General features: G+C 38.1%; 3 protein-coding genes across 5 annotated transcripts; 1 reads left to right on the top strand and 2 right to left on the bottom strand.

Moving 5' to 3' along the window:
* Positions 1–90,850: 90,850 nt before the first annotated feature.
* ALDH8A1 (aldehyde dehydrogenase 8 family member A1) lies at positions 90,851–131,537 on the bottom strand. The gene is made up of 7 exons (XM_036768740.1): positions 131,329–131,537; positions 128,546–128,693; positions 113,870–114,025; positions 107,973–108,122; positions 96,292–96,548; positions 93,394–93,555; positions 90,851–91,982 (listed from the first exon to the last, which is right to left on the bottom strand). Exons 1-7 carry the CDS (start codon positions 131,464–131,466, stop codon positions 91,530–91,532), a joined length of 1,464 nt encoding a protein of 487 aa, XP_036624635.1. The 5' UTR covers positions 131,467–131,537; the 3' UTR covers positions 90,851–91,529.
* Positions 131,538–140,808: 9,271 nt separating this feature from the next.
* Positions 140,809–274,608, bottom strand: HBS1L (HBS1 like translational GTPase). 3 transcript variants are annotated; one of them, XM_036766313.1, is made up of 18 exons: positions 274,416–274,608; positions 271,071–271,136; positions 254,983–255,114; positions 254,543–254,728; positions 202,371–202,479; positions 187,967–188,229; positions 182,186–182,351; positions 180,446–180,563; positions 177,746–177,892; positions 177,148–177,222; positions 166,961–167,078; positions 166,725–166,793; positions 162,926–163,030; positions 157,357–157,447; positions 156,746–156,854; positions 151,431–151,531; positions 146,057–146,201; positions 140,809–141,468 (listed from the first exon to the last, which is right to left on the bottom strand). In XM_036766313.1, exons 1-18 carry the CDS (start codon positions 274,456–274,458, stop codon positions 141,457–141,459), a joined length of 2,055 nt encoding a protein of 684 aa, XP_036622208.1. In that variant the 5' UTR covers positions 274,459–274,608; the 3' UTR covers positions 140,809–141,456. The 3 variants fall into 3 exon arrangements, with proteins under 3 accessions (XP_036622208.1, XP_036622209.1, XP_036622210.1); XM_036766314.1 differs by lacking the exon at positions 140,809–141,468 and having other exon boundaries at positions 146,048–146,201; positions 274,416–274,589; XM_036766315.1 differs by lacking the exons at positions 140,809–141,468; positions 146,057–146,201; positions 151,431–151,531; ... (9 more) ...; positions 187,967–188,229; positions 202,371–202,479 and adding an exon at positions 247,853–253,029 and having other exon boundaries at positions 274,416–274,589.
* On the top strand, positions 266,830–267,456 carry LOC118856182 (biogenesis of lysosome-related organelles complex 1 subunit 2-like). Its single transcript, XM_036766316.1, has one exon. The coding sequence runs from the start codon at positions 266,973–266,975 to the stop codon at positions 267,267–267,269; it is 297 nt and encodes a 98-aa protein (XP_036622211.1). The 5' UTR covers positions 266,830–266,972; the 3' UTR covers positions 267,270–267,456.
* Positions 274,609–288,358: the final 13,750 nt, after the last annotated feature.

The following is a 288,358-nucleotide window of genomic DNA, read 5'->3' as shown; positions in this document are numbered from 1 at the left end:
ACTTTCAGAGATGCCCTTGGAGTGGGCAGAATGATTTTTTGAGTGTTTGGTTGTTGTTTTTGCGGGAAAGATGAAGTTACAAGGTATGAAAAGGTCAGGTGAGCTCCCCAGATTGCTAGAATAAAAGAGCCAGAGATAGAATGAGAATATGCATAGCTTTGGATGTTTTAAAATCTGTGTTTTACCAACTGATCTGCTTTCAAAATGTGTTTGTCTGAGGCACTCATCATAAGCTCCCTGAATGAGTCTGCAATAAAAACACAAGGTCATCCAGCTCTAAAGAGCAAAGCTCAGCAGACCCAGACAGGAGGTCAGGTTTGGAATGGCGTCAGGTTTGGAATGGCTTCAGCTCTGAAACTCCTTGAGTAAAGGACCTTCTGAAAGGCGACAAGGACATGTATTTGAGTTGGAACACATGAGGAGTCTGGTACTGACCCCCTTCCCCAATGAAAGAACCTTTAAAGCCACTTTATTTTCTGTCACCTTGTATCAGGAGGGCAGAGTTTATAATCTCAAAGAGGATCATAAACATGTCTGAAAGGTTCGGAATCGCCGGATATAAGAAACTCTCAAAGTAGAAGGCAGAAGAATCAAAACATTTATTTAGGCTCAACAGTAACCAACCCATGAACCAGCAACCCCATTTTGATATGTTGATCGAAAGCTTCCAGGCCCAATAAGTACGCCTTGAAAGAGTAACCAGGAGGCTACAGAGAAACATGATTGCGTAAAGCAAAATCATGTTTCCCCCTTGATGGTAATAAGATTACCCACTGGCCTGAAGTCTTTGTTCAGCTTCCTCCCGTAGATCAGCTCTGCTACTGGCAGCTCCTGCCTCAGCTGTGTCTGTGTCTGTAACTGAAGCTGCAACTGAAACTGACGATGTAACGGTCGCTGTAACTGACGATGTAACTGTCGCTGGCTCCAACCGAAAAAGGAAAGAGAAAATCTTCAAGCTGTCCTCTCCCCTCTTATAGGGTTTTTGACATCATCAAGCTCCGCCCAAATGACCAGGGCCGATTGGTTCCTGAGTTGGCCCCTCCCCCTAGCATAGCCGTTAACACCTCCCCTCAGCCAGCCCCATGACTCCTCACACAGGAAGTTGTCTGCTTCCCGGCATGCTCCCTGGGCCTCCTGCCCCGGAAGAGCAAGCCCCAGCGTCCAGGGAAGCTCAATGAGGTAAACTGAGTCATTCAAAGAAAACAAAGGCCATTCTGGCTACACTCCACCCCTTGTTATAGGATACATAATCTAATCAGCCATGTATCCTAGAACATACATTGTGATCCAATTACAAAGGAAACTAAAACATATCATTCATTATAAAGCAAAACATATCATTCAGTAACATTCCCAAACATTGGTTTACGATTCAAATGTGATCCACCCCTAGATCCCAGCAAAATAATCTCTTCAATCAATCATCCCCAAAACAATTATCAACAATTCAAATGTCCACCCCTAAATCCTTGTATCCATTACATAGGATCAATAATATCATAACAATAAAACAACACAGCAAGGATAACACAAAATAAGTAAACAGAACACTATCATCATTTCCACCCCCCTTGAACGATTGGGGCTCAAAATCTTGGGGTGAGGGGTGAAGGTCTCATTTTCCATAGCTTCTTCATGCTGAAATTGGATGTAGAGATGGCCCTGCCCCCAAAAAGTCCCATTCCAGAGGTCATTTCTTTAACGAGCTGGCAGGAATTCCAAGAATGCTACATGCTTAGGCAGTCACCGGAAAGTGCAGGGTGCTTAAGCCTGAAGGAAACAAAACTAGCAACAAGGTTAGCCAAAACAAAGGACAAAAAGAGTAGTCTGTGAATCTATTATTATAACCTATTCACGGTAAAATATATGGTTCAGGGGTACGATTTGGTAATTATTTTCCCCTGAATAGACAACTGTTACAGTGTTGTCCTTCCCATGGGCTATAACTTCTGCAGCCTTTGGAATATCATCTGGCTTCCGTTTTACCCATACCTTAGCTCCTGACTTTATTCTATCAATGGAGCAAGACCCTTTTGCCCCTCTAGTAGTTATTTTGGGAGGAGGGTCAGTTTTCACAAAGGGTATTTTTTTACAGGGGATAATAATGACTTGAACCATCCTATCATTTCTACAAAATTGTACAGGGTTTTTACCCATATTCTGGAGTGTCACAACAATTTCTTTTTGATAATTAGAATCTATCACTCCAGCCAATACATGTATTCCTTGAGCCGCTAATCCTGGTTTAGGTAATATCTGTCCAAGATGATTCTTGGGGATTCTCATACATACTCCAGTAGGGGTTTTTCTTATCTCTTTCCTATTTAACCTAAAATTCTCTATGCAATGTAAATCATATCCTGCTGAACCGGGTGTTCCTGGACTTGGTAGTGGGACATCTTCCCTCACAGTCCAAAATTCAATGTTTTGGATCTCACATGTTTGCTGTTCTCTGATCTGCAGATTTGGGGTCATCATTCTGGCTAGAGGTGTACTCCCCCCTAAGGGTCTATTATTCAAATTACGTAAGGCAATAGACAAATTATCCTTCCAATGTCGATATGAATTATTTGAGCTTAATTTTCTCAGCTGTTCTTTCAACAATCCATTCATTCTTTCAATTAGCCCAGATGCTTGTGGGTAATATGGAATATGATATATCCATTCTATATTATTCAACACACAATATCTTTCCACTTCTTTGCCCTTGAAATGTGACCCATTGTCACTTTGAATCTGCATTGGGGTTCCATAATATAAACTTACAATATCTAGAGTTTTACAGGTGTTTTTCTGAGTTGCGTCTTTATAAGGACAAGCCACTAGTACACCTGAATAGGTGTCAACACACGTACATACATATTTACATCCTTTATCCTGGGGTAGTGGGCCAATATAATCTATCTGCCAAATTTGGGCTGGAACTTTTCCCCTTGCTATTTCTCCAGTAACTATCCTAGGAAGAGTTCGTTCTTTTTCTAATTGGCATATACAACACTCCTCTGTTATTTGTTTTAACAACGCATGAGAAATACTGATACCTCGATCCTGTGCCCATCGATGGGTGGCCTGGACCCCTAAATGGCCAGCAGTCTGGTGGACCCATCTTGCTAAGGCTGGGTCATCAGTTGGAGTCGGAGTAGGGACAATACATTCAGTAGCAATCTTTGCTAGTCGATCCGCATGTGCATTGTACTCACGTTCTGGTGTGGTCAGGGTTGCATGAGCATCAACATGAAAAACTGACAGATCTGTAACCAAAGACATGTCCCATATATTTTCCCATAACTCTTTACCCCAAACTTGTTTGCCATGAATCTCCCAATTCTGATTCCTCCATATAGGCATCCACGTAGCTAATCCATTAGCTACCGCCCACGAGTCAGTAAATATATGACACTGTCCTCCTTTCTCTGCTCTGATGGCCTGATGCACTGCCATCAGTTCAGCATATTGGCTACTTCCACCTATCCCAGAACTTTCCAGAGTTCTCCTTGTACAGGGGTTATAGGCTACTGCTTTCCAATGTCTCTTCTGTCCTAAATATTTTGCTGTCCCATCAGTAAACCAAGCATGTTTCTTCTGTTCTTCATTTAGTCCGTCATATCCATTATTCCATTTCACTAAGGATGGTACCATCTGTTGCTTAGATTCAAGGGGCTTTTCATTGCTCTCAGTATTAATGTTCGCCACAGATTCATGTAGAGCAGAAACTCCATTTTTGCCTGCTCTGGACCTATTCTGAATATACCACTTCCATTTGATTATGCTTGCCTCTTGTGCATGTCCAATTCTGTGAGAAGCTGGGGTACTCATTACCCAAGTCATAATTGGAATTCCAGGCCTTAATACCACTTCATGACCCAGAGTTAGTTGCTCAGTTTCTACTAAAGCCCAATATGCAGCTAACAGCTGCTTCTCAAAAGGTGTATATTGCACTCCAGATGAGGGCAGTTTCCTTGACCAAAAGCCTAAAGGTACACTTCGGCTTTGTTGTTTTTGCCACAGACTCCAATTTGCATAGTCATCTTGTACAGTCACTTGTAACTCCACTGGCCCATTTTGCATAGGCCATAAGTCTAGAGCTAATTGAATAGCAGCCTTTGCTTCCTCAAAAGCTCTACTTTGTTCAAGTCCCCAGTCAAATTCATATTTCTTTCTGGTGACTTTATACAAGGGTTTTAAAATCTGTCCCAAATGTGGGATGTGGTGTCTCCAATAACCAAACAGCCCTATGAACTTTTGGGCCTCTTTCTTATTGGTAGGGGTGGGAAAATCCTGGATTTTTTGTCGAGCTTGTGGGAGAATTTCTCGCAGTCCTCTATTCCACTGTATCCCCAAGAATTTTACAGTTTGAGCTGGCCCTTGAACCTTTGCGGGGTTGATTTCCCATCCTTTGCTTTTCATATGGTCAATTAATAATACTAAACTCTCCTCCACCTCCTTTATATTCTTTCCCTGTATCATGATGTCATCTATGTAATGTGTAAGCTGTACACCAGGTAACTTTAATTCATCCAAATGTTCAGCTACAATCCTGTGGCAAATAGTTGGGCTATGAATATATCCTTGCGGCAGGCGTGTAAATGTATACTGTCGGCCTTGCCAAGTAAAAGCAAACTGATTCCATTGCTTGGGGTCTATTGGGATTGTAAAGAAGGCATTGGCCAAATCAATAACTGCATACCAAGTCCCTTCACGTTTTTGTATTCTCTCTATTAAAGTAACCGTGTCTGGGACAGCAGCATACAAGGGAGGAGTCACTTTGTTCAGCTGTCTATAATCTACTGTCATCCTCCATGTTCCATCTGATTTTCGGACTGGCCAGACAGGGTTGTTCCATTGAGTAGTTGTAGGGACTAACACTCCTGCCTCAACACATTCTCTTATAGTGTTGGCAATTTCATCTTGCCCACCTGGCACACGATATTGCCTCAAAGTAATTACTTCAGAAGGTTCGGGCAAAGTGATTGGATCCATCTTGATTTTCCCCACTAAGACTGCATTAATGCCTATTTTCCTCACAGCAAATTGGTATTTCCCTTCGGGTAAATTTAAGGTCATACCCTTCAATATGTCTATTCCATTGATGTATTCAGCAATAGTCACAATAACCACACTATAATCTTTCTTGGGCAACTGTCCAATTTTCATCATTAATTTAACTTGTCTGGCTGATATTTCAGTCCCTCCTAGTCCTGTAATGGTAATAGGAGTTCCATGGCTGAACTTGTCTGGATTTCCATAAATAAGGGTGGCCTCGGCCCCAGTATCTATTAATGCCTCAGTTACCGTACTTGACCCATTTTTCCAATATATGGTCAAGTTAATGTGAGGTCTACAATCCAGCCTGTGTATTTCCTTAATTTGGGCTGGGGCCTGGCCTGTTCCCTAGTATTCCCTTTCATGTGATTCACTTGGGTATGAAGGTTCAACATCTGTAGCATTTGCAGGAGCAGTTCTGATTTCCCTATCTCTCCTGTTATCAAGGCCTTTATCTCTGTACATTCTATATAATTCATTGGTTGGAATTCCATCTATCATTTCAAAACCTACCCCTGCTCTCAATAAAGCAGTAAACATTTCTTTCCTTGTTACTCTCCTTTGGCGCCAAGTTTGCTGGTTATTCACTCTTCTCTCTCGAGGAGATCTATCCCTTCCCCAGTCACCTAAGTCATATAACTGTAAAATCTTATTTATCACTGTTGTAAGACGGCTCCCTACTTCTCCAAGTAATAAATTCAAAATTAGTTGTTTATAAGCAGGGGGAGCTGTCCTAATTATTAAATTCCTATGAGGCAGTTCCATTGAATCATTGTAATATTTGTCTGCAGTTCCTGTCATAATGGCAGTCTTCATTACCTCCTCCTTTAGTCTCATGATACAATCTCTAAGTGAATACCAGGGTCTGTGCTCAGTGGGCCACATAGAATCAGTAGCATATCTCTTATTGCATCCCACAGCGGCTAATGCCAACAGAGTAGTCCTGCTATCACCATCTCCTTGCTGATGATGTTCCCTAAAAGCTTGTTGAACTAGAGGATCATGGCTGATACCTATGAATCTCATGCAGTCTGTCCCATCTACTGATATTCCACCGGCCCCTTGATCACTGAGTCTTACCATCCAAGATATCAATGGTTCTCCTATTCTTTGGCTGAATCTACTCAAAATATCTGTGACCTCTTGCGGTGAGAAATCTTCCTGAATTTCCCTTGTAACTGAATCTTCACCTCGGGTTTCTGTCTTCCTCCTTTGTATGGGTCGAGCCCTTGTCTGATCATTTAACCATCTCCTATTCTCTGTGTGAGGCACATCCTGAACCCCAGTAGTGTTTTGTGCCTCAGCCCCTAACATTGTCTCATTCTCTCCCCACTCACTTCCTCTGCCACCATGGCTAGGACGAAGCAGGCAGTCAGGCTCTTTCTGGGCTGGGTTGAAATGCACTCTGGGCTTTTTTGGTCTCCTGTTGCTCTTAGCCACATTAATAGAAAAGTTCTCATTTGAGTCAGTTTGGTCTCCTGCTATCTGAGATTCCTCTTCTTCCTGTGGGGTAGGAGTGCCCCCATGTCTTTCACTTAATCTCAATCTTTCGTATACTAGCCGGTAGGCTGATAACACTATCCAGCTTTGCCTAGATAGTGATGCCCCTGACTGAATCCCAACTTCTCGTAAACACTTTTCCAAATCCCTAGGATCTCCTCTCCGTAGCCTTGGTTCCCAGTTTTCACAGGGTCCAGCTTTTTTAGCCAATTCTTTTGCTAGGGAGGAATAAAATGGATCCTCCCATCCTGGGATATTCATCTCTTCCTCTGAAATTGTTCTGCTTCTAAATAGAGATCTTATACCTAGCGATCCTGTTCGTGACGCCAAATGTATCAGGAGGGCAGAGTTTATAATCTCAAAGAGGATCATAAACATGTCTGAAAGGTTCGGAATCGCCGGATATAAGAAACTCTCAAAGTAGAAGGCAGAAGAATCAAAACATTTATTTAGGCTCAACAGTAACCAACCCATGAACCAGCAACCCCATTTTGATATGTTGATCGAAAGCTTCCAGGCCCAATAAGTACGCCTTGAAAGAGTAACCAGGAGGCTACAGAGAAACATGATTGCGTAAAGCAAAATCATGTTTCCCCCTTGATGGTAATAAGATTACCCACTGGCCTGAAGTCTTTGTTCAGCTTCCTCCCGTAGATCAGCTCTGCTACTGGCAGCTCCTGCCTCAGCTGTGTCTGTGTCTGTAACTGAAGCTGCAACTGAAACTGACGATGTAACGGTCGCTGTAACTGACGATGTAACTGTCGCTGGCTCCAACCGAAAAAGGAAAGAGAAAATCTTCAAGCTGTCCTCTCCCCTCTTATAGGGTTTTTGACATCATCAAGCTCCGCCCAAATGACCAGGGCCGATTGGTTCCTGAGTTGGCCCCTCCCCCTAGCATAGCCGTTAACACCTCCCCTCAGCCAGCCCCATGACTCCTCACACAGGAAGTTGTCTGCTTCCCGGCATGCTCCCCGGGCCTCCTGCCCCGGAAGAGCAAGCCCCAGCGTCCAGGGAAGCTCAATGAGGTAAACTGAGTCATTCAAAGAAAACAAAGGCCATTCTGGCTACACACCTACAGAAGTGTTCTGTTTCATAGCCAAACCACAACCCACCCCAAAAAGGGCCTAACTTCTTGTTTATGGTTGGCTAAAGCTACGAACGTTAGTTCAAGATCTTGCTCTCTATTTCTTTCTATTTCATTAAAGGGCAGCTAGGTGGCACAGTTGATAGAAGGCCAGGCATGGAGTCAGGAGTCAGGAAAACTCCGTCTTCCTGAGATTCAAATCTGGCCTCAGACACTTATGAGTTGTATGACCTTGGGCAAGTCACTTTAACCCCGTTTGCCTCAGTTTTCTCATCTGTCAAATGAGCCAGAGAAGGAAATGGCAAACTACTTCAGCAACTTTACCAACAAAACCCCAAATGGGGTCACGAAGAGTTGGACACAACTGAAAACTACTGAACAATAATAAAACATTTTAGCAAGCTGAATTCTGTTCACTACCATCTTAGAAGATTGAGTCTACAAAGTGCCAGACAATATGCTAGGCACTGTGGATACAAAGCCAAGAGAACAGAACAATCCCTGCACTCAGGAGTTTATACTCTAGTGGGTGTCACGGCCAGCTACTTATCCCTTTGGTATATGGGTTGATAATAGACATAGAGCTTCTTACCTTTCTACCCCCTTCTCCTCTTGCCTGCCTAGGTCACTGCTCCCCACAAGGTCCCTGCAAAACTACAAACTTTTGTGTCTAGAAACTCACCTTTGTAGATGTTTTTCAGTACTTGACAAGATCTATGACAATTATAATGGGCTACATTTTCCAATGATGCTTCAGTATAGATACATACACGAATAGATTCACAGACAATACCTAACACATATATAGCACTTTAAGGTTTGCAAAGCACTTCATATAGATTATCTCATTGGATCCTCATGGCAAGTCTGGGAGATAGGTACTATAGATATTAATACTTATTTTACAGATGAGGAAAATGGGCTAAAAGATCAGACATCTGGTCTTCTGGGGCTAAAAGTCATCATGAGTTGATGTTGCCAAAAAAATGCACTACCAAGGGGCAGCTAGGTGGCACACTTAGTAGAGCACCAGCCCTGGAGTCAGGAGTACCTGAGTTCAAATCCGGCCTCAGACACTTGACACATTTACTAGCTGTGTGACCTTGGGCAAGTCACTTAACCCCAATTGCCCTGCCTTCCCCCTAGCAAAAAAAAAAATGCACTACCTTGTGGCTACCTTCCTGGTAATAAGACTCCCTGAACTTAGGTAGACAAGTCTTGAAATAATAAATACATGGCCTTTCTCCTTGGAAAGAATAATATCCTCCCTGCCCGATGACTTGCTTAAGGAGCTTAAGAAATGTTTGTTGAAATGAATTGCCCATCTCACACATCAAAGGCTCATATGATTTAGAGATGGAAGGAAACTTGGGGCTCATTTTGTTCAACCCTCTCAACTTACACAATGAGGAAACCATGGTCCAGAGAAGTGCCTTTCCCAAGATCAGACACATTACTAGGAGAAAGGCTAGGAGTCAAAACAGATTTTCTGTCTCCAAATCCAGGACTCTCCAGGAAACCATACTGCCTCTCCTGGTGTGAAGCATAATCCCATTTCAATAGAAAAATGAATATGGGCTGTTCAAAATTATTGAGCTCTTTACAAATATTAGGCTTACTATTATTATCATCATTAAGATTATCATTACTTTATCACTTAAAAATGTCAAGATTTGCATACATTCTATCTACTGTACAAAGGGTCACAAATGTGCCTTGTATCACTAATTGCATTGAAACGATTCCACACCCACATTAGCAAACACTATAAATTACATTTCTTGCTAACTTGCTAAATGAAATAAAACCTAATTGTCATTTTTATGTACTATCAGTGACTAAAAGGGGCATCTAATTGTTATGATGAGAGAGAGAGAGATGCCCATGCCAGTAACAACTGAGTTCAAGCCCTGCCTCTGTCTCACATTGGCTGTGTGACCGGGCGAGTCACTTAATTTCTCAGTATTTTGGGCAATTCCCTAAGGCTATAATTTGCATAGAAGGTGCCAATCTGCACTGGTAAAGGGAATTTTCTCCCCCAGGAATGCCCTATACCAGCGAAATCAAAGGTGTTACCTTTAACACTAAAGCATGCATTGTTTTGAGATGTACCTAGAGGTGCCTGCCTCAGACATGACTGAGCTGTGTGTCCCTGGATGAGTCATTTAATTACTCTAGCTTCAGTTGCTTCATCTATGAAATGAAGGGGTTAACTGTTAAACTTCCAGCTTCAGAACTAAGGTTCTATGAACCTACATTCAGAGGAAACTATTACTCATTTTTTTTAATTTTTAAAATTTTTCCCTTGATTCTTACTCTTTTATTTTCTTATTTAAATTTTAATTTAATTTGTAATTTAATTAACTTACTTAATTTTTAATTTACAAAATAAAACAAACATTTCCATAATATAGTACAATAAAAAAGATTGTATATAAAACTGCAAATCTATTACATACAACTTGCTATTCCTTTTAAATATATAATAAACTTATCATGTAAATTTCTTTTTTGTTTGTTTTTCTTCCCTCCCCCCTGCCCCATCCTAGAGATGGTTACCATTTGTAGTAGCAATTAGATTTGAAGATCTTTTCCACCCATTAATAGGTCATGTGACCCGCTTATGGCACAGGAAGCCTAAGACATATGTGGTGGGAGGAGCTTCCTGACAGGAAAAGGAAGTTATGTCATAGGAAAATGCTGAGAGAGAAAGAGTGAGTGAGAGAGGGAGGGGGAGAAAGAGAGAGAGAGAGAGAGAGAGAGAGAGAATGGAACAGGCTGACGTAGCTGTACTGTGAGTTTGTTTTGGGGAAGACCCCAGCAGGGGGTCAGAGAGATTTTGGGATGGCAAGGCTCCATGTTGTTATATTGTATATTGAATGTTTTGGGTTCCTTGCTGTTATGATGAAGTGGGCTGGCTGGATAGATGGCTTGTGGGATATGGTTCTCTGGTGTCTGAATAAATGGTTTACTTCATCTACCTTCTATGTGGAGAGTCTCACATACTTTGCGATACAGAACCACATAGGTATTTTGACAATTATCATCTACATTGTTATTATTGCCTTACCGGTGATACCATTAGACACAAATAGGTGTATATAATATACACATATACACACACATACACATATACATATATGTAAAATTATTCTATACATACTATTCCTCGTTTTTAATGCAAAAGCATCCCACTAAGGATATCAAAGTATTGCTTTAAGTTTCAGGAACATTTCTTCCTGAGAAACCAAAGGGGATAGTTCCTTGTATACAGAGCACATTTCAAGGCCGTAGTTGTACTAGGACAGCTGCCAACATTGCATCAGAATGTGATTGCCAGGAATTCTTGGGTCTCATGCAAAAGTGTTGTCCATAGAAGCTGTGAGAGGAATGCTGGGATAGCCCAGTCTGAAGCTAAAGATCAGCATGTGCCCGATCTAAAAGCAAATAAAAAGAAAGCTATGACCTGGCTGATGTAAGCTGCAATACAGCTCCGAGAGACAACATTGGTTAATGTTTGGGTCAATAACCTTCACTCTCCCTTGAGTCAACATCAACATTTGAGTTGGGTCACTCTGAACGATTAACCCCCCCAGAACTTCTCAGCATTGCCTATTGTGTCCTTGCAAGCATTTATTAAATGCCAGCTATTTACAGAATCCCGGATGAGACACTGGGGGAGGAAGAAAGTTCACCTAAGGATATCCAATAGTAATCTTTACAACTGAACTGATGTAATCGCAGTGGCAACACGCTTGTGCTATTGCTGGCTCTTACTTTCATTCAGTTAATCTGATTAGAAAAATGGCCAGATTTTTTTACCTTGGAAGCAAAACAGAGATATCTGATAAGAACAACTAACTAAAACCAGTCATTGCAATACGTCCCAGGTGGAATGAAGAAACTTAGTCTTAACATGGATTTTGCAATGTATCAACTCTCAAATACTTCAAAGGAACTCTTCCCCCATTGATTTCAGCATTCCATCCCATGATGCATACCCCAACCCATTCATGTCTGTATGTCCTTTCCAGCTCTCATCTCTATCCTTCCACAAATTCACAAGGAGAGGTCTACACAACGTGCTGGATGAAGTCTTTCTTCAATTTCTATTGACATTTTGAGGACACCAATGGAACACTGGAGCCATCCCTCCATTTTCCCTTCTTGTGGCCACATGACTAGCCCAACTCCTTTTTTGATTATACATTTCTTTGTAATTATACATCCTTTGCAACTCCTTTTTGTAAAGTGTTACCACCTGCTCATACCCACTACTCACCACTCCTTTTGATAATACTTTTAATTCTTTGAAGGCTTTGGCATTCTATGAATTGTAGCCATATGATTCTTTGGTAGAATATCAGAATTAAAAAGATGGGCCTTTGTTTCAGGGGAAAGCCTGTGGCCACTAAAACAATTTTGCAATTACTGAAAGTCAATATGGGCTGTTCTCTTCCTTCTGTTCAGCTCTTGACACAACTCGTTGTTCATTTGCTATGTCTATCTATTGATGAATGAGCTCTATGTTTGCTCATTTAAATACATCTACCCATTTAACTGCATGTCATGTCCAGACAACAGGAATCTTTTATTTTCTTGTTGTTTTTTTCTTTTCCAGGTCAGGCCACCAAATAACATCACACACACACACAAACACACACACACACACACACACACGAGTCCATACACAATTCATATGGAATGATTTTGTACTATTATTCTAAGACTATTTGAAGAAGTTGAATGGGTACATTCAACTTTTTAAATTCTATTCTGTATTTGCCTGTGCCTTTCTCTATGGAGATCTCAGATGTTTCCTGTCCATCTACTCCTTAAGTATCTTGTCCGGCGGTTGGGGTAATATTATTTTTTAAATAATTTTTATTTATTTTTCTTATTACCTATTTATTTATCTTTCCAACTAGAATATAAGCTCTCTAAGGGCAAGAGGCAGTTTTTTTGTCTTTCTTTGTATCTCCAGTCCTTAGCACAGTACGGAGGGGGAGATTCCTCAGACAAGAATGTATGTTCCTATCAGATGCATGTATATGCATATATGCATGTACGTATGCATATGTATATATATTATGGATGTATATATTTACATACTCCTACCTATATGTGTCTATGTATATGCATATATATACAAATATATATACACATTATATACGCATACACATATGTAGGTAACTAAGTGTCCTAGTAGGCTTGGAATTCAGATGACCCATCTTCATGAGTTCAAATCTGGCCTCAGATACTCACTAGCTGTGTGACCATGGGCAAGTCACTCAACACTGTTTGCCACAGTTTCCTCATCTGTAAAATGGCAAACTACTCCAGTATCTCTGCCAAGAAAACCCCGAATGGGGTCATGGAGAGTTGGACATGACTGAAAAATGACTTCACAACATACACATACATACACATTTTTGTCATTTTTCAGTTGTTCAGACATGTCCCGCTCTATGTGACCCTGTGGGCTTTGTCCATGGTTTTTTTTTTTCATTAGTTTGTTCTGGTTGGGTTTTTTGGGCAAAGACACTGCAGCGCTTTGCCATTTCCTTCTTCAGTGTGTCCCCAGTTTACAAATGAGGAACTGAGGCAAATAGGGGTTAAGTGACTTGCTCAAGGTCACACAGCTAGTAAATGTGTGTCCGAATTTGACCTCAGATCTTCCTGACTCCCGGCTTGGTACTCTATCCACTGCACCACCCAGTTGCCCCTCATATACACGTACACATATGCAGGTATGGATATAGATGTATCCAATTCAGAAATAATGACCTAAGTGTGCCATAAAGGACAATCCTATTACACTTGGGTTCCACTCATATCCCCTGGATTTTCAGAAGGTTTTGTTTCCCAACCCTTGTGCAAAACAATACCATAGTCTTCATCACAGACAAAATATTTTTCAGGAGCTGAGGAAAATATCTCATCATGAAGCAGATAACAGATCACAGGTGATGTCGTCACAAATCAAGCAAACTACAGTTAGACAAATAATTATTAGGGGATTGTTTTGGAGGAAAGCCTAGAAATTCCTCCAGTTTGTATTGAAACAGAAAGAAAACATTTTTATTTTTCCAGGATGTTGTAATTGTAAAGACAGGGAAGGAAAAAAAACAACCCACCAACCTTTTTACTGATAGCCATAGGGCTATAGGAGGATCCCATGCAGATCTGCCCTCACCCAAGCTCAGCTGACAGTGGAGCCCAGAAAATACTCCATAAAGAATGAAATTTCCCTTAGCTCTGAAGATAACCAGCCGCATTTATTTAGCTCCCACTGACGCTGACACTCAATTTATAGCTGCCAGAGAGACGGTTACTGCCACTACAATATCATTTAATAAAAGCCTATTGTGTGCCAACCACTGGGAGCCAAAAAAACAAAACCAACAACAATAAAACAGGCAAAAGACAATCCCTGCCCTCTAGGAGCTTACTATCTAAGGGAGCTTTACACAAGAGTTCTCTCTGAATCCTTGAAGGATGTCTGACTACAAATTGATGTAAACCGGTCTCTGCTTCACAGAGGGCCAAGCCGGACATTGCCCCCTGAAACTCAGGAAGAATGTTTTTAATATCTAGCACTGGCAGCTAATTTCCAGGGCTGCTATCACGAGTCTCAGAAATGGAAGGGACTACAGTTGGAAGCCACCTTCTCCAACTCATACCCAATCAAGAATCCTTTCCACAGCATTACCCAAAAGTTGAAGACCACTAATAAAGAGGAAATTACTACCTCTCCACGCGGTTCATTATATTTTTGAATAGTTCTAATTTTCATAAAGTTTTTCTTTATATCAAATCTTATTGCTAACTTTGCTACCTCATTTGCCACCCAGCTTTGCATCATCTGCCAATATAATAAATACATCACTATTCCTTTTGTCTAAGTTATTGGTAAAGTACATATAATATATTATATAAAATATGTATATATTTACATATAATATATTACATATAATATGTATATATTTACATGTACTTATATATCAAATGGCACAAGACCAGGCACAGATTCCTAGGATTCCTCCATTGGAGACCTCTTTCCAAGATCTTATCATTCATCACATAGCCATCCCACCCTCAAGATTCTAATCTGATGTTTATCAGATATGTTACCATGGATAAATTATTTCAGCTTTCTAAAATTCCATATTAGCCACCAGAACATTTCCTTTCATGATCCTTTTACTCTTTTTCCTTTGATGCTCTTGATACAATGTTTTTCCTCTTTTAAAAAACAGTACGTGCACAATTCACATAGAATTATTTTACACCATTATTTTGACTCTTCGGAGGAGAGGTTGAATGGATATCTTCAACTTTTCAAACCTTATACTGAATTTGCATGTGTCTTTCTCTATGGAAAACTCATATGTTTTCTTGTTTCCTTTCTTTCCATCTACTCTATACATATCTATTCATTTATTTTTCTACCTGATTAGAATATAAGCTTCTTGAAGGCAGGGATGTTTTTACCTGTCTTTGTTTCTCCAATCTTTAGCACAGTACAGAAGGGGGGTGCCCCAGATGAGAATCCATCCCCTTGACTCTCAGCGGCCAATTGTCTAAAGGCAGCCCACTCCCTAGGGACCAATCAGGAATTTCCAGCATCCTCCCAGTAAGCACTAGAACTAGTATCTTCGTTCCATAGCAGGTGCCCACTTTTGTAAGGACAAAGGTCAAGCTTGGTAATCTCATCAAGTAGGTTAGTGGGTCTCATCAAAGTAAGCAAGGATTGTCTTGATCTTGCCTGCTACAAGGATATTTCTTCATAAAATGTTTGACTATCCATGTACTTAGTATAATATAAAATTGGTAAATTTTATCATTGAATAAAAAAAGTCTATAAATGGCATGATGGGTTAGAGGGCTTTTTTTGTGTGTCATGGACTCATTTGTCAATCTGGTGAATCCTATGGAGCAGAGGTAGGGAACCTGGGTCCTCGAGGTGGCCTTCTAGGTCTTTGGGTGCAGCTTTTTGACTGAGTCCAAGTTTTACAGATCAAATCCTTTTAGTGAGGGGATTTGTTCTGTGAAGTTTGGATTCAGTCAAAGGGCTGCATTTGAGGACCTAGATGCCATGTAAGGGCTGCAGGTTCCTCACCCCTACTATGGACCCTTCTCAGAATATTATTTTGAAATATATGAAATAAAATACATAAGATTACAAAGAAAATGAATTATACTGAAATACAATTACCAAACTACTAAAAAAGTAAGTTCAAGAACGTGAGGTTAAGAACCCCAGGAGGGACTTTCCAGTTAACTCTGACTTCTCAAGAACATTCTATAGCCTCTTTACATTAAAATATACTATTTTCAAGTATTTTTAAAACATTTAAATAATCAGATGGAACTACAAGGGCCCAGTAAAGCGGAAATTTTTCTGAAAAAGATTCAGGGATTTTATAGCTCAATAAGAGATGTGGCAAGCAAACAAACAAACAAACAAAAGTTAATTCCGTCTTAGGCTGCATTAAGAGAATCATGACAGGTAAAAACAATGAAGTGGTAATCCTGCTGTGGGACAGCTAGGTGGCCTAGAGGATAGAGCACTGGGCTAGGAATCAAAAAGGCTCATCTTCATTGAGTTCAAATCCAGCCTCAGACACTTACTATTGTGTGACCCTGGGCAGGTCATTTAACCTTCTTTGCCTAGGTTCCTCATCTGCAAAATGAGCTAGAGAAGGAAATGAGAAATCACTTCAGTATTTCTACCAAGAAAATCCCAAATGGGGTCATGTAGAGACAAAAAAAAACTGAACAACACTGGAAGCCCTGTTGTACCCTAGCCATACTATATTTGAAGTATCATATTTAATTCTGAGCATATTTTAGGAATTAGCAAAGCAATGTACTTATCAGTAAACAAGAGAGCATTAAGAGGACAAACAAGAGAGCCAAACAAAAGAGGAAAAACAAGATGGTGTAGAGTCCAGGGGTGGGGAACCTGTAGCCTTGAGGCCACATGTGGCCCTCTATGCCCTCGAGTGCAGCCCTTTGACTGAATCCAAACTTCACAGAACAAATCCCCTCACCACTGAGCTCAGGCTGCTGAAGAAACCGGGAAAGTTTAGCATAACAAAGAGAAGGGGAGAGGGACACAGTCCCTGGTACCCTTCTGTAAGTCTCTGAATGATTGTCTCATGGAAGAGAGTGTGAAGAGTAATAAATGGAAGTCACCAAGAGTCACAGGGGTTAGGTTTAACTTCCTAATAAGCAGAGCTTTCCAAAAGTAGAATAGAGCCATCTTGTGAATTGGTAAGTTTTCCCTCATTGGAAATCTTCTGACAAAGGCTAGATGACCACTTGTCAGTGAATCTTTTTGGGTTATGACTTGAACCAGGATTAGAGTGGGGAGTGATTTAAGGTGGGGAGACCAATTATGAAGTTGCCAGGAGAAAGGTATTGAGGACCTGAATTAAGGTGGGGGCAATGTGAGTGGTGAGAAGGAATTAAGTGTGGGAAATAATATAGGACTAAAATTAACAGGATTTGACAATTGATTAGACAGAGGGATGAGGAAAGAGTGAGGGATAACTCCAACTCTAAAAAGATAGTGGTGCAACAGAAAGAGGGAAGTTAGAAAAGTAGGGGGCGTTGTTTGGTTTTGGAGAGAGATAAAGAAATAATTCTATATTTCTTAGGGCAAAGAGGAATTCTATCAGGTTTCAAAAACTGAAGCTAACTTAATATATCAAGAGGAAAAAGTATTGTGTCTGGATTAGACAAATCTGGAAAGGAAGTACTTAATAAAACTATCTTGTACCCCAATTTTTTATCCCATTTAATTGAACTGTAAATATCTAACATTAATTTTCAGTCCCCTGCTGAATTAGGGGCCTACCTATTTAACTATCCTTGGCAAAGTCATTATCTATTGACATCTTCTAACTTGTAATAGGGGGAACTAATATAATAATATAATATTAATATGATATATGCTAATATATAATATGTTAATATAATAGCATGGACTAATAACTCAATCTTAACCCACTTCAGTCCAGCCAGAACAATGTTTTGAAAAAGTGAGCAACAATGAATCAAATGCTTAGGTGGAGAAAACAGCTTTCTATCATTAATAGGGTTGGACCTCAATTCAAAATTGACTTGTTTCTTATAAAGGTGTAATGTTATCTTGGCCATGCATCTCCTTGACAGAAGAAGACAACAGACAGTAATTATATGATATCGGACAGCTGGGGCATACATTTCCCACCACCCTTCTTGACCCCTGGAGGTTTTTTGCCCTGACCTTGTAGCTAGTGGAGGAACTGACCATGACACACAAGTTCAGCCCTTCTTACCTTTGGACTTCCAGGAGCAGAAAGTAAGACGCTTAAGGATAAAGGAGAGATTTCCCACTACTATGAGGGGTGGAGAAAAGCACCAATCTTCTTCCCATCTTGCAGCAGAGATTGAGGAGCAGGAGCCTGCAGAGATGTTCTGACATAGCTGAGCAGTACTTATAGGACCAGGAAAAGCATATGGTCCATGTTTAGGGGCCTGCTCTGAAACTTCCTACTATCCCACCTTGCACTTTTCCGCAATTCCTAGATGACCAAAGATGGGGATGACCCAGCTTGTGAATCAAGATCAACACCTGCACCAGCCCCAAGGAACATTGGGGAATTTCTGCCCCAAATGGCAGGCATCCATCTCCAATGCTCTAGAGACTCTAGAATAGAGATAATAGGTAGGAGTCAGGGACATTCATTTCCATTCTCTCTCATTTCTTGGCAGGTGGCAACCCTCTTTGGTTCTTAAATCCCCTTTCCTCTGGCTCTCAATTTCTCTCTGCCTGTGTGTTTGAGAGCTAGGAAGATTGTACAACAACTTCATGTCAAGGAAGGCCTAAATGAGCCCAGAATAGTTTGTCTAATTTCATCCTATTTACAGGTATGCTTATATGTCTTATATCTTTAAGATTATTTTTCATTTTAATTTTGTCTTATTTTTGTTGATGCTTATGGCTTTTCCATCATTTCCAAATATATCCCTCTCCCTCAGCAAGCCATCTTTAGGTTTATTTTTAAGAATTATATTCTCCTAACAATGTAAATAGGAAAACAACAACAAAACAATCAAAACAGAATGCTGTGCAATTATAACGACCAAAAAAAGGAGATGAAAAGGTACTCCCGCACCTCTTCTCTGCAGAGGTAGGAAAGCTCTAAGTGTAGAACGTTACATATCATGTCAAATGTTTTCAATGTGTTGTTTATTCTTGCTGAGCTCTGTTCTTTTTTAGTCTTTGTTCTAAAAGATGACTCTTAGAGGGACTCTTGGGGAGGTGGTAGGAATATGCTAGGAAACAGATAATGTAAAAACAAAGGATATCAATCATTTTTTACAAATTATATTGTGATTTACAGATTTCACTTTAATGGATGTGCATCTTTATATTGAGCTTAAAATTTCCTCCAAAATCCATGAGCTCGCTAATAATAAATAATAATTATTAACATCTATATAGCCCTTTAAACTTATGAAGCACTTTACATATATTTTCCCATTTGATACTCATAGCAACCTTGTGAGGTAGGTTTTATCCTTACTTTACTGATGAAGAAACTGAGGCTGAGAGTCCAGCCTCGGTCAATAAGCATTTATTAATCACCTCCTATGCGTCAGGCACTGTGCTAAGCACTGGATACAAAAAAAGCAAGAGTCCCTCCTCTCAAGGAGTTCATGGGGAAGACATGAAAATGATCCTGTGCAAACAGATATGTACAGGACCAGTCCAAGATGATCACCAGAGGGAAGGCACTTGAATTAAGAGGGATCAGGAAAAGCTTCTCATACAAGGTAGGATTGTAGTTGGTATTGGAAGAAGGTCAAGGAGACCAGGAGGCAGAGATGAGGAGGGAGAGAACTCTAGGCATGACGTCAGACAGTGAAAATGCCCACAGTTGGGAGATGGAGTGTCTTGTGTGAGGAACACCAAGGAAAGAAGCCAGCAAGCAATTAGTGTGGAACAGGGAAAAGAGTCTGCTCACCTGGGCAGGTACAGTATGGATGAGTTGTGACCAGAACCATGGGAAGGAATAACCTCTCTGATGATATCACAGATTCATTAGAGACCTGGAGTCCTACAGTATGGACCAGCCTAGCACTAACATTAAGGGGAATCAGAAAAAAGCTTCTTATAGAAAGTGATATTTTAGCTGGGCCTTGAAGGAAGCCAAGAGGTGGTGATGAAAAAGAAGAGAATTCAAGGTAAGTGAAAATACCCAGTCAGGAGGTGGAGTGGCTTGCTGGAAAAAGACTAAAGTCGGGGGCAGCTAGGTGGCTCAGTGAATAGAGCACCGGCCCCGGAGTCAGGAGGACCTGAGTTCAAATCTGGCCTCAGACACTTAACATTTACTAACTGTGTGACCTTGGGCAAGTCACTTAACCCCAATTGCCCTGCCTTCCCCCCTCCAAAAAAAAAAGACTAAAGTCATACAACTAGTATCTGAGGCAAGATTCAAACTCAAGTCTTCCTGATTCTGAGTCAGGCACTCTATCCATTAAGCCACCAAGCTGCCAGAATAAGTAACTTGAATTCTTGGCTTAGAAGGGGTGTGACAATTGTAGCCCAATATTCATTTTGAGAGGAGTACCTCACAGCTGTAAAGAGGTAATTTCCTGCTCTATGTTACAGCAGCTCCCTATCGTTAAATAAACTGGCCCACCTTGCACAACATGGTCCCTCTATAGTCCCCAGAGTCTACTACATGAGCCTTCTACTTCACCCAACCAAGTCTCCTTACTGTACCATAGATAAGTCTGTTTATTCTCTATCTTTACTCCTTTCCCTGGACCTAGTTCAATCCTTGTATCAGTAAGGCAAGATTCACGATATTGATGGTGATCATGAATATGCCTCTATAGTTTGCAATCACAGAATATAAGAGATGCTCTATACAGAAAGCAAAAGAAGTAAAATGTTTATTCAGACACCAGAGGATCAAATCCCAAAACCAATAATTCCAATTCAACATAGCGAGAAGTGTATTCCAAAACCAATAAGTCCATTTTAATGTAATAGTAAGGAAATTAAAACACAATATTGCAGCAAGGAGCCAAGCCATCCCATAACCTTCCCCTCTGCTGGTGCCTTCCCATAAACACTCACTCACAAATTCTAGTTGTCTGTTTGCCTTCGTCCTCTCCTCCTGCAGTCCTGACAGCTTTCAGTCCTGAGGGCCCTTGCAGTTCTCTCTCTCTCCCCATCTCTGCCAGTTCTCAGTCTCTCTCGCAGTTCTCTCTTCTTCTTCTTCTCAGCTCTTTCTACACTGAGCTTAATGGCTATCCTCAGGGTATATGCGTATTTGTGTGTGTGTGTATACATATATACATGTGTGTGTAGACATGTATACACCCTATTTAGGGCCCGAGGGCTTCACACCTAATCAGCAAAAGGCTGTGGACCTGGGGCTTCAGCACCTACTTAGGAAAAGGGTGTGGGCCTTCCTACAAACAAACCTCCCCTGATCAAGCTTCCCTTAACTAGCTCCACCTATTAAAGGGATGAATGGGTGAGGAAGATCTTTAATCACCATTAGTACCACAATCCTGCCTTCCTTTGAAACCTAACTCAAGATTTACTTCCTTTTTAAAGCCTTCCCACAGTGACAGTTTCCTTCCTTTGATTCCCCTCAACATTTATTGAATTAAATTAAACAAGAATTTATTGAACACCTGCTGTGTCCAAGAAATTGTACATATGTTGCTAATGTCTGTACCACACTGTTACTGTTGGCATTTGGGGACACTATGGTATGCAAAGAGGAAGATAAAGGGGCAGCAGGTCCTTGGAGGCTCCAAGGGGGCACAAGTACCAACAATTTCACAAACCTATCTCTTGTATCCCCTGTGCTTAGCACAGGACTTGACACATAGCAAGCACTTTGACCACTCTCTTCCTCCCAACTGCAAAACTTGCTTCACAATCTTTTCTTCTTGGAAGGAGACCAACCCTGTCTATCTCTCCCTGTATGGGAGAAGGGAATTACATAATAATATGGAAGAATCCTTCTTTGCTGAAGGCACCAAGTGTCTGCTGATCTGTCATCTGCTGCACTGACAGGTTTCCTTTTTTTTGCCAGGTTCTCTCCCACTCTTCCTTCTCCAGGCTTTTCTCTTACAAAACTGGGTAGATCTAAAGGCCACTCATTCAATCTGTCTTCCTTTCTTGCTGATATCTGACCACTTGAAATGGAGTCTTGAATTTAGAGGTTCTCTCCGCTAAGGGTTTCTTCTTCAGTGCATGACCTCTCAAACATCCCTCCTCAGTATGAGGCTGGACCCTAAAAGCAAGCTGATACTTCCCCCATAATGCATCTAACATATCTTTCTTCCCCTAAAAACTGCAGTGGGGTAGGATAGGTGAGCAACTCTTGCACCAGGGTATCTTATTAAGCTACCACTATAGCAATGAATGGGGCAGCTAGGTAGTTCAGTGGATAGAGTGCCACACCTGGAATTAGAAAGACTTCTCTTCCAGACTTCAAACTTGGCCTCAGACACTTACTAGCTATGTGACCCTGGATATGTCACTTCACCTTTTTGCCTCAATTTTCTCATCTGTCAAGTGAGCTGGAGAAGGAAATGGCAAACCAATCCAGTATCTTTGCCAAGAAAACCCCAAATGGGGACACAAAGAGTTAAATGGGACTGAAAAGCAACTCAACAAAAAAGCAACACATACCTGCAGCTGCCAACGCTGCTACTACCTGAGGCGTTGTTCCACCCCCACCAACCATTTAAGGTGACAGGGGAGTGGGTGCTATCTATCTCCATGGTGTTGCTAATGTAACTGTTAGGTTGCCTGGGCCCTCCCCCACAAACAGGCTCTCCCTTTCACCAAGAGAAAGCTGGAGGTGAACTAACTCCTTCGTGCTCATGATTCAGCTACCCTGTACCTAAATAGATAGAATCAGTGCTCAGAGCTCTCATCATGGCTCATTATGTACTGGTACACACTACAAGTCAATTAGTAAGCATTTATTAAGAACTTATAATGTGCCAGGAGCAGTGCAATACATTGAGTCCTGCAGGGTACTCACATTCAGGCCATAAGTTCCACTCCATGCGCATAGCTCTCATACACCATGATCACTCACCCTGCCCCAGTTCAGCCATTCCTCCGATGGCAAGAGGCAGGGAAGTAATCTTGCCATAAATGTGGCAACAGCTGCAAGTATCTTTCCCTTTTCCCTCAGCATCCCATTCTCCTGATATTTTGTTCCACCAGGACAGACCATAAGCCCCCTATGCTTTCCTATTCTCTGTGATTCTAAGCCAAGTTTGCTATTGTTGTTCCCCAAAAATCCTCCAAGGAGAATCTACCCAATGCACGAGAGACCTTTTTTGGAGTTTTTTTTTGTTTTGTTTTGTTTTTTACTTTTAGTATCCTGGGGGTACCAATGTACCATTTGTGTGTCCATCTGTTGTCTCTCATTCTCATTAGGGGAAATGGCACTAAAAAGATAACCACTCACAACAGGCAAGTCATGATTTCTTCCAGGCAAATAGTAAGGAATGCTGATTTCATTTATTTAGGACCAACTATCAGGAGAGCAAGTCGATAAAATAAAAAATTTAAAGCTGATATTTTAGTGTGTGTAAATACTTGTAAGTTAAAGAATTGTCTTCATGAAACCAAGCATTGAAAGTGATTAAAATTGAATATACATTTTGCAAAGCCACAATCATTTGTTCAAAACTGATATAAAACATTCTCACATAAAAACTATTTTTTCTCTGCTTTTACTGAGTAAACCCCTACAGATTTCTATCCCTTCATTACTATGTCTAGAATTGCAATTTAAATAGAATATTTACAACTATTAAAATCAGTTGGCATTTCCTGCCTTTATTACTTCCTAGGACCAACTGTTCTGGGGCAGATTAAGATGACAGGACTGATATCAAGTGACCTAATTTCCCTGCCTCCACTGCCAAGATAGTGCGGAAACTGAACATGCTGAAGTGCCCAAAGCACATCTGTTCCCCAGCAGTTCAATCATGGTTACACGAAGGAGCAGACAAGCCCTGCTTCTCCAGAGGGAAATTAAACGTGATGGGCATCACCCAGGGGGAAGTGAAACCAAGAGGCTATGTTGAGCCTTCTTAGAAGTAACATTCTCAGTTTTGCTATTAACCTCTGGACTTACTAGGCTTCCCCCACAGTGAATTCAACCAGGCTTGTTTCTATACTAAGAGAATGTGCTCCCAGATGTTCCCTCCATACTTTCATTCACCAATGAGGAATCCAGGATTAACTAGATGGCTGACCTTGCAAGGCAAGATCACATGAGAAGCATGGGGATGAATGAAGCTTAGGATTCACCTTTAACTTCAAGTAGTAATCAAAGGTCAAAAAGTGCCACTTCATCTACAATTCCCATCTGTACTCATTTTAATGTGATTACAAATATTACACTGTCAAAGAAGTATTTCCCATTTAAATGGAAAGAACCAAAAATAAAATAAAATAAAAATACTCTAACACCATATACTTATGTATCACTAATTAAGGTGGGCTTTTAGCACTTATTTAATCCAGTACCCTTGAAGAGTTTGGCCTTTGTTTCTTTGATTAAATTAGGAGTCTTTGGTGATCTCTTTGCCTCAAGGGAAAGCCTAGTTTACATGGGTTTGAGTCACATATATGTGACATCAGAAGCTTTTAGGCCACGTGGGTTTAAGTCACATGTTTGTGATGCTTTTAGGTCACATGGTTTCACAAGTTTGTGACTCACCTTTGACCCTGAACAAGATATATAAACCCAGAGGTTGGTGGTCTCCCTTAGGGCTCTCAGTCACTGGAAGAGTGGTGTGGGACTCTGGGCAGCTGTTAAGAGCCTCCCAGCTTGTGAACCCAGATGTTGATGCTTTCCTGGTAACTATGAATTGTGATTTGGTCTGTTTATGTTGTGTATGTTTGTAATTTGTTTGTATGTGCTCTGAAGTTCAGGGTGCTGGCTTTTTCTCCTGAACTAAGTGAGTATGCACATATATATATATATACACACATATATATATATATGTGTGTGTGTGTGTGTGTGTGTGTAGATATATATAGATAGATAGATAGATATAGATATATATGCATATATATATATATATATGTTGGATTAAAGTAAGATTGTTAACCCCTTAACGTTGCTTTCCTTAGTAAAGCAGATCAAAGAATCTGTGCTAGCAGCATTCTTGTTGTTGGGCTTGTGTTGTTCTATCACTCCCACAGCAGCTGCTAGCCAAATTGTTACAACTTATAATGACCAAACTTGGCCCTGGAGAAGAGAAGATAAAATGGGCCTCCATTCCTTCTTTGCAGAACTCTGGGTATAGGAACACATTCTCCTAGTACAATAAGAAGCTTGGTTGGATTCACTGTAGGGTAATTCTAGTAAGTCCCAAGGTTAATAGCAAAGCTGAGAATGCTGTTTCTAGATGGGTATAAAATGTTGTATATGCTGTCAGACTCAGATGATATATTGATTAGTTTTACTGAAATTCTTTTTTAAATCTTTTTTTTTTTTTACTTTTCTATTACAAGGGATAGCCTCAGATGAGAAGAACTAGAACTTCCATTGAACAAATGCCTTCCATTTCCTGCTTCCCCTAAGGAGGCATCAAGGGCTAGTCTAGGCCAACTTTGGACCCAGCACAAGGCAACTTCCTCTTATTGCCAACCCAAGATCCTAAATGAGATGTAGAGAGCCTCAGGTACAAAGGTCCTTCTGATCTTAAGCCTTCCATTTCCTGCATGGTCTTTGGCTGTCTGTTCCATGCTCTCTCCTTGCTCTGCTATGCAAGTGATATCTCAAGGTATCCATTAACACTTATTTTTTTATAAATAACATTTTCCCTTTATTTTGAACTTAACAAACAAAATAAATTGGGAATTTCCACACACTATGAACTCTTGTCCCAATTACTTAACTCTACTGATCTTCAGCTTTCTCATCTGTCAAGTGGGGATTATAATGCACTACTTATCATACAGAAGGAAAGCATTTTTTAAATCTGGAAAATACTATACAAATATTTTGCTACTTTAGAGAAGCAGTGCTATAGCTCGGCACCTTTACTAGTAATTATTACCCCCATGGTAAGTGGGGGGCAGTGGAGTGGGGTAAGGAGGAGTAGAGACAGTTGCTATAAGACCCAGGAGGACCAAAACATGCCCCAAAATACCTTGAGATTTAGAGAGCTGTTGAAGGGAAAGAATGCATGCAATGGGGTGAGACTGCCATTCCCCAGGGAGCCTAGTGGATGGGAGAAGAAGGGCTCTTGGGCAGGTACCATTAGTGTCTACTTACTGTCTTACTCTGGGGTAAAACCCTGGTAGACCCATCATATTTATAGTTCTAGCATACCTGCATGTGTTATAAGAAAATCTAGTTGGGAATTGATCATTTCTCCTAACCCCTGGACTATGGGTTCATTCTTACTTTAGATTAATGCATAAAGATAACTAACATTTGTTTGTGGAGGTCTCTGTGATCCAGGATAAAAAATGTTGGCATTACAGTTAGAGGACCTTCGTTCAAATCCTGCCTCTGACATTCAACCCTTGTGTGACCTTGAACAAGTTACAACATCCTTGTACTGCAGTATACATACATACATACAAACACACACACACATATATGTATATGTGTGTATATATATATACATATATAATCCAATATAAAAAGTTCGAGAGACATAGTTCCTGGATAATTAATCATTTTATTAATCATCCGAGCAATAATTAATAAAAGGGGTCAACGGCCCTGTAGGATGCCAAAGGCCCTTCATGGAACCCACTCAATACTTATATGCCCTTGGAAGAGTGGGTGTTCCTAAGGGTGGCAATCAACTCTGATTGGTTAATAAGTAATGAAAGAATGAACATTATTATAAGAGATGGGCCTATTCTAATGATGGGCTGGGGGCTGTGACTTTGATCGTGTCATTTACTTGCAAGTCACCTCCAGCCTTGGGCAATCTAGACAAAGGATCTACCCCCACTTAAACCAGAGCAGAACACAATGGTTTCCTTCACTTGGGTGAGTTCAGAACAAGATTGAGGAGAAAGTTAATCCAATCTCATTATGTCCTGCAGATACTGTCTTGGCCTAGTTGAGAATAAGGATCTAGGAGGGGAAAAACTGAAATTTCCCCAATATTGCCAATTGGTTATTTAATAATCATTTCTCTCACAGATTTATTACCCCCATTTTGCAGATGAAGAATTTGAAGTAACTCACGAACAGCCACATAGCTAGTAAATGTCAGAAATGGGATTAAAATACAAATCCCTCCTCATTCCAGGCCCATTACCACTATAACATGATAAATCCAGGAAAACTGTTTTATAACAGAATACATACTTTTAGACTTTACATGTTATGTTAATCTCTTCCTAGCCATTAAGGAAATTAAGTAGATAACTGAAGGCCAAAAAGTTATTTCCAGTCAAATTAGAATGTCAGATAAAATAGTAACAGAGTATCTTGACTTCAGATGAGATCTTCCAATTTCCTGCCTCTAATTTCCAGTACTAAATTAGAAAACTACATTGGGAAAATTGGCAAAAAGAGGACTATGGCTGTCCCCTCTGCTTGGAATATTCTCCCTCCTCACCTTCCTTCAAGATTCAGCTCAAACACCAAAGATTTTCTCTTTCAATCCCCCAGCTAATGTTCTCTTCTAAGGTTACCTTCCATATACTCTATAAAAATCTTGTATGAAATTAGTTTCGTTCATGTTGTATTTACCATGAGAATGTATGCTCCTTGAGGGCAGGAATTATCTTTGCTTTTCTTTGTATCTCTAGCTCTTACACATTTCCTGGGTGCATAGTAAGACCTTAATAAATGCTTGTTAATTGATTGATTGATTCCACATCATACCATGGAGTCAGGATTCTCTTTGCAATCCCTTCTTCATTCTGTTAAGGTTTACTAACCTCTGACTTGGATTTATTATGTGGTGTAATGAAAGGATGAATTCAGTTTCCAATTGTGAATAAATCACAAGTGACAGCTTAATAACTGGGGGAAAAATACTTGACTTCATGGAGAACTGGAAATTCTAACTAAACACCAAGTCCATTTACCACACACAAATATATGGTCTTAGCACCATCTTACATGCTTCAAAAGAAGTCTACTGTCTATACTGATGTATGTGTGTAAATATACATATATATACATAGACACATATATACATACATATATGTATGTATATGTATATAAAGATATAGATACAGATATAGAGATGGAGATGGAGATGGAGATATGGAGATATGGAGATGGAGATATAGATATAGATATAGGTATAGATGATATAGATATAGATATAGATATGGATGGCACATGGACTAACCCAAGTTGAGGGTAACCAATAGGCCTCAAATCCATTGGTGAGTTAGAGGGATGTCTACTCAAGATATGTGTGTGTGTGTGTGTGTGTGTGTGTGTGTGTGTGTGTTCTTCAAGTCATTATCTTTCTCACTGCCCAATGGGAGCTAGGTGAAATCTCCATTTTCTGAGTCCAGCCAGCCTTCTATCCAGTAACTGAGTTCAGTTGGTTATACTTCCCCAGCATTCACATGTGATTTTCCATTCAAATCCATGGGGCAGCAGAATAGGCTGGCAAATTTGATAAATGTTAGTGTCAACAGGTCTGCTTTACTGATTTCCTGTCTGAGATTCCAGGGATGAATTCCTTCCCTGAGCATTTTGTTTCATAAATTGCAAAAGATCTGGACTAACGGAGGAGCTTAACTTATTGAGACAGTCACAGATTCCTGAGATTGCTGACTGATTACTATAGGATTTGCAGAGATCAGATTCAAAGACAGTGGTGCCAAAAGGGGAAGGAAGTTCCCCACAAACTAAATTGTTTCGCCAGAATATGTCAGATTTTATACAGGGGCACTGCAGCACAGCAGGCCCTGGGAATGGAATGCCCTTTATATTTTGCTGCTCGTTTTCCCTCAGCCTCACTGGACAGTTAGCTAGGGATGGATGACTTCCCCAAAGGCCATTCAGCCTCAGAGCTTGAGGTGACTCTTTCTTGTAAGAGAATGACCCTGATGAATCTGGCTGTCCTCTTTTATGGGCCCCAGTGGGCAGATAGCATTTCTGTTTCTGTACCACCATTGTTTATTACATCTGGCATCCTTCAGCAGAGGGGCTTAAGGCTGAATTCAGGTGTGATTTGCTTTAAGAAAATTCAATGCAGGACATAGCAGGATTACTAGGAAAATAAGTTAGGGATCTACTTGTTCATGCTCATAAAGGACTAAATTTGGCATGTCTGGGGGCTTTAAAATATAGCCTACTTAGCAAAAAAAAATCCTGATTTATATGCAAATTAAGGCTATCAGAATGATTTGCCATCCCCTGTCACAGAATATCCTTCTTGTCATCAATCCATCGATCAACAAGAAATACTACCATCGTTTCATTGATTTTCCCATGGTTCTACTCAGAGCCTCTTCCCTGTGACCTTTCCCCTCCCTGATTACTGGTCTCTGAGCTGTGTTATCTACCTGTATTCTAATGTGAGCTCCTTGAGGGGAGGGACTGCCTTGAGGATTTTTTTATATTTGTATCTTCAATGCTTAGTATACTCTGGGGTGTATGGGGTGTTCAGGGAGGACCAGCACCTCTGGTGTGAGGGCTTGCTGAACCCTTATCAGGGCTGCTCATCCACATTTGGTGTCCACCTGTCACCCAACTCTCACCTGTGGCTCCAAAAAGCTGTACCATGCACAGCAGCGCCACCATGGCTTGGCACATGGGCTGACTCAGGTTGAGGGTAACCAATCGGGCCTCAAATCCATTGGTGAGTTAGGGGGATGTCTACCTAAGCCTGTGAAGGCTTCCCCTAGTGGGATGGGCAGATAAAAACAATTCGTTGTTGCTGTTGTTTTCAACATGAATAGTATTTTCTTTACTACAAGTCAGAATCAACAGACACATGAAAAAGGGAGAGGACTTAGCTCATAAAGCTTCTTGGGAAGGCAGAGAAGGTATGACTCTGAGGGTCCCAATAGAGTAGGATGTAGAGATAGGCAGAAAACAAAGTCAACATAAAAGAGCTCTCCTCCTTTCCTCCCCAGTCTAGGGGGACCCCATTCAGCATCATCTCCCCCAAACCTATGCCATTTAAAATAAATTAAAACAAACAACTTCAGAAAACCGGGCCCTTGGAGAAGAGTGGGCAGAATTGTAGCCTCGGGCTTTAGCCCAGCCTTATACTTACCCAAGACTTCTCCCCCTACTTCAATCTGTTTCAAGGGAGGAACTCCAAGCCCAAGGGGAAATCCCTTTCTTCTGTCCCTTGAGTCTCTCAGGGGGAACTATCTATATATCCCTCTCCCCTAGCTAAGCCAGCTCTCCCACACAGGACAGGGTCGGGGGAATAGGGTAAGGGGAAATCCAAGTAGAGGGAACCTCTAGAGAGGACTAGAGGAATGGGTAGATGAGAATAATTTGTTCCAATGGTCATGAAGACATTTAGAACTTGGTAAAAGACATCAAAGATGCCAAAGACATCCACTGCACCCTGGCCATTCCCAGTCATTTTGACTTTTGTCTTGCCCCCGGACTTGGGTGACTCTGGAAGAGAGAGCGAGGTTCATGACTTTGTACAACTCTGCCTCACTTAAATCCAATTCACACACAAGTCAAGGCACCACTCTGTGATGTCACTGGACCTTTTCGAAAACATAAGGACAAATACTGCCTAAAATCCCTAATAAATGCTCCTTCATTCATTCACGTAGGCTTTGAGAGATGCTTGGTAATTACAGTATTACAGGTATAACAGTGATTTTTCTGGGCCCCACTGTCTAAAGGTCAGATACGTTCCATTTCACTCTCCTCCAGGGTTTTCCCATATCCTTAGGGGATTTGGGGGTATCTAGTCTCTGATACTGATTCAAATGCTCCTAGATTATGTCCCCCAATTTTATGGGTCACCTGAACCTCAGTTCCATGTGACCACTTAACAGTCAAAGTAGGTTTTACAAATAAATTTGTACTTCAAAATTATAGCAAGACATACAAACATCACCCCTAATACCTGGTGGTGGGGGCAGCATACTCCTCCCTTATACCACCTCAGTCTCTGGAGAGGGGAAGAGAGGAAAGGGGAGTGAGATTAGGTTCATACTTCACTAAATTCCAAGTCCAAAACCCACCAGGCTTGCATCCTGGTTCTCTGGCTTTTTGGGGCTTCCCTGTTGGACTGGCAAAAACATTCAGCCTGGAATCCTGACTCCAAGGTCATCATGGCTGGAGCACCCTGTAATAGCAAGCACCCTGGCACACCCAGTATGGACTGCCAGCACAGGTTCTTTGACCTGCTTTTCTTAAAAGAAAAGGCAACTTAAAGGGGATCATCAATCATACTTTAATTACATTCACTAGTTCAGGGAAAGGTCAGCACCCTGAACATGGGAAAAATATAAGCAGAGAAAATACAAGCAGAGAAATTAGCACAAAGACCAACAGACAGGGCTCCAGCTATCTGACCAAAGCAATACAATCATCTACATATACCACTGGATCGGGGGAGCACAGATACATCTGAGTAGCTGGGGAGCTCTGAACAAATGGCTACTCAGAGTCCCATCTAGGGAATCAAAAGGTCCTTCTCATAAGCAAACCCCCAAAACAAAATACCAACCTCAGAATATGTGTACACTTCTCAGAGCCAGACATCATGACGCTTGTGACTCAGTGCCTAATTACCTTAGTACCAGCAGGTGTGAAAGCCTTCCTGCAAGCAAGCTTCCCCTTTAAGCAAGCTCCTCCTTAGGCAAGTTCCTCCCCCAGTGGGCTCTGTGTGACTCAGGATGTTTCATAGCTGTGATTGAACACATGTGGTCACATAGGCCTATTAATGGACAGGGAAGATATTCCTATTCCATTAACATTATACACCCACATCTAAGGACTCTACCACCTGCTCCTAGAACTAAAAAGAAGAAACTAAACAACCCAACACTGCAATGTACAGGGCAAAAAGTGTGTGGGAAGGGAAAGAAATAGCGCTTCATATGGGTGGTTCTGTTTTAGAGGAAAGATAACTAAACTCATCTAGTCTCCACCTTGCAAACCTATTAACTAGAATGGGAATTTGTGCATGTAGATTGAATCCTGTGACCTTCAGGGATGACTTCAAACTCTGAAATGAGAGCTCCATTTGTCTCCAACCCAGATACACCCAAGATTCCCATTCTGTTGGCCTGAACAAGCATATGGCGACAAAATTTTGTTTGTCCACATACTACTACCACTCTGTGATGTTTGGACCCATCATAATTGTTCACTGATACCTGAAGTCACATCTTTCAGTGTGTTGCGTTGGAAAGAGCATTGGTTTCTGAAATCAGAAAACCTGACTTTGAATCTGGTAGAGCCACACTATGTATCTCCCCTATATAAATTATGCAGATTTTTTCTCATTACCATTATTGCAGATTTGAAGCCAAACTGCAGAATTTAGCTTTAATGTGTCTATTTTCCAGAAAGCAAATGTCACCTGAGCTAAGTCTTAAGTCTTTTCTATTCCCTTCATTTTCTGTTCTATCTTCTATCTTTATATATCTCCTAGAAACTGCAGGTAATCCAACTGGTTTTCCTTGACTGTGCAGCTGTCTATGCTTAAAAAAATTATTCAAGTAGATTTTTTAAGGGGTTAAAGGAAGAAAGAGAGAAAGGAAGGCTTTAGAAGGGAAAGGTTAATTTGTAGCAGCACCCTCTAAAAATCATACATTTTCTTTTTTAAAATAGTTTTAAATTATGTTTTCTGTTTTATATCACCATGTTTTATATCACCATGTTTCTTAGGTTTCCCCAAGTGTCTTTCTTCCTTCTCATTCCTAGAAAGCCATCCTTACAACCAAGAATTTTTTTTAAAGAAAAAGAAAAAATATATTGAAAAAATCTGACATTGTATGCAGTGTTCTATACCTATGAACCACACAGCACACCCTGACCTCTACAAAGAAGTTGGAGGTGTCTTCTCATTTCTCTTCTATGAGGCCAAGCCTATTCTTATAATTTCTCAACATTAATTTTCAATTATCACGTGGTTATTCCTTCCATTTACACAATTGTAGTCATTATGTATGTTGTTTTCCTGGTTTTGCTTAATTCACTTTGCATCAGTTTCTGTAAATCTTTTTTGTTTTTCCAAATTCATTATATTCATAATTTCCCAAAGCATAATAATATTCCATTAAATTTATTTAGTGGAATTTTTAGATTGGCATCTACTTTCTTTCTAGTTCTTTGTTACTAAAATCAGCATCAATAGGTTTGAGGCCTGTCAGTCACCCTCAGCCTGGTGTTGCAACAATTCAGCCAGCAGCTGCTGTGGGAGTAAAAGACCAACACAAGCCCAACAAGAATCCTGCCAGCACAGGTTCTTTTGATTTGCTTCACTAAGGAAAGTAACATTAAGGGGTTAACAATCTTACTTTAATCTAACATATACAAATAAACTCGTTCAGGAGGAAAAGCCAGCAGCCTGAACTTCACAGCAAATACAAACAAGTTACAAACATACACAATATAAACAGACCAGATCACAATTCGTAGTTACTAAGAAACCATCAACATCTGGGTTGACAAGCTGGGGAGCTCTTAACAACAGGTAGCCCAGTCATGCCCACTCCTCCTGTGGCTTAGAGCCCCAAGCAAACAACTCTCTTCTCTCTTTTTATACAGTCTTTAGACGTCATCAAACGTCATCTGACCTACCAGAACTTAGGCACATACTATTGGCTCTGGTCTTAGCAACTCCTGTTAGGGCCCTAGGGGCTTCACACCCGCATGGGCTTAGCACCTAGTAATTAGGGGTTTAGGCCTGGGTTTTAGCACCTAGTTAAACTCAATCAAAGACACTTAATTAATTTAGCATTCTAAAACAGTAAAAAGGTCCCACCTTAATATTATACCTGGTTTAGCCCATCTGCACAAACATGTGAAGACTTTCCCCAGTAGGATGGGTAGATGAGAACAATTGGTTCCAACAGCCATGAAAGTGACTGAAGCAGGCACTGTGGAGCACTTAGATCAGGGGTGGGGAACCTGCAGCCTTGAGGCCACATATGGCCTTCTAGGGCCTTGGGTGCAGCCTTTTGAATGAGTCCAGATTTTACAGAACAAATCCTTTTATTATGAGGATTTGTTCTGTGAAGTTTGGATTCAGTCAAAGGGCCACACTTGAGGACCTAGAGGGCCTCATGTGGCCGCAAGGCCTCAGGTTCCCTACCTCTGGCTTAGAGCTTGGTCAAGCATCAAAGAGCCAAGGTCTACCACTGCATCCTGGCCTATCATCAGACTTTTGTCTTGCTGCCGGACTTTGATGACTTAGGAAAAGATAATGAGGCCGACCATTCTGAGCAATTCTGCCTCACTTAAATCCAATTCATGTAAGTCATCACTTGGTCCTCTTCAGAAACAAAGGACAGACAAAAACAACAACCAAAATAATACAGTTTCAGTCTCTTTGATAAAATCCAGGTGGATTTAGACCAGAAGGAGAAAAAAAAGAGCAGTGAAACTATGGCCTTCAAAAAACAGTGAGTCTAAACAGTGAGTTCAGTGGCAGCTTTCCACGAATTTCTGAAACATTGGAAAGTAGACAAATTCTACACAATTGTTTCTATGAATACCTCTTATTTGTCATTTCTTCTGGGGCAATAGTTATCATTTAAATATTAGTCTACAGGTGGTTATATACTCCAACTTTCCCCCAGGCTGGCCATGAATGAATGAATAAATGGACACTTCTTGAACACCTACTATATACAAGGCACCATGAAAACACATTTGGAAGATTTCACCTTCAAATCAGATGGAAAGGTCTACTGGTCCATAGGGTGCAGTGGCAAAGGAGATGTGAATACCTCTTCTTTAATATCATTTCCACTGATAAAAAATATACCAGTTTCTGATGCTGAACCATTTGACAGCCATGAAAGTGACTTTTTGTTTTCTGTGACTTGAATAATACAATTGGTCCAGTAGTATTGCAATGACTCCACATGTTTTTGTTAGCACGTTGACTCAGTTGCAGAGAATTTGCTGGAGACACTTTCTAAAAACCTCTGCTAAAATCACCCCTCAAATCTCTCTACCTTCCACCTTCAGTTGGAAGCCAAAGTACTGTGCAGCCTCTTAAATGATAAAAGTGTGTTTAAATGAAATGTGTTGAGGCGTTATTGGGATTTTTGTTGCCACAGTAACTGCTCATGTGTGTGAAAATGGACTAAAAATTCTCTAGCTTTATCTAAGAAGCCACACTACAAATGGTGACAGCCTTGATTTTTAAATGGAATCTACAATCCTATGAAAACATATAATGGTAGAAGGAGCTTAAATCTTAAATTAGAGGATGTGGGTTCAAATCTTGGCTCTTCTACTTACCACCCTCATGACTTTGTAATGGTTATTTAACTTATCTGGGTCTCAGTTGCCTGGATAATAAAATGAGGGGGTTGGGACTTTAGAAGTCCAACCTTCTTATTTTACAAATGAGGAAACTGAGGCCTAAAGAGGTTAAGTGATTTATGCAAACAGTAAATGGAAGGCCTAGGGTTGCAACCCAAGTTCTCTAACTCCAAATTCAGCAAGATAAAAGGCCTAAAATCCCTTTTAGTTCTAAAGCAAATGAACCTATATAAACTATAATATGAATATAAAACAAATATTATAACAAAAATAATGTGCGTATAAAATATGTAAATGAGGTTGAACTCTGGCTATCATCCAAGTCCACATGAGGGAAGAATTATTAGAAAAATCATGAGTCAAGATTATGTTTATATTTCTGTTTTGAAGAACAATCATCTATTACTTACATGTTGACAAAGTCTAGCCTTCTCCAATTAAGGGTAGGAATGTGCATGTGAAAACCTCATTAGAGATTAAAAACAAGAATACAAAAAGGAAATGGAATATAAATTGAGTTGAAAGTATACTTAAGAGTGAAAAAAACAGCACAAAAGAAGTAACCAATTTTATTTCTCAAAACCCAGGAAATCAAAAATGGAGCCACTGCCAGCGAAAATCAGGGAAGAGAGGTCAAGAACGGGTCATTCTTTCTCCCAGCACTCTACCACACCAATCTGAGCCCTGCTCTGTCCCTCAAACTTCCAATTTCCAGGAACTGTGCATAAGGTAGGGTGATTAGGGCCTTGCCCCAAGGCAGAGAAATGTCCCAGAATGGGACAGTTAAAGGGCAGCTAATAGTCCTCTTTCAAGAAAATACAAAAATAATAAGTCCTAATACTTTGAGGTATGGCAAAACACTTTATTTGAGTGTAAATGGTACTATTATGTCCATCTTATAGATGAGAATACCTCGGTTGAGAGAGATTAAGTGACCTTCCCAGGGTTACCAATTAGTAAGTATTTGAGTTAAGATTTGAACTTAGGTCTTCCTAACTCCAAATTTAGCGTTCTATCTACCACACCACCTCGCTACCCCTAAAAGGCAAAAGAAAAATCTGGTGGTCAAGCAGGTGTGGAGATGGAGAGGTGTGGGGAAGCAGCTCAATTGTCTTACTTGAGGAGCACATGCCACAGTTGGCCAGGTTTATCCAAGAGGGTGATACCAGGCTAAGCCTGGATTCAGGAAACCAGTTTTCTAGTAGTGAAGGGCTGTTTCACAAAACTAGTTGCCATCTGTGGGGGAAGGTTAGGCAGCCCTGAGTGGTAGGTTGGGAGCAGAACAGCTTCCTTGCCCCACTCTACAGAGAAGCAGGACCTGACCCAAGAAAAGGCAGAGGAAGAGAAATCATACCTTACCTTCTGGAGGCTTCTTTCTTTCTGTGTGTGACCTTCTATTTTCCTCAAAGTTTTGCCAATTTGACTTTTCAAAATTTTCCCACGACTTAGAACTAGATGGTATCGGGGTGCGATGGGATGATGGGCTTGGAAATGCAGTGGGCCACACTGTGAGGTGAGAGGGGGATATTTCAAGTACCTCAACCTTGCTCTGTATCACATCTGCTTTCTGGAGATTCAATTTCCTCTTCTATAAAATGAAAGAATTGGACTGGATGACTCACCAAGGTCCCTTCCAGTTCTAACGGGATGTTCTGAGGATGGATGAGGGAAGAGCAGGTTGGTTTTAAGGCCCCTTCCCTCAGTAGTATTTGTTTGCTGCAGAAAGTTACCACTCTGCTCTAGTAATCAGACTTCTTAGAGAACACTCACGCTCTTTGACCTTTCTTTAACATTGGACACTGTTGACCAGCCCCTTATTCTAGATATCCTCTCCTCTGTTGTGTTCAGTGACACTGTTTTTTTCTCAGTTCTCCTGTGACTAAATGCTCTTCTCATGCCCTTCTACCCCTCCCCCACCCACTGAGAAGGCAAGCAATATGGCATTAATTATGCATGTGAAATCATGTAAAACACATTTCCATATTTCAAAAAGCAAAAAAAAGAAAATAGGAAAAGTATAAAAGAAATGCTTTTCTCCACTAGTGCATCTTCTCCCTCCCGTTCTCCAAGTGTGGGTATCCCCCATCTTCTTTTCTCTTGCCTTTGTATTATCTCTATCCACCTTCATGGCTTCACTGATCACTTACAAGGGGAACATCTAATATCTCTTTCAAACAGCAGCCTTTCCAATATTTGAGAGCTACCATGTTCCCCTTGCAGCTTCTCCTCTCCTGGATAAACATCTCCAGTTCCTTCAAACCACCTTGCTGTGTAATGATCTCAAGACTCTCTTCATCCTGGCTACCTTCTTCTGAATTCTTTAGCTTATTCATGTGAGTCCTAAATGTAATGCCCAGAGGTAGACATAAGATAGATAGATGCTGTCTAACCACGGTAGTGTATGCTGGAATGATCAACTCCCTAGTCTTGTAAAGGATACTTCCATGAACTCAGCTCAAAATTGTATTAGCTTTTTTGGCTGCCATATTGCACTGTTGGCTCATAAGGAACTTGCAAACTAATAAAAGCTCCAAATCTCTTTCAATTCAACTATCATGTAGCTACGCCTCCCTCTTGTCCTCTTTAGGATTAACACATCAGCCATATGGGGCCTATTTTACATCATAATGGAGGTCTATAAAGTCTATGGATTATAAACAGAAGGTAGCATTATTATGCAGTGGAAAGAACATTGGACTGAGAATTGAGAGATCTGGTTTCCACTCTTGGTTCTGCAACTGCCTAACTGTGATTGAAGTCACTTAACCTGTCTAAGATTCAATGGCTTCATCTGTAAAGTGAGAGAATTGTATTAAATTACTTCTAAAGTCTCTTCCATCTCTAACATTTCATTATACCTCTGTCAATGGCAAAAATCAATGAATGCTAACAATTTTATCCTGTTAAAAAAGCCGATGTCTTTTTCTTGTAAAGAATTCATGACAATCCACATGGAGAAACAAAAGGTCAAGCATATCCAAGCAAATAATGAAAAGGGTAAGAAAGAAGGTGCGATAACACCATCAAATATCAAACTATGTTATAAAGCCGTAACTATCAAAAACTCTTTGGTACTAGATTAAAAAAAAACCAGTCTGCAAGAGAAATAGATTAGACAACAAGATTTTGAAGCAAATGCATATTTTTCTAATGTATAAATTCAAGAACACAAATTACTGAGAAAGGAATTTATAATACAACAAAAACTAGCTGGAAAATGAGATAGCGGTTTGGCAAAAAAATGGTTTTAAACTAATATTTCACACTATATACCTTAATAAATTACAATCAGCCAAGAAAGCAACCAATCAATAGTATTAATTATGTACCTAATATGAGTCAAATACTATAGTAGGTATTAGGGATATAAAGACAAAAATAAAACACTTCCTTCCCAACTTAACACAATTTTAAAAATAGAAGAAATTGGAAGATTATATCTTTCATTGTGGGTAGGCTATGGGAAAACAAACATTTTAATTACCTGCTACTTGAGCTATACGTTGGTTCTACCATTTTGAAAAGCAAGTTATATAATAAAAGTTACAAAAATTGTCTTTACTCTTTGACTCAGAGATATCATTTCTAGATTATAATTCAAAGAGGTTGTAGATGGGATCTGTATCAAACAACTCTATATGTACAAAAAAATCATAATAGCATTTTTTGTAATACCGAAAAGTTATAAGTAAATAATATGCCAAGGGACTGAGATGTGACTGAACAAATCATAACATTTGAAAGTAGTGGAATATTATTGCACTGTAAGGAACAATGAATGTGAAACATTCAAAGGCATATGTAAAGCTTTATATTATGAATATTTAAGAAAAGAGATTCAAAAGAATAATATATACCCTAACTAGAGCTACATAACTGAAAACAACATAGACGCCAAAACTTCGACTAATTATAATGGATAACATAATCTTTATCCTTACAAACATATCCTTTATCCTTTATCCAAACAAACCTTGTGAGGTAGATGGTAAGAGTAATTATCCAGATTTTTATACTGAGGAAATTGAGAATCCATGGTCACACACAGAGCCACAGCTAGCACCAGGCCAGAGCTTTGACCTAGGTTTAAGCACGGTATGTATGTGGGTGAAGGGATGGGGTAGGGGTTTCTTCCATCTTTAAGGGTATCAACATCCTGAGAGACATCTTTCTCTCTACTGCAGTAATGATAGATGGTACAAAGCCAATAGAAGACCACCAGCGGAGGACGCACAGTCCCTAGGGTAAACAAGCATACTCCTCCACTAGGTTTCCATTGCTAGCATAACCTTCTTTGAGTCTCCTCCCTCCCCTACTTTCTGGCCAGGGCCACCTGACTAGAATAGACTGCCCATGTGCCAACTGGACCTGAGTCAAAACAAGATGTCCAGAAATCAACACCAATGCAGGATGCAAGGGCCTGAGGATGTCCGAGGGCCTCACTTCCCTTCCTCTCACCAAATAAATTTGTTCCAACTCAACATAGCAGCAAGTAAAAGTTGGAGGTAAAATTTGAACCCAGAAACTTTCCAACTCCAAGTCTAGCATTCTATCTACCGACACATGATGCTTCTAAATGAGAGACAAATCATATTTAAAGGTCTTTCCACCTCTAATACTCTACCAATCCTCCTTGTGTTATATTCCACTTCAGATCATTGGTGAGATAATCTATAGATAATGTAGACCAAAGGCTCTTAATTTTTTCTGTGTCATGTGCTCTTAGACAGCCTGGTGAAGTCCACAGATCTTTTCTCAGAATAATTTTTCAAATGCATACAATAAAATGCATAGGATTGCAAAGGAAAATAATTGAATTGGAATATAGTTATCAAATGAGTTCATGTACCCTAGGTTAAGAACCCCTGATTTAGATCATCTCCTAAACACATAGCAGCCTGCTATTCCTCAACAGAATAAATTTTTAGTAGTACTTTTTCAACATATTTTGGATTTTTCTCCCTCCTATCCCAACTCTCTGTTATTTTCCTTATTGTATTCATATATATATATATATATATATATACTATATATATATATATATATATATATATACTTAAATATGACCTTTTAAGGTTTAGTTATTACTTGAAATTAATTTTTTTTAAGCTAACAATGTCTAGAATGGGGTGGGGAACCTATGGCCTAGAGGCCACATGTGGCCTTCTAGGTCCTTGGGTGTGGCCTTTAGACTGAGTAAAGTTTTATAGAACAAATCCTTTTATTAAGGTGATTTGTTCTGAGAAGTTTGGATTCAGTCAAAGGGCCGCACTTGAGGACCTAGAGGGCCACATGTGGCTTCGAGGCCACAGGTTCCCCACCCCTGGTCTAGAAAATCTTTCTTTTAACTTATTCCTCCTCCCAACCTCACCTCCCTCCTCTTGGGTGACCAGTACATTCTGAAATATGGCGCTACAGACATTCTGGGTGTACCCAACCATGATCTAGCCCCTTCAGCAGCTACGTACCAATGGAATTCCCATGTATCTCCCACCATCATTAGAAGGGACACAAACTTTTCACATGTAGTCAGTTAAATAGCATTTATTAAGAACCTACTATGTTCCAGGCACGGTGGTATACGCTGGGGATACAAAGAAAGGCAAAAAACAGTCTATTTTCAAGGAAGTTACAGTATAATGGGGGAGACAACATGCGAACCACATTTACAAATGCACATGCATACAGCTCTATATTGGGAATGTGGACTCCGAAAATGCACATGTAGCACTGTGGGTAGTTGAGATATTTTGCTTCTTTACTAGGTAGTCAGTTGTTTTATGAAGTCCATTGTCTTGAATGAGAAAAAAGGCATTCAGAAGATTGGGGTTTTTCCCAAACTTGATTCAACTATAAGTATTCATCACTATTATAAATTCCTTGTAAATAAAAGGTTACATTCTTTCCCCGTGGCTACAATCTTCTGTTCAAAGTTTTGGACTATTGGAATTAGTCACAAGCTCTCCCCAAAAGCATTTTGTTTTGGTTCCACTGTCATGATTACTAATAGCCCCCAGTGAATTTCCAGGGGAACCTTGAAGATTTCTATCTCTCAGAAACATGCTGGATGAATATCATACCAAGAGTATTACAGAACTACTAAAAACAACTCCCATGGCTCTCTCCTGCCTCCCAATGCAAAATATGAAACAGCTTTGGGGACTCCAGGTTCTTGTTTGTCTTTCTTCCAACCAAGCTCCTGGCTGCATTTTTTAAAGCATTATACTACAGACACAACTAAAGCTCAATCTGGATATTTCATACAGAAAACATCACATTAAGACATAGAGAATATAGCCATCATGTGCACTGATACCACTAAATCACATTTATAATTTGTTCCCCAATGTGATCATCCCCCACACACATATACAAACATACATACACCCACACATACACCCACTTCCCCCAGGAGCTGCTTTTGATCAGGGTTGTTTTTAGAGAACTGACTGAAAGAGCCATTTGTGAAACACTCAGAAAATGAGAAGGCTGTTAGTCATCCAGCAACCTGACGTGTTTGAATGACATGTACAGAATGAGACAGCCCTGTTTGTATTTACATACCTCAGGTTTAACTCTGAGTGATGTGGGCAGTGAGAAGAAGTCTCTGACAGGCTCTGCTTGTGTATGATGTCACTGCTTTTAATTGCTGAATTTTTAGTTTGTGGCCTGTGTTTGCTCACTGGCCACATGTTCTGTATCTGGCTTTGCTGTCTTAGATTATAAGAGCCTAGTAGACATGGACCATTTGTACAGCACTTCCCAAGAACCACAGTCATTCAATAAATGTTTTTTAGATGATGTTAGCATTCATGATGATGGTAATCTGTGGTCCATTCTAAGGTGATACCAATTGGGTCACCTCCCCTTCTTGTAATCATTAAGGCCAGAAAATTTTCCCAAAAATATGTCTCCCTCTTCTTGACTAAGGAACCTTTTTATTCCCCTGAAATGACACTCTCTAAAGAACTTCATCTCTAAAAGCACACTTTCAGAAGTCAGAGGAATAGTTAGCTTCCAGGGCAAAGGGCATGACCCACCCACTCCCCAAATATCTCCCCTTCCCTGACCAACAGCCTGCAATGCCCCAAATTCCCACCATTTGGGTCATTCCATTAGGCTATATCATTGTGTCTTTAGGCAACCTATGTTGAAATGTAAACACGTTTTCAAACAAAGGTAACATTACTACATTAATAATTCTACAACAGTTTAACAAACACTAATTTAAGTCCCTACTATGTCCCAGGCACTGTATTAGATACAAAGAATATAAAGGCAAAAATGAAAGTCTTTGACCTCAATTAACATCTTCTCTACAGACTTTTAAACATATTTAGCATTTATAGATGTTTTATGATAACAAAGTGCTTTATCTAATTTGATGTTATAGAATTAGCCAGGTATTATGGGAAAAGTGCTGCACTTGGGGTCAGGAGAGATCTGGGGAGAAATCTTTCCTCTGATATTTGCTGGGTATATGATCTTAGGCAAGTCGCTTAACCTTTTTCAGCCTCAGTTTTGCCCATCTGTAAAATGGAGACAACAATCCCTGCAGTGTCTACTGCACAGGCTTGTTTTGAGGGTAAACTGACAATGTATGTAAAATGCTCTACACACCTCAAAGTACTTTACATATATTATCTCAGTTTATCCTCAAAACAAACCGGTGCAGTAATCCCAATACTCCCAAGAATTGTTCATCTCGTTCAACAGTGCAGTTCAAAACCCCTTCATACCTGTCCATTTCATCCTTGTCACCGTCTTTCCATAAACTCACCTTAGTCTATCTTGTTCTTTTCACACTGAATGGATACCATACAGAGTAACATAGGCAGCTAGATGGACCATTGGGTAGCCCACCAGACTTGGAGTCAGGAAAGGGCGAATTCAAATGCACCTCAGACACTCACTAGCTGTGTGATCCTAAGCAAGTCACAGATTCTATGAGTCTCAGTTTCCTCATTTATAAAATTAAGGGGTTGGACCTGAAGATCCTTAAGTTTCCTTCCAATTCTTTATCATTGCTCCAAAGATGCAGTAGGTATGTCTTGTTCTCACTATATGACCAGTCCATCTTCTTTTCCAATCACACATGTATTTAATAATATTATAATACTGTTTCAATTAGCTATAGAAAGATCAGTTAATGTTACATTCCAATGCCTAAAATTCCCACCATTTGAGTTACACCTTAGGTTATATCACTGTGTCTTCAGGCAGCATATGTTTAAGTACAATTACATTTTTTTTGACAAATTACCACCCCAATATTAATTCAATAACAATAATTCAATAAACATTTACTAAGCATCTGCTATGTGCTAGGCACTGTCCTGAGATACAAAAACAAAAAAATTCAATTCTTTGCCCTCAAGCAGCTTACGTTCTACTAGAGATCACAGATTTAGAGCTGGAAAGAACCTCAGAAATAATCTAGTTTAATGCAGTCACTTTACAGATGAGGAAATTGAGACCCAGAGAGGTTAAGTGACTTGCCCAAAGTCATACAGCTGTAGCAACAATTCAGCTAGCAGCTACTGTGGCTGTGTAAAACCAACAACAACCAGCACACAGAAGGCCACTCACAAAGGTTCTTTTGATCTACTTTACTAAGAAAAGTAACCATAAGGGGTTAACAATCTCACTTTAATTAAACATGCAAATATCATTCACTTGGTTTAGGAGGAAAAGTCAGCACGCTGAATTTCAGAGCAAATATAAACAAATTACAAACCTACATTATAAACAGACCAAATACCAACCAACATCTGGGTTAGCAAAGCCGAGGGGCAGTTACAACGGCTTACCCAGAGTCACGTGTCACTCTTCCAGTGAGTGAGAGCCCCAAGGAAAAATGCCAACCTCTCGAGTTTATATATTCTGTTCAGGGTCAAAGGGTGTCACAACATGCGACTCACCCACCTGACCTAAAAGCATCACAAACATGTGATTTAAACCCACGTGGCCTGAGTTAAACCCACATGGCCTAAAAGCTTCTTGTGTCAGGAATATGTGACTCAAATCCACGTGAACTAGGCTTTCCCTTGAGGTAAGGAGGTCATCAAAGACTCCTGATTTAATCAAAGAAACAAAGGCCAGACTCTTCAAGGGCACTTGATTCAATAAGTGCTAAAACAGAAAACAGTAAAAGAAAATCCACCTTAATTACCAATACAACAGCTATTAAGGCTTAGTGTCTAGGCTCTTCTGTCCATGTCAGTATTCTTTCTACAGCACTATGTTGTAGAAGAGCTAGCAGAGAACCAAAGGAAAGGGACTCAGGATAGATTACTTTTGAAAGGTGCCCATCAAGGTCTGGAAGATGAGCAAAGGATGGGAGTCTGAAAACTCTGAGAATATATAGGACCTGAGTGTGAAGTAAAGCAGAGATGTAAAATAATAGGCCAGATATCCCATAATTAAGCCCTAATCCAAGTCAGAACAAAAGTCAGGACATGTTCTGAGGCTCTGTGACTTCCTTTCATAGGCAACAGCCTCCTTCTGGGCTCCACGTCCACTGAGAGCCATAAATGTCATTCATAGACACGAATCTAATAAAGTTGTGTTCTGGATTTCCCAGAATTTTTTCCATCTCCACAAATGGACTCCTTCCCAAAACCTTCCATTTTCCATCTGCCTTTATGAATGGGGAGGCTTGCATGATGTCAGCAAGTGGAATGTAGGGAGCTGCCTTTATGCCTACAAACACACTGTCAGTCTCGACAAAGAGGACCAGCAGAAACTCATGCTCGAGGACAAACACGAGATAACGAATTGATTGTCTGAGTCAGAACAGGAAGGAATAACAATTGAAAAAACATGTTTATACTTTACTTTTACAAAAATGCTCACTTCAAATCAATAATCACTTCATGGACTTGCCCAGTGTATTGGTCCTTGGAAGTCACTAACCCTTGATGGTGAAAAGGCCCATGTGATCAGAAGGTTTCTATTTGGAAAGTCCTTCTGCAGTTTTTTCAAGGTGTTGTGCTTTCTCGGGAGAAAAAATCACAACATAGTAAGTTGAATGTTAGTCTCATATATACTATTATTCACAGGGCAAAGCAATTCATCTGTCCTGGCCAAAGACAGTGTAGTAAAGTACATTAAACACTGAAATGGGAATCCAAAGAATATTATTTAGAGCTAGAAGAGGTCTTGGAATCATTGAGGCCAACTCCTTTATTTTATACATGAGGTGAGAAAGGCCTAAGGAGGTAGAGTGGTAACATCATGGGGTAGGGTAAAATATATTGTACATGGAATCAGAAAGGTTTGGGTTCAAATCCTGCCTGGCACATACTATCTGTGTGACCATAGACAAGCCACCTAAACTTCTCTGGGTCTCAGTTTTTTCACCTGTAAAATAAAAGGGTTGAACTCTTTGACCTCTAAGGCCTCTTGTAGATCTAAATCTATGATCCAAAATGTCTTACTTAAGTATACACGGTTATCAGAGACAGGATTCAAACCCCAGGCCTCTCACTATCAAATCTATGTCCTTTCTACTGTTCTAGACTGTCTCCCTCGTGATACCTGAAAAGTACTCTCAGACAAGTCATTTTATTTCTCTGAGCCTTGGTTTCATTTGCAAAATCCATGAACTGGACTAAATTATCCCAAATATCCTTTTCATATCTAAAGTTTTGTGATTCTTTGCCTTGAATCATGGCTTTAAGGAATTAGTTTTAAAAAATAGTAGTAAGCAAGGAGGGTCTCAAACTTCCAAAGTGGCTAAAATGTAAATAAAAGTGGGGGAAGAAGCTGATGTTGACCCTCTCCTTCATCAAAGAGAGTGTTATCAATTAAAATAATTGCCATTTCTATCACAGTAAAAAGTTCCATTGGAACGGGGGGAGGGGAGGGGTTCGAGATGCATGTAAATCCAGTTATTCGTGGAACTATCCAAAAGGCAGCTGTGAATAAGATTCTGCAGAGACACAGCGCCACCTACTGGGAGCACGGGCATGAATTCTCACAAAGTATGACAATCTCCCAGAATTTGATTGAATACCAAGTAATGATCATTAGTCTTCATCAAGCATGGAACATGCAGAGTTCAACAAGATCATGAGACTAGTGTGGGTGTGGGGGGACTCTCTACAAGGCCAATTTTAGTAGCATTTTAAATGTGCTTTTGTATCAAGATGTTAATTCATACTGACTATCTGGTCTCTCTGTAGAAATCAATCTCAGAGATAATGTCCTTTTTAGGACGAGACACTTTAAATCAAAATATGTCATTTTGAGTACGTGCACCGACTAAAACATCTAATAAACTGGGCTGGATTCAACAACAGTGAACATCTCCAGTAAGATAAACCACAGACATCTCATACCAAATATATTCTGAATAGAACTCACTGTTTGTCTCCCCTCTCCTCTCAACTCACTCCTCTTCCTTTTTCTGTCACCTAGGGTCAGAATTTCAGGGGCACTATTAATTCTTCATTTTCCACTATACTCATATCAAGGTCGTTCATAAGTATTGCAGATTTTTCAGTCACACCTCTTACATCTGTTCCCTCCTCTCCACAGATGTGGCCACATACTCGGTTCAGAGTCTCATCACATCTCACCCGTGTCACTGAAATAGTCTCTGAATTGATCTCTCCCCTCTCCAATCTATTTTCCACTTCACTGCCAGCTGACACTCATGATGCATGTCCAACCATCCGACTCTTCTGCTCAAGAAGTTTCACCGGTCCCTTTTTGACTCTAGGGTAAAATGCAAACTCCAGTTTGGAACCTAAAGTACTTTCCAATCTAGCTCCAGCCTCGTTCTCTGCAAAGGCTGTCCTGGACACCTAGAGAGCACCTTACCTCTTACTTCTGCCTCCTAGATTCCTAGCTTCCTTCCAAATTCTGCTGAAGTTCCACTTCCAAGATGTCTTTGGGGATATTCCAAACTGCTAGAGCCCTCTATGGGTGACAGGAGTTATTTTGTAAGTACTAGACAATATGGTGGACAGAGAGCTGGGCTCAGATTCGGGAAGACCCTTTCAGAGGACTGGTAACGGCAAGTCATACATCTGTATTGGGAGAGGAACTTTCCTCGCCCACATTTCTTAAACCAGTTCAAACACAGGTCCAGATGCTAGCTATCTCTATATAGAGACAGAGATAGAGAAAGAAGTAGTGGTGGAGGCAGAGGTAGAAGTAAAGATAGAGATGGAGATGGAGAGACACAGAGACAGAGAGACAGAGGCAGAGTCGGAGGCATGGATAGATAGCCAGAAATAGGTAGATACCTAGATTTATACATATATGATATATAATAAAATAACATATAACGTTATAGCTCTCATAATATAATAGCTCTATGTATAGCAATAATATACATATAGGCATGCATATGTAATAGCTAACATTTGTATAAAACTTATTATGTGTCAAGCTCTGTAATAAGCACTTTACAATTCCTGTCTCATTTGAGCCTCAACATAACCATTTGAAATAGGTGTTATTTATTATCCCCATTTTACAGATGAGGAAACTGAGGCAAACAGAGGTTGAATGAATTTCCCAGGGTCACACAGCTACTAAATATCTGAGCAGGATTTGAACTCAGGTCTTCCTGATTGCTGGCCCATCACTCTATTCACTATACCACCTGGCTCCTTGTATACATATATACACACATGCGCACATGCAGTACATGAATGTATACAAAATATACACATATGCTGTGTATATCTGTGCACACATACATACACACGTGTGTGTATATGCATATATATATATATACACATATACATATACACATACACATACACATTCAAAGCCCAGTCCTCTATCAATCTCTTTCATGATATCTGATAGGCCATTTTATTTCTCTGAGCATACACACACACACACACACACACATATATATATACACAATATATACTATATATGTGTAGTATGTATATGTGCATGCACATGAATGTATATACATGCATGCATGTGCAGTATTGTGCAATGTGTATATTGCAACATATACTTACAGTACAGGAATACATGGTTATATACATATGCACATACTGTATACACTGTGTGTCTAAAAATATAAGAACTGCTTTAAAGATCATGGAAAACAGGAGAGAGACATCACAAATTTGGAGAAGGGGGAGTCCATATTTTCAAAAGAGGGACAAGAATAGAGTCACCAGTTAGGAGTCACTTAGCTTAAATTCAATTCCTGTGAAAATTCTAGAATGTATCTTTAAAGAGATGGTCAGCCAACTTCTAAGAAGGAAGGTGGTGATGACAAAGAGCCAGAATGGTTGCATTAAGAAATGGTTGTGTCATTTAAGAACTCCAATCAACACAATGACCCATCAGAATTCCACAGGATTCATGATGAAGCATACTATGGGCTTTCTAACAGAGATGCAATGAGCTCAGAGTAGAGAATGAAGCACATCTTTTTGGATATGGCCAATGTAGGAACTTATTTTGCTTGACTATGCATATTTGTTGCAATAATTTTGTTTTCCTTTATTTTTTTAAATGGGTGAGGAAGTGGGAGAGAGAGAAAGGAGATTATATTCAATGAAAAAACTTTAATTTAAAAAACTAGGGGCAGCTAGGTGGCGCACTGAGTAGAGCACCGGCCCTGGAGTCAGGAGGACCTGAATTCAAATCCGACCTCAGGCACTTGACACACTTACTAGCTGTGTGCAAGTCACTTAACCCCGATTGCCCCACCTTCCCCCCTTCAAAAAAAAAGGAGAAAAATAAATAAAATAAAAAGCAAAACAACAGAAAACTGGATAGCTTTATCTCCTTTTTTGGCTAAATAGATGAAGGAATATTATGGCTATAACTTGGCTGTACTTTAGTAGGATTTTGGATCAAACATCCCATACTGGTCTTGTGCAGAAGGTGGGAAAATGTGGCCTGGGCATTACTATAATTATAGGAATTCAAAACTGGTTGAATAGAATAAATGGACCCAATGTGTATTCATTAACATCTCAATGCCAACTTGACAGAAGGTTTTCAGAGGAGAATCCCAAGAATCTGTGCTTAGCCCTCTACTGTTTAATATTTTTATTGGTGACTTGGATAAAGACATAAATGACACAATCAGCTGATGTGCAGGTAGCAAAAACTGAGAAGGATATACTGGAGATAAGAGCCAGGATCCAAAAGGACCTCAGTGGTTTAGAGCAATGATGCCAAACCTAAATGGAAGTTAGGGTCACTAAACTGCACATAAAGATCCCTAAGGCAACACATTGACTTAGTTTTATAATGCAATGTTGTTTATGTTTTATTGTATTTTTGTTTATATTTTTAAATATTTCTCAACTACATTTTAATCTGGTTTGGACTACACTCAGGAGTATTATAGGCTATATTGTGGCACACAGGCCACATGTCTGACCCCTCTAGTTTAGAGCATTAGACTGAATCTAATAAGATGAAATTCAATGGGAATAATTTTAAGATCTTACACTTGAGACCAAAGAAAGAATCAATGTCTCCGGTACATGATTAGTCAGCAATTATTCTATAAAGGATCTGTAGTTATCAGTGCAAGGCAAGCTTAATGTGAGTCACAAGTGTGATAGGATGACCCAAAAGGCTAAGGTTGCATTCAGAAAGGCGTAGCTTCCAGGAATAGGAAGGTGACCATCCCCCTGCCCTCCATCCTGGTCTGACCTCACCTAGAGTATTTTGTTTAGCTCTGGATGTCCCAGTTTAAGGACACTGATAAGCAGAGAAAGGTATCCAGTGTTATGAAGGACTTGGAGTCCATGTTATATGAGGATGAATGTAGAGAATGTAAGAAATATTTAGACTGGTGAAAAGAAGACTCAGAGGGAACGAGACCATTGTTTTCAAGAATGTGAAAGGCTGTTGTGTGGAGAGATTACGCTTTTTCTCTTTGGGAAAGGACCAGGAACAATGGGCAGAATCCACAAAAGAAAACATGCAGGCTTGAGGTCATGAAAAGCTTCCTAAAATTAGAGCTGACCAAGAGTAGAAGGAACATCCTTAAGAAAGAATGGGTTATCCTTCCTTGAAGATCTTTAAACCGAATGAAAGACTGTTGGCTGGGTATGTTATTTGGGAATTCCTTTCATGTGTTTATTGGACTAGATGGTCAAGGAGGTCTATTCCAACTCTCAAATTCTGGGATTCTGCTTTAGGGATATCAATTTGGAAGCTAAGTTGAAGATAGATTGAAGAGAAGAATAGATTTGATGGAGAGAAATAAACGGAAAAGCATCCTATCACAGAAACCTGAGGAGAAAGCCAATAGGAATGGAATGGTCTCAGGGTAGCTAGGTGGCACAGTGGATAAGACACTGGTCTTGGAAACAGAAGGAACTGAGTTCAAATCTGCCCTTAAACACTCACTATTTGTGTGACCCTGGGTAAGTCACTTAAACCTGATTGCCTCCAAAAAAAAAAAAGAAAGAAAGAATGGCAATGGTCAATTGTATCAAATGCCCAAGGAATATCAAAGGGAATAAGGACTGAGTACAGGTACTTTGATTAAGTGGTTAAATATTATAAATGTATTTAAATATGCAGTTGTTGTTGTTCAGTCATGTCTGACTCCTTGTGACCCCATATGGCATTTTCTTGGAAAAGATACTAGAGTGATTTGCCATTTCCTTCTCCAGATCATGTGACAGATGAAGAAACTGAGGCAGATAGGATTAAGTGACTTGCCCAGGGTCACACAGCTAGTAAGTGTCTGAGGCCAGATTTGAACTCAGGAAGATGAGTCTTCCTGACTCCAGGCCTGGTACTCTATCCACTGCACCACCTAGCTGCTGTGATAATCTACAATTAAGTCAAATGTTCTCTTTAATTAGTCTGTTACCCAGACTGCTACAAGTTCAGCAGCTAAGTTTTTAATCTTTTCTATAGTCTTCATTGAAATAGCAAAAGTATTAGTAAATAGTTTTAGGTTGTTAAGTTTAAATGCCTTTCAGCATTTTTGAAAAGAAGATAATAATGATCACAGAATCGCAAGATTTGTAATCAAGGAGGGAACTTCGAAGTCACCTATTGTAGCACCTTATTCTCTATAGAATCTCTTCTACAACTTACTTCAAAAAGGGTACTCTACTGATGGAGACTGTAACCAATCAATGCCTTCTTGTCCCTGAGACACAGGAGTGACTATAGCTAATTAAGAAGACAGAACATCCCAACCCAAAGCCAAACATAAATAAATACAAAAAAATGAAGTTATTGATTTTCTTTGTAGCTAAAGTAATCTTTGCTTCAGTGAGTGAACTGAGTCCAAAGAGTGAGAAAGGCGACCCCAGAACCTGGGGTTGGGGGTGGGGTGGTCATACAGTACAGTCAAGAGAAATGAGTGAAAGAAAAAAATATTGAAGAGAGGGAAAAAAGAAGGGAAGAAGAGAGATTGAGGGAAAGTGGGGAGAGAGCCGAGAAATAAAGCACATAGTAGGGGAAATAAACAAACATTTATTAAGCACCTACTATGTGCTAGGCGGTGTGCTAATTAAGCACTTTACAAAAATTATCTTATTTGAACTTCACAACAACCATGAAAGGTAGGCACTTTAGGAAAGATAAAAAAGACAGAAAGAAAAGTGTCCTTCTTTCTTCTGTTTCTTGGTCTACATACTTGTAATGCTTCCACCAAAGGCCAAGAAATGAGTTGCAACCTAATCTAGAACAACTCTAGAACTAGAACAGCAACTAAAATGTGAAAACGAAATCCAAGGTTGACTCCCTCAGATCTGCTCCTTTAATGTTTATCTGAGGCTAGAAACCAGTTAAGGAAATGGAAACTGAGTTAGCTAGATTACCCTTCTCTGAGCTAGCTAGGTTACCCTTCCCCTTAAGGAGGTTGAAAGGGAAAACTGTCATTCGCTGTTGTTCTTCACAATTCCTGGTGATTCAGCTCAGGGTGTTGGTGACATCTCTGACTTAGGTCAACTGTAGCTTTTGTCCCATGAAAGCTTGGAACAGGTCAGCAAGGTGGTAAGTTTGTTACATGCTACTGGATTGGTCCATCTAGAAAGAGAGTGAGTTAAAATTCAGTGAGCAAAACTGTGATCAAAAGGGTGTTGTATTCTGCCAGCGTTCTTGAAAGTTCTTGAAGACCCAGAGAAGCAATCCATCTTTCTGATCTACAGAATTTAAATAACCTGCCATAAATGTTTTGCGCCAGTGCACAAAATTAATACTGGGAGCCTATGAATCGTGAAGGTGATGACCAATTAATTGCTTCTTTAACAGTAATTTTCAGTGCAGAAAGTTATTAATAGACTAGCAACAAATTCTATTTACAAATTGTTATTTTAAATACTAAAAGTTTAGGCTTGGAAGGATCATTGAATTAACCAGTTTCAAATTATAGATGAGGCCCAGAGTGAGGGCGGGGAGGGGGTGGGTTGGAAATGACTGAAGATCACACACTTAGTTACTTGGTATCAGAGACAGAATCAGAATTTAGGTCTCTTAAACTGCTCCCCCTACACCTCACAGCCCCACAAACCAACCTCCAGGCTATTGTGCTCCACTACCATATTGCATTGCTTCTGGCTAGAAGCGATGGAATTCTGTTAGGAATGGGTCCCAATTAGCTATTAAGACAGGGTCAAATGAGTCATCACTGTCCTCTTTCTGACTTATGTTAACCCCAAAGAAGAAGGATTCCAGAGAAATGGAAATGATCTTCTTGGTGCAGCATTTTCATTCTAAAGAAGTCCCTGCCAAGAAAACCAAATGTCTGCCTGAGGACTCTGCCTGCTTCTCTCCCTTGTCAGAGCATAGACCAGGGTTTCCATCAAAGGATACTCTGCCCTTTGGACAGCTTGCTAGTCAAAGTCTTACTTGCATATGGTGAACTGGAAGGTGAAAAAATTACTAATACTTTTATAAATTATTAAACAAGGGAAAAATATGCTTTGGGATGGGAGGAGTAGAGTAAACCATGGGAAAATGTGAACTGATACAAAGATAGAAAGAGAAGAATCAGTGTCCCTGCAGAACCATCCCCCTTCTAAGGCTAGCTTTAGAAAAGGGCAGCTAGGTGGCATAGTGAATAGAGTGCCAGGCTTGAAGTCAGGAAAACTCATCTTCTTGAGATCAAATCTGGCCTCAGACACTTACTAGTTGTGTGACCCTGGACAAGTCATTCAACCCAGTTTGCCTCAGTTTCCTCATCTGTAAAATAAGCTGGAGAAAGAAATGGCAAACCACTCCAGTATCTCTACCAAGAAAAACCCAAATGGGGCCACTGAGTCACACATGACTGAAAAACAACCAAACAACAACAAAGTGTGTTGAGAAGTTTTCCAGATTTAATGTGCTTAAAAAAGAGAAGGAATTTTTTTCTTGAAATGGTTTTTAGAATGTAAGGATTTCCTCACTAACAACATTATATATCTAATTGGTTGGGACTGAAAGACATCATGGTTTAGAGGAAAGAATCCTGAGAGTGCAAATCTAGACTCCAATACTTGTATCTGACTTTTGGAGAGTCACGGTGTCTCTGGGTCCTAGTTTCGTCATCTGCAAAATGATGTGCTTTGGATAAATGATCTCTAAGGTCCTTTCCAGCTATAAATCTATGATCCTTTAATGTCATCTAGGGGCAGCTAGGTGGTACAGTGGATAGAGCACCAGACCTGGAATTAGGAATACCTGAGTTCAAATGTGGCCTTAGACACGTACTAGCTGTGTGACCTTGGGCAGGTCATTCAACCCTGTTTGCCTCAGTTTTCTCATATTTAAAATAAGCTGGGGAAGGAAATGGCAAACTATTTTAATATCTTTGCCAAGAAAAACCCAAATTGGGTCACAAAGAGTCAGATGTGGCTAAAATAACCAAACGACAATAACAACATTCCCTTCTAGAGGAATGTATGCTCCTTAGAAACAGATTGATTCTTTTTTCCTTTTTGCCTTTATATCTGCAGTACCTACTTTATTAAGGACTTTCTTTTTGTTTTTACCTCAGATCGTGTAGCTTCCTGGGAGAGACAGAGCCAGGCAGACCCCTGAGGCTGTGCCCCAGCACCTCCACCACCACCACCACCACCACCACTATCACTAAGTGCAAGATGGAGAAAGAAAGACCAAGGGAGGGGAAGTGAGAAATGAGTACTAAGGGAGAAAGTCCCAGATTCCACTTCAATTCCGCCCTTGGGGGTTAGTTGTGAAACAAAAAATGAGACAAGTAACTCATAAAATATGCCCCAGGAGAGGTCTCCTTAACCACCATGCCAAGGAGGGAGGTCCTAGTATCTATCTTCTGTGAAATACAAACCATCAGCAGGTCTGCTGCCCCATTGCCCACCTCTATTTTCACAATTGGATGACATTTCCAGTCTTACACAGTAAAATAATAGAGAACAAAACCTTTATCTAAACAAATCAAATTTAACCAAAGATACGCACGTGCACACACGAACACACACACACACACACACACACACACACACACACACACACACACCATTCACTAAAAAGATTTGTGGAAAGTGAGTAGAGAGTTCTAGAGGGTAAAATAAAGTCATCTTTGAATATGGAAGAGAGGGAAAAGAAGAGAGAATTTACACTTAGCAGCTTGCCCTTGCAGCCAAAGGGAGGATAAGTCCATTATTACTGGTGATTCATTTTGGGTGCCTCTCTCTGGTTGCTGGTCCCCCATATTGCCTGCGGCCAACATCTAATCTCATTCAAACACTCTTTGATATCTCTACCTAATTCTTGCTGCCCCCCAAAATTTCTTCTTTTAAATAATATATTTTTCAATTACATGTAAAAACAATTTTTAACATTCATTTTTTAAAATTTTGCATTACAAATTCTCTTCCTTCCTCCGCTTTCCCTGCCGAGATGGCAAGCAATTTGATATAGGTTATGCATGTGTAGCCATGCAAAACGTATTTCCATGTTAGTCATGTTGTAAAAGAAAACACAGACCCCCATCCAAAAAAATGAAAAAATAAAGAAAGCAAAAAATAGTATGGTGGATAGCATTTTTCATCAAGAGTCCTTTGAAATCGTCATGAATCATTGTATTGCTGAGAATAGCTAAGTCATTGTAAGGGCAACCACACTGGCATACCCAGGATGGCTGCTAATGCAGGTTCTTTTATCTGCTTTACTAAGGAAAGATAGCTGTTTCAGGGGTAAACAATATTATTTTAATTAAACGTACATATATCATTCACTTAGTTCAGGGGAAAAAGTCAGCACCCTGAACTTCAGAGAAAACATGAACAGAAATTACAAACAGAAAAAAATAATACAAATCAACAGACAGGCTTCTAACTGTCTGACTATAGCAATAAATAGAGTTACCAGAGAGAGAAGCACCAATGTCTGGGTTTTCAAAGCCAGGAGGCTTCTTAATGGCTACCCAGAGTCTCATCTGGCCAAATCACATAACATTCTTCCAATGAGTGAGCCCCAAAGCAAAATGCTAACCTCAGAGTATATATACTGTTTCCAATCAAGGACTCTTGATTCAATCAAAAACTCCTGATGCAAACAAAGGCAAGACTCCATCAAAGGCACCCGTTACCTTGGTGCTGAGAAGCACTCCAAAAGAAAAAACAGCAAAAAGTCCCACTTTGCTTGCCATTACAATCATTCACAACTAATCATCATACAATATTGCTGTTACCATGTGCAATGTTCCCCTAGTTCTGCTCACTTCACTTTTCATCATATCATATAAATCTTTCCAGCTTTTTCTGAAAACATCCTTCTTAACATTTCTTATAGCACAATAGTATTTCATCACAATCACTTACTACAACTTGTTCAGTCATTCCCCAATTGATGGGCATCTCCTCAACATCCAATTCTTTGCCACTACAAAAAGAATTGCTATAAATATCTTTTTACAAATAGGTCCCTTTCTTTTTCTTAATCTCTTTAGGATACAGACCTAGTAGTGCTATTGCTGGGTCAAAGGGTATGTACAGATTTATAGCCCTTTGGGCATAGTTCCAAATTGGTCTCCAGAATGGTTGAATCAGTTCACAACTCCACTAACAATGCATTAGTGTCCCACTTTTCCACATCCCTTCCAACATTTATCATTTTCCTTTTCTGTCATATTAGTCAATCTGGTGGGTGTGAGATGGTACCACAGTTGTTTTAATTTGCATTTCTCTAGTCAGTAGTGATTTAGAGCATTTTTTAAATGACTATAGATAGCTTTTATTTCTTTATCTGAAAACTGCCTATTCATATCCTTTGACCATTTATCAGTTTGCCCCCAAAACTTCTTGCACCTGCAGGATCTCATCCTCTTGTATCAAAACGTCCTCACAGCCTCAATTGTCAACTTCCTTCCCACAAGAAACAATCTCATTGGTCCCTGAAAATTTGCAATAAGATTTACATAGACAAGAGTCCCGCAAGATGCTGGTATGGATGGGTTGCCATTTGCATTGTTTGAGGGAATACCACATTGGTAACATCAGCGAATCATTCTAGCCTTTGAGGATTAGCTAAATGCCAAACAAGGAGCTCAGAGAAGGTAGTCTGACCTAAGGTGGCTAGGAAGGGCTTCACCTGAGATGGGTAAGGGAGTAGGATATAGCAGTAAGGGTAGAAAGTAATTGAGGGAAATTGAATCAGTGAGAATGAAATACCCAGCATTGTATAGACTACTTTGGCTATGGCCCTAGGATCTCACTGCTCTGGGTAATATCCAAGAATGGAACAAATTGTAGTAAGTATTGCATTAACCACAAAGAAGCCTTTACAGATATAGAATATTGAATGTCTTGGTGGGCAAGGAAAGAAGCCTAAGAGCTTATAGTTGATATAAGGAGTTTAGAATAGATGGAAAATAGTTTAGATGGAAGCAAATGTGACAGAAAACCTGGACCTACCAATGAATTTTTTAACTACCACAATATTTTCTTAATTAATCTGATTAAAATAAAGAGCACAGAAAGGCCCACAGCTCAAAAGAATCCAGTCAACTTCAGTTTCCTTTCAAAACTGAGAAAAAAAACAGTAGACAATTTTAATTTCAATATCCCTTTCCTTCAAAGCACCATTACAAGACTTCTTCTTAGCTCATTAGATGGTCAGTTATCTGATTAAGTATTGCCTAGAAGCCCTTTGTATTTGTATTTCTTTCTCCCTCTGTGCTCAGATAGAAGAGTGCTTTGAAGTTCTTAAACTGGAATATGAGAAAGCAATTCTTTCTCCAGTCTGTCTGATTGTTCCAAGATAGGCTGGCTCAGTGCTGGAGGTGAATGATGTGACCTGGGACTGAAAGACGTTGGTGGAACTCCAAAAAGAAACAGAATTTAACCTGAAAGGCAAATAAGAAGGCTATTTTTATTCTGCTTGAGTTATTACTTTTACTCTGAGCAATCAGCCCTAGGAAGAGCAAAAGGTGAACAGGCTTTCTCATCCCTAAGGAATGTAGCTCAGGGGTGGAAATGGAACACCCAAGAGTTAATGAAAGCCGTCTCAATCCTGCCAGTCCTAGGTATTTAAGGAAAGTTGCTGGGAAGCTACTGAGCACAAAACAAACCAACCAACCCTGCTGTTAAAGCCTATGGGGAAATGAGGATCAAAATGAAATCAAACCCACCACATTCTCAGTAACTTTAATTAAATCTACACGCTGTTCTCATCCTTCCCTCTATTGTAGTCACAAGCTCTCTCTTTCCCCTTTTCCTCTACCTCCATAAGGTTTCTTGGGCAAAGGTTCTCATTGCTAGATTCTGGAAGTGTAGAGGTTTATTTTCTTAAATATTCTAGTTTCCTTCTCCAACTCCAAGCATAAGAAATAGAAAGTGGCTCAAAGCCAGGAAGACCTGGGTTCAAATTCCACCTCTGAGGCATATGGGCTACAGTACCCTAAGCCAGTGGTATCAAACTCAGATAGAAAAAGGGTCACTAAACCATACATAAGAATTCCTGCTGGTCACGAATGGAAAGTTTTAAAATGTAACATTATCTATTTTGATCATACTTTCATTTATTGTATTAAATATTTCCCAATTACATTTTATTCTGGTTGGGCTGTGCTCAGGAATGCTAAAGGCCATGTGTTTGATACTTCTGCTCTAGACAACTCTTTATGCCCATTTGCAGAGAAGATGCCGACCTGCATTGATAAAGTAAGTTCCCTCATTTGAGAGTTCCTTGTATCAAGGAAAGCACTGGCCCTACCCTTTCCAGCCTAAATTGCCTATTTTCCTAGCACTCAATGATCTTGAAACATTCCTTTTTTTCCCCTTCCTTGCTTCTTGGGCTATGCTGAATAAGTGCCAACAGAGCTATGTAAAAAGTGAGGAAAATGTAGCCCTATTGGGTTTGCTGGGCTTGGGTTGGTTTTTTGGGTATTTTAGGCCTATACGATACCTGTTTGTTGTTTCCCCCCTGAAATGGTGAATTGTTGACCAAATTTTCCAGCTGTTTTGCTGCATTGTAGTCATGGCCACATAGACATTCCTCTCCTTATCTTTCAGAAAGCTCACAGACTCTACCCACACTCCTTGGAATGTCACCCTGCATCAAATGTTCTGTCCTCTCCATAGAAAAAAGAGCTGTGCTGGGAAGCCACTGAGAGATGTGACCAAGATAGAGAGATTCAGATTCCTCCTTTGTTTCTGTCTGGCAGTCACTCAACAAGTATTTATTAAGTGCTTGTTCCAAACTATACTATACAGCAAACCATCCTATGTGCCAAACACTATACTAAGAGCAGAAGATACAAAGAAAGGCAGAAACATGGTCCCAGCCCTCAAGGAGCTTACATTTGAGTGAGGGAGACAAAATGCCAATAACTAGGAATGGAAAGTAGGTGGGAGGTAATCTGAGAGAGGAAAGAAACAGCATTTGAGGGGTTGGGAAAAGCCCCTTGTAGAAGATGGGATTTGAGCCATGTATTGAATGAAGCTAGGGAAGCTCTGGGGCAAAGATGATGCAGGAGGGCCTTCTAGACACAGAGACAAGAGCTGGAGTGTCATGTACAAAGCCAGATGGAAGAAGCTTCAAATGTTTGAGTCTCTTTATTTGCATGCTATGTTTCATGCCATAATGGTCACAAAAAGACTTGTTGAAGAATGCCAAGACAAATGACGCATAATCTAAAACCCTCCAAAGATAGTTACTGAGCTCTTCATCAGAATATGAGCGCCTCATGGAGTATGGAGTCTATTGCCATGATTGTCAATGGAGAAGACTCCTCATTAGCACAATTTTCATTACACTTCCCTCAAGTGTTGTGGCTGCCTGACTTGGTATTACAAGTGTTTTCTTTTGAAGCTTTCTCCCCTACTAGCCGAATTCTTTGTAAATAGAGCCTACTATGGGCAAAGGGGTGAATTCAGGAAATTTTTATTTATCCTCTATCCTTTTGACTGTCCTTCTCTCCCCACAACTCACAAAGTTACTCCGAGGTGCCCAATCAGAGGAGTATGGAACTCCAGCCTTAGAACTTAGAGATACTTTATTCCAAGACACCAGATAAAACACGAAGGAAAGACCCTTCAAACCTTATCGGTTTAAATCCTTATTTCTCCCCCTCTATCCACCAAAAAAAAAGACAGAGAAATAGGGAAATGGAAGGATTTATTGAGGGCTTAATCAAATATTGAGGGATATGGATAGTTACTAGATCTGTGATTTCCCAGGTGAGGAAACTCCTCACTAGTATATGTCAGAGACTGGACTTCAACCCAGATCTTCCTGGATTTGAAGTCAGCTCTCTATACATTATACTGCACCGCTTCTCACAAATAATAATAGCTCACATTTATATGTGCATCATACATGTTATCATATTTGACTGTCACAACAAGGAAACTAAGACTGGGATAGGGCAAGGGTAGGGTCCGAGGGATTTGAACACAGGCCTTCCTAATTCTAAGGCTAATGCTATCTGCCATACTGCCTCAGCCTCAGATGTTTAGCAAACTACTCAAATTTCTCCCAGGTGCTATTCCACCCCGCCCCACCCCCCATGCATTTTGTCCCTTCAGGCACTCCATAGTCCAACCAAACAGGCCTTCTTGATATTCCTCACAGCAACAAGGAATCTCCCACCTCCATACCTTGTACTGGCTATGCCCCATGCCTGAAATGCACTCCTCCTAACCTCTACCTCTCAGATCCCTCAGTTTCCTTCAAAGCTCAAACTTTAATCACCACCTTCCTCCCTGACCAGGAGTGCTTTCTTTAAAATAGTGTCTCATCTGCTTGGCTGACTTGCCCTATATAATTTTAGTCCTACTTATTCTTTCTCTGAACCCTTTGAAACCTGCTCTCCCCAAATCTAGGTCATATGTTAGACTATTGCCAGGTTTCATCTACTCATCTATCAAAAATTTTACAATGAGAACACATCCAGGAGAAGAGAGCAAGGATGATTAAAGGATTGGAAACAACTGTATGAGTGTCAGCTGGTGGGGTGTTTACCCTTCTCTTGAGGATGGGGTGGAGGGGTGCATACCGTCTTCCAGTATTTGAAGGATTTGGGTATAGAACAAGGATTAGAGTTGTTCAGCTTGGTCCCAGAGGACAAAACCTGGCAGGGTAAATGAAGGTGGTAGAGATAGATATTGGCTTGATATGGGGGGAAACTTTCTAACAGAACTATGTAAGAGTAGAATAAATGACCTCTCTCAGGAAGGACTAATATGCCCACTGCTGAAGGTCTTCCTAGAGAAGCTGGATAACTGCTTGTCAGGAATTTTGCAGAGCAGATTCCTTTTCAGGTTGGGTCAGATGAGATTACTTCTGAGGTCCCTTCCAAATGAGTGATTCTGTGATTTTGGGAGTTCTCAAGGCACTCCATATCTAACACTCTAGGACTCCAATAGATCTGTGATATTATCCATCTAGTTGTTCCTTCGAATGATGCAGATCACAACCTGTCTACACCATACCTGCCCATCTGGGGAGAGTCCAATCCATGTCCCAGATGAGCTGTACATTGTTTGCTTTCCTCCCAGCCGTTCCTCATAGTCTTGGCTTTTGTCTTGCCACCAAACTTCAATGTCTCTGGAGGAGATAGTGAGGCTGATGACTTATCAATAACTGACTCATTTAAATCCAATTCATGTGTAAGTCAAGACATTACCCTTGTGATGCCATTGATCCCCTTCCCAAACAAAGGAGGAATAACAACAATCCTTGAACAAGATGCTTTATCTTCCAGTCGTAGGCATTTTTACTGGCTCTTCCCCATGCCTGGATTTCTTTCCCTCCTCATCTCCTCCTTCTGGCTTTCCTGGCTTCCTTCGAGTCCCAGCTAATATCCCATCTTCTACAAGAAGCCTTCCCAGAGCCCCCTCAATTCTAGTGCCTCTCCTTTGCTCATTATCTCTACTTTATCCTGTATGTATCTTGTTTGTACATGGCTATTTGCATTTATCTCACCCATTAGACTGTGAACTGCTTGAAAGGAGGGATTATGTTTTGCCTTTCTTCCCATCCCTAGTACTTAGCACAGTACAGCACATAGTTGGTGCTTAATAAATCCCTGTTGACTTGACTCCCAGGTTACTGCTTAGCGTATTACTCAATACTTTAAACAATGACTTCTAACTAGGGCCTACACATCCTCAGTTGGAGTAAAGGCCCACAATACTCACATGTTATCACAGTGATAGTGTAGTAGCACCTGGACCCCAAAAAGTCCTAAGACCATGTCTCTGAAAGTAACCCAGCCTCCCCCAACTTGTGAGAAAATTTTCCTTTGTTGCAGGCCTGACTCTGTACTTCCCTTATCAGAACAGACAGAGGGGTGGCTGGCCAAAGGATTTTTGTCCCTGACTTGACCAAGGACTCTTCCTTCTGCCAGATCCCCAAGGTCCATGCCTCTGGCAGCTAGACAAAAGACTTGTCTTTTTTCCCTCAATGTCTGGTATACTCCCTACACTTTCCCATCAATAGCTCCCAAAGACAATTGGACCCTTAGATTACCTAATTGGCATCCTTGGCATTCCTTTCCCATGCCCCTTTTCTATATAAGCTCTAGATTCACCCCCATTAGGTTGCAAGTTCCCAAAAAGGAACTTTGCCCACTTCTACTGGTGTTACAATAAACTGCCTCTTGACTGAAAGATGGCTTGAGTGCATGAATTCATTTCAGGAGACTTTACTTGGCATTCTCCGGGTCCAAGCACTCCTAACCATACCCCAAAACCTCAATGGTCCTTACCACGTCACAACTGGTAGACACTTCTCACAGGGTGCTCACCTGAGCACGCAAGGAACATGAGCGACATTTACAATTAAAACGGCTTTTAGCCTTCGTATTGATTCTCCCTGTTACCAGGGGATCATAGTTCTAGAGATAGGCTGGAAGAAACCTCATGGGCCATCTTGTCCAACCCTCTAATTTTTCAGATAAGAGAGTTTAAATGACTTACTCAAAGTAACAGTGAGAGAAATAGAATTTGAACCTGGATATCTCAGAATCCACTCTCTTCCCAATGAACCTTGCTTTCTCAAAGGTAACTTCAGGAATCTGATGTTTGTTTCTAAACTGGGTCTCTAGAGATTTGCCTATCATTAACCATAATTCTGTTTCTCTAAACTTTGTGCTAACACACACAGGTAGCCTGTATCCAACAGATAGCCTTATTGGTTTTTATGGGTGTTAATTAACAGCTCTGCTGCTGGCAAACAATCTAGACACACTCAACTAGAACGCACCTGCTGCTCTGATGAATGTCATAGGCATCTCTAAGCTTTCTACAGAGGGCTATAAAATCTTAATGGAGTGGCAGCACAGTAGGGCAATTTAGCTCCATTTACATTTTGTAACATATGCATTGGGGAGTTTCCTGTTTAGCTATTGTTTTTATTCTAACCCTTTCCTTCCAGATAGCATCTGCAGGTCGGAAATCGAATGGGCGATGAAATCCAAGGATGTTAACTGAAGAAACTGATAGGATCCCCTGACTATCTAGGGAATGAGACAGGAAATTGTGAAAAACAGGTTTGTTACTACACCATCAATTGTTATCAAAGAGAGTGATGTTCTTGACCAAAACAGCTATCCTGTTAGTGCATTTATTGCTTCTTGAATGAATGCCAAGGGCATTGCCTATTGTAGAGAACCTATTTAGTGGACTTATGTCCTTCCCGATGAAACCATGTTCTGAAATAAACTGTTTGATTCATGATTCATGCACAGTTTAACAGATCTCAGTGGGTTTGTTACAGCAGTTTTGCCCCAATAGTTAAATATTGACAGCTGTGTCTCTGAATTTATGTTGACCTCTGGGTGAGCTCTTACTAGATTGTAATCAATTAAACAAACAGGCATTTATTAAGCACCTACTAAGTGTCAGATGGGCAGCTAGGTGGTACATTGGTTAGACTGAGTGAGGAACCTGGAGTCAGGAAGACTCATCTTCCTGAATTCAAATCTGGCCTCAGATACTTACTAGTTGTGTGACCCTGGGCAAGTCATTTAACCCTGTTTGCCTCAGTTTCCTCATTTGCAAAAAAAAAGCTGGAGAAGAAAATGGCAAACCATGCCAGTATCTTTGCCAAGAAAACCCTAAATGGGGTCACGAAGAGTTGGACACAACTGGAAAGAAAAAAAGACCCAACAACAGTGAAGGGTCAGACACTGTGCTAGTCACAGGAGATACAAAGACGATGAAACAATCCCTCCTCTCAATGAGCTTACATTATAACAGCCTGTTGTTGCTGTTGTGAGGTGTTTCAGCTGTGCCCAACTCTCCATGACCCCAACTGCCCCTGTAAGGCACAAATCCTGACTTCCTTCAGAGGGTGGTCATTCTTCTCAAAGAAGGAACTGCAACGTTAAAAATTACAGTATCACTGGGAGTATGCTCCCCTCAGATCCAAGACACTACTCTATTCCTATTTGTTCTTTGCTTTTCATGTGATGTTTTCTGATAAATATTCCACAGAGAACATGCCCAATGTGTTAGAAGCCTTTCTCATTCTTTTGGTATCTTGAGAGGAACAATGTCACTCAGGAAGTTAGTCTATTATTATCTTTCATTCTTGCTACAAAACTGGCCCACTTCCTTTTCCAGTCATACATAGTTTCATTTGTATCTTCCTCCCTACCCATTGAATGCAAATAGACATAGGTAACTTTTTTAAGCCTACCATGTATCTGTATATTGCCCTTCAGATAGTTTATAATTTTAATTTTGATCTCACATTCATACCCTCCTCTCCGACTCCATAACCAGCATTTAGTTCAGATTCATACTACCTCTCATCTGACCTATGGCTTCTAAGATAGAACAAAAAACTCAGCAACCCTCTTAGGACCTTCTAGAAATGCAACAAGATGAGACCCTGAAGGAAATATGCTGGATGGAATTTTATTTTCATTTTAAGAATTTGGAAGCTGGGTCCTATAGCCAAAGAAAGAAGGAAAAGTAATGGGTTCCCCATCATTATAGGTGGAAGGTAGGTGGCACTGCACCTAGAGTACTACACCTGGAGTCGGGAAGACCTGAGGTCAAATTCAGCCTCAGATACTTACTAGCTGGGTGACCCTGGGCAAGTCACTTAACCTCTGTTGCTTCTGTTTCTTCAGCTGCAAAATGGCGATAGTAGTACCTACCTTGCCGAGTAGTTGTGAGGATAAAATGAGATGATATTTGTAAAGTGCTAAACACAGTGTTTGGAACATAATAGTTCCTGTGGAAATTTTTGTTCCCTCCTTTGCCCATAACAGGCCAAGCAGAGGCTAGATGAGTTCTTTGGGGGTCTGTTGTAGTGGAAAATCTTTTTCAGGTATGGATTAAACTAAATGATCCCTTCAAAATCCAAAATTTTGTGATTTTAAGAATGGTAAAGCACCATTACATGTTCAATTATTTTAGACCTCAAGGGGAAAAGAAAAGTGATGGTGTCATGATTTCTGGATTTGTGCAAGTGACCTTTGGGCAAGTCACTGCACCTCTCTAGGTTTTCCCTCAGTTTCCCCATCTGTAAAAACAAAAGGAGTAAATGATAGGATCTCTAAGGTCCCTTTCAGCTTTAATCAAATGATCCAACCTAACAGTTGAGGCCCTCTACAATCTGGCGCCAATCTTCTTTCCAGACTTCCTTCAAATTACTCTCCTTTACACAGTCACTTTGTCCTCGTCAAACCAGACTGCAAGCTCTTCCCTAAGCTCAACATGCCATTTCTTGCATTTGCACTGGTTAGCCTCCATTTCTGGAATATACATCTCATAATCCTCATTTTCAGTTAATGATCATCTCAGGTGCCACCTCCTTCAGGTAGCCTTTCCTAATCCTCTAATGTTTTGAACTTTCTTCTTTCTCAAATTACCTTATATTTACTTGTATACTAACATACTATGTCCCCTAGTGGAAATGTGAGTTCCTCTTGGGCAAGAATTGAGCCTTCACTGGGTAGACACTTTAAATAAATCTTTTTTTTTAATTGAAATGGAATTTTGCGTCATTGAAAGGTATAACAACAACGTTACTTGCAGCTGCTGTGGAGGTATAAGGCCAACAACCCCAGCACACAGGAGGGCTGCTAGCACAGATTCTTTGATCTGTTTTTCTCAGGAAAGCAACTTTAAGGAGTTTACAATTTCACTTTAATTAAACATACATATATCACTCACTTAGTTCAGGGGGAAAAGTTAGCACCCTGAACTTCAGAGAAAACACAAAGAAATTACAAGCAAAAATTATATAAACAGAGCAAATAACACAAATCAGCAGACAGGGTTCTAACTGTCTGTCCATAGCAATACATACATAGTTACCAGAGAGAGAAGCACCAACATCTGGGTTTTCAAAGCCAGGGGGCTCCTTAATGGCTACCTAGAGTCTTGTCTGGCCAAATCACACTAACATTCTTCCAATGAGTGAGCCCCAAAGCAAAATGCTAACCTCAGAGTATATATACTGTTTCCAATCAAGGACTCTTGATTCAATCAAAGACTCCTGATGCAAACAAAGGCAAGACTCAATCAAAGGCACCCATTACCTTGGTGCTGAGAAGCACTCCAAAAGAAAAAAACAGCAAAAAGTCACACTTTGCTGCCATTACAAAAGGTCATTGCCTTAAAAGAGGTTTTGGCAGAAGAAAGCAATTTGAAATCATTGAAAGCACTGATGACCATGATTAAATGAGAGCAATACAAAAGCATTAGCATTGTTTTCATCTGAAATCAAGCTGGAATGAAGTGAATGGGCAATCCCCCAAAGTCTGAGTTGTAGCACCCTGCTACAATAAGGTTGTTGGGTAATGACTGATGGAGGAAGCCAGTGTGTTCTATACACCTAGTGTTCACTACAGGACGCCATTCTTTAGACACGGGAAATTAATTGGAAGTCGGCTTGACTGATCCAATTCTTAGTCCAGATTTGACCACAGTCTTCCTTAGAACTTTATTCCCAATTCTGCTCTTGTTTAGCTACTTCTAGTTATGTCTAACTCTTCAGGGTTTTCTTGGCAAGGATATTAGAATGGTTTGCCATTTCCTTCTCCAGTTCATTTGACAGATGAGGAAACTGAGGTAAACAGGGTAAAGTCACTTGCCCAGGGTCACACAGATAGGAAGTGTCTGAGGCCAGATTTGGACTCAGTAAGATAAATAGTTTTCCTGATTCCTAGTCCACTGTTCTATCCACTGCACCAGCTGACCTTCCCAATTCTGGGTCATTCTTTATAATGGGTTCTGGAGTAGCATCAGGCTTGACCATCAATTAACACAACTGCCCTTCATCAAACCTACACCCAACACCATACAGCGAAAATACGATGGAAGGCACCGAAGACCTAGCATAGGTTTGTAGGTTTAGAGCCAGAAGAGAAGGGAAGAGATCATCCAGTCCACTCTCTTTGACTTCTACTTGAGTTAACTGAGGCTCATTCTTACCCAGAATAATATAGGTCTTAAGTAGCAGAACCAAGATCAGTCCTCTAAGCAACTCTCTAGGTTTATGAATTGCAGAGGTGTTAACTTGTGTTGATAGAGGGAGGTCGCCCCCCAACCCGAATTTCCTCATACCAACGAAGACATAAATTCAATCCCTATCCTATGGATAACTTCCTCCAGGCCAAAATCATTCTCTATCAATGAAACATACTAAAGTACTCAAGCAGTCTTTTCACATTCTATTTGATACATATCCTCTAAGTCCCAGGATCTTGTGCCCTGTGTGGCTATTCAAAAAGTCCGTAACTTTGACTCAAGATGCTACAGTCCCTGGAATAATCCTTCCTCCTCCATAAAGGAATGTCTCAAATGAATCTTCGGCTGCCCATATAGTCCATCCTCCTTTATGTTCCTAATAAATACTGATTTAAAAGGCAACAAGGCCTAGTGAGTAGGCCTTGGAGTCAGGAGCAGCTGTGTTCAAGTCCTACCTTTACACATATTGGCAGCATGACCTTGTGCAAATCACATAACTTCACAGTTCTCTAGGTGACTCCCTAAGACAAACCTGTACAACATACAGCCCATGGGCCACTTGTGGCCCACCAAAGGATTTTGGGTGGCCCGCAAAAAATGTAGGGTTGCCACTCCACTCTCTCCTGGACATCATTGTCTGTCTGTCTCTAGTCTAATCTATCTGCAGCCCAAGGAAGTTTAGCCTATTTTAATGTTGGCCGCTACCTACTGCCAAGCTGTGCAGGTCTGGCCTAAGATTATAACTTGAAAGGGAGGTACCAGTCTGCTTTGGTAGAAGGAGTTCCTCACAGGATGTTCCAAAACAAATGGATCACAGGCCCAGTCAATAAAAAAAAATATGCAACAGAGAGACTTCAACAAAGCTGAAAGGAGGGACAAAAAGACAGACACTGAAATATAAAAGGCAAGTACTTTCAGGTTCAAAAGAAGTGTTCCGTTCAGTGGAAGGTATTTGAGGTTTGAATAGCTCAATTGCATATGAAAAGGCCCATAGAAAACAATGAACTTCACTCTAGGACTCAGACTGCCTTCATATCTTTTGGGTCCTTAGTCACTTATCTGCATAAAACCCTGCTGGAAGACTGGGAAATATTAATTAGCTGAGTTAGAATTGATCACCAGGAGTCAATGAAGAGTCCCTGGCTGAGGGAACTAGTCTTAAATCAGGAAGAGTTGCCAGTTAAGAGAAACTAGACCTTTCCACTTTACTGACAGGAGGTGACAAGCCTCACATTTTTCACCCTATTCTAGACTCTACCATTTGTTGCCCTAGCTAAAAGGTCACAATAGCACTACTGCTGAAAAGAGCATTGTAACATTTGGGCTAAGGGACCACTGTAACATCCCAGCTGAAGAAAGCACAGTATTAAGACAGTAGGCTTATTCATATGACAAACTTGATTGTAAAGAATTTAGTTGTCAATCAGTCGACCAACAAACATTTGTTATAAACTTACTGCGGGTCAAACGCTATGCCAAGTGCAGGCAAAAACACTGTCCCTTCCCTCAAGGAACTCATATTTGAATTGTGGAGACAACTATACTCATAGAAGATATAAGCAGTGTAAGTGGGAGGTAATCTCAGATGAAGGGCAGGAAGATCAGGGGTGGGGGGAGTCAGAAAGGTCAGAAAGTGGGATTTGAGTTGAGTCTTGAAGGAAACCAGGAGCTAAAGGTAAGGAGAGAATTTCAGGTATGAATTAGTCTTGCCCATCTCCAGCACACAATCGTTAGGTAATAGGTATAAACTGTGGCAAACACTCTCTTGAAGGAATTTAGATCTCTCTTTCCCCCAAAGGGGACGTTGCCTGGAGAATTGCGAAGGCCAGTTCTCGAGATTTAAATCTTTCTTTTCCCTAAAGGGAAGAAAACCAGAGGAAGATGATACCTGTGAAATTAAAGAAAGGTTTTAAATAAGCAGGGAAGAAAAAAAAAATAACATGCGCATGGTTACTATGCAGCCTATGCTGAACAGGACACCAGGTAATGGATGGGAAGAGGTTATATATCTTTTAAACAAAAGAAGGTAAGAAATTGTGGGGAGGGGGAGAAGGTGGGCTTAGAAAGGAATGAGTCAGTGAGCCCCACCTCCGAGGGGAGGTCAAGTGAAAAATTCCAAGTGTCAAGGCTGTGGCCTTTTGAAACCCAAATCAGAAAGCATCCTTGGTGATAAGAAGTCCATAGCTTGAGACTTGGTAAGGAGAGATCTCTAAAAACAGCATAATTCTGAGAGCCCCATAGCCCATAGGAAAGTCTCTGGAGATAAGGGTGTCTCTCAAAGGTCCATAAACCACCAAATGGCTCAGGGTCTACTTCAAAGCTGGTATGAGCTTACTTGGCTTCAGAGTTGCTGATTTTCTACACATCCAGCTAGGTTTGCTCTTGGTGAAAGCAAAGGATTATTATTATGTCAAGCCAATACAGCCAGTTCTCATATAGTTCTTCTCATTACTTGGATAACTGTGGCAGGTGGGGGGTGTGGTGGGAGGTTGGCAGCCCCAAGAAAATCAAGTTACCCATTTTCACATAGGCTTTATGGTAATCAGAGTTTCTGTATTCTTCCCCTGCTAGATTGTATACTTCAAGAAAGGAGAGCATATTGAAACCTTGAATAACCCCTAGTGACCTAGCACAGTATTCTGGAATGTAATAGCCTCTGCTCTGTTTCTCAAATGAATGATTGAATAACTACTCAAAATGTTTCTAACCTCAGTACTTAATGATTAAAATGATGTCCTTTTCACACCATTTCTCATAGGGTTTCAGCATGTTCTTAATCCAAGGCAATATTTTCCCATGACTATAGTAAGTGACGTTGTAAACCCACGTAATATCTGTTATGGAGAAATTGTTCTTAAAACAACAGAAAGACTAAACATCTCAGGGATGACTTAGCTCTTTTAAAGTATTAACCTAAAATTTCACTAGAAGATTTTCAAAAACAGTCTTATTTTTATCAGTGCCTGGCACATAGTAGGCATTTAATGAATGTTTAGAGCATTGTATTATAGTCCCTCGTGAAGCTTCGATATTGTCATTCTTACTAGTCACTGCATATTTATATAGTGGTTTTTGCTTTTTCAGTTAGCTTCCAATACTTAGCTTAGTTTTTCGTTGTTGCTGAGTCATTTTCAGTTGTGTCCACCTCTTCATGACCCCATTGAGGGTTTTCTTGGCAGAGATACTGGAATGATTTGCCATTTCTTTCTCCAGCTCATTTAACAGATGAGGAAACTGAGGAAAACAGGATCGAGTGACTTGCTCAGGGCCTCACAGCTAGTAAGTGTCTGAGGTCAGATTTGAACTTAGAAAGATGAGTCTTGGGGCAGCTAGGTGGCACAGTGAGTAGAGCAACGGCCCTAGAGTCAGGAGGACCTGAGTTCAAATGCGGCCTCAGACACTTGACACACTTACCAGCTGTGTGGCCTTGGGCAAGTCACTTAACCCCAATTGCCCTGCCTTCCCCCTTCCAAAAAAAAAAAAACAAATCAGAAAGATGAGTCTTCCTGATTCCAGGACCTGCACTCTATCCACTGTGCTACCTGGCTGCCTATGCTTAGTGATCGTTTGTTCACTTGACACATCTTCTTTGGTCCTCAAAGCAGCAGTCCTCAAAGGATGGACTGAAGACTAAGACTCTTCGCTGTCTCCCAGTATTCTTTCCACCATACCTCATTATCTTGTCCAAGTCATACACCTGAGATAGGCCATAATGAGTGCTAATATCTACCAGGGCTCACAGATACAGATTCAAATGCATAGGTTCAGATTTTCTGGGTTTTTATTTTGTTTTATTTTCAATTATGCTTGCCAGAAGTGAGTGTACACCGCCTCTCAGGTAGGAATTTTCTTAACTGAAAAACGATTTCAAAATGGAACTAGCTTCAGTCTTTCAACAGACTCGTCAGGTACTGAGTTGTCTAATCCACCCCCACAACATCTCAGAATTGCAGAATCTGATTTGGAAAGGATCTCAAAGACCATCTAGTTCCAACTGTACCTACTGCATCTGCCTCCCCTTCTCTCAATCCACAGAGCCGCCTCCCTAAGTTCTCAGCATCTTTTAGCCGGACTATGGTAACTTTGTGCTAACTGGTCTCACAGCCTTCGGTCTGCCCTCTCTTTAGTGGATGTACTACAGCTATCTACCAAAACAACCTTCCTGATGTACCAATATGACAAGGACGCTTCCCCGTTGAAAAATCTTCATTGGCTTCCCAGGGTAAGATGCAATCTCCTCAGCCTAGTATTTAAGATTCTGCATCTATCCATCCACTGATAGTTACTACCAGCGCCACCTTGGAAGGTCACTTAAATTCCCTGTAGATCAATTTCCTCAGGATGTAATACAGTTTTGCCATGTTTGGTCATTTTCATGGAAACTGGTGATTGCAGCATTTGCCTATAAGCTGGAGAAACTACCCAGAGTCTTATCATTTCCAGCGGTCTTTGAATGGATTCCTGGGAAGAAGCCAACAGAACGACTGGAGAGAAGAGATGCCATGAAGGGCTGACGGAGTACCCCCCCGGGACTCCCTTCTAGGTTGGTACCGTTGGGTCATTTCGGCTATGGCCGCCTCTTTGTGATCCCTTCGGGGGTTTTCTCAGCAAAGATACTGAAGTGGTTCACCATTTCTTTCTCCAGCTCATTTTACAGATGAGGAAACTGAGGCAAACAAGGTTAAGCGACTTGCCTGGGGTCACATAACTAGTAAGTGTCTGAGGCTGGATTTGAACTCATGAAGATGAGTCTTCCTGATTCCAAGCCCAGTGCTATACCCACTTCACCATATAGCTGCCCCCAGGTCTCCATCACGTATTATGTGAGTGTGGAGAAGGCTGATACCTTCCCCGCCTCCAATCTTGCCCTCTCCAATCCATGCTCCTCAAGTTAACAAAGTGATATTTCTAAAGCTCTCATCTAACCATGTCTCTCCTCCCCCTCAATAAGCTCCTGTAGCTCCCTATTGCCTTGGGAATCAAATATAAACTCTTCTGTTTGACATTTAAAAGTTCTTCGCAATATGAATGCTGGCTATCTTTACAGACATACATTACTCTCCTTCACACAATCCACAGTCCAGTAAAAATGGCCTCCTTATTGATCCTCACAGATAACATTTTATATCCCCTATTGTTGCCTCAGCGCAGGATGTTACCTATGCCTGGAAGGCTTTCCTCTCTCATCTCTCCTTCTTAGAATCCCTAGCTTTCTTCAACGTTCAACTCAAGTTCCATCGCCTTGCTGTTGTTCAGTTGCTTCAACTGTATCTGACTCTTCGTGACCTCATTTGGGGTTTTCTTAGCAAAGATACTGGAGTGGTTTGCCATTTCCTTCTCTAGCTCATTTGACAGATGAGGAAACTGAGGCAAACAGGATGAAGTGACTTGCCCAGGGTCACCCAGCTAGTAAGTGTCTGAGGCCATATTTGAACTCAGGTCTTCCTGACTGCAGGCCCAGTGCTCTATCTACTCTGTCACCTAGCTGCCCCATCATCCCCTATGAGGCCTCTTCTGATTCCCTAGCTTCTAATGTCTCTATCCCGCTCCTCAAAAACAAACAAAAAATACCTTGTATTTACTTTGCATATATTTTATATCTGCTTAGATGTGTGTGTCGTTGTATGCATGAGTTGTTTCCTCTAATAGAATATAAGCTCCTTGAAGGCAGGAAATATTTCTTTTGTGTTTTTATATCTCTAGTGCTGGGCTTAGCACAGTGCCTGACACAGTAAAAGCTTAATAAATGCTTATTGACTTAACTTGTTGACTAGCACAATGCTTGCCACCTAGTCATAGGTACTTACTAAAAGCTTGTTGGCTGATATATGGATACAGTCCACAGAAAGACCGTGCCAGGAGACAGTGCCCAAGACCGTTAACTATCACATAAGCTGCCGTATAAATCTGTAAGCCAGTGGGTATTGTCCAAGTCTGGATACTCCGTCTCATAGAGCAGAAGTGCCCATCACAAATGCTTGATCATAAATCTCTGCCGAGAGCAAGGAATGTAATGAGAGCCCAGGCAGTTTTGCACTAAGAAATGTTTTGGTGGGGGCGGGGGAGGAGGGGTGGAGAGGAGGGAAATGTTAAGTGATATGGATTGAGAAAGCAAAGTGGAAAAGATAGTGTGTGGTAGATAGCCCATTGAGAATATGATTGTGCAACTTGGGGTGGGGGTGTTCCGGGGGGGGGGGGGGGGTGAGAAGATAAGGGAAAAGTCCAATAAGATTGGGATGATGGGAAAGGACACTCCCTAGGTAGGAAGTGATTAAATGAAATGAGGAATTTCAGGGCTTCCTCCTCCTTTCTTCTTCTATCTTACTCCCTTCCCCTCCTCCCCACACACTAGCTATGATTCAACGCTAGATTTCTACATTGCAGTATATTTAGCATCTAAGAATTTTTTTTTAATGATAAGCCACCCACCTCCTCAACTTTGGGAAACAGATGTCACTAGGATGGGAAATAGGAATAATTAGTCCTAAACACAAAGAGCCTCCCCATGTCAGTGGTAGCAGAGTGCAAGCTGTCTGTTCCAATTCCCCACTCAGTTCCAGCTTGCCGGTCATTAATCTCTTTCCCACTGAGGCAGATTTATTTTGGGAGCTGGCCCAACTCACTTAAGAGTCCATTTTCCTATTGGCTTCCACTACATCCCAGGCTTCCTCAGCCTGATCCAAGGCTTCTTATCTTACTGCGCCTGATAAATGAACACCCTGAGGAGATGGTGAATGACCCTCCCAGGAAGGGCCAGCAATGAAAGCAGGATGGAGCATGGAGGGGGAAAGCCAACTGGAGCTTGGAAAATAGAAAGTAGTCAAATCTGAATCTCCTTTGCTTTTGACTTAAAGATCAAACAATATTGCAGTCCTCAATCTGGCCAGTCCAAATACTTCTATCACTTCATAATTCATGCAGCATTTCATTTTGATGGGAGGGAGGAGGAGACAGAGGATGGAGAGGGTCTGGACCTATGATTTTGTCAATATCCAGAATTTCCTGTGTGGAAATTCCTTTCCCTACACCCATCTCCAGGCTATGATCTAATTTGCAGTCCTGGAGAGTAGGATCAGGAGGTTAAGTGAGTTGCTCAGTCACAGAGCTGGTATGTGTCTTAAACCCAGCTCTTTCCAGCTCTAGTTCTGTCTGCTCACTAATACATACTTACCTCTCCAATCTAAACCACCTATTGCTGTCATTTCATTAACATTATTAATATGAATTAGAACCTCTAACTGTGTTCACTACTGACTGCCTAAAGTACCCAGAAATCAGTAAGATCTCAAGAAAGACACTTTAAAGATGAATTCAATTACAAAGCGAATAATTCCTTTGGCAAGAATTAGACAGGGCAGGACTGTTTCTAGCTTTCTCTTTATATCCCCGGTCTCTAACACAGTGAGTTCCCTAGTGAGTGTGAAATGAATTCTTCTTAGATTAGACTGGATTCCATTTAACAGATTGGATTGGATGGGACTGGAAGAGCATAATGGTATGATGGGGAGGGCATTAGAATGGGAGAGAGTAAACCCGGGTTCTGGTCCCTGCTAGTCCCCTAGCCACTGACCAGTTGTGTGACAAGTCACTTCATTTCCATGGATTTAATTTCATCCTTACTTAAATGAAACAGTTAGATTAGAAAGTCCTTGAAGTCATTTTAAGGCACTGATGTTTTAGAATCTGTAAGAGTGGATTTTGAGAACACAAAGGAAGGGAAGAAGACATGGAATAATTCATGTTTTGCTTTGCTGTTATTATTGTTGTTGGTAATATGTATTCTATCTAGGGGAATAATCCTCTAATCCAGGATATGTGTGCTAGTGAACATCATCACACAGTATGTGTTTAATAAATGCTTGTTGGCTGGCTGACCCACTAATGAGTATCTGCTGGTAAAGAATTAGGATGAAAAGTCAGCACTAAGATGAGGAGATGGCTAGACAGAAAAACAAAAATACTATGGTGTCAAGAAAAAGTTATTGAGTGACTAAAAATTAATGAAAGAAAGCAAATTTGGCTGTTAAACATTCTGTGAACCCAGTAGCTCTGAACAGGAGAAAGGCAATGAGATCCAGAATTAAGTAGAGGTTCTCCAAGCCAGGCAGCTCTCTTCTGATCATAGAGCTAGGAGACCTTGGAATCACACATGTTTGAGGGAGCTTTACACAACTTGGGCCACCAAAAATTACTTCAATCTTTGCAAAGAAAAGTTGTCTCTACTTTCAAATGTAGCAGGATTGATCAAAAGAACACCTGTAGAATAGATAAACCACTCCAACCAACTTGATGAGATCACAAGATACAAGGCCTTTGTTGGAAAAGGTCTCCCTAGGAATGTGACCTGCACATTAGATCTCTTTCTAGGATAAAAGAGAATTCCTTTCTGATGGATCCCCAGTGATAAGGCTTTATGGAACATGATTGGTGACTGAGAATTGGGAATGGGAGGGATGGCCTCTCATCAGAGGATCTTTTCCCTCTGTGGTCTGCAAGAGTAAGCTCTGTCTGCCTTTTTTCTTTTGGACCCTTGTTTTTTGTCAATCTTTCTCTCCCTTGGACTTCCAGCAAGGGTGAGTTGGGAAGAAAATTTCACCCCTTCTCGTGCCATGGAGAACAACAGTTTTTTTTTTTTTTTTTTTACAGCAGAAGCCCATGGCAATGGGAGATATGTGCTTACCCAGGAGTTTCTTGTATGCCAAGTTCCTGGCTTCTTGCTTCTGACTTTCCATTCATTTTATGAACACAGGTCTGTGACTAGAAATTAGAGAAATGGATATCTCTAATGCTAAGTGTTACCTCTTGCTCCAGATGTTAACTTTCATAGGGAATCTCAAGTTTGAGAAATCCTCGGTTGAGAGTCAAGCACCAGTGGATCAAAGGGGAAAGATTTCAAATAAGTATTCTTCTCAGAGAAAATCACCAGAATTACCAACAAGAGGATCTTATAGCTGAAAGACTAAAGCTATGACTGGGCAGGAGATGTGGACATTCTCCATCCTCCATGATAATTACTCAGGGCTATTTGAGCATTATAGTCTTGAGGTGACTGTGAAATATTTGTCCCACAGTCCCATAAAAGGTCTTTCTTCCAGGGAAAGGCGGTAATGACTAAGATGGCCTATGTGAGTTTTTATGTTTCCTGTATTTGTTCATGTGTACCTTGGTATCCTTTTTTATGTTATGCATTTTCTGTGGTGGAGGAAATAAAAAAGCTACCCCATACCCAGTATGCCTATTGTACATTGAGTAGTTTTTTGCGTGGGAAGGTATTGTTACCTACTTTTGGGGAAACCATAGATATCAACATTATCTTCAGTATCTAATGATGTGATGGTGGGTTTTGTTTTGTTTTGTTTTTTTTAATGGTGTGCCACCTACCTCCTCAATTTTGGGAAACAGATGTCACTAAGATGGAAAGCAGAAATAATTAGTCCAGAATGTGAAGAGCCTCTCCGTGTAAATGTTAGCACAGTGTCTGTTCCAATTGCCTTCTCTACTTCAGTATATCCAGGACCTAAACTGGATTTGAGAGATTTTCCTGGAGTAATCCAGGTGGAGAAAAGTCACTAAACTGTACGTACACTTCAACTGAGCATTATCACTACTAGGCATAAAGAGGTCAAAGGCAGAGTGAAAGGTCCCAAATGTACAAAAATATTTAGAAACAGCAGTTTTTGTTTGTAGCAAAGGACTGGAAAGCAAGAGATTATCTACCAGTTCTAGAATGGCTTATCAGATTGTTATGTGAAGATAATGGAATATTTTCATGCTCTAAGAAATGAAGGATATGACAGATTCAGAAAAATCTGGGAAAACTTATATGAATTGACAAAGAGTGGAAAGAACCAACTGAACAACTTAGACAATGACCACAATAAAGTAAAGGTAAACAACTTTGAAAGTACATTGCTATAGTAATCTTCATTCCATCACCTATTCAGCCAGTGAGTAGTTTGTCTCTCTGGGACACAGGATGGTCCATATAATGTTTCTAGTCAATTTTGAGCTTTTCTTTCTTGAGGGAAAAGTGTATCTTACAGGCACTTAGCACTTTAAAGTTTATAACATACAATGTGTCCCAAAAGTTTTAGTGCAGTTTTAAACTTTAATAGTTTAAAAGCTATTGATGAGGCATCCTGTGCTTACATATTCTCTTATTTCAGCCTCCTGATTATTTTGTCAAGTAGGTGCTATGATCATCCCCATTTTGTGGAGGAGAACTTTGAAGAGGTTAAGTGACTTGCTTAGACTCACACCTAGCAAGTATCTGAGGCAGGATTCAAACCCAGATCTTCCTGACTCAAAGTCTAGTATTCTATATGACACTGAAGGAATTAAGTTCTAAAGCTTTGGTTCTCTTGTTCAGAGCCCTGCATTTTCAGCATGTAGCTGTTTCAAATACTATTAAACCATAGAATAAACGTATTTGACAAAAGCTTCAGCTTGGAATATTGGTCAGAACTTTGCAGAAATGTGTCTCTGCAAGTAATTCATTTAAAAGGCAATCAAAGTGATGTCAACTGCAAAAAAATTATAATAATTTTAAATAAAAATTTTCTCTACTTTCTTTTTTTAAAAAGGTCTTGGGTCAATTGATACAGCTTGGTCATAGGAGGTATTCTTCAGTGCAGGTCCTTCTCATGTTAAAGAAGCCATTTATAGCTCCCAGGGCATTTATGAGATTTCCAAAATGCATGAGCTGCAAGATAGAATGAGATGAGGGCTCCCTGGAGCATGGCACTTACTCTGTTACATTATCACCGACTTGTCTTGATATCTGGAGCCACTGGGTTCTTTGCTTATGTTATCTCTTCACAGTGCAAGATGAGTTGCCAAAGGCAGATGCAGAAATGCTGGTGTTATCCTGCCAGGAGAGTGTTAGGTTACTTCCATAAACAATATGGTGACAAAGGTTCAGGGATAGTGGGAAGATACTCTGACCACAAACAGCTTTTCCACTACTCATCACTTTTGACATTTACAAGAAATCAAGAGGAGGGATTTATTTTTCCGAGCATTTCGGGCTGGATCCTAACCTTCCAGTTCAGGGGGCTGGACTTTTTCAAGATAAGAGGGCACGGTACATCCTGAGGAAAGGGTGCAGCACATTTGCTGCAAATACCAAATAGGAGATGTGAACTCTCCCACCCTCATTTTGGACATTGAGGTGGAAGAGAGTTCAGTGTGGCTGTCACTATTTTAATTCAAAAGAGAGTTTTTAGCATCACTTTTAAGGCATCTGGAAAAGTCAGAAAGCAAAAATGAGGAAGAAGAGAGTTCTAGGAGAGTGGAGAGAAAATGCAATTAGCCTATATGAAACAAGTGCTACATTTAATCAACCCAGAGACCTAGGATCAGAGAGTTCCACAGGTTACAAAAGTTAAAATAATTCTTCCAATCTGCTTTTGGGATAACTTATGGGTAACATCAGAAGTAGGGTTCAAACCCCCTTCAAATAGTCAAATGGCCACTAAAATATACATACATATGCTTACATAAAGCACTTGAGAAAAAGTGTTTTACAGAAATTTTTCAAAATATTTATTGCTATCTTTGGTTTTTACATAATCTTCATGGGCATCTAGATGGTGCAGTAGATAGAGTACCAGGCCTGGAGTCAGGAAGACTCATCTTCCTGAGTTCAAATCAAGTCTCAAAAACTTATTAGCCATGTAACCCTGGGGAAGTCCCTGTTTGCCTCAGTTTCATCGTCTGTAAAATGAGCTGGAGAAGGAAATGGCAAACTACTCCAGTAGGCCAAGAAAACCCTAAATGGGGACACAGAGTGTTAGACACTACTGAAATGACTAAACAACAAAACACTACATAACCTTCATTTCCAAATATAACCTCCCCCCTTTTCCTATCCAGCAAATCTATTCAACAAAGAATGAAAAAGAAAATAAAACAGTTCAGCAAAACCAGCCAACATGGTCATTTGGTGTTTCACACCCTATATCCCCATCTTTTCAAAGATGGTAAAGTCAAGTCAACGAGCATTTGTGAAGCACCTATTAGGTGTCAGGCACCTTGGTAAGTACTGAGGTTACAAAGAAAGTCAAAAAGCAGTCCCTGCTCTTAGGGAGCTCACAGTCTAAGGGGAGATAAATCATTTAAAAAAACCCTATGGGCAAACAATATACATATGGAGTAAATTAAAGATGACTTGAGAGGGAAGGAACTAAAGTTAAGGAGGATTGAGAAATGTTTCTTGCAGAAGGTGAGACTCAGTGGAAACTTGAAGAAGTTAGGAGGAGGAGTTGATGAGGGAGAGAAATAGAGGCATGGTAAACAACCAGGGAAAATGCCCACAGTTGGGAGATGGAATCTTTTGTAGGAGGAATTGCAAAGAGATAATTGTTACTAATTTGCTGAATATGGGGGGAGGGAGGGAGAAAAGTATAAAAAGACTGGAAAAGTAGGAAGGGACCAGGCTACAAAAGGGCTTTAAAAGCCAAATAGAATTTTATGTTTGATCCTGGAGCCAATAGGGAGCCGTTGCAGTTGATTGAATAAGGGGGTGACATGGTCAGATCTATGCCTTAAGAAGAGCAGTTTGAAACCTGAGTAGTGGATGGACTGGATTGGGGAAAAGCTTGAGTGGGGGAGACAACCAGAAGGATATTGCAATAGTCCAGGCATAAAGTGATGAGGGCCCGCTGGCACTTTTGGTGGCAGTGAATTGGAGGGGGGTACAAATATCAGAAAGGTTACAAAGGTAGAAACAAACAGAATTTGGAAGAAGGTTCTACTGAACTTTCAGCAGCACAGAGATAGCTCCAAATTTCAGCTTAACCCCAAACAAGTGCATCTGCTATTTCCACCTTTTTAATCCAGTTCATTGTTTCCTCATATGCCTATATTGCAGATACTTTTCATGACTATTCAGTCATTCCAAATGAGAAATTCACAAGCCCCTGCTACCTGTTTCCCAATGAAAATTCTCTTGAACGTGTTTGTACACTCTAAATCAGGAGTGGGGAGCCTATGGCCTTGAGGCCACGTGTGGCTTCCTAGGTCCTTAAGTGCAGCCTTTTGGCTGAATCCCTTTGGACCCTTGATTCCATCAAAGGGCCATACTTGAGGACCTAGAGGGCCACATGTGGTCTCGAGGCCACAGGTTCCCTACCCCTGCATGACTGTTGCAGAGAAAGTTTTATGACATTTAAAGGATTCTGATACCACAGAACCATAGGAATCCAAACAGATAACACTCTTCAGTTTATGCTATTGTCAGCAATACCATGTTGGATAGAGGATAGTGTGTGCTGAGTTTCAAGTCAGAAAGACCGAAAGTCAGTTGGACCCTGGCCCCAGGCTTCTCACTTGTCAAATTAAGATGATAATGCTCATAGTACCTACCTCACATGGTTTTTAGGAGAATCAAATGGGGCCATGTAGGTAAAATGCTTAAATGTAATACAAATTTCATTTATTATTATACAAGCTACAAAGAATCCAATTCCAAAAAAATCAAGTTACTTCCCCATAGGATTCACCCAAACTTCACCACATAGGTCTCATAGGTCACATAGGATCTCCCACATTGCAGTACTCCAGCAAAGGAGTTGCTACCAACGTCATTTATTCCTCAATCGGCTACCCATTCATAAATTCATTCATTCTTCCATCAAATATTGACTCAGGAGGTAGCATCTCTTCTTCTTCTAGGCTCATAACACCTTGCTGGTACCTCTATCTGTATTAATAGTTTTTTTTAATGTGTCGTCTTCCTACTGGGTTGTCGGTCCCTTGAGGCAGAAATGTCTTATCTGTACAGTATTTGATGAGGTCAGGGGCTGCCTTTTACTTGTTCTTACTTGTTCTTTGCATCCTCAGTGCCTGGCAAAAAGCAATAACTTAATAACGTTTGCTGGATTGGATTTGTATCTCTCCAGTGCCTAGCTCAGTGTATATAGTACATAGATAGTACAAATGAGATCAAAAGAGATAGCATTGGTACCTAATAGGTGTTATATAAATGTTTATTTTGTTCCCCTACATAACAGATGTGTTTATTTTTAAATGGATGAATTGAATGGTGCCTATATCCAGGGCACCAGTGGGGCCCTGAGAGATAGAAAGGAACCCCTCCCTTTAATATAAACTAAATTACAGTTGCTGAAATTAAAGCCTAATTCTTCAAATTTGTCCTTAATGGCGATAAAGGTAGACAGCACATTAGGACCTCCTGAATAGAACTTATTTGGAGGACATAAACAAGAATCACACTGGATGCTCCAGCATGGATGGGTTGCAGTGGTAGGATCACAGGAAGGGAACTTAGAAGCCATCCAATCCAATTCATTTTACAGATGAGGAATCTGCAGCCCAGGGAGGTTAACTGATTTGCCTAGGATCATGGAGATATACGTAATGCAGTTGGGATTTGAACTAAGGTCTTTTGACCCCAAAAAGAATTGTCTTTCCACTACACCAGGGTGCCTCTGATGTTTTGGCTTAACAAATTGGTGGAATACATTTTGGTAATATCATGAAGGAAGGGTCCATGAGATATGCTAAGGATTAAAGATCTAGAATGTTGAAGACAATATCCACATTCATGAAATTAGAAACCTACTGAAGTTTAAGTGTATCATAGATAGAGAACCCTGCTCACCCCTCTATAAATGATTATTATTTGTAACCTTAGAATGCCATTTTAGGAAATAAGAAGAGAGGTGAGAAAAAATAATTACCAGCACAGTCATTCTACCAAATATGTTATTATTTATTGCTTGGATCTTTCCGATGATTATGAGTAAGTCAGCAGAGAATTATTCCAAAGGGTCATCATCTTTGAAGAGTATAATCTCAGGGTTCTGTTGATGCCTGCTGAGTTACTGCAGAATTTCCATATAAATGAAGTGGGAGTATAACAATGTCTATGAATGGATGATTGTGCAGAGGAATGCAGATGAGGAATGTAATGAGATGACATGTGATGGAACAGGCATAATAAGATGCATGGGGATGGCATATTTTTAGGCCTACAGAAAAGATTAGCTGGATTCCCTATGACAGATGAATGACCAGCTGTGATCTGAAATGAATTTATTCCCAGAAACACTGCCTATCACTTGGCAGGAGAATCACAGCATTGACGAACACCAGTTAGTCATACTACCTACAAATGAATCAGGACTGGCTAAGAAATAGGAGAACTTGGCAGATACAACCTAAATCGTGAACACTGAGAAACATCAGATTGGCCAATGCAAGGAGATCCTGGCAACTTAATTTTAGATAGCCCTAAATAGAATTAGTTCCAAAACAAAGACAATAACCTTAAAATTCATAAGACATGTTAGGGGCTAGAATGAAAAGTACTTGGCCATTTAGGGACAACCCTGAAGCCAAGTCCTACAGTTGATTTCAGAACAGCCCTGGGACAAGGAGCACTCCAAAGACCACATAGAACTCACTTCTGCTGTGCTATGGAGAAGGATTCCATCTGATGATCACCTTCAAAGTTCCACAGAGTAGTATTAGCATTATTTTTAGGCATCTGGAATGGTAAAGCCTGTGATGGGGCTCAGGGGGAATGTCAACATAATTATAGAATTTAAATTGTGTGCAGTGAGATGAGTCATCAAAGAGCTCTCATCTCCATCGCAGTCTTAAAATTCATTGGAATAGGGTACTAGGGGTGGTTCTGAAGAGCCTGGAGTTCTTGAGTATGGAGCTCCAGATCTTCCTGGAGGGTGGGGTAGGCACCATATATAGTCACATTAACCATCTGCTCTGCAGATGGGATCCTGGTGGGACACAGATTTCCTAGGCTTATTCCAGATCAAAATGGCTTTGCCATGCCTGACCATGAATCTACCTGAATCCCATAGTCCCCAGTCTTCTAGTTCCTAGTTTGTGTTCAGCTTAGTCATATTGTGGCAGAAACAACACTACTACTAAGGAGAAGAATACTGGAAAGTTCTTGCTAAATTGGTTAGTTTTTCAACAAAAGGTAAAAAAAAAAAAAACATCTTTGAGACTTAATTGGTCTAGGAGACTGTTATTGTTCAATTGTCTTCAGTCATGTCCAACTCTTTGGGACCCCATTTGGGGTTTTCTTGGCAGAGATACTAGAATCATTTGCCATTTCTTTCTTTAGCTTCTTTTAAATGAGGAAATTGAGGTAAACAAGGTTAGGTGACTAGCCCAGGGTCACACAGCTAGTAAGTATCTGAGGCCAGATTTGAACTCAGGAAGATGATTCTTCCTGACTTCAGGCCTGGCACTCTATACATTGTGCCACTTAGCTGCTCTTAGGAAACTCCGACAAAATGATAGATTTGGCCAACTCCAACAAAAAAGGCTCCAACTATTGATATTGTTTGATTGTCTAAGAATAAAAACCTATAATCACTAAAGACTTCAGGTTTGACAGACTTCCCACCACCCAACACTTGCTTTTGATTGGATAGCATCATAGAATATATGGAAACTAGAGGAACTACACCCAACTAAACGAGTGCTGTTTTTGCTAAAAATCCTTTCTATACTGGGGGCATCTGGGTAGTGCAGGATAGAGCACAACCCTGGAGTCAGGAGCACCTGAGTTCAAATCTAGCCTTAGACAGTTACTAGCTGTGTGACCCTGGGCAAGTCACTTAACCCCATTGCCTGCAAAACAATAAAAAAAGAAGAAAAAGAAAATATCCTTTCTATGCTGTTATTGAAGAAACTTTTTGTTAAAGGTTACATAGTATGCAAGTGTCTCATTTTATTCCAATCCTGAGCCTAAACCACCAGCCCTTCATGAGACAGGCCTGGCCCCAAAGATATATACAGACACATCCAAGTTCACTCACTTCTAGAGGGATGGAGGATTCAATGAGAAATCAGCATTCTATGCAGTTTATACTTCCCCGTAGGAAGCATACATTTCACACACTTCCCCCCCCCCCCATTAAGTCCAACCTTCCTATTGGATTTTACATTTACTATTCTGTATTGTTCTCTAATTATTTCTGACACAAACTAGCTGTGTGACCTCAGGCAAATCACATGGTGTTTTAGTACCCTAGACAATTCCCTAAGACTATACGTTGCAAAGAAAATGAAACTCATAATTGGAAGAAGGAAGTGACGAGGGATGATTCGCTAAGACTATAGGTTGCAGAAAAGATGGCATCCAGAATTGGAAGAGGGAGTTTCCCCACCTGGGAATTCCCCACATCAATGATGTCTCGAGTCCAAATCCTAAACCTAACAATTAGTCAACAACTATTTTTCAGTAATATGCACTGTTCCAGGTGCTGAGGATACAAGTACAAAGAACAAAACAATCCCTACTCACAGTGAACTGATCACAATAATAGCTGACATTTTTATGGTATCTTAAAGGCTTACAAACTATTGTGGCATTTGATTCTCATAACAACCTTGAATGGTAGGGTATACAGAAATTATTCCCATTTTACAAATTAGGAAACTAAATTCAGAGATTAAGTAACATGCCAATCATCCCACTGCCAGGTCTCTCCTAACTCCAAATCTAGCTCTCTTTCCTCTATACTGTAACAACAATGCTGCTTACTACTACTGTGGCTGTGTAAGACCCAACAAGACCAGCAACAAGAGCACACAGAAGAGCTGCTAGCACAGGTTCTTTGATCTGCTTTTCTAAGGAAAGCAACTTTTAGGGGTTAACAATCTTAGTTTATTAAACATACATATATCCTTCACTTAGTTCAGGGGGGAAAGCCAGCATCCTGAACTTCAGAGAGAATGCAAACAGAAGTTACACGCACACATTATATAAACAGAGCAAATAATACAGAGAGATCAACAGACAGGCCTCTATCTGTCTGACCAAAGAATTATGTAGTTACCAGAGAGAGAGGCACCAACATCTGGGTTTTCAAAGCCAGGGGGCTCCAGCGGCTACCTGGAGTTTCATCTGGTCAAATCACATGACACTCTTCCAGTAAGTGAGAGCCCCAAAGCAAACCGCCACCCTCAGAGCTTATATACCCTGTTCAGGGTCAAAGGGCATTACAACCATGTGCCTCAAACCCATGTGACTTAAACCTTCCTGTGGCTTAAGCAGGTCAAAGACTATTGATCCAATCAAAGACTTTTGATTCAAACAAAGGCAAGGCTCAATCAAAGTCACTTAATGGCCTTAGCATTGCAAAAGAGAAGATAACAAAACAGTCCCACCCTGCTTAACATGACATATACCTAGGGGGGTCCTGGCAAATTGATAGCAATTGGCTCTCTGGGACAATGTACAAAGGACATATTTTAAAATTTAGTCTGTGTTATTGCCATTTTCTCCATCACTTTCTCAAATCTAGACAATCAACAAAACAATAAATCAAGTCCCAATTTTCAAGTCTCAAAATCTTCAATTTTGCTGATTTCTGAGGTGTTAACACTCATGTTGAAAATTTAACTATTGACTCACGCAAGCCAGTTCAGCTGGCTCCAGCACATTCCTACTATCTCTGCTTATCTATAACCACATTATATAAGCAATAAATTATGAAGGCTGGGCACAGTTTAATGAAGAGCAGAGTTTAATACTACAATCAAATAAAACCACAACAGTTCATCAGTTAAACTGATTCATATTTAAGGAGATACTAAATTGTTATTGTGCTGCAAGTGTAATTGGGCATTAATAGTAAGTATTTTGCATAAGTGACCATCATTAGAATTATTTTAATAATGCTAAAATCAAACACTTCTGAGAGGAGGTGAACAGAGCAGGAAGTCACTCTGGGGTCTGCTGAAGGCCCCCGAGATCCATGGCCCAGGAGAAGAGAAATATCTCATTCTTTTAGCAGGGTATAGCTAGGATCTGGAGGGTCCCAAGTCATGCCTGATTATCAGAATCAAGCAGCCCTCCCTACTATTTAGTGGGACTTGGCCTTCTTCATTGAAGATTCCATGACTGAGATACTGATAGGTCAGCCTGAGAGAAAAGACAGGAGTAGAGTATAACCAGTTATGTTCCTTAGCAGAGAAGCAGTGTAAGGTCCATATACACTGTTTCTTGCCCCTCTCTCCTCTTCCCAGGGTCACCTTACAAAGAGAATTGACTGAATACTAAGTTTTTAACCCAAAAATGTCTCTGTGCAGGGGAAAGTTAGGTAGTGCAATGGATAGAGCATTGGACTTAGAGTAGGGAAGACCTGATTTCAACTCCTGCCTCAGACATTCACTAGCTGCGTAACCCTGGGCACCTTAATCCTTAAAACCTCTCAGACTCAGTTTCCTTATCTGTAAAACAGGAATAAATAATAGCACCTACCTCACAGGGTTGTTGTGAAGATCATTTGAGACAAATCTTGAAGAGCTATATAAATTCTAGCTATTATTATTTTTGTTGTTACTAAGGCCTGAAATGAATGATGGCAAATGAAGGAGTGATGATAAAACATTTATTAAATGCTTACTCTATGCCAGGCATTATGCTAAGGGCAGAGGATACAAATAGAAGCAAACCCTCATGGACTACAATTTAATGGGGATGGGGAGAACAGTAGGAATTGAAAATGGCTGGAAGTAAGGCAGTGAGGGGGGCAGGGCCAGGATGGCAGAATAAAAGCTGGGACTCGCTGGGATGATATCTAAAAATCAAATTAAGAGGTGAGAGAGGAATGTATTGGGAGAAGGAGAAAGGGAGAGGTAGAATGAGGTAAATTATCCTACATAAAAGAGGCCAATAAAAAGCTTTTGCAGTGGAGGGGAAGAGGGGAAAGTGAAAGGGAATGAGTGACCCTTGTTCTCATTGGATTTGGCTCAAGGAGGGAATAAGATGCACACACAACTGGGTAAGGAAATCTGTCTTACCCTACAGAAAAGTAGAGGGGAAGTGGATGGGGGCAGGGATGATAGAAGGGAGGGCAAATGGGGGGAGGGGATAATCAGAAGCAAACACTTTTGAGGAGGGACAGGTTCAAAGGAGAGAATAGAATAAATGGGGGGTGGGATAGGATGGAGCGAAATATAGTTAGTCTTTCACAACATGACTGTTATGAACTGTTATGGAAGTGTTTTGCATGACTACACATGTATAACCTATATTGAATTTTGTGCCTTCTCAATGAGGGTGGAAGAAAGGGAGAGAATGTGGAACTCAAAGTTTTAAAAACAAATGTTAAAAACTGTTTTTACATGCAACTGTGAAATAAGATATACAGGCAATGGGGTATAGAAATCTATCTTGCCCTAAAGGAAAATACAAGGGAAGGGAATAAGAGAAGGGGAGGTGGGGACAGAAGGAAGGGCAGATTGGGGAAAGGGACAACCAGAATGCACTCTATCTTTGGGTGAGGGGAGGGGAGAGATGGGGAGAAAATTTGGAGCTCAAAATCTTGTGGAAGTGAATGTTGAAAACTAAATTAAATTAATTAATAATTTAAAAAAAGACAGAGATTGTGAGAAAGAGGGGGAAAAAAGAAAATGGCTGGAAGTGATATGAATGTCTAGTTTGGGCAAGATAAGGTAAAAACTCACATAAAAGAGCCCAGAGGCCCAGGGATGCAATTCAGATTCCAGTACAAAGAGTTCAAGGAGGATAGTCAGAGTACAGGTGGCATGGTTTGGAAATAACCAGGAAGCGACCACTAAACAGAATGTGGTCTGTGTACACACGCTGGGATACACAAATACCCCCTTTGGAAGGTTAAGGGGGGAAGGAGAGGGAGGATAGTAATCAGAATTAGTTTAATCAGTTTGTACAGAATTAAAATGAGAAGGGACTTAAGACATTATCTACTTCCACCCTCTTTTCTTTATCTCTTCTCTGCAATGCCGCAAGGAAATAAGACTTTTTCTATGTGGAGGATGTGGAGACAGAGGCAAATAACTTAGAATGTGAGATGCTCGTGAAGGGAAGGGATGTGCTGAAGGAGGAAGTAGTAGCCAGAGGGTGGACAGTTGGATGCCTAGGGCACTGGAGAATGGAGGATTCTGAGAAGTAAAGGGAAGAGGATATGGGAGGGGTAGATGTTCAGGTTGGGGTAAAGGTGGAAGAAGGAGGAAAAAAGAAGGGAACTATTCAGAAATGGAACACTTATAATACTAGTTTACATTTATATCCTACCTTGTAGAATCATAGATGGAGAGTTGGAAGGAACCTTACATGTGATGAATTTGGAGTCACAGAAGACTTGGGCTTGCACTCTGGCATTGTTCCTTACTTGGGGATATTAAGCCAATCAACCTCTCAGGGTTGCTAAAAATGAGGAGAATCGGTTAACTAGATGGTCTCTTAGGTCTCTTGTAGATTGAAATCCAAAAACTATCCATCACTTAGTTCTATTATAGGTCTGTCATTTAAAAAACAAAAAACAGTTTTATTGTGCCTTTTGGTTTTTACCCTAGTCATTTCCCTTTAATGAACTGCTCCTGCCTCCACTACTATCTAAGAACTCTCCCTTAAAAGAAAAAAAAATTAAGCAAAAGCAACTGACACAGTGACCTTCTTTGACAGCATATACTACATTCAACATAAGGAGAGATGTGTTTTTCATAATTAGTTGACTGGGACCTCCATTGGTCATTACAATTAATCAGAGTTCCACTGCTTTTTCATGATGTTTTAAGACATTTATATTATTGGAGTCATTGTCTACATTGTTCACCTGGTTCTGCTTGCTTCACTTTTTATCAGTTCATGTAAGTCTTTGAATATTTCTGTTAATTCTTCATATTCATCTTTTCTTATAATGTAATATGATATGATTATATTTGCAAGTCATTTCCTAGTTGATGGGTATTCAATTTGTTTCTAGGCCTTTTTTCCTGCCACAAAATGTTACAATTAATATTGTTAGTGAATACTGGATCTTTCTGTATTTGATTTCCTTGGGGTGTAAGCACAGTAATCGGAAAACTAGGTTAAAACATGTGATGAAACCAGGGACTTTTCTCACATAACTTCAGTTAGCATTCTAAGATGGTTTGACTAATTCACAGCTCTAGCAATAGTACATTTGAATTCTCTTCTTCTTATAGCCCCTCTAACATAAGCTGTTGCCACTTCTTATTATTTTGGCTACTGCTAGGGTTATGAGGTGATACCTAAGAATTCTTGTAAGCTGCAACTCCCTTGTTATTACCAATTTGGAACAATTTTTATATGATGGTTGAAAATGTGTAATTCTTTTGAAAATTATTTGTTCATATTTTTTGACTTCTTATATATTGAGGAATGATTCCTATGTCTCATATATTTATGTCAATTTCCTATCTTTCTGGTACAGTATACTTTTATCCAGGATATTAGATGCCAAAATTTTCCCTTAGTTAGCCATTTCTCTTCTTGTTCTAGCTGCATTGATTTTGTTTATGCAAAAGTTTAACTATACATAATTAAAAGGATATATTTGTCTTTTGTACACCCTATTACTTGTCTGGTTGTGAATTTTCCCCTTGGTTGTAATTGGAAAAAGGACCTCCTCTTCCATTCTCCTCATTTTTTTTAGGTTAAGCACTTGCTTGGGGCTTATTGAGGTATTTGATGTAAGACAATGACAATGATAGTAATAATAATAACATTTGTGTAGTACTTTAAGGTTTTCAAAGTCTATAACATTCTATCTCATGTGATCTTCACAACAAGAGGGGTCAAAAATGTGGACTGTAGGCTGCATATGGCCCACTATGTGCCTAATGCAACTCAAATCAGATTAAAATGTATTTGAGAAATATTCAGCAAAATAAATAAAATGCAACAAAACACCTGTACTGTTAGTTTGTGGCTTTCTAAGTCAATATATATCCCACAGGAATCCTTATGTATGTTTTAGCGGTCTCTCTATTTGAGTTTGACATCACCGCTCACAACAACCCTATGAGGCAGGTGCTATTATTACCTCCGTTTTGTAGATGAGGAACTGAGGCTGGGAAAGATGAAGTGACTTGCTCAGGGTCGTATAGCTATTGTCTAAGGCAGGAATGTAACTCAGGTCTTTTTAATTTCAAATCCAGTACTTTTTCTACTGTACTTCCAGCAATTATACAAGTAAATGGAAGAGAAGGTCATCTGGGATATCCATATTCCATCTCTCCACCTGCCCCTCCCCAACAACTGTGGATAACTTTCCAGAATGAGTATTACATTTGGAATGTATTTATGTCACCATAAATAGGCATAGAAGTACCTGATAATCTAGGAAATTGTAAGATCGTAAACAAAATGAAAAAGCTATGATGTAGAAGCACAAAATAGAACATAGATGCCCAAAGTAGCTCAGCTTTTTTATCTTGCCTCCTCTTTTCCCTGAATTAGAAACAGAGAGCATCTTTTCTTTCAACTGTCTGCAAAATACTGACTCAGTAGGAATTGAGTCAATGAGTTCATTCTTTAAAATCAAATTTTTTTTTTCAATGAACAAAAATCCATGTTCTCTATTTCACCCACTCCCACCTGACTGAAAAAGAAAGAAAAACAAAACTTTTGTCACAAATATGCAGTCAAGCAAGACAGTTTTCCCACTGACCATGTCTCACCATTTCTCTATGAGGAAGTGGTTGGTATAGTCTACCACTTGTCCTCTGGAATTGTGACTGGTCACTGCATTGATCAGAGTTCCCAAGTCTTTTAGGGTTGTTTATCTTATATTTATTGATATTGTTGTTATTGTTCAAAGCGCTTTGGTTCTGTTTGCATTAGTTTCTTCACTTTGCATTAGTTTATACAAGCTTTTTTCAGGCTTCTCTAAAACTTTTGTCTTTATCATTTGTTAAAGCACAATAGTATTGCATTACATTCCCATACTATAATTTGTTTGCCTTTCCCTTATTGATGAAGACTCCCTTAGTTTCCAGTTTCCTTCCCCCACTCCCCACCCTGCACGTGCACTCACGCCCGTGCACGCACGCACACACACACTCACAAAGAGCTTCTATAAAAACTTTTGTACATATAGGTTCTTTTTTTATTTAATCTCTATGGATTTTAGACTTCATAGTGGTATTACTTTGTCAAAGGGTTGCAGTTTAGTAACTTGTGAAGCATTGTTCTAAATTGCTTTCCAGAATGGCTTGTTGACCACTGTATGGCTCTATCAATAGGGCATTAATGTATTTGTCTTCCCACAACTTTCCAGAATATGTCATTTTCCTTCTTTTGTCAACTTTGCAAATCTGGTAAATGTGAGGTAGATCTTCAGAACTTCTTTAATGTTCATTCATGCAATTATTAGTCATGTGGATAATTTCTTCATGACTATGGATAGATTGAATTTCTTCCTCTCAAAAGTACCTGTTCATATCTTTTATCTATTTGTCAATTAAAGAATGGCCCTCATTCTGATTAATTTAAGTTGATTTCCTGTAACATCTTAGAAATGAGACCTTTATCAAAGAAACCTAATGCAAAGATGTTTTCCCCCATTTTACCTGCTTCATGTCTAATTTTAGGTGCCCTGGTTTTGTTTGTGCAACAATTTTTTTAAAATTTTATAATCAAAATTGCCCATTTACTTTCTGTAATTCTCTTAATCCTCATTTAATTTATTCTATCATTTCTATTCACAATCATATAGTAACCATGCTATTAAAAGACATTTACCATAACAACTTTTCAATAAGCAAAGATCAATATTTAACAGTAATTGTTTTTACTTCAGTAAAGAAGTCATATGAGTCCTTTGCTCCTTCTCTGCCAATTCCTGAAGCTTTCATTCCACCAAAAGGAAGGTTCAGGTCCCTGATTAGCCAACAGTTAGTCCAGACCAATCCAGACTGCAACTTCTTAGATACTCGCCAAACTCTTCCAACATCGTTAGACCATACAGTTGCTGCTAGGCCATACTTCACATTGTTAGCTCTTTCAATCACTTCCTCTTCCGTATCAAAGACAACAACACAAGCAACAGGACCAAATATCTCTTCCTTCATGCAACAGGATTCATCCTTAATATCAGTGACCACAGTGGGAAGCATGAAATAGCCCCCTTTGTTTCTGGATGGGAGGCTCAAATTATCCACACCCTCTCCACACAGAATTCTTGCCCCTTCAGCACAGGCCTTCTTTATATAATTCCTAACCTAAGTAGAAAAAATTCTTAATTAGGAACACTGTCTACTGCTTCTTCCTCCCAACCCCACCCCCTCCCGCCCCAACACACATAGATCAATGTCACTCCACCCAATGAGCTCCTCATTGAGAAGTCTGTGTTGCCAGTAGAAAAATGAATAAATAAGTGTGAAAACTATGTTTCAAAACCTAGCGGCAGCCCTGTAAGCAAATGATGTTAGCTAGCAAAAGAAAGAGATTTATTCTTTCATTTATTTCTGATATCTGAGCGATAAGCGACTACAAAAAAAATGTATGCCCCTTGAGGACCAAGATTATGATTTTTTTTGGTCTTTGTACCCCTAGCATCTAGTACAGTTTTTCACACATAAATATTACTTAATAAATATTCATTCAACTAAACATTTTGATTTTGTTATTCATTCCACATCTGAATTTTTTTTAAATAAAACAACTGCATGGTCGAGGAGTAACCCCCAAACCCTCACCCCCCACTAAACAAAAACCTTTTCCCAGACACTGAACCTAATCTAACTTGTAGATAGAGAGTGAAACAGCCCATTTGAAGCAACATATTAACTCTTTCAGGCTACAGGAAAAGGATTTAAAACCTCAAAAAGGAAATAGCTTAGGCAATTAATCTTTTAAATCTCAAGGCCATAGTAGGTTTCCCACTGGTGATTTGATTACTTCCAGACAGGATGGCTCTCAGTCATCACCTATGGACCATAATAATTCAGATGAATAAGGCTACTCCTGCAGACAGTTTCCAAATTCTACCTAGAGTAGAGATTCTTAACTTTATGTGTGTCTTCTGTCCCTTTGGTAGCATGATGAAGCTGACAGAGCCCTCCTCAGAATGATATTTTTAAATAATGGAAAAAAATGCCAAATTTCTGTTAGAGGTTAGCAAAATTAAAGATGTAGGGTGTGTTTGTTTTTTTCCCATCCAAGTTCATGGAGAGTAGGGTAGTATCAGTGAACTCCAGGTTAAGCACCCTTCATCTACAGCTACCTAGGGGACAGGACTTTTCTTCAAAGCACTTTTACCCATGGAATTCCTTGCCTGCCTTGTCCTAATAGTATCCCAGTTTACTGTTGACCAACTTGGCTGATAATTACTCTTTCTTCATCATATAGTAGGGTGGCTTCTTGAAGCTGACTTCTTAAGCCTGGTACCTTTTATCCAGCAGTTTTTAACCACAAGCTTATTTAGTTCTTTCTTTTTCATGAACTTTTCACTTTAGACATATCCAGGGGCAAGTAAAAAGTAGTAACTGTACTCTTCAGAGGGCCTACTTTCTTAAAACTGAATAATAATGAATAAAATATTCCCACAGTGTTCCCTTCAGATGTGCCATGCTAAGAGTTTTTCTTCTAGAAGTCTTTCCAGAACTCTTGACCATACAACTATTTACTTACTTTCTCCAAATGGGCTTTGCTTATCAGAGCTCCCACACTGGTTGTAGGGTCAGAGGGAGGGCCAACTTTCCATTTTCTTACGGCTTCAACAAATCTTGCTAAAAATTCCTCATAAATGCTCCTTTGGACAAAGATTCTGCTGGTACAGAGGCAGATTTCACCCTGACAGGCAAACAATATAACAAGGATGACATAATTCTTTACAAGTCAGTTCAAACCCTGTTTTCATGAATCCTACACTGATTACCCAGTCCACAGTAATCTGTCCTTCCTATGAACGTGTAGAAGACTTTCATTTGTATCATTTATTTGGTACTTTTTGTGTATCGTTTTATATCATTAGAGATACTGTGTGTGTGTGTGTGTGTGTGTGTGTGTGAGAGAGAGAGAGAGAGAGAGAGAGAGAGAGAGAGAGAGAGAGAGAGAGAGAGAGAGAGAGAGAGAGAGAGAGAGAGAGAGAGAAGGAGAGAGAAGGAGGGAGGAAGGGAGGGAGGGAGGTGCAGGCACACCAGAGCTTCCCAATTAAATTGCAAGCCCTTTGAAGGTAGGCTAACAGTGACTTCCACACAGTGGACACTCAAGACATATTTGCTAATTTCAGCTCCTTTTTATGTGAGGTCTTCCCCCATTAGAATGTAATCTACCTGAGGGCAGGGACTGTCTTTCTTTCTGGTTATATTTATATTCCCTGTTCTGAGCACACAATGTCAGCCATACATAACACACATAGAAGGTAAATGTATATTGACCCGTTAACTTATCAGCTGGAGCAAATTAACACTTAAATCATGTTATTTTCTTCATCCAATCAACAATCCTAGCAAGGCCCTCAGGAAATGAGGTATAGGAAAGAATATGTGTAACCTCATTCTATATCCAGATCTAGATATCTAGATCTCTACAGAGATAGATATGTATAGATCTAGGTATATAGACTATTGTAGCACTAAGCTACAAATAAAGAAAACAGCATGGACCAGTGGAAAGGGGACTGGACTTGGAGAAGAGTTGGTTAATAGCTCTGATGCTTACAACTTGTGTAACCTTGGGCAAGTCATTTAAAATCTTTATAGGTCTATTTTTTCATCTGCAAATTTAAGATAATACTATTTATGCTATCTATTTCACAGGGCTGATATTTGTGGGGAAATATTTTGTAAAAGCTAGAGGGCTATATAAATGTGAGTTATAAGGACAACAATAAATATTACTGTGCTTTCATCTCTTGTTTCTGAGAGGAAGACTGTGAGGAAATCAAGAAGAATCATTGCTCTCATTGTTTCAATAAACACAGTCTTGTGCAAATATTTGGCTAGTGCTTTGAATGCTTATTCATTCTCTCCAAGTATAGGGGGATGTGTACTTGTACTGGCATATAAAGACTTCAAAACATTTTATAAGGTCATTGCACATTATAGAATCATGGAATGTGAAAGCTGGAAGACACCTTAAAGATCACCAAGTTCAATCCTCTTTTTACAAATGAGGAAACTGAGACCTGAAACACCCCTGTTTGAAATTTGGTTTTGACACTTACCGTGTGATCCATGGGCAAGTAACTTATATTCACTAACTGTCAGTTTCCTTGTGAGAAAAATGGGGATAATGATATGGGTACTTCCTACTTCGCAGGATTATGAGAAAAGTACTTTATAATTCATAAAATATTACATAAATTTGAGCTGGAGTTAGGGGTGTGCTGGAGTGAGCGCAAACCCACTCATAAGCACGGATTATAAAATTTGCGGTGTGAGTATTTATACTTCAGAAATTATCAAATGCTACAAAACCAGGGCTTGCTTTATTTTTTGTTGTTTTTGATTGTTTAGATTTAAGAAAGTAATGGAGAAAATGTTAGTAATGCAGATCAAACTTAAATGTCTGTCATGTACACATTCCTCCCACCCCCACCCCCGGAGAGCCTGTTTTTAAGCATTTACCAACATATCACTGGTTGTAATAACTATTATTATATGAGTACAATGGCATGAAGTGCTTGGAGAAAACACATTTTATATAGACTATGTAAGCGATGGGGGGAAGAGTTTTGTTTCCACAGTGTTGAAGGTGTTGTTCTACCCTCCCCCACTCCAGCTTTAGCAGAATGTAAGTCAGGTGACTGATTAGAACTACTTCCAGTCAGAGCTCTGATCTAGCAGAAACCAGGCCTCAGGTCAGAGGCTTGTGCGCATGATTAAACGAGCCATTTGAGGACGGCATGACATAGGCAGTCAGGGGGTTGTATCTGGCCAATGAAGAGCCTGGTGGGAGAAGTCAATAAAGGACTGACGTCCATCTGAGTCCTATGTACTCTCCTGTACTCTGTTCAGGGGATGTGCCCATTTATTCAGACTGAATAAATGTAAAACATATTTAAAATGCCCCCGCTTGGGTGGCATCCTTTCTCATGAGAAAGCAATAAAATTCCTTTCTACTTTCTACCTTGAGAAGCTTCTAAATTTAATGTGGGGAAGGGTCACTGTCCCACACAACTACATCTGTGCAATCAGGTCTTATGCAGAGGTGTCAAACTCACAGCTCAAGTATAGTTCAAACCAGACTAAAATGTTAATTAAAACATTAATAAGTAGCAGGGCTGAGATTCAAACCCAGGTCCTCCAACTCCAAACCCAGCACTTTTTCTTCTACAGCTTTTTTTTCTTCTATAACTTCTATAACTCTTTACCTAGCACCAATGTGATTGAATATTTCTATCAGCTGAGAGAAATAAACATTATTTCTTTTTACCATTTCATGGAATTACCTGAATCAACCACTTGTCTTTTTGACATGAACATATAATAACAGAATAAGGAGTTTTTAAAAAGGACTAAAAGGAAAAACAACAGGTCCACATACATAAACCTCCTCCCCACATGTACACACATTTCCCCTGACCTGATTAGCAAAGCTGGATCTGACAGTGGTAGGGATACACTCGCTCAGATTGGCATCATCAAAAATGATGGCAGGATTCTTGCCCCCAAGCTCCAGAGAGAGTTTCTTGCAATGGGGGGCACTATTTAGAATGATCCGCTCAGCTGTCAGCGTGCTGCCAGTAAATGAGATCAGTGGAACTTCAGGATGGGACACCAGGGCCTCTCCTACTTTGGACCCAGTTCCAAACACGATATTCACTACACCTGGTGGAACCCCTAAATGAAAAAAAAGACACTTGTGGTTATTAATTTTCTTTGCCTTATGGCCTTTAGACCTCCTTCAAGTTAGAAAGCTAGTGAGGAAGCAATTATTAATCATCTTCCATGTTTTAGGCTTCTGGGGATATTAAAAAAAATGTAAAATATGTGAGTCCCTGCCCTCAAGGAACTTACAGTCTATCTGGGCCTTTCTATCTTTGGAGCATGTTCAGCCACCATTCCTGGTGGAAGCTTAGGTTAAGACTAAGTTTAGTTATATATGAGTGAGAGGTTTGTACTGTGTGATGATAAAGAGTCCCCTACTCAACTGCTGAGCTAGAATTTAGTGGATATAACAAAGAGTGACCTTCCTCTCCTATTACTCTTTTTCTTCCTGAGGAAGGAAACAGTGAAGACTATTCTGAGCTGTATCAAGTGTGGGAAGGGTGCTGTCCTGTCTCCTATCCAGTCACAAGGGGCAATCCCGCCTAGGCAAGGGAAAGGTGAAATGCAAAACTGGCTAATTAGAAGCTATGCAAAAACTGTTTTATGTACTAATGAAGTACAATTACCAGCCTCCCAGTGGACTGTAACTTACACATGGTTATAAATTATTGGTAAATCTGGTTTAAATCATTCTGTGAATGTACAGGATGAGTAATTGAGGTTTATCATTGTTTTCTGTGTAGGAATAAACAACCTGTTCTTTACTTGAATCATATTGTCCACTATCTATCTTTTTTGACTTCTCTTTGAGAAGACCCAGATATGAACTATAATTCAAATTGTAAATAGCATCATCATCTGTGTGGTGAGGATTTGAAATGGAGCCAGTGAGTGTGCGAAAGTGAGTTTAAGCCCTCTCGCCCAATCAGAGATCAATCTTTCCCCAAAATAAACAAAATATAGGACTGTACAGTTCATGATAGAGAATAGCACAAATCACCAGCCCCTATGCTCCTAGGCGGAGTGCCTATAAAACAAAGTATATACAAAATAAATACAAGGTAATTCAAGAGGAGGGTATTAGCTTCACCGAGAAAGAGTATTTGAGTTATTGTTGAGGTAACAAGGAATTCTATGTTGCTAATATAATCAGCCTATTCTTCATCATGCCAAGAATTGTGATATGTCCAGGCTAATGGTAGAGAAGCAACTCCTAGGTCCCTGCTGCTGCCACAGACTGACCCTAAATCTCCCCTCTGTTTAGGGCAGTTCTTTGAAGGTTTACCCTAGAAAGATGCAAGCAGAAGGAATCTCTGAGATTTGAGAGAGTTAGAAGCCACTAGTAGACTGAGAGGGGTAGGAGCGCCGGGCACACGGATCAGCACCAGACCAAACCAACCAGGCACAGCAGAGGAATCCAGCCAGCCTGCAGGTCTGGGAGAGTGCTGGGTGAGTGAAACCCCAGAGCAGGAACAGGCCCAGGGTGGAAGTACTGTCTACAGCTGCGATCGAGCCCCAGGCCTCTCAGCCCAGGACCAGAGTCTGTCAGAGCACAGAGCCTGCAGCCTCGGGAGCAGCTAGCCCAGAAGCCTCCAACCCACAGTCTAAAGGTTTGAAACTCACCTTTTTGGACTCCAGGTAGCCAGGATGTGCAGGTAAAACAGCTCATATCCCTCCCTTGAATAAACCCAGAGAATAAAACCTCAGGAGAAACAGAGGAGCCAGAAGCAGGGCTTCAGTAGCAAGAGAAGTGGGGGAGAGGGCCCTTCCTGTGGTGGTGGAAGGAGACTAGCACAGGAAGAGAGGTGTCCCAGCAGCCCTCACCTTAGCAGAATAATGAGAGCAACTGAGCCCCAGGGTGTGGAGCTAACTAACGTCAATGCCAGGACCCCAGACTTGGCTTTGCACAGCCAGGAAAAGTGGCAGACACCAGAACAGACAAGAGCTGAGATCACCCATTCTGTAGAACAGTCCTGGGGAAGAGGAGACCCCCCCCCCAGCAGTCAGACCAACCCTTCTCCATACCTCACAAAACCAGAGGCCATAGCACATAAAGCTAGATCCCAAAACAAGAAACTTGGGACAGAGCCCCCTGAGCCTCAGAAACAGAGATCCACTTCAGAAACCAGGAGGGGAAAAGAAAACACCATGAAAAAGAATTGTAAGATGCTTTCAAAGACAATTCACTCTTATCATGGAGACAAGGAAAACCAAAATACCAATTCAGAAGAGGACAGCATGGACACTACACCCACATCTGAAACCTCAAAAGGGAAAGTGAACTGGTTTCCAGACCAAAAAGCATTCCGGGAAGAACTCAAGGAGGACTTTAAAAAACAAATTAAGGAGGTAAAAGAAAAAATGGAAAAAAAAATTCATTGACGAAAACAAATCTTTAAAAGATAAAATTGGGGAATTGGTTAAGGAAAATCAGAATATAAACAGAGAAAATGTCTCATTGAAAAGTGAAATCAACCAAATGGAAAAGGAGATGGAGAAGGTAAAGGAAGAAAACAAAACATTGAAAATTAGAATTGGGCAAGTAGAAGCTAATGACTCTATGAGACATCAAGAATCAGTCAAACAAAATCTAAAAAATGAAAAAATAGAAGAAAATGTGAAATATCTGATTGGAAAAACAACTGACCTGGAAAACAGATCCAGGAGAGACAATCTAAGAATTATTGGTCCACCTGAAAGCTATGGTGAAAAAAAGAGCCTGGACAGTATCTTCCATGAAATCCTTAAAGAAAATTACCCGGAGGTCCTAGAACCAGAGGGTAAAACTGTCATCAAAAGAATCCATCGATGACCCCAGAAAGGCAAAGGAGCTTGGACTACAACCAAGGATCAACTACCCAGCAAACTGAGCATAATTTTCCAGGCAAAGAGATTGACATTCAATGAAATAAGGGAATTCCAGACCTTCCTGATGAAAAGGCCAGAGCTCAATGGAAATCTTGATTTCCAAATACAAAACTCAAGAGAGACATAAAAAGGTAAATGGGGGAAAAAAACCCTAGTTAATCAATAAGGCTAATTAATTACATCCTTATATAGGATTATTTTGTTTTATATAAGTTGATATATATATATATATACACCTATGCATACATATACTATATATATGTCAATCTTGCGAACTAGTATACTCCTTATAACAATTGAGAGGGATATTCATAGACTGTGGATATCAGTATAAAATAACCCATATTATGATAAGAAATACAATTAAGAGATATAAAGGGATGGTTCTGGGAGAAGATGTAAGGAGGTCGTAGAAAAGGGTAAATAATATCACACGAAGAGCACAAAAACATATTGTAGTAGAGGGAAAGAAGGAGGGAGAAGAGGAGTATCTGAGTTTACTCTCATCAGATTTGGCTCAAGAAGGGAATAACATACCCTGATAAGTATAGAAATCTAATGTGTCCTACAAGCAGTAGGAGGGGAAAGGGGGAAAAAAACGGGAGCAGAGTGATCAGAAGGGAGGGAAGAAGGAGCAAGTGGAAAACGGGAAGATAAGGGAGGGGAATCAAGAGGGAGGGTAAACTGAGGAAGGCAGCAGTCAAAAGCAAAACTTTGTTGAGGAGTGGAGGGGGAAAGGGAGAAATAAAAGCATAAACTGGGGGGAAATAGGATGGAGAAAAAGGCATAGATAGTAATCATAACTGTGAATGTGAATGGGATGAATTCTCCCATAAAACAGAAATGGATAGCAGAATAGATTAAAGACCATAATCCTACATTATGCTGTTTACAAGAAACACATTTGAAACAGGGGGATACATACAAGGTAAAGGTAAAAGGCTGGAGTAGAATACATTGTGCTTCAGCTAAGGTAAAAAAAGCAGGGGTAGCAATTCTAATCTCAGACAAAGCAAAAGCAAAGGTAGATCTAACTAAGAGAGATAAGGAAGGACATTACATCCTGTTAAAAGGCACCATAAACAATGAAGCAGTACCATTGTTTAACATATATGCCCCAAGTGGTATGGCATGCAGATTCTTAGAAGAAAGGTTAAAGGAGTTACAAGAAGGAATAGACAGCAAAACCATAATAATGGGAGACCTCAACCTCCCCCTCTCTGAACTTGATAAATCTAACCTCAAAGTAAACAAGAAAGAAGTTAAGGAGGTGAACTGGATTTTAGAAAAGGCAGATATGATAGACATCTGGAGAAAACTGAATGAGGATAAAAAGGAATATGCTTTTTTCTCAGTGGTATATGGCACATACTCAAAAATTGACCATGTACTAGGGCATAAAAACCTCACAATCCAGTACAGAAAGGCAGAAGTAGCCAAAGCATCCTTTTCAGATCATGATGAATAAAAATTATTTGTAATAAAGAACCAGGGAAAAATAAGCTAAAAATTAATTGGAAACTAAATAATCTAATTCTAAAGAATGAGTAGGCCAAAGAACAAATCAGAGAAACAATTAATAACTTCATTCAAGAGAATGACAATAATGAGACAACACACCAAAACTTATGGGATGCAGCAAAAGCAGTTCTTAGGGGAAGTTTTATATCTCTAAATGCTTACATGAATAAAATAGAGAAAAAGGAGATCAATGAATTCAGCATGCAACTGAAAAAACTAGAAAAAGAACAAATTGAAAACACCCAATTAAACACCAAATTAGAAATACTGAAAATCAAAGGAGAGATTAATAAAACTGAAATCAAGAAAACTATTGAATTAATAAATAAAACAAAGAGATGGTTTTATGAAAAAAAACAATAAAATTGATAAACCTTTGGTCACTTTGATTAAAAAAAATAAAGAAGAAAATCAAACTACCAATATAAAAATGAAAAGGATGTATTCACCTCCAATGAAGAGGAAATTAAAACAATAATTAGGAATTATTTTCCCCAATTGCATGCCCATAAATTTAACAACCTTAGGGATATGGATGAATATCTACAAAAATATAAATTGCCCAGGTTAACAGAAGAGGAAGTAAAATTCCTAAATAACCCCATCTCAGAAAAAGAAATTGAGGAAGCCATCAATGAACTCCCTAGGAAAAAATCTCCAGGGCCAGATGGTTTTACATGTGAATTCTATCAAACATTTAAAGAACAATTAATTCCTATACTTTATAGACTATTTGGGAAAATCAGTGAAGAAGGAGTCCTACCAAATTCTTTTTATGACACAAATATGGTACTAATACCCAAAGCAGGAAGAGTCAAAACAGAGAAAGAAAATTATAGACCAATTTCCCTAATGACTATTGATGCAAAAATTTTAAATAACACATTAGCAAAAATATTGCAGCAACTTATCATGAGAATAATACACTATGACCAGGTAGGATTTATTCCAGGAATGCAAGGCTGGTTCAGTATTAGAAAAACTATCAGCATAATTGATCATATCAGCAACAAAACTAGCAGAAACCATATGATCATTTCAATAGATGCAGAAAAACCTTTGACAAAATACAACACCCATTCCTATTAAAAACACTAGAAAGCATAGGAATAAATGGAGCCTTCCTTAAAATTATAAGTAGCATCTACCTAAAACCATCAACAAGCATTATTTGTGATGGGGATAAGTTAGATGCATTCCCAATAAGATCAGGGGTGAAACAAGGATGTCCATTATCACCCCTACTATTCAATTTGGTACTAGAAATGTTAGCTGTAGCAATAAGAGAAGAAAAAGAAATTAAAGGATCTAGAATAGGCAAAGAAGAAACTAAATTATCACTTTTTGCAGATGATATGATGATTTACTTAGATAATCCTAGAGAATCAAGTAAAAAACTACTTTAAATAATAAACAACTTTAGCAAAGCTGCAGAATATAAAATAAACCCACATAAAACCTCGGCATTCCTATACATTACTAACAAAGTCCAACAGCAAGAGACAGAAAGGGAAATTCCATTCAAAGTTACTGTAGACACCATAAAATATTTGGAAGTCTCTCTACCAAGACAAACCCAGGGCTTATGTGAACATAATTATGAAACACTTTTCACGCAAAGTCAGATCTAAATAAATGGAAAAATATCAGTTGCTCGTGGTTAGGCTGAGCTAATATAATAAAAATGACAATTTTACCTAAATTAATTTATTTATTCAGTGCCATACCAATTGAACTACCAAAAATTATTTTACAGAGCTGGATAAAATAATAACAAAATTCATCTGGAAGAACAAGAGGTCTAGATTATCTATGGTATTAATGGAAAGAAATGCTAGGGAAGGTGATCTAGCCATACCAGATATTAAACTGTACTACAAAGCAGCAGTCATCAAAACTATCTGGTACTGGCTAAGAAACAGAGTCATGGATCAGTGGAATAGGATAGGTACGCAAGATGCAGGGTACTTCATTCTGACCTCTCCACATGAAAGAGTTCTTTATTTTCTATTAATTTTTAGAGAGAATGAAAGACTGGATTAACAAAGTAAATTTCTGGTCAAAGCAATTTCCTTCACTCTAACTTTATTCTGTAAACAGGTATAAAAGTGAATAAGAATGTAGTGTTTTGGCCTGACCAAAAACACCTGCCATGAATGTAATACAACTTAAAACAGCCCCAGTAATATGGTATAATACAAAGAGTTCTGCTTTTGGAGTCAGGAAGACTTGGGTTGAAATCTTGCCATTGACATGTGCTAGCTGTGTCACTATATCACATATCTCTGAACCTCAGTTTCTACATCTGTAAAATGGCAATTAGAATACCTGTTATATGTACTTCATAGGGTTATTGTGAGGTAATCTATTTAAAGTGCTTTGAAAACTTTAAACCTGTATAAGAACAGTGTGATGCAGGGGAAGTAGCAATGTATTTGCTACTTCAAATCTCATTTCTGCTATTTATTTCCTGTGTAACATTAGACAAGTGATTTAACCTCTCTGGGACTCAGTTTTCTTTTCTGTAAAATCAGGAGGATGAATTAAGGATCTTGAAGGTCCCTTCTAGCTCTAAATACCATAATTATTACTTCAGGGTTATTGCTGAGGATGTTGTCTCTTGTACTGGGAGTACGGAAGTATATTGTAAAGATCAGACATAGCTCTTCCTGCCTTGGGGACAGGCAGACAAACATACACTTAATATTGGCTCAAGTACGGAAATACTTGTCATACCTGCTCAGAGATGGATATTTTTACTCCCAAAGGCGTGACTCAGCATCGGCTGGCTAGTCTGCAGCCTGCATGGAGTGATTTGGAGACCATACCCTGAAAAGTACCCCCACAATATTTGTTCCCTGTCGCAGTTTGTGAAAGTCCAAGCATCAAAAATGTATTCTTTTAGGTTAAGGCAGTGCCTTTAGGAGCTCTTTTTTTGAAAAATTAATTTACTTATTTTTAGTTTTCAACATTCACTTCCATAACTTTTAAATTTTCCCCACCTCCCTCCTCTTCCCCCTCCCCAAGACAGCATGCAAACAGGCTCTCTATGTATATTCTTATTAAATATATTTTCACATTAAGAGCTCATTTTTACAAATAGAAATGCATGCTTATCAGTCAGTAACCCTTTGCCATGAGATAACAGGGTAAGCTGGACTGATTGATTACAGATAATCAAATCAGTCACCTAGCAAGGCCCTCAAGGAATGAATGAAGTATAGGAAAGAATATCCGTAACAGGAGGAAGCCAGAAGCAAAACTATGAAATTAATGGAGTTTGTCTTGGTATACTCCTGCTTTCCCACCAATCTCTAAGGCATCTTCTAACTTTCAATGATAACAGCTTAGGGGTTTGGTTACCTCTCCCAGGAGCACCTACATTTAAACAGGAAATTCTGAAAAACCCTAAAACTTTCAAGGGTGAAAGTTATAAAACTTTCTATGAAATTTCAGAAACTGTACTTGGTAGTGAAACATATTGGAGAGGTGGTCTAAACTATTTCTTTCAAACGCCATCCAAAATTGATTTTCTAATTTCATCTACCTTTATAAGGCTGGACCTGGAGAAAAGGATGGATTATGAGCATGAGCTTCCATCAAAATGAAGGCAAATGGGGCAGCTAGGTGGCACAGTGAGTAGAGCACCAGCCCTGAAGTCAGGAGGAGCTGAGTTCAAATCCGACCTCAGACACTTGATACACTAGCTGTGTGACTTTGGGCAAGTCACTTAACCCCAATTGCCCTGCCTTCCCTCCTCCAAAAAAAAAAAAATTAAGGCAAACCCAGTTGAGGCCATGACAATAGAGGGCCCTGAAGGGTTGGGAATCAGAATAAGAACGCGGGGTATTGGGAACAGGAAGAGGAAAGAGACTCAATTTACTTTATAGAATGAGCAGAAGGAACTCCAGCAGTAGGAATACAGACACAAAAAGGAGAGAGGGAAGTATAAGATGATTGTAGGAATATAGATTTAGAGCTGAAAGGACCTTAGAAGCCATCTAATGAAACTCCCTCATTTTTCTGATAAGGAACAATATTTTCCTATTTAAATGATTTACCCAAGCAACACAACACAGCAGAACAGAAAAGGCACTAGAACCTGAGGCTGAGGACCCGGACTTGAACCATAGTGCTGCTAGCAATCTCTTTTTGGTGTGACCGTGGGAAAGTCATTAACCTCTCCAGGCCCCAGTTTCTTCATCTATAAAATAAGGGAGGAAGACTAGATTTCCTCTAAGGTTCCTTCCAGTTCTCTGATCCTATCCCAAAGACAAACTTTGTCCACTTCACAGCTTTGCCTAGAGTGGGTCTTGCATTAGAATCCTTAACGGGAGCTGAGGAAAAGTTGAGGTGGGAGTGGGGAGGTAGGCCCTAGGGAGTCTGAAGGGGGAAATTAAGTTGAATGATTTCTAATATTTATAGAAACTTTTAAGAGTAGAAAACATGAGAGGAATCTCATCTAAGCTGCATGATTTCCACATGAGGAAAATGAGTTCCTTTTCACCAGTGTGATTGCTTTTTCTTATAGAAAAGCATTAGCATTTTGATTATGTCTCAGTGTGGGCTGACGTTAATATTGTTAAGAACTGAATATTTCTGGATATTCTTTCTGTTCCTGCTCACCATTTTGGCCAAACATTGATTGTGTTTTGAAAAGAAGCAGCCCTTTCCCTGGGAAGAAAATTATTCAGGTCATAATCGAAGAAATAAAAATTTTTATATAGCAAATCTTAAACCTTCAAGTCAAGTTTCTTGACAGCCCGAGCTTCTCTAAATAGATGGAGTAGGTGGAGAATAAATGAGATCCTTTACAAGGATCTCACCTTGTAATGCTTCACATAACTTCACAGAACAGCATAAATGGAAGAAATGGCCTGAAGGCGGCAATCAGTGAACACACCAGGAAAGGAGGAAAACATTTGGCATTAGCAGCAAGGAATGCATTGAAGGACTGGGACACCCAGACATTAAGTTGGATTTTATTCTTTTGAATTGGGATTTTATCACCAAGGACACGGGCTAAGTTCACTTTACAAAGCCAAGGGCCTGAAGCACTCATCCAAACTAAGCATGGATTCTGAAAAGACAACCAGCCTACAACTCATGATACATCATTTATATTCTTCTTATATGCACTCAGCATATTCCAATATTACATTTCTCTGTGTGTAAGATACCTCCTGGACTATGAACTCTGCAGAGCAGGGCCCCAGGGGTTAGTAAAAGTATCTATTATTTACAAAATGATAATGTTTGTTGAATACACAGAGTATATATGTGTTTGTGTGTGCACACAATCATATACACATATATATGCATATATAAACACACACATATGACAAGGAAAGAGAGGAGAAGAAAGGGAAAGAGAAAACAGAGAAGGAGATAAAAGAGAAGAGGAATTAGAGGAGAGAAAGAAAGAAAGAGAAAAGGGAGAGAAGTTAAGAAAGAAGGTAAGAAAGGAGGAAGGAAATAGCTAGGCATCATGTTGTATGAAATCCTGCCTCTAATTGGGTAGGAGACCATAGCAAGTTGTTGAACCTCTCTGAACTTCAGGTACCACTCTAAGATTATAACTATTACTATGACTATTTTTATTAATAAGACTATATTATATTTGAGATAGATTACAGTGGATGCTGGTTTATGAAAAGGATCTATACCCACTCTATAGGTAGTGAGTCAAGGTGAATGATGTGAGTAATGGCATAGCCCAATTTGTGTAATGATGGCACATACATCACAAAGAAGATAACTAGCATCTTCATGGTATGCTTCCTATACTCCATTCTCCTCCTCCTGCTCCTTTTCTGCCTAGAAATTGAACTCCAATTCCTGAGACTCTGGGCTCTGACTGGCAAGCTTTTAGTTTATCTCATCCACACCTATGCCCTCCATGCCACTTCTCAATCATTTCCACACCATGCCACCTATACTCTAGTTTCCTCTTCCTTCTCTTTTTTCTCCTCTTTCCAGAAATCAGACCCTTACCACTGGGACCCAAGAGCCTCTGATTAGTGAGCTTTCATCTTATCTAGCTTGACAGGCCTACCAAATCACTTTTCAGGGATCTTGATGCCATCCTGACTCTCACATTGCTCCCTCCCCACCCAAGGAATTTTCAACTTCACTTCTCAACATAGTAATCAAATCAACACCACTATGCTGACACTCCTCCATAGCCACCACTCGACTTTATGTACCGTCTTTCCTTATTAGAATGTAAGCTGCTTGGGGGCAAAATTGTCTTGCTTGGTCGTATTTATATTTACAATGCTTAAAAGAGTGAATGGCACATTCTAAGTAATGAATAAGTGCTTTTCTATCCATCCACATGAGTTTGTGGCATTATATTTGTTTTCACCAAGTAGGAGTAAGTTGTGAGCTAGAGTTAAGCTAAAATAAATTTAGATTGAATGTTTCAGAAACCATCTGATACCATATTGTGCTCTATTCCCTATCCAAGGTACTGATGTGGCATTTCAGTAGCCTTTTTTTCAATTAGGCAGTACTGTGACTTCTCTGGCATTTGTGTCGGGTGTAAGAGCAATAGGATAGGGAAACCAGTAAATTATTAGGGAGCCCTAAAGATTAAGATTTCTGTCAGTGTACTATCAACACGCACACGTGCACACACACACACACACAAAACACCATCACCACTACTGAAAAGTCTTTCTCTAATAGAACTAGTTCTTATATTAAGCAAAAGATAGGAATAATGGCAATAATTATGTTAATAGCTAGCATTTATAGAATACTTTTAAGGTTCGCACAGCTATTTGCATATTTATTATGTCATTTGATCCTCGCAACAACTCTGCTCAGTAGTTATTATTGTCTCCATTTTATAGATGAGAAAACCGGGACTAAGAGATGGAGAGTGCCTTGCCTAGGGTCACAAGAGGCAGTAAATATCTGAGGTAGGATTTGAACTGTCTTCTTGATCCCAAGTCCAGCACCTCTATGCATGCAACACTTAGCTGTCTGATAATTCTGATTTCTTTCCAACACCTTTTGATCCTACTTTCACGATGCCAGTAGTCTTGAGAGCGGCAGAATGTGTACCTCAGGGAATCAACCCTTGTTTGGCATCCCAGTTACCTGCTTTATCTAAGAGTTTGCACAGCATCCATGCAGTCACTGATGTCATCTCACTGGGCTTCGCAATCACCGTATTTCCAGCAGCAATAGCTGGAGCAATCTTCCAGGTTAGCAAATAAAGTGGCAGATTCCAAGGGCTAATCAAGCCAGCTGAGAGAGGCAAAAAAAAAAAGAAAGACAGGGATGATATGTCCCAAAGTTATAATGGGGTCTAATGTAAGTGAATCTTCTAGAAAACTAAAATGTTCCTTTAAGTGACACTTTGAAAAAGAAACATCTATTTTGTTGTAGAGCAGTGTGATGTAGGAGATTGAGTGCTGGGTTTGGAAACAAATAGACCTCTCTGCGTTCAGATCTCATCTTCTACATTAGCTGTGGGACTGTCTCTAGGTAAGTAAATCACTTCACTTTACTACGTCTTAAGCAACTCCATAGAACTTACCTATGTGACCATACTTTGGTGAAGGGAGAAAATCTTTCCCATGTTCATGTATCAGTTTGATGAAAAACGCTCTATAATGTATTACATAATAATTGAGTAATTAAGTGCCTTCTTAGGGGAGGAAGAGGGAACAAGTATCTATTAAGTGCCTACTATGTGCCAGAAACAGTGTTAGGTGCTTTACAAATATCTCATTTGATACTTACCACCAACTTGAAAGCAGGTGCTATTATTCCCATTTTACAGTTGAAGAAAATGAGGCAGACAGAAGTTAAGGAGGAGGTGGAGCCAAGATGGCAGAGGAGAAGCAGCCACCTAGCTGAGCTCTCTCAACATTCCCCTCCAGACAACTTTAAAATAATGCCTCAAATCAAATTTTGGAGCAGCAGAGAAAACAAAAGGTCAGAGGGACACATTTTTCTAGTCTAAGACAACTTAGGAGGTTGACAGGAGAGTTCTGTGACACCAGAGTTGAAGCCAGCCCAGAAAAGGTGCACCACAGTAACAGCTGCAGGCTCTGGAAGTGGTAGCAACAAGTGGCAGCAGCTTTGGGATCAGAGACTAACACTAACATAAGGTTCAAAGTGAAGATGTATAGACCAATACTAACATTAAATTCAGAGTCAAAATATAAGCTATACGATTTAAGTTCAAAGTTTAAAAAATGAGCAAACAAAAAAAGACAAACATAAAACAAAATATAAAAAGCTACAATGGCAGCAAAGACCAAGACACAAACTCAGAAGAAGACAACACTATGAAAACAGCTACAACCAAAGCCTCAAAGAAAAATGTTAATTAGACCTAAGCCCAAGAATAATTCCTGGAAGAGTTAAAGAAAGAGATGAGGAGGGTTAAAGGAAAAACTGGGGAAAGTAATGAGAGTGATGCAAGAAAATTATGAAAAGAGAATTAACAGGTTGGTTAAAGGGGTGCAAAAAATACTGAAGAAAAGGACACCTTAAAAAATAGAATTGACCTAAAGGCAAGAGGCACAAAAATTCACTGAAGAAAAGAACTCCTTAAAAAGTAAGACTGGCCAAATGGAAAAGATGGTACAAAAGCTCACTGAAGAAAACATTTCCCTAAAAATTAGATTTGGGCAAATGGAAGATAATGACTCCATGAAACATTAGGAAGTGATTTTAAAAAGGGAAAAAGAATGAAAAAATAGAAAAAATGTAAAATATCTCATCAGAAAATAGATCAAGGAGAGATAATTTAAGAATTATTGGATTACCTGAAAGCCATAACCAAAGGCAAGTCTAGGTATCATATTCAAGAAATTATCAAGGAAAAGTGCTTGGATATCTTTGATCCAAAGGGTAAAACAGAAATTGCAAGAATCCACCAATCACCTCCAGAAAGACATTCAAAATGAGAACTCCCAGAAATATTATAGCCAAATTCCAGAGCTCCTAGGTCAAGAAAATATTGCAAGCAGCCAGAAAGAAACATTTCAAATATCATGAAGCCACAATCAGGATAACACAAGATTTAGCAGCTTCCACATTAAAATATCAGAGGGCTTGGAATATGATATTCTGGAAGGCAAAAGAGCTAGGATTACAACCAAGAATCACCTACCCAGTAAAACTGAGTATAATCCTTTGGGGGAAAAATGGATGTTTTGAAATAGAGGACTTTCAAGCATTCCTGATGAAAAGACTAGAGCTGAATAGAAAATTTTACTTTCAAATACAAGACTCAAGAGAAGCATAAAACAGGAGGCAGGAAAGAGAAATCATAAGAGATTCAATAAGGTTAAACTGTTTGTATTCCTACATGGGATGATGATACATGTAACTCCTAAAAACTTTATCATTATTAGGATACTTAGAACTACATAGAAAGAGGGCATGGGTATGAGTCAATTATGTTGAGATGATCTAAAAAATAAATAAAAATAAAAGGATGAGAAAGAGGGATGCACTAGGATAAGGAGGAAAGTAAAGGTAGAATAGGGAAAAAACTATCTCACCTAAAAGAGGAAGAGTTTTATAGTGGAGAGAGAAATAGGAGGTGGTGGCAGACAATGTTTGAACCTCATTCTCATTGGAATTGGTTTAAACAAGGAAGTGTATCTACACATAGAAACACATTCAGTTGGGTATAGAAATCTATCTTAAACAACAGGGAAATAGGAAGGGAAGGTGATAGAAAAAGGGGTGATAAAAAAGGAGGGAAGATTAAGGAAGACAGTGGCCAGAAGCAGATTTTTGAGGATGGACAGGACAAAAAGAGAGAGAGAGAGAAGGATAAACAGAATAAAATAGGATGGAGGGAAATACGCAATAATCATAACTTGTGAATGTGAATGGGATGCACTCACTTATAAAATGGAAGCAGATAGCAGAAAGGATTAAAAACTAGAATCCAACAACACATTGTTTACAAGACACACATTTGAAATACAAAGACCCACAGAGTTAAATTAAGAAGATAGAGCAGAATATATTTCGCTTTAGCTGATGCAGAAGAAAAAGAAAGAAAGCAGGGGTAGCAATAATGATGTCAGACAAAGCAAAAGCAAAAAATGAACCTAATTAAAGAGATAATCAGGGAAACTACATTTTGATAAAAGGTATCACAGGGAATGAAGTAACATCAAAAAAATTTGATAGCAAGATTCTCTGATAAATGATTCTTTTTTTCAAACATATTGGGAACTGAGTCAAATTTTAAAAACAAGAGCCATTCCCCAATTGATAAATTGTCAAGCAAAATGAATGGACAGTTTTCAGAAGACATCAAAGCTATACATAGTCATTAAAAAAGCTTAAATCACTCTCTAATTGGAGAAATGCAAATTAAAACAACTCTTAGGTACCATTTCCCAGCTATTGGAACTGACAAGTGCTGGAAGGGATGAGGAAAAATAGGTACATTAACACATTGTTGGTGGAGTTGTGAACTGGTCCAACCATTCTGGAGAACGATTTGGAATTATGCCAAAAAGGACCATACAATTGTACATACCCTTTGATCCAGTAATATCACTATTAGGTCTGTACCCTGAAGAGATTAAAGAAAAAGGAAAAGGACCTATATGTACAAAATTGTGGTATCAAAGAATTAAAAATTGAAGGAATGCCATGAATTGGCAAATGGCTGAACAAGTTGTGGTATATGATTATGATGAAGTACTCTTATGTTATAAGAAATGACAGGGGGATGGTTTCAGAAAAAAAAAAAACATTGGAACTAATGCAGAGTGAAGGGAACAGAACCAGGAGATCATTGCGTATAGTGACAGCAATATTATAATGAAAATCAGCTACAAAAGGCTTAGCTACTCTGATCAATGCAATGATCCAAGACAATTCCTAAGGACTCATGATGAAAAATGCCATCTACCTCCAGAGAAAGAACTGATGAACTCTGAGTGCAAAATAAAGTATAGTTTTCTCACTTTATTTTTCTTGGGTTTTTTTTGTATGATGTGGCTAATATGGAAATATGTTTTGTATGATTTCACATATGTAATTGAAATCATATTGCTTGCCTTCTCAGTGGGTGAGGAGAGGCAAGAAACAGAAAAATTTGGAACTCAAAATTGTTTTTAAAAGAATTAAAAATAAATTAATTACAGAAATAAATATATAATATATGCATAAATTAATAAATAAATTATAAATATCAATTAAAAATAAAATATTTGTTTTGCTCTAATTATATGTAAAAACAATTTCTGACATGCACTTTTTTTAGTTTTGAGTTCAAAGTTTATCCCTCCTTTCCTCATTTCCCCCCTCCCTGAGACAGTAAGCAGTCTGATATAGGTTATACATGTGCAATCATGTGAAAAATATATAATAATTTAAAAATTATTTTGGGACTGTCATTCTGAAAATCTTTCTAATTCCGTTAGAATGTAGGATCCTTGAGGTCAGGTAATGTTTTTAGCTTTCACTTTATGTAGTAAGTATTTTATGAGTACTTTTTATGTAGTACTTTATTTTATTTGGTCTTTTTTTATATAATTATTTAATTATGTATAGTGTATAGCCATTAATTTATTTTATTTATATAGTACTTTATTTTATAAGTACTTTATATAGTAAGTATTCAATAAATGTTTGTTGATTGACCACTGAATGTGGTATTTAGTAACAGCAGTCCATCTGGGACTATTGAGATTGCCAGGCCAACAACAAATGGCACCAGACCACCATTGTTCATGAACTTTTGTGTCTATTTTTGGATAGTTTTGTCCTTTCTCCTTCTTCACCATCAGGCTATCATTTTTTACAGCTTTCGTTGTACCTGCCATTCATAGCCCCTTTTCCTTTCCTCTAATTAGGAGCAGTGGTAGGATTCAAATGAATTAACAACCGGTTCCCTGGTGAACCGAGCGGAGGCATCACGCCTGCTAACAACCGGAACTAAACCTAAAATTAGGTACCGGTTCTACCAAACCCGTCTGAACCAGCTGAATCCCACCACTGGGTATGGGCTAAGCAAAACAAAGCTTTATGGGATTATGTATAAAATAAAAACAATAGGCACCGAGGGACGGTTTTGTGGGCTTTCTTACAAGCAAAGGAAGTAGAATGGTAACGGTCTACGTTAGCAGTTCAGAGGCCTTTTTCTGTCTCCCCACCACCCCCACCCCTTCGCCCCCCGCCCCTCTCGCCTTCTTTACTAGTACCTAGCTGTGTTCCGGATCACTGGAGCTGCTGGATGAGTGAGCTCTAGACAAGGAAGGGGTCACTGCCCATGAATGTGATATTGGTGAAGCCCTTGCCATGCTCACCCCTTCAGGCTTTCTGTAGCCATTCGAGACTCGGAAATCTCACTGGCATTCCAGTCATGAAACATAACAACCACAAAAATTACTTTATGAAAAAGAGAAAGGCCGTATTTTATTACCTGCCCTGTAGCACCTATCGTCAGGATCGACATACATTTCATACTAATAGAACGGGTATTGGAAATCTGTTCTTCAAGAGATCACAGGATATTAATCAAATAGGATATTTTAGCTCCCTTCTCCACAGGAAGTTTGCAGTATCCTTATCGTAAGGCCTTATAGCTTTGATTTACGATACAAGGAGATGAAATGTTCCATTTTCTTTTATTCTCTTCTATCACTGCGACTAAAATTCCATCTACTAGACCAGCCGGGGTTTACAATGGGTCAAGGCTACTGTTTTTCCTTGAGGAAACAGTGATATCTGGTGGTTGTTTTGGAGCATTGCAAATATTTATGTGGCCAGAAGGGGGCAAATTTTAGGCTGAGGGAAACTGGGAAGGCTTACAAGAGCTAAGGAATCCGGTTAAACAGAGGGAGAGCTTAGGATCTGGAGAAACTGCTGAGATCATTCAGTAACTCCGGTTTTCAAGAAGTCAGCTAGTGCCAGTGAGGTTGTAAAAGAGAAAAAACAAGTTAGAGTATACTTTGTGAGGTTTGATTTCAACGACTGTCCCCTCCCACCAGCTCAGAAGTGCCTACCAATTCCAACAGGACTTCTCACAGTATAGTGCATGCAGCCCATGGAATCCATCTGAGTAGCATCCGTGGTGTGGTGAAGGACTGAGGAAGCAAAGAATCGGAAGTTGTACACAGCCCTCGGGATGTCCACCGTTCTGGCAAACGTGATTGTTTTCCCTGTCAGAGGGAAGCAGTTTAAGGCATATGGTAGTTAATTTTAGTGAGTTAAAGAACGGTTCGCTAAGAACAGAAGACCATAGATTTAGATTTGGAAACAATCTCAGAGGTGATCTATTCCAACTCTGATTTTGGAGATGAGAAAACAAAGACCCAGACAGTTAAATGATTTTGTCCAAAGACACATAGATTAGTAAGTAACAGAGGAAGGATTTGAAAAAAGGAAATGGGGACACAATATTAAGAACTAAGCTACCACCCTTTGGGGGTGTAGATCCTCCTTGACCTGTGAATTCATTGTGTAGGGAATTCCCAAGGTGGAAAATCCTTTCACTAATGTAGCTAAGTGGCATAGTGCATAGCACGCTGGGCATGGAGTCAGGAAGACCTGAATTCAAATCCAGCCTCATTTGGTATCTGTGTGACATTGTACAAGTCACTTAACCTCTGTTTGCCTCAGTTTTCTCACCTATGAAATGACAATAAAAATAGCACATACCTCCCAGGGTTGTTGTGAAGATTACATGAGATATAAGCAAAGTGCTTACTGAGCACATAATACGTTATGTAAATGCTAGCTGCTCATATTATTAATGCAAACCAATAATCCCCCTGTAGCTTTTATAATCTTAAAGAGTTGCCCAAGGCATTAAATGACTTGCCCAAGTTCACACAGCCAGTAGGTGTCAAAGGCAGGATTTGAACCTAGGTCTTTCTAATACAGAGTAGGCACAGTATAAATGCGTATTCTTTTCCCCAATATGTGTCAGAAGCAGAACTTGCACCCAGGTCTTTCTAACTCCAATATTGATCCACTATTCTCCATCTCACGTGACCTCTCAATAACCCCTCACTACTTATCTATTCCCAGCATCTATTGAGACATCTTGGCTTCTTTTATTGCTTGCTGAACATAAACCCTGTGGAGAGGAAAATATGAACATTTAAATTCCAAAATGGGCCTTTGGATAGAACATGGAAACCTACCAGGTTCAAGAACCTGAAAACTTGAATAGACCATAAGAAGACACCTGGGATTGAAGTGGGCCACTCACTGTTTGCGTTATGAGTGTAGACTGTACACAAGTCATAAATACTCAGAATCCAGTGTTTCTAGCCTGGTGAAGCCCAAACACTCCTCCACCCACACACTTTCATTCAATTCAGAATCACCCTTGTCTGCACACTACAAAGAGACTGAGACAACAAATATCAAAGTACATGAATTGGCACTTCACAAAAAAACCCTTTGAAAGCAAATGATTGTTTATTAAATTTTTACCCCAACACATGGAAAAAATGATCAAATCCAGACTGTCACAGGGAACCACTGGGATGCTCTCAGGTGCACGGATGCGTGCCTGTACTGGGTCACCCGTGGCACACCTCATGCAGGCTCTTGATTTAACAAAGCTCGTCAGCAAAAGTGGCAATGCTTTTTGGTGAGGGATACATTTGACCTTCATTTTGACAAATGGAGCATAGATGGAATGTGTACAAGCTGTCAGAAGACTTAGAGGTGGAAGGATCCTTAAAGAGCATCCATGCCAATTCCCTCATTTTATAGATGAGGAAAATGAAAGAAAAAGGGAAGCATCACCCAAATAGTCCAATTAGTACCAATAATGAATTTCCTGAAGTAGTTGAGCTATTTGAATTTGTACTGTATGATTCCATTGGGTTAGCACAAATGATCATATTTTACATAATTATAACTTCAAATACTACAAATACAAGTACATCCATCCACTTAAAGGGATTCATTGTTTGGAATTGGAATTTGGACCCAGGTCTTCTGCCTTCACATAGCCTAAATATTTGTATCAGGAGGGCAGAGTTTATAATCTCAAAGAGGATCATAAACATGTCTGAAAGGTTCGGAATCGCCGGATAGAAGAAACTCTCAAAGTAGAAGGCAGAAGAATCAAAACATTTATTTAGGCTCCACAGTAACCAACCCATGAACCAGAAGCCCCATTTTGATATGTTGGTCATAATCTTCCAGGCCCAATAGGTACGCCTTGAAAGAGTAACCAGGAGGCTACAGAGAAACATGATTGCGTAAAGCAAAATCATGTTTCCCCCTTGATGGTAATAAGATTACCCACTGGACTGAAGTCTTTGTTCAGCTTCCTCCCGTAGATCAGCTCTGCTGCTGGCAGCTCCTGCCTCAGCTGTGTCTGTTTCTGAAACTGAAGCTGCAACTGAAACTGACGATGTAACGGTCGTAACTGCCTCTGTAACGGTCGTTGTAACTGCCTCTGGCTCCAACCGGAAAAGGAAAGAGAGGAAGAATCTTCAAGCTGTCCTCTCCCCTCTTATAGGGTTTCTGACATCATCAAGCTCCGCCCAAATGACCAGGGCCAATTGGTTCCTGAGTTGGCTCCTCCCCCTAGGGTAGACCAGGTTCTGGAGCTAACACCTCCCCTCAGCCAGCCCCATGACTCCCCACACAGGAAGCCGTCTGCCTCCCGGCATGCTCCCCGGGCCTCCTGCCCCGGAAGAGCAAGCCACAGTGTCCAGAGGCTCAATGAGGCAAGCTGAGCCATTCAAAGAAAACAAAAGCCATTATGGCTACATTCCACCCCTTGTTATAGGATACATAATCTAATCAGCCATGTATCCTAGAACATACATTGTGATTCAATTACAAAGGAAACTAAAACATATCATTCATTATAAAGCAAAACATATCATTTGGTGACATTCCCAAACATTGGTTTAACGATTCAAATGCGATCCACCCCTAGATCCCAGCAAGATAATCTCTTCAATCAATCATCCCCAAAATAATTATTAATAATTCAAATGTCCACCCCTAAATCCTTGTATCCATTACATAGGATCAATAATATCATAACAATAAAACAACACAGCAAGGATAACACAAAATAAGTAAACAGAACACTATCATCATTTCCACCCCCCTTGAACGATTGGGGCTCAAAATCTTGGGGTGAGGGGTGAAGGTCTCATTTTCCATAGCTTCTTCATGCTGAAATTGGATGTAGAGATGGCCCTGCCCCCCAAAAAGTCCCATTCCAGAGGTCATTTCTTTAACAAGCTGGCAGGAATTCCAAGAATGCTACATGCTTAGGCAGTCACCGGAAAGTGCAGGGTGCTTAAGCCTGAAGGAAACAAAACTAGCAACAAGGTTAGCCAAAACAAAGGACAAAAAGAACAGACAAGTATGGACTATAATTCTTCAAATAAAATCATCTCAAGTTTGGTTGAGATTTCAGTTATGCAAAGATCCAACATCAGAGCCAAACTCAGGTGGGAAATGTTTCTTTTCAAAAGGAACATAATGAGGAAGCCAAGAGGATCCCACCCTAGATAGAAACTAAGATTGTCCTCTCAGCCTTTCCCCAAATGTACAAGTTTTCATCCGTTAATCACACAAGGTCACCTTCAGTCTGAGTGGCTTGTGGGCTTGCAGGAGCAGTTCTTATTTCCCTATTTCTCGTGTTATCAAGTCCTCTATACATTCTGTATAATTCATTGGTTGGAATTCCATCTATCATTTCAAAACCTACCCCTGCTCTCAATAAAGTAGTAAACATTTCTTTCCTTGTTACTCTCCTTTGGCGCCAAGTTTGCTGGTTATTCACCCTTCTCTCTTGAGGAGATCTATCCCTTCCCCAGTCACCTAAGTCATATAACTGTAAAATCTTATTTATCACTGTTGTAAGACGGCTCCCTACTTCTCCAAGTAATAAATTCAAAATTAGTTGTTTATAAGCAGGGGGAGCTGTCCTAATTATTAAATTCCTATGAGACAGTCCCATTGGATCATTGTAATATTTGTCTGCAGTTCCTGTCATAATGGCAGTCTTCATTACCTCCTCCTTTAGTCTCATGATACAATCTCTAAGTGAATACCAGGGTCTGTGCTCAGTGGGCCACATAGAATCAGTATCATATCTCTTATTGCATCCCACAGCGGCTAATGCCAACAGAGTAGTCTTGCTATCACCATCTCCTTGCTGATGATGTTCCCTAAAAGCTTGTTGAACTAGAGGATCATGGCTGATACCTATGAATCTCATGCAGTCTGTCCCATCTACTGATATTCCACCGGCCCCTTGATCACTGAGTCTTACCATCCAAGATATCAATGGTTCTCCTATTCTTTGGCTGAATCTACTCAAAATATCTGTGACCTCTTGCGGTGAGAAATCTTCCTGAATTTCCCTTGTAACTGAATCTTCACCTCGGGTTTCTGTCTTCCTCCTTTGTATGGGTCGAGCCCTTGTCTGATCATTTAACCATCTCCTATTCTCTGTGTGAGGCACATCCTGAACCCCAGTAGTGTTTTGTGCCTCAGCCGGCTCTTTCTGGGCTGGGTTGAAATGCACTCTGGGCTTTTTTGGTCTCCTGTTGCTCTTAGCCACATTAATAGAAAAGTTCTCATTTGAGTCAGTTTGGTCTTCTGCTATCTGAGATTTCCCTTCTTCCTGTGGGGTAGGAGTGCCCCCATGTCTTTCACTTAATCTCAATCTTTCGTATACTAGCCGGTAGGCTGATAACACTATCCAGCTTTGCCTAGATAGTGATGCCCCTGACTGAATCCCAACTTCTCGTAAACACTTTTCTAAATCCCTAGGATCTCCTCTCCGTAGCCTTGGTTCCCAGTTTTCACAGGGTCCAGCTTTTTTAGCCAATTCTTTTGCTAGGGAGGAATAAAATGGATCCTCCCATCCTGGGATATTTATCTCTTCCTCTGGAATTGTTCTGCTTCTAAATAGAGATCTTATACCTAGCGATCCTGTTCGTGACGCCAAATGTATCAGGAGGGCCGAGTTTATAATCTCAAAGAGGATCATAAACATGTCTGAAAGGTTCGGAATCGCCGGATAGAAGAAACTCTCAAAGTAGAAGGCAGAAGAATCAAAACATTTATTTAGGCTCCACAGTAACCAACCCATGAACCAGAAGCCCCATTTTGATATGTTGGTCATAATCTTCCAGGCCCAATAGGTACGCCTTGAAAGAGTAACCAGGAGGCTACAGAGAAACATGATTGCGTAAAGCAAAATCATGTTTCCCCCTTGATGGTAATAAGATTACCCACTGGACTGAAGTCTTTGTTCAGCTTCCTCCCGTAGATCAGCTCTGCTGCTGGCAGCTCCTGCCTCAGCTGTGTCTGTTTCTGAAACTGAAGCTGCAACTGAAACTGACGATGTAACGGTCGTAACTGCCTCTGTAACGGTCGTTGTAACTGCCTCTGGCTCCAACCGGAAAAGGAAAGAGAGGAAGAATCTTCAAGCTGTCCTCTCCCCTCTTATAGGGTTTCTGACATCATCAAGCTCCGCCCAAATGACCAGGGCCAATTGGTTCCTGAGTTGGCTCCTCCCCCTAGGGTAGACCAGGTTCTGGAGCTAACACCTCCCCTCAGCCAGCCCCATGACTCCCCACACAGGAAGCCGTCTGCCTCCCGGCATGCTCCCCGGGCCTCCTGCCCCGGAAGAGCAAGCCACAGTGTCCAGAGGCTCAATGAGGCAAGCTGAGCCATTCAAAGAAAACAAAAGCCATTATGGCTACAATATTCTATACCTGGAATGTGCTCCCTCCTCACCCCTCCGCCTCTTAGAATTTCTGGCTTCCTTCAAGCTCAAGTGCTACCTCCTCAACAAGGCCCAACCTATTCCTTCCAATTAATTTGTATTTAAATATAAATGAATATTTACATAGTTATGAACATATACATTCAAATAAATAGTGTAAATGAATATTAAATAAATAAAATTTTAAATGCATTTTTAATATTCACTTATTTATGGACATATTGTTTCCATATAATAAAATATAAACTCCTCGAAAGCAGTGTGTCCCTACTGCCTGACACATAACAGATTATCAATAAATGTTTGCTGAATGAATGACACCAAATCCAGTACTCTGATTTAAGTTCCACTGTTGGAGCATGCTACTCCAATCTGCCTCCCACCATATTGATTCCTGAATCCTACTCATCCTGTCATAATGCATTAGATGCTATTTTATTCATTCTTATTTATCTTCTGGCCCATTCCAATTTGACTTGCCTGTCTCCTAAACCATTCTACTATGTCCTTTGGACCCCTTTTATAGTCAACACATTTCACTACATCCAGGAATATTTCAATTCCATTCAACTGAATTGACTAACATGTCCAGCATTAGGCTAGGTGCTAGAGATATAAAAACAAAATGATGATAGTCCTAGTTCTCAAAGAGTTTATATCCAACTAATATTCATTTCAATCGGTCAAGTCAAAACGTATTTATTTAGCTTCCATCATATGCCAGGTTCTGTGTAAAATGCTAGAGACACAAAGAAAGGTAGAAATAATACGTGCCTTTCAAGGGGCTCACATTCTACGGAGTAGACAACATGTAAATAAACAGATAAAGAAAGAATAGATGGAAGGCAACCTTAAAGGTTAGAGCTTCATTGCCTACCCAGCTGAGCACTGTTTTATAGTTCTTTGGATTTATCCATTACGACCCTAGGAATCTCTTCACTGGGGAGTATCATCATCATCCTAGAAGATCCAGTCAGCCTTGGTACTCACACTTCATCAGTTCCCTCTGCCCCTCCGATTAGAGGGCAGAGCCATAGCCTTCAAAACCTCCATTTAAGGAGGGGGCCCAAGCCAACCATTTCTTCATTACCTACTTCTTCTCCTCTCTCCTTTTCAGATTATTGCTGTGTGCTGTTTTCCCTCCTTAGATTGTAAGCGCCTCGAGGGTAGGGACTATCTTTTCTATATTTTTATCTCCAGCACTTAGCACAGTGCTCGACACAAAATAGAAGCTTAAAAAATGTTTATTTTTTGAATGACTATTTTGATGGATCAGAAACCTGCCTCTCCCTTTAGCAGGCTACATTCACTGCAGTCCTCTACTCTGAATAATTCTTAATTCACAATGCCATGGAAGGGTGCCTTATCAGCTTAGTTCTTGCCCTCCACTGCTGCTTTAAGACCTTTCTGGTGCAGACCCAATCCTAGATTGTCTTTCCTCTCTTGAAGTAAAACTGTCCTCCTTTCATCTTTTTTCTACTACCTCTGACTTCTATATCACTTCCCCAACATCTCAGTGACATTAGAGCCTGGTTTATGGTCTTCTCTTCGAGAATGAAGGACAAGCAACATATCCTGGCATCATTCTTTAGGACTTCAACATTCATGGTGACTGTGCCAATAATAATAATAACAATAATGATAAGGATGACAGAATGGCAATATGTATCATAGTATTTCAAAGATACATATACTCATAGATAGGGGCCGCTAGGTGGTGTAGTGAATAGAGTGTGAGGTTTGGAATCAGGAAGATCTATCCTCACGAGTTCTAATCCAGTCTCAGATACTTACCAGCTGTATGACCGTAAGTCACTTAAATTAACCCTGTTTGCTTCAGTTTCCCCACCTATAAAATGAGCTAAAGAAGGAAATGGCGAACCACTCCAGCATCTTTGCCAAGAAAACTCCCAATGGGGTGTGTTGGCAATCACAACGGGCTCTTAGCACTTAGCTCAACCAAGTGCCCTTGAAGAGTTTGGCCTTTACTTCCTTGATTAAATTAGGAGTCCTTGGCGACCACCTTGCCTCAAGGGAAAGCCTAGTTTACGTGGGTTTGAGTGACATGTTTTAGACATCAGAGGCTTTTAGACCACGTGGGTTTAAGTCGCCTCTTTGTGATGATTTTAGGTCACGTGGGTGAATCGCTTGTGTGACTCACCCTTGACCCTGAAAAAGATATAAAACCAGGGCTTGGCTTTCTCTTTTTCAAAGCTCTGACCCATATCCGTGGTGGCATGCGTGACTCTGGGCCAGCCCTTGTTATAAGCTCCCAGGCTGAACTTAGATGTTGGTAACCATGAATTGTATTTAGCCTGTCTGCCGATGTTTGTAATTTGTTTATATTTGCTCTGAAGTTCAGGGTGCTAGCTTTTTCCCCTGAACTAAATGAATAGGATCTGTATGCTGAATTAAAGTGAGCTTGTTAACCCCTTAACGTTGCTTTCCTTAGTAAAGCAGATCAAAAGAACCTGGGCTTTTGCAGTGCTCTGTGAGCTGGTTGTTGTTGATTTTATATTCCCCACAGCAGCTGCTAGCTGGATTGTTGAAACATGGGGTCACGAAGAGGCGGAGGTTGCTGAAACAATAGATGTAGAGATAAGATGTAGATGAAAGGACCTTAGAGGTCAGTGAGTCTGACCCCTTCATTTTAAAGATAAAAAAAAAACTGAGGCCTAGGAAATTAAAGTGACTTGCCCAGAGTCACACTACTACTGTCAATGTGAGGCAGGATTTGAACCCAGATATTTCTGGATCCCAGTCTATCTCTGTATTCACTAAACCATACCACTTCTTAGTTTTCAGAGCACTTCATACACATTATCTCATTAGAGCCTCAAAACAAGCCTCTGAGATAGATCCTATTTTTTGTGGGAGTGGGGAAGGGAACTGAAAATTCCCTTCACCAATGCAGCCTACTAACTTGTCTGTTACATAATTTTTGGATAATTGCTTAGGGCACTGAGAAGTTAAGTATCCATACTCAAATAGTTTGTATGTATATCTTAAGGCTTTTATTCACGCCCCATTAGCTAACACTAATTACTTAAACTTCTCTATTCCAGTAAATTCTTTCTCCACCTAGCTTTAACCACTGTTATTTCATGGTCACGCCAAAACCTCAGAATCTCTATGAATTGTACCACCTTCAGCTTCATGAATTTTCAAATTCTACTTTCCAACCATAATCTTTTATCATTCCACATACCATTCAGATTACTATAAACATGTTCTTTGCCATTAGTGGGCCTTCTGGTCCTCTCCATTTCCCTTCCTTGGGCACTTTCATTTTCAGTCTTCTTGGGACTACCCTTGTTCATTCATTCATAAGCCACTCTTCTTTTACTCCTGGGAAATCTCAGTCTATCGTAAATAACCCCTCCACAAACACACCCACTATCTTTGTCTCTGTCCATCTGCCTGTCTCTCTTGACTTTTTCCTTAAGCATTCCTGCAACCACTTAGATCAGCTGAAACCTGGTTTTCCTCTGAAGATACCATATGCAGGGCAACCTTTTCTGATGGATTCAATTTTGTCCTGCTTCCACCAGTTCACAAAACTATGAGGAGGGATTGGTATTCTCTTTATTTTTCATTGCCACTTGCAAAACAAATATTATTCTGCAACTCGACTACATCTCCATCACTGCAGTTCACACTATGATTAAGGAATCCTCTCCCTATCCTTATCAGTTATTCTCTGACCTTCAGGACACTCTTCCAACTTCCTCAGTGCATTCAGTATCTGGTTCACAGCTCCTCCTTTCCACCTGGCATCCTGCTGTTATCCTCAATGACCTCAACAGGCAAGTTCAGTGATTCTCCAATACCCTGTCCTCAAAGTTCCTCAAATCCCTCAATTCTCTAAGCATTCCATTTTCCCTTCAATTCTGTCACTCTTACTGGCATAGATACATTTTAGAACTCACCATCACTCAAGACTGTTTTACCTCCTACATCTTGACTCATATTCTTCCCTCTGCTCTGCTCTTTTCTTTAATCCTACTGAACCCACTCCTTTTCCCTCACTGTAACCACCAGTCCCTTACCCCTCCATTTCCCCTAGATCAATAGCCTTATTTTGTCTCTACTTGCCATTATACCAAACCTGAAACTCATGCTTCACCATTTCCCATTCTGCTAATATGGCATAGGTAAAAGCTGTGGTGCTAGGCAGTGCTATATAAAATTCCATTTTTTGGCTTCAGTGTAAATTCATCTTATTCAATCTCAACTGGGCGCTTGCTGCTGCTTTCCCATTCTTTAATTCATCCAATAGCAGCTACCTTACTGCATTGAGGTTATGCTTAGCCACAACATGCCAGATGACACAGAAGGACCACTTGTTTACCACCCAAGAACAGTGTCATCTACAAACAGCACAAGCATAAAGCAGTAAGCACGCACTCTTGTGGGAAACAAGTAGTTTCAAAACAATCTCTAATGCAGTGTCTTTACAATGCAACGTCTTCTGTGGGTGTCTCTTTTTTAATTTTTTTTAATTTTTTTATTTTATTTTATTTTATTTTATTTTATTTTATTTTATTTTATTTTATTTTATTTTATCTTATTTTATTTTATTTTATTTTATTTTATTGTGGTTGTCTCTTAAAAGCAAGTCTGCCACACTAACGCACTGTTGGTGGAATTGCAGATTGGTCTTGAAAGTGATTTGGAATTATGTTTAAAAATGACTAATATGTTCATGCCCTTTTAATTCATAGCAAAGCATATGCCTGAAGTAAATAAGACATACACACACACACAAAAAGAGGTCTAAAAACACAAAAATACTCATTGCAGCAATTTTTGAGGGAGCGAAGAACTAGACACTAAGCGGTTGCCCAACAGCTGTAGAATGTCTAACCAAATTGTGGTATATGAATGTAATGGAATATTACTACTCCATAAGAAAGAAAAATGAAGAATTCAGAGAAACATGGAAAGATTTATATGAACAGAGGTAGAATGGAGTCATCAGAACTGGGGAAACAACACATACGACTCATGTGAGCAACTTTGCCTTTTTAAAGCCCTTTCATAAAAAGTACTTAATGATGAAAGGGGGAGAAACAATTTTTATGTAAAGGAAGAGATTTATATCAATTGTTAAATGACATGATGTGGGTAGGATATTGCCCCTGCGTAAGGGCAAGCAAAGTGGGGTTTTTTGCTGTTTTTTCTTTTGGAGTACTTCTCAGTACTAAGGCAATCAAGTGCCTTTGATTGGGTCTTGCCTTTGTTTGATTGAATCAAGAGTCTTTGATGGCCTGCTTAAGTCACAAGAAAGCCTAAATCACATGAGTTTGAGTCACATGGTTGTGATGTCCTCTGACCTTGAAGAAGTGTATATATACTCTGAGGTTAGCATTTTGCTTTGGGGCTCACTCATTGGAAGAGTGTTCATGTGATTTGGCCAGACGAGACTCTGGGTAGCCGTTAAGGAGCCCCCCGGCTTTGAAAACCCAGATGTTGGTGCTTCTCTCTCTGGTAATTATATAGGTATTGCTATGGACAGACATTTAGAAGCCCTGTCTGCTGATTTGTGTTATTTTGCTCTGTTTATATAATTTCTGCTTGTAATACCTGTTTGTGTTTTCTGTAAAGTTCAGGGTGCTGACTTTTTCCCCTGAACTAAGTGAATGATATATGTATGTTTAATTAAAGTGAGATTGTAAACCCCTTAAAATTGCTTTCCTTAGAAAAGCAGATCAAAGAACCTGTGCTAGCAGCCCTCCTGTGTGCTGGTGTTATTGTCCTTGCACCTCCACAGCAGCTGCAAGCAGCACTGTTGCTATACCCTTATGGATAAATATTATGGATAAACATTGCTCTGTACTATGAGTAGATAAATAACTTTGTTTTAACAGACGCTACTAAAATATGAGTATGAAGAAATATAGCTTTCCAACAAGATTTGAACAGTGCAGGAAAGAAAATGATCTGTGGGGTAGATTTGAGGATTTGCATCTCTGTCAATAAGGCAGTGTGATGTCTCTCTTGTTTGGGAATAACTTATGAAGAGGTGGGGAAAATTATTTATCTATTCTTTTATTTATTTATTCATTCATTCATTCCTTTGTTCATTTGTTAAATCATTCATTCATTTGAAGAAAAGTGAATATAAAGAGACGGAAATCCCTGGAGACTTCAGAGACAAGGCATGATGGGTACCTCCCTAAGTTCCATACATATCATTACTAAAGAGAGTAAAATTTTTAAAAATGAGAAATCATTTAAACATTTGGAGAATGATGTATGGTAAAAAGGTCAGAACTCAAGAGCTAGAGTGGTGAGTAAGGGAAGTATATTCCCCCTCAACTGGGTTATCCCTAGGATCTTGAGAGGGTTGGAATATAACCAAGTAGTTACAGATCTCTGGGAACTTAAACCTGCTAGTTCGAGAGCAGGATAGAGAAGCAAGTGGGCCAGACCCAGAAAGAAGTGAGACTGAGTCACTGCTGGTATACACGTTAAAACCCCATTGGATAGAGCCCCACTGTATCGTGTTTTCTGGTGTTATATTGTGGGGGCATTGGGATATCCCAGTCCATTGCTTCTGTTACAATTACAACAATGTAAACAGAAAGAAACCCCAAACTGGACACTGTGTAAGTATAAGGAATAAGCTTGGCACCAGAGAAGAGGTTATAAAATGCATTACCTTCCACTCTTTGCAGAGGTGAAGGATTATGGAATATTGGTGTGTGAGGTAGTGAGAGAATAAAGTGTGAAGACTTCACAGGGTGTATGTGTATATACATATATATATATATATATACATATATATATATATGTATGTATGTATGTATATCTAAAATGTTTGAGAATCAATATTTAGAGAAAAGGGAAATGGGACAAATTTGAGTCTGTGGGAATCTGATTATTTAGCCTTTAGGAATGTCTTTCTCCCCCTCCTTCTTTAGATTTATAGATGTCACCTCAGCTGTGAATGGAATACAAGATTGTGAAAGCTTCCCTATGAATAACTCAGGCAAGGCAATATTCAAATAGAGATAGTACAAATTTAGTTAGGATGTGAACCTCACCAGGCCTAAGTTTCGTTTTCCTGTAAATCATATGATTTTGGGGAAACCAGATGATAGTCACCTCTCCCCCTCCCCTAGCCTACTTACAAATGGCCATCTTAGCATTAAAGTTTCCCTATAAGGCAATTCTGTAGTTTCTGTGCTTGTATTGGGTAAAAACTTATTCCTGGTTAGATTGTGAGGCCACTCATCTCCTCAAATGGGGACAGGGGTCCAGCCTCTAGGGTGGGATTTCTTAGAATTGTTTGTACAAGGGTATATATCTCCCTGCTTGCCTTCCCCCCCTTGCCTCTCTTCACTGCTATCTCTGCCCTGGTAGTGAGAGATGCCCAATTCTCGAGACTTGATCAAATAAAGCTTCTGGTTTTTTTTCTACCTTGAGAAACCGAGACATCTGTTGTTTTTTGTTTTTTTTTTTTTTCACTGGAGCCAGTGGTTTTTTGTCCCACACATTGGGATATTGCATATGGATACATATGGATATGGGATATTGCATATACTGTCAGATGCAAGCTGGATAGTTGGTTAGTTTTGCTAAACTATTTTTTTCTTTTTAAAGAAATCTTTGTTATAAGGGAAGATTGAGTTGCGGAGCAGGAATAAGAAATTAGTGTCATGTAAAAAAAAAAGCATATGTAATTTTAAAAAAAGAGTAAGTACCCTTTAAGTAACTATGTATCCAGCTCTGGATTCTCCAGCTCAATGCTCAGACCTACATGCTTCTCTCTATGTGCTGAAAAACAAATCTGAAAGTTGATGCACTGAGCCTGGTGACACAATGGATTCCAGGTTATGTTGCATCATGTGTTATGGTAATTAAGGTGGGACTTTTCTACTCTTTTCTCTTTTGGAATGCTGAGGTAATGAAGTACTTTTGATGAGTTTTTCCTTTCAAATGTAATGGCAAGCAAAGTGAACTTTTTTGTAGTTGTTGTTTTGGAGCACTTCTCAGCACTGAGGAATCTTTGAGTTGGGCGTCTTTGACCACTTACATCAAGGGAAGGCCTAAGTCACATGAGTCTCATGGCTGTGACCCCCTTTGACCCTGAAGAAGTGTATATAAACTCAGAGGTTAGCCTTTGGGAGGCACACTCATTGAAAGAGTGTTGATGACGAGACTCTGGGTAGCCATTGAAGCAGCACCCCCTCCCCAGCTTTGAAAACCCAGATGTTGGTGCTTCTCTTTTTGGTAACTATGTATGTGATGTCTTCATCAGACAAGGCCTGTCTGTTGATATGTTTGTAATTTCTGTTTGTATGTGCTCTGAAGTTCAGTGTGCTGACTTTTCCCCCTGAACTAAGTGAATGATATATGTGTGATGTACATTTAATTAAAATGAGATTTTAAACCCCTTAAAGTTGCTTCCCTTAGAAAAGCAGATCAAAGAACCTGTGCTAGCAGCCCTTCTATGTGCTTTCATTGTTGGTCTTTCACCCCAACAGCTGCTAGCAGCATTGTTGTTATATCACCTCCATTAGAAGTTTGTTCCAAACATTCCCTGATTGATGATAGAATTGTAGAATTAATAACCTGGGATGGGAGTAGGGGGAATGAAAGACAAGTGGTGCAGATTTTTCAGTTGTGAACTCATTATGGAAAGGTCTGCCAGGAGAGAAGTCACCCAAGGAATTCAAGCCATTTACAAGCTGTCAATTTGAATTACCTGATCATAAAGGATGCCACAGAATATCTTAAACATGGTATAGTTTTTCTCTAGAGGACCCAACCTATGAAGAGAAGATGAGGAGTAGCCTGGGCCAGGGTGGGAAGGTTGTGTTACAGCTATAAAATGAAAGGCTGAAACTAGGTAGCTAAAATCTTTTCCAAATTTTGACCCTTTCATTCTATGAATAGAAACCAGATTTCCCTAGCAGTGGAACATTTGAAGAAGAGCTTGGTTTACCTTGGTCTTTTGATTCAGCCTGTGCAAAGTCCTCCAGGGATTGTTCCAGCAGATCTGCCAACTTATTCATGATCTGAGAGCGGTACTGGGTGCTTGTGGATGACCAGTGGGGAAAGGCCTCTCTAGCAGCTGTGACTGCTGCTTCTATCTTTGAAAAGTAGATAGAAGAGTCAGCAAGTTGTTGTTGACTTACCGATATGAGAACTAATATGTTGTGGTAGCATCCACAAGTAGTTCTGGAAGTCGCCCTTAGTAAGTGACATTATCCAGAAAACCTTTGTGTAAAGCAAGACTGGGGGATAGTGATAGTTGGATAGAGTCCTGGGACGAGGCAAGGAAATAAGAGGCAGTAATTTTTGTTTTCTTTATTCAAAGGTGGCAGAGTGAAGAGTACACTATATAGAGTCAGTCCTGAGGTGTGATTTTGATTTAGCCATTAGCTAGCTGTGTGATAGTTGACAGGCTACTATATATCTCTGGATGGCAATTTCTTCACCTGTAAAATGAGGTTGGACATGATCTCTTCCAATTCTAACTTGAATGAATCTCTGTTCATACATTATTTGGTTTCTTTAGGCCTTTTCTCCCCTTCTCTTTCTTTTTTTTATTTATTGGTAAAAGGTGTTCTGGGATGGGTCTGACTTAGGTAGGCAGACATTTTAGATATTTAGGGGAAGGGGAGACCTTATGAGGAGTCTTCAAATCACCCTAGCTACTGGTTAGGCAGGAAGGTATTTGCATTCTCAGTCCTGGTTAGTGGCCGAAGACTGTTAGAAGGCAGATTGTGCCCCCTAGGTAGGCCATATATCATCTCATGCTGCACAAGACACCAGATAGGATTTACAGAAAGCAGGATTTTAGAGTTTGAGGCTTCTGAAAAGCTGTGACTTTCAGTATTAGTAGGAGGCAATGATGGGGCCCAATGGCAGATTTCTTTCTTTACGCACCCCAAGATTTCCACATGTTCCAAATCCCATCCTTAGCTGCAGCTTGCTGACTTCCCTTTTCAAGGGAAGTTGGAGGTATAAAACAAAAACATATGTGTGTACTAGGAAGCAGCTATAGTGCAGTGGAAAGAGTGCTGGATTTTAAGTCAGGGAAGAGTTCAAAACCTTAGTTCTGTTACTGTGTGACCACGGGCAGTCTAACCTTTCTCATATCTGTAAAGTGAGGAGGTTAAATTGAATGATCTCTAGTCTCTTTTATCTCCAAATCCTATAATCTATTAGCCTCTTAACCCCTAAAATTTAATTATGTTCTAGGGGTAGAAAAGATTCTTAAGGACATATAGCAGATATATAATTCTTCACCATTAAAAATGCCTTGATAAAAGGAGAATGTTCTGGAGGTCCCAGTGTTAGGACGACACCTCTCTAGCTCAAGTCAGAATCAAAGTTTTAGTTACAGTTTAACCAACTAGCTATTACCTTATTGCTAATATTTACCTACAGGAAGGCAAAAGTCTAAAGGTTTAAAATAAAAATGACAAAACAAAACAAAATAAAGCTGGTAGGACAGGTCTTCAGAACTTTTTTTGAACCAAAACAGCCATGATACATGACTGTTAGGATGCTAATGGGAGCTAAGGAAATGGAGTTCAAGTCCCAATAGCCATTCATTAGCCACATCATCTTGGCCAAGTACTCTCCAAATCTCAGTCTTCTCAGCTGTGAAGACTAGATAATCTCTATAACCCTTTCTAGCTCTGAGAATTGTAAAGAACTTCTGCACTCAACCACAAAAGATGTGACTTCCTTAAAAACAAAAACCAATCTGCAAAGCTTGACATTAGCTGACATTTTATTTCCTGACCACAAATGAAATGGTAAACCCATAGCCCACAGGATAAAGAGAATTCTTATCCTTTTCCATGAAATAAGTGGTAAGAATGCTGGGTCTCTGGAAACTTTCTTCTTAGTAACTTTGTGGGATTAAATATTAGGTTTTTAGTGTTTTAACAGTTCATACCTTACCAGACTAATTTTCATTCAAAGGTAAAATAAAATTTCCATTTAATTGTAAAGGTTCAGGCTAAATATCACACAGTAGTTACTGGAAACCCACATTCCTTTCAGCTCCAAGGCTATGATGCCATGATCATAGCTTCACTTTGTGAAGAAAGGAAAAGTAGGTTGGAAAACCAAACAGTATAGCTTCACTTCCAAGCAATGGGAAGGCATGGACAAGAATTCTTCAGATAATTCCCAGAGAAATAAGTTTAAAGAACTTCATTCTTTCAGTCCAGAAATATTTTCTCAGACACCAAATCCAGAGGGGTAGAGAATTTAGGAAATGTCTTGTGGGGAAAAGGCAGCAAGGGGAACAAGAAAACATCAAACATACTAATGAATCTAACATAACACTTTTGAAACTACAATAACTCTAATCAGATACTCCAATTCTGCAAAGAGAAAATAATATTAGCTAAAAACAACAACAAAAAAGAAACAGAAAATAAGTGCAATATAACTAAATAGAACTAGAAAACTTAACAAAAACTACATTGGGCTATGTTGAAATGTTGACAATGTTGAAAAAAGCAGATTGGCTGAAGTTGAAGATTAAGATTAGCCAGATTTCTGAGTTATTTTTTACCCCATAATGGGGTAGAATCTTACATTTCTATTATTTATAATACAATGAACTCAGAAGCTTTGACTTATTTCCCAAGACCCATCAAAAGTTTTAACAATTTCCACTTCAGACTCACCATCCTTTCTTCCCTTTCTGTTTATAAAAACGGTGCCCTCAATTTATCAATGCATTTAAAAAAATCGACTCACCTCTTCTTTGCCACTGTCTGGAACTTTGCAATACACCTCTCCTGTAGATGGGTCATAGGAATCTATGTGTGAATTACAGCAAACGAATTTACCAGCAATAAAGTTTTCTAATTCCAAAAGGGGCTTCTGTCCTGCCATTTTAACCAACTTTCTGCTTTCACTATTTTACAACTCTGCTGACTCTGCTCACATAGCCTTATTTATTCCTCAACTTAAGTTTCCTCCCTCTTTATACCTATTACTCAATAGCTTAGCTGGCCAATCAAAGACATGTAGGAAAGCAGTAGTCCTTAAGAGAGTTAGATTCTTATGGAAAAATCTAATTTGCTGAGCTGAGAGTGTTGGGGATCTGAAATGATTATACTTTTTTTATCATTTTAAAGGGCTTTTCCATGTATTGATATTATTTTATTCCCCCACTGAATCTCCATCAATGCAGATTAGTTTATCAGATTAGAGAGACAGAATTTCAGAGCTGAAAAGGACTTCGGAGGTCAATTTCTTCCAACCCATGCTTGAAATCTTTCTTACAATGTAACTAATAAGTACTCCTCTTGAAAACTTCCATTGAGGGGATCATAGATTCAGATTTAGAGGCCAGCTGGTTCAGACCCATTCATTTTATAGTTGAGAAAAGTGGCAAACCAGAGCTCGAACCCAGGACCTCAGAGCCAAAGCCAGTACTCTTTCCCATTATTCAGTAACAACTCCTGGGGACAGCTGGGTGGCACAGTGGATAGAATGCTAGCCTGGGAGTCAGGAGAACCTGAGTTTAAATCTAGCCTCGGATACTTAACTAGACTCTGCGCAAGTCATTTAACCCTCTTTGCCTCAGTTTCCTCACCTGTCAAATGAGCTGGAGAAGGAAATGGCAAACCACTCCAGTATATTTGCCAAGAAAACCTCAAATGTGTTCAAAAAGAGTCTGACGTGAGTAATCAACAACAACAAAAGTCAACCTTCTGAGGTAATCCATTCTCTTTTCGGACAGTTCTAATCTAAGTTTTTCCAATGTCAAGGGGAAATTTACCCATGCAACTTCACCCTTCTGCTCCTAAGACTAAGCAGAACAAATTGAGTCAATTCAAGTTGTGTCATTTAAAAATATAAGCCCCAACTATATGAGAAGCAGTCTTTGGGGCTGAGAGTGCAAGGACAAAAACACAGTCCCTTTCCCCCAGGGAATTTATGTTCCACAGGAAGATATAATATGTACATAAATAAATACAACATATACAAAGAAATGCAAAATAATTTTATACTCAAGTGCTGCAACTGAGCTGTACTTTGAAAGAAGTTAGATATTCTATGACACTGCTCTTTTTCCTTTACTTCTGAAGAGGACCAATGACATCACAGATTGATGTCTTGACTTGCTTATTAATTGTATTTAAGTGAGGCAGAACTGCACAAAGTTGTCAGCCTTACTCTCTCTTTCAGTCATCAAAGTCCAGTGGCCAGACAAAAGTCAAGACAACTATCGAGATGAGAAGGAAGCACATTTCAGGGGTGGGGGCCCTATTTGCGCAAAGGCACAAAGGTAAGAGTTTTATGTACTGAGAAAAACCAGCAAGTCAATGTTATTGAATAGGAGAGGACACAAAGGAGTAATACAAAATAAAAATAGGTAAGAGGCATACAGTAAAGGGCTTCATTTTAAATGCCAGGGTTTGCTTTTTATTCTAGAGGCAATAAAAAGTCATTGAAGATTTTTTTAGAATAAAGCCAAAGGAGTGGTGAGAAAGGGATAGATGCTAGAGCTGCCATGGAGGTAAGATCAAAAATATCTGACAACTGAATATGAGGCTTGAAGGAAAAGACAAGAATAACTCTAAGGTAGTAAACCTGGGTGATTGCATAGATGGCAGTACCATCAACAGAAATAGAGAAGTGAAGGAAAGCGTGTTCTGTTTTGGACATATTGAATTTGAGATACCAGGCAGCCAGGTGGAGCTGCCCATCAGGCAATTTCTGTTAGAGAACTAGAATTCAGGTGAGAGATTAAGATGAGATATATAGAATCTAGAGGTGGCAAAGAGATGTTAACCTATGAGATCTAAAGAAATCCTTAAAGAAGAAAGCATGGAGAGAGAATTGGGCACGGACTAGAGCTCTGGGGAATTCTAACTTCAGTGGGCGAGAGAAAAATGACAAAGATCTAGCAAAGGATGCTGAGTAATATTCAGTCATAGCACTGAAATGTTTGTCAAACAGGTACACGAATTAATGGAATCACTATTCAATAAAAAACTTTGGGAAAATTGAAACGTATTCTGACAGAAATTAGGATTAGATGGCAACCTCCTACCATATACTACTACAGTGTTAACTGGACCGAACCAACCTCTAACCTGCGGATGTCCAGAGTCGAACAGAGCAGACTAGACACAGGAGAGTAGGGAATCAAACAATTTAATTTCAAAGTGGGGGGTGGGGGGAACGGCTAGGTGGTGCAGTGGTTAGAGCATTGTAGTATTGATGTGATCAAACATCTTTCCCACCCATTCAATAGGCCTCAGGTGGGGCTAGGTGGGAAAGCTTGATTATATCTTTCTTTGTAAGTAGGCAGAAAGCCTCTACTTATCAGGTACTAAGCTGATTTGGGCGTGAAGCCCTCAGGGCCCTAAGGGAAGTTGCTAAGACTAGAGCCAATGGTATGTGCACTGAGTTCTAATGAATCATGAATTCAGCGGATCAGAGACCTGAGTTCTAGCCAATTAGATGCCAGCTAGGACTGCATATAAGGATAGCCCAGAGTGTGAGAGAACCAGAATTGAAGAGGGAATGAACTGAAGGGAAACAGAATTGAGCAGACATCAAGAGGGCGCTGAAGAGTAGACATTGAGAGAGCCAGCATCAACAGAGTTGCAGAAGAGAGTGCTGAGCAGAGTTAGGATTTGTGAGTGATTGTTTACGGGAAGGCCCTTGAGGGGAATATGTTACAGGATGACCTGGTTCCTTGCTATAATACTGTTATAATTTCCTTGTTGCTACATTGAGGTGGGCTTACTGGTTTTGGAATATAATTGCTACTATATCGAATTGGGGGTATTGGTCTTGGGATTGGATACTCTGGTGTCTAAATAAATGTTATACTTCCTCTGCCTTCTACATAGAGAGTTTTTCATACTTTGTGATTCTGAACCATTCAAGCATGTTCACGGTCATCCTCGAGAGGTCATAAATCTTGCCATACTGATACAAGCACCAGCCCTGGAGCCAAGAGGACTTGAGTTCAAATTGGGCCTCAGATACTTACTAGCTGCATGATCCTGGGCAAGCCATAACCCCCACTGCCTTCGAAACTAAAAAAAAAAAAATTCAAAGTGAGGGAAAAGTGACAATGACAATGTGTCAAGGAAGACTAGCACCTCTGGTGGAAGGCTTGCCAAGTCTTTTTCGAGGTTGCTCATCCATCTTTGGTGTCCACCTAGCCCTCAACTCTTACCTGTGGCTCCAAGAAACTGTAGCATGTGCAGTGGTCATACTCCCAGTAAACCCTCTCAGCAGATGGGCTAAACCTGGTTGAGGGTATCCAATGGGCCACATATCTGTTGGTGATTTAGTGGGGTATCTAGCCCAAGCATGTGAAGAGTTCTCCCAGTGGAATAGGTGAATGAGGATAATTTGTTCCAATGGCCGCAAAAGTGGCTGAAGCAGGCACTGTAGAGCTCAGATAGACATTGAAGATGCCAAGGTTATCCACTGCATTCAGTTGTCTTGACTTTTAATATTGCCATTGGATTTTGATGACTCTGGAACTCTGATACCTTTGCGCAACTCTGCCTTAATTAAATCCAATTCATGCACAAGTCACGACATCACCCCATGAGGCCACTGTTCTTCTATGAAAATGATAACGGTTTAAATGAAAAGTGCTTTACGCGTTTTCTCATTCCTCACAACCATCCTGTGAGGTGTGCTATTATCGTCACTTCATAGATGAGAATAGGCAGGTTAAGTAATTTAACTGATCACACAGCCAGTGAGTCTCTTAGGCAGGAAGTGAACTTGAGTCTTCTTAACCCATAACACTTTATTCACTGTACCACTCATTTGCCTCATGGCAGGTGCTATATACCGGGTACTATGCTAGGCATTGTGGATATAACTCCTAATCCAAACCAGCTTATTACTCCTGGACAACCTCTCCTCTCCATCCTAGCAGCCTTCTCTTTCTGGCAATGTGTTCATCTTCTAAGGATTCCATCTTGGATTGGAGAGTTCCTCCCAGGAACTTCAATTAGAGGATGCTTCAATGCCATTTACCCATTCTGACTTTAAACCCAGGTCAACCCATCACTCCTCAGACTACTTTTCCAATTTGTCCGCATATGTGTACCTCCCCCTTCCCTTTTCATCACCCTTATATGACCTATCTGCCCATACTGGAAAGTAAGGCCTTTCTTATACATGCAAAAATCTTTATAGCCACTCAGGAGGGGGAGAGGGAGAATCTGAAACTCAAAAGTTTTTTTAAAAGTGTTAAAATTTTTTTACATGTAATTGAGAAGAATAAAAAATAATATAATGTCCTTGAAAGTAGGAACTATTTTTTCTTGTATTTGTATTCCTAGAACCTAGCACAGTGCTTGGCAAGTAAAAGGTGCTTAATACATGTTCTATCAAAGTACAAAAATGAAACAATTCCTTCTCCCATGAAGCTTGCAATCCAATGGGGGAAACAAGAGATGCATATGTAGATACGGACAGCATAAATATAATAAATACAAATATATGCAAGGTAGTTAAATACAAAGTAGTTTTGGAAGGAGGCCACTAGTGGTTAGGAGGATCAGGAAAGGCTTCATGCAGAAAAGGGTGCTTCTGCTTTGTTTTAAAGGAAGAGAAGGGTTCTATAAAGCAGAGGTGAGGGACTGCATTATGGGCATAAGGCACAGCCAGCAAAGACATGGAGACAGGAGATAAGTGTCATGTGTGCAGAGAGAAAAGGCCACTTAGGCGATACTACAGAGTGTGAAAGGGAGAGCAATATCCATTGAGGTTGCAGAGATGGGTCAGGGCTAGGTTGGGGAATTTTTATTTTATCCTTAGAGGCACCAGGAAGCCACTAGAGTCTGAGTGACCTAGTCAGAGCTATGCTTAAGGAAAATTACTTTGGCAGCAGTGTGTAGGATGGACTGGACTGGTGACTTGAGGCAAGGAGAACAACTAGGAGGCTGCTGAAATCATCTAGTTGAAAGGTGATTAAGACCTGAACTAAAGCGGTAGATGTGTAAGTGGAGAGAATAAGCTGGATGTGAGATGTTCAGTTCCCTTGAGTGTTAAAAGGAAGGGCCCTCAGAGATCATTTAGTCTCTTTGCTTCATTTTCCAATTAAGGAGCTTCAGACCTAGAGAAGTTAAATGACTTGTCCAAAGTGACATGGCTAATTAGTGGCAGGATCGAGATTATTGGAGAGTACTGTGAAGGAATAAGAATAATAAAAAAAAGCCAAACTGTTTAAAACAGGTAAAGATCTACATACGCAGTTTCATGAGGAATGAAGCCTATTTTTCTGCTCTTTGTGGAAATGCACGTTTGCTGAAAACTAATTTTTTTTAACATTAAAAAAATGAGCAATGCCTTGAAAAGGCATAAAGGAGAAAAAAAAGCTAATGATTAGAGCTTTGTGAAAGCAGAAATGGCTTCTTCAAAAGGAAATCTCTTCATACAAAAGTGGGACGACCAACAGCTAGGTGTATTGTAGTGAGGATTCAGGTTGGAACGGATGGCTCCTGAGGATTTCTTTCACTGAGATTCTGTAATTCACAGGTTACACCTCTAAGTGTATAAGTAAAAATGATGTCATGGAAAACACATTAGACTGAGTTCCATGTCTAGATTTTGCATTTACTACGTGTTTTTCAATCGAAGGTACATACTATTTGCCAGTGAGGGAGGCCATTTGGAGCTCTGGTTAGGAATCTGAGAAGGCTTATTAGGAAATTCTTCTTTATATCTAATCTAAATCTATCTTACAACTTCTATTTGTTGCTTTTTTTTTCATCCGGGGGGGGGGGGGGCAAGGAGAACCAGTCCAATACCTTGTCTCTAGGACCTTCTTTAAACAACCCTAAATGGGTACCTTAAACCTCGAAGTAATCTCTTCTCCAGGATGAACATCAAATTATCCTCATACAGCACAACCTCCAGACTCTGAATCATTCTGGCTGCCCTCCTCTGCACACATTCTGGATTGTTAATGCCCTTCCTGCTGAAATGTGGTGCTCTGAACTGAGTACAGTATTCTACATGTGGTTCCATCAGGTAGGAGTGCAGAGGGATCTTCCCTTCCCTTGTTTTGGTCAGTATACTTCTTTCCTGAAGCCCAAGACTACATTAGATATTTTTGCCACATCACACATAGTAAATGAATTTCTACTCCACTAAAAGTCCACCAGATCTTTTTCATATAAAAAGCTAATAGATTCATTTGTATTGGGCTACAGGAGAAAAATATGATTTGCCCTGGAATAAAAAGGATTGATTTGTCCTGAGATATGGCCATATATCTTACATTCTGAATGTTTTCAAACAAGATACTTTTAAAAGCATCTTTACTGGGGGCAGAGCCAAGATGGTGACTGGAAAGCAGGGACTGGCTTAAGCTCTCTCCCAAGTCCCTCCAAACACCTGTAAAAAATGGCTCTGAACAAATTCTAGAGCTGGAGAGCCCATGAAATAGAAGAGGGAAGCAGGTCTCCAACCCAGGACAGCCTGGATGGTAGCTGGGGTCTATTGCATGGTGCTGGGAGTGGAGCACAGTCCAGCATGGGCTGCGCCAAGACCAAACAGACCAGGAGTCAGGCACAGCAGGCCTGAGGGCCATGAATCATCGAGCTGTGGCAGTTACCAGACTTCTCAAACCACAAACACCAAAGAAAACAGAGCAGGTTAGTGGGAAAACTGCTGGATCAGGGGAAGAGGAGTCCAGCCCCAGCACTGGTGGAGGTGGTGCTGTGGCAGCAGCAGCAGCAGCAGGAAGCTCTTGCAACTGCTTCCAGAGTTCCAGCTGTGGCTGCTTCTGGAGTCCCTGGCTCACATGGTGGGAGGAATCAAGTGTGGATCGGAGCAGGAGTGCAAGGAGTGCTTTGCTGGTGCAGAGGCAGATTTTTTTGCTTTGCCCTGCTTGGATCTGGGTTGTGGTCCTGGTCAGCAGTTCTTGGGGGAGGAGGAGCGCTGCTGTGACAGAGCTTGCAGTGACGGTGGAGTAGTACTAGCTCTGAAAACAGCAGCACAAAAGCCCTGAAGCTTGGGACAAAGTACTCTCTACAAGCAGTCATACCCTGACAAAAAGCTCAAGGCTCAAGTAGTTGGCTGGGATCATGAACAGGCAGTGAAAAAGGACACAGACTATTGAATCCTTTTTTGGTGACAAAAAAGATCAAAACATACAGCCAGAAGAAGTCAACAAAGAGCCTACAACAAAAGCCTCCAAGAAAAACATGAACTGGTCTCAGGCCATGGAAGAGCTCAAAAAGGATTTGGAAAAGCAAGAGAAGTAGAAAAAAACTGGGAAGAGAAATGAGAGTGATGCAAGAAAACCATAAAAAATAAGTCAATGACTGGCTAAAGGAGACCTAAAAAAGTACTGAAGAAAATGACACCTTAAAAAATAGACTAACTCAAATGGCAAAAGTGCTCCAAAAAGCTAATGAGGAGAAGAATGCCTTGAAAGGCAGAATTAGCCAAATGGAAGAGGAGGTCCAAAAGACCACTGAAGAAAATACCACCTTAAAAATTAGACTGGAGCAAGTGGAAGCTAGTGACTTTATAAGAAATCAAGAAATTATAAAACAGAACCAAAGGAATGAAAAAATGGAAGACAATGGGAAATATCTCATTGGAAAAACCACTGACACGGAGAAGAGATCCAGGAGAGATAAATTATCAAGGAAAACTGCCCTGATATTCTAGAACCAGAGGGTAAAATAGAAATTGAAAGAATCCACCGATTGCCTCCTCAAATAGATCCCAAAAAGAAATCTCCTAGGAATATTGTCGCCAAATTCCAGAGCTCCCAGATCAAGGAGAAAATACTGCAAGCAGCCAGAAAGAAACAATTTGAGTATTGTGGAAACACTCAGAATAACCCAAGATCTAGCAGCTTCTACATTAAGAGATCGAAGGGCTTGGAATACGATATTCTGGAGGTCAATGGAGCTAGGATTAAAACCAAGAATCACCTACCCAGCAAAACTGAGTATCATGCTCCAAGGCAAAATATGGATTTTTAATAAAATAGAGGACTTTCAAGCTTTCTCAGTGAAAAGACCAGAGCTGAATAGAAAATCTGACTTTCAAACACATGAATCAAGAGAAGCATGAAAAGGTAATCAAGAAAAAGAATAAGAAAAAGAAATTGCAAGGGACTTACTAAAGTTGAACTGTTTTGTTTACATTCCTACATGGAAAGATGATGTGTATGATTCATGAGACCTCAGTATTAGGGTAGCTGAAGGGAATATGCATGTGTGTGTGTATATATATATAAAGAAAGAGAGAGAGAGAGCGCACGGGCGGCACAGGGTGAGTTGAAGATGAAGGGAAGGTATCTAAAAGAAATAAAATAAAATTAAGGGATGAGAGAGGAATATATTGAGGGAGATAGGGAGAGACAGAACGGGGTAAATTATCTCGCATAAAAGTGGCAAGAAAAAGCAGTTCTGTAGGAAGAGAAGAGAAGGCAGGTGAGGGGGAATGAGTGAATCTTGCTCTCATCAGATCTGACCTGAGGAGGGAATACCATAATACTCATTTGGGTATCTTACCCCACAGGAAAAAAGGAGGAAGAAGATAAAAAAAAAGGGGGGGATGATAGAAGGGAGGGCAGATGGGGGTGGAGGTAATCAAAAACACACTTTCGAAAAAGGATAGGGCCAAGGGAGAAAATTCAATAAAGGGGGATAGGTTAGGAAGGAGCAAAATATAGTGAGTCTTTCACAACATGAGTATTGTGGAAGGGTTATACATAATGATACGCATGTGGCCTATGTTGAATTGCTTGACATCTTAGGGAGGGTGGGTGGGAAGGGAAGAGGGGAGAGAATTTGGAACTCAAAGTTTTAAAAACAGATGTTCAAAAACAAAAAAAAAAAGTTTTTGCACGCAACTAGAAAATAAGATACACAGGCAATGGGGCATAGAAATTTATCTTGCCCTACAAGAAAGGAAGGAAAAAGGGGATGGGAGGGGAGCGGGGTGACAGAAGGGAGGGCTGACTGGGGAACAGGGCAACCAGAATATATGCCATCTTGGAGTGGGGGGGAGGGTAGAAATGGGGAGAAAATTTGTAATTCAAACTCTTGTGAAAATCAATGCTGAAAATTAAATTTAAAAAAAAAATCCCATTTCTCACCTGTTAAAAAAAAAAAAGAAAGAAAGAAAGTTCCCTACAGAAGTATAATGTAGAATTACTATTAAGTAAAGGGTGTACAAACTTCCAGTAATTTCTAGGAAACAAAACACACTGTGCTGTTATGCTCAAACCAGGGTACTTTATTATTTACTTGTTTTACATTTCTTAAATAATACGGTCACTAGAGGAGCAGCTTCCATTAATTTCAAATTAAACATTTTCAAATTTACTTTTCGGGGAGATGCATTCTTGTGCTCAACACAACATGCCTTTCTCTGAAAAGTCTGGAAATTCTTCCTCAGTCAACTTGAGAAAAAGATCCAAGTTAACTTTTAACTAAACTAACAGCCTAATTTAGTCAATCTTCCTAATAGAATGTGCAGTAAATTCACAAATCAAAAGAAAAAACTGTAAACATTCTGGTATTTGGCTGGAAAGACTCCATTTCATGATGATTTAATATCTTCTAATGCATCTTTTCTGATAATTTCCATAACTCTTGGTGAGCCACACCCATCTAACTAAAATTTCATATGGAAAATATTTTTGAAATGAAGGTGCAATGGTGGCATTCCCTTGTCAGTTGGCATTTTGCTTTGCAGGATAAAATGTTAATACTTCCTAGCAGTCTACTGCAGCTTAAATTTCTCTCATTTTAAATGCTGAAATGGATGCTGTTTCTTTAACTGGAGCAACAGGATTCTATAAAAACAGAGGTCTGATTGAGTTATGGCCTTTGGTTAGAGGATAAGGTCCTGATCCCATTGTCACTCTTTTATCTGGAAAGAAAAAAGTACAGTTATTAAGATTTAATTAATCTTACAACAGACAAAATTTAGAAATACAAGGAATGAACCTGACATACTGAAGAGAAACTTTTTTGTCCTTCCCAATGAGATCACAATTTCTATCTCTGACAACTTTTCTACTTTTCTACTTCTCAGTTGATTTCATTATTCCTTGAAATTCTTTGGCTAAGTGCTAGATAACTAACTCTTAAAGAATTGTATGATATATAAAAGCAAACATATTAAATTAGTCCCCTAAACCTAGAACACAAAGAAACTTAGAAAGAATACAGAACTCAAATCTGCCTAGTTTGACCATAAATAAATAAATCTAAAATTTTTTGCCAAGCAATTAGTGAACTGATGTGGGGGCAAGGGAGAGGCTGCTATCTTTAAAAACATGGAATGCCACTTCCTATTTTCTAGGCAGAGCAGAACCTAAAAACTATCAGACCACACTGGAACATCTTAAAATTTTAAAAAATAGATAAATGGTTTGTGGATATTATTTTTACTCCATTCACTTGACCTTTGCATATGCCCAAGATCAGAGAGCTAATGTGTGGCTGAAAAGGATCCAGAGTCCAAGTCTTCAAGCAACCAGAAACTAGACAATTTTGGTACTACATTTTTGCTGGCAAACAGAACAAACCACTACTAACCCTATCAGTCATTTGTGAATGAAGAATAGTTATAAATTTTCATTCACAGAACTGTAATTTTAGATTTGTATCAGGAACAAACATTAGCTAGCATAAAATTGTGAGGTTTTTTTTTAATAAATTTCTTTATTTATTTTTAGTTTACCACGCATGGTTCTACATAGTTTTGAGTTCCAGTTTTTCTCCCCTCCCTCCCCAAGACGGCATGAAGTCTCATATAACTGTCATGTATAACTTCGCATTGAATTAATTTATGCACTAGTCAAGTCGTGGAGAAGAATTTTGACCAATGGAATGAATCATGAGAAAGAAGAAACAGAACCAAAAAAAAAAAACAAAACCCCAAAAACAAAAACAAAAGAGAAGCAGAAAAGGCGAGCATGTAGTGTGCCTCAGTCTGTATTCAAACTTCGCAGTTCTTTGTCTCGATGAAGATAGCATTCTCCATCGTGAGTCCCCTGGAGTTGTCCTTGCCCCTTAGGTTGCTGAGAAAAGCGCAGTTTGTCAGGGTTGGTCCTCACGGAATCCATATATCTGTGGCTGTGCACAACGTTCTCCTGGCTCTGCTCCGCTCACTCAGCATTATGTCGTGTAGGTTTTTCCAGGTTGTTATGAAGTCTGCATCATCCCCATTTCTTATGGCACAATAGTATTCCATTACCTTCATGTACCACAGTTTGTTCAGCCATTCCCCAATTGATGGGCATCCCTTTGATTTCCAATTCTTGGCTACCACAAAGAGAGCCGCTATAAATATTCTTGTACATATGGGTTCTTTTCCCGCTTGCGTGATTTCTTTGGGATACAACCCTAGAAGTGGTATTGCTGGGTCAAAGGGTATGAACATTTCTATAGCCCTTTGGGCATAGTTCCAAACCGCCCTCCAAAATGGCTGGATCAGCTCACAACTCCACCAGCAATGCAACAATGTTCCAATTTCCCCACATCCTTTCCAGCATTTATCATTCTCCTGATTTGTTATTTTAGCCAATCTGACAGGAGAGATGTGGTATCTAAGAGTTGTTTTGATTTGCATTTCTCTAATCAGCAGCGATCCAGAGCATTTTTCCATATGCCTGTAGATAGCTTTAATTTCTTCCTCTGAAAACTGCCTGTTCATATCCTTTGACCATTTCTCAATTGGGGAATGGCTTGTATTCCTATATATTTGGCTCAGCTCCCTGTATATTTTAGAGATGAGGCCTTTATCAGAGATACTAGTTGCAAAGATTTTCTCCCAGTTTTCTGCTTCCCTCCTAATTCTTGTTGCATTGGCTTTTTTTGTACAAAAACATTTCAATTTGACATAATCAAAATTATCCATTTTGCATTTTGTAATGCTCTCTATCTCTTGCTGGGTCATGAATTCTTTACTTTTCCACAAATCTGATAAGTAAACTATTCCTTGCTTTCCCAAATTACTTAGAGTATCAACTTTTACTCCTAAATCATGAACCCATTTTGACTTTATTTTGGTATATGGTGTAAGATATTGGTCTATGCCCAGTTTTTGCCCTACCATTTTCCAATTTTCCCAACAGTTTTTGTGAAATAGCGAATTATTAGCCCAGAAACTGGCCTCTTTGGGTTTATCAAAGAGTAGATTGCTAAACTTATTGATTTCACCTATTTGTGTACCTATCCTATTCCACTGATCCACACCCCTGTTTCTTAACCAGTACCAGGCAGTTTTGATGACTGCTGCCAAAGGCAAGCTTAGAATGGAGTAACTAGAGAAGGCAGAAAGCAATCACTTAAAATGTTAGTTTAATACTAAATAAATGAAACCATCTTGGACTTGAATCTTTATAGTTTTTTAAAAAATCAGATCTAGGATTTTATCCATTTGAAAACTCTACCAATGCTGATTAGCATCTATTTTGTAGCTTACAGTCTCTGAGAACTGTCTGAGGCACTAAGGTGTTAAAGGACCTGCCTAGGGTCTCAGAGCCACACTTGTGTCAGAGGTGCTCCTAACCTCAAGGCCAACTGTCTATCCACCATGCCACAGGTGGATCTTCACATCTCACACAAGAGTTACTGGTTCTTAATTGCTTAGCCAGAGAACCCTCAAATAGTCCTGCAAACCCAATCTATTTTTCTAATTAGCAGGATGACAGGCATGTATGGGTTATGAAATATATATCTGAATGGGATACACTGGTAAGATCGTGGATTCAGTAGAACAGAAGCATGACAAACTCTTGATTCCATAAACAAAACACCTATTTAGTTTGACTAAAAAGGACAATCTAAGGCAATAATTTGTTGGGGAAAAAAATATAAGACTAGACATCAGACCAGAAGACTTGGGGCACTAAGATTCAGCTCAATCACACACAGATGAATGACCTTGGGCTACGGCATTCCCCTTCTCTGGAATTCTGTTTCTTCCACATTTGTAAAATGAAGGGTTTGGACCAGATGATCTCTAAAATCCCTTCAAGTTCTCAAATTCTGATTATTCTATGGCAATTTAATTTTTTAAAAATGTTTTATTTAGTATATTTATAACCTTAGACACTGAAATCCTATCCAGATACTGCACTGTTATAGAGCTATGCCCTTGGGTTCTCAAAATGCTATGGAGGTAGAAAAGATAATGAGATCATAGATTTAGAGGTGTTATGAGCCTCAAAGGTCATTTAGTATGAGCATCACTTGTTCATCTTAGGACTAGCCTCAGTAAATTCGGAATGGCTCATAACCAAGTTGGCTGCAGTGTAATGAATTATTTTAGTTACTGTAACTCTTAAAGACTGTCTACTAGGTTCTCGGTATTGGTAGAAGAAATACCAACAAAATAATCAATCCCTGAATTACTGAAATATATCTTGAATTTAACTTTGATGTTACTTAAAATTGTAGTAAAAGCAGTTATTACAATTAGTTTAAATGTCATAAATTTACATGGAGATCTGCAATCATGAAATCCATTTTTAAAAGTTAAATCTGATTTTTAAAAAGTCATGATACTCCTAAAATTCATATTTACTATCATAATGTGGGGAATTTTACTTCTCTGTATATGCTGTGCTTTTTTTCTTCAAGCAGATAGCCCTTGCTTTTCATAATTTGCTTTTTCCTGAAAAGTTACACAGCCTAGAATCACACAATATAAATTCTAGCACGGATCTCAAAGAGTATATACACAATGACACGGGTATACAGTTAAAGAACTGAAAGTCTAGAGATGAAATGATGATCAAGTTTACGTAGCTAGTTTGTAGAAGACTTGAGACTAGAGTCAGGTCTCCTGATTCATAGGCCAGTATTCTTTCTGGCATACCATGCAAGTATTGGAAGGACATGTAAAAGTATACTGTAAAAAATGGAATCATATCTCATTTGAGGTATTTTATTTTTATTATTATATCTCTGGTCTTTCTATCAATAAATGGAAAAATATCATATTTCAAAAACGAGGGAGGATAAAGCTATTTCTTCACTTTTGCCAAATGAGAAGTACTCCTATAAAATAAAATAAATAAATGATTCCTTAATATATGAGACTTACAGGTTTAGATTTTATGTTGAATTACATGTCTAACATGTCCTATTTTTTAAAATGTTTTCCTTAAATTAAGAAAATAGAATGCTTCTTAAGACAATAATTTCATGTGCTCGATCTGCATAGATAATTTAAGGACAAAGATATTTTGAAATTATAAAATTTGGCCTGGAGAAGGTTTTCCCTTTCTTTTGTTTTATATGTCTGAATTTGCTCAGTGGGGGAGGGGAAAAAGTGGGAGGGACAGATAAATTTTTAAATATTTGTCATTTTAAAATAAAAATAATAAACTAAAAGAAGGAGGGAAAAATGAATTCAGAAATTTTGTACTACTGCTATATTCCACATTTTCTTTCAACCTCAATATGGACATTTTGAAATTAGTGTCATAACCACATTACCGTACCTCAGTGACAACACCTGCAGCTATAGTAGAACCACTGTAACGCAGCATGAATCTCCCCAGTTCTTTAAAGTCTTTGTATAATTCAAGAGCGACAGGTCTTTGTGTCTGTAGTTCTACTAAAGCATTCTGGCCTTTAGTCAACAACCTGTCAAAAAACACAGTCATATGGACACATAATATAGATATTTACAACTAAACCAATATAACAAAGAAGCTTATAAGCAAAACCAGGGTTTCATAAACTATGAAAAGACAAAGGAATCTTTTAAAAAACAAATATACACTGACGTGTAATTTTGGATCAATTATAAAGAAAGCTATTAAACCCAGAAACACTAATTTGTATATATTTTTTCCACTGACATACATAAATATTTTCAGTATCATTACAATGCCTTTTCTTCAGGGATTATTGCAGTCAGGATCAGATAACAGCAGCCTTGAGTATACTAAAAATCAGCCTTAAACAAGATGATGTTCAGTGGCAAAGAGGCATGCTACCCACCATCATGGCCCTAGGCAAAATTAAAAAATAAAATACATTTGTCTCAATTTCTATAATTTCTATAATCTTTCATAGGATGTTGCCCTCTGGCTACCTAATGCTCCCCCTGACCTTTCTGCAGCTTATCCAAACCAGCTTTGTAGAAGTACCTTTCCACCCCAAATCAAAGTCCCATTTAATAAATAAATAAATTTCCATAGTTTAACAGATAACAGTGAGGGATTAAAAAGAAAGCAACCTAATTTATCAGAGTAACAGAACTGATATCACTGTGTGAACTACTTTATAGGCTTTTCTTGGGCAGTGACTTTTAAAAGGTGTTTATTAGGCCAAATGAAGTTCTTATCCTAGAACTCTCTAGTCTACAAGCAGTCATACCCCACTGAAAAACTAAAGGTCAAGTTAGTTGGCTGGGAATATGGCCAGGCAGCGAAAACACACCGAGATTCAGTCTCAGACTTTGCATTCTTTCTTTGGTGACAAAGAAGACCAAAACATACAGCCAGAAGAAGTCAATAAAGTGCAAGAGCCTACACCAAAAGCCTCCAAGAAAAACATGAACTGGTCCCAGGCCATGGAAGAGCTCAAAAAGGATTTGGAAAAGCAAGTTAGAGAAGTAGAGGAAAAATTAGGAAAAGAAATGAGAAGCATGCGAGAAAACCATGAAAAACAAGTCAATGACTTGCTAAAGGAGACCCAAAAAAATACTGAAAAATACACTGAAGAAAACAACACCTTAAAAAACAGACTAACTCAAATGGCAAAAGAGCTCCAAAAAGCCAATGAGGAGAAGAATGCCTTGAAAGGCAGAATTAGCCAAATGGAAAAGGAGGTCCAAAAGACCACTGAAGAAAATACGAATTTAAAAATTAGATTGGAGCAAGTGGAAGCTAGTGACTTTATGAGAAATCAAGATATTATAAAACAGAACCAAAGGAATGAAAAAATGGAAGACAATGTCAAATATCTCATTGCAAATGAAGTTCTTATAGGTAAGAATGTGTGAAGGAGGAATTTGTATATTCTTACAGGTAAGAATGCTTGAGCAAAGGAAATTCCCAGTTTCCCTCGACCATTCCATGATGTCATTCCCTCCCACTGTTGTGGTACCCAAATTATATTTCCAAAACAACAAAAGAGCATAAGAATTCATAGAACCTGGAGATCTCAGAGATCATTCAGTCAAATATTTTCATTTTATAGATATGGCAACTGAAATTCACAGATGTTAAGTGACTTGTCCAAGATCACATGACTAGTAAATGAGAGAAGCAGGATTTGGCCTTCAGAGCTAACATTATAAACCTTATAGCACTATACTTAAATGTAAGCTATTATTGAAGACTGGTGACCTCTACATGCTGTAGCAAGCTGAATGAGTACAGAAAATACGGATTTGGAACAACTTGAATCCTCAAAGACTAAGTCTGCTAAAAGGAAGCACCTGCTTTAATTTCTTAACTCCCTTTGCTGACTACTTCAGTTTTTAGCAAAGAAAGACAGAAGAACTATAACTCTGGGCTTACTATGACCAGCCAAGAAGAAGTAATTGGTGAAATGGACCTGAATAGGGATATTGTGAAAAAAGTGACCATCAACTTGCATTCAAGTGTATCATGGAAGAGAAGGGAACACTGGCTCCAGTCAAGTCATGTGCCCCAGACTTGAGCGGCACACTCTATACAATAACGATACTGCAAACAATAATTTTAAAGGACTTGGAAACTCTGATCAACATAATAACCACCCACAAATTTGGAGGACCCATTTCCTGACAGAGATGATAGACAGACTGAGACATTTGTTTGTTTGCTTTTCATTTTTGAACACAACCAATGTTAGAATTCGTTTTGTTTGGGGGGCAGCTAGGTGGCACAGTGAGTAGAGCACCAGCCCTGGAGTCAGGAGGAACTGAGTTCAAATCTGGCCTCAGACACTTGACATATGTACTAGCTGTGTGACCTTGGGCAAGTCACTTAACCCCAATTGCCCTGCCAAACAAAACAAAAAAACAAACAAAAAAAAGAATTTGTTTTGACTATACATTCTTGTTACCTCTTCCCCCTACCCCTAAAAAAGAAAAGACAGCCCTAAGTCTGTACATAACTAAGAATGGCAGAAATCTGTAGTATCAAGAAGGCAAGAGTGGTAAATGAACTGAAGCTGAAGAAAAGGTAGATTTTAATTACATTCAAAGCAAGGAGCTAAACAAGGAATGGAAAGAATATTGCTTGGAACAACCTACATGACCCTAGGTAAGAGAAGAAAGTAGAATTACTTTGTTCCCACTTTGCTGCCATCTTCTTTGCTAAGTAGAATGATCTTCAAATATGGCTAAGAAAGAATGCAAGCCTAAGAACAATGAAGAAGCCCAAGAAAAATAAAAGGATACCCTGGCTACTTTAAATGAATTTAAGTATCTACACAAATTCTATTACAGAGAATTGAAATAACTTGCAAATGTGACCACTAGATTGCTGTTGGTAATCTTTGAGGAACTGTGAATCACAAAAGTAGTTCCAGAAGGCTGAATAAAGATGAATGATGAACTAATTTTTGAAAAGGGAGGAGCTATATGTTTGTTTAATTGAAGCAACCTCAAAAATCTTTAAAAAGTAATAACTGCCATTTTATAGTGCTTTAACATTTACATAGTATCTTCATCTAAATTATCGTTTATGAGCACTCAAAAAAGAGTGATAATTACAAACCATATTGTGGTAAGCACAAGTCACGCCCAAATGAGCTATTTTCATTATTTAAAAATATGATTCAAAGACTGGTAGATAGGGAGAAAACCAAAGATAGATTACATTGATTTCAATAACGCATCTAACAAAATTTATCATGACATCATTACAGACAGGAAGAAAAAAAAGCAGACTGGATGATAACAGAAAGATTCACAATCAAATAAAATGATTGATTAATGGAATCATGTTAACCTGGAGGCAAATCTAGTGCATTTCCACAGGACTCTGCTTTTTGTTCTATTCAATATGATCATTAATTTGGATATGGACTCAGGGATAAAAATCATCAGATGACATAAACCTTAGAAAGTCATTTAATATGTTGTATGTCAGAAGCAATATTTAAAAATAACTATAGAGTTAAGTAGGTTAAAACTAACAAAATTACATTATCCTTATTATATGTGAAGTGTTACAATCAGAATAACTGTCTTCGGAACTTTGGATCAAAAGGCTAACTATACACGTACAGAATAGAAGATTTGGCTGAATAGTGGCTTACATGAAAAAGACAGGGTTTTAAAATAAATTTTAAGGTTAATATGAGCCAACAACATGACAGTTACCAAAAAAGCTAATGCAGTCTTGCAGTGCATCATCGGCCCAATTTAAGTGAGACACACTATACCTTACATAGGTCTGACATCAACTGGGGCATTATGTTTAAGTTCTTGGCATCACATTTTCAGAGGGATGCTGACAAACTGAAAATTCTCAATAGAAGTGTGAAGAGGAGGCAGCAAGGTCAAGCACAATGAGCACAGGATCTGTACTCAGAACAACCAGTGGGGTTTCAATCCCAGCTCTATGAGACCTTAGGCAAATGGGTTTCACTTTTCTCAATTATAAAATGAAGAGGTTGGACTACATGACCCCTAAGGCTTCTTCCAGAACAAAAGCTAAGATCTTATGACACTATGTACGTCATATAGGGAATTAAGGATGCTCAGTCTTAAGGATTACATAATTGTCTCCAAAGACTGTTGTGTGGAAGAAGGTTGTGCCAGAAGGCAAAATTGGAAGCTATGATTAAGGAAGCAAATTTTCACTCAATACAAAGAAAAATTTTCTAATACAGCTGACCCAAAGTAAATGAGACAGTGAGCTCCTTATCATTAGATGTATCAAGGAAATGTTAAATGACCTGTAAAGTGTTTTTCAACTCTAATATTCTATCATGCAAAACCAACTATAAATGCCAGTTTCTATACTTACTAGTTAGCTTGTTTCTTTAAAGTGATATTTTCCCTAACAGAAAATACAACAGGTATCTCTCTCAAATCATTCTAGAAAAGGATTTTGGCCCAGTAGGTTTCCATATAATATGATCTAAAATAGGAGAAGGATATGCTCCCATGACATGGAGTGATTACCAATTCTTGTGTTTCTGAACATACTTGGGGATCATAATTCTGTAGAAACTGGGTATTTTTTAGAAAGGATCCAACATCAAGGACTTGATTATGAGGAAGAAATAATCTGTACCTTCTCTCAGGAACAGTATGTCTTCAGAGTACAAGTTTTCCTACTAAATAACTGCAATTTCTCCAAAGTGGAATATTATCTTGGCAGCAGACACAGCAGGTGCTAACATGTAGCCAGACTACCGGGGAACAAGGTCAAGCCAAGGACAGTAGTTAAAAACTACAAGATCTTAGGCTGGCAAGGTGAATAAACTTCAGTGAAGTAGTCATGTGGCTTAGAGGGAGGGGGTGGAGAGGGAGAGGGAGGGGGGGGGAGAGAGAGAGAGAGAGAGAGAGAGAGAAAGTGTGCGTGTATGTGTGAATTCTGCTGGCAAGGAAAATACAATTTCATCTGAAAAGTTAGTGATAATTTAAACTTTAACACTTAACATATAGGATTTGATACCATCTAACACTATACACTTCCACAGTTTATTCTCAGAAATAATCAACATATGAAATCTATTTTATCAGCATTCAACTATACAAATTAGTAAGGGCTTACTATCAATTGAAAAAAAAATTAATGAGAATATGGTTTCTAGAACTACTGCTAATGTATTTTATTTACTATAAAGAACAATATTTTATAAAATAAGCCTAAAGCACTATTTACATTACTTGCTGGTATTTCTACATTGTGAAACACTCACTTAGGTTTCTTCTTTGTGACTTCGCCAGTGCTTTTGTGTAGGACACTAATCAATCTTCTGATGGTAGCAGGTTCACTTACAGTTTGATAGTGTAACAGCACCTAAGATAAAAATTGAAGAACAACTAAAAATATGCCATATAGCAGCTCATCTTATACTATATATTTTAGCACTTGGCTATATTTAATTTAGCATTTATGTGTACAATCTTATATTGTTCTCTAATTGTTTGAGGTTTGACAGTTTTGACCTCCCTAACAAGACTGGAAGCTCCTTGAAGGTATCAATGTTACAATACACACACACACACACACACACACACACACACTCTCTCTCTCTCTCTCTCTCTCTCTCATTCAACTACCATGTTCAATGTACACACAGTAACATGTGCTTTTCTAGCATTGTTGGAAAACAAGAGCCATAGAATAGTGGAACTTTGGAAATTCAGAATGATCTTAAAGATCAAGCCTTCATTTTATCAGATGAGAAATTACAACTGTTCTTAGATGTCCTGACTCCCTGGCCAATGCTCTTTCCATTTTATTATGGGGTTTTTTTTCTCCTCATTCAATGATTATTTACTGTGCAGATGGCACTGTATAATACATGCAAAGTATCACACTTCCTTGCCTAATCTATCTCTCCCAAAGTAATCAAGAGTATAAATGAGTTGTAGGTACACTGTGTGCCCAAAAAGACAGTGAAATCCATAAGCAGAGATTCTTCCGACCTGTAGCAAAATAGTGTCCTTTAAATGGTCTGCTTTTCTGGACTAGGCAGGGTGCAAGAAGGGATACTGCAGAAGTAGAGAGGAATGACCATAGACACAGGGGTATAAATCCCTGATTCCCTGAATGGTGGCATCAAAAAGATACCAAAGTCATGTAAAATGTTATACATAAGTGAATTTCCAGATAACTAAAGTTTTACCTTTTAACATGGAAAAATTATTACCCCTTCAAAAAAAAATTCTCTCTAAAATGTATCACATGTATCATCTCATCTTTATTAGAGAGCTTAAGCATTGATTTGCAGGATATATTTTTTGATGACAGACTCACATTCATACCAGTTAGTACAATATGGTACCCTATAATGAGACCATAAGCCACTGAGTTGTGTTGGGTATTTGCTCTCAAGGTAAGTAGACCCAGACTGTTTACTCTCAGAGAATATCAGCTTCTATCTAGAACCCCTGGCTAACTCACTGCTGTTTGCTAGCACAAAGCAGACAACTAAGCTACCTTCCTTAACTCAGCAACATTAATTTTACATATAATTCTCTCCTCTGTCCAATACATCCTTTATGCAGCTGCCAAAACAATTTTCCTAAAGCAAAGGCCTAACCATGTAATTCTGTTGCTCAAAAACCTTCAACAGCTCCCTTCTGTCCCCCAAACTCCTCAGCTTGTCATTTAAAGGCAACTACAATTAGGCTTCAATCTTTCTTTCAAGTTATTTCATGCTAACCCCTAACTCTACATTTCAGCCAAGCTGGTTTATAGCTCCCCAGATGTGACATCCCATTTCTCGTCTCTCTCTGTCTTTACCCAGGCTGTCCCTCATGTTCAGGATGTGCTCTGTCTCAACTTGTACCCCTTAGGATCCTTAGTATTCTTTAGGCTCAGCTGAGCTGGCACGTCTTCTGTGAAATTTTTCACTCTCCACCCTCATCCAAATGCCCGTGCCCAGTTGTTATCATTCTTTCCTTCCATTTATTTATCTGTGTATATGTGGGATCCTTTCAGTAGACTATCAGTTCCTTAGGGCAGAGTTTTTAATACCCCTAGCACTATCACAGTATCAATCATGTCAGGGGCATTTAGTAAATGTTTATTTAATTGAATTTTAACTCAATAGTCTTATGGACTGGTTTAGTCTGCCACTGATTTTCTATGTAAACTTAGGACAAATCACTTTACCTCCCTAGGCCTTGATTTCCTCACCTGAATCAAGTTTTCAATGGCAGACTACCAAGGAAGAATTGCTAACAGGGTTAAGATTATCTGAGAGAAAGCTAGAACCAGGAAGTGGGGGTATCAGGGCATAGTCCAGGTGACAAACATAGCTACTTCTCGGTTTCTTCTCAGATGTGTAGCTGTAAGAATTTAGAACATGACACTTAAGGGTTTATCGTGCAGGCCCTAGCCCAGGTGGATGGCAGGCAGAAGTGGTTTTCTAGTCAAGAATGGATGGTTTCTATGTTGATAGATAGGCATACACTGTTGACTAAAGCATACTAGATCAGGAATGGGGAACGTGGGGCCTTAAGGCCTCATGTGGCCCTCTAGGTCCTACTGAATCCAAAGTTCACAGAACAAATCCCCTTAATAAAAAGGGCTGCACTTGAGGACCTAGAGGGCCACATGTGGCCTTGAGGACACAGGTTTCCCACCCCTGTACTAAACAATCTATTGCCTCTTAATAAAGATATCATTTTATCTGAACTCAATCAATATGAAGTACATTTTTTTTTCACTCACCTTTTTCCAATTACAGGATCCTCCAAATGAAAGAGACCTCAGAGATTATCTAGCTCCACCCATTTCTTAACAGGAATCCCTATAACAAGTACTCATTAAGCCTGTTTGGAAACCTTCAAGGAACCAACAACTAACTAAGAAGTGCATGCCACTCTTCAGCAGCAAAATTAAGATTTTCCTTACAATGAATCAAAATCTGCCTCCCAGCAACTTCAACCTACAGTTCCTATGTTTTGCTCTCCAGGGCAAGCAGAAGAAAAACCTAATCCAAACACTTAAAGGAGATATTTCCATTCCTCCCACCCCTCAAACTTACTAGTTACTCTAAAATCAACAGAGAATGATGAATTAGTCTGATTGTAGATCCCATTTTTTGAAACATATTTCATCACGGTATTTGTGCATCTGTATTATTCTTCCTATTAGACTGTAATCTCTGACAGTAGAGAGCAAGTCTTAGCTATACTTTGTGATTGTCCTGTTCCTAAGACACAAAACTATACATAAAACTTTTGTTCAACAAATGCCTGTTGAATTTATCATTAAATATAAATTTGGTATTTGGTTATCAATTAATAATACACATTTATATAACATTTTTGAAGTTTAAAAGGCTTCCCACAAAACCACCCTGGAGTGCAAATATCAGGTGACTTGCCCAGAACCATGCATCTGGTGAAGTGGTAATACCAGAACTTAGCCTGGGGGTCTTCCAATTCCAAGATTAGGGCTCTTACCATTATATTAAAGTAGAATTTGATTAAGCTGGTACTTTAAAACTTTCGTTTCATAATTAAGAATCTACAGCAAACAGGAAGACAGTATTACTATTTAGAGTAACAACTGACCTCTCTATGGCCTTTATCGGCAAATAACGCTGTGAATTGCAATCCACAGAGTTGCATGAGTAAAAACATTTAGTAATTTCTCCGCCCTTTTCACTTGCAGGATATACCGCTTTCTAAGAATGAGTTGAGCACCAGAAAAAAGTAACTTGCACTTGCTCAGTCATCAATTTCTCAACAATGAATTTTTCAAAGTTTCTTAAAATAAAAGCAGAATTTATTGAAATTTCCCACGTCATATATACTTTTCAATGAAACAAAAATGTTTTCACTCTGTCTTTTCTTGGAGGAAAGTCCATGATATGAGGAAGAATTACAGAGTATCATTCCTGAGTCATGCTCTCCATTTATAAACATTTTTCACTAATTACTATAATGGCATGTGAAATAAGTAAAGCTCTAAAAATTGAATTTTTCTTACTTAACTTCAAAGATATATATCTAGGTATATTACACACACACACACACATAATATACATATATGCATAAGTTATAAATTTAACTATATTCCATCTTTACTCCCAAATTACAATCACTAATTTATTCTTAAACACCTGCTGATGGTGCTACCTTAATTTTTTTCAAACATGTATTTATCGATGACATTAACGTTTTCCAAATAATAAATAATTCAATTCCACTGAAAGATATGCTTATGAGATATAAGGTTTGACAAAGGGAGAAAAAATCTTGAACTAATAATGCGGAAGAAACCTTCTAGAAAAATACCTGGATTGATTTTCTATGCTATCAGTGTTGGTGTCATCCCTGAGAGAATATAAACTTCCAAAGAAATATACCACAAAATACAGTTTCTATAGAATCTGTCATTTCTTTGTTATGAGAAAAGACTAATTTAAAGATTTTTAATTCATATCTAAGAAAATTTTACTGAGGATATATTTCTAGATATTACCTTTTACTTTACTACATGGGTGTCTCAGTCAACAAACATTTATTAAATGCCTACTATATGCCAATGCTGGATTATGTATATGTCATTATGCAAACCTTAAGAGTTATGTAAATGTCAGCTATTACTACTCATATATATGAATCTTTACACACATATGTGTGTGTGTATATATATATACACACATGTATTACACACACATATATGTATATGTGTGTGTGTATAAAAAAATAAAAGATATTTCTATCCTGCTCTATTCACTTAGTCTACCATTTTCCATTCTGCAAAACTTTCAAGGATCCATCTGTAGTGAACTTGTGAATTAGCTTGAAGCATTTAAGATACTACCTTAACTCACTTCACTATGTGTGAATAACCACTATGATCCACAAATAATATGCTTCATGACTAACTACCCTGCCATGACAGTCGCCAACAAGTCCTGTCTTAGTTCTGATCTGTTTGAGAAGTTGGCTGGTTTCTGTAGTCAGTGGAAAAGGTATCCTTTTTAATTTTCCTAATTGTGAATTTTTTTGTGCATAATGATTAGTGTCACCTACTGCAAAATATTTTCTGAATGACACCTTTTTTTTAAAAAAGTTACTACTCCAAGTTTTAAATTTTATTCTCTACTAAAGAGCATTAAGGAAGCTATTCTAAAAGGCTCAATCACGGTAATGTTGGCTATTTGGCACAACCTGCAGTAACTATGTGTGACCTTAACATACATGCACCATCAATATGCACAACATCCCTTTACTGAAATGATACTTCAGGATTTTAAAACTTTTGAAACGTTTTCTTTTTCCCCTGTTCCAACAAGTTAGGTCTAAAATGGAGTTTCCTTAATGGTAGATTAATCCTTCTGTAATCACTTCTAGCAGCATTTCAGTTCAAATTTTCCATATAACTTATTTCATGACAGCTGTAGAACCATTGTGTCAATAGTACAGGTTAGTAGTTAAAGTTTTTACTTTTATTTTGGCTGAAAGTTACTTTGAAACATAAAGTTTCTAAAAATAATAACATTTTAAGTTTAAAAAAACAAAATAAACATATTAAAAAACTTACAGGGAATCCTTTAGTGATGGGAATTTCAATATTAAAGATGAGGATTCGAGCTCTGAAACGAGTACAGGCTTTTATGGGTTCTTTGGGACCGCAGAAAATACAACCAACGCTGCAAAAGAAGGGGGTAAGAAACATATTTGCATATAGTGGAAGTACCTTTCAATCAATTCAGTTTGGTTTACAAATAAAGGTACAGCAGTTAATTAGGGACTTTTTGTGAATACGCCCTTCTAGTTTAGGGTTAATGTGGTTTCCACATCAGTAATCTTCAATCGTTTTCTTACCTTGCAAAACCCGATTCAAAGAATGTAATAACCATGTTCACTGATAATCATTACTACTGTTTTAACTAGACAAGGTTTGGCTAATTAGTATTAAAAGATCACTAGAACCAAAGCATAAGTTCACAGTAAATATGAAGGCAGTCTTTTTTTTTTTTCCAAATAATTCAGTGAGTTTCAAATGATTCACTGAGTTCACATGTATGTATGTGTGTGTGTGTGTGTGTGTGTATTATACACATATATAATTATACGCGTATATTACACACACACACACACACATCTTACGGATCCATATTCAAAACAGCTTAAACGAATTTTTGTACTCACTTGATTTTGATGATATCCATACCAACCAAGGTGAGACTAACGTGATCTCCCGCTGCTGCCCAGTCAACAGGTTCATCATGTAGCATGATTCCTGGAAATGAGTAAGAACCAAAGTATTAGTGAAATACCTAGACACTGAGCTATAAACAACCAAGGGATTTTGGGCCGTTTAGGCCTCATCAGTCATTACTCATCATTTTCAATATGAATGGCTAAATAGTAAAAAGTCTGACTGAAAGTCAAATACTTCCTCTAGACTTTACTTTGCTAAGGTATCACTTTAATATAACATGACTTTTATTTGCCCATAAAACGTTGCTTTCTCCTTATTTCATAAAGATTTTAAGTTCAAGTTTTCTGGGGAATGGTCAACAGTTCTTCACCACCTTTTCTGAAGACTGAAAGAGACTTACATTACAATACAAAGTAGTGTTATGTTTAGTCTGTCATACAAAGACACAGCATGTCATTTTCCGAAGTTTTTGAAAACAGAAGAGATAAGTAGTCTGCCTTGAAATTTTCCCTCAGACTCATATTCAGAGGTAAGAAACAAACAAAAAGAACTAGAAAAGTGCAATATAAAAGATTATTTGTACAACATCTTGAAGAATTTTAAAATTAAATTTCAAGATTAATATTCCCTCTAAGTTCTTTTCTGTACCTTTCCCACAGACTCCTCTGCTGTTTGGCAGGCAGCAGAGGCAAGAGTATGTCAAGCCAAGGAAAAGGAAAGTTTGGTGATGAGGGCCCACTGAAAGCTTGGTGGAATCACTAGTAAACCTAGCACAACATCATCCACTAATATTATAATTTGGAGAAATTTGAGTTGGAATTTCACAGGCTGGGAACATCCCCTTGTCCAGAAGAGACACAGAGAACAAAAAACCTTTTTAGCATTTTTTCTAGTGACTGGAAGCAACTTTAAATATATCACATAAAGCACAAATCTCTTAAGAGAAAAGCATTTACAAATTTAATGATCTTTCATCTACTTGACTTTGGTCAAACTTTTCATTCGCCATTCTCTTTCTAAAGGCAGTTATTCCAACTGAAAATACATTTTTCAATGGAATGATTTCTAACCATTCATAGTCAATTATGAACCTTTATTAACTTAATTTCTAAACGATAATATTTATGTCTTTGTTATGCAGCATTCTCAGGAATGGGGAGAGGGAGGGTTAAATTATATTTTATATGGGGCCAGCAACTTGGCATAGTGGTCCAGACAAGTTTGGTTGTAGGACACACACTACAAAGTATAATTAACAATATGAAAAGTCTTAGAGAAAAATAACATTTTAATTATCCAGTTATGATTAATTAGAGGCCTTTCTGACTGACCACAGGTCAGCAGTTGGCCCTTATGCAGAGGGACATCATTTATATATCAAAATCTTTTACAAGCAGAACTTTAGAGTTAAACTAGGTATAAACATAAACTAGGTACGATACTTTAGAAAAGTTCATAGTGTCTAGAGCTATTAGGGACCTTATAGAGCTAGTTTAATCTCTTTCTTTGCAAGGTTTTAGGAAAGTGCCACGAAGAGGTGGGATGTGATTGCTGAAAGCAAGATAAAGGAAGCGCCTTTCTCTGATCATAAATGTTCTCATTCCCTCTCTCCCTCTGCCTTGAATCCCCTAACCCTGGCTTTTTACCTTATGACCTACACTTTCACCACTTTTCAGTTCTTTATAAGGTTATCACCCTGCCAAAGCATGCTCTCCTCCCTTCCACCTCTTGTTCATCTCAACACTGTCTTCTTTTCTCAAGTCCCTACTTCACTTATCCTATCAAAGATCATGCCCACTCAACCTTGGGTTACTCATACAATTTGCTGCTTTCACTTGTATTCGAATGCTGCTGATCAAAATAGAGAAGATCATGAAAGCATGCTCACTGAGTCCACTACAAATTTATGTTATATGGTATCAAGTGGCCCTTCACTATGGCAAAGCAATTCTTCACTAATCGATTCACTATCCCCTCACCACAGCAACTCTTCCAAACCTTTTCATCCCTCCTCAACCTTCTATGGCTCTCCCTTCCCCCAACCTCACAAGTGAAATTTTGCCTCACTTTTCACTGAAAAATAGGCCATTTTCCTTCATTATTGTATATGTTCTTTCTTGTCCTCTTTCTCATCTCACATTACTCAGAACCTAACACTACTATCTCCTTTACCCGTTTCACAAGAAAAATGGCCCTTCTCCTTGCCAAGGCAAACCCCTCCACATGCACAATTGCTCCCATTCTTTCAAGTCTTCTCCAGGGAATTTCTCCCTTTGTCAGCCTCATTTTTTCCACTTATCTGTCACTTCTCTGTGTCTCTCTTTCTACTTGTGTCCCTAAAAGTTGCTTCTCTACTGCCTATCGATATGTCCATGTCTTCTTCATCTCCCAACTCCCAAACAAACAGCACAGTATAATGCACAAAGAAGCTAGTCAAATATTTGCTGAATCAAAGATTGAGAAGATGTGGATAGATTAACACTTGCATTGTTAATGGGAGTGCCCACATTGAGGAGATCTTGGATACAAAAAGTATCAGAAGATCAAATACTGAATGATGTATCTAGGGTCACCATATCTCAAACAGTCCATCATCTATTAAGGGTTTTTAAGTACACTGAGAATTTCTTTTTCTGACTATGTTGTAAATCATAAGAGCTTACAAATGACCATTGTTGGTTTAAAGCATACTTTTTTCCTTGATCATTTTTGAAGATATAAAAAAATGAGGCTAATGCATATAGTAATTCCTTTGACATTTTTCATGTGCCTTCTTAGAACGAAATGCTCTTGTCATTTATCATCTCCCTTAATTTGAGTTCATTTTTGCAAGCTAGACTTTAGAAAATATTTTGTTAAGGCCTTTCAGACAACTGAGATAAATGACATCTACATCTCTCTCATACTAATCACCACCTTTATGTCTTGATTCAAAGACGATGTATTTCTCTATGGCAAAATATTCTGCATAAACCTTCAACACCGTTACTACTCATGCTTTCATTCTCTCCTAGAAATGCATAACATGACTTTATTGTTCTGACATTGTTCTCTTGTCATGCTGATAGTCCTGAAACTCTATGTGTTACTGGTTCACTGAGGATTGGAAATATAAGGGACTGAAATCAATGCATTTTCAGTTTTTCTTAGTAGTGGTTGGCAAGTAATGGCCTGCAGTCTAATGTCCTCCTCCTATTTTTGTACCACATCCCTCCCAACCCCCAATGGTTTTACATTTGTAAATAAAGTTTTATTGTATTTTAAAATGTACAACAAAGCTATATTTTCAAAACTATTCTTAGTTCAGGGGATATTCAAAAACAGGAAATCCCCAGTATAGCCTATCAGACCCAACGGGCACATATAAGAGTGCTGCAGGTAAGCTGCCAAAACCTTCCCCATTTAACCTTCCCTTCTCCTGAAGGGTTCTTGGAGTCAGCAAAAGCCTAATCCAAATCCTGCTTCAGACATTTATTAACCATGTAATCCTAAACAAGTCTTAACCACTGTCTGCCTTAATATCCTCATCTGTAAAATGGGAATAATAATAGTACCTACTTCAAAGAGTGGGGTAACAGAACCAGAATTTGAACTCAGGTCTTCTAACTACACATCCAGTACTCTTTCTGCTATACAACACTGTCTCTTTCTGACCTCCATTTAAAAAATTTAATTAAAAAAAAAGTCACAGGTTAATTTAAATGTTTCTAATGAATTAGCTAAAGAGTGACTATTATGTTGAACAATATGAAATGTAAGTTCAGTTGAGGTTTGAAAAAAAATTGAAAGTTTACAAGTCAACAGTTTTGGAAAGTAGGCTTAATTCTAGTTCTAACTGATTCACTTGTGGGATTTACCCTGCCTTTTAGAAAAAAACTTTTAAATTTTAAGTCCAATTTTTTAAAAAATGAATTCAATCTGAGGTCTAGTTAATTAGTGAGGGTCTGTATGGTTTTAGATTCATCATTCAATCAAATCCCTGCTTCAAATGTGAAAAACACATTTACCTAAGAATCATTCAGCCTAAAAGTGGTGTCATAATGCAGGGAGAGAGGCATGAAGAGTTAAAAAGAATAAGAGTATAATCAAAGTAATCTACTGGTCTTTAAATGATTTTTAGTTTCAGATATGCAGTTTTTCTGGAAACTTCAATTTTTATTAAGGCAACTCTTACATTGCCTTAACAAATCATAGGACACCTTTAGGCAATTGGTATTAAACAAAATTATAGATAATGATAATGGGAAGGGTTTTAAACTGTATCTCTAAGGGCCTCTAAGATGCTAAGTGTAGTTCCAAGTCTTATAACTCATTTCAGTTTTGTTCCTACTTCTGGCATTCAATATTCTAAATGATAATAAAATACTTAAGCAAAATAAGTATGGGACAAAAGCTGTAATTTTGATTTTTATACTTTGTCAATTTCACTTAGTAACTTCCTTGAGGTTGAGTTTTGTTATTTAAGCTGACATTTAGTAACTGCCTATAATTTTCCAGGAACATGTTATCAAATAGAATGAATTAACAAAAACAAAATGCATGACACACTACAAAACCAACTGAGCATGTAATCAGATCTAGTTTTGTGTGCACAATATATGGCTTAAGAATAAAAGAGAAGAGAAAATGCTGATTTAAAAATAAACTATATCTTTTAAAGTCAGCATCTGTTAACAGTCAGCTTAACAGCTGCTATGAACAATTCTAATTCAGTGTCTTATTTCTGTACTAAAGTCAAAAATTTTGGAACTGTTGTGAGGATCAAATGAGATAACAAATGGAAAGCACTTTTTGAACCTTAAGTGGTAAATAAATGCTAGCTATCATTATTTTTGTTGTTGTCACTTTAACTTAAAGGCTCCCAAGATAGTACACAATTGAATACATATATTTATGAATCTGAAAATAATTTATAGCCAGATAAGCAATAAATGGAATAAGGTAGATTCTGGCACTAGAATAATATACTTCAAATTATATGACCCTCTTTTAAAGTTAATGCTAACCCCCTAAATGGAGAGTGAGAAGTTGACACACACTTATAGTATATCTATCATCTAGCGAAAAGTTTTATAACTTAAAATCCCAACCCTCTAAACAAGCTCTCTTGCACATTTTTCAAAGCTATTACTTCACAATAACTAAAACAATGAAGTGTAATAAGCTGTCTTGCCACTGAGTGTCAGGAGTCAGGTATGAGTACAATTCAAACTTCTACAAATAGTACAACTCCTGTCATCCTTCGTCCGACACAAAATAAGCTTGAAATGACTTGGGAAAACTTCATATTTCTGAAAATTACCTCTTACACGGGCTGTTGATATCAATGTCACAGAAAATCCTGACACAATTACAAAGCCACACAGACATTTACACATACAGTCACATCAGAAGAAATTCGTTTAATGTTTTCTCAATTTAACTTCAACAGTTAGTATCATTTTGACAATCAGTTACAATTTCAGTAACTGGTTGTTTACTCTTTGGTCAATAATTTGCTCTACAGAATCTGCCTTCTCAACATTTAGCAACAGAAAACTGCACAGAGATGCATACCTTTTGCAGTGCAAGTTTCATTAGGAGGCATTGCGAGCAGTCGGTCACCAGTCTGGATATAACCAGCTTCAATTTTACCAGTCACACAGAATCCAGATCCTTGATCTGTAAAATGTCAACACTTTAAAATTATTTATATCCAAATAGTATCATATTGCTTACATTCTATTACCTAATCAGTAAAATGATGAGGCTGAACTACATAATGTCTAAGATTCCTTTATAATTCTAAATTTGTAAGTATGTTCCCATCAGCTCAAAAGGAATTATTCCTATTTCTAAGCAATTTTTAAAGTATTCAAATATTATTCGAAGTCTGCCTATGTTATATGTATCCTACTCAATTTTTAGGATTTTCTTAGTTGTGGCAAAATAATAGTTCAAATTTAAGTATAGTCAGATAAATAATGTTAATTTAAAATAACTGAGCTTTTCTTTATATAACAAATGTCCTTGTTTGGATTTCACTGAGAAGTGACTTGCCCAACGTCACCCAGCTAGTACGTGTCAAGTGTCTGAGGCCGAATTTGAACTCAGGTCCTCCTGACTCCAGGGCTGGTGCTCTACTCACTGCAATCTTTATGTTATTTTAACTGGATATATACATATATGTGTAGGCATGTGTGTATATGTGTGTGTGTATACACACACATATGTATGGATAGATATACACACACATACATACACATACGTGTACCTATATGTATGTATATTTGATATCCAAATCTCCCTCTTCCAAATAAATCATTCAATTAAGCCATTTAATCCCTACTAATGATAAGTAAAATTATTTATTGCAAAACAAGTGACAGGTCATTGCAAACTAATACACACTGAACTTTGGGGAAGTCTGGTGTAGAGAAGAGAACATTACACTGGAAACCAGGAGACCTAGGTTCTAGGTTCCAGTTGCTCTGCCACTGAATCACTGCACCTCTGTGTAAGCCACATCCTCTTTGGCCCTTGAGTTGCTCCTAGCTCTAGATCCTATTACCCCTTATTTAAACTTTTGTCATTTAATAATCCCTTAAAAACAATCCATAGGGAATATATTATTCAGTTTTTCTGCTTAAATTTTAGAATTTTAACAATCAGCAATGATGCAAACAATAACTAAAACATCTGCTAAAAAAAAAGCTCAAATTATACTTTCAGATTTCTGTTATCTCATTTGATATAGATTTCCTTCTTAATATAGTTAGTCTTCCATTTACATGTAGTTTCAAAGAGTGGTTATAAAATGACAGGTGCAACTGCACAGTTACCTGAACAGGAAGACACCACAGCTGTAGCAGAAAGGCAATTTCGGTCTTCAGTGGAAGACATTTGTTGTGAGATACAAGCAAAGAATAATCTCGACTGTGAAAGTGTGAATTTACTCTTTCAGGCTGTTTTTGAAATAGGAATCATGCTCTCATCTATTTCTTCCAATAACAAATGAAGGTTCCTGGAGACATTAACCACAATTACCTAAGTCTAAACAGAACTAGAGAGGAGGCTGTGGGACAGCTTCTCACAACAGCATTACTAGAGGACCATCAAGTTCTCACTGTGGATGACAATAAAAATGTGTAGCAAACAACAAAAGCTAAGTAGTTCCATTATTTTTCTAACTGTGTATACATCAACATGGACTCTTAAAATTGGAAGGGACCTTGAAGGTCATGTAGTCTTGATTTTCTCCCCAATGGAGGAATTCTTTTTTACATTTCTATATTAGATAGCTGTTCAGTTTCTGATTAACTTCTTCTAAAAATAGGAAGGTAGCATAATGAATAGAGTGATATATCTGGAGTAAGGAAGATCTGAGTTCAAATTTTACCTCAGACATTCATTGTGTGACACTGGGCAAATTATTTAGTCTCTTTCAGCCCCAGTTTCCCCATCTGTAAAATATGAGTAATAGTACCCACCTCATAGAGTTATGAGGATCAAATGAGAAAATAAATGTCAAGTCCTTAGCAAACCTTAAGGCACCATATAAAGCTAGCTCTTACCATCACTACTAATTTACAGGGTGGTTCACTCCACTGTGGGCCAGGCCCATCTGCTTCTTACTAAATGATGCTTTGTGCTGTGCAGAAGTCTACTTCTCTTTAATTTTGGTTTACTGATTCTAGTTCTATCCTATGGAACAACATAAAACAAGTTTCCTTCTTCACCTGCTAGCCCTTCAAATACGCAAAAGAAAAAAAATTATCACATCCCCTCTTAGCCTTTTTGTTCAAAATTAAGCATTTTAAGCTCCTTCGATCATTCATGGTTTCCAATTCCCTTATTTTCTTGTTTGATCTACTTTGAGCATGGGTGGAAGTTGCAAGGATATAAATTTAGGCCTAATCTAAAACAAAACTTCCTAACAATTTGAGCTTTACAAGGTGGAATGGATTGGCTTGGGATATTCCAAGTTTCCCTTGTTTGAGGTCTTTGCAAAGACTCAAATCACAATTTGCTAATAAGTATGTTGTAGAGGTGATTCTTATCCAGGTTTGGCATCAGAAGTTCCTTCCAACTGATAATTAGAAACACTCTGTCAAACTTAGTGCTAAGAAGGAAAATAATAATTCAGATGAAGTCCAAGAATACTATATTCCCAAGACGAATGAAATACTACACTTCTCTGAATGCAAGGCTGGATTAACTTTCTTTTAGGAGATTTAGCATACGGCTTCATTTTGAGCTTGTGGTCAGCCAAAACTCCCAGCACCTTTTCACATGTACTTCTAACAAGCCAGAACCCTGTAATCATAAAACTGAGTTTTTCAAATTACATACAAAACTTTCTATTTATTGCTGTTAAATCCCGAGCAGCCCGGTTTGTTGATACTACTTTGAATCAATAAAGGAAATTATTTTTGGTATAGCATGATTTTTACTTAGTTGATGCTATATTGGCTTTTTGTCCCCACAACCTTCTTTTTTAAGTACTTACAAACCACCTGTTTAATTTTCTGGTGTAGAATGTTGCTAGGGATTAACACTGGGCTTTTAAGTTTTAATAAGATGATAACAAGTATTAGAACACACGATCAAAGTGTAAGTTTCTGGGGTTCACGGCAGAGGCAGTATCATATACTTAGTGTTCTCATCTATACTGTATTCAGCACAGCTTGTACACAATAAATACTCAATGAATATTTTAAAATCCAAAACAACAGCATTTTCTAATAGCTAAAGAAATATATTGGGAGCCAGAAGGCCTGTTTCAATTTATACCATAGCCTAATGCACTGAATTACTGTGTACCCAGGAAGTAATTGATTAATCTGTCTATAGTTCTTGCTTTTTGCTTCCAAGAGACTGTACTCAAATTAACATTTCTATAATGACCAACTAAGTATTTCTAAGATAATGTAATTTCCATAATAGACCAGTACAATAATAATAATGCACACTATGATTCAACCTGGGCCCCAGTTCATATAAATGTATGCAATGCATGAAATAGCAAGAAAAGAAAAAAAATACAACTGAATTTGGGAAATTTTTTCTTTCAGGACAGCAAGATACCACTAAGCATCATCAGACTACATTACATTCTGGGGAAAGCTGACTCTCTAACAGATTTATCAATTATTTCAAAAGCAGAGTTTAAGCTTTCATTCTCAGTTTGGTATCATCTACAGATACTAGTAGGTACAGCTCTAATGACAATGTATCACACTGCTTATTATATTTTTATTATTTTAGTGTTTTCACATATATAGTAAAATATTAATAAAATTACAAACATTTTAGGAAATAATATGACTACATTGTGAGAAAATGACCAAACTCTAAAAAATATTATAATACTTACCTTTAAAAACATCAGAGACACATAATCTAAAAGGTTTTTCAATAGATCTCTGTGGAGGTTTGAAAGAATCTGAGGGGAATAAAAAGATAAAGCCTTAAAGATATCAAAGTTCTAATTTAAATACGTCTTTCCTTCTTAATAATCACATCAAATTTCTACTCTACAAAAAAAACTTTTTGTTAAAGAACTCTGAACAATTAACAATACAGAAAATACCGTCAGGTAATTTTACTTACCAATTTGTTCTAACAAACATTTTCCTTGATACCATTTTGTTAGTTCACTTGATTGAGATTTTGTAATTAGGTTTTCTCCACTAAGACCACTTGTAGGGATGAAGGCCACATCACTCTCCTATTTACAAAGACAAATTATGACAAAACATTATATTTTGGGGTGGGGGGGAACAGTAAGATATCTTTTCATAGCAGAAGTGAATAGTATAAAATTAATGGGAATGGAAGGCTTTTCAATTCTTCTCAGTCTGTTGAACACCGGTAAACAGGGAGAAACTGCCTGAGTCCTTTTTCATGCTGTGGGGAAAAATTCCCCTCCATTGTATTTCCATTACCTAAGAGCTGTTTCAAAGTTGAAGGGTACAGAACATCAGAGAGCAATGACTTAATTTACCTCACTATTGACAGGGACTGTCATCAACCAAAAACTATTTCAAAAAACCATTCATAACAGTATGCTGAAAAATGTCCATAAAATGATTTCAGTTTCTTACTTGACAACATATTGTAGTATCCTATAAGCTATGCAGAGAAATAGTTTGGTGAACTGGATAGAGGACTGAACAAGAGAGGTTAAGTGATAATGATTCCAAAGAAGAAAAAAAAAGGAAGAAAAAGGCATCAACGAACAATTTTTAAAAATATACAATGAAAACAGAAGGCAGTTCAGAGGGAGACAGATAAACTGAAGAACTTTAGAACTATGTTGAACTTATGTTGCTGTTCAGTTGTTTCAATCATATCTGAATCTCTGTGATCCCATTTGGGGTTTTCTTGGCAAAGATTCCATAATTCCATAATTATAACTTTACTTCTGGAGTGGTTTGCCAAGGGTCACATAGCTGTTAAGTCTCTGAGGCCAGATTTGAACTCAGTAAGATGAGTCTCCTTGACTCCAGGCCTTGTGCTCTATCCACTGTGTCACCTAGCTATCCTGGAACTTACATACTTAGAAATAAGGAATCGAGCTCTATGTAACAGATTCATAGTTTCTCACACAATCCTCTTTTTCTATTCTTTGCATATGGAAATGTTTGTTTTTATCAATCCAGTTAAGAATATCCCCCACCCCTGCCAAAACCAACTGAAAAATGAGAATATTTGGGAAATTCACAAGAATGTATTTTTGTTTAAAAAAAAAAAGGGGGGGGGGGCGGAGCCAAGATGGCAGCTGGAAAGCAGGGACCAGTGTGAGCTCCCTGCCGAGTCCCTCCAAAAACCTATAAAACATGGCTCTGAACCAATTCTACAACTGCAGAACACACAAAACAGCAGAGGGAAGCAGGGCTCCAGCCCAGGACACCCTGGATGGTTTCTGGGTGAGGTCTATCCCACACGGAGCTGGGAGCTGGGAGCAGAGCAGAGCAAAGCCCTGCATGAGCTGCTCGGACCAACCACACCAGGAGCCGGGCAGAGCGGGCCCTAGCGCCCTGAATAAGTGAGCTGCAGCAGTTACCAGACTTCTCAACCCACAAACACCAAAGACAGCGGAGAAGGTTAGTGGGAAAAGCTGCCAGAGTGGAAGGAGTTCACGGTTCGGCTACCAGCCCCAGGGGCAGCGGAGGTGGGGCAGCTACAGCTGCTGTTACTTCTGGCCCCAGGCCCACCTGGTGGGAGGAATTAAGTGGCAGATCAGAGCAGGAGTGCAACAGCCTGCTGAAGATCTAAGCCCAGTCCGGGTTGGGGGTTCTTGGGGAAGGACGAGAGCTGGTGTGACAGAGCTGGCACATCCCCCCAAAACGTGGAACATAGAACTCTTTAGTCTACAAGCAGTCATACCCCACTGAAAAACTCAAGGGTCAAGTTAGTTGGTTGGGAACATGGCCAGGCAGCAAAAACGCACCCAGATTCAGTCCCACACTTTGCATTCTTTCTTCGGTGACAAAGAAGACCAAAACATACAGCCAGAAGAAGTTAACAAAGTCAAAGAGCCTACATCAAAAGCCTCCAAGAAAAACATGAACTGGTCCCAGACCATGGAAGAGCTCAAAAAGGATTTGGAAAAGCAAGTAAGAGAAGTAGAGGAAAAATTGGGAAGAGAAATGAGAAGGATGCGAGAAAACCATGAAAAACAAGTCAATGACTTGCTAAAGGAGACCCAAAAAAATACTGAAAAATACACTGAAGAAAACAACACCTTAAAAAATAGACTAACTCAAATGGCAAAAGAGCTCCAAAAAGCCAATGAGGAGAAGAAAGCCTTGAAAGGCAGAATTAGCCAAATGGAAAAGGAGGTCCAAAAGACCACTGAAGAAAATACTACTTTAAAAATTAGATTGGAGCAAGGTGAAGCTAGTGACTTTATGAGAAATCAAGATATTATAAAACAGAACCAAAGGAATGAAAAAATGGAAGACAATGTGAAATATCTCATTGGAAAAACCACTGACCTGGAAGATAGATGCAGGAGAGATAATTCAAAAATTATTGGACTACCTGAAAACCATGATCAAAAAGAGCCTAGACATCATCTTTCAAGAAATTATCAAGGAAAACTGCCCTGATATTCTAGAGCCACGGGGCAAAATAGAAATTGAAAGAATCCATCGATCGCCTCCTCAAATAGATCCCAAAAAGAAATCTCCCAGGAATATTGTCGCCAAATTCCAGAGCTCCCAGATCAAGGAGAAAATACTGCAAGCAGCCAAAAAGAAACAATTTGAGTATTGTGGAAACCCAATCAGAATAACCCAAGATCTGGCAGCTTCTACATTAAGAGATCGAAGGGCTTGGAATGTGATATTCCGGAGGTCAATGGAGCTAGGATTAAAACCTAGAATCACCTACCCAGCAAAACTGAGTATCATGCTCCAAGGCAAAATATGGACTTTCAGTAAAATAGAGGACTTTCAAGCTTTCTCAGTGAAAAGACCAGAACTGAATAGAAAATTTGACTTTCAAACACAAGAATCAAGAGAAGCATGAAAAGGTAATCAAGAAACGGAAATTGCAAGGGACTTACTAAAGTTGAACTGTTTTGTTTACATTTCTACATGGAAAGATGACATGTATGATTCATGAGACTCAGTATTAGGGTAGTTGAAGGGAATATGCATATTTATATATATGTATATATATACACATATACATATATGTTTATGTATATATACAAGTGAATATGTATGTATATATCTATGTGTATATATGTGTGTGTGTGTGTGTGTATATATAAATATATATATATATATAAATATGTACACACACACACACACACATACACATATATATATATATAAAAGAGAGAGAGAGAGCAGACACAGGGTGAGTTGAAGATGAAGGGAAGATATCTAAAAGAAATAAAATCAAATTAAGGGATGAGAGAGGGAGATAGGGAGAGATAGAAGGGGGTGGATTATGTCGCATAAGGTGGCAAGAGGAAGCAGTTCTGTGGGAGGAGGGGAGAGGGCAGGTGAGGGGGGAATGAGTGAACCTTGCTCTCATCAGATTTGGCCTGAGGAGGAAATACCATACATACCCAATTGGGTATCTTACCCCATAGGAAAGAAGAGGGAGGAAGATAAAAAAATGGGGGGGGGGGGAATGATGATGGAGGGGAGGGCAGATGGGGGTGGAGGTAATCAGAAACAAACACTTTCGAAAGGGGACAGGGTCAAGGGAGAAAATTCAATAAAGCAGGATGGGTTGGGAAGGAGCAAAATATAGTTAGTCTTTCACAACATGAGTATTGTGGAAGGGTTATACATACTGATACACATTTGGCCTATGTTGAATTGCTTGACTTCTTAGGGAGGGTGGGTGGGAAGGGAAGAGGGAAGAGAATTTGGAACTCAAAGTTTTAAAAACAGATGCTCAAAAACAAAAAAAAAAGTTTTTGCATGCAACTAGAAAATAAGATACACAGGCAATGGGGTGTAGAAATTTATCTTGCCCTACAAGAAAGGAAGGGAAAAGGGGATGGGAGGGGAGTGGGCTGATAGAGGGGAGGGCTGACTGGGGAACAGGGCAACCAGAATATATGCCATCTTGGAGTGGGGGGGAGGGTAGAAATGGGGAGAAAATTTGTAATTCAAACTCTTGTGAAAATCAATGCTGAAAACTAAATATGTCAAATAAATAAATAAATTAAAAAAAAAAAAGAAGTAATGTTTTCACAAAGTTCTTGTAATGATGCAGATTGGCTTCGTACAAGTTCCACTTCCTTCAAGAGATCTTTCCTGGTTCTATCTCCTGATTGGACTTATTTGGGAATTTCTCATATCTTCCAATAGAACATAAGCTCCTTAAAGGCAAAACTTTGCTGTTATTCAGTTGTGTCTGACTCTTCATGACCCCATTTAGGGTTTTCTTGGCAAAGATACTGGAGTGGTTTGCCATTTCCTTCTCCAGCTCATTTTACTGAGGGGGAAACTGAGGCAAACAGGTTAAGTGACTTGCTCAGGGTCATTTAGCTAGTAAGTGTTTGAAGGCACATTTAAATTAGGTCTTCCTGACTCCAGGCCTGGTGCTATATCCACTGAGCCACCTACTACCTAGCCCACAGCAGAGACTACTTTACTTTTAAATTTACATCCCTAAGAAACTAGCACAGTTGCTGGAACATGATAGGTTCTTAATAAGTGCTTAATAAGTGATTCACTAACTTTCTGATCATACCTGTCTGCTCACTTTCAATTCATGCCAAGGTTATAATTCCAGACGCAAATATCAGTCTAAGCAGAGCTAGATGACATCTGGCAAGTTCATATGCATACAGCAGGTAATTGACAATTGACAAAATAATTATGTTTTAGTAAGAAGAAAGAAATGTAAGGGCATCAGCAAAGGATATGAATGGAACACATATTACTTCCTCTGAACCCTGTACAAATGCTCTGTACCACCTAAACAATTTAAGAGGTAGTCTACCAGGGAAGAAAAAAAATTAAAATAATTTTTGTTTTCTCAAAATTTTCTTGGGGGTGGGGAGAGGGTCTGACATGAGTGGAGGGACAAATTTTTGTTTAATCCACACCACACAATTTATAAAAAAGAACACAGTTCTATTATTTCCAAGATCAAATATAAAATCTTGTTTGGCATTCAAAGCCCTTCATAATCTGGCCCCATTCTACCTCTCCAGTTTTCTTATAACCTTAATCTCTTCTACATATTCTTCAATCCAGTGAGACTGACCTCCTTTCTACTTCTCACATGGGATACTACATTTTTCAATTCTGGGCATTTTCACTATCTTTCCCTCATACCTGGAATTCTCTCCTTCTCTCCCTCTCCTTATTCTGCTTTCTTTCAATTTCCACACTAAATCTCATCTTCTGCAAAAAGTCTTTCCTGATTCCTCTCAGTACTAGTGTCTTCCCTATTTTGATTATCGCCAATGTACCCCCCCACACATACATATATGTATGTCCATATATACACACATGTATACATGTGCACATATATACACGCATATATGCACACACACATATATTTGATGCCAAGAAAACCACAAATAGGGTCATGAAGAGTCAGACACGACTGAAAATATGTATATATATTTATGTTTGTACATAGTTGTTAGCATGTTATCTCTCTCAGTAGACTCCTTGAGAACAGGGCCTGGTGTGTGTTTGTGTCCCCAGTGCTTGGCATAGTGCCTGGCACGTAGATACTTAATAATACTTAATGAAGACTATGTAAAGGGCAGTAGGGCGTAAGAAGACTAGGTAGGGAGGAAGAGGCCAGGTTATCAAGGGTTCCGAATGACCAACAAGATTTTTATATTTGATCATGGAGAAGACAGAAGTCCCTGGAGTTTACTGAGTGGCAGAGGGAGAGGTTTAACATGATCAAGCCTGTGCTTTAAGAAGATCAATATGACAGCTGAGTGGAGGATGGACTAAAGTGGGAAGCGACTTAAGGCTGGGAGATAGCCAGAAAGCTCTTGTTACCCTCCCCCTCCACTTACTGAAACCTGAAATTCCATAATTACGACTTTATTTCTCAGGCTTTTTTTTTTCAATCAATCAGAATGTAAATTTGCCTAGAGGAGCTAGCACTCTAAGATTCATCAATTTAATAGCTTAATAGACTATTAGATCCTTCCAAGAAATAAAATTTTATTTAGGGGCAGAGTGGAGAGAACCTAAGGATATCAAAGTCTGGAAGACTAAAAACCAGGTACAGAAGGAGAAAGGAAGGAAGCCAGAAGCAGATTCTAACAGCAATTATTTTAACTGAAACCGAAAACATAAAATGTAAGAAATATTGGAAAAGACCAATGATAGGTATGGATTAGAACACAAAATGTAAAATATTTTAAACAATCAGATCACTGATCACTATACCACATTATCGAGTAGATACTTTTTACAGACAAAAATAAACAAAATTCACTTAGAGGAAACAAAAGGTCTAGCATCTCAAGAGAAACAATAAAAAAAATTTGAATGAAAGGGTCACAGCATACCAGAAACAAAAATATATTATAAGTTAGTTATTATAAAACTATTTGATATAAAGTAAAATATAGAAAAGTAGTTAAGAAACAGATAAATAGTAATCTAGTTTTTGAGTAACCAAAGAACACAATTCACTCAGAAATGGATTCCCTATTTAAGAACTACAGAGAGAATTGGAAAGCAGTTTGGCAAAAATAATGTTCAGAGTAGCATATTATATCATTTACCACAGTGAGCTGCAAATAAGGAACCTGAATATAAATAGGTCAAATAATTTGTTTTATATTTATTTATTTTCAGTTTTCATCAATGACTTCCATAAGTTTTAAATTTTCTCCCCCTGCTTCCCTCTCCCCTCCCCCAAGATGGCATGCAATACAATATGGGTTCTACACATACATTCCAATTAAACACATTTTCACATTAGTCATATTGCATAGAAGAATTATAACCAAAGGGAGAAACCATGAGAAAGAAAACAAAACAAAACAAAAGAGAAAAGAGTCTGCTTTGCTCTGTGTTCCAACTGCATAGTTCTTTCTCTGGATGTGGATGGCATTTTCCATCATGAGCCTTTGGAAAGTTTTAGATCCTTGCATTGCTGAGAAGGGCTGTCTATCAAAATCGGTCCTCGCACATTGTAGCTGTTACTATGTACAATGTTGTCCTGGTTCTGTTCACTTCACTCAGCATCAGTTCATATAAGTCTTTCCAGGTTTTCCCAAAGTCCGCCTGTTCATCATTTCTTATAGCACAATAGTATTATATACCACAACTTGTTCAGCCATTCCCCAATTGATGGGCATCCCCTCAATTTCCAGTTCTTGGCTCAAGTAATTTTTAAAAAAAATTTTTGAGGAGAAATAAAGGGAGGGACAAAGTATTAACAACTAGAAGAAAGAGAAGAATCCTTAATTACAAATAAAAAAAAAACCACTGAGACTTTGTCTCATACCCAGAAAATAGGCAAGATGGAAAAAAAAGTAAGGGGGGGAGAAGGAATAATCAGTGTTGGAAGAACTGTGAGAACAAAAATATACTGAAATGCTACTGTTGGTGCTATGGATTAGCCCAACAATTTTGGAAAACATTTTGGAATTATTCAATAAAAGTAACTAAACCATTTCTAACTTTTGCCCAAATAATCCCAGCATTAGGCATGTACCCTGAGGTCAGAGACAGAAAGAGAAGTGAAAAGATAAAAATATTCAGTCACACTTCATTTTAAATAGCAAAGAACTAGAAACAAAGGGACTACTCCTAAAAGTTAATGATTGAACAAATTACGGTTTGTAAATATAATTAAGTATTTTTTTTACAGTATAAAATGAATATAAGGAATACAGAGAAACATAGGAAGAAGTACATGGACTGATGCATAGCGAAATAAGCAGAACCAGAAGAAAAATATACGTAACCACATTGATTTAACTAAAAAGAACACTAAAGGAATTTAAACTCTGGGTAAATGCAATATCCAATTTTGGTCATAACAAAACATATTCCCCTCCTTCTGACAGAGAAGTAAGGGACTATAAGGGTAGAATGTTGTACACATTGTAATATGTAGTAACTGTATGGGTTAGTTTTGCTTGACTGCTTTGTTACAAGGGAGGATTCGATATTTAAAAATAAAAGGATCAGTCCAAGTTTCCTTCATTCTTTCCATATTTACCAAGCGCCTGTTATGTACAAAACATTGCACTAAACATTGTAATTAGAATAAGCCATATCCCATATCCTTTCAAGGCTTATAGTCTAGTAGAGAAAACAATGCACAAAAGAACTATAATGTAAGTTATGGTATGAAAGTACAGTAAGGAAGGTACAAAATACTCAAGTAGTTTGGAGTGGGTGGGAAGAGGTAAGTACTTTTACAGTTGAGAGGATTAGGGAAGGTCATTAGAAGAGTAAATTTTCTTCTGTTACACATTAAACAGGATATACTTTTATCAATCTTGAAATATTAATTTTGTTTTGTTTTTTTACCTAGTACCTATTGCTTCCTTTTTTAAAGAAAGGCAATGTGGGACAGCACATAGAGGACCTATCTGAAGACCTGGATTTTCATCTTAAATCTGCCAGTTAAAAATCTTATGTCATATAATCAGGGGAAAGTTTTAATCTCTTCGAGTCTCAGCTTCCTCATCTGTAAAGTGAGGATAATACCACCACCACCTACCTGTCCTATAAAACTCATAAAACTATTCAGAGGTCAAATTATATAATACACATGAAATTGTTTTGAATGTAAAGCAAACACTGCAGACTGCATGAAAATACTAAAGCACGACTGGTAGAGTTATAAATTTGTCCAGTCATTCTGGAAAGATATTTGGAATAACCATCCAAGTCACTAAACTGTGCATACCTTTTGACCCAGCAATATAACTACTAGGCATATTCCCTAAAAGAGATCAAAGAAAATGGAAAAGAATCTACATCTACAAAAATATTTAGCATAGCTTTTTTTGGAGTAGCAAAAATATTGGAAACTAAAGGAGTGCCCATCTACTGAACAATAACTGAACAAATTATGGTATAGCAATGTAATGGAATATTATTGAGCCACAAGAAATGACAAAATAGACAGTTTCAGAAGAAATTGGGAACACCTGTAAGAACCAATGCAGAGTGAAGTGAGTAGAACCAGGAAAACAATATATACAGTGACAATGATAAATGAGACATACATTTCTGGACATGATTAATGAGGCAATCTACTTCCCTTGACTACATATTTATTATGAGGGTTTTATTTTTCCTTTTTCCCTTTTGGTACAAGGGGAATAGGGAGAAGTGGGAAGGAAAGAAAATGTTATTAAATGAAGAATATAAGAAAAAAAGGAAAAGTTGTAAAACACTCTATGAAAGCACAGTATTGTCAGCTTCATTATTATTCATTTCATTCTTCTCATCTCTTTTGATGGAATTAAAATCGAAATAGTCCTGAGACAAGTTGATACATGTAATTATCAAACAATTAGTCAACTAACATGTTTTTAAAAAATTCTTAATGTTTTTCAGAATATCGTATAGAGTAAATCAAATAACTGCTTTTTACAGCTGAATAAAAGTTCTTCTGCAATAGCCTCAGTGAAACAATCTTTAGGACAACTCCCAAAGGAGATAGAAAAGACAACGTGCATAATATACACTTCATTTTATTCCCATAAGATTTTGATTTCTTCTGCTGGCTCTCTATATTTTTAAAACTATTTACTCCACTTGGCTTACAGATTAAGTGTTTAGTATGGTGACATCTATTAAAAACATTGTTCTTAAAATTTTCATGGATCAATATTATATCTGGGCAATTGTGGGCAACAGTCTGTCATAACAGTCCAGATTTATTGAAGTTTAATTTGTTGAATTCTCAGGGATATTTTGAGGTCTGTACTTTTAGTATGAGGATTTATGCTTTGTTAGTTCATGAAACGGAGAGAGATTCTGATGTATAATTCTAACTACTTGGTCCAGATACTCAGTAGATACTAAATGTCTGCAGCCTGCAGTGATGCACTATACAATTTATACCACTTCCTTGCTTAATCTGCATCGATCACTAAATCCAGGATCCTTAAGGATAACCTGTATATCTCAGGGTGGCAATGACCTGATCCTGAATTGCCATCAAAACCCCTTCAATTCTATAAACAAATAAGCATTACTTTGCAACTTGTTTAATGATCATTATTATAAACACTTCTCTATTACAACAGTGGCTAATATAAACTCACTATACTATAAAGAAAAATAACCCCCAAAGTTTAAAAGATACCTTACCTTAAATCCAGCCTGCTTGAGGAAGTGTCCAAGTTTTCCAATAATCTCTTGAAATCTTTCCTGTTGCCAATTAACCTGATACAACAAGCCATGAGAAAATATATGTTAAGCATACTTTCACTTGTAAGTTACAAAATACTTTAATAAAATATAATTGGGACTATTAGGGACAGAGGTCAGAAAATCTGACCTTACTCCAGTAAGGAGTTAAAAAATCATTTCCTCCAGATTTTCATGGAAGTTTCTAACACCATGCTAAGCACCCATGAAAAAATATCAAATGTTGGTTAAAGATAAAGGACCAGAGAGTACCAATGAATCTGGGGGTGGGGGGGTGGGGGTAGGCAGGGGGCAGGGAGAGAGTCCTAAATATAAAAAAATGGCCCTCGATCCAAGCTGAGGTTAAATATGAGTTAAATGATAACCTCATTGACATATACAGTGAGGAGTCAGGACAATAGGAAACATTTTCATACATTTTCAATTGAGATAATGAGCAATGACAGATTAAGAAGAAATAGTTGACTCTGGGCTTTTCTTTTCTTTTAGAACTAATAGCAAGGATAAAGAACTCACATGAAAAAAAGCTATCGACTACCTGATCCATTTTATTAACTGCAACTGCCAGCTGTGTTACTCCAAGAGAGCGAACCAAGAGTCCATGTTCTCGTGTCTGTCCTCCAGTCTCAAACCCAGCTTCAAATTCCCCCCTGCTGGCATCCACAACTAAAACAGCAACATCAGCCTGAAGAGGAGGAAGGAAAGACATAAGTTATATATCATGATAGAGTTGGCCCTAGAGCTAATAAGATCTGGGTTCAAGTCTTGCTTCTGACACAGACTGGCTGTGTGACGCTAGGCAAGTCATTTAACTTCTCAGTGCTCTAGGAAACTCTCTTGAAACCAAATTGTAGGCAAAGTGCCAAGTTGCATTAATAGGAGTTTCCTAATCTGGGAGTTCCCTGTATCAGTTAAATCACATGTTCAGTCATTATCCTTTACTGATTATTATAAATTATAATAATATTATGTTGAGTAACATATTAGGAAATTAGAGCTGTTAAAAAGTAAAATGAGCTGCTTAATGTTCCAAGAAAAGGCTGAATGACCACTTGGAGATAATAACAGAGGAGATTCCGGCTGAAGTACACGTTAGACTACACTGCCTCTGAGGTACCTCTTTTCTCTGAGATACTATGATTCTCTGATACTATAGTATTCAACTTTTTCTTGAACTATCTTTTCTCTTTTAAAATTATCCTTGGCAACCTATCTAAACATTTCTCTTTACCATTAAACCACCGTTCTGTCTGAGCCTCTAGTGTCTGCCAGAAAACTGAAAATGCATCTCTTAAGGTAGTATGACATAGCGGAAAGAGGTACAGATTAGGAGTCTTAGCTCTAGTCCTGGCTCTGAATATCCACAAACTAACAACACAGCCTTGGGCAAGCCATAATCTCTATGATTATCATCAATTTCTCAAATTGTCAGATGTTAGATTTTGCCTATATATTCTAATGCAATCATTTATATATGTATGTGTTCAATATGATTTCACCAAAAAAGTAACAACATCTAGGTATATGAAACATGGAATTATTTACATCACGATCTCAGTCCTTGAGATAGTTTTCATATTAACTGGAAATTGTACAATGCTTTCCTGCTTCCTATAAGAAAATTTCATTTAAACTTTTAAAAATTTAAATGTTTTGTTATTCTGAGCTTATTCTTACAATTTCTTTCTTTTTAATCCCCCCTGAATGGTTCCCCCTAGCAAGATAAAGTCAGTTTTGCTTGATTCTTCATCCCCCTCCAATTTTTTGGAATATTATATTCCAAGATTTTTGCTCCTACATAGGTCTTCTGTGATTCTAATAGTGGTTCTATGATACTTGAACTCTTTCTTTCTGTTAGCAGTATTTTTTCTTCAACTTGCAAGCTATGGGTTTGGGATATGACATTTTGGGGAATCTTAATTTTCAGGTTTTTAAGGAAGTAACCAGTGGGCTCAATTTTCACTTTTTTCTCTGGTTCTAATATGTCTGGGCAGTTTTCATTGATGATTTCTTGAACTACGGTTTCCAGATTTGTTGGTTTTGGTCATGATTCTCAAGGTATCCAATGATTTTTAAATCATCTCTCTACCTGATTCCCAGGTTATTTGTCTTTAATAGTAGATACCATGAATTTTGTTTTATTATTTCAACCTTTTGGTTTTATTCTAATATTTATGGTTGTTTTATAGAGTCATCAAGTTCTGTTAGGTCTATTCTAATTTTTAGGAAGTCTATAACTTCAGCAAGGTCTTCTATCTTCTCTTCCAAACTGTGTATGCTCCTTCCCATTCTTTTCTCCAGTGTTTTTACTTCACTTACAATTCCATGGTTTGTCTCTTGCTTCATTTCTTACAAATACTTTTTTCTACTATATTTTCACTTTTTTCAATTCTATTTTATTTTCAGGTCCAAATTCTTCCCCTCTGATCTCCCCCATATCCCCATTGAGAAAGCAAGAAAAACAAAACCATATAATCGGGCAAAACCAATTCCCACATTAGCCATGTTCAAAAAAGTACGCTTCAGTCTGCATTCTGAGTTCATCACCTCTATCTGGAAAAGCGCAGCATGTTTCATCATGAGTCCTTTGCAACTAGGGTTGGTCACTGTGTTGATCAGAGTTCCTAAGTCTTTCAAACTTGTCTTTACAATATTGTTATCCTATAAATTGTTCTCCTGGTTCTGCTCACTTCATTGTATGAGTTTATGGAAGTTTTCCCAGGTTTTCTAGGTATGAAACCATCCCCTTCAAAACAATACTGTTTATCACCTTCACGTAGCATAACTTGTTCAGCCATTCTCCAAATGACTGGCAAACCCCTCAGTTTCCTATTCTTTGCCAACATGACAAGAGATGCTATATTTAAAATTAAACGTGATTAATTTTAACATTGTGACTTAATTATTTTAAAATGGTTAAGTTTTTGGGGAGAGAGGGTGTCAGAGTGGGGAAATTAAATGCTGACTTGAAAACAACCGCCAAATGTACCATCAAAATATGAACAGAAGAATGTATGTTATTTTTCCATTATTTTTATCTATGTAAAAACAACAATTACAACAACAAATAGAAACGTGTTTGCTAAGGACAGATAAAATAAGTTAATGGAAAGGGCTATTATAATCTAATCTCTTTCATCTTGAAATAAATTTCAAAGTTAAATGACTGCTAATTTTAAATTCATAACCAATATTGCATATGCCATCAACAAAATAAAGTTGACAAATTTTTTATTACCTGGGCTGCTCCTGTTATCATATTTGGAATGAAGTCTTTATGGCCGGGAGCATCCATTAACGTAATAACTTTGGTCTTGGTCTCAAACTTTGTCATACCCACATCCATTGTAACTCCCCTAAGAAAAACAAAACAAAACCCACCTCATATATTAGAATGCTCTATTAAAAATAACTGACATACATTCAATATTCAAAATCCCTTTACAATCAACTCCAAAGGTTTGTTTGAATTATCTTGCCTATAATCAACTTTTCTTCACAAAAACTCTTGCATGAAAAACTGTCCATTAGCTGGGGCTTATGTAGGCATTTAAAAGAAAGCCAGAACTTCATCTGTTTATTTTTAAAATAACTTTGTGCACTCTAATGCTTAATCAAGATGAAAAGAATGTTTGGAGACCAATTCAGCGCTATCCCAGATACATATGGGAAGACACAGGAATCCACAGGTATAGCGGATAAGAAGTCTAAAAGAATCCTGGCTCATTCCTAATCTTAAACTGAAGAGAGTAGGCTATCTAACAGACCACCCAGAAAAATTGGTTTTTTCCTTAGGTAAGTCTGAAGGCCTAGTTCAATGGACCCAAAGAAAAAAGGATCATACCTCTCTGTGATAATTACAAATGACCCAGTCTGCATATTTTTCAAACTAGAAATAAACCAAAGTGTATCTAGACCCGCCCTGAGTTGATAAACAGGATAAACTCTTCTGATCTATTAGTAAATTAAGATTTCACATTCAAAGTAAGGACAAAAGAAAAACTGCTTGTCCTCTCATTTGACTCTACTTTTTAATCCCCTGTACAAGAAGAAAAAAAAAAAAGAAAAGAAAGCTTAAAATTTCAGAGATCATTTTTGTGGTAGAGAGAAATAAGGTTAAAATTGTATACAACAGGAAACTACAAATTTAGCCAAAATGTCAGTATCTGCTATGAGGAATACTAATTATATTTTTATAGCATTGGTGAGGGCCATTTAGTGATGGGCTAAAAAATATTAAGAAGATGAAATGAACATACTAAGAATTATATAAGCTAAGAAATAACATAATAGTAGCACTGAAAATATAATCATTTGGACAATCATTTGGACAAAATATCATTAAAGGAAAATTACATTGACAAAATCACCAGATAGTTATTAAAAATGAGTTTGCACTAACATGAGACAGGAAATATTCAGGTCTCAAATGAGGATGTCTAAGAAAGAAGACATAAGAGACTAAGCTAAATCTGTATACTATGATGTATATAAGAAGTTATTTTAAAATAAATGCTCCTGGGGTATGATTGTTTCTCTTTTTGCTTACACAATCCGTTTACATTGCTTTTATAGTTGTTTGGATTCTGGATAAATGAGAACTTCCCAGAAATGATCCCATCTTTTTTTAAAACCTCAAATAAAATCAAGTGTTTTATTAATGTTTCCTTTTAAATTCAAAATACAATTTTGTATAGAGACGGGAGAGGCCATTTGAGATTTCTCATGTTGTTTCAACTATTTTTGTTTGTTTACATTTTGCTATAAAACTACCCACACTAAATACTGTAGCAAAAGAAAAAGCATGTAGAATTCCCAAATTTCTTACTCCTGAAAAATATTATCCAAGAATGTTGTAAACAAAATTTTTCCATGGCATGTTTCATGAAAAATGTAATAAGCTACACACTCTTTTTTTTCTTTAAAGATTATATATAAATTCAAATCACTTATTTAAAACATGCTAACATAAGACTACCTTTCCCTTTCTTCTCCAGTCTCATCCAAGACCCAAGCATAAGCAAACGAGGCTTTACCAGCCTTTTTAGATTCTTGCTCGTATTTGTGCATAGTTCTTTTATTTACATTGCCCAGGAGGTAAAGCAGATGACCCATCAGAGTACTTTTCCCAGCATCCACATGACCTAAGGAAAATTGTTCAAGGATTAATATTTGCAGTTTTCTTTAGTAATATTTGCAGTTTTCTTTAGGTGATAATCACATAAAGAAGTATTATTTTTATTTAAAGTTAGCAATGATTTTACTAAATAGCATTTAATATATCACATGTATTATGTATTTTTAAATTCATCTATAAAATAGATGGAAAAATTATTAACAAAAGGTGACAGACAAAATACTAACTACTGGCCTATTTACCTATTTTCTCATATTTATTCAAACTTTGTAAGAATGGTCTACAAATGTATCAAGAGTACATTAATGAAAATATAAACCATATTAGTAGTCAGCCAGTGAACAAGCATTTATTAAGTGCTTACTACATTCTAGGAATTATACACTATACACTCAGGCACTATGCCAATAATCTCTCAGCAATGAAGAGTTTAACCAAGGAATACGTTACCACTCAGTTGTTAACAGATCAGATTGTCTTTTTCATTGGGTAAGTGATACCAGTAGGAACATATATTACTTCTCTAACTCATCCTTAGATGTGATGACTTCCGAACTTTGAGATATGCAAACAATGGCATTGATTTCATCAGCACTTTTGCCCATAAGGAGATAAAAGGATCACAAAATCTCACCTGACCACTAACATCTGAAAAAGAATGCCCTCTAAGATTAGCCAACAAGTAGTACTTTAGACTCTGATTGAGAGACTCCAATGGGAAAGAATCCAGGATCTCTCCAGGCAGCCCACTCCACTTTTAGAAAGATCTAATTGTTCAGAAGTTTTCCCTTTGCTACGACTTCTACCTGGGACTACTAGTTCTATTCTCTAGAGTAAACAGAACAATTCGAATCCTTCTTCCACATGACAGCCCTTCAAAACTTGAATATAAATACAATTAATGCAACCAAATCTTTTTGCAAGGAGCTTACATCCAACAAGGAGACAAAAAGGATTTATAAATATAAAGAGAATCTTATACATAAATACAAAAAAAGTTTGAGAGGGAGGGTATTAGCAGTTGAGTACATCAGGAAAGTCTCCATGTAGAAGGTGATATCTTAAGGAAGGAAGGGATTCTCTGAAGTAGAGGAATGAGGCCAGTGCAAAGACACAGATAGAAAGGAGATAAAGTGTCATGGGTGAGACACAAAGAAAAAAAACCAACTTAGCTAGACCCTCAAGCAGAGGATGGAGAGTAATGTATAAAAAAGACTAGAAAGATTGACTGGGACAAGATTGTACAGGGCTTTAAAAAGTTAAACAACAGTTTATACATTGGAGTTTACTGAGTAGAGAAGTGATGTAGTCAGATCTGCAATTAAGAAAAATCACTTTGGCAGCAGTGTGGAAGATGGACTGATGTGGGAAGACACTTGAGGGAGGGAGACCAATTAGGAAGCCATTGTGATAATTTAGGTGAGAGGTGAAAAAGGCCTTAAAATAAGGCGGTAGCTGCACCAAGTTGAGAAGTAGAGGGAAGAAGTCAGATGGAAAATACGTTGGGGAGGTAGAAATGTCAAGATTTGGAAACTGGATATATGGGATAAGAATGACTAGGAATCAAGGAATGCCAAGGTTATAAACTTGGGAGGACTGGGGGAATGTAGTGGTTTTGACAGAAACAGGGAAGTCTGGAAGAAGTTTGCAGAGAATGATAATGAGTTCTGATTGGGCATAGTGAATTTTAGAGATCTCTCTGACATCAAGGATATGTGAAATGTCCAACAGGAAGCTGGTTACATAGGTCAGAATGAAAACATGATATACACAACTAAGCATAATTTTTCAGGTACACTGACCAGGGCAGAGTACAAGAAAACTATCATCGTCTTCATCCTGAAGACCATGGCTTACGGTGCAATCTAAAGTGTATCTACACAAGTGGTAGTAAGGATATAAATAAAATCATTTAAAAACAATAGCTGTCAACTATGCAACCTAACAGCTAAGACTGCTCCAAATAACAGTTATATCTTATATTGCTTAAACAGATACTGTAATTAATGTTGGGTATAATTCTGCTCTTTTGTAGGCCATATTTCATCTCCTTCAATGGTTATCACTACTCTTTACCTAACTACAGGAAAAACCTAAATAGGAGGTATCACTGTAACCATCAGTGAGAAGCACATGTGGAAAAGGATAGAGTATTTTCACTCCCATATCATGTCCCCTGCTCCAAACATCCATATTCCATATACCAGGGTCTCACTCCTTCACTATCATAGCAAGTACCTTAAAGTTCAAAACCTGGAAGGAATTTGAATTAAATAGGTAATTAAATTGTGCTACTTTGATCAGCAACTACTGGACCTGTTCTTTGTCCCTTGACCCCATCCCCACCTCTTACCCCAGGTCCTATCATTGCAAAAGTGACCAAAGTTTCAAAATAGAGTGCTATGTGAACAATGTCTTTTTTTCTCTACTTGAATTTTTAGACTTGACATACCCTTTTTCTTTTTTTAAACGAGGCTCATTCAGTGAAAAATAGCCAAATCAATCCATTTACTTTTTTTGCCCTCCAAACTGTTCTGTAATAGCAATTTGGTTAAATCTCTCCCCATCAATAATGCAACATTCATCATTCTATAGGATCAAAAAGGAAATCACAATCAGCTGTCTGGCAAAAGTATACCAGGGTCCTGTGACTTGCCACATCACCATGGGGAATGGTTATTCCTTGTCCTCACTATGCTTCTGATTCTGTTCTTTAGCTATTTAATACATTCTTCCTACAGAATTCCTGTGTTTAATTTCAGACAACTTGTAACAACTCTGTCAGTCAAGTAGATACAGATTCAGAGACTGGAGATGAGCCAAGGAATAAACTACTATATTTACTTGTTAGCAGATCAAATCAGCTGTTAAGTGGGGAAAAGATACACAAAGGTATATATGGTACTTTCTTTACAAAGTCACTCTTGGATATTTGGATTTCTATGTGGAAGCCTTATCTTGGCAGAGTTTTTACCAACAGAGAGATGACTAGGTGCTGGTGTCATCAAAGGTCCTTCTAAGACGAGGTGACCCAAGGGCCAAAATGGGTATGAACTTTTTCTATAATAAATAACATGAATCAGCAGAGACATATTCATCAGTTCACAACACACAGAATAGTCCCAAAGAGATCAAGAACTACAGAATAAGTAAATGTTCCCCAAACACAGTAGGGAAATTGACTATTATAACACCTTAGTTGTGTAAACATCAAGAGCCACCATCTCAGGGATGGCAGGTACCAAAATAATGCAAAAAATCACACTCTATTACAAATAATGCCCTTACAGAGACCAGTCAAAGTGGTGAAGTAGGATGAAGTAATACTGCCTAACTCCCCTGACAACTCTTCTAAGAAGATAAAGACAAGCCTCAGAACAGGTAGACAGTGATCAGAAATCAAAAGGGAATCATAAGTTATCTTTCCACCACAAGATCACAAATTTGATCTAAGGGCAAGTAACCAGCACAGGAACTAAAGGAACCCTGAGTAGAGGGAGAATCTTGGAGGCAGTCCCTTGGGAGCAGAAGTCTGTGGCAATGTGGGTCTAATCCAGGAGGGGGGATTTGGAAGCCAATCCCAAGGGCAAAAGAGGCTGCTATATTGGCGCTGTCAGTCTAAGTTAGGAAGATGGGATCAGACAGGACCTGGAAGACCGTACGGAGAGTGGCAGAGAGCCCCAGAAGAACCATTTATACTGTAACATCAACACTGTAAAAATGATTTTGAAAGTCTGATCAAAGTGATCAGCTATGATTCCAGAAGGCCCATGACTAAGAATGTAATCTAACTCCAGAAAGAGGTGATTATCTAATATGTAGAATAAGAAACACATTTTTGGACATGGCCAATGCGAGAAGCTGTTTTACCTGACTACACTCATTTGTAGCACAGGATTAGAGTTTGCAGGTTATTGTTTTTCTTTTTTGGGGGTGTGAGGGGTGCGTAGGATGGGGAGAAAGGGTTATGAGAGAGGAAAATAAATCAAATAGTGTGCATATGTCTTTATAGCTTATGCTGGATCCTTTTGACTATCAGAGAAGAGAATACACAGGTTTTTGCAGATGACTTCCTACAGTAGAGCTTATCTTCAAAATGACAAAATTAACTGAAAGGTATAGAGAATATAAGATCCTGTTTTATTTGTTCATTCACTGTGAGAAAATTATTTGGCTTACTTGTAGAACAAAATGCAGTCCTACAGGTTCTCCTCTAAAAATGTATCTCTCAATGTTCATATCACTCAAAATTCCTTGAGAGATGCAACTGCAGAGAGAATTCTGTTCAACATTTCTTTGATCATCACTATCAAGTGAGGGATAAAACATGGAGGCTAATAATTGACAAACGTGCTCACAACAGTCATTAAGAATGTTGAGTACAGTCCAATGGGAAGAGAAATTATCTATAGATGGAAATGTTTTCAAGACTCTCTTTTTGTATATGATATGGAACTGAGTACATCAAGCCCCAGAATACCACAAGCTCTCCTCAATGAAGAATGCTACTCAACAGCAATTGGTCTAGCTGCAACAGTTCCAACAATGACTTGTGTAGAATAAGCGGTGTAAAAGACATCACTAAAAAAAAAATGATAGAAAAAAGTAAGCAGGCTTGTTATGTAGCAAGGGCAAGGGAAAACAGACGTATAGCCCAAATTCTGTACTGAACTAAAAGTGTACTAAACTCTGTACTGTACTAAAAATGAAATATAAAATGACCTCGAGGAAGGTTTCTAAAGCATCGAGTAGAACTCTACATGGAAGATTAATATGAAGACATAGACAAGAGTCATACAAGACGCAAAAGAAAGCATAAGTTATAATCTGAACCAGCAAAGTAAAATGTGTAGTAAAGAGACCTTCAAAATGCTGCAGTTTAAGAATATAAACAATTTAAATTATGTTTAAGATATTTATACATCTAGGGAAGCACGTATAATGAAGAAAACAACAAGCTGTGAGTCAGGAGACTTGAGTTCCAGCCACAATTCAGAAATAACTGAGAAGTCACTTCATTTTTGTGGTCCTCAGTGTCCTTATTTATAAAATCAAGGAATTGGTCTAGGTCAGGTGTCAAACACACAGTCCAATACAGCCTGGAAAACTGAAATTAAAATACAATAGAATGACGTCGATCTGTGGTTTTCTAAGATAACATGTGGCCCAGAAGGATCCTTCTGTAGGGTTTAGTGGCCCCCATCTCTATTTGAGAGACACCACTTGTCTAGATGATCAAAGGTCCCTTCTAGTGGAAACAGGCAATATGAAGAAAAAGAACAAACCTTTTTAGAGAGGAAAAAGAGGCAAAGACCCTCAGGGCATTTTGAAATCAATTTTAAAATACGTTTAGCAAGGGGAATGCATGTTGCTGTGCCTAGTGAATTTTCTAGCTAAGAAGGAATTTTACGTGACTTCCCTGCACAAAGATGGTAGCATAAGTCCTGGGTCATTTGGAAGCCAAAAAAAAAAAAAAGGCAACATGAGACAATGTCTTCATTTCATATGCCACATCTGACTCATCTAAATATTTAGGCTGTCACCTTAGCTTCCATTCTGTCAACCAACAACAGGTCGAGCCTAAAATATAGTAAGTCGAAGCTGAAAGGAAAAGGGCATTACCAATTACCACCAAGTTGAGCAGCTGTTTTCCCCCTTGCCTCTTCTCCAGTTCAGCCTTCACATCTATTTGCTGCTTCAGCTTGTTAGACTTTTTCACTGGCGTTGGTGTTGTGCTCTGTTCTTCTAATGCCTGAATGGTGTGGGATGGAAGAGCTGATTTAGAAACTGGCTCAAGAATACCAGAAGAAGCAACGTTGGCATCTTCACTAGGAGGTCCTTTATGAGGTGTGTGGATGCTATCGCCATTTTCTTCAGTAGTCACTCTATGAAAAGCAGAGACAGGAAAACACTGTTACAGGAAACTGAGAAAGTAACTTCAATGTCAGAAAAAGACAGAGAAGTGCTCTCTCTTAATTCCTTTGCCCTCCAAACCAAGAATGTTCTTTGATACGTAGCTAGAGTCTGTTAAAGTAGACAAAATAAAAAGCAAGGTCCTCAGCCACATGTTTGTAATAACCTACAAGAAAAAGTCTGTCTGAAAGATAAGAAAATATCCTGTAAAACAACTGATATCCAGAATCCAAACCTGTCACACTGACTGCCACCCCCCACAAGAAGGGTAGCAAAAAAAAGATATTTTGAGAGAATAAGCATTAAATATATTTGAGATAATTAACACAATATAAAAAAAATTTCCCCTCTTTGTCTCCCAGTAAATTCAACTGAAAGGACAGAACCTTGTCTTATATCTTTGCCTCAAAATAATGTTAGTTTCCCAAATTTATTTCTTATAAGCTGACTAGGGAAATGACATTTATAGAAAGTTCTAAAATAAACAATGATCCTAATTCTTTAGTATCTCTTTGTATGTTCTCTAGAGAACCTAGTACTATGGGAGCTTAATAAAGAACTTATGAGCCACTCTATGATACAATTGTAACAACAATGCTACTTGCCCCTGCTGTGGCTGTATAAGGCCAAAAACACCAGCACACAGGAGGGAGCAGCTACCACAGGTTCTTGGATCTGCTTTTCTAAGGAAAGCAACTTTAAGGGGTTAACAATCTCACTTTAATCAAACATACATAAATCATTCACTTAGTTCTGGGGAAAAAGTCAGCACTCTGAACTTCAGAGTAAATACAAACAGAAATTACAAGCATACATTATAAACAGAGGAAAATAACACAAATCAACAGACAGGCTTCTATCTGTCTGACTATAGCAATACATACACAGTTACCAGAGACAGAGACACTCCAACATCTGGGTTTTCAAAGCTGGGGGGTTCCAACAGCTGCCCAGAGTCTCATCTGGTCAAATTACACGACATTCTTCCAGTGAGTAAACCCCAAACAAAATGCTAACCTTAAAGTACATATTCCCTTTTTCAGGACCCAAGGGCTTCACACCTCTTGTGACCTAATTAGCAAAAGGGTGTGGGCCTTCCTACAAACAAAGGCAAGACTCAATCAAAGGCACTTGATTGCCTTAGTGCTGAGCACTCCAAAAGAAAAAAACAGTGAAAAGTCCCACTTTGCTTGCCCTTACAACAACCTATACATTTGCCTGTACAGTTAAAGATAAACCTGGTTCAGGAAAACAATAGTTTGCCAGCTGCAGGTGACTAGGAAAGGGGGGCAGTTATGCCCACTCTGACCTAGGTATAGCTATTCTTCTGTGTGGAGGCAATGGAGAAGTTTGGGGTCACAACACTGCTACCATGGTAGAAGCTTAGTAGCATCCACTGGGGGATAGCAACATAAGTAAAACGAACTGGTTCTTCTCCCACAAGGTTTAACAAAGAAAATACCAGAGTATCCTCTTATGCTCCCAGACTAATCCATGTTCTGCTCTTCAGAAAAGAAGCAAACTAATGATGATTGCAAGGTCACTAAATTTCAAATACCTTATCTCAGATCCTACCAAGCTAGAAAGCCTCTGACTATGAGCCCAGTGACTGTATGTCTGCTGCTGGAGAATGAGATCTACTGCAGAAAGGAGGTGGGGACCCCAGGTTCTTAAAGGCTATACCAGTGGAACACAAACTCTGACAGACCCTACAAAGTTACAAAGGCTTGGAATACAGGCTTGTTGAAAGACTGGATGCCTCTACACTTAACTAAGTTTGGAAAAGCCATAACCAGTTTAAACAGATGGGGATGATTTTTAAATTCCTTTTGCTCTAGGGCATTCCAACTGGTCAACTTAAAATGAAAAAGCAAATTTTTAATCAAGATTTTTTTCCCCAAAATTGCATGTGACTAAGCGCAACTAGCACCAAAATTAATGCAGAGCTCTAATTAAGCAGAAAGAGGAAAAGTCTATCTTAAATTTCTTAAGTACCTATAGGGTCATGGTATTTGTAGCTAAGAGAATAAGACAGATTTCTATAACTGAGTATTTATGTTACTCCCTTTCTGAGCCAATTCTGGTCAAAGTAGGCTTCAAACATTGTCCTTCACCCTGACTCTTCCCCTCCATCGTAAAAGCTCTTCCTTTCATGTCTCTTTTATGTGAGACAATTTTCCCCATTGTTCTTCTCCCTTCCTCTTCTCCTAGTACATCCCTCTAACTCCTTAATTTTATTTTTTTAAATCATCCTATTATAGTCAACTCATACCAGTACCATCTATGTATATTCTTTTAAACTGCCCTAATAATGCTAAAGTTCTTAGGAGTTTCAATTATCACCTTTCCATATAGGAATATAAATATTTTAACCTTATTGATTTCTTTATGATTTCTCTTTCCTGTTTATCTTTTTATGCTTGAGTCTTGTATTTGGAAAATGTCACATTTTCCAAATGTCACATTTTCAGCACTGATATTTTCATCAGGAATGTTTGAAAGTCACCTATTTCACTGAATATCCATTTCTTCCCTTAATTGGTTACAGTCAGTTTTTCTGAGTAGGCAGTTCTTGGTTGTAATCCTAGATCCTTTTCCTTTGAAATATCATATTCTAAGCCCTCTGATCCTCTAATAAAGAAGCTGCTCAATCTCAGGTTATCCTGACTGTGGCTCTACAATATTTAAATTGTTTCTTTCTGGCTGCTTGCAATATTTTCTCCTTGACCATGGAGCTCTGGAAGTTGGCCATAATATTTCTGGGAGTTCTCTTTTTGGGATCTCTTTCAGGAAGTAATCTGTAGATTCTTTCAATTTCTAATTTACCCTCTGGTCCTAGGATATCAGGACACTATACTTTGGTAATTTCTTGAAATATGATGTCCATGCTCTTTTTTTTTGATCATGGCTTTCAGGTAATCAAATAATTCTTAAATTTTCTCTCCTCAATCCACTTTCCAGATCAGTTGTTTTTCCAATGAGTTTTCACATTTCTTCTCTTTTTTCATTTGTTTCTTGGTGTTTCATGGAGACATTAGATTCCATTTGCCCAATTCTAATTTTTAAGGTATTAATTTCTTCACTGAACTTTTGTACCTCTTTTTCCATTTGGCCAATTCTACTTTTTTTTTTAAATTAACATTTTTACTTGAAGTTTTGAGTTCCAAATTCTATTCCTTCCTTCCTGCCTCCCAGAGATAGTAAGCAATCAAATATAGGTTATACGTGTGCAATTACGTAAAACAATTCCATATTAGTCACTTTATACAAGTCAACTTGAATAAAAGAAAAAAATGAAAGAAAGTAAAAAATACCATGCTTCAGTTTGTATTCCAACAATATCAGTTCTTTCTCTGGAGGCAAACAGTATGCTTCACCGGGATCGTGGTATTGCTGAGAATAGCTAAGTCATTCATGATTCTTCATTGAACAATATTGCTGTTACTGTGTACAATGTTCTCCTGGTTCTTTTCACTTCACTATGCATCAATTCATGTAAGTCTTTTCAGGTTTTTCTGAAATCTTCCTGCTTATCATTTCTTATAGCACAATAAACACCGCAGCTTGTTTAATCATTCCCTAATTGATGGGTATTCCTTTCTAGTTCTTAGCCACCACAAAAAGACGTGCTATAAGTATTTTTGTTCATGTCAGTCTAGCAATGGTAATGCTGCATCAAAGGGTATGCATGGTTTTATAGTCCTTTAGGTATAGTTCTAAATTGCTCTTCAGAATGGTTGGGTCAGTTCATAGCTCCACAACCACTGCATCAGTGTCCCAGTTTTCCCACATCCCCTCCAACATTTATCATTTTTTTTTTTGTCATATGAGCCAATCTGATAGGTGTGAGGTGGTACCTCAGAGTTGTTTTAATTTGCACTTCTCTAATCAATAGTGATTTAGAGCATTTTTTCATATACCTATAGATAGCTTTCATTTCTTCACCTGAAAACTGTCTGTTTATATCTTTTGACCATTTATCAACCGGGAACAATTTGTATTTTTATAAATTTGACTCAGTTCTCTATATATTTGAGAAGTGAGGCCTTTGTCAGAGATACCTGTTGCAAAATTTTTTCTCCCAGTTTTCTGCTTGCTTTATACCAATTCTACTTGTTAAGGAGTTCCTTTCTTCTGTGAATTTTTGTACCTCTTTTTGCTTTCGGCCAATTTTGCTTTTCAATGATTTTTGTGCCTCTTTTACCATTTGGCCAATCCTGTTTTTTAAGGTACTATTTTCTTCAGTGTTTTTTCTGCTTCTTTTAACTAGCTGTTGACTCTTTTCGTAATTTCCTTGCATCATTCTCATTTCTTTCCCCATTTTTTTTTCTTTTTAAAAATCCTTTTTGAACCCTTCCAAGAATTCTTATTGAACTTATATCCAATTCACATTTTTTCTTTGATGCTTTGCTTGTAGTTGCTTTGACACCACTGTCTTTTTCTGGGTTTGTCTCATGATCTTCCCTGTTAGTATAGTAACTTGTTACGATCAGGTTCTTTTTTTGTTGTTTGCTCACTTTTCCAGTCTATTTCTTGACTTGTTAAAGTTGGGCTTAACTCCCAGGGTGGAAGGGGCACTATCCCAAGCTTCAGGCTTTTCTTGCTGCTGTTTTCAGAGCTAGCTTTCAGGGTCTGTAGATTTTTGGTTCTTCCAAGGTGATGTGATCTAAGGAGAGGCATGGTCACTTCTCTTCTGGCCTGTGCTCTGGTCTGTGGGCAACCCCAAGCACTATTCTCTGCTCTGGAGTTGTGAGCATGGCCCCCTGCACTCCTGCAGCCACAAGCTTTAATCAGCTAGTGCTCCTCTTAACTCTGGGACTATGACCCACAAAACAGGATCCTGAGCCCAGCACCAGCAAAGAGTCCCCTGCAATTTCCTTCCAATCAGCTATCCAACCCCTCCCACCACCCATGGGCTAAGAGTTTCCAAACTGCAGCCACTGCCAATGCAGCCACCTTCAAAGCCCACTTCTGGCACCACAGCATGATCTGTGTTACACTCCTGGTTCAACCACCACTTCAGTGTGACAGACCTTTACTGCCAACCTCCTAAATTGTCTTAGGCCAGAAAATGGTTTCACCTAATCTGGTACTGTAGCCTTAGAATACGATTTGAGACATTATTTTAGAGTTGTCTAGAGGGGAATTTGGGAGAGTCCAGCAAGTGCTTTTCTATTCTATCATCTTGGCTCCCATTCCCCTCCACCCCCAAGTATTAACTTTTAAGACTCCTTTGGCATTGATAATTTTTAAATCCCACGAATTTTGTAATTTTTCCTTCAATGATGAGTAGAGTAAAAGGTGAGATGATGGTAAAAGTACCTTAACAAAAGACACACAAAGATGGGTACAGGTTGATTTCACAATCGGCAGGTGAGGGAGAAGAGAAAAATCTATTGTATATCCTCTTATGGCCAAATCGGGGGTATGGAGGAGTGGCAATAACGCACCAGTAGGGGGAGCCCTCAGGCTTAGTCAGGGGCCGGATGGGTAAGATATGATGTACAAGGTAGCAAACTTGACACCTTCCAAAATTTTGATGAGCTAATATTGCAAAATGTTATTTGTAGTCCTTTAGCACTGTTTCGGTACTGGCCCCCAAAATACTCTCCTTTAATCTTTGAATCTGATTTTTTTCAATGGAGTTCTAATAAGGTTATACCATGTTTCAATGTACTGAACTTGGGCTTTCGGTAATTATAAGAAATCAATTTGCAGCAAACCCCACTGACATTCCAAACTGTCAATTTTTCTATTTGGGGAACATACAAAAAGTTGGTGTGTTTCATTTATTTTGTCCCTTGTGTCTAAAGACAGGGTGGAAAATCATCATACATACCATAATACTGAATATTCTATTTTTCTCAATAAAATGTAGGGTAGATAATGAAGAGATATTGTGAGGCTTGGAGTCAGAAGTCCTGAAATCAAATCCTGCCTCTGACATTTACTAGCTATGTGATCCTAGACAAGTCATTTAACCTTCATGTGCCTCAGGATATATAAGTTAGTGCTTCATGACTGTCAGAGATGAGCTATGACTTGCAAAGGATAAAATTGTAGATCTTTCCCATGTAGTCAAGATTCAGTGAGCAGGAGTTAAAGTAAAGCAAAGGGGGAAAATGAAGGAGGCTGACAAGAAATAGTTCTTTTTTGCTTAACTCTCTTCAATTCATAATTCTTAAAGAAATTACCAAATACCAAGATATTTTGCTGAGCTAATCCTGGCTGTTTTAATGACACACTAGTAATAGCAGTGTCACAAGAACAGCATAGCTCACTTTATCAAAGCACTCTAATTATGCAAAATAGGCCAACATTACAGCACAGAAACCTTTCCTTTTCTAATTACTTTTGCAATAATTTTCTATACCATACAATGAACACCAAATCCTAGCAATAATTATCTGTTCCACAAAATGTAACATTTTACCTGGGTAGAGTACTTAAATTAAGGCAATAGTGCTTATTGTTATTATTTATTCATACATTCGTGTCCAACTCTTTGTGACCACACAGACCCTGCCAACGGTGTCCATGGCATTTTCTTGGCATGATACTTGTAGTTTGCCATTTCCTTCTTCAGAGGATTAATGCAGAGGAAAAGTGATTTGTCCAGGGTCACATAGCTAGTAAGTGTCTGAAGCCAGATTTAAACTCAGCTCTTCCTTATTCCAGGCCTAGGGCTATATCCACTGAACCACTTAGCTGCCTCTATAAAGCTTAGAATAGAGCAATTCCTTCACAAATTATTTCCCCTTTTTGATTAGTTCACTGCTTTCATTCTACTTTTCTGTTTTCTCCATCTTTATTCACTTAATATAAGAAGCTGGAGCTCTACTGGAAAGAGCACTAGATTCAGACTTCTTGAATTCTGGCTATTATACTTATTACTCGTATGATGTTGGGTAACTGACTTAACCTCTCTCGGTTTGTTTCCTAATCTATAAACTGAAGGGACTGAACTTAATGTTCTCAAAGGTACAAGTGTCTTCTAGCTCTAAAACTATGATCCTATGATCCATCAGTGAACAATACATAAAGGATGACATCTAGGGACAAAGGAAAAGAATTACAGGCCACTGTTGAAAAGCGTAAGTCTAATGTCAATGACAGCATGCTTTTGAATGCTTCTGCTTATTTCTATACTTTCAAGATCTGAATATTCTTTCCACTGATGCAGATCACAACACAATCTCATCATGCCTTGGAGATGGTTCAGTAAGTTATTGTGGCCAAAACAATTCATCACCTCGTAGTCAACCTTCTGGTAATGGTCCTTTCTTAACTTAGCTAAACTAATGCTAGACCAAAGCCTTTCCAGCTTGGCAGAAACAGCTAGACCTTGTACTCCATTCAAGAGCCTAGGATCACCCCATGCCATGACAAAGCATCCAAGAAGGACTTTACTGTAGGAATTCCATGTTTACTGTAGGAAAATTTAACAAAATAATAAGATGGTATCAATTCAAACCTCTTGGACGATTACTTAATAAACATTTCCTATGCACATTTACTATATGTCAGGTACTGTGCTAAGTGCTGGCAAAAACCAGCCCCATTCTCTGAGATATTGTATCATACAAATAATTTTAAAATAACTTTTATGAATTCTAATAAAGGGAAATTGTTAATGAAATGTTTGATAGTTGTGATTATTAGCATAAACACATAACATGTTATTTTGTTCTGACATTTTTGTTTCTGCTATTGCTGTTTATACAAGATCTATGATTTTATCAGTGCAAGGAGTTAGGGGGTTAGAAATCTCATCTACCAATGCAGATCAGCACCTTCCCTGCAACTTACAGTTTCAGAAACTTACTTGAGTTCTTGGAAGTTTAAGAAACCTGTCCAGGGTCCCAAAGTTAGTATATGTAAGAGGCAAAACTTGAATCTAGTTTCCTTATTCTAAGGCCATCTCTCTATCCACTATAACACACCGCCCTCATAATGATACAACATAGATGTACTTTTATGTTCTATACATACAATTTAGAAGTAATAACATTCAATTAAACCATCTGTTCCCCAATGTAAAATATGATCACCTGTACAACGATCAAAAGCATATTCCTGTTTCTTTTTTTAAAAAAATGTTATTTATCGTATTCTGAACTTAATAAAACAAGCATTTCTATGACAGAACAGAAAACAAGATGATTGCACATAAAACTACAAGTCTATTGTGTACAACTTGCTATTCTTTTTAAATATGTAATAGTCATGTAAATTTTTTCTTTTTCTTCCCTCTCCCCCCCAGCCTAGAGATGGCTACCATTAAACACAAAAATGGATATGTGTATATATGTAAAATCACTCTATACATACTTCCATTTATCAATTCTCTGGATGCAGCTAACATCTTCTTTCATAGGTAAGATTTGGGTATTTATAATAGTCAAAATGAGCTAGTTGCTCAAAGTTGTTCTTAAAACAATATTGCTGTTACTGTATACAACATCCTCTTAGTTCTGATTATTTCTCTCTTCCTTGCCTCATGCAAATCTATCCATGTTTTTCTAAGATCATCAAGCTCATCATTTCCTATAGCACAAGAGTATTCCATCCAATCTTACACCACAACTTGTTTGGCCATTCCCCAATTGACGGGAATCTCTACAGTTTCCAGTTCTTTGCTACTACAATGAGAGCTGCTATAAATATTTTAGAACATATACGTTCTTTTCCTTTTTTGCCTAATCATCTTGCGAAGCATAACTAGTAGTGGTATTGCTGGGTCACAGGACATCATCAGTTTAATAACTCTTGGGTTCCAGATTGCTCTCCAAAATGGATAAGCCTGTTTCCATGAATATGCATTATGGTGATAAGCAGGGATTCTTCCTTTCATTTTAAAAAAATGCTTTGTGAACAAATACATCTTAAACTTCTCTTGCAAACTTTGGACAGAAAGTTGACAATCAGTAAATATTTGTTAACTGAAGACAAAAAGCCAACAAGAGGGAGTTTTTAATGTATCTTACTTGATATTCTTCATATTCCTTGTCACCAATCATCTAGTTCAACTGCCTATTCTTACACATAAGAAAACTGAACTCTAGAGCAGTTAAATGGCTTGCCCAATGGTCACAGAAATAGTAAGCAGCAGCAAAAACACGAACTCAGGTCTTCTGACTATAAATCCTATGTGCTATGATGGTGAATTCAAAGGAAAAATGCAACATATTTGTCAGGAATTTGGGGGATAATGAGAATACCCTTGTTTCTACCAGGAAAATTAAACAATCTAAAAACACTCACCCCAATGTCACCTTCAATAGCTCGCGCGTGCACAGACACACGCACATACCCTCCTCTCATCCTCCCCTCCAAGGAAAAACACTTTCTAGCATGTTTTCAAGTTGCTTCAATCTACTTTTCCATAATGGTCAAATGCAAAATAAAGTAATATTCTTGTTTGATGACAAAGTGAAGTACTAGGATTAGCATTTTTATCTAAAAATTTTCCTAAACAACAGTGGAGTAAAATATTTGTGTCATTCATAAATATTACTTAGCATAACACTAAGATGATAAAATAAGTGAATAGGAAAATAATTCAATATACCAAAAATATTATGGAAATACAATTTGAGATTCCTTTTCGTTATAAGGGACAGTGCAGGGCATGAAGAATTGAAATTAAATAAAAGAGAAAACTGTGTCTCACTCTTGCTTCTTCGTAAGGCAAAGAGCAGTAGTCAAAGAGTTAGAAGACATGGATTTAAACCCAGAATTCACCACTTATTAGATCTTGGACAAGGCCCTTCATCTAATAGAATTAGATAAAGTTCTATAATCTTTATTACCGTATCAAAAGTAGGGGCAGAAAGAACATTGTTCCATAACTTGTGGTTTGTACCTTAACACTGACACATTTACTAGCTGAGTGACCTGGTTAGTTCATTTTCTCTGAGCTTCAATCTCCTCATCTCAAAAAGAGGAGAATTAGTATTTGCACTTCCTAACTCAGAACTATTGCAAGGAAACCATCAAGTGCCATATAAATGAGTTGTTACTATTCATAAAGAAAGAATAGACATATGTAAAATGAAGAAACAACATTCAGAAGCAACATTTAAATATAAACTTACTTATAATTATACAGAGATAAAAGTATAAATGCTGAGAATTTGGTTGAGGGATAAGATTTGAAAAAAATTACTCTGGAAGGTTTAAAAAAGATGCATTTCAACAGTGCTTTAAAGAAAGGAAAAACATGCTTTGGCAAAGAGAAGGTGGAAATGTATTCTAAATGATGGGAACAACATATGCGAATACCAGGGGGAGGGAGTAAATGAATAATGAATAGCAGATGGTAAGCACTATTGAGGATGATCACCAACACTAATTAGCTCTCAGCCTACGACTTTCCCCTACGATATAAATGAAACACTTCTTATTTCTGTATCTTTCTGTGGCCACTGCAACACATTAGGACTATTATGGTCCTACAGAACTACGTAACTGCTGACTTGACTCCAGTTCCTGTTCTCTAGCTACCAAGACTAGTTCATGGGATTTAGAGCTAGAAGAGACCTTAGAGATCATGTAGCCCAATGATGAGAAATGCTACCTGCCTTTGAAGAAATAACTGATAGCATCTGAATACAGACCAAAGCATATTTTCTTTCTCTCTCTCTCTCCCTCTCCCTCTCTCTCTCTCCCCCTCCCTCCCTCCCCTCCCTCTTGGTTCAAGTTTTCTTCCACAAAATGACCAATATGGAAATACATTTTATGTAATGGCACATATATCAGATTGATTACCATCTCAAGGAGTAGGGGAGAAGAAGGAAGGATAGAATTTGGCACTCAAAACTTAAACTGAGGCCTAGAAGTGATTTCCCTAAAGTCATACAAGTTGCAAACAAGGGTTCAAAGTCAGTTTTCTGATGTTAAATGTGGTGGTACCGTAGGGACTTGGTTTTTGCTGCTACTGCCTGGTAGAGTAGCTACCCCTATCCTGAAAAATCACATAAGACTTTCTGTTGGCAGAATTCTCAGTAGCTTTCAAACCACAAGACCTGGAGAAAGAGACAACAAAGAAGTAGAGACTGACCTATAGAGAATTTTATACTATCCCACTATAAGAGTTGCAGTGGTCCTAGCAATAGAATGGAAATGGTTGTTATAGGTAATCACAGAGGCAGCAAAAAGTAAGATTATCATATATTCAAGAACACCCTGCTGATGTAGGTTATCTCAAGCTCAAAGTCAGGAAGCAGAAACATCATAGCTATCTCTGCCTCTGGTAATACACCAGAGGTACTTCCATTTTACATTTTTGCCAGATGATTCTTGATTTTAAAAACTGAAATTGGGGGTAGGAGAAGATAAGGTAACAGAGACAAGGCAAAAAGAAAGGTTGAGAAAGAAAACAGTAAGTAAAAATAAGATGGAGGGCGATTCACAAATAGTAATTTTAACTTTGAATATGAATGGAATGTTTAAGGCAGCTCTCTTTGTGGTAGCAAAGACCTGAACATTGCAGGGACCCCCCCTTAACTGGGTAATGGCTAAATAAGTTGTGGTGTATGGTTGTGATGAAATACTACTGTGCTATAAGAAATAATGAGCTCAATGATCTTAGAAGAGTATGGAAAAACTTGCTTGAAATGATAATGAACAAAGAAAGCAAAACCATGAGAACACTGTATACAGTAAAAGCAATACTGTTTTAAGAACAACTTTGAGCAAGTAAGTAACTTTTTGACTAGTATAAATACACAAATTAAACATCAAGGATATATGAAGATGCTATCTGCATCCAGAGAAAGAAATGATAAAAAGAATTATGTATAGAATAACTTTACACATATATACCTATTTGTGTCTAATGGTTTTCATCTCTAAAGTGGGGGGAGGAAAAAAAAAGAAAAAAAAAGAAAATTACATGAAAACTTTGTTGTATATTTGGAGGGAATAAAAGTTGTACATGGTAGATTTGCAGTTTCAATTATCTTTTTTATTGTACTGTGTTATGGAAATCCTTGTTTTGTTCTATGAATTGAAAATAAATTTTTTTTTTAAAAAGGGAAGAAGATATCGTACTGATCCTCAAAATTATCCTATGTTTGCCATTTCCAAACATGCACTGATTTTCATTTTCTAAAACTAGGAAAACTTCTTATGCTTCCCATTTTTACATTTACCATAAGATTCCACAAAACTACCCAGGCTGTTTTACCTTCCTGTCCTGGAGCTTAGTGATTGCCTCTATAAACAACTGTACTTGACTGGTCAGCTTGTCCTCACTACTTGAAATGGAGCAAGGTTTAAGTGCCTATGAAAGAGAGTAGTACTTAAGTTTCCTAAACTGCAGCAATGATCTCACAGGATAATAACAAGTATGGTTTAGCTTAACTTAGCTTGTCTTTTCAAAAAAAAAAAAAATACACCCAACATCTGTTGTACTGTTTTAGTCAGTATTTCTTTTTTCTTCTCCTTGGTCATCTCTGTTCTCTGCTATCCCCCTCCTATTATTCACTGCTATGCTTCAAACTAGTCAATTCCAATCATCACTATTACTTCTGCTACTTGCTGCTCTCTGGTGTATTCAGTTTGCCACTTCTTCCTTCTCTCTCTAATCTTTTCTCCATTTTTATTGCCACTGTTATACTTATTAGTTTTGGTGCTGGAGGGAAATAAGCTCTATGGCTATCACTAGTGAAAGAAACATCATTCCTTCAGGTCAGATAACTGACCAATCACATTGAGTCTTCTAAAATCTTCTTGTCCTTCCCCATCCCCTTTCCTCCTCCTCAGTTCCATTTTTTTGATATAGCAGTAGGTGCTTGAGAGCACTGGAAATGTGTGCAATTGTAATTAAGATGTTACTGGCACTTCAGAACTCCAAGTGATCTATGATTTCATTTGTGTTATAGAGACAATGTGGCATAATGGACAGAGTATTGGAACTGGAGTCAAGAAGACTTTGGGATCCAATTGTTTAGCTATGTGATCATAGGCGAGTGAAAATCTCTCTTAGCCTCCCTTTACTCTTCTTTTCAGTATTAATGTCAGTTATTGTTCTCGCCAGTGATGAAGATAGCAACCCCACCGGGTTCCTTAAGAGAGCCTTCATAAGTGGCTTAGATGCTGGCATTGACAGACTTAGCTAGGCAGGGTGTCATGTGATAAATCTACCATCACATCCATGTTCAAGTCCAAGACCAGAGTTTGCTCTACATCTGCACAGGTTTCTAGAACCCAGGATCACTTCCATATTATAATGTGGCACTGGAATAGAACTTTAGGAGAAATTTACAGTTAACACTTACATAATTTCAAAATCTGTCTCCTTAAAGAATTAAACACACTCTGGGTTGCTCATCTATAGCATCTATAAAGATTCCTTTTGAGATAATACAGTCCAACTCCTTTGCTTTTAACTAAAGTTTATTCCATTGTTCAAAATTTTTAGTATTATCATCATTGTAGTGAGGATTTTATATTAATTTCAAACTAAGTGTTGGCATAGCATAGCTGCTAAGAGTGCTGAACTTGGAATGAGAACTGGATTTAAATCCCACCTGTAATATGAGCTTTAAGAGACCATAGGCAAGTCACTTAACTCTCCAAGAGGCACCATGTTGACATAGAGAGAACCCAGAACTTAAAGAGTCAAGAGAAACCCGGGTTCAAATCTAAGGTCTAACATTAAATATGTAATATTGAGAAGTCATTTAATCTAAATCTCAGCTTCTTCACCTGTTTAAAAAGAAATAAAAATTTTACAATTGGAAAAAATAATATTTGCACTATCTACTCCACAAAGCTACTGTGAGAAAAGTAACTTACAAACCTTATACTATTTTAGTATAAATGATGATGATATTGAACTAATTTTAAAATCAGAAGATATTTCGGAGATTATCAGGGTCGCACTTGCTCACATCACACAGCTACTAGATAGAGAGCAAGGGCCAAAGCCTATATCTCCTGAATTTTGATCCAGGACTCTTTAAAATGACAAGTTGTCTCAGCTAACAAATCAACATATTTATAAAATATAATTCTGGTTTCATCTAAAAAGCAAAATACATCATGTATCATAATGAACAAATAGCAAATAAGTTGGATTAAAATATACAGCAGTTCAAGCTCTTACCCAGGAACTTCAAATCCCATACTCTGCTTCTTTCCAGACACAGTCATTTTGGTAACTTTTGGCACAATTTCAGATTCACTTCGAGATGACTGAGGATCTACTGATTTTCCTAAGTGAAGAGAAAAAAGTTTAAAACTATCAATACTAAGTCATAGTAATATATTACTTTAAAGGTTAAGGATAATTTGCCTCACAACAACCCTGTAGACAAATAGCCAAAATATTACTCTCATTTTTTGATAAGGAAAATGAGTATTAAAACGGTTACATGATTTGTTCATAGCAGCACAGCTAACAAACATTAAAGTTGGGGATCAAAACTAGATCTCCCAACTTCATCTCTGGTACTCTTTTCACTCCACAATTTGGCCGTGGTTCAGACTTTAAAGATCACAACAATTGAGCTTTTCAACCTCTAGTTGCTGTGAAAATCAAATGAAATAACACAAGTGCTTAAAGCTATGAAAATGTTAGCCATCATTATTTTTACTATGTTCCTTTTTAAATACGTTTAAATCATATGGATACTTCATTAAAAAAGAATATTGAGTTATTACCAAAATGCTAAGACCCTTCTATTTGCTTCTCTTTGTTAATTCTTTTCTATTCTTCTCCTTCTATTGGTTAACTTCCACTAAATTTTATCAATAACTCCTTGGATACTATTTAGTTCTGGCAGTAAGGGGGCAGAAAGTAGGTGTTAAGATGCTGAGTTCTATTCCAAAGCCCTTAGGTCTGGTCTCAACATTTAACAAATCAGTTTCACAAGACAAAACTCATTGATTAGTCAGATAAATAATTTTTAGCCTTGGGAAAACTCCAGAACAAGGAAAAGAGCTAGTTCTAGAAAGTGATGGGGTCCAAAACCGTGAGTTTACTTTCAACTTTTGTGCTAGAACAAAGCTAAAGTTAATGAAGTATATATAGTAGAACTGTAGTTTTATCATCACAATTCAAAAGATCCTTAGATTCTGAGCTAGAAGGAATCTTCTAACCCAATCCTCTCATTTTGCATATACAAAAACTAAGGTCTGGGTTATTGGCTGTGAAACTTAAACTCAGGTCCTCTGATTCCAAGTCTAGTAGAATTCCATGGGTAATAAGAAAAATAATGTTACTGACAATAACTGACATTTGATTTGCACATTAGAATTTACAAAGGGTTTCGCATACATCATGTTTAAGCGTCGTAACAACCCTGTGAGGTAGGATGGAAGTATAATTCAGAGTAGTTAAAACAGTTCAGTGACTTACTCACAGTCAATCAGTACAATTTAGAGATAACATTCAAAACAAGATCGTTCCTGACTCAAAGTCCGAGGCTTTTTTATTGTACATCATTGCCATTACACTAGGGGATGTTGGGAAGTCAGTACAGAAGAACTTTTGCCAAAAGTATATAAACACAGATGAAAAGACAAAATAGCATTTGAAACCAATGTTCTAGAGGAATAACTTTCCATTTCCTCTCAAGGACTGTTTTTAAATTTTCAAAATACTTTTAAACTGATTGCAATGTTTCTGAGCACTTACTATATTTAGGAGAAGACAGGATAGATTGCGTGTAAAAGATCAGAGACAAAAGAAAAATGTAAATTAAACATTAGTTAACATAAGAATGTTACTAATCTTGTGAGATGAAAGAAACTTTTTTTAAATCTTCTGGAGATTCCAAAGCACAAACTAGATACTAACCCATAAAGACAGGTACTTGTGATTTCACTTGTATAGGAAACTCTACTGGTGCAAATGAGCATCTTCCTTGCTTAAAGCAGTAAGAGGTTACAGTCACACACAGTCAGTTTATTCAGATGCAGTGCGGGAGCCCTGTAAGCGCAGTCTTCTGAGTTCTAAGGCTAGTCTTCTATTCATTATACCACCAGCTCTTAATCAATAAATATGTCAAATATTCCATTTTAAGGTATTTTACTTCTTCATGAATAGTAAGGGCACTATCAGCAAATCCAAAGTGTTTTAATTATTACTTTGAAAAAAACTATCTTCTCATTTGAGCCCAACAACAATTCTATAAGGTACTAGCTATTAATATATCCATTTCATACAGGAGTAAACTGAGGCTAAAAGGTATTACACAACTTGACTGGGGTCACATAGCCGATCTGAACTCGAGTTTTCCAAACTCCAAATCCAGCACTATATCCACCACTCCATCTAGATGTCTAGCCAAATGAATACAAATTCCCATTAACTCAGTATTCCGAGCATTTGATCAATTTGCCCATTTATGAATGATATACATTTGTTAAATTTTGTGTCAATTTGGAGCCAGTAACCACAGGATGGAAGCTAATTTGTCCAAGGGTAGGATCAAATCTATGTGACCTTTGCTGTGAGAAGCACAAACTAACAAGTACTCAGCCACAGAAGATAGCTGGCTATGACCTCATGTTCTTGATCATAAAAATCATCAACAATTATTGAATGTCCATTATTTTTAGGGTACTACTCTATCTTTACAAATTAACTGTCAGTTGCTTTAAGAAATCATGATGTGATGGGCAAAGCTGAGAAAAAAGGAAAATGACAAATTTGGAGAGACTATGGGAAAACAGCTACATTAAATTTACAGTTGGTAGAAATGTGAACTTGTCCAGCCATTCTATAAAGTAATTTGGAACTTTGCCAACAAGTTATTAAACTGTGCATACCCTTTAAGCTACTGGGATTATATCCTAAAGAAACAAAATAATGAGGACAAGGACCATATTACAAAAATATAGCTGTTCTTTCTGTATTGGCAAAGAATTAGAAACTGGGAGGGTGAATATGATAGATTACTAGTGTGCTGTAAGAAATAATGAAGGACAGTCTAAGAGGAATCTGGTAAGATCTGTATGAATTGAAGGGAGCAGAACCAGGAGAATAATTTATATGATAACAATAATATTATGTAAAGACCAGTAACTTTGAAAGTCTTATGAACTTTGATTGATAAAATCACCAACTATGATGCTAGACAACTCATCATGAAACATGTTACTCTACCTTCTGAAAGGTTATAAATTTAGATTCAAGAGATTTGGTTTTTTTTCTACATGGATAATGTGGGAATTAGTTTTGCTTGACTATACATTTCAGTGACAGGCTGTCTTTTTCTTTATCAATGGGGGAGAGAAAGGAAGGAAATAAGGTAGATTTTCATCGATAGAAAAAAATAAAATTTAATAAAATTAACAACAAAAAAGGAAACCATGATGTGATAATCTCGAAAACCTATGTCACTGAAGTCAAGTGTCAGAAAACTTGGGTTCTGTGCCAAGTACACATAATTGGCTGTGTGATGTTTTTATTAGTGATATCTCTGAACCTCAATTTCTTCAGAAGTAACAGGAGGAGATTGGACCAAAAGGTTTCTGTTTCAGAACTAAAAATTAATCTTATTCCATAAACTGGCTCTTTTTCAGGCCATAAGGGTACTACCACATCAATTAAATTTAGTAAATGCAGTAACCCAAAGAGTTAATGTACCTTCCTGAGAAAGATATATTAACAGCTTCTCCCCATAAAAAGCCAAACTTACCATTTTTAGTTTTTTTGAGAATATGACTATTCAATGATCAGTGCTTATTCTCAAAAGTGTGCAATAGAATGTTATCATGAAGCATTTAAGAAATAGTTGTGTTAGCATAAAACCTTCTATTTAGACAGAAACAACTGATGCCAATGGAAAAAGAGTAAAAGGTACTCCCAAAGTATGTCTGCAACATACTTAATGGACAGAATAAAATTACTATGCATTGAACTTTCTGGTTCTCTTCCCCTTACAGTTTTATTATCCTCCTTTTTAAGAGTCTGAGCTATCGCTGCTACTAGAAAATATTAACTCCTCTTCCTGTGACCCAATAACTTCCTGATGAATTATTTGTTCTTCTCACACACAAAGGTCTGTTTTGGTCCTTTTCCCTTCTCCTTTAAGCACAACAGATCAGTCAGTCAACAACTATGTGCAAGGCACTGTGTTATGTGGGAGGAATACAAATTCAGGCAGAAAGACAGTCCCTTCCCTCGAGGAACTTACATTCCAATGGAGAAATACAACACATAAAAAGGAGTTAAAAACCTGAGAGAGTGAATGAGAAAGTCCTATGTAGATGAGTCAACAGTGTGTCTGGAAAAGAAAAACATGGTTGGCCTAAGCCTGCTCCTTAAATTGGAAGTTCTAGGAGGAACCAGGCAATCAAAAGGTGAGGTCTAAGGGGTAAGGCACTTCCAATGTGAGTAGTCCTGTAATGGAGTAAACTGCTAGGCTAAAGAGGTTTCTGTGGCATGAGAGACAAAAGTTCTGTGGAGATGAGTCAACCCTGCAGCCTAGAGATGTTGATTTGACTCCTAGTATTTCCTTGAGCTTCCAACTCAAGTCTCTTTTCCCACAGTAATAATCTCTTTAATGTTCTCTATTCACCTGCCATCTTTATTTTCTATCCATTAACTCTCTCCTTAACTCTTCAGGAAACATGCTGCTTAAGGAGGCAACAAAGAAAAGCAGTGGAATGAGTCAGGTTATCTGGAATTGAGTCCCAGCACTGCCAATAACTAGCTAAAGAACCTAGGTCAGGTCAATCTAACCTCTGGGCCTCAATTTTCCATTTAAAAATTGAGTGAGTTGGATTAAAGGCCCTTCTGGATAAAACAATCAATGAATCAATAAGCAATTTCAGCATTTGTTAAAATTACTATCAACATAATCTCATCTTGGTCAAATCTCTAGACCTCTTCCATATTCTTAAGTTGACTATATTTCCAATGTATGCAACACCAGTAACAACCCTCTCTATTAAGGCAGGTCAACTTGCCTGACTTATTCCTTACTTTAAGAATTGGAAAACAATATAAGGTAGACATACGATGAAATACAAAAGTTACTAGTACCAATAATTAAATGGTATGTGTAGCCTTTACTCTTGGGTAATCTTCATTAGGGTAAGGGTTATGTCTTATCAAAATTTCTTTTCCCCCAGCACCTCACAAGAACAGTGCTCCAGAAATATTAAGCCTCAATAAATGTTTGAGGAATGATGAATGAAGATACGTGCACATATGTGTTTAAGCATGTATAATATGATCATGTATTATACTAATTTTTCAGTCTAAAAATTCAACCTTCCAGTAGTCAAACTCTCCATATTCAGCCAGGTTGGTCTTGAGATGACAGCCTTAAAGAAAGCTTTTCCTTGGAGCCAAGAGAGGAGAAAAGGCAGAATTGGGCAAGTGGAAACTAATGACTCCACTAGACACCAAGAAACAATTAAATAAAATTTTTAAAAAAAAATAGAAAATACGAAATGTCTCATTGGAAAAACAACTGACCTGGAAAACAGATTGAGGAGAAACAATTTAAGAATTATTGGATTGCCTGAGAGCCATGATCAAAAAAAAAGAACCTAGACATCATAGTTCAATAAATTATCAAGGCAAACAGCCCTGATAGCCTAGAACCAGAGGGTAAAATAGAAACGGAAAGAATATACCTCCTGAAAGAGATCCCAAAATGAAAACTCCCAGGAATATTATAGCCAAATTCCAGAGCTCCGTGATCAAGGGAAAATATTGCAAACAGCCAGAAAGAATTAAAATATCGTGGAGCCATGGTCAAGATAACCCAAGATTTAGCAGCTTCCGTTGTTAAAGGATAGGAGGGCTTGGAATATGATATTTCAGAGGGCAAAGGAGCTAGGATTACAATCAAGAACCACTGAAGAAAAACTGAGTATTAAACTTCAGGGTAAAAATGGATATTAAATTAAACAGAGGGCTTCAAGTATGCCTGATGAAAAGACCAGAGCCGAATACAAAATGTGACTTTCAAATACTAGACTCAAAAGAAACAAGGTAAACAGGAAAGAGAAATCAAAAGGAAACCAATAAAATTAAACTGTTTATATTCCTATATGAGAAGACAAGTTCTAAGAATTTTATCATTAGGGCAGTTAGAAGGAGTATACATAGAAGGCATGGGTGTGAGTTGACTGATGGTTTTATATCTAAAAAAATAAAATTAAGGGTTGAGAAAGAAGAATGCACAAGGAGAAGGAAAAAGGGAGAGACAGAATAGGGGTAAATTATCTCACATAAAAGAAGCATGAAAGAGCTTCTACAATGGTAAGGAAGATGGAGGAAGTGGGGGGAGAGAACTTGAACCTTACTCTCATGAGAATTGGCTCAAAGAGGAAATAACACACACTCAGTTGAGTATACAAATCTATCTTACCCTATAAGAAAACAGGAGAAGAATGGGTTAAGAGAAGGGGGGAGGGGGCTGATTGGGGGAGGTGGTAGTTAGAAGCAAACTACTTTTGAGGATGGACAGGGTGAAAGGAGAGAAGGCAGGATAAACAGGAGGAGAAATAGGATGAAGGGAAATGTACAGTGAGTAATCACAACTGTGAAAAAAATTTTACATCAAGTTTCTCTGATAATGGCCTCATTTCTCAAATATGTAGAGAATTAAGTCAAACTTATAAGAATATTAGTCATTCCCCAAATGATAAATGGTTAAAGACTGTGCATAGGAAGTAATCAAAGTTATCTAGTCATACAAAAAAAGTGCTTGAAATCACTATTGATGAGAGAAATGCAAATTAAAACAAGTCTGAGCTACCACCTCACACCTATCTATCAGTTTGGCTAATATGACAAAAAAGTAAAATGACAAATGTTGGAGGGGGATGTGGGAAAACTGATACACTAACAAACTGCTGGTGATTCAACCGTTCTGGAGAGTAATTTGGAATTATGCCCAAAGGACTATAAAACCGCACATACCTTTGATCCAGCAATACCACTACTAGATCTGTATCCCAAAGAGATAAAATAATAAATAAGCAAATAAATAAATGAATGAATGAACGAATAAAAGGAAAAGGACACATACGTGAGCAGCTCTTTTGGCGGTGGCAAAGAATTGGAAATTGAGGGGACGCCCACGAATAGGAGAATAGTTGAACAAGTTGTAGCATATGATTGTGATAGAATACTATTTTGCTATGAAGAAATAACAGGCAATATACTCTCAGAAAAACCTGCAAAGACTAATATGAACTGATGCAAAGTGAAGTGAGCCAAACTAGGAGAACACTGTAAACAGTAACAGCAATACTGTATATATGATGATCAACTGTGAAAGACTTAGCTATTCTCAGGAATACAATGATCCTAGACAATTCCCAAGGAATTATGATGAAAAATATTGAGTCTGAATATAGATCAAAGCATACTTTTTTATACTTTATTTTTCTTATTTGTTTGTTTTTTGGTCTTTTTCTTTCACATCATGACTAATATGGAAATGTTTTGCATGAGTACACGTGAAACCTAAATCAAATTGCTTGCCTTCTGAATGATGGAGTAGGAGGATGAAGGAAGAGAATTTGGAACTCAAATTTTTAAAAGACAAATGTTAAAAAGTGTTTTTACATGTAATTAGGAGAAAATAAAATATATAAAAAAAGAAAGTTTTTTCTTACATCAAGCCTAGCTATGTAATTTCCATCTTTTGAACCTACTTCTCTTTTTTTGGTAAAGAGCACAAGTTGAATCTCTTTCCACATTGCAAGCTGTTCTGCAATTGTTTGAAAACATTTATCAAGTTCCCCTCCACCCTAACCAAGTCTTTTCTTAGAAAAGAGAGCATCTAACCGCCTTTGATATGTTTAAGTAACCCGGTTCAAATGAACTGCACAACAAGGTACTGACAGGTTTAAGTCACTGTCAATGACCTCTGATAAGTTCAAAAGGGAAGGCATGACTATAGCAGTTCTTCTGAAAAAATACCCTGGCATTTTAGTGGACTCAATTGTAAGGCTCAATAAACACAGAGCACAAATTTCCTTTTTCAACAAAGTTACTACATTGGCAGATCAGGGCTGAGTGGTGTGCCTGTAATATGTACCAAAGTTACTTGAAAATAGTAAGGATTTTGTAAATGTTTGTTGAAGTGAATTAATGCTATAAAGATGATTTTTCTAGATTTTAGCAAAATTCTTAACAAAGCTTCTTATACTATTTTTGTGAAGAAGTTGGAGCATTATAGTCTAGACTAGCAAAGTTAGGCAAATTCATAATTGGTTGAATGGTCAGACGCAAAAAAATGGTATCAATGATCCGAAGACAACTTAAAGAATATCCTAATAATCTACATATGGTCCTGCACTGCTAACCACTTTTATCAATGACTTTAACACGTTTATCAAATTGGTGGATGACACCAAGCTGGATGACATTATCAGGATTTGAAATTATCTTGAAAGGTTAGAACAGTGGGATAAATAAAATATTATGAAATTTAATGACAACTGTAAAATCTTACAATTGGGTTCAAAGAATCAATTTTATAAGTAAAAGATGGGAAGAATGGCAAGAAAACAGTTCCTCTGAAAAAGATCTCAGGGTGTTAGTATATTGTAAGCTCAATTGTATAATATGACATGAGAAAACTTAATTTTTGGTTGTTTAAGCAGATCTACAGGACACAGAATTACGGTGTTGAAAGTCCCATTGCACTGTGTGAAAAACTAGGAATGTACCTGAAAAAGATTATGACCAGTTCTAGGAACCAGATTTTATAAGGGAAATTCATGAATTGGTGAACATCTAGAGAAGGACTTTAAGGACTCAAGCCAAAGCCATATGAAGACCGATCAAAGGAAAGAAAAATGCTTAGCCTGCGGAAGCTGATTTAAAGGGGTCATGATAGTAGTAATGAAATATTTGAAAGGCTGTCGTCTGGAAGAGGGAATTGTCTTATTCTGTTTGGCCTCAGAAAGGAGAATGTAGCAATGGGTAGAATTCAACTCAACTGAACAAATAACTAAATACCTATTCTGTGTCAAGCCTTGTGTTGGACATCACACAGAAGCAAATTCAAGTGTGATTTAAGAACAACAACAAAAATAACCCCAACCTAACAAGCAGAGAGCTATCCAGAAATGGAATAGGCTACCTTCCAGCTCTTTGCATTTATAAATACTGTAACAACTATTGTTATAAATGTGCTAAATATTTTTTTTCAATTTGAGCAATATTTACAAAAAGACCTGAAGAAATATTCCAAAATACTTCACTTAATTTAAAACTTATGGATGTATTTTGCAAACTGTTTTTAGTGAACTGAAAACTTTTTAAATAAAAGTGATATATAGATCAAAGCTATTATATAATGAGCACCTAAAATACCTTGATTTATTTAAGGCCTAAGTTATACTTTTTATCAGGCCATTTTTAAAGTAGTAAACAATGAAAGAGAAGAGTACAGTAAGGTCAATTCATCGAATCATAATTACTGTTGCTCAAAATAATTCCTCAGGTCAAAATAATCTTGAGCTATAGGTTTTTAAAGGTCATTTCCTAAATAGAAACCACAGGTAGGGGTTTTCCAGGTAAGTACAATTTTTTGAAATCAACTATTACCTTTTTTGTAAGTTTCAATCTTTCTGTACAGATATGAAGAAAAAGTTAAGATTTTAAAAGTTTTCAAAGAATTTGAGAGTTAAGTTTAAACAGAAAGCTATCTTTTTAAGTGTGGAATGATTCTACTTAAGTCTACCTAAAACTTTTAAATTCCTGTTAAAAGAGTTAGATTTCAGAAAACATGTCTGCCAGAAGCTACTGAGAATATAAACCTCTTTCTTCAATAATTGGTCTGCATTACCTGAGATTTTTGGTATCTGTACTTTGTTTACCTTTAAAAAGTTTAAAATAACATAGCTTATATCAAAGCCCTTCAGTCAAAAAACTTAAAAATCTACTATGGCCCAGGCACTGTGCTAAGTGTTGAGGACACAAAAAAAGGCAAAAGACAGTCCCTGCTCTTAAGGAACTCAAAATCTAATGGGAGAGACAATGTGAAAACAATTATGTACAAACAAGCTATATATAATATAAATAGAAAGTGATCAACAGACTAGAATTAAGAGGGAACAAGAAAGGCCTTCCAGAGTAAGTAGAATTTTAGATGGGCCATGAAAGAAAATACAGAATCCAGAAGGCAGAGATGAGGAGAAAGATCATGCACAGGGGAGGAATCAGTAAAAATACCCAGTCAGAATATGAAACAGTAAGGAGGTTGGTGTCACTAGTTCAAAGAGTAAATGGGGGATATGTCCAACATATTAGAAGACTGGGAGAGGAGGGTTATAGGTAAGGGCTTTGAATGCCAAACATAAGTGTTATATTTAATTCTGGAGGTGACAGGAAGATAATGGAATTGAGTAGGGGAGTGACATGGCCAGATCTGCACTTTAGAAAAACTACTTTGGTGGCTGAGTAGAAGATAGACTGGAGTAGGGAAAGACTTGTGACAGGCTAACAAACAAGCAGGCTATTGCAATAGGTAACTATGAGAAAATGAAGTTCTGTTACTAAGGTGATCGAGCAGGACATGTCTCCTCCCTCTGCCATGTAACAGTCCCTCAAATACTTGAAGACAGCACTGAAGGCAGTTACCACAGTTTCTCTTAAATCTCTTCTTCTCTAAGGTAAATATTCTTAGTTCCTTCAACCAATTCACCTATGGGAACAACTTAAGGCCTTTCACCAATCAATTTACAGAAATCCATACTAGATAAGCAATTTACACAAGAATATAGGGCTAAATAGTTATGCTGCCTGAACTCATACATAGGTCTACTGCTTCCCAGTCTAAAACTCTACTTTAACGTATTACCATGATTCTCTCCCCTTTGCGCATACTTTTACCTTTTCCACTGATAACCAGTATTTCAATCCTATTACTACTATATATAACTACAGTATATCAATGGGACCATATAAACTATACTAATGCTATATGGTTCAAAGAATCATAAACAGAGAACTCATTTTACAGATTAGAAAACTGCCTGGAGAGGTTAAGTGTTTTGCTCATAGTGGCAAAGTCTATTTTCAAATAGCTTCTGGAAAATTAGTGTTCTTTATAATACATGCTTGTCATATTTATACACAAACACATATATGCATATACAGATACACAATGTGTGTACATATATACTCACATGCATACAGTTTCCTCATATACACAAATTATCTATGGTACCTGTGAGCTGATATAACATATAAAAGGCATTTAAGTTCAAAGCAATTAACTGACCCAAGTTGTTATTCAATAACACAGCACACTTTAGCACTTAAATAATAAAGGGGATCAAAGTACACTAGCTATGTCACAAGATATCTTATTTTCCTTTTGCAAATTGTTCAAAGAAAACATTTTCCATTATTGCATACAATTATACAATTATCAAAGACATATTAGGTACTGTTGCTACTACCAAAAAAAAACCAAAAAGCAGGGCTTTAGAATTTAGTAAATGAGTAGTACATATAAAATATAAACTGATATGCAAAATGCAGGATGGCAGCATAGTACTAAAATACAACAAATACTTAAAAAAAAAAGTTTCCTGGGTCAGGTTAACTAACATTCAAAATAAATCAGTATAATTTATGTTAAAGAGTACATCTAATTTTCAGTACATAAAAAAATCTGAGAACTAAATTTAGAAAAGGACTATGACAAAATGCTAATTATATTTCCATACATAATGATTTGCGCCAATATTACTGTATTTCACCCATTTTGGCTAGACCAAGGAGTGTGGGAAGGTAGATTAACATATAATAAACTTGGAAATGGAGGGTAATCCAAGTAGGAGGACATGAAAGCCTAAACTTAAGTGGTACTTGTTTGAGTAGTGAAAAAGAGATGGATATGAGAAATGTTGTGGAAATAAAAAATGACACAATTTGGCAAATCACTGGATATGAAAAGTAAGGAGGTGAGGATAGGCCCAAGATTGCAAATCTGGAGATCTGTAAAAATGGCAATGCCCTTGCCAAAAAGAAGTTGAGAAAAGAGCTGAGTTAGGAGGAAAATACAAGTTCTGTTGGAGGAAAATACAAGTTTAAGATACCTATGGAATATACATCCAACAGGTAATTGTGATGTGGGACTGGGGCTCAGAGGAAACTTGGTCTGGATAAATAAATGTGTGAAATTATCTGCATAGAGATGATCATTAAACCTTAGGGAGCTGAGGATCTCACCAAATAAGAGTGCAAAAAAAGAAGAGAAGGCCTAGGACAGAGCCTTCGGGTACAACCCACAGTTACAGGGCATAATACAGATGAGCAAACAAAACAGACTAAGAAAGAGTAGTCAAACAGAAAGAGGAAAACCAGTAGTGTCACAAAAGCCAGGGAAAAGAAAGTATCCAGGAAGTTTCAAGGAGGATCATGTTTAGGGAGGAAAAATAATGAGTTTCATTTTAGATTTGTTTGAGATGCTGGTAGGATACTCAGATAGAGATGCCCAGGAGGCAGCTGGTAATATAGAACACTAGTCAGAAGAAATAGTGGGCCCAGATATATAAAATTTGGAATCATTTCCATACAGATAACTGACTCCATTGGGGCTGATGAGATCATTAGGACAGACATAAAATGGCAAGAGAAGAGGCCCCAGGAGAGAGGTTAGCCTCTGTCTCCTCATTCACATCCCCCACATTTAGAAGAAGATAAATTAAATGATGATCCAGCACAGGAGACTAGAAAGGAACAGTTAGGTGGGAAGAGAAATGAAGAATACAGTGCCATGGAAGCAAAGGAAAGAAAAAGTATCCAGTAAGAAGGAGCAGCAGATAATGTCAAAAGATGCAAAAAGGTCAAGTAGTAAGAGGACTAAAGAAAAACCTTCAGACAACTGCCCCAGGCAAAAATCTAACTGGTGAAAGTTTGTGAAACTGAACTAAAGAAGGGGAATGACTGAATTCCTACCCTTCTTTTTCAAACAAATCAACAGCTGCCTCTTCCACATGGCCTGCCCCATCTCCCAGTTGATAATGATTTTTTCCCACTATTCCACATTATCATTTTATGTTTCTTTAATATAATTATTAACTCATTTCTGTAGCATTAAAGGTTTTAAAGAATACTTTTCTCATATCAATCCTCTGAAACAGATATTGAAAATATTACTACCATTTTAAAAAAGGAGAAAAGAGACAACAGAGAGATTATGACTTAGTCACACAGTTACTAAGTGGCAAAGCTACTGGTAAATAGCAAAGTTGGGTCTTCTGACTCAGGCCATTCTTTCCATTACACTCTTCTTCCTCCTCTATTATGCTTACCATGTACCATTATTGTCTTTGAATGTAATTTATATTTCTACTAGACTGTGAGCTCCATGACAGCAAGAACTATTTATCTAAACTTTCATTCTCTTCCAGGGCCCCCTGTACAGTGCTCTGCACACAATAGGAATTCACTTAATGTTTGTTGGATTATTTTCTTCTATTCTACCAGAATAAGGTATAATGCTGTAAAGTCCATAGCCAGAAGGAAAGGCGATTTCTAAGAAAACTTAAAATGACACTGGTTCAATGACAAAGAAGCATTATAGCTTGAAAGAAGTCCCACAAAAGAGAAGAAAAATAAAAAAGAAACTATCCATTTTGCATGTGCAAATGAGATAAAGCTGAACATATCTCAAGAGAAAATCTATTAAGAATGAAATTTGCATACACATATACATACAGAACATATGCACATTTTATAGCATGTTTTCTAAGGAAGAATTTAAAGAAAAATTAATATTGAACCACATGTATGCACACAGAAACAAGTTATGATGCTTAAGTGTATATCAAAATAGTAACTTCCTAATACTCAGATAAATCAGTAACTCAGATAAATTACCAAGAATTTTTTCAGCAGTACAAAAATACTTTCAAAAAATCTTCCCTTAACTAGAATGCATGATTAATTGTGTGATCATATGGAGTATATCCTTACTATCAAAGGAAAAAATTACATTTAATGATGTTTTACTAATTTTGACTTTAATAAAAATGAAAATTTTGATAGCAAAATTTCCTTAGAAGTTGTAAGCCAAGAAACATGCTACAGAAAAGTGAGCACACAGGAAAAGAATTGTGTTGCAATCAGATAAAAGTTAAAACAAAGGTAATCCTCTATTAATGCCACAGGAGTTATATTTCATGGTAATTGATCATAAAAGGTTAAGAAGTTCAAATAAATGACTGGAATTTTCACAAAACCAGTTATTTCACCTCTATCTATAAACAATCTAACCACTGGCAGTAATCCATGATGCTATGTATTTTATTACATATTACATTTATTACATATTACATATTCAGAATCAGGTCTTTCCAAAATTAAAGGACAAACCAAACGATGTTGTCAATGACAACAAGAACAACAACAACAAAATCCCATACCACTCGAGAGCTACTGGGTCATCTCTTCTCTGATTTTAACAGCGAAACCTCCAGAAAATAATACATGCTTGCTATTCCTACTCCCTTACCACCTGTATCTTCTACTCAACCCCTTTCTGCTGCTGTTCCCATGACTTTATTGAAATTGCTCCCTCAAAGGATAATCAATGACCTAACTACCAAACCTAATGATTTTCCTCACTCTTCATTCCCCCTGACCTTTTGCCAACACTGCTATCATTGAATTTCCCTTTGCTTCCACAATACTGGACTAGATTGGTTGTACCTGTTCTCTCTCTCTCTCTCTCTCTCTCTCTCCCTCTCTCTCTCTCTCTCTCTCTGTGTGTGTGTGTGTGTGTGTGTGTGTGTGTGTGTGTGTATGTATCTCTGTCTCTCTCTCCCTCTCTCCATGACATCTTCTCCTCCCCAACCTTCTTAAATGTAGATAGTGGTGTCATTATTTTTAGTATTTTGAAAGAAAATAAGTATCACAGAATGTTTGGCAAGTCAAAGGATTATAGGATCACAGAACTAGCACAAGAAATCTCAGAAGTCATCTAGACCAACTCCTCCCTTTTACAGATGAGGAAATTGAAACTCAGAGAGTTTGTGACCTCCCCAAAGGCATATAAACAGATAAGTAGGGCTTGAGTCCTGTGAGGAAGAGGACAATGAGGAGGAGAATAGAGGGGTTCCTAACAGAGGATGGAAATTTTTAATAAAGCAATGTATCCTCTAAAAAAAGGCAATGGCTAAAACAAAACACAGACACGGAACAATAAATTTCAGAGCAAAAGCAAGACTTAGTTTGGAAGAACAACTGAAGTCTCTAAAAACCAAAGTAACTGACCTTTAGAAATCTTGGTGATATAATATGATGTTCACTAAAAATCCTAAAAGTATCATTCAGGAAATCATAAAAGGATATTATGCAGAAATATTAGAAACAGAATACAAAATGCAAATTAACAGAATTAACAGGATGCTGTTACAGAAGAACACTAAGTTTAAGTCATCTAGAAACGCAGTTACTAAGTTCAGCACTGTCAACACTGAACATGATGATCTATACTTGGCCTGACCAGGTCAGAAGCATAGCAGGACTATCACCACCCTCATTCTGGACCACATCATGTTCAGTGTTGACAGCCACGTTTTAGGAAGCACACTAAAAGAAGAATGGTGCAATGAAATGGAGAAGTGGATTTGGTGTAAAGAATTCAGATTCAATTCGAGATATGCTACTACCTATCTATATGACCATTCACAATTTATTTAACATGAGTCTCAGTTCATACATCAGTAAAATGAAGGAACTGGAATGCTGGATCTTTAAGGTCCCTTCTAACTCTAAATCCTAAGATTCTATGAACTAGAAAATGACCAAAGGAGGACAACCAAAGTGGTCAGAAGACTAGAGACTATAGCACAACAAATACTGGAGAAAAGTGGAAATGTTTTGACTGGAGAGGTAAATGAGAATAACATCGTCAAATACATGAAGTGCAGTCTTGTGGAAGATGGTCAAAATTTCTGCTTCACCACAGAGGCCAACGGGTGGAAGTTACAGGGAGGTGGGTTTCAGATTAATAGAGGAAAAAAGAGAACAATCAGAACTACATTAAAGTATAAAGGCAGCATTTTCCATCACTGGCGCTTCCCATCACTGCTCAGTAGATGGGAATTTCATAATCACTGGAGATTTAAGGAGAGACTGGATGAGCAATTGTAAGGGACGCTTTGATGGAAGTTAAAGTTTCAGGTATGGCTGGAGTAGATGGATGATCTGTGAAATTCTTTCCAACTAATTCCATGATTCCATGATTCCATATTGAAAGCAAATAGCACAGGTGGTAGTCATGAACATGTTCCTGGTTTTGTCACTTGGACAATGTTACAACCTCTTTAGAAACCTGGAAAATAAGGGAGCTGGACTAGATCAAAGATTTCAAATACCCAGGCCAAAGCCAAGGAAATTTCTACATTCACTTCCCCAACAATGTATTTATCTACTTGATTATGTGACAGTCCTTTGTGAAGAAGAAAAAAAAAAAGAATTAGATAAAAGTAAAGCAAATAAACTTGAAATTATGAAATCCATGTTGAGGACCATTTGACTATATGATCTATAAAAATTCAACCCCTTTTGTGTGACTTTGGGCAAGTCACTTAACCCCAACTGCCCTGCCCAAAAAAAAAAAAAAATTCAACCCCTTGATGAATTACAGTATGCAATTATTTCAATATTTAAGACTTGATGCAGCCATAAATAGGAATAGGTAGCAGAAGGAGACAACACTTTACAGATACACTAAAATACCAACAACAAAAGTTACATTCTGAATTCTGTGGTGCATTAATTCTGCAAATGTTGGATTAGGTAAGTTTTGTATAGAAAATGTGCCCTATTTATTTAGTTTCAGGCATAATCATTTCTCAATTGCAATGTCTATCCATCCTAAGTCCAAATGGCATTTCCATACCATCTCCTCCCAAACCTCATTCAAATTCTAATCAGCTCACTTCTAAGTAGTATTTTTGTCTTATAATCCATTTTGCCATTCCATTTGGAAATCCTACTATCGAAATCCCCTACAGTCTTAAATTTTCAATAAAATTCCTCCTATCTCTATTAGCTTTCTTATGAAGGAATACAAAATCTATTACAATAATTCCCAATAAAAGTTATTCTGCCATGTGCCAAGGGCCACATGGATAGGTAGACATAGCTTTTGTACCCCACCACCACTTCTAGGCCATCATCCCACAATGACATTTCATGTTTTGAGTTTCACATAATCCACGTAAACCAATCTCTCCCTATCTTTGTCACAGTTGCCTACTGAGCTCCAAATGATTCTCCCAGATTACCTAATGAATTAGCAGTTAGCATACAGCCGTCCATTCTTCCATATTCCCTGGCTATCATCCTTGGGAATTTCAATATTCATACTGATGATTAATCTAACGACCTAACCTCAATTTTTTAATCTCAACTACAACAACCAAGTGATCTTCCCCACCTGAACCACACATGGGCACAATCACAAATTAGACGTCACTGTCTATTGCACTAGAACATATAAAGAATCACAAAATTAAAAAGAACCTTTGAAGTTATCTAGCCCAACTTTTACCTTTTCTTTTTTTATAACTTCCCCGATAAATAATTATGTAGTCTTGCTTAAAATTCTCCAAAGAGAATAAAGCCAATACATCCCAAAAGCATCCATTCCACTTCTGGATTGGTCTTTTGGGAAGTTTTTCTTTATATATGGACTAAATTTTATGGACTGCAATTTCTACTCATTGTTCTTTGGCCTTTTGCGGCCAAGCAAAATGGGAAGGGGGCAACCATTCCACATGGCAGCTCTTTAATTACTCAAAAACAACTGTCACATTCCCACTAACTCTTCTCTTTCCCAGTTCTTTCAATTAATCTTTGAATAGCATGGCCTCCAGTCTTTTCATTATCAAGGTTATACTTTTCTCTATATGCATTCAAGCTTATCAATGCCATTCCTAAAATGTGGCACTTCAACCTAAAAACAATACTCTAGATCTGGTCTGACCAAGGTAAAGTACAGTAGAACTATGGCCAGTCTCATGCTGCACAGCATGTCTATCTTAATACAATTTAGAACAGAATTTGCTATTTTTGTTCTCATGTCACACTATTAACTCATTTTGTTAGTTCTAGTTTGCTAGTTCCAGCTCTTTTCCACATTAATTATGAATCCAGAAACATCTTCCCATCCTATACTTGAAAAGATGATTTTTTGAACCCAAATGTTGAATTTTATATTTTATCCCTATTAAGTTTCATTGTATTAGATTCATCCCAACATTCCAGCTTACTGAGATCTTCTTGGATTCAAAACTGTCATTGCATGTGTTAGCTATTACACCTGGCCTCATGCCTTTGGCACATTTGATATGCATGCCATCTGTACCATTATCAAAATCATCAATAAACATGTTCGAAAGTACAAAAGCCAACACAGATCCTTAAGGGACTCCATTATAGATGTCATTCCAAGTTTACAGCAAACCATTAAAGACTATCCTTTGAGTCATTTTCCTTAAGACTTAGCAAATACTAAACGCTTTGCTAAAATCTAGTTACACTTTATATTACATAGACAACATTTCTATGATCTAACAATTTATTAATTATGCCCAAAGAGAAATGATATTAGTGATGAAGTCATGCTTGCTTTTCACACAAACCACTTCCTTTCTAATACTCACAAGTCATCATTTAATAACATATTTTAGGGATCTGCCAAGAAGTGAAGATCACCAGCCTAAAGGTTGTAGCAACAACTTTCTTCCTTTTTTTGAAAATTGTAAAACATTTCTCCAATTCTACAACTTTGCCCTTGCTTTCTGGTCACAAATGTCAGCTATGTCAGGATCCCTGATATAATTTTCTGGATTTAGAGGTAGTGTCATTAAGGGCATCTAGATGTTCTCCTACCAACTCTCATTGTCTTGGGTTTCAGCTCCCTGCTATCTGTCTCTCCCTGTCCAAAGATCAATCTCCTTGGCAGGGAAAACAGACACAATGAGTTGGCTTGTTCTGCATACTGTCTTCCTCAATTATTATCCCATCCAGTTCTATTCCGTCTTTGAATTTCCTTTTATCCTCAACATATCTTTTAAAAAAGTCAGAATCATAGCTCAGAGTTGGAAGAAAACCTCAGAGGTCATCTAGTCCAATCCCCTCTTTTTTATGTATGAGGAAAACCTCTGCAATTAGTTTGCCACACTACTGAAATTGCTCTCTCAAAGGGCCAGAGAGAGAAGGGACTTGCCCTACTGAAACCTAAGTTTTCTATCTCTATATACAGCATTCTTTCCCTGGGCTATTCAGACTTCCAGATAGGAACCACTGTATCAGATGTCCCTGGCTAACCCATTCACATCATTCCTACTTGCCCACCAGTCAGTCCCTTTTTCTTAAGTTGAGAGAAGACCAAAGTCTCCAAGTCTTTCTTGTTGTCTTTAGCATTCGATATCCACCTCAACTCATTCAGAATAATGGAATACTCCACATTATTCTTACAGAACCATAATGCTCTTTTTCATTCAATCTTCTATGACTGTCTTTTTTAATGGTGTTGATGAATAAGTTCCCCACGTATTCACATCAATCTTTTTAGAAAGTTCTCCTTTTCTTCCTCATTGGAGCTATTTATGTTTGTGTCTTCAGAATGTTTACTTACCCTTTATAAGCCTGGTTTACCCTCTTTGTTACCCATACACTGCATTTGTATTGCTGGCTCTTTGCTTAGAAAAAGTCACCTAAGAATAGTGACTGGTCATCTCAACTGAAATTCTTTCTCATGTTCAATCTATTACTCTCTATACCATCTAGGTTCATATATATTTGGATAATTTTCTTGCTTTCCACTTTCATTTTATCATCTGTATTAAATTTGCAAGAATCCAAGAAAATACATTTTTGCCAATACTTGTCAGATATACTTCATCCCAGTAGCATGGTGCAGTGTAAAAGAGTATTTAACACGAAAATGACAGGGCATGAATACCTGTATAACTTTGGGCAAGCCAGCTTACCTTTCTGGGCCTCAGATTTATCTGTAAAATGGTATGTGTTGAGGGCAAGGAAGAAGGTGGGGAGGTCCAGAAGATTAGATGATTTCTAAAGTTCCTTCCAACCCTACATCTATAATCCGAAGTACCTGGCCAAGAGCCCACCTTACCTATATTTAAATTGTGGTCCAGAAATCCAAATCCCATTTTACACACTACGTTATTAGCCAGCTACAGACTTTCCAAAACTTGTCTGTCTCTTCTAATGCCCCTATCTTCAATGAGCCACAGCAATTGAATTGTAAGCAGTGCACAGTATTCATCAATCTGACAATTCTCTGAAGGCTCTTCTTCCAAATGGCCAAGTTTATTCCCTTAAAGGAAAATATACCTCTCTATTACTTATGACATATCAACAAAGAGCCACCTTGGCACCCCTCAGTAAGGAGCTAATAATAACCAATACTCACCTCTTTGTCTTGTGACAACTGCCATATGACCTCTCTCCTGATGGGAACTGTAGATCCACATCATCATTCTCTGAATAAAAAGAAGCTTCTTCCTGGGAGGATCCAGTTCTCCCCTTTAAGGAAAGTACTACATATCAATTACTTAGCTGTAAATATGTAGTGGTCTTTTTTTTCCCCCATTTGCCATATTTTTCTACCATCTGATCTACAGTCACAAGTTAGTATTTATTTTCTTCTTCTGAAAAGCTTTTAGAACTTCCTCATTTCTTTCTAAAGCACATTATTTTCCCTAAACCCTGAAGTACTGACCTGTTTTTCCAAGTTTTTTGTTTTTTTTTTTTACCTTTTCCTTGATGTAGCAGTTCAATTTGCACTTTTGACTAGGATAGCTATTCTTTTATACTGGCAGAAATATAGCATACTTTTTCCCTTTCACACTGCCCCGCCCCCCACACTTGCTTTACATGATATCTTCAATCTTTTGGGATTCTTGCTAATAATATTTCCTAATGCTTCTATTTATCAATTAACAAGCATTTATAAAATCCCTACTATGTTCTAGGCACTAGGAATCTACTCCCTAGGATAACTCTGAGATGTAAATTTATTGCCTGTGGGCTTCTCATTCACCTTAGAGAAAATTCAGTCTTTCACCTGTATTAGCTGGGCAATTAGTCACCTACCAAGCAAACAGAAGCAATTTCATACAAATCCAATTACCAGAAAAGTTTTTTTCTAATTAATCTAATCATTTACCACTTTTTTCCTCTCGTTCTCTTTCAGAAGATACTTTAGGATTTCTTCTCACTTCTCTAGCTAGAACTTCGACATTTCACTCAATAACCAAAACCAACTACGTTTTCTCTCTACAATTCTCTCAACCACATTAAACCTAATTTCACAGCTATCATGACCTCAAGTCCCTAAACCAGGATGGGAAACCTGCTGCCTATGGTCTGAGTGCAAGTTTTACAGAACCAATCTTTTTATTAAGGGGATTTGTTCCATGAAGTTTGGATTCAGTCAAAGGGCTACACTTGAGGACCTAGAGAGCCACATGTGGCCTTGAGCCACAGGTTCTCCACTCCTGCAAACCCATGCCTATTTTCCCTATCTATCTCACCCACTCTGCCTTCACTGGCTTCTAGCCTACAATCTTTCTCTTAAATACGTTGCTAAATACTACCATAAGATCCCTTGACTCACTTCCATCTGTCCTGACTTACAAATCATTACTACGTAATGCCCATCATCCAATTTCACCATTCCTACTTTAGTGTTACTAAGTCAAAGAAAATGTCTAAAGCTCACTCTAACCCTCCATATAAACAAATGCTACATTGCCTAACGCAGACTCCATTACTATTTGACTATTTTACTAACCTATCCTTAACTTCCCATCTTCTCTCTCATAGAGACTATTCCAAACCTTCTCTTGTCTTGGGATCATGGAACTAGAGGCAGAAAGGGCTTCAGAGGCCATCTATTCCAGCCTCTTGATTTTATAGATGAGGAAACTAAGACCCAGAGATATTAAATGACTTGCCCCACACAGCCACAATCTTCATCCTTAAAAGAGATGTTCCTGTCTTCTATTCAACCAAGAACAAATTGAGCTACTTCATCCTATCACTCCATTCTTCAAGCCTCTCACAACACATCGCCCATTCTCCTTCTGTTTCCCATTATATCTGTTTCCCATTAGGGCCATCTCTCTACTGATACTCTTGATCACATTTCCTCACAATTCCTCCAGGACTTTGTAAAGTAATATCCCCAATATTTTCAATAATCCTAATCTCTCCTTCATCAAAGGCTTCATATTATGCATCTACATACTCAGGTCTCCCAAATGTTAAAAAAGCATTCCCTTTACTTTGCTATCTTATCTACTCGTTTATTATTTCTCCCCTCACATTTCAGTACTGAATATCTGGGGGAAAATTAGTGCCTCCACTTCCTCACCCTTTGACATCTGGCTTTTGCCACCACTGTACTGAAACTGCTCTCTCAAATGTCATCAAATACTTCTTCTTAATCATAAGAATCAATACTGTTTCAGTGCTCATCATCGATTCCTCTGGAATTTCTAAGAGATGGCAGTATTTTCCTACTGTATAATTACTATGACTTCTGAAACACCACACCCTCCTAGTTCTTCTATTTCTTCTATATTTCCTTCATTGCAACCTTATCCTTTTCCTGACTACTCACTGTGGGTATTCTCCTACCCTTCACACTCTCCTCTTACTGGGTAATCATATCTACTCTGACAGCTCCAACTACATTTCTGTGCAAGTAATGCCTAAATCTACTATCTAGACCTGGATTCTATTCTGATCCACATTTAAAACAATAAGAACTGAGAAGATAGCAAAAATGATTGACAAAGATAATGGATGGGTTAGAGAGCATATAAAATCAGGATTGGTCAAAAGCAACAGAGATATCCAGCCTGAAAAACAGAAGATTTAGAGGAGGTAGTGTAGCTATTTTCAATTATGTGAAGGTTGTTCTGTTAAAAGATTTAATGTATTCTGCCTGGTTCCAGAGAGAATTAGGAGTATTGTAGAGTGAGTGGAAAGGTAGATTTAGGCTTTAAAGAAAAACAGTCAGAGCTTCCCAAAGTGAATGGGCTGTCTTGGGAAGTACTGAATTTTCCAACACTAGAGTTCTTTAAGAGTAGGTTGTTTAATTTATTAGAGATGTTATAAAGAACAGGTCATATTACAACATATAATGGTGTAGTAGGATCATGGGAAGGGAAAAATTGGTTAAGAAGATGGTCTTTGAGAATGTGACTTGGATTTCTGGATCACCGTTTAAAATACAGGAATTACAGGTCCTCTGACAGGAATGTGATAAGGACTAGTAAGAATGTCTTTAGCTGGAGTCTTACAAGGAAAGCAGAAGGAAAACAATGCCTATGTATACCCATCGAACTATATACCAAGCAGAATGGCTATTATGTAGGAAAAAAACCTGAAGTCCATAAGACACATTATCAAAGAAAAAGCCAGTAATTAAATCTATGACCAGGACTTTAGGATTACAGATCCCAAAAGGGTTGGGAAAGACCTCAGAAATCAACTAGTATGCACCACCATCCCTCTCCTTACCCATCACCCCTCACCCCATTTTACAGATGCCACAAACTATAGGTAAATAGTAAAATGAACTAAATATTCTAGTGCAAGAAGGAAAGTTTGTCCTCACAGGTATCACCAACATCCATGACACCCAAGACCCATGACTGTAATATAATCTAAGATAAGCAGGATAGATAATATTATTCAAGATAAGCAGAACAGGTAAAAGAAGTTAAAGGGGAAGGTGAAATAAGCCTTTTAGGTATGCTGTCCTATCTTTGAGTCAGAGACTTGGATTCAAGTCCTGTCTGCCACATACTAGCCATATGATTCTGGGCAAGTCTTCCTCCCACTGCCTTGGCCAATTCTCTGAGACTGTAAATTACAAAAAGGGAGTTTCCACTTCAGCAGTTCCCTACACTAAGGCAATCATGATCAGGCCCAGGGAAATTTTTTTTTTAAAAAGATGGGTAAATCCAGTCTAGCCATAATGTTTTCTTCAAAAGACAAAGGACTTATGAAACAAAAACTTGCTTAAAATCAGCACAAAAGTATGTAAGCACCATTCTCTGGTATGAATTACTGTATGTACAATAGGTTTTAACTCTCAAATCATATTATTAACAGTAATAGTATCTTTTAACAAATTGTTTACTGCCAACAAATTATTAAATCTATCTTCCCACATTTCTGTGTAAGAACACAGGAAAAGGCAAGGCAAAATTCCACTTAGGACTATGCTTCTGAACAATAATATCAGCAAAACAGTCCAGAAACCATAGTATCAAGATGGACGGAGGAAGAAATGAGAATACACAATGAATAATATCGGTGAGTACAGTACAAGAACTTAATTCCTAAGTTTGTGATTCATTTCCCAGAAAAATTTTTGTGCAATTGCAAATTTGAAATGCTCTGTTAGTAATTTTTGTAAAAGATATATCTTGAAGATCTGTAATTTTGTTAGTAGAGGCACTCCTTCCATCCACTGATTGATGCAAATGGTAACCCCTCTATGCCTTAGTAGACAATCTTTGTAAGTGTTGTGGCTGAAAAATTTCGCTGCCTGGTGATGATCCTCTTCATACTTACCTAGCCTGATTTTCAGAAGAAATAATGTTCATCACTGGGCTGGTACACAAAGCCTTTCCAGCTTGGTAGGACCTGTCAGATCTTGAATTCACTCCAGTAGCTCAGCTTCCAAGAATCCAGGGTCACTTATATGCCACAGTAAGGCATCAGAGTAGAAATTTAGTGGAAATCCATAAAAAATGAAATCTACATATACTTTCAACATATGTTAATGCAAAAATTACCATAGATACATATTATAACAAATATACAAAAATAAATGTTCTAAATTAGCCTCCTTCAACAATACTTAAAGCAATGAGGCTTGAGTTTCCTTTGGAACTTCTCTAAGTGAGCAATAACTGAATTTCTTATGAAGTAATCACTAAAAGAATGACTAGCACAAAATTCTGAGTATATGAACCCTATTTGGAGAGGATAAAATTTTTTTTCAAATAAGAGAAAATAAATCCATTTGTCAAATGGCATGGGAGTGTAACTCTGACTTTGCGTCTAACTACTTTATGACCACAGGAAAGATCTTAGGCTGTTCATTTGCAAAATGAAGAGACTGAATCAAATGATTTCGTGGTCTGCTCCATTTCTAAAATCTATTATTATAAGTATATAATGTTTCTTTTGAAATTTTGAAGTAGGAAATAATTCATTTGTGCTTGTTTGAGGGGATTCCCCTCTCCCCCCTTGAATGCATATTCTTAACATAATTTCAAGACTGACAGAATTAAATTAAGGTATAATCAATTATAAAAAGGAAAGAATTCACAAATTTTCTTCAACCCTTGATACCATTTGTATCCTCCTAAATTTTACAGTCATATGGTACCCCTGTGATTAAAATAAGATAAAAGTTTTTTTAGCTATGTTTGAAATTGTTAACCTAACTCTGAATCGAATTGATGGGAAAAGAATGTAAAATAAGGATTAAAATGTACTCTGTATTAAAATGCTATCACTAACCACTGTAATATTTAAGTATTAGTAGCAAAAAATAAACAAACCCTGAAAAAGAAATTTCACAAATTCAATTACTACTAATACAATGACAAACTTTAAGTTCTGCAACCCATATAATACTGAGTTCTCAAAATCTAAGATTCATACAAACCACTCTGATAGTTCTCAGAGTTCATAACCAAAACTTAAACATTAGGGCATCTCAACATTTGTAAAGTTAGGCTTTGTACTACAACTGTAATACTTCAATAAATCTATGATCTCATTGATAGGGAAATTCCCACCAACCATGCATACGCTAAACCATCCACGACAGTCCATCCTGGGACTCTCGTAGAAGTCTACTATACAAGTCCACCACAAGAAGACCCTACCCAACAGATCTCCCTCTCAAACCTTTGGCACTGTGGGGATAAAAATGGAATACAAGGGCTCAGCTTTCACTATATTTCTCTAAAAAGCAGTTTTATGCCTTTTCCCTTGTACAGATTCTTTTTTGTAATGTTCTTAGGCTTGTTTATGCACAACAAGGATTGAAAACTCAGGTTTTCATTAAGGCTACCCTCAATTTCTAATGCAGTCTTCCATGACTTAACAGTCATAAATTAACCACAAGAATACTGGCTTTATCAATCCATAAGCACATATTAAGTAAGCACTTACTATAAGCCAGGTCTTATTCTGCGTATTTGGAATACAAAAACAGAACAGTCTCTTTCCTCAAAGAGCTTGCATTATATTATAGGGGAAACAACCTATGCTCAAACAAACACAAAATATTTGCAAAGTAACTGTGGAAAGAAGAAGAAAAGATTAATAAGAAAGGAAATCCACATGTGGGAAGTGTCCTTTAATGAGAGCTCTGAAAACAAGCTAAGGTAGGTGAGGAGGGAATACATTCTAAGCATGAGGAATGGTCTATGTATAAATAAAGGCAGATGGGAGATGGATTGTCATATAAAGAACAAGAACTGTTTGGTTAGGACACAGATCGTATGAAGAAGGATACTGGGTAATAAGCCAGAAAAGTAGGATAGAGCCAGACTGCAAAGAGCTTGAAATGCTAGACAAGTTTGTATTATATCAAAGGGGTCAAGAAGGAACCAATGATGCTTTTTCAATAGGAGAGTGACACAGTTAGATCAGTGCCTTAGGAGAATCATTTTGGCAATTGTGTTAGCAGAATTAGAAAGGAAAGACGTTGATGATAAAGAAACCAATGAGCTCGTTATTCCAATAGTCCAAGAAATAATGAGGCCCTAAACTAGGGTCATAGTTCTAAAAGTGGAGAGGAAGGGATGGTTACATGAACTGTTGTGAAAGTAGAAACAAACTTTATAAGTGACTGAATACAGGGCCGGGGGGGGGGGGACGGACGGACGGTGGTGAAGCCAAAGATGATAACAAAATTGTTTAACAGAGGTTGGTAGGTGGCACAGTGGATACAGCACCAGCCCTGGAGTCAGGGGGACTTTGGTTTAAATTTGGCCTCAGACACCAGACACTCAATAGATGTATGACCCTGGGCAACTCACTTAACCCCAATTGTCTTGTAAATTTTTTTTAAAATAAAGACTATAAGAATCTTCATATAAAAAAAAAAACCCAACAACTCTGATCTGATCATTATTACCAGATGACATCTAAAACAGAGACATATGCTCAACAAAGATCTTCACCAACAATTACAGAGAAGAATCAGCATGGGGCATTTTGTTCTATCACCTCATCTGATAAGGCTGCTTCCTGAAAGTGTTTCTCAAACTGTAAACTATCAGGAAACCTGTACTTAAAAAAATATATTGCAAAAAGATTTCTCTCTTTTGAATGGGAGGTGGTGTCCTTAGGTAGCTCTCACTACACTGAACACACATCTGTTAACGTTGATGAAGACTGGAAATTGTAAGGTTTATAAAACCATTAAAACTTCTAAATTACTTTATAATGGTTTTTCTAGTCTTTTGTATATTGTATGTTGACATCTACATAAGCATATATATGCACATATACCCCACATATGTATATATGTACACATACATATGTAAAGCAAAGGATTTTAAAGAAGGCAGGATACCTAAAGTCATGGGGGCAGAGGGGAAATCTCAGACTTTATTACTACCCCCAAAAAGCAACCAAGAGAATATCACAACTACTGACCCATATACCTAACTTCTCATCTCTCCAGAAAAACTTTTTTTTTTTGGAGGGCGGAAGGCAGGGCAATTGGGGTTAAGTGACTTGCCCAAGGTTACACAGCTAGTAAGTGTGTCAAGTGTCTGAGGACAGATCTGAACTGACTCCAGAGCCAGTGCTCTACTCACTGTGCCCCCTAGCTGCCCCTAGAAAAACTTTTAAAGAAAAATTTATGTATATGTTAAGGGCCATATAAGAAAACTTTGCAAATTTTATGTGTATTTGTTTTTTTCCCAAATAATTTCCTGATACTGTTTTATACCACCAACATTTCCTAACATATCCCTTCCTGCTTCCCTATCCAAAAGAGTCAAGCCTGATAAAAAAATTTTTTTAAAAGTTCTGCGAAATTAATCACTGGATTGAAAAGTTATATGCAGTACTCAAATACCATAGTCTCCTCCTCTGCAGAAAAAAGAACTTCTAATTTTCTTCTTTAGGGGTCAGAGTTGGTCATTATTTTCCCTAGTACTCATTAGTGATTGTTTTGTTGTTTTTTCCGCTCTTATTGCTATAATCACGTATATTGTTCCACATTGATTCTGTTCCACTTACTTCACTTTTTATCAGTTCATGTAAGTCTTACTATGCTTCTCAGTAACCATTATGCTCATCACTTTTACAGAGCTCTAATTCCATTAAAATCATGTACTATAATTTAGCCTTTTCCCAGTCAATGGAGGATTACTGTTTATACTTCTTGCTACTATAAAAAGTGTTGCTATAAATATTTTTGTGCATGTTATTTTTCTTTTTAATTACTGATCTACTTTAATGTATGTCTAGCGATGGGAATCACAGAATGAGAGTTCAAAAGGTCCTCAGTGACCACTTAGCCCATCCCACACCTGAATCCCTCCCTGCTACAACAGATCTGAAAAAGTATTTGTCCACCATCTGCTTCAAAACCTCAAGTAAGGAAGGACCATCACCTGTTAAGGCAATAAATTACACGTTTGGATAAATTTAATTGTTAGGAAGTATCTCCTAAAATCAAGTCCCAATTGACTTCTCTCTTCTCCAGGGTAAATATATCCAATTCTCATGACTTGGACTCAAGGTCCTTCATCAACATTGGCTACTCTCCTCTAGACACTTTACAGATTATCAGAATCCTTTTCAACCTGTGATATGCAGAATGGAACACAATACTCATAATGTGCAGACTAGGGCAGAGTACAGGATTAGTACTGCTTTATTTCTGGAAACTTTGCCTCTTTTAATATGGCATAAGATTGTATTTAGCTTTTTTGGCTGCCACAACACACTGCTGACTCCTACTAAGCTTATAGTCTACTAAAACTTCCAGTTGTATTGCTAAGAAATTGCTCTCCAATCACACTCAACATGTACACTTCAGGATTTTTGGAACCCAAGTGTAAGACTCCACTAGTTTTGCTAAATTTCACCTTATTAGATTTCCTCTAATTCTGTCTACTTCTTTCTGCACATGACCTTCATCTAGTGTATTAGCTAACCCTCCCACCTTGGAGTATTTTGCCAATTTGATGAGCATGCTATATATGCTTTTACACAAGTTATTGATAAAAATGTTTTTAAAAAACCATTGGGCCAAGCATAGATCCCTTTCTGATGCTTAATACCTACATTGGTGAGTCAACTAACATTTATATTTACTGAATACTCATTATATGTGGGGCACAGTGCTAAGCACTGATACAAAGAAATGTAAAAATGCAGTCCCTGCCTTCAAAGAATTCTATTTCAATAAGAGACAACCTACAACCTATGTACAGGATACAAGATCTATATACAGTAGAAGGAAAGTAATTTCAGTCAAAAGAAACTAGGTTAAGTGGAAAGGGGAGAGGCACAGACCACGACAGTCTTCTTGCATAAGGTGGAATCTGAGTCTTGAATGAGTTCAGGAAAAGTCAGGAAGCAGAGATGTGGGAGAATACTCCAGGCATAAGGGACAGCCAGTAAAAAGGCAAAGAGTCAGAAGATGGAATGTCCTACAGAATGAAAAGAACAATGAGACTGGATTGTAGTACATATGTGAAGGAGTAAAGAGTAAGAAGATGGAACATAGGAAGAGGGGAGGTTGAAGGAACTAGCTGAAGGCCTTTAAAAGCCAAGTAATTTTGTGTTTGTTCCATAAAAAAACAAGGTGTCACTGGACTTTTTTGAGTAGGGAGTTGACATGGTCATAAGTGTACTTTAGGAAATCAGAGCCAAATATGGAGAAGTAACATGCTGGAGAGAAAAGCAAGATGTGATCAAGAGTTTTGCTTTGGCAAGAAGAGCTACCTCTTCATGTGAGAGAGGTGGTGGAGGAGAAAATGGGGGGAAATGATCAAATGAGAGGGCAGTACTGTTAGGAAGTGTTTCTCTGTGTAGTCTTGGCAAGTCATTGGACTACCTCTGTGTCTTCATCGGGAAAATGAAAGAGTTGACCGAATGACCTCTGAGGTCCTTTCTAGCTCTAGATCTATGATCTTATTGTCTCTAAGGCACTCTTCTAGGCACTTACTGCCATGGTGACAGTGAACACGGAACAACTATTCTTAGAGCCTGCCATTCAAGCAGTTCCATATTTTTCATCACCACCTAATCTATATCTTTCCATCTTCTCCACAAGAATATGAAACATTTTTCCAAGTGTTTTCCTAAAAATCTAGGCAAACTGTATTTACAGAATTTCTCTCATCTGTGAAAAAGTTAAGTATTACCTGTTCTTGGTATGACCTGTTCTTGATGAAGCAATGCTGGCTCTTAGGAATTACCACTTCCCTTTCTAGGGAACTGTTAGAAGTTTTTTCCTTACATGATGCCTAAGTATGGTTCTCTGTAACTTGCACCCAGCAGTTCTATCCCATGGGGCCACAAAGAACAAGTCTAATAGCTCTTCTACATAATAATCCCATAAATAATTGAAGAGAGCTATGAAATCTACCTTAAATAAGGTAAACATCCCAGGTTCCTTCAATAAATTCTCCCATGGAACTACCATTATAAAAAGTCTCTTTTTTATTGTCCCAGAATCTGTGATACCTGTTTCGGTAATAATTCCTCCAGAGAGGGATGTGGGTTAAAAAAAATCATCTCCTGATGACTAAGACTCTAGTGAGTACTCTCTAAACTTAGCATGGTTAAATTTTTAGACAATAGACATACACCCTGTTGTAAAACCTTGCATTCAATTGGGAACCCAGAAGTACCTCCATACCATAATGAGTTGTCAATGTAGGATTATAATAGAAGCTAAAGGAATTATAAGGCAGCTGGAGGCAAAGTGGATAGCTGGGCTTTCAGACCAGAGGGCAAATCTGGCCGCAGATACATATTAGTTTTGTGAACACTCGAAGAGACATTCATTTAACCTGTCTGCTTCAGTTTACTCAACTATAAAACAGAGGTAACAATAGCACCTACCTTGCTGGATGGTTGTGAGGATCAAATGAGATAATATCTATAAAATGCACTTAGGACAGTGCCTGACACATGGTAGGTGCTATGAAAAAGCTTATTCTCTTTCCCCTTTTCTCTTTACAAGATTTAAAAATAAGAGTTCTACTATCAGTCCTTTAACACATACTAACTACCCAAACTGTCACTAGCTTAAATTTTAGACTGGTAATGAAGCAGAGAAACCAAAAAGCCTACGACTAAAAACCAGAATATCAACTCAGAACTATGAAAATAAAATTAGCTTTAAATCTCGATTTCATATTGAAAGCCAAACACAGCAGTACTAACCCTATAGACACAATTATAGCCAAGTAATCGTCAAAGTAAGTGCTCCAAGGCTATGAAGGAGACATTAGGGGAAAGTAGAATTAGACAGAAAAGATAGGAAAAATCAAATAGTTGTGGAACATCACAGAAAGGCTAGGTAGAAAATAAATTAGAAGAAAAATAAAAGCCACCAGAACTGAAGGACACAGTCATTTATCAATCTCAGAGCTGCTCAGTTTCTCTGCTAAAATACCAGCTGCTTTATATTCCTTCTCCCGGATTCCACATAAGCATCACTCTTCATCTTTCTCTCTTCCTTCTGACATCAGGATTCTTACCCACTTAAAAAAAAATACTATCTACCCCAGAGTCTGCATCAATGCTCAAATGCTATTTCCCTATCACCTGCTTCTTTTGTAGGGGCTATTTTCCTTCGCACACATTAATTTATTCAACAAGTACCAATAAAGAAATGAAAAATGGCATTGCATAGTGAGGAAAGTGTTGGATCTCGAACATTCGTTCAAATCTCAAGATTACTTACTATTCAAGTGACCTTCATCAAGTTATTGAATCTTTAATTCCTTACCTATAAGTGGGTGGGACTAGGGTCCTTCTGACCCTAAATCTAAGATCATAACTACCGCAAAATAAAAGAGGACAGCACTTATAAATAAGCCCCACATCACTATCCATTAGGTTTTTTTTTTTATTTTCTAATATAGCCAAAATCTCAATATGCCACAATGAAAGAAGAAATAAACACCATTCCAAGCAATAAGAGAAACCAATCAAATCCCAAATTTGGGAGGAACTTTCTGTTGTCTCTGCTGTTATATTAACTGCAGCAACAATTTAAGTAAGCTGAGCCCATAAAGATAAGATTTTTCAGAACAAGAGGGAAAATCAAGATCTAGACAAAACTTAAGATTTCATTTTTCTGACACTGTCTACTATTGGCTCTGAGGAGGACACACATTCTAGAGTTAAAATTTAACAAATTAGACAGCTCTAGCAGTATCGCTGAGGTGGAAGTTAAAGAAAGGTAAAAAGAAGGAAACATTCTATTACAAATTTAAAATCTACTCCCCTCAAAAATCAGTACAGAAAAAGGCAATTTAAGGGTCATTTGTTTTCAAAATATCAAAGAATCAAGATCTTGATAATTATTATAGAGATACCAATTAACTACTCTTGTTCTTCACAGATAACCAAAGGAACAGGGATTTTACAGTAGAGAATAAGTGATTAGAGACAGAACCAAGAAGGGAAATACAGGAATATGAATCTTCAGAGGTCTCTACTCATAAACAACCATTTGTCTTAGATTGATTATGCAATACTGAATGGCAACTTAGGGTTCTGAAATAGTTTGATGAAAAGAATTTTGACAAACTTCTTGAAAGGGGAACATTATGCGAATTAAAAAAAAAACACATGACCTTGATTTAACTGTTTGATTGACCTTACAAAGACAAAAAGGAAAAGTCTCTTTCCTTACAGGGTTTACATTCTATCAGGAGAAACAAAATGTACATACATACATGAAACGTGTACAAAACAAATACAAAGCAAATTCTGGGAGACGGCACTAGCAGCTGAAGCAATTAGCAAGGTTTCTTGTAGAAGGTATTTCTTGGAAAGTTTTGAAGGAAACAAAGTACCCAAGAGGCAGAGGGGAGGTGGGTGTGTCTTTGAAAGCTTGAGGAACAACTAGTGCAAAGACATGGAGACATGAATTAAGAGTGCTATAACTTTTACAAGAAAAGCCAACTGGACATCAAAAAGCAGTAATTTAGTGAAGTGGAAATTGGATGACAAAAGGATGGAAAAGCCATAAATATCAGCCTCAAATGTTAATCAAAGTTAACATTTTCACTGCGGCATGTCTTCAACTCCCTTTATCATCCTACTTGACCTTCAGCTTAAAAATGTCTTTCCTAAAATATGAAGCCCAGATATGAACAGCCTACTCCATTAAGTGCTATCACCAGGGAAAAATATAGCAGAATTCTCACCTTTCTCTAGACTCTTTGATCTTATTGATGAAGCCTAAGATTGTATTAGCTTTTTTAGTTATTCTTCTTATTCTTATTATCACTGACTCACATTAATATTGCACTCCACCAAAAGACCTAGGTCCCTCCCAAACTATCATTAGTTATGTCGCCCTCACCCATTCAGTACATGCCCAATTTATTTTTAAACTCTCACGTAGTTTACATTTATAGGGCAACGAAGTGGTGAAGTGGATATAATGCCAGGCCTAAAGTCAGGAAGACTCATCTTCCCAAGTTCAAATCTGGCCTTACACACTTACTAGCTGTGTAATCCCAGGTAACTCACTTAACCCTGTTTGCCTCAGTTTTTTCATCTATCAAAGGAGCTGGAGAAGGAAATGGCAAACTATTCCAGTATCTTTACCAAGAAAACACCAAAAGGGGTCATGAAGAGCTGGACACGACTGAAAAAAAAGGGGGGGGAGCTTACTGAAGTTCACATTTATATCACGTTGAACAGGAAAAGTGTTAAAAAAAAAATGGAGCCGAGTCTTTCAGTTCACATATTCAGCTGATTCTAAACAAATCTAGCTAAATCATCCTATAATTCACATTTTCCTTTCTTGTCCACAAGATTATCTTGAAACTTGGGCTGGAAAGATTATTTTGGCAGCAATGTGAAAAATGAAATGGAGAAATTAGGGAGTGAAGATAGAGAGAACAGTTAGAAAGCTTTTAAAACAGCCTAAGCAAGGATGAGGTTTACTTTTATTGCACTCTTCTTTCATGCACAGTCTTATCTAACAACCAGTACCATAGGGACTACATATTGTATTTACCCTGCCATAACATCAAGCATAGTGCCTAGAACATACTCAGTGTTTAAACAGTGGTTGATAAAAATGATAAAGTCCCAGAATTCTCTGAGGGGAAAAAAATTAAATTTTATATAAAGAAGATTTGTATGTATAACCAAAAACTTACGCAATAAACTTTTTTAATTAAAAGAAAGCTGGGGGGGGGGGAGGGCAGAGCCAAGATGGCAGCTGGAAAGCAGGGACTTGCTTAAGCTCTCTCCCAAATCCCTCCAAACACCTGTAAAAATGGCTCTGAACAAATTCTAGAGCTGCAGAACCCACAAAGTAGCAAAGAGAAACAGGTCTCCAGCTCAGGATGGCCTGGATGATCACTGGGAAGGGTCTATCGCACGGTGCTGGGAGTGGAGCACATCCCAGCACGGAGTGTGCCAGGATAGACGAGACTGGAAGTCGACCGGAGCAGGCCTTAGGGCCGTGACTCATTGAGCTGTGGCAGTTACCAGACTTCTCAACCCACAAACACGAAATACCATGGAGCAGGTTAGTAGGTAAACTGCTAGATAAGGTTAGAGAGAGGTCCAGCTACCAGACCTGGGGGTGGCGGAGGTGGGGCGGCGGTGGAGCTCCAGAGTCCCTGGCTCACACAATGGGAGGAATCAAGCATCAGATCAGAGAGGGAGGGCAGGGCTTGTTTTGCCCTGCTTGGATCTGGGTTGCAATTCTGACTGGGAGTTCTTGGGGGAGGAGGAGCGCTGCTGTGGCAGAGATTGCACTGACAGTGGAGTAGAAATAGCTCTGAAAACAGCAACATAGCCCCTAAAGCTTGGGACAAAGCACTCTCTACAAGCAGTCATACCCTGACAAAAAGCTCAAGGGTCAAGTAGTTGGATGGGAACATGGCCAAGCAGCAAAAAAGGATGCAGATTCAGACTCTTGAATCTTTTATTGGTGACAAAGAAGACCAAAACATACAGCCAGAAGAAGTCAACAAAGTTGAAGAGCCTACATCAAAAGCCTCCAAGAAAAATATGAATTGGTCTCAAGCCATGGAAGGGCTCAAAAATGATTTGGAAAAGCAAGTAAGAGAAGTAGAGGAAAAATTGGGAAGAAAAATGAGAGTGATGCAAGAAAACCATGAAAAACAAGTCAATGACTTGCTAAAGGAGACCCAAAAAAATACTGAAGAAAATAGCACCTTAAAAAATAGACTAACCCAAATGTCATAAGAGCTCCAAAAAACCAATGAGGAGAAGAATGCCTTGAAAGGCAGAATTAGCCAAATGGAAGAGGAGGTCCAAAAGACCACTGAAAAATACTACCTTAAAAATTAGATTGGAGCAAGTGGAAGCTAGTGACTCTATGAGAAATCAAGATATTATAAAACAGAACCAAAGGAATGAAAAAATGGAAGACAATGTCAAATATCTCATTGGAAAAACCACCGACCTGGAAAATAGATCCAGGAGAGATAATTTAAAAATTGTTGGACTACCTGAAAACCATGATCAAGAAAAAGGGCCTAGACATCATCTTTCAAGAAATTATCAAGGAAAACTTCCCTGATATTTTAGAACCAGAGGGTAAAATAGAAATTGAAAGAATCCACCGATTGCCTCCTCAAATAGATCCCAAAAAGAAATCTCCTAGGAATATTGTGGCCAAATTCCAGAGTTCCCAGCTCAAGGAGAAAATACTGCAAGCAGCCAGAAAGAAACAATTTGAGTATTGTGGAAACACAATCAGGATAACACAAGATCTAGCAGCTTCTACATTAAGGGATCAAAGGACTTCGAATATGATATTCTAGAGGTCAATGGAGCTAGGATTAAAACCAAGAATCACCTACCCAGCAAAACTGAGTATCATGCTCCAAGGCAAAATATGGACTTTCAATAAAATAGAGGATTTTCAAGCTTTCTCAGTGAAAAGACCAGAACTGAATAGAAAACCTGACTTTCAAAGACAAGAATCAAGAGAAGCATGAAAAGGTAAACAGGAGAGAGAAATCACAAGGGACTTGCTAAAGTTGAACTGTTTTGTTTACATTCCTACATGGAAAGATGATGTGTGTAATTCATGAGACCTTTCTCAGTCTTAGGGTACTTGAAAAGAATATACATATATACAGACAGAGGGCAGAGGGTGAGTTGAATATGAAGGGATGATATCTAAAAATAAAAGGATGAAAGAGGAATATATTGAGAGAGGGAGAAAGGGAAACATGTATGGGGTAAATTATCTCACATAAAAGTGACAAGAAAAAGCCGTTCTGTTGGAAGGGAAGAGAGGGCACATAAGGAGGAATGAGTGAATCTTGCTCTCATGGGATTTAACCTAAGGAGGGAATAACATACACACTCAATTGGGTATCTTATCCCACAGGAAAGTAGGGGGAAAAGGATAAAAAAGGGGGGAAATGATAGAAGGGAGGGCAGATAGGGGGAGGAGGTAATCAAAAGCAAACACTTTTGAAAAGGGACAGGGTCAAGGGAGAAAACTGAATAAAGGGGAACAGGACAGGATGGAGGGAAATATAGCCTTTCGCAACATGAGTATTGTGGAAGTGTTTTACACAATGATACATGTGTGGCCTATGTTGAATTGCTTGCCTTCTTAGGGAGGGTGGGTGGGAAGGGAAGAGGGGAGAGAATTTGCACCTCAAAGTTTTAAAACCAGATGCTCAAAAAAAAGTTGTTTTTGCATGCAACTGAGAAATAAGATATATAGGGAGTGGGGCACAGAAATCTATCCTACCCTACCAGAAAGTAAGGGGAAAGAGGATGGGGCGGGGGGAGTGGGGTAACAGAAGGGAGGGTTGACTGGGGAATGGGGCAATCAGAATATATGCCATCTTAGAGTGGGGGGAGGGTAGAAATGGGGAGAAAATTTGTAACTCAAAATCTTGTGAAAATCAATGCTGAAAACTAAAATATTAAATAATAAAATTAAGAGAACACAAAAACAAAGCTTGAAACTTTTTAGTTTACTTCCATATTCATACCTACACATACTGCTGCTACACTGTTTTGGTGCACACAGGTCTTTGACCTGTTTTCAGAGTGGACTCTATGGGTGAAAATGTACGGACATTTTAGTCAGTCTTTGAGCAACTACTAATTGTATTCTAGAATGGTTAGACAAGTTCACAGCTTCACTAACAATGCCTTAGTATGAAAGAAATGTGAAGCGTGGAAAATATTAGACAATAACACCCATACAAAAGGCAAAGCTAATAACTATTAATCCATATGCCTGAATTTTAACCTTTATAAAATCTTTGAAAATTATATGGCACATAAAGGGCACCTCAACATAAAGTATGAGATTGGAAAGGTAGATTTTACAAAGATTGTCTAAAGAAAATCGCATCTTTATAAGTCACAATTGACAGAAAGGTAAGAGCACTACAATGTCCCACTAGAGGACTAAGTAGAGCAAAACAAGTTTAGGGACTCTTCACCAAAGAGGATACTCTCATCCTTATATTAAAATGCAAAATGCTGTTGTAACCACAGAGATCCAGCATTCCTCTTCTTTCCAGAATACCACCATCCTTTCAGTAAAGTATCCAGGTTTGTAAACTTGTAGTTAATTCCCTCTGTTCACTCTCATCAGTCTCCCCCCACCCCTACATCTAATCAGTTGTTAGGTTCATCAATTCTATCTTCATCTCCTGCATCCAACCCCTTTTAATTATTTGGCTACTATCCTAGATCAGTTGCTAATCATCTCTCCTGAACTAATGCCAATAGCCTCCTAATTGGTCTCCCTACCTCTAAGGCTCTCCTCTCTAATCATCTTCCACATAGCTACCAAATTGTTATTTCTACAGCTTAAGTCTGACCATGTTACTTGTTTGGTTCGCAAAGTTTCAGCAGCTTCCTGCTGCTTTTGGAGAAAATAAAAACACCTTTGTTTAGTATTTAAATCACTTCAGTCTGGTTCCAATCTATTTTTCCAGTCTGATTTTATATTACAGTCCTACCCTATATTCCAGACAAAATGGCCCTTTTTTTTTGCTCCCAATAGATGACATTCTATCTTCTGTGTCTACAGCTTTGCATAGGTTGTCTCCAAAAAGTGCCTTTTCTTCTGCCTCTTGGAATATCTGGCTAATAACAATGCCCTGCTTGAAGTCCCACTTCCTACATATAGCCTTTTCTGATTGTCCAAGTTGTCCGTATTTTCCCCACTCCACTCCAAATTGTTTTTCACACTGACACTACAAATATTGTGTATTTCGGGAGAGCATCATATGGTGGAGAAAATGCTGGCATGAAAACAAGGGAGACCTGGTCTCAAATCCTGCCTCTGACATGTGACTGTGTGACCCTGAAGAACTCACTTAATCTCTTAGTACTATATGTAACACTCTAAGTTGTAGAGAAGGTGTTCAACTACAATGGTTGAGGAAGCTCCCTATACCAATAAAACCATAGGTCGTAGACTCTACATTGGTATCTGTAGCCCATATTTTGTATTTACCTATCTATACACAAATTGCTGTCTCTCAGCCCTAACTCCCAAAAGATAAACTCCTTGATGGCAGGTACAATTTCATTTTTGACTGTACAGCAAGAACTTCAGCTTAGTGCCTTAAACATAATAGGCATTTACAAAATGCTTGCTGAATTGAACTAAGTTCACTAATTCTCTGGTTATTCTTATCAAGCAAGGCATTAAACAGAGAAACATCTATCTGCCAAAGATTCTCATCATCATTTTGAAGAACTGTGCAAATTAAGGTTCAAGATTCATTATAGATGATAAGGTCCACCAGATACTCCTATTTACAAGTAATTGATTACTCCAAGCCTTAGAAATTCCTAACTATTGCAAAGAAACTGGTCTAACTATCCATATAGAAAAAAAGAAAAATGCCCATTATCCCAATTACTATAGGCAGCTCAGGGGCTATTCCATAAGTATATTTATTTGGGACAGTCCCTGTAGACAAAGATTGGGTGCAGAATCAAATAAGGAAAGAGACAGACTACTTTCAGGAAAATGAATAGTGCTATTTCCCAAAACAAGTGGTAAAGGCTATGAAAAATTTACAAACAAAAAATGTAACTTGTCAACAATCAGAAAAACTGCTTAAAACCACTAATACAGGAAATGAAAAATTTTTAAAGTCCTAAAGGAGGTTTAAGAGCCTAAACACTAGCAAATTAACAAAAATAAGGAAATCCACTGAAGGAATTATGGAAAGACATGAACACTAATTCATTGCTGGTATGGCAATAAACTTTAATATTAAATTGAAAATGAGTCACATACCCAACAAGTGGGTTCATATCAATGAGATATGAACACAAAGGAATATTACTGTATATTAGATAGTAACATACATAAAAATTTCAGAGAAACATGACAGCATTGTGGAAAAAGTAATAAAGAATGAAGAAAGTAGAGTCAAAAGAACATACACAATGACTACAATATAAAGTCAACACTAAGCCATCAAGGTAAGATCAGATGGAATGCAGAAAGAAAAGACTCATCCTTCCATCCTAACCATGAAAGCTTTTATTAAGACAGGAAGTGTGTTTCAAAAATGTATATGTAAGTAAGCACCCTGTAACTTCAGGATACACTTGTAGCTATAAAACACATTACAGTTTAAAATGATTAATGCTAGTCTATTTTGTACAAACTGAACAGGAAGAGGCTCTGAGGCTTGGTGGAGAGAGTCTTGGAGACAAGAAAACCTGGGTTCAAATCCTGTCTCTAAAATTTAATAGCTATGAGAGCAAGGGCAAGTCACATTATCTCTCAAAGGTACAGGTACCCTCTAAGACTTACCTAAGCTATACATGAATGAGAAAACAGTTCTTTGACATATTAAAATGATCAAAGGATCTTACATCTGTTTAAAAGGAGGTGAGGGGGAGGGGGAGGAGAAGGTGGGAAGGATCAAGATTTAAGCATACCTCAAAGACCAAGCTAATTTTTGAGTCGACCAACGTATATAGTCCTTCTCGTGTTAAATATCTACTCTTTAGTGATTTGTTAAGACATGCCATAAGGACGGAGAAGTCCTTTGGACAAAATCAGTTACATCCAGTGTTACCAACTTTTTAAGAGTCTGAACACCCAAAAAGTACATGTATAGGAAGCTTAAAGGTAATAAGAAAGTTGTTAATTTCTTGAATACCGATAATTACCATCAATCAAAATATTAACTTATACTATTCCAAAGTAGTTCAGGCTAGCTAGAGGGTTTTTAGTACCTTTTGTTCTATTAATGACAGCTTAACAACTCCCCACATTTTTAAACCAACTATATACTATGACATATCTCAAGTTTAGGAAATGCATAATTTATTATATTAATTTTCATCAGCAAATGAATGAAAATTGTTATGCTGGTTTTCATGACTATACAGACTTTGAAGGGATTTTTAAAAATTTTTATGATTATCACTGAATATAGCTAATACTAAAGAATTATAAGCTAATGATAATACTATTAACTACCTTCCTACATGACGATGATAAAAGAAAAGTCAATCTAAACACATAAAGGATTCTTTTCCTAGGTCTTTGGCATATCTATTTCTTTAAAAGAACTCAAAATCAGCCAAAAGTCTGAATAAGTCTGAACATGAGTTAACACATTCAAGCCAGATTTTATACAATAATATTCACTGGGTTCTGAGCAATTACCCTCCAGTTTAGTTGGTTAGCTATAAAATTCTACAATATCTTTATTATTTTTCTGTCAAGGCTATCTTTCTAACAATAATCTAAGTGTTATTGCTAGAACCTTTGTTTTTAAAAATGAAAAGACAGTCTGTTATCCAGCTGTATAGATTTTTTTTTCCTATGAACTGTTAGATTCTTTTAGTTTAGATGGTAAACAACTGTCACGAAAAAATCATTCTTTAATTTCCCCACAAGATGGTGTGTCCTCCCTTGAAAGATGCTATTTTATATATAACAAAATCACACAAGATGAGTAAACTCAAAATGCCGAAAATAACTGACCTTTACCATTCACAATACAATGAACTAAAAAGATGTCTTCCAAATTCCCAGGGCTACTCTGTAAAAATTCCAGGCGATATTTGAAAACCGGTGTCTCAATTCAAAATACTTTTAAGAAGGTTGTTTCATATGAAAACTATTGTTAAAAAAAAAATACCTCAATAACTTAGGGAGAAGCACACAAATGTGAAAGATTTTAAATTTCTAGTTTGGTAGTAAACAACTCTAAACTTAGGCCACCTCTATCAGATACTGAATGCACAGAGGCAGAGGGACAACTGTAACAACGGAAATGTCCACCAGCCTCCCTAAACTTTAGGGCAAGGTCAATCTCGTCCTAGACCTGGATAATCCTGGGCAGTTCCAGCACTTACACAGAGGTTGCTATACAAACTACAGAACAGTGAACCCGAAACCTTAAATTAGCACAGAATTTAAACCAAGGTTGATAAAAGCCCACTTACTCCTTACTCTACCTATATACCCCTTGAGCTGGCCTAGAACCAGGTCAGCCTCCAAGTGGATCGTTCTATGAAATCTTGTTAAAAACCATTACAATCAATGTTAAATGTGCCGAGCTCCCAGAAGATCTACCCAAGGATAAAAAACAGAAACAAGCTGATCTTACTCTCTATGAAATAAGATATCCCAATTGTGGATACCAGAAACTACTATATCAAAATTATGACTGAATCCATGGAAAAACTATGCAGGCAACAGAATTATCATTGCTCAGTAAAAGAAATTGGAAATAAAATAAAACTGATCATGTAACTATTATATTTTAGCTACCATGTATCTTCCACAGAGAAGCTAACTCCTGCACCATTTATTCGAGTCTAATTATAAAGAGGAAAGCATAATCAATTAAGCAAATTTTGTTTATCAATGTTTATTAATTTATTGTTTATGTTTATTATATTCATTATTATAATGTTCATTAATTTATTTTTAGCAAGTGTTTCTTAAACCTACCAGGCACTGTGGTAGGATAGGGAGCCAAAACCAAAAAGGCCCTACCTTCAAGATGCTTATATTCTACATGCTACAAAAGCACAAGGGGTTACAGATGAGTGAGGCTTTGAGAGGATGAAGTGAGTTGCCTGAGATTACACTGCTTATTAAGTGGTAGAGCTAAAATTCAAATCCAAGTCTCTTGATTTTTGAGATAGTCTTTCCACCAATTCAATTCAATAAATATTTATTAAGTATCACATATGAGCCAGGCACTGTGCTAAGTGTTATTTACCTCATAAATGTTGCACCATAGATAAGACTGGCTCAGTGTGAAGACGGGGCAGGCAGCTACCTACCAGCTATGATCCCACAGGGAATGCACATTCCCAAATATCAGCCAAAAAGGCAACACATATCCCCCAAATAGCCAAAGATATCTCTAGTGGCTTGCTGTACTCCTACCTCAATTGCAATTTCCCCTTATTCAGTCATTCCTTTGGGCTGAATAACAATGTAGTATCTCTCAGTAGGGAGACCTTCTAGCAGTGGTTAGCTAATTACATTAGCTAATTGTCATCTTAGGACACAAAACAGGGAAACTTCAGGGTAGGAAAGATTTGGGGAAAGGATGGAAGTGAACATAGCAAAAACAGGCTACTGCTGATAGAATGTCCTTGATCCCATGAGGGTGGGTCCCAGAAAGAAAAATGGGGGAAAATACGGGGGAGAAAAGAGGCCTCTTCTCTTCTTCAAAAAAAATTTTGTCTACTACACATTTCAAATTCTTTTCCCCACTCAGATTATATCTTCCCTTGTGACAAAGAAAAATAATTAAGTAAAAACATCCAATACTGAGCATAATATTCTCTCCTAGACATTCTGTCACAAAGGGAGGATTCAGGAATACAGGATCATAGATTTAAAGCTAGAGAAGGCCTCAGAGGCCATCAAGTTCATTCATCTCATTTGACGGATGAAATTAAGGCCTGGATCCTTGCACAGGATCACACAGTTGTTATGTGTCTGAAGCAAGATTTGAATCCAGGTGTTCCAGACCCCAAATACAGTGTCCTCTCACACTGTTTTATTATTTGTTTTCTAGGACACTCACGGAATTTTCAGTTACTCAGACTTCCTTTTAGTGGTCTTTTCATTTACACTGTGGACACTGCGTATCTTGTTCTCTTGGGTCTCCTCATTTCACTCTATTCCTACAAACCTCCCTGAGTTTCTCTTAGTTTCTCATTTTCTTTATCTCTTACTACATTATCAATGTTCCATTACATTCCTATACTATTGCTTTTCTCGGTCACTTCCCAAATGAAGGTTGTCCACTTTGTTTCTAGACTTTGTCACCACAAAGCAAGATGCTATGAATATCCTGGTACATAGTGGACTTTTATTTCTGTTGAATTCCCTGGGTTCCCTTCTCTAAACCCTCTTTTGAGTATCTCATTTCTCCCAGGATTCCACCTAAGTTAAATGTCAACGACTCCCAACTGCAGCAAAGACAAAGCGTTAATGTATCACAGGCAAGATTTGAAAATATCGTCAATATGTGTTTGATCCAGAAATGGATTTTGATTGTTATAGGGAATTCCCAGCAAGGAAACTCTACCAATGCAGATCAGCAACTGTTCTGCAAACTAGTCTTAGAGAGTTACCTGTGACAATGAGGAGTTCAGTAAGTCAGTATATGTCCACAGGTAGGACTTGAACCTAGGTCTTCCTGTCTCAATAATGATGACATTTATAAAGCTCTTTAGAGTTGATAAAGCATTTTACATACATTATCTTATTTGATTTTCACAAAAATCCTATAACCATGTACTAAAGGTATTGTTGTCAACCCCATTTTTCAATAAGGAAATAGCCTCAGCAAGTTTAAGGCCACGTAACAAATAATTGTGAGACATGGGTTTTCAAGTACAGCATTTTTATACTATACCACACTGCTTCTCCTTGAGTGTTAACAGAAGTTTTGGCCCTTCCTTAACAGCATACAAAATAGTACTAGCTACATGAATTCACCTCTCTCAGCCTTAGTTTCTTCCTTTGTAAAATGAAGAAGTTGCTCTTTCTAAATGACTGATGCTCTCTCTCTCTCTTTGGTGGCATCCAGCTTAACATCCTAATAGAAGGAAAGAAAGAGGACACAAGGAAAGGCCTGTGATACAAAGTGGGGCAGGAGAAGCTACAAGAGAGTAGACTCTTCCCATGAGATCAAAGTGCAGGCTATGGCCTAGTACCAGTGAAAAGAGGATTTTATACATTTCCATATTAATTTAAAACCTGTAAAGCAGTTTTTAACAAAATTACATAGCACAGTAACTATAAAAGTATCCCTAAAATTAAGCCCACTGATCTCTCTCATTAGTCATTAGTTTCCCCCTTGAAACTGACATTAGCACTTAATTTTGTACCCCTCTGTTCATGTATTACTGTGCACTCTGTAGCCATAGCTGAACTTCTTTACCATAGTGTCAACTCCATGAGGGTTAGGATTCTGTTATGCAAAATTTCTATCCCCTACCAAGACACTCTGCACATTATGTTTTATAAGTGTATGTTGAACTGAATCAAAACGCAAGCCATACGCTGTGCTATCGATTCAATTCAGCCCTGTCCTGATAAGCTATGTCATAACTACATACTGAAAGAGGTGTCAAGAATTTGAATAGTATTTTCCTGCTGATACATACACACACACACACACACACACACACACACACACACACACGTACGTATGTATGTCCTGGTGTCTAAAACTCATTTGCTAGAATCTCAGTTCTCTTAAAAATTTGTTACTACGTTTTATTCAAGGGCTTCCACGGTAAGATAGTTTTCCAAAGGATGGGAAGCACATGTATCAATATGTATCCACAGTCTCTCTTTATTCATTTGACTCTCTTAAATGTGAGAATATGCTGCTTTCAATAAGAAGCTCTTCATTTACAATACATGTTTACTCTTTTGAATACAGTGAAGGGAATATGTGAAGTGGTTAAACAGATAAGAGACAATGATGAAGTTAAGTTATGCAGATAAGAAATATGTCCCATAAAATAGTTTCTCCTTGGGTAAGTTCACTTTCCTTCCACTGACCTTCTTATGTTTACCAAATTATTCACAACCAAAGCTTTAATGGTGTTCACAGTTGGTTTCTGATCAAATAAAAGAAAGACCATAAAAACCTTTACTGTTATGAAGCCTACGCTTTTAAAATGATTAAATTCTAAAAGACTATCGGCTCTGTAAGAAATTCTACACAGCCAGTTTGTTTTGTTTTTTAATTCATTTACAGAAACATTAAACAGTACCTATAATAAAAATTATTCAAATACCACTGTGAAATTTGCAGATTTATATTTTTTAAAAAATCAGCTTATAAATTGTGATGCTTTTTTTACTTTACATAAAAAATTTTGGCATTACATTTTTCAACATAACTTTTTGTAAAATGTCCACATGTTGAGTTTATATACATAACAAATACTTCTGAAACTAAAAATATAAATTCCAATATACAATTAGTTCAACTGATCCATACATAATTATATGTACATTTTAAAAATTACAGGCTATCTGAAAAGTAGCAAAGAAATTTGTATCAAAAGACCTCACAAACATTTCAACACATATAAAATACCAGAAAGCAAAGCTAGCTTATAGGAATTTCTAAGCTAACTTGCTAGAAAAATGACATTATAAATTAAATGTACATTTGCATAAACATCCCAACTGCCCTCATATTGTAAAATACATTTAAAAACATAAAAAGACAAATGACTCACAGTTCTTATTCTACATATAGTTTTTTTTAATACCCGTTTCTCATATTTACAACTTTTATAATGATTCAGGGTCAATGAAAGTTGGATAACACTAAATTCATGATTTTTTTTTTTTGCCAAAGGAGTATTGTATACTTCTCCACTGTCAAATAAAACAAAATATTTCAGGAGAGGCTTCCCTCAGGATAATAAGCCGTATTACTTACCATTCAGTGCTAGAAAACAGCTTAAGACACTGTTTGAAAATACACATTAACTGCCTATGGCCTTTAATTATTACTAGAACTAATGATCTACTAAACTAAATCAGAAAAAAGCAGAAGTCAATTAAGTATAGAAAAAAAAAGTTCAGGAATAAGAATACAAAGTTGACAGGCAAAAAGTATGAGAGTTCAGTAAGCAGATATGTGCTTTAAAAAAGTAGAAAATGGTGACAGAACGAAGCAATAATTTAAAAGATACAAAACAAGGAAGAGATCTTTTATGGCAAAGATATCCTACAATTCTCAGTAATTACTATTAAGCATCATCTCAAAAAAAAAGAGTCAAGTAAAGGCTTTGGTTAAATACCTAAGTAATAAAGGGGAATAAAATTTCCACATGAAAAATATTAAGAAAATGAAAGTGAATATGACAATTACTTTTTAAATTGGCTTACTTTTGAAAAGAAATCGTGTCAAAGGCCATTAGTAAAAATCTATCTTCCTACACCAAAAAAAAATTGATGTTATGAAAATTATTACAAGGGAAAGAAAAATGGCTTTACACACATCTCAAATTTTATGTTTGAATTAGAAGAACTGAAGTAAAATTATATAGCATATGTGGACCACAAACTTAATACACCAAGTGGATAAATGCATATATGGTCTATAATATGCACACAGTACTATAAATATTCAATATCACTTGAATATTAAAGTACAAACACAGCCCTACATACGAGCAGCTGGTAAGTATAAATAACCAGTTCAAACCTAGCTATGTCTTCCTGGTAGTTCAGAGAATGAAAGATTTTCCCTGAGCCATTGTGTGTATTCTAGTGTTACTGCATGCCTGGCTGTGTATGTTGGCAGGAAGAGAAATTAGAGCCAAAACAACAAGGCTGCTGCTTTTAACTCATGCTACAGAATACATTTTCCCATAGAAACAAAACTGTAAATAGCAGAAGTTTCAGGGTCATTCCACAATGACCTATTTAAGCATACACTGTGTAACTGAGAAAAAAAAATAGTATTAGAATTGTAATACAATTGCTGGCAATGCCTTATGAGTAAAAATGATTTTGTAGACTAGTCTAGGAATCTAAGCATTCTTTAAACACTGTTTTGGTGGGAAAATGTGTCCAGAGCATCAAACTGATCTACGGACGACCTTTTAGTATACCTAAAGTTGAAAACTGTTTCATTTAAAATAGTGAGTTATCTGTCACCCTTCTTCTCCCCACCCCCCCATTCAAAATACTGGCTTTTTTAAAAGCTCAAAATTATGAAATAGCTTGCCATTTTTCTCTAAGTGTTGTCCCAAAGGAAAATTATTTGTGGTCTCCAAAACTGACCTACAAAATACAGCTCAAAAATTTAAAAGTTCAGTAGCAGCATTATCTGTAATATAATGAATTGTGAAATTCTGAAAAGCTAAACAAAACAGACCTCACCCTGAATGCCTAATTACCCTTGCAAAGAATATTATTCATTACATATCATAGTCTTCAAACTATGAAAATCATATTGCTTCTAAGAACAATGAGTATATATGAACTTCAAGTTTTTCTACCAAAAAAGGAAATTACTTTCAAAATCATAATTACATATACAATGTATAAATATTGGGGAATACTCCTGAGCAACAAATTAAATGGCAGCTAGAAAAAACTTATCTTATCCCCATAAAAATTCTAAGGTTCATATTCAAAGTCAGTTTGTTTCCCTATTCCCAAAGGTGACCTTTTGCTATTTAAGCATATTTCCACGTAGCTGCCAGGGGAAAATAGTGTAACTGGATATTCATTACCCTGCATTCAACTTGGTGATCTTCCTCAAACTTAGCTTAGCTTGTCCTCAGATATCAAACATCCGATCCTTGTACTCCTACTGGAAGTCCTTCCAGTTTAACTGAACCACCCAGAGCTTGTACTCTGACACAGTTTTCAAGAAACTCAGTGTTCATTTCCACACCACAAGAAGGTCCTGGAGCAGGAAATCTTTGGAAGTTTTAAGGAACTGGAATCCATTCAATCAGAATCACCACTTTTTCTCGGCATTACTAAATTCTAATTACTGAAGAGCAAAAATAATTTTAAGTTCAAAGAGAACTGATTTATTTTCCTCTAAGAGATGAAAAAAGTTCTCCTAATTCTCTGACTACAATAGCTTTAATTTGGTCTGAGTGTACTAAAAACCTGCCCTTGTTGGGCAGCTACCTATTAACAGAGGAAAAAAGCTTCGATTTTGAACATTCTTCTAAATAAAAAAAAAAATAGATAAAATTGATGAAAAAAATATACCTCTATCTACTTCTCCCCCACAAAAAAAGAAAATAAGCATTATTATGTTCTGTGTCTGAAAACATTTGATTAGAACAAATGTGTAAACAATTAACTTGTATGACTAATAGTGTATATTTCAAATTTTAAAACTGGTCCTACTAACTGGTTTCTATTTTATGTTTAGCAGCAAAAGATTTACTTAAATCCCAGAGTATTTTTTTTAAAGCTTAGAAATTTCAGAACTGCACATTTAAATTGATACATTGATACCCAACAGTATAACCTGGAATGACACAGATAACATTCTATCTTATAACTATATTCTAGGCATGCTATACTATATGTATATAATTTTAAAAATCCTTTAAACTAGTAGTCCAAAACTATTGCTAAACGTAATGAATATTCTTATTAGTAAAAAAGCAAAATCTTTACAAATTCAAAAATAAACTTTATAAAATACAATTATTCATCTCAAAACTGGAAAAAACATTTTTAGCTCAATAACTTTCAAATGAAATTATCTGAGGTCTGATGTCAGAATAATAATTCTATACACACAATTGGTAAACATTATGGGCTCAGATGGTTAATTAAACATGTCATTAATAATTACTGAGGACGGGTAGCAAATGATTAGCTTCAGTGCAATGAAACAAATGAATTAAAGTTGTTATCAAGTCAGATGCAACAATTTTTTTCAAATACGTAATAAAAATGAATTATAATTCCAACGTATAAAGGGATTCGGTAAAGATTTTAAATTGGCTTAAAAGGCTCTGCAACAGTTGTCAAATTCTCTTTTACGCTATTCTCTAGTAAAAGCTTTCTTTTGATTAGCTTTCACAATATCATCAGGGGATGCGGATTTGAAGTCAAATGGTGTTATTACTTTGAGAGGACCTATTTCTTTGTCCTTTACTTCTTGAACTTGTCTACTGTAAAGAAAAGTCTTATAGAGCTCAAAGGTGTGTCTCTTGCAGGTTTTCGGTGGATATCGAAGACACAGTGTTGAAGCAAAAGCTGAAGGTCTAGCAGCAAGGGCTTTTGTCCAAGAAAGAGAGAAAGCTGGTTTCCTAGTAATATAACCTTTCTTGCTTTTTTTATTCTCTCTGGAGAAACTAGAATTTTTCACTAGCTTAGAACTTGATACTTTAGCTCCTGAAATTAAGATATTTGACGGGTTTTCTATAGGCTTTGGAAAGCTCTCTGGGGTTTTTATAAGGACACTTAGATCAATATTTGAATCTACTGCAGAAGACTTTATTTCAGGTAAATCCAACACAGAAGGATCTTTTTTAATTTGAGATTTATCTACTTCATTAATAGATTTTGCAATTAAATCAGAAAGGGACAAATTTTCAAGATCTCTAGTAGGAGATGCCTTAGAAAATGCCAAAGATGACAGAGATCCTGTTAATTCTGGAATTCCAGTCGAAGACTGATACCGAGTTATTTGTGACAATGGCGTGGATCCCAAACTAATATCTGTACAACTGGCAGAAGACTGGTTACAAAGATCAGATAAAGAAAAATATTGGCTTGGATTATTTTCTTTGTGTTCTTGAAATAGTTCGGTAAGAGATGGACTTTCACATTTGGAAAACTGTACCCAGTCCTTTTCTAAAGAATGTTTCTTGGAACACTGTTGAGCTGAAAGAACACTTCCAGATAAGTCTGCCTTTTTATTCTGAGGGTGACTTATACTGTTATCAAGGGTCATGTTTTCTAATTTGTTTGTTAAATAAAAAGAACTACCAATCCTTCCCAAGTTGCTCTGTACTGGAATGTTTTCAACATTGGGTAGTAAACTACTTTTGATGGACAAAGAACTATCAGATCTTTCTGTCTGTACTAATGCTTTTAAATCTGGTCCTCCCTTGTACTTAGACTCATCCAAAGAGGAAGACTCAGATGAATCAGCTCCCAACAATTTATCATCTACACTACCTGAAAGACTTTCAAGGTCACTTCTAGATGAAAATTTAACTGTTGGCTGACTGTTAAGAGATTCATAAAATGAATCATGTGGCATATCATTAATTAGGTCAGCTAATGACAGCTCTTTTGTTGACTTACATGATTCTAGTTTCTTATCACTGTGAGGCCTGTCAAGTTTCTTTTTTTTATGTAGTAAACGGTGACTCAATATAGTTGAAGAATTACATGATAATCCATCTTTAGGTACTGAGCCATAAAACTCAAAAGGGGTACTACTGCACCCTGAGTGGTTTACTGACGAAGGAAAAAAGCTTTGAGCATTATCAGTCGTTACTTCAGATGAACAAAATAAGACTCCTTACCTTACAATAGCCAGTAATTTTCAGGTAAATGGTTCCAGAAAAAAAAAGTTCCACATACGGAGAAGACAGTCACAGCAACCAAAAGAAAACATGAAATGAGGCATTTAATTACTAAATGTTTCTTTAAAGAACTGAGACATGAATAAAGAGGTGCATGGTCATTATTTAAGAAATATTCTGAAGGATACTTTCAAGACATTTTTTGCCTTCCTTTTGCAAATGAAAATTTTAACAATTCAAAAACACAGCTACTGATAATAGGAAATGGTTTACTCCAAGTATCTTTTTGTAAATACTGGTTTTTTTTAATTTGTCTTATTCAGCAGCACATACATATTGCAAATAAAACCTAATGTGAATTACTAAGGGTGCAATAAATCTGAATTCATGAAGAATTTGAATTGCAGAATTTTTTAAACTGCTGTTTTATTACTTTTGAGTATATACAGTAATTACCTAAGGTAATAACATGCTGTATGTATTGGATCTTGAAACCTACTATAATGAAGAGAGGCTTTATTAGTATCCCAATTATTTTTACAAAGTGGGTAATTTTTGAGTAAGTAAACATTCCCCTCTCAATATTTTTTATATCATTTCCCTATAGAAGCCTTTGTCCAAATTATAATTCCTGAATTAATAAACTCTTAAATTAATGAGGTTTTACAGATCACTGGTTACTCAAATTCAAACTTCAAAAAAAGCCAAAAAAAGAGAAAACTTTGCAAGACCCAACCTTTAAACATATGCAAGCACCTAAGAAAAACTTGCCTAAACTATTTTACTTTAGTCTAAGCTAGTTAACTCAGAAATACTGCTAATGAGACCACAGTTAAAGATTCAAACCCCACAATGGTCAGTCAACTTTGCCCAAATAAAAGCAGCTTCATCACCAACGACTTTGCTTTAACCTGAGTCAGACCTTTTGTATCTACAGGACACTAGCTACAAGAAAGCTCAAATAAGTATGAGAAAAGCCTGATACAAAGACAAAAATAAAGGCCCAAATGTATTATATAAACAGCACTATGATTTGTGTTATATAATACTTCACTTTTTACTTCCAATTGTAAAGTTAACTCTAATTTTCTATAAATGAAAAGTGAAGTTTGGCTTTTTCTTTATAATTTTAAACACTGGTTAGATGTCAGTTACCCCTTTATAGATGATTTTCCAGGAAATGAAAAAAAAAAAAATAAGTCAGTGAAATATCCAATTCCCAGTTTTGTTTCTGCCATTAATTTCTACACCATCTTTTTTTTACGTACACTACCAACAAGAAACTTACTGGCTTGAATTTGATTTGATTTGCCCAAGCAAGATATGAAAATAAGCAGTAAATGAGCCCAAAAGTAGACAACTAGATACATGAAACAGCAAGGCACCCTAGGTTATCCATCAATTAGGTAGTCAATATATGAATAATCAAGAGTTAGGTACATACAAACCTTTGTCAAACATTAAGTTATGAAAAGCAATAATGGGTTTCAAAACAATTAATAGCATACCTTTTGTCGCCTTTCCCATGGAGATAGCTTCCTCACTCTTGTTCTGCTTTTTATCTTGCTCAAGCACCATAGCTAAAGCCTTCTCCACATCGAATTTATTTTGCAGCACTGCTTCAATCATTTTTTGATCTGGGACATCATCTCCAAGCACCTCTCTCATGTGATCAAGGCATGAATAAAGACGAGCTATTGAAAATAACAGTGGTCAAAAACACATTACATAGTGTCACAAAATAGCCCTAAACTTTCCAAATTAACATCTACATTTCTATATAGTTTGTAATACTATAAGCATGGTTGAAATCTATCACTTCCCCTTAGAAGTAAGATTTCTCTCAACAACAACAAAAAAAAAACCTTGTCTTTTTTTTCTTTTGGACTAAACCTGTGATTATATTGGTGTAAGGAACAGTTTGGAGGGTTTTTTTTTTTAACCGTACCTTGATCAATCCCACTAAGCTGGTGATTAGAAGTAGAGTTAGCAGGTCCTTTTGTATCTTCATAGTCATATTCTTCTACTGGCTCAACAAATGACGGTGGCTTATCACGTCTTGAGTAAATAAACTGAGCAGCTATAGTATAAAAAGAACAAGATACTATAAATAAATAGTTCCTAAAAGCTACCTTAAATTTTCTTACTGGGGAAAAAAAGTTAGTTAAAAATTACAGGTGCTGATGTACAATTATGTACAGTAACATGAGAAGAAATAAATGATACTGAACAAGTCGTCAAGAAGTCATTCATATTTGGTTTTAGAACACAGATACTGTCTCATGTATTTCCATACATTCACTGTTGAATGAAAGGCCCTAAATCTATACTAATGCTGCCTTGGTTTTCTCATTGCCTACTAACTCTGTAACCCTTTTCAAATGGTTTTTTCCATCTCTGGCATCATCATCACTGACAGCTAATATTCATATAGGGCTTCAAGGTTTGCAAAGTGTATGTTTTCTCAACTGCTCTACTGAAAATACACTAATTTCTGGGCAAGTCACTTAACCCCAACTGCCCTGCCTTCGCCCCTTCAAAAAAAAAAGAAAAAGAAAAAAAACTAATTTCAGTAGTCTACTTACTCCACTGAACCTACTTTATCCAAAATCACCAATCACCACCCAATTATAAAACGTACTGTACTTAAAGGTTGGACTACTTATCTTTATGCTATGCCATTTTATGACTGTAATAATTTATCCTCTTTCTCATTAAATTGCTCCACTTCTTCATCCTATCCCCTAAATTTGGGCATACTCCAGAGGTCTGGGCCTTCACTCTGTGCTTCTTACTCTAAAATTCTCTCTTCAAACCATGAGAGTATGATGTTAATGAAGTCAAGAAAGGAGCATCTACCCAGTATCCTGGCTTGAGGGTTCAAACTACATAGATGACTCACAAGTGTACAATTCCATTCTCTAATGAACTTCATTTATACATTCATTCCACTGGTTGGTAATACGTTGCCATTATGTGGAAGACTTACTATTACCACAAAACTAACACGTTCTAAAATCATACTCTATATTTTTTCACCGAAAATGGAAGACCATTCAGACTTGCCTATTTCTGTCACTGGTATCAATCAGTTTCAAAATCTTGAGTATTATCCCTGGACTCCTTGCTCTATATCCAGTCACTTGTCTTTATTCTTCCTTTATTAATCTCTGAGGTCTACTCCATCAATTCAAACATTGAATCCTTAAATTTACAAAGTATAAGGCTACAATGTGAGAGAGAGAAAAAGTTGAACAAGTGCTCACAGAGTTTATAGTGTACATAGACATAGATAACTAATACTAATAATACATTATAAGTACAAATGAGGTACAAAGACTTCCACAGAGATGTCATTTGAGATGGTCAAATAAAAAAAGGTAAAAGATGATATTGGAGCATCGGGAGCAAAGGTTATCAAGTCTGCGAATTATAGGGTATATTCTAGGAACATTTTGGCTAGAGCACAGCATGTGGCAAAGCACAGCATGTGGCAGGGAGGAGCATGACAAAGAAAAGAAAGTTAGCATGTCATCAGAATGTGGAGTACCTTGAATTTTTCCAAATGGAAAGGTATCTTACCTTTACTTAACAGGATCCAAAATTTTTGAGCACTATGTCATATAGACAAGGAAGACTAATCTGACAGCAATATAAAGGTAGACTGGAAGGGATTAAAATGAAGCAGGGAAGACACATAAAAAGAAATAATCACAATAGTTCAGGAAGTGATACGGAGATTCTGTACTAGGATGGGTACTGGAAATAGAGATGAGATGAATGGAAAAATGACCAGAACTTGTCACTGTTTTAAAACATGGGAGACTAGTGGTACCACTGAAAGAAATAGTAACATCAGAAAGGACAGCTTTAGGGAAAAAGATAAGCTGAGTTCAGGATGTGTTGCACTTAAAGTGCTAATGGATATATGGATAGAGACATCCCATAGCAAGGGTTCTTAACCTTTTTTTATGTCATAGATCTCTTTGGCAGTCTGATAAAGCCTACGGATCCACTCCTCTCAGAATGTTGCTTTTAAGTTATTGAAGAAAATTATAAATTTCAGTAAGAAGTTAGAGAGCAGGAAGTATCATTTCTTACTTTGTATGCCCAACACTTAACACAGTGCCTGGCACATATTAATAGCTTAACATATGTTTATTAACTGACTGATTGAAAATAAAGATGATTTTTTTTCCCTACCCAAGCACATGTGTGAAGAATTCCTGTCCTAGAGGAAGTAAAACATGCGGCTCTGGAGCTCAGACAAGACTTCAAATCCTGTGATATAGCTTTGGCAATCATCAGTACAAAGGTAATGACTGAAGCTATGGCAGAGAACGTAATGGCTAGAAAAAGACAAGCATATCAAAGGCAGAACATCTCAAGGAACCCCCACCTAAAGAGCTGGGAAGAGGACAAGGAACAAAGGAATCACAAATTTAGAGTTGGAAGGAATTTTAAAAGACAATTAGTCCAATTCTCATTTTACAAATAAGGAAACTAAGGTGTTCATCCCCCCTTGATCACTCTGCTACTTCTAAGCCTTAGGATACTCCCTCATACTGTAAAGACACTCCTTCCTCGGTTCAGTAACATCATACTCCCCTGGCCTTCTTCCTATGTCTCTGATATTTCAGTATCACATAGGGTATCACACTCCAAAAGGAATGTAAATTCTTAATCTCTATAATTTTTTCTTTCCTTTTCTCTTAAAGACCAGCTTTAACACTCTGGGGCTCTCCAAATAACTCTAGTTCTCATGGATTGGCCAATAATAGGTTCCAGGCCAAGCCCTACTGGGTCACTGTTTGGATCTTCCCCTCCCAGATCTTTTTTTTCTTTTAAAGAGGACATTCTTTCCCTTTTCTTATTAAGCCTTAATCACTAAATAGGTAGTGCCTCAGTCAAACTAAGACCTTAGCTTAAAAGGGTAAAGGTCTCCCATTGCATCCAGAGCCATCTCCAATCATCCTGATCAGTATCTTGCCACTGGACCCAGATGGCTCTGGAGGAAAAAGTGAGACTGGTGATTCTGCACAGCCCTCCCTCACTTAAATCCAATTCACTTGCATTCCATAGCATCACCTTCCTGATGGCATGGTCCTCTTTGAGAATGAAGGACAAACTACAGCAGCAAGAATATCTCAGTGGTTCCACAGTTAGTCAACAATCAATCAATAAACAAACATTTATTAAGCACCAACTATGTTCTGGGCACTGTGCTAAGCACTGGGGATACAAAAAAAGGCAAAAGACAGTCACTGCCCTCCAGGAGCTTATAATTTAATGGAGGAAATAATATGCAAACAAATATACACAAGGCAAGCTATATACAAGATAAATAAAAGATAATTAATAAAGGTAAGATACCAGAATTCAGAAAGCTTAGGAAAGGCTTCCTGTAAAAGAAGAGATTTTGCTGGGACTTAAAGTAAGCCTGGGAAGTCAGTAGGCAGTGATGAACAGGGAGAGCATTCTAGACTTGGGGAATATCCAAAGAAAATGGCTAGTGGTGAGAGATGGAATGTCTTGTTCCTGAAACTGTTATCCTGTCAGTCAACAAGCACTTATTAAACACCTACTATGAGCTGGGCATTGTGATTAAGAGCTAGGGATACAAAGAAAGGTCAAAAACATACAAATAAAAAGTTCCTGCTCTCAGGCACTCACAGTTTAACAAACAGTTGGCATTTATATATAGTGAGAGTTTTAAGGTTTACAAAGTGCTTCACAAATAGCCCATTTTATCCTCACAACAAAGGAAAGTAGGTGACATTATCCCAATTTTACAGATGAGGGAACTCAGGGTCACACAGCTAGAAAGTATACAAGGCAGAATTTGAACTCAGGGCTTTCCAGTTTCCAATGACAGAGTAACTTGGAGATAATCAACTAAGTGAAGGCACTAATTAAGGGAAATTTGGAAAGGCTTCTTATAGAAAATTTTAGCTAGGACTTGAAAGAAGCCAGAGAAGCCAGGAGATAAGAAGAGAATTGCAGGTATGAGGAAACAGGACAGCTAGTGTAAATAGAGTCACTGTTCAGAGTATTGTTCAAGGAATAGCAAAGAAGTCAGTGTCAGTGGAGTCAGGTATATGAAGATTGCTAAGATAGAAGGGTTCCAGGTTATAAAAGCCTCTGAATTCCAAACAGAGGATTTTATAATTTGACCCTGGAATTACTAGAGAGGTCATGTAACATGGCCAAACCTGGACTTTAGGGAGATCACTTTTATAGCTAAGTGAAGGATGGACTAAAGTGGAAGGAGAGGATGATGGACTAGAGTGGAAAGACGAAGCAGAAGACCAACCAGAGTCTACTGCAACCTTCTAGACATGAGGTAATGACAGCCTGTTCCAGGTATGTGGCAGTGTTTAAAGGAGACACCTTTCAGAGGTAGAATCAATAGGAGCTGGCAACTATTTGGTAATTACCTAATACCGTTACCAACCACTAACCATCATCTTTTCTCTTTATAGTCTTGTCTTTGGCACTTATTCGAATATTCCCATAGTTTCAGCTACCATTTTTCTATGTGGATGACTTCCAAATTTATATTTTTACTTCTGACCTCTATGCTGAGTACATGGACTGCCTACACAATGTTTTCCATTTGGATGTTCTATCATCACCTAAAAATGAACAAATATATAACCTACAGAATAGTCATCATATTTCTTCCTAAAACGTACTACTATTTCTGGTTTACAAATGTATATATGTAACTACTGTTCATCTGACTGCCCAGGTTCATAACCTTTAGCACTGTCGTTAATTCTTTTCCTGACTTCTCATCTCACATTCAGGTATCGAGTTCAATTAATCCTATCTCTGCAGCATTTCTGGCTTCTCTCTCCTTCTATTTCCAATGCTACCAACCTAGCACAATTGTCATTAGCACCTATCTGGAATACTTAAAAAACTTCTGAAATGCTCCTTCCCTTCCATTTAGCCCCACGTAATCCAAAATAATATGTTAACACATAAATCTGGTCACATCACACTAGTGCTCAAAAATCTTCAATAGGACCCTACTGCTCCACTGTCCCAAGTCAAGTTCACTCTTTTGACTGTCACTAAATGTCCTCCACAATCTAGTACCACCCTAGGTTTCCAGTCATATCTTACAGCTCTACCTCCCATGAACTGTTATACTCCACTCAAACTAAATAATTTTCTTACCCTTAAGTATACAATGACCTCTATGGGTTTGCTCAGGTTGCTCCCTAGGCTTGGAATGCCTTCCTCCTTCCCTACCTTCATCTGCTATACTCATTACTTATCCTTTAAAGCCCAACTCAAATGCTATTTTTTCTATACATCCTCTGATCATCCCACTAATACTCAACTTCCCATTCAGAACTAGAAGAGCACTTTGCTTTGTATCTCTTAAGCATTTAGGCAGCAAGGTATATTACAGACATTTTCAAGGGCATCTTATTCCCTTATGTCTCTTTAAAATCATGTTTCCTCATTTCTTAGTGCATAGCAGCATTCCATTGCATTCACAATAGACAACTTATTCAGCCGTTAACTCAAATGATGGGCAGTCCTTTAGTATGCAGTTTCTTAAGACCACAAAAAGAATTTTTGTTCATACAGAACCTTTTCCTCTTTCTTTGATGTCTTTAAGGTATAGATCTAGCGGTATTATAGGTGGGTCAAAGACATGCACTGGTTATTAACTTTCTATGCATAATTTCAAACTACCTTCCAGAATGGCTGTACCCATTCACAGGTCTGCCAACAGTATATCAACGTGCCTGCTTTCCCACAAACTCTAAAACAGTTAACATTTTCCTTCATTGTCATCTTTGGTAATCTGATGAGGTAGAATCTCAAAAATGCTTTAATTTTTATTTCTCTAATTGGGATTTATTTGAAGCATTTTTTTTTCATATTGTTGTTAATAGCTTAGATTTCTTCCTTTAAAAACTGCCTCTTGATTCGATTCTCGCAAACCATTTATCAATTGGGAAAGGCTTTTCTTTTTGAAAAAAAGTTTTAATTCGTCATCTGTCTTGGAAATTAGACCTTTGTCAGAGAAACTTGCTGCAAAGATTTTTTTTGCTGGTGTTTCCCTTTTAAACTTCACTTAATTAGATTTGTTTATGCAAAAATTTAAAAATTTATGCAATCAATATTATCCATCTTATCTTCTGTTTGGTCATGAATTTTTCTTCTATTCATAGATTTGATAAGTAATTTTTTTCCATGTTTCTCTATTTTGTTTATAATGTGACCTTTCATGTCTAGGTCATGTATCCATTTAGAGCTTATCTTGGAAATAGGTGGTGAGGGGTTGGTCTAAATCCAATTTCTTCCATCCTGTGGTCCAATTTTCCCAGCAGTTTTCATCAATTAGCAAGTCCTTATCACAACAGCTGGGATCTTTGTGTTTACCCAATACTAGGCTACTAGATACATTTCCTTCTGCATGCTATATGCCAAATATTTTCAACTTGATTGATCTATTTTTTTAACCAATACAAATTATTTTGAGATTCACTATTTTATAAGTATAGTTTCAGACCTGACGCTGCTCCACGTAATAGTATTCTGCACCAGCAATTCTCTCATAAGCTAGCAGTAGTACCTTAGATTGAATTTTAATCTGAATAACAGACTCATTGCCCAGTTCCCATCCTCCAAGAGCCCTTATAATAAGTGTTATTGTATATTCCCTCTGCCACTAAAGGGTCAGATGCTAAGACAGTACTTCCTATTCTGATCCTTTCCTTTTCCAGTTCTGGCCATTCAAATGCAAAATATCAGTTCTCAAAAGGGAGACATCAATGACTGACTGTTAGGTTCTTGTGCTCCAAAATTACAACATCTAGCACTAGTGTCTTCTCTATGCCAGATATAGATTTACCCAAAATTCAGAGGTCTCTGACACTCCTGCTATTTTTAAAACACATGGCTTTGGCATCATGCTGTCAAATAACAAAAACACTCAAATGATGGTTGCTGTGATGGAGGATTTTATTCGTTGTGGGGCAGTGACAGTAACACTTATCTCCAAAGCCAAACCTCACTTCACTCAAAAGGATGCAGTCCAACTAGGCTTTGTGAATATCATTACCAAATGAAGAGAAAACCTACAGAAGTGATTCCAAATCTCACTCTCCCTCAAGCCTTGAGAGCACTTTCCCTTTTCCCCTCTAAGCTGAGGATTTTGACTCCTACTTTACACTCAATCCAATCATTTCAGCTCTACACTGTCTTCTGCCTCCTTGACTTATTGTTGCCCATTTCTTGACAAACTTCAGCCTTTCTACCATCTGCCTCCTCCACTCCTGATTAGTGGCTAAAAGCAGCTAGAAACAGCTAGAAGTCCCAATACAACGCTAACTGGGTACACTAAAAATTCCTGTTACCCAACCTCAATGGGGCCCTCCCTTTTGAAAGACAATCCATTTGTTTCTTAACAGTCCCTATCCCACTTCCCACAGAAGTTATTCTAGACTTTTCTCTCTCCTCAAGACTCCCACGACATCCCCTTCTTCCCTTCTAAACTGAGGATCCAGAGAAAACTGAGGCCACACAATATGACCTTTCTCTACTCTCATTTGTTCATCTCAAAACCAGTGTCATTTCTCATTTTTTTTCTGTTTTCCTTCTTGCCAACGTTAACTCCTTTAGTGTACCCTTGATTGCATCTAAACCAAGCTGCACTAGCAGACTGCCACTCTATCATCCCCACTAAACTCTAATCTTCTACCTCTCCCTATCTTATGGTTTCTTCTCTATTTCCTTCAAATATACCCATCTCCCCAATCCTTAAAAAAATATTCTAGATCCTACCATTTCCCTCAAGCTTTCTTCTTATATCTCTTCTCCCTTTCTTAGACAAACTCCTAGGAAAAGCTGCCTATACTTGCTAACCTCTACTTCTTGTCCCCTCACTCATCAATCCTTTGCTCTCTGGCTTCTAAACTCACTCAACTATAACTGACCCTCCAAGTTAACAGTGATCTCTTGTCATATCTATTTTTTTTCCAGTACTCATTCTTCTTTACCTACCTGATGCATTTGACCCTGTTGACTACTCTCTCCTACAACCCTCTCCTCTCTGGGTTTTCATAATACTGATTCTTCTCTGGTTCTCCTCCTACCTATCTAACCACTTCTCAACCTCCCTTGAAAGCTGTTTACATGTAGTCAAGTCAATAAACATTTACATTTATTTGTATACGTATATGTACATGCACACACACACATATATACACAGACATAAGTATTTTATACGTATGTACGCACACACATTTACATATCACCCTCTAACTATGGGGGTTCCTCAAGATAATATTCTAGGTCCTCTTCCTTTCTCCCTCACACTCATTTATTTTCTCCCTGGTTGTAGTCCTTCGGACTCCTCCACCATGAACCCCAAAACTTCATCATCCTGAAAGATGAATCAATCAGCCTTGGTATTTACTTTTCACTACAATCCTCCACTCCAAAGGCCCCTGTGGCTGGAGGGTGGAGTGATGTGTTCCTCCCAAAAACTCCATTTAAGGAGTGTGCCTAGGCTAGCCATCTCTAACTTTCCCACCCAGATGCACTTCTTTGGACTTCTTCATGATCTTTCACCAGGTACCTTCTCCCTCCCACTTTGCAAGCCTCCTTTGTAAGAGTAGGCTGTAAGCCTCTGGAGGATAGAGACTGTCTTTCTTTTTCCTATTTGTATCCGCAGCACAGTGCCTGGCAAATAAGTCCACTCATGTAGAAGGCACTACCAAAAAACCTTGCCTCAAGTCACTCACCACTCTAGATCATCCTACACATAGCTACCAAAGTAATTTTCCTTAAGTACAGATGTGACCATGTGACATCTACTCAATCAATTTCAGTGGCCTCATCACCTCTATCTATACTTCAACAGGACCATCTTTTAAAGCCCTTCACATCCTGGCCCTAATCCATCTTTCCAGCCTCACTGGACATTAATCACTACCCCTCCCACACTGTGATCCAGTCCCATTGGCTTTTTCTATACTCCTAACACATCTACCCACTCCACCCCCAGGGCTGGTCCCACATACCTGGCAAGCATTCCCTCCTTGCTGCCTCCTCAAAGAGAGGCCTTCTCTTCCTTTTAAGACTCAGCTGATATACCATCTTTTTACATTTTCTCATTCCTACCGAAGTGCAAAAGTTCCCTCCCTCCCAAACCACCATACGTTTAATTACATTGTATACATTTGTATTCACTTCATATTTATGCTGTATATACTTAATTATATACTTGTTTTCTCCCTCATTTGAATGTAAGCTCTTTGCGAGTAAAGACTGCTTCATTTCCAGTGCCTAGCACATAATGAGCACAAAATAAATGGTATTGAAGACCACAACTCCAATCAAACAGCAAGTACAATGCAATGAAAAAAGGGGTGGATCTGAAATCAGAGGACATGGGTAAGAATCTCAGTTCTCCTACTTTCTATTCAATTCAACTACACAAAACACTAAGTACCTATAATGTTGGAGGCACTATGCTAGAAGCTGTTCTACTGTTAACTGCCCTTCACATCACATATGCCCAACCTTCTAGAAATTATTTTGGATCTATTTTATGTTTAATTGTCTACATACTTTTTTATTTTACCCCAGTTGAATCTAAATACCTTGAAAGCAGGGGCTGTTTTGTTTTTATCTCTATCTGTAGCATCAAGCAGTGCCTAGCATGCCAGGCACTTTATAGATCCTTGTGGAGTTTAGTACCAAAATAAAAACAGAAAAAAGCAGTCTCTCTCTCCTCAAAAAGATCACATTACTATCTGTGTGATCTTGGGTAAGTCACTTAACCTTTCTGGACTTCAGTTTCATCATCTATGAAAGTAATGACAGCCCAAATTACATCTGAGGTTAATTTTTGTTTAAAAAAAAATTTTTTTGACAGGACATTTAAAGAAATATATACGTACATATTTGATATATATGCATATATATATTTATTGTTCAGTCAATCCAGTCATGTCTGACTCTTCATGACCCCACTTGAGGTTTTTTGGTATAGATACTGGAGTAGCCATTTTCCTTCTCATTTTACAGATGAGGAAAATGAGGCAAAGAGGTTTAAGTGACTTTGTACAGGATCACCCACTGCTAGTTAAGAGTCCTCTCCTAGCTATGAACTCAGGAAGATGAGTCATCCTAACTCCAGGCTGGTGCTGTATCCCCTGTACCACCTGGCTGTTCATACATGCATGCATACATACATATGTATAGGCATGCACGTACATGCATGTGTATGTATGTATGTTAAAATCCCCCATCCAATCTGGTATCAAGGCCTGTTGATTTTATTTTTGCAACATCTCTCCCATATGCCTCCTTCTCTCATCTGACACTGCCACCTCATGTATCTTCATTACCTCACACCTATTACAATAGCCTTGTGGTTGTTCTCTCGGCCACAAGTCTCTCCCAATTCCAGGACATCCTCCACTTGGCTGTCAAAATGATCTTCTTCCTAAATATAACACCTCCCTTCCAGCCTCCAATCAATAAAACTCCAGTAGCTCCCTATCACCTCCAAGATCAGATATAAAATCCTCTGTTTGGCATTCAAAGCCTTTCATAATCTGCCCCTACCCACCTTTCCAGTCTTCTTACACCTTAAGAAAGCCCCTACCACACACCCAACCACACACATATTCTACAAGTCAGTGACACTGGCTTCCTTGCTGTTCCTAAAACAAGATACTCCATATCTTGACTGTGCATTTTCAGTGGCTGTCCCTCACATATAAAACCATCTTTCTCCTCACCTCCACCTCCTGGCTTCCTTCGAGTCCCAGCTAAAAATCCACCTTCTAGTGGAAACCTTTCCTGATACTATTCCTTAATTTTAGTGCCTTCATTCTGTTGATTATCTCCAATCTGTCCTGTATATAGCTTGTCTGTACATAGTTGTTTGCATGTTTTCTGTCCATTCAATTTTGAGCTCCTTGAGAGTGGGAACTTTGACCTTTCTTTGTATCCCCAATGTTTAGCACAGTACTTGGCATACAGAGTAGGTTAATGTTTACTGACTATGCGTTGTCTGAGGACCATCAAAAAGCTAGTTTCCTTGCCAAGAATCTTAATATTTGCCAATCCTTAATTTCTAGGCCAAGAAAGGCAATGTTACCCAAGAGTTATACTTAGAACCACAATATCATTTATGGAATTCAAACCCAAGTGTCTGACTCTAAATCCAGCATTCTTTAATTGCCATATGAAGGTCCAAGACTAAAACGAATTATTCAAGAAATACATTAGCTTGTGAAGTTTTAAAGAAAAGACATATCTGAGGGGCAGTATAGCCACGGCAGCCCGTGTTCTCTCCACCTGCCCAATACCTTGATGCCACCATTCCAGTGCCCTTAAGAGTCTGAGGGGCAAAGGCAGGTACGTTTCAGGGATAGTCCTACAGTTAAGCTACCAATAGACTTGCCCCCTCTGACACTGGAAAGCATTAAGGACTGTGAAGATTGATCCAGAACAGCTTTCAGTATCTTCCCACTTGATGAAAGACCTGGGCTTGGAAAGTTTGTACCAAGTAAAATTATAATGGCCATGGGGGATGAATTTGAGTCTGAAATTCCTGACATAGATGCTAAAAAATTAATATGTTCACAAGAGATTGTAAATCACATTGCAGATAAGAAAGATGTGTACCATTAAAGTCTGTTTTAAAAAGAATCAAACTCGCCCTTTTCTCCCTTTCCTTCCCCACTCTTGCCCCTCTCCCTTCCCCTCCCTTACCCCCTTCCTTTCCCCCTTCCTCCCTTCCTTTCCCCCTTCCTTTCCCCTTTCTTCGCCATCCCATCCTTCCCTCCATCCTTTCTCCTACCTCCCTTCCCCGGCCTAGACGATGCCGTGGTGGAGACAGCGGAGGAGGCCACGGAGCCCGCCGAGGCGGACATCACGGGGCTGTGCCAGGACATGTTCTCCAAAATGGCCACGTACCTGACGGGCGAGCTCACAGCTACCAGTGAAGACTATAAACTTCTGGAAAATATGAACAAACTGACTAGCTTGAAGTATCTAGAAATGAAAGATATTGCAGTAAACATAAGTAGAAACCTAAAGGACTTAAACCAGAAATATGCAGCACTTCAGCCTTATCTGGATCAGATCACTCTAATTGAGGAGCAAGTAGCAGCTCTTGAGCAGGCAGCTTACAAATTGGATGCATATTCAAAGAAACTAGCAAAGTACAAGAAGTTAGAGAGGCGATGAAAGAATTCTCTAGCTCAGACTTTTAACTACAAGAATATTTTATAAGAGCTGAAATAAGTGGGATGGAACTTATCACTATGCTTCAATTCCTAAAAAGAAGCCGTGCTGCTGATCCAAGGAGAATCCCAGCCCCCACCTCTGGTTGGATGTGTAATTCTGGCCACCCCCGCCCCCGCCGTGTTTTCCTAAACCCCCCCAACCTCATCTTAATCGCGGGCTTCGTTGTGTGCCCTGGACCAAGGCTCAGAAATCAGGATCAACCCCATCTAGAGCAGACACAGAGGAGAGACTCTGGTCTCCCTGTCTCTTCCCTCCCTCTCCTCTAGGCCCTCCCACACCCACCCCTTTCACAACCTGTTCTTGAACTTAAATAATAAATGCCAACATATGAAAAAAAAAAAAAAGAATCAAACTCGGATGATCCCAGTGAGTATCTGAATGTTAGAAGACATTACTAGACAGAGACCACTGCTGCTTTTGTTGAAGTATTTCTGTTGGAATTATATTTAAGTTGTCTAAATATGTGTTGGCCTTTAAAAAATAAATATATAAAATCAGTATTCTCAGGCCTTGATTCTTTGCTGCTTTTGCACACACAGTACTGCCTTTATAATGATTCTGTTTAATGTTTTAAAAGAGATCTCACCGTTAAGAGAACATTTATGTCGGATACAAGTGATTTTTCTGGAACGGAGTTATTTGCATCATTGGTTTCCAAACTCATGTTTTCTCTGTAGTATGACCATCCCTCTCTGAATAAAGATACAGGTTTTGCTTCCAAATAAAAAAAAAAAAAGAAAGAAAGAAAAAGAAAAAACATACCTGCCTGCCTTTCCTCATCTGTAAAACAAAGGGCAATAATAGCACTTCATTCCCAAGATGGTTGTGAAACTAAAACAAGATAATATTTGGAAAGTGTTCTGTAAATCTTAAAATATTGTAAATGGAAATGTTACATTTTAGTAGCAGGAATAGTAGCAAAATCACTTAATTCAATAGCTTTTTTTAAAGTATTGAATGCTTTGAAAATGAGATGGCACTTAAAGAAGCAGGAGAAGTCTTTCTTCTAACAGTCCTTGAATGAAATTGAAATTGAAAGGAAACTGGATGAGCTATATTCCCAGGTTGATTGCTCTTTAAGTGTTAGTTCAAAATAAATTCACATAACAAAATGTTGAAAATTGAACAAAGGCATATGCTAATTTTGTTTAAGCTAACAAACAAAAACATTCTGATAACATATGCTCAGAACACTGGACTAAGTCAGGAGATGCAGCTCAGGTCAGAAATAAGTATGAAATGAAATTAATCATTTCATGGGTTGGTCTATACTAACTTTAAGGTCTCTTCTAGCACTAACACAATGAATATCCTTGAAAAGATATTTGAAAGGGAAATATAAAGACAAGTTTAAAGTAACCCTTAGCTGGACCGATAGCCATTGACACTTGACAGGAGAACTGTAGTGAAGAAATAACAGATGCTTATAAGAAAAATAAAGAGATTCCAATAAAACTAAATACAAAAAGCTAGAGGAAGCTTCTAAAGAGTTTTTAACGAAAGCCAGGGGGCCATCACCAGTCATCCTGACCTATGTGTTGCCACTGGACTACAATGACTGGAGAAGAGAGTGAGGCTGGTGACTTTGTACAGCCCTGCCTCACTAAAATCTAATTCACAACATCACCCTCCTGAATATCATTGGTGTTCTTCAAGAACAAAGGAGGAGGGAGAACAAGAAGAGCAACAACAGCCAGAAAATATTTCTACAAAAGGGGTGTATATGGGCCACCACAAAGAGGAAAATCATGTCTCCAGAAATAAAAGAGGGAATACTGTCTACTCTCATCCTGTACTGTTTCTAAATTATTCCTATGGTGTAGGGAAGGATCTGAGTTAACAAGACTAAATAATCAAGATAGTACTTTTAACCAGGAGTATGTGAATTTTTAAAAATGCTTTGATAATTATATTCAATATAATTGAATTCCTTTGTAATCCTATATAATTAAAAATATTATTCTGAGAAAGGGTCTATAGGCTCCACCAGAGACCTATAGTTAAGAAAAAATGGTTAAGAACTCTAAAGTTGCCCGTTCTTTCTCTCCACTGCTACCTAGACTAGCTCCAGGATAGGTATCATTGGGCAGCAACCTCAACACTTAATCAATGTTAATTCCAGTTCTGCCTGCCTCCCACCCCCAAACCCAGATCACCTGTCCTGCTCTTCACCCTACAGTCCTAAACTCGCCCTAGTATCTATAATGAAATGCCCAGAAGAGATCGGCTGCAGCTTAAGGGCAAAAACTAAAGGTTTTAGCCAGGAATAAATTTCCCTAAGAATTCATATTGCAATTGACCTTCAAAATTCCAGAGCAACCTCCCCCCAACAAATCCCTCCAAAATCCTCAGTAATTCTATCCCCAAATCACAAAGGCTCTACCAGCATCTAGATTACAGGGAGATAATGGAGAGCTGTGCCTCTGATATCTACTGCCGGAATCCCAAATGTATTTACCAAAATAAACATTACTTAATGACATAGTTAAGCTCTGTAGCAGTACTACTCATAGAATATTATACTTCAGGTATCACATATCCAAACACCAGCCCCGCCTCCCCCCATCTCTAATTTATATAGTCTTAAAGAGCTGTCTGAGGCATAGGAAAATGACTTGCATATGACTTAGGGAAATGACTTGACTATCAGTGTCAGAATTTCAGTTCAATTCTTCTTTCCTCACTCCAAGTCTAGGACTGTATCCACTAAATATGCTGCCTCTTCAGGCACATTATGGACTAAATAAGTTTGTGGGGTGGCTCTGCAATCTAATCACCATTTTTATAACATTGTTTCTCTGCGGAAATGCATACTAAAGTACCAAACAACCAACTTACACGGAAATTTCTGCAACTGGCAGGCTATATTAACAGGTTTATAGAATGGCTCAATATTACCAATATACAAAAGACAATGCAGAACTCTGCTCCAGCCTTTGTCCTATCCCTTAAAGAAGAAAATAAAGACCAAAGAACTGCTTTGGATGTAATATAATTACAACTAAAGGATTATAGCACTGCCTCATGCTTTACTTACAAGACCACCTAAAAAATAACTCTGAAATGAAAAATCAGTCCTCTAATATTTGGGAGTAGCTATACATAAATTATCCAATAACTACTAACAGAATAAAAAGAAAAAAGCTTTGTCAAAAATATCTGAAATTCTGTAGTATTACTCAACATATTACCATTCCAGCACAAGCAAATCAGAACTAGGATCACAGAACTTAAAACTGGAAGAAACCTGATAAATCATGCTGCAAATTTGAAGTAGCAGAGGCAGGATTCTCCAATGCAAGTCACATGACTACAGAGCCAATACTCATTTCACTAACATAGCATTCCACACCACCAAAGAAAAATATTTCTCATCTCCAATAAATGTGAGAAAAAACATACACATCATTTTTCTACAAGTTGTTTAAAACTTAAAAGACAGAAATAAAATCATATAGTTTTATTTATAGGTAAAACTATTTAACCCATGTCTTCAAATGGATATTAAAGTATTTATCTTCCAATCCAATCCAACAGTACGTATTTAAGTGCCTCTTACGTGTGAATTGTTGCTAGATTCCAAGGCTACAAAAACAAAAAGAAAAACAGTCCTTGCCCTCAAAGAGCTTACACAATTTGGCTTTCTTCTGATATCTTCAAGGTTTAGAAAAACAGTACTTTTATCCACCTGTTTTTTCAAAATTCCATATCAAGATTCTCAATTTCATCCAGAATACGTACCTGTTGATGGTGAAATACAATAATCATCCTCTACAGACTGGCCATAGAGATCATCATCTTCAAAATCTAAATGAAATACACAATAAGTTAACATAAATATCAAGTGATATTATCCTAATCAATAATGATTTCAACATTAAAATAAGCACGTCTATGCTAAGGAGACCCTGGGATATGTTACTCTGTTTCAAAGACTGAAACTATTTATCTTTAAAGATTGGAGTACCTTTCCAATGGATATCTACTTTGTACAGTTCTTTGGTATAAAAAGTACTGCTATGAATATTTTGGAAACATATAGGACCTTTCTATCTTTGATCTTCTTGCTGTACATGCCCAGTAATGGGATCAAAAGGTTGAACAGTTCCAGTTCATTTTACTCAACTGTCAGCATATACCTACATCACCCTCCTCCTCCCATTTAATTAACTCTAGTGACTCCCTATTATTTATAGGATCCAAATATAAATATATTAACAATCTCAGATATACAGACAATACCATTCTGATGGCAGAAAAAGAAGTAAAATCAAGAAGCCTCTTAAGGAGGGTGAAAGAAGAGAGCATAAAAGCTGGTTTGAAGCTTAACATCAAAAAAACTAAGGCCTTGACAACTGGTCCCATCACTTCCTGGCAAATAGAGGGAGAGAAGCTGCGTCAGATTTTATACTCTTGGGCTCAAAGATCACTGCAGACAGCAACAGCAGCCATGAAATTAAAAGATGTTTGCTCCTTGGAAGGAAAGCTATGGCAAATGTGGACAGTATACTAAAAAGCAGAAACATTACCTTGCAGACAATGGTATATATAGTCAAAGGCTTTTCCAGTAGCAACATGTGGCTGCGAGCGCCACAAAATTGATGCTTTTGAACTGTGGTTCTGGAGAAGACTTTTGAGAGTCCCTTGGACAGCAAAGAGATCAAATCATTCAATACTTAAAGAAATTAATTCAGGCTATTCACCGGAAGGTCAAATACTAAAGCTGAAGCTTAAGTACTCTGGCCACATAATGAGAAGACAAGACCCATTGGAAAAGACCCTGATGTTTGGAAAGATTGAAGGCAAAAGGGAAAGGGGATAGCAGAGGATGAGACGGATAGATAGGGTCATGGAAACAATGTAAGTAGTTAACTTAGTAGTACTTAAGTACTAAGTTGAACTTAGTAGTAAACTAAGGACTAGGTATGGATGGCTACAACCTTAGAACAATTAGATTTATGTTCTTAAAAGTCTACTAAGCTCAAAAAGGTCAGTGAAAATACCAAGAATTCAAAAAGTGGGTAACTGGCATAGATTTGATAAATTGTTATCTTTAAGGACTAAGATCACTAACTCATAAAAATGAGTTAAATGTCAATCAGAAAAGAATTTAATTTTCAAAGACTATGAAAAATTCTCAGAACAAGAGTCAGGAAAAAAACAATCACCTAAGGGCATACAGAGAACATAAAACTAAAATTTGCCATTTTAAATGAAACCAGCAAGTTTAGTTTTAAGAAGTAACTCAACTAAAGCATACCATATCACGTCATTCGTTCATTCATTTATTAGCAATTCTTTCAAAGAAACAAACTAAAAAGCGTTTCAAAACATATTAGCCATCCAAAAGGCTTTGTAAAATAACTTCCATTAAAAAAAAAAAAAGATTTTTGGCCTCTTCACCATGCTGACTCATGATTCAGAGGGTTTTAGTTATTCCAGAAAGTCAATGCCGTCACAAACACCTAAGACGAAACAAGATGAACAAAACTGTTCCTGACATATTTAAAGTGGTTATGATGTCACCAACTGTTCCAAACAAAACATGGCAACCTGAACTCGGGAGGGTCAGTAAATTGAGAAAAAACTTAGGTGCTAAGTTCAAAAACAAGATGTACAAAGGTAGTAACAATTAAGTCTATTCCTATATTGTTTTGCTCTCAGCAGACCTTCCACTTAATGTGATACAGTTTACCTGAACATCTGTGATCTACAACATTTAGATTCAAGCTTTAAAAGTTTCCATTTTAAGAAATATCAGGAGCACAACAAATCGTAACGGGTAACTAACAGATTTACAACAAATACCGTATAAGGATATATCGCAGTTGCTTTACAAATACCAACATTTAAGGACATGTCATGTATGAATCCCTAATTTCTTTTTTAAAATTCTACTGTGGGTAACCAGATTAGATTAATGAAACACTGAGTGTCTACCCTATGCTAAGAACTGTGGCTAGAGGATACAGAAGTGAGGGGAAACGATCTGCTCTTGGGGCACTTAAATCTAAGAGGGAAAAGTTATATAAATTACCAAATTTGCCAAACTGCCCCCTGAATTGGCTTACATATTTTTAAATAATTAGATCCATTTATCTAGTGTGTAAGGAAGTTCTTTCTGTCATAACACAAACTCATTCAAAGTTCCTCCCTTATACAAAAATTTTGGATTGGTGAACAAGTCCAAATTCATCATAGCCATGACCATGACGGCATAAACTTTGCTTACAATCGCCTGTCAGTCTCATCTATTCTGATATGAAAGTCACTGGTCGTTTTAGTTTCCCTTCTTTAGACCTTTATCATCACCTACTGAATTCTAATCTCTTAAGTTTGGTATGAAATTCAAATAGAACAAAGCCAGAAGATTCATTCATAAAATTCTTACGTGCACACGTAAACGGGAACAGGCACATAGAACTTTCGAACTGTGATACTGAACATTTTTACTATTAATATTTATGTCAACACAACAACCCCAAAACAAAAACTTCACTTGGAGAATAAAAGGTTTCCCAAAGTTAGTTGATTTTTTTTAACTGCTGGAGCTTGTTTTTTTTAAAGGACACAGGGCAGTGCAAAAAAGACAAATAATGTTCGGGGTAGGGGGCAGAAAAGGGGGGCAGGCACTGAAGAAGCAATCACATGAGTGTATGCATACACCTTGAAGTAAGTCACCCTGAAGGGTCATAACATTTACACGTTAATAAACGTTATTAAGCGCCTATGTGGCAGGTGCTAAGCACACGAAAATCTTTACCTTGCCAAATTCCTACCCAATAGGCTACGCACGCTGCCCACATAACAAAAGAAAAATAATGACCACGAGTGGCATCACCCCCAGCCGCTAGGTCACCCTCTTACTACCTTTAATAAATCTTTCCCTTTTCCAATAGGTTTATGCCAAATAATACCCCACAAATTATTCTAGCCTCAACGTTCCGAAATCATCACTCCGGGGACCAAGAAGCCAAAAGGAAGTGGCCGAAACGGAGGCCGGGAGCAAAGGAAAGACAGGTCAGCCTTGTAGGGCCCAAGGCCGCGGCCCAGGGTGGCTGGGGGAGGAACCGGGCTTTTACCCACCTTCATCGTAGTTGTAGCCTCGGACGTTCCTGTGTCGTGCCATGGCAACTACGGCGTCCGCCCCGCCGCTGCGCCCCGCTACCTCGGCCTCCTCAGACTAGCTTTTTCAGATGCTGCCGCGACAGCCACTGCAGCCTGGGAAGCGCTCGGACGCCATGTTGGCTTCCGGCAAGGCTCTCTGCAAGCGTTCTGCGCACGCGCGACGACGCGCCGTACGGCGTCGTCTCCGGAAAGCGCATGCGCGCTGAGACTTCAGGCACTCCACCCACTCCCTACTCCCCCGACACCAAGGTGATGATTGGTAGCACGCGGAGGATTTCGTACTGGAGCCCCGCCCACACGCCAGGAGGCGGGGCTGCCCCAGCACCGACCCTGTCACGTGGTGCCTCCTTGGATTCCAGCACACGTGAAATTTATTTAGTTCCAACTACTTGGTGTGAGGTGGCGGGAATAGAACAAAATTGGCCCGAGTTGTTGTATAAGAGTCAATCGGTCATTTTGAGATATTGGAAAGCAAATCTGAAGTTGGAAAAAAAGTGAGCTTTTTGGCGGAGACGGATGAGAATGTAAGGTGGACCAATTGTCCACGGTGGGGGTGGCCTCCGCCAGTGGTTTGCTTGCTGAGCATTGAAGAAGTATGCTACCAACTCTTGATGGCTTAAATATGCAGAACGAAGCACACGTTTTTGGTTATGGCCAACATGGGAATTTGTTTTGCTTGGCTATGCATATTCGTTGCAAGGATTTTGTTTTTTTGGGTGGAGAAAATGAATGCTATATTTAATTTTTAAAATTAAAAATAAAACCCGTTGTGCAGAGACTTGAACCCAGGTGTTCCTGACTTTTAACACTAGGCAGCTATCCTCTGTACAATGTGGCCTTTCCTAATCTTTCTTATCATAAACTAGTTTTTGCTGTTAGCAAAGCTCTTAGCACAGCTGTTAGCTTTGTACTTTCCTGGAACTGAGTGGTATCAGTTTTGACATTTTCTGCAAAAGAAAACCAGAAGCTATATAGAAGTTACAGCTAAATGGAAGAATAGTTGACAATTTATCCTTGCAGATGCACATAATGGAATTTATTTTATCCAACATCTAAAAAGAAGCATGAACAAACCTCTAAAAGGAAGAATAAACAATTTCATGAGACTTTTGCATCAACTCATATTACCTTGTTCACAATAAGTATGTACCAAAATGTAACTATGAAAATAATTACAGTTCATATGCCAATATCTTTTGCAGAAGATGAAAAAGCAGAAAAATTGTGTGAAGTAATAAGACCCTACAAATTAAATCAATGTGTACTTTAATGCATTAACTTTAAAGCAAATTGTACATAGGGAAGAAAGTTGGCAAATATGCTTTCAAAGGTGACATACAAAGACCCCTGAGGCCCATAGGATATGCAGGAGTTTCGTGCTACATATTTTAGAGAGGGGAATTGGAAGATGCTAGACAGAGTAAGTACCAAATACCATCACAAAAAATGAAATGCTATTTTAACAGACAGGAAATGACTGGTCACTTCCAGTATCATCTCCAAATCAGTCATCAATGGATAATTAGATTGTCTGGTTGTCAAAGCAAAATAAAAATCAACAAAAAATTAGAACAAAAATAAGGAAATAAATGTCTAAATGAGCAAACATTTACCCAAACTATCACCATTTCCTAAATAAGTTTAACTGATATAAATCAATTGATCACAAAAAATAAGAACAAAGAATTCTATAAACCAACTCATCCAGAATATAATAGCTACCATTTCCATAATGTTTTAAGTTTTACAAGGCACTTTTCAAATACTATCTCATTTATCCTCCCAACAATCCTGTTATGTAGACGCTGTCATTTTTCCCATTTTACTGATGAAGAGAGGCAGACAGAGCTTAAATGATTTGCCCAAAGTCACATAGCTAATAAGTATAGAAGACTAGATTTGAACTCAGGTCTTCCTGACTTCCTGTTACAGGGGTGGGGAACCTGTAGTCTCAAGGCTACATGTGGCCTTTTAGGTCCTTGGGTTGGGCCTTCTGACAAAGTTCAAGTTGTGCACAACAAATCCTCTTAATGAAAGGATTTGTTGTATGAAGTTTGAATTCAGTCAAAGGGCCACACTTGAAGATCTAGAGGGCCATACATAGCCGTGAGGCCACAGATTCCCCACCCCTGTGACATTATACTAATTGCATCAAGCCCCAGAGTATTGCAGAGCGTCAAAAATGAGACCCATAATTATTCAAAAGATTTTGGTTTAAGTATCTACACAAGAAAAAGCAACCAAATGAAGAATGCCTATTATCCAGGCTATTTATACAGGAGAATTAACAATCCTAAGGGATGGTTCATCAGTAAATATATGTTGGACATGTGCTGTAAGAGGACAATTATCTTGGACCAGTAGTGAGAAAGAATAGAACAGGTTGAATTACTTTGGGTACATTGTGCAGTGCTCTTAATTATCCCAAGCTTATCCTTGAAATTAAAAGTCCCATCTCCTTGATGTCAGTATTCTGTTGTGTTGTTACATGCCTACAAGACGTGGAATACCACAGGCAATTGGGAATCAAAGTTGAAAAAAGTCCAAAAACAATGGAGAGGGATGTATAGCGAGTGTGAATATGCCACTAATGACAAATAGTTCAAAAGAAGCAACAGTAAAGGATGGAATCAAAGAGATGTATGATGGAATAAGGAGATACACTGGTCATGCAGTGAGAGCCATGTGGAAGATAACCCACGGGTAGCCATATATTACATTGGAATCTATCTAGTGTCAAAAGATCTAATAAAAGGCCCCATCATGTTTGGTGGACCCCTTGCAGAGGTTGTATGGGAAAATATGAACTAGAATTGCATGGTATAAGAAGGCATAGATAGGTTATGATCTGTACCAATAGAGGGAGTACCCACATCAGTGCCATCACAAATCCAATGAAGTATAGGATATTGCTGAAGGATGTTTTTTACTAGTGCTGCTGACCAAAAGGTAAAGAGTTAACTTTTTAAAATCCATGCTAAAGAAAGGGAGAGACAATGGAAATAGTCCAAACATGGGGTGAGCATTGAAATATTTATATTCAGCCTCATTGTTATTTTCCTCAGTTTTATTTTTTTTATATTTCTTCAGAAATATAAAAATATAGAAAATATAGAAAAAAAATTAGAAGCAGAGAATGGCAGATTAATATAAAAAATTGCTGAAGACTATGCAAAGTAGATAATCTACTTGGAGATGCTTAAAGATATCATAATGGAATGTGTTGAAGTTACGTACTATATCCACAATACTTCTGTGTTATGTATATTAATATCTAATTTGTCCTCCTTTATATGGTAGTATATTTAACATTGGTCACAAATAAATAGCTAAGTCTTCAAAGGGGAATTTTCTTGTCATATTATCTTTGTTAGGGAAAATTTCCTTTTATTAGTTAAAATTCTTTTGTGTCAATATTTCCTCTGTAAAATTACATGAAGAAAAGAAGCACCTCGTTGTATCTCAGAAAGTCCTATAAACTGAAATTAATCCAGCAAGATACTGATATTTCTTGCAGTTGAATCTGTTATATACTTCTCTAATTCTTAGTCTTTCCCCAATCTTGTACGATTTTAGACGCATTCTGAAACAAAATTTAGGGCTTCTTATTATAGCTAAATAATCTTAGCTTTTTACTGTTGTAACATTAAGATAATTCTTACTCAGTAGAAATGTGTGATTCCATTTCTCCATTTTCACTAAAAAATAAATCACAAGAATTGCACCTTTCCTAGCTACTCTTAAGAACACAGACATCATCATAATTATCTAAATTTGTTGAATACTATGAAATCAGAACACAGAATCTCAGAATTGGAAGAGACTTTTGAAGTCATCTTGCCAAAATTATGCTTGTGAAAAAAAAAAATTCTCTCTACAACTGACCTGACAAGTGGCCATTCAGGTTTTGCTTGGAGGTCTTCCAGGAATGAGATTCTTAACCTACTGTCCATGAGCTTTAAATACACAGACATACATATATATCTATATCCATATATATATATATATATATATATGTACATGTATATATACATATATATATCAATATATTTGGTTTCCTTTTAATCCTATGTATTTTATTTTTATTCACTTAAAGACATTCTGAGAAAAGGGCACATCAGCTTCCCCACACCATCAAAAATGAAGAAAAGATTAAGGATTCCTACTGTAGTTAAAAGGAGCCTACTACCTTCCAAACAACATATTTCACTTTAGAGTAACTTTAATCATTAGGAAGTTTATCTTTCTGCAACTTCCTCCCTGCGACTTCCACTTATTGCTCCTAGTTTTGCACCCTAGCACCAAGGAAAATGACTCTTTGTGACAAAGAGAAGTACAGGTTATGGATGAGGAAAGGCACAGCTCCCCTAGCAGATAGCTGATCCCAAAGTGAGTTATATGATTACTCTAAAGAAAGAAAAGACTTCTAGTAACAGGAGATAAGTTAGTGTTTGCCACTTGTTCTTCACTACAATTGCACTTTAAGTTTGAACCCACTTTTTCTGTACTTGCTCCATTGATGTTTAACATAGTATGTCTTGGGATTTTGAGAGTAACATTTTGAACCAATTGTTCCTACCATATACCTTAGTAAATGCCTTTGCTAAAAACTACATCTCCTGGCTGGTTGTTAATGGGAAGCAAACCAGTGGGGGCTCATAAGATATATTTGTAGGAATAGCCACCCACTATAAGGTTACTTTTAGAGTTTGAATGCAGTTTTGGTGGAATAACCTAAAGGGAACACAAATATGTTGGTAGGTAAACATTATCCTGAGTCTTTGTTGCCTAGTTGTTGTGGCCCTTTGTTATATTGTTGATGAAATCTTTCTGTACAAAATGAGACATATTCATTGCCTTCACTGCTAAGTACTTGTTTTCTGATACTGAAATCTCCTTAACAAGATGTGAAAATCCCATGACAAAGTAAAATCTCAATAACTATTAATTCTCTGTAAGTCTTGGGTACTTATTGTCCTTTTTTTTAAAAAAAAAAAACTACATTCAATCAATTATGAATTTTCTAAATGCTTACTAAGGGCACAGGATTTGGAAATACAAATACAATTAATGAAATAATCCCTAATCTCAGGGAGGTTACATTCTAATGGAGAAACAAGTATATTCATCTGTATTTGGTAGATGCATATATACATATATATACATGTATATTAAAAATAAATATAAAGAGAGTAAATACAAGGAAATACAAAGTAGTTAAATATAAGGTAGTTTGAGAGGGAGGATACTAACAATTGGTATAAGGAAAGGCTCCACATAGAAGGAGGTACTTGAGCTGCATCTTGAAAGAAGAGAAGACTTCTTTGAGAATGGAAAATTCTATGATGATGGACTGGAGGTGTAAAGGCAATGCATTTCAGGCATGAGAGATAACTTCCAAGGCATGACTAGTGTAATGTGTGGGGAATAGAATAAAGGCCTGTTTGACTGGATCGTAGAGTTACATGCAGTGAGCCTGGGAAGATAGATTAGGGCCAGGTTGTGAAAGTCTTTAAAAACTAAATATAATTTGCATTTTAATACTAGAATCAATAAGGAGCCACTAGAATTGATTGAGTAGGGAAGTAATTTGTGCTTAAGGAAACTTACGTTGGCAGTAATGTGGAAAACAAACTGGGGAGAGACTTGGGTCAGGGAAACCAATTAGCAGGCTGTTGCGATAATCTAATATTTAATAGTATTATTATTTATGGTTAATTCACAGTCATATACTTGAGCTACATCCTTCAGTTCAGCCTTTACTAGAGGCTATATGCTAGGATGGAGGGGATACAAAGAGAGATCCACTCAGTCCCTCAAAGGAATCTTTCTTAGAAACTTCTCCAGGTAATCAGGTCTAGTTTTCTTCTAAGAACTATTTCTTCTAGGAAACCACGCAGCCCCAAAAAAGGTAGAGGATGGAGTGACATAGTAAGAAGTTCCAGAACCCAGTGAAGGATTTCTTAGATCAAACAGAATACCTCCTGTGCAGGAGATGGGCAAAGGGCAGAACTACCAGGAAGAGGAAAAAACCTAGACATCCACTGAGGACCACCAGAATCAGCTCTTCTATAGACCACAAATGTTTTCTTCTTGAGATAAGCTAATTCAATAATATGTCTAGAGAACTATGTATAGTTCCCTAGAGATATAGAATTCATTAGAGAGGAAAGGAGATTTGTCAGGTATGAGCCTTTTGCTTGTTTTGATTCAGTTAAATAAAACTTTCCTAATATTAATGTTTTGTCATCTTAAATGTTTACATGGGAACTTAGGAATTTTTTTTGGAGGGGGGGAGACATAACCATGAGCCCTATTGGGATGTTTCCAAGGAATACAATGTATAAGAGAACAAGTCAAAGAATGTGATTATTGAGAAGACTCATGATTGAATCTCGTGTGAATTTAAACCCAAAGCTTCAATTCTGGGCCACTGGTCATACTTAGAATATGATATTCTAGACCTAGTATGTTCTATTTAGTTATCAGACTATAATATTCAGATTGTAAAATTCCCTTGTAGGGTTTCCGGCTTTCCTCTAAGATCTGCTGGAAGGAAGGAAGGAAGGAAAGAAAGAAAGAAAGAGAGAAAGAAAGAAGGAAGGAAGGAAGGAAGGAAAGAAGGAATGAAGGAAGGAAGGAATAAAGAAAGAAAGAAAGAGAGAAAAAAAGAAAAAACAGAAAGAATAATTTATTAAGTATGTATATTGTGCCAGGCACTGTGGTAAACACATTAGAAATATTATATCATTTGATCCTCACAACAGCTCTGAGATTTTCACTCACATGCTGAATTAGTCATGAGGGCTCTCTTATACTAGTATATAAACTAGCACCATTACCAACTGTACTGAAGAAAGACTTCTGAAGAAATGTCCATTAAAGAGCAAGGAGGTCAAATACTTGAGGCACACACTAGGCTGTTTGGTATATGAATGGAGATGGAGTTAAAGGAACTATAGCAATTCCCAGATCTCTTACTTCAAAATTCTCAACTACGTTCTGAACATTTGAGGTTGTCAAAAGTCTGAGTTCTGAGTCAGTAGAGTATTGCTCTGCATCTCTTATCTACACTCATGTCATCATATACTGTGGATCACCAGATTTTTTTATGTACTATATTTGGTCTCTAATTAATTATTCCCCATCTTATAATTGGGTACTATTTTTAGGTATTCCTCTGTGTATACTTACCAATGGAATTTCACTCTAATATGGACAGACAAGTTTTTAAAATTTGTAAGGTCATTTTGAATTTGGTTCTAATTCTTACATATTCATAATTCTTTCCAATATAGTATCATATTAAAAATATTATGATCATGATTTCAATTCCATTATCTACTGATTCAAAACATTAACCATTACGTGCCACAGGATCAGCCCTTCATACTGCTGATCATAGTTGACTCTAAACTGCTGATTATTATTCTACATGCTAATTTCATATCCCCCTAAAATGATAGTCTGATTTTATATATTCCAAGGTCTCTGAAGACCTAGGCAAATCACAACTCTAACTTCCTTCTTGTTAACAAAACCTGTCATTCTTTTAGAGATCCGTCTTAGTCATCCTCCCACACTAATGCCCTTATATTTATTGCTTTTGTATTTGGACATTGATGGTTAGGGAAATGCCTCAAAGGTAACTATAGCTTAAACTTTTCCAAAACCTTGATTATGAAGGTCTCTTCATCAGATTGACAAAGTAGTACATATTCAGTTCATTTAGAGCCTGGGGTCACAAAGAGTTGGACAGGACTGAACAGCAACAACAAATGCCCCATCCTCCAGTCTCAGAGGGGAGGGGAGACTGAAGGAGATGAAAAGGAGTTGAGAATCCAAGGCTTCGTTAGCTGTATGGTGATGAGATTAGAAGAGATCAGCTTATCCTGGGAGGGGCATCTTGAAACCAAGCATATCAGCAGATGGGAAATGGAGAATATCTGTGATATCATCTTCATATTTTGTTTCATTCATTCTATCCTCTGTTTTCCATCTCCTTAGGTCCAGGTCTTTCACTTCCTTCAAAATCCAATTTAAAGTTCACCTCCTCCAAGAAGTTTTCCCTGACTCTCCTCACTGTACAATGATGCTTTCCTTGCCTTGGGTCTTTCCTCACTACTGGATCTATGATTTTTTTTTTCTAGGTGATAACCTTCCGGTAAGGTAACTCCCACTACCAGCACATACAGGCAACTATTCTACAAGTTACACAGTCTTAGAGAGGTGTCTCAAACACTGACAGTTTACTGAGTGACTTGCTCAGGATCTCACGACTACCAGAGGCAGGACTTAGCCAAGCCTTTCTGACTTTAAGATTCTCTCTATTCATTTTCAATGAAGCCTTTAACTTTGGACCATGGTATCATCTAAAGCATCGAGGGTCATGTACTTAGTGCATCAAGAGACTTCAGAAGTCATTAAGTCCAGACATATTCAAATAAGGAAACAGGCCCAGCTTGCCGAGGGTCATATGACCTCAATACCAGGTACTTGGACTCCAAATTCAGTATTCGTTCATTTGTACCCTGTGTTCCCTTGATGCTTCACTTCTACATAGAAAGAGTGGATATTACAAAGAAGTAAGTTCAGGCTTAATGCCAGGAAATGCTTTCTAAAAACTAGTGCTGTTCAAAAGTGAATGGGCTACCTCAGAAGCTGTGAATTTTCCCTGATTGATGGTCTTCAAGGAGAGGTAGACAACCATTTGTTAGGTATGTTAGGTAGTACAGCCAGGCACAATGAATATGTCTGGAGTCAGGAAGACCTGAGTTCAAAAATCACTCACCCACTGCTTGCCTCAACTTCCTCATCTATAAAACGGGGCTCATAATAGTACTTACCTCACAGGGTTGTTGTGAGGGTTAAATAAGATAATATTTGTAAAAGCACTTAGCACAGCACCTGATACATAGTGGGCGCTATATAAATGCTTGTTTCTCTCCTACCACCACCATCCCCAATCTAACCCTCCCTATGGCAGTCCATTCTTTCAGGCATGAATCAGACTAGAAGGCCACTAAGATCCTCTTCAACTCTAAAGCTTTGTGATTCTAAATTTTAGAGTTACAAGAAACCTCAGCGTCCATGTAGTCCAACCCATACCCAGATAAGAATTCTCTGCACAGCATACCTGATGAGTGTCTGTTTCCAAGTGAGGGCGAACCTACCACCTACCCAAGTAGCCCATGCCACATTTGGATAGTTTTAGTTATTAAGTCATGCATTTCATTATAATTCCTGTACCCTTCCCTCTAGCTGCCAGACAACTCCTCCCAGGATTCATGTGCAATTCATTTTTCTGTACAGCCTCTGATTTTCCTGTGCATGTGTGATATGAATGTCTGGCTACTATTAAGTGGTGCATCGTCCATAGAACATAACATATTTCAAAGTTAAAAGAATTCTAACAGCAAAAACACATGATAGAATCAATACCTTTTCTAAACTTGAAGCAAAATTGAATAAGAAAATTTAAAGGAAAAAAATAAAAAGAAGAATAAAATTTTGAAAAGGCAAAGCAGATTCGTATTGGAAGGCCAAATAGGAAAGTTTCCTATTAGAGAAGTTCCCCTTCTGATTTTCCTGTTCTCTCCCTTTTCTCTGCAAAGGTAGAACATGGACATCACCACAAAGTTATGTTTAGGGAACTAATTCTGGCAGAAAACTGATTTCATTGCCTGAGGGAAAGTATAAGGTAAATTTCATATCAGAACGTTTTAAGACAAAAGTCCTTTGTCATTTTCACTGGGGCTTGGAGATAGTGGGAGGTGGGACTATTGGAAGAGAAACAAAGAGTTGAGTACTTTTTTTTTTTTTTTGGAGAGCTCTAGCTAGGAATTAGTCCTAGAAGGTATTGAACTATGGGAGGAAGGTCAAATATAATGGTGTCCACAGGACAAAATGACTAAACAACATCTATGTGTACCAGAGCTCAGTGAAATACCATTAAACAGCTGTGAGAACAAGTCATTAAGAAGTAATTATTTTAACAGATTATGGGCAAGGGTCATTTGCTGAAGAAACTGATATATTTTGCTTCTTTTAAAATATATTGGCTTTAGGTCAGCTAGGTGGTGCGGTGAATAGAGCACTGGCCCTAGAGTCAGGAGGACCTGAGTTCAAATCTAGCCTCAGATACTTACTAGGAGTGTGACCTTAGGCAAGTCACTTAACTCCAATTGCTTTCCCTTCTCACCTCAAAAAAAAATGTATCAGCTTTAACCAACCAATTCTCTTTGATTGGGTGTGATAAGTAGTTTATATACTTTTGTCCTATGGCTCTTGACTTCGGTATATAAGGAAACATGGTATGGGAACAGCCTTTACCAAGGAATCAGAAGACCTACGCTCTAAGTCTGGGTCTACCATTCCTTCTTGCTGTGATCTTTCTGTGGTCCTTGATTTTCTCATTACTAAAGTGAGGGAGGTAGATTTTAAAGGTTTCTTTGAGCTCTAAGAGCTCTTGACTTCAGTATATAAGGAAACGTGATATGGAGACAGCCTTTACCAAGGAATCAGAAGACCTAGGCTCTAAGTCTGGGTCTACCATTCCTTCTTGCTGTGACCTTCCTGTGGTCCTCGATTTTCTCATTACTAAAAATGAGGGAGGTAGATTTTAAAGCTTTCTTTGAGCTCTAACACTAAAAAGTTTGGGTAGAGGAATATTTGGTTACTTTGGACTTTATGTTGGATTATAGTTGATAATAAGTGGTAGAGTTTTGTTTTTCCGATATTGGTTTATTTCTGGGTAAATAGAAATGTGGCGTGGTGAAAAAGAACAGAATACTTAGAGTCAGAGGGCCTTGGTTCAAATCCAGGCTCTGACAATTATCACATATGTGACCCTGGACAGGTTACTTTAACTCTCTGTGCTTCAGTTTCCTTATCTGTGATATGAGTGTGTTGGTCTCTATGACCCTTAATGTCCCTTTCAGCTCTAAAAACATAATATAGAATCCCATAAACCCATGTCATCTAGATCATTCAACAGCAATCAGGTAAATACTGGTTTTCTATGACCATTAACTCAATGAACTTTTTGATAAATGACATAAAAAAGGAATTTTTCACAAACTAACTATGTTTCCTTAATCAGTCTCTAGCCATTTTAATGAAATTAATAACTGTAACAAATATTCTCTGGTAATTTAAGATAGCTTTTTAAATTAAATTAAATTTTTCCAATTAACAAACATGTATTTTCTCTCTCTCTTGTCACTCCATCAGTTAAAGGAGGAAAAAAAAAACTCTTGCAACAAATATCAATAGTCAAACAAAACAAATACCCTCATTGATTATGTCCAAAAATGTGTGTTTCATGCTGCATCTTGAGTCCATCAGTTGTACCAAGAGGTAGGATGGCATGCTTTATCATTGTCTCTGGAAGGGTGGTTGCTCAGCACATTGATCAGAGTTCTTAAGTCTTTCAAAGGTGTTCATAGTGTTATATAGATTATCGTACAGATTGTTCCAGTTCTGCTCGTTTCACTCTACACCAGTTCATACGATTCTTCCCAGATTTCTCCCAAATGATCCCTTTCATAATTTCTTATGGCTTAATAAGAATCCATTATGCCCACATTCTCCAACTGGTGGCCACCCCATTTGTTTCCAGTTCATTGTCGATTCCAAAAAATATGTATAATTTAACAAAATTATTGGAGGAAGCTTCCCCGTCATAGTTTGGTTTTGATGCTGGTGTTAGTTTTGTTTTTGTTTCTAATTCTCATTTTATCACTAGCCATAATTTTGTGAAATTGCCTCCTAGGTATACTATAGAAAATTCACAAAAGCTCTCTTTTTTCTTTACCTGGCATAACTCATTTCATAGATACTTCACAATGAGATGACTCAGGAAGCTCAGGATAACAAGGACTCGAGTTTTGTGACTGGAGACTTGATGTTATGAAATAATGGCATTCTTGCTTGCTTCTGCCTGTTCAGAGTAGGGGGGAGAGAAGCCCCCACTTCTTCCCCATATTGCCCAACCTACTTATTGCCTGAAAAGGTTTAAATAACAAGTATTTTACTCAAAGGCTTCTCGTAAATCTAAAACCCTCTTTCTAAAACCACAGCTAAACAAAGGAAGTTTTGAAAAATGGCATCTTCTCATATCATACTATTTTGCCTTGCCATAGGTCAAGTTAATGGTATTTTAGTATCATTTCAGTACCATCAAGTGCTAATCATACTGATAAATGATCGTTCCAATAAATAGATTATTCCAAGATCATTGTTTGCTCATTGAGGGTAACTTTTAAAACAAATACAAAAGGAGCGGGTGGGCAGAGAGCAAGAGGAAGAACAAATGACCACAAAAATATTATTGGTCAACACAATAACCACATAACTTTTACTATAAGAAAGTTTTCTTTAATAGAGTTTTAAAAACAATGAAATATATACTTCATGTTCTATATTTTCCTTAGTGTTTTTTAACCTTCAAAAAAATTGTTCCTATATAGAAATATATTAGAATGCATGATCATATTTGCATATATTATTTTCTGAACTTGAGTATAGTCTGTTGAAATCAAATGGAGAGTAAGAATGATAGATAAAAAAGCAAGAGAAAATTATTAGCAGAAATTGTAGTACTTGAAATTTATTTTGAGGATATCTGGAATTCTGATACATTCACTGAAGCTTCTGGATAGCACATGAATCCAAAGAAAATAACCTGCCAACTTTGTAAAGAAGTATTACTGATCCAATCCAATCCAATAAAAAGTTATTAAATGCCTACTATGTGCATACTATGTTAGGTGCTGAGTTTATCTTCTAGTAATGTCCTGCTCTGTTTCTTCATGGAGCCTGAGGTTTTGTTTGTTTGTTTTTTGGGCAGGACAATTGGGGTTAAGTGACTTGCCCGAGGTCACACAGCTAGAACATGTGTCAAGTGTCTGAGGCTGGATTTGAAGTCAGGTCCTCCTGACTCCAGGGCCAGTGCTCTATTCACTGTGCCACCTAGCTGCCCCCGAGCCTGAGGTTTTGAACATTATGCTAGTGGAACAAGGTCTTACCATACCAGATAAGCTTTAAGTATAGCCATGGAACCATGCTGTGTGTCTCTTCTATGGACCAGGCTAGGCAACCCTGGAAGTGTTTATCACTAGAAAGTTATACAATGTGTTTCGATGGACAGAATTCTGGATATAGCATCAGAGGCTGTGACTTCTAGTCCTGGTTCTCCAATTTATGGTCTTTGTGACCTTGGACAAATCATTTAACTTCTCTGGGCCTTAGTTTCCTCAACTCCAAAATGAGAGGATTGAATTAAGTGACCTTGAACATCATCTGTAGCTCTAAATCTATGCTCCTATAACAAAGTGATTTTCTTTTGTTTTGCTTTTCTTTTTTCTCACATCAACTAACAAGAATCATCTACTAAAGTGTAAAGGGGCTGTGATATGCTTAAGTGTGGGGAGCATCCACAATGATAAATGAGTATCATGAAATATTGAAAAGACTGTTAACCTTAAGAAACAAGACCAAGAGGCCAATCAGTCAATAAACATTTATTAAGCACCTACTGTGTGCCAGACTGTGCCAAGCAAGCACCGGAGACACAAAAAAGGCAAAAGACAAACAATTGCAGAGCAGAATTTAATGTTGGCCTCCTTTCTTCCCTCACCTCTCTTTCTCATCCACCTGATGTAGATTGAAGGAAGAGTGTCTGGAGAAGAAGAGTCAATAAATGAAGTAATCTAGAATCTAATCATGATAATAATAATAGCATTTATAAAGAGCTATATGTTTTACAGAGAGCTTTACGAATATTATCTCATTTAAAGCTCACAACAACCCTAGGAAGTAAATGCTATTATTTTCCTCATGGTGCATGGTTAGTGACTTTCAAACAAAGCATGATCAAATCAAGGGGAAAGCAAATAAGT

The sequence above is a fragment of the Trichosurus vulpecula genome, chromosome 7 (assembly GCF_011100635.1).
Source record: "Trichosurus vulpecula isolate mTriVul1 chromosome 7, mTriVul1.pri, whole genome shotgun sequence".
Lineage (NCBI taxonomy): Eukaryota > Metazoa > Chordata > Mammalia > Diprotodontia > Phalangeridae > Trichosurus > Trichosurus vulpecula.
This window is presented reverse-complemented; position numbering and strand designations above follow the sequence as displayed.

Bases quoted from the DNA above. Each gene is read 5' to 3' on its own strand.
- HBS1L (XM_036766313.1), bottom strand. From the start codon at position 274,458: ATGGCACGACACAGGAACGTCCGAGGCTACAACTACGATGAAG. The intron at 157,448-162,925 runs GTATGCATCTCT...ACTCATTTCCAG, and splicing joins TGAAACTTGCACTGCAAAAG to GAATCATGCTACATGATGAA. The intron at 151,532-156,745 runs GTAAGTTTTTTA...TTTTTATCTTAG, and splicing joins CCATCACTAAAGGATTCCCT to GTGCTGTTACACTATCAAAC.
- ALDH8A1 (XM_036768740.1), bottom strand. From the start codon at position 131,466: ATGGCAGGACAGAAGCCCCTTTTGGAATTAGAAAACTTTATTGCTGGT. The intron at 128,694-131,328 runs GTGAGTCGATTT...TACTTTTCAAAG, and splicing joins CAGACAGTGGCAAAGAAGAG to ATAGAAGCAGCAGTCACAGC. The intron at 114,026-128,545 runs GTAAACCAAGCT...TCCCTCTGACAG, and splicing joins GGCTGAATCAAAAGACCAAG to GGAAAACAATCACGTTTGCC.
- LOC118856182 (XM_036766316.1), top strand. From the start codon at position 266,973: ATGTTCTCCAAAATGGCCACGTACCTGACGGGCGAGCTCACAGCTACC.